The 262,654-nt window shown below is 38.5% G+C and overlaps 1 protein-coding gene and 2 pseudogenes across 7 annotated transcripts; 1 reads left to right on the top strand and 2 right to left on the bottom strand.

Annotated features, from left to right (window-relative positions):
- Nucleotides 1-16,082: 16,082 nt before the first annotated feature.
- On the bottom strand, nucleotides 16,083-16,692 carry LOC125357192 (annotated as a pseudogene).
- A 39,573-nt stretch (nucleotides 16,693-56,265) lies between these two features.
- Nucleotides 56,266-202,306, top strand: Rev3l (REV3 like, DNA directed polymerase zeta catalytic subunit). 7 transcript variants are annotated; one of them, XM_048353923.1, is made up of 33 exons: nucleotides 64,423-65,529; nucleotides 68,233-68,360; nucleotides 97,760-97,949; nucleotides 104,174-104,248; nucleotides 107,714-107,874; nucleotides 117,453-117,549; nucleotides 121,653-121,747; nucleotides 122,756-122,860; nucleotides 123,823-123,907; nucleotides 123,988-124,139; nucleotides 135,464-135,583; nucleotides 137,667-137,904; nucleotides 139,816-139,958; nucleotides 140,488-144,643; nucleotides 149,333-150,234; nucleotides 153,042-153,124; nucleotides 154,272-154,397; nucleotides 159,735-159,927; nucleotides 161,315-161,426; nucleotides 165,718-165,833; nucleotides 171,676-171,794; nucleotides 177,338-177,456; nucleotides 180,114-180,255; nucleotides 181,708-181,952; nucleotides 182,837-182,945; nucleotides 186,408-186,614; nucleotides 189,517-189,626; nucleotides 194,635-194,749; nucleotides 195,874-196,011; nucleotides 197,490-197,680; nucleotides 198,093-198,339; nucleotides 199,965-200,174; nucleotides 201,458-202,306. In XM_048353923.1, the coding sequence occupies exons 3-33, from the start codon at nucleotides 97,855-97,857 to the stop codon at nucleotides 201,596-201,598; spliced, it is 9,147 nt and encodes a 3,048-aa protein (XP_048209880.1). In that variant the 5' UTR covers nucleotides 64,423-65,529; nucleotides 68,233-68,360; nucleotides 97,760-97,854; the 3' UTR covers nucleotides 201,599-202,306. The 7 variants fall into 7 exon arrangements, 5 of the variants coding, with proteins under 5 accessions (XP_048209879.1, XP_048209878.1, XP_048209883.1 ...); XR_007212086.1 differs by lacking the exons at nucleotides 64,423-65,529; nucleotides 68,233-68,360; nucleotides 201,458-202,306 and adding exons at nucleotides 56,266-56,563; nucleotides 200,497-200,631 and having other exon boundaries at nucleotides 199,965-200,287; XM_048353922.1 differs by lacking the exons at nucleotides 64,423-65,529; nucleotides 68,233-68,360 and adding an exon at nucleotides 56,266-56,563 and having other exon boundaries at nucleotides 123,991-124,139.
- A 5,767-nt stretch (nucleotides 202,307-208,073) lies between these two features.
- LOC125357187 lies at nucleotides 208,074-214,252 on the bottom strand (annotated as a pseudogene).
- Between the last annotated feature and the right edge of the window lie 48,402 nt (nucleotides 214,253-262,654).

Here is a 262,654-nt window from a genome sequence, read left to right as displayed (position 1 = left end):
GGTGTCCTTTTCTTTGTTTCCTATTAAATAAATCTCTTTAAAGACAGTTTTTCTCAGAGTCATATCAGCAAGGGGTGCAAGTTCTCTATTTTGAACATTCCATCCTTGTTTTATGATGCATTTCTAGGAGAATTCTCTCTCCCCTCTCTCCTCTCTCTCGCTCTCTCTCTCTCTCTCTCTCTCTCTCTCTCTGTTTTATGATGCCTTTCTAGGAGCATTCTCTCTGTCTCTCTGTCTCTCTCTGTCTCTCTGTCTCTGTCTCTGTCTCTCTCTCTCTCTCTTTCTCTCTCTCTCTCTGCTAGTCCTAGGGCTTGAGTTCAGTGCCTGGGCACTGTCCTTAAGCTTCTTTTGATCAAGGGTAGCACGCTATCATTTGACCCGCAGCACCACTTCTGGCTTTTTGTGTACTGCGGAGTTGAACCCAGGGCTTCGTGCATGCTAGGCAAGCACTCTACCACTAAGCCATATTCCTAGCCCTTCTTTTTTCTATTTTTGAGACAGGTTTCACTATATAGGCCAAGGTGGCCTTGAATAATTTGATCCTCCTGTCTCAGCCTCCATAGTGCTAGAATTACAGGCATGAACCATCATATCGTGCCCAACCCCAAAACATTTTTTCTTTAACCCCAGCTACATGGTCAACCATCCTATCCACTCTGCTAAACATTCCATTGTCACAGTCACCTTTGCCAAGCAGATTGCAAATCCTATGACCACTGGGAAATGAGCCAGAGAGAGAGTCGCTCAAAACACACTGCCTTTCTATTTCTTCTTAATTAACCAAGAAAAATCAGTGAGACCCACTTCCTAGTAGTAAATGAAAAGAGAATGCTGTTGCAATGTGAAGGGGGAAATCCCACAAAGAAAAACAGGTCTGTCATTCCAGAGATTGATGAACTCTTTTTCAAAACAAATAACTCTATATGAGAACACCAACTAAACAACAGAAATAAGAAGGACAAAAGAAGGCTGGGAATATGGCCTAGTGGCAAGAGTGCTTGCCTTGTATACCTGAAGCCCTGGGTTCGATTCCCCAGCATCACATATATGGAAAATGGCCAGAAGTGGCGCTGTGGCTCAAGTGGCAGAGTGCTAGCCTTGAGCAAAAAGAAGCCAGGGACAGTGCTCAGGCCCTGAGTCCAAGCCCAGGACTGGCAAAAAAAAAAAAAAAAAGAAGGACAAAAGAAACACCGAAGCAAACTTTTAGATTTATTTCTGTCATGGAATTTACAGTTTGGAAGCAACCCTAGAAATGACACAGCCCTGCAGTGTTGTATTATGCAGAACCCGGAGAAACATTTTATCAAAGTTTGCTCCAAGGCCATAACCCAAGTTGTCTTGTTCCCAGATTGCAGAATTGACTGGTGAGCCCAAAAAGCTTTCTGAATGTTGGGCTGGGAATATGGCCTAGTGGCAGGAGTGCTTGCCTCATATACGTGAAGCCCTGGGTTTGATTCCCCAGCACCACATATACAGAAAATGGCCAGAAGTGGCGCTGTGGCTCAAGTGGCAGAGTGCTAGCTTTGAGCAAAAAGAAGCCAGGGACAGTGCTCTGGCCCTGAGTCCAAGGCCCAGGACTGGCAAAAAAAAAAAAAAAAAAGTGCTTTGTGAATTTCGATGGGACCTTTATTCCATAAATGACCCAATACCTCCCTGAGGTAAATGGAGCCTGGTGAATGTGCAAGGCTTAAGGGAAGACACACCTTGTCCTCTGGTGGCTGAAGGATTAAATGATCGTGTTGCAAATTTATTCTTTGAGTTGTTCTTCTGGGAATTAATTATTAGTCATTATATGGAATATGGTTTGGCATATTCATTTTGTACTGGTATTAGGTGAAACTAAGGCACAACTTAAAAGATCTTGACACTTCCCTGAAGCTTACAGATAAAATCTGGTACTACTTAGATAAATTTCTTTTAATTATATCTTGCCAATTCTGAACACATCAACAGTGAAAAGGATTTTTTTTTTTAGTTTTAAATGCTATGATATTCATCTTCCTCTCCTATATTTGACTACAAAGGTGGCACTTGTTGGAATAGAAAGAAGCCCCTTGGAATATCTACATTACTATTCAGCTGGAGAAATGAGAAAAGAACAGATCATGTTAACTCTCCTTTGGTGAGGTGAGGCAGCAGGCAGGGCGCTTTTTCTCAAAAGGCCTACCAACAGCACAAAACAGCAGCCTCGTTCAGGCAGGCAGTTGGCATTCTTATGTCCAAGCAGAGTAGCATGTTCCTAACATCATACTGACTTGTTCCAACTTCTCCTGGAAAATGTTTTCAGCTAAAATCACAGGATATTTGATGGGGAAGTGGGTGGCTTTCAGACTATTCTATATGAGCCACAGTCTCCTTCAACTGTGACTATATTTGCTCTTAGCCTAAAGACAAGCAGGTGGGACCTATAAGAGGTTCGGCCAGAAGTTGAGTTTTCTGTTGAGCTTTTCAGGGAGCCCAGGATGATGGGTCTAGGTTACATTTATTCATATGGTTAGGAAGCACAATTTAAGCCTTTGCTTAATAAAAACAATGGCTTTGGTACAAAGTGTACCTGGGCAAAAGTGGGGGCCTGCCTACTTGTTTCTAGAAAGTCTCGTATGAAAATGTAATTGCAATCCCCAGATCTCTCAGGGCTTGTAAACTAAAACATGAGGGTACACATTTCTTGTCTTATGCTTGACCTCCCTCTGCTCCCTTCACTAGGAAGGTGCTGCCTGCAGAAGGCAGCTGGGGAGAAAGGAAGGAGGGAGAAAGCAAGCTGGAGAGGACACCTGCCTGATGGATCCCATTAGGCTTAGTGTGCAAAGCAAGTTGAGATGAAGTAGCTCCTCTGGTATGCATCCAAAACTGCTGTTCTATTTTTAGGCTCCCCTGCCTGCTTCTCAGCCCTGAGTTGTATGCCTGGGTACCAAGATCAGCAGCAAAACATGGAACTAAGCCACTCATTTGTAAAACTGGAAGGATGGAGGCTATTGATGCTGGCTTGTTTATTGCTGACAGGGAAGAGGGACCTGGAATGTTAATGAGAATGGCTCTCTAAAGCATGCCTTCATGGTTAGCAAGGAGTTCAAAGGAGAAGGCAGACTCAATCCTGTGTGGAACAAATGTGAAGCACTGATAGAAGAAGAAATCAATTAGCCTGTTGCAGGCCCCCAAATCATTGTGTTGGAGTTGTTACGAAAGGTAGGACAAGGACCAGATCTCAGAAGGAAACAAAGCCACATGGCCTTGAAGTATAACGAGTTTACCATGGCAACTGATGGAAATGAGCCTCCAGGGCACCGAGCAGGTGTGTTATCTAACAGAATAAACATACTTCTCTCACTCCCTGGTTTTATAATAAAACCTGTGTTTGGATTACTTTCTCCTCCTCGTTACCCAGAAGTTGTCTGTTGCTCAATCATCCCTGGGCTTTAGTGAGGGAAATGTAATCAGTGTTGTCAAAAGGGCTGCTTTGTTGAAAAAGGCTGGCATTAGGCTTGGCTGTGGCCTCATCACTGAGTGGCAGCTGGGCTGCAGGTACCTACCTGGACTTTGTCACCTTGCAGGCAATGCCCTGTACAGGAAGCTGCTGTGTTCATCAAGGCATGGCAATGAAAGTTGGCTTTCACACTGGCAGTGCTCACATCTACATTCTTCTGAGGGGAGGAGAAATCAGTGTAGGTAAGTCAGGAGCCTGACTGCCTTTTAACATTTGTATTATTTAGGCTATGCGCCAAGGATTCCTTGGGTTCAGGATTACCACTGGGCCCTGGAGTAGTAGATTCTCATGTCAGAAATGTACATGAAATGTGGAGGTTTTTTTTTTTTTTTTTAATAAAATCCTCCTGAGAAAAAAAGAAAAAGGTGTTTTTCTAGTTTTTATGGGGCCTAAATTATGATAAAGTAAAACCAGCAGATCTCATTGCTCTCATAAATGACTATAAAGAGGCCTTTGGCACTGTAGTTTCAAATCATCTTTCAAACCAGGTGCTCATTCTCAACAAGCTCCTAGACAACAGTTTCTAAATACGTTGTGACAACAACTTGGGCAGCTGGAGCCAGCCAACTCAAGGCAAAACTGTCAAGCAGCAGTTTATGATCAACATTGCTGACAGCTCCCTGTTTCTGTCTGGGTGTATGCTGTCCTCCAGCAAGATGCCCAGCACTCTCAATCCGGAGCCTCACCTCCATCTGCCCTATCCTCCCCATCCATCACACATCCTCTGACCTTTGACCCTGGTAAAAGAAAAAAAAAAAAGTGGCTACCTGAGGAACTAATGAAGAGTTAAGGTGCCCTGGTAAAAAAAGAATTTTATGTACTATTCCTCTCAGACAAAATAGTTCCACAAGATTCAGGCACTAAATTTTATTCCTACTGTTATTTCTTACATACCCATCAGCTCCTCACTCAGCTCACATTCACACTTGCTTTATACACAGATCCTACAAGTGCAGGAATCTGTTACTCTTATTTAAAAGTTACAAATCCAGGAAAACACATGGAAGAAGGATTAGGAACTAAATACTGATGGAAAAGGCAGTGGACATTTTGACAAGATTATTTGATGATGAAAACATTTTTGAAGCAGGAAACAAAGCATTAAATATTAAACTTTTAAAGTAAGTACCCATAGAATAGTGGCAAAAGTAATTTGTCTGATTTTCACCCAGAACAAACTGAAACAGCCATAACTTCAGTTACATACTATAACAATAAACAAATGTCAGAAGTTTCCAATAATATCACAGCTCTCAAAACAACTGACTGTCTTAAAAGTAATATCTCAGTCATCTGGAAAAGGTTTTTATTTGTTTTCTCTATTTTAAGAAGGCCATTGTGTATCTCATGTATAAGTCTCCCTAATGTGAAATTGGTGCACTAATGGATGACAAGCCCCATCCCAACACCCCAAGCCAGAGTTAGACTCAGCTGGCCCTACAGAGCACTGTCAAGGTCTCTGTCCAAAGGAGAAGCCCAAGTTCTACAGCTTGCAGGCACCAGGACATATTTATCAGGGGAGTATTTAGAGCACTTCATAGCATGTCCAGTGATTGCCTGCCTAGTCCACTTCTGACTCAGGCTAACATCTGAGTGCTTCAGGAGATGCCATGAAGTGAGCAGAAAGGGTGGCATTCCAAAGTACAGAGGCAGGGCCTTTCCACATTCAGGTTCTTAAAATACAAGATTCTAAACTCAATACACACACACACACACACACACACACACACACACACACACATACACATATACCATGTGTTTTTGTGTGTGTGTGTGTGTGTGTGTTTATTTGAAAGGACATATGAAGCAGAACTGTGGCATAATGCAGTGTGAACATGGATGGAGGTCTGGCACCACTTCTAGTGATACTGACATCCAAAAGAGTTCAACACCACTGCAACTAACAGATTAGTAATAGATCTTCACCTACTCATAACTGCCTATTATGTGCAAAGAACTATGAATGGCATAAAGAAATGATACACTCTCACTCTGGAATTATTTGAAATCTAACTGGGTAGATAATGACATCAGCAAAGGAAAAGACCATTATTTACAACAATGAAGTAGCTGGTATCTTTTCTCTGTACTTCACTGAGAGCCAGAATTGATATAAATTTTAAGGTCATATCTTCAAAAGAAGCAGGTGATTACAGATTTTTTTGACTAAACAGAAGATCCACTCATATCTCATTCCCATATGTACCTTTCAGATTATTATTTCCAAAGTTCTTATAAATCACCATGTACATGAGATTAGAGGATTAAGAGACAGAATGTAAGAAATGAGAAAGTATGTAAAAGCACTGCAGAATGTTCATATTAAACCAGTAAATGACAATGCAGCCTACAGGGTATCTATTACACCTTTCTAAAGAGCAGCCTAGATCCATGACTGGAGAAGGGCTCATAACAATGTAGCAACAGGCAGGAAGGTGAAGATGTGCTCTTAGATCACAGCCTTCACAGCAGGAAAGGCACAGCTTGGCTAGTGCTGGGATTGGGTAGGAAGAGAAAATGGATTTTTGCACTGCACTTGGTACGGTGTGGGAAATGTCTAAACCTGAGCCTGCCAGCTAAACATTAAAACAACCAAGCAAGAAAGTAAAAAATGATAATTTGCTGGTATGGGTAAAGAAACTCTCTATGAATGACTATTGGTATTGTTCAAGCTCCTCAAACAAAATCTGGAACAGAAACACTGACCAAGCTCAGACCAAGCTCAGTAATGTACTTTCATTTCTCACTCACATGGTGCCGCTGTTTTGTTTTTTGTTTTTGCAGGTCCTGGGGCTTGAACTCAGGGTCTGGGTTTGTCCCTGAGCCTCTTTGTGCTCAAGGCTAGCGCTCTTCCACCTGAGCCACAATGCCTCTTCTGTTTTTTTCTGAGATAAGAATCTATCGAACTTTCCTGTTCAGGCAGTCTTTGAACCGTGATCCTCATATCTGCCCAGAGGGTGCCCAGGCATACCTGGGGTTGAATCCCAGATTCAACTTATAGGGTATATGATCTTAAACAAGCTACTTTACTCTCAAAGTCTCAACCAATAAAATTAGGACAAGAGAAACCATCCCAGAGAGGTCATCAGAATAAAGGAAGAGGAAGGATAGAAAGTTTCTATAGTACTTGGCCTACAGTAAACATTCAAAAATGGAGTAATATTTCTTTCCTGTCCTTTTATTTATTGGAATAGCAGACCAGAAGAGAACACTGTAGGGTTCCCAACCTGAATATAAAATTTTCTTTTATAACAGCAGGTATAATGCAAACATAATACTGCCTTTCAAACTACTTTTCAGAATACTTTCAAATCCAGGCCTGGATGCAGTCTCTGAGCTTTTTTACTCAAGGATAGCATTCTACCACTTGAGCTATACTTCCACTTCCAGATTTTTGGTTGTCAATTGGAGAAAAGAGGTTCATGGACTTTCTAGCCCCAGATTGCTTCAAACCATGATCTTCAGATCTGAGCCTCCTGAGTAGCTAGGATTACAGACATGAGCCACCAGTGTTCCACTTCACTATCTTAGTTTTGATGCCCTATTATCAATCTCTGAAGTCAAGCATTATTGTCAAGTGTTTATATGTATGCCTTTAATCATTCTAGCCATTGCTGCCTAGAACCCTGCTCTTTAGCAAGATGTTTAGAAGACCATCTCCAGACGCTGTGATTACTCTGAGACAGACCACAGAAGATTCACAGAAATGAGGTCTCACTACTGTGTCTGACACAACCCGCTACATAAGCTAGCCATGAGAAATGCCAAGAGCACTAGTTGAACAAACATTTAAACTAAAAGTTGTCATATTGTCGGGGTCTCTGTCCCCCCGACCCCCCCCCCCCGCACTCCTCCAACCCACAGGAGAAACAGGGAAAGCACGCCCCGGCCCAGACAAGCCAAGAAAGGAAAGGAGAAGGGTCGGCAGGCCGCCCGCACCCAGCCCTTCCTCACGGGAGGACAATGAGACGGCCTGGGAGTCAAGTCAAAGCAAGATCTCGTTTATTGGGGAAGTATGTGCCACTAATATAAGGCACAGGAGCCAATCAGGTCTAAGATTGGCAGGAAGGGGAGGCATGAGCTGTCCATCAAGGGCGGAAGAGACAGGGCGTCACAGCCCACAGAACCGCCTCTGTGTTATAACCAAAGACACTTGTAACAGCTGTGCATTGTTGTTAGGTGTCGTCATCTTAGCCACACATGGCCCCAAGACTGAGAAACAAGTGGGGCCAGCTAGTTGACTTCCAGGTGAGCCCCACATCATATTATTAGTATATACTAACGCTCTTTTGTTTTGTTTAAGGAACATAGTTCCCTCCCATGTTAACTTAAATAACTTTCATTATGTTTTTTTCTCAAACACATACAAATATATAATTAAATATAAAAGCTTTATAGTATAAACTACATTGTTTAAACAGTATAAACCACTCATTGAAAACTACAAGCACAAAAGGAAAAAATTACGGAGATCTGTTGCATAACAATGAAAACATATTTAACAGTACTGAACTGTATAACTTTTAAAAATCAGAGCAGCCGGGCACTGGTGGTGGCTCATGCCTGTAATTCTAGCTGTTGGGGAGGCTGAGATTTGAAGATCGTGGCTAGAAGCTATGTGGGCAAGAGAATCCATTAGATTCTTATCTCTAATTAACCATCAAAAAGCCCGAAGTGGAGCAATAGTTCAAATGGTAGAGCTCCAGCCTTGAGCTGGAGCCCAGATCCTGAGTTCAAGCCCTAGGATCGGCACAAACACATACTCAAACACAAACACAAATACACACAGTGACAGCAAAATGTGGTGGTCCATGCCTATAATTACAGCACTTGGGAGGTGGTTTACTTCATTCTAGAAATCCTCCCTTGTTCTTCTCAAATATGCCAGGCATACTTTACTCTATGGTTTCCTTTGTAGTAAGTTGCTCTCACCAACATCGTAATGGTCCCTTCACTATCTCTGAGGACTATCTTCAAATGTCACATCTTCAGAAATGAGAGTGTGTGTGTGTGTGTGTTGGTACTGGGGCTTGAACTCAGGGCCTGGGCTCTATCCCTTTGCTTTTTCACTGAAGGCTGGCACTCTGCCACTTGAGCAGTGTCACTTCTGGCCTTTTAGTGATTAACTAGTTTCCTTGGCCTTTTCTGCTCAGGCTGGCTTCAAACTACAATCCTTATATCTCAGCTTCCTAAGTAGCTAGAAATACTGGCATAAGCCATCAGCATCTGGCTCAGAAATAATTTTTCTTGCTATGTATATCAAACAGAAATTGCCCACTCAGATACCATCTCGTTAACCTCGCCTATTTCTTCACCACCTTCATCATCATGTGAGGAAGTTCTGCCTACCAAGTGAATCTTTCTTGATCACATGGTTTGATTCTACTTTCCCACCTGTGGAGTTTGGTGTAGTTGTATGACTTGCTTTTGTCAATGAAATTGACTAGATGTGCCTTTTATCATTTCCAGGTGTAAGCTTCAAAAGTCAGTGTACAATTCACTTCTCTATCTTTTCTCTCTCCCACAAAGACCAGCCAAACTCCATGGTGATTTTGTAGGCAGTCTAGTTTCCAGTCCAAAGTGACACAGATTAGAGCCTCCAGCTGACCTTTAGTGAACATGCAGTGCAAGTGAGAAACTTTGCTGTTTTAAGCTATTATCAAAAAACTGGATTATTTACTTGGTTATCAGAGACAACTTACCCTATCCTGACTGACACTCTCTCTGACATAGCTTCCTATTTGTATGTATCTGATTCCTGTGTCCATCACTAAATTAATATCTCTATAGTAACAAGTTTCTGTTTACTACTTTAACTCCAGTGCCTGGAATAATACCTGAACATGTAGTAGATATATAGTATTTGTTGCTTGACCTAATGAATGATAAATTAAGCACACCAACTGAAGTAGAAGATTTGTCAATGGCAGGTGAACATAATTCTAGACTCATCCTCAAATGTATTGATCATATCTGATTTGAATGCAAACACAATGATTCCTGATTCAAGATCAGAAGACGCAGATGGAAAGCACAAATTGCCTATGGGTGAAAGCACATAAAGCAGCCAAAGTTACAACACAAACGGAAATCTGGCATGCTGCTGAGGGGACTCAGTGACAATCATAAATAAAAAGCATTAGCAGTGTTTGTGTCCACACAACGCTGGTGTGGCTTCCTTTCCCTGTGTGGACATTAGCATTTGAAATGAACTGAGATGCACAGGGTTTTATCTGCTTTTATCATAAATTGGTGTGTGAGCCCATCTAAGGGCTTTTGCAAAATCTGTGTGTGCTTTTATGCACTGCTTTCATTTCACAGACTTCCTACTGGTATGCCTGAATTTGGACGGGGATAATGCATTTCCTGTATCATGTGGTACAGTACAAGGAAGCTCATTGTGTCTCCAGAGAGGAAGGGTACATCTGTAAGTAGGTTTTAAGAGTGTACTATAAGAATCTTGTTAGGGTGACTTATTCTCCCAGTTCCATTTGGTTGATGAAGTGGATCACGTGACACACGTACATAATAAACTGTTTCAGTTGCTGCCAGTGGGAAGTACAGTCTATAAAACTCGCAATCTCATGGAATCACTGAGGACATGAGCACATAAGAGAGAAGCTAGTCTCAGTCTGAGTTGTCATTTCTCACTGCTGCAAACAATGCACCACTGTTACTAGGCTTTTGCATTTACTACTTTCCCCTCAAAGCAGCTGCCTTTCTAGTTTGTTCCTAACTCAAACTAGGAAGGCAGTTATTTTTCCTTACAATTCTCTAGAGAACAAATACTCTTAATGCCCAAGTGATCCTCCATCAAATGCACTTGCAAAAGTCTTGATGTTTTTGTCATGAAAAGGAAGAAATACATATTACATCAGACAAATGGATATGTTTTGGTTTTTCCTCATTCTTCTCTCTCACATCCTCCTATATATTTTATTTTCTTTTTTTGTTAGCTTTTCCCTCTTATACATACTCATTAGTATTTTCCTAATAAATACAATCCTAAGGGATTAATTTGTTTCCTATTGTCCATGGTGAGATTGTCCATGGTGAGATCCAAGCCAAGAAAGTCAACACACCTACTCCAGGAGTGTTTCAACTTGCTGGCCACTCTTCTGTGTCACTAAGAAACAAATAATGGAGAAATGAAGTCAATCTGTCAGGAATATAAATTTGGATATCAAATGTCCACCACTATGCTTCATAGGACACTTGGTCCCCAGATGGTGGCTCAATTTGCAGAGGTTCTGGGAAGTTTAGGGACTAAGACCTAGTTGGAGGAAATAGACCAACTGAGTATGCCTTTTGAGGTTTGATCTGTTACTCCAGTCATTTCTTCACCCTATGCTTCTTGTCTGCCATGAGGTGAACAGCCTCCTCCCCGACATGCTCATACCAGCATGGTGTTCTGACTGACAAGTGTCAAGGGTTATGCATTGAAATCTCTAAAACTATAACCTAAAATAATCATTTCCTTCCTCAAGTTGTTCTCTCAAGTAATTTTGTCACAGCAAAAAAATCTAATTAATAAACAACTGTAGTCTTACATAATTGGGCTGATGATGAAAAGTCTATAAGTTGATTAAACTCATTTCCATATATAGCCTTGATATGTGTTGTGTACTATGCTAGGTACTAGGGAAAAGCTGCAGAGACCTTACACATGATTTTTGACAAGGAAAGTCAGCAAATCAATGATGCTTATGATGTCATAACCAAATGCCACAGCTGCACAGACAATAGATGGTCCCAGAGGGAAGATTTCAGTATGACCCTATGTTGTTAGGGAAAGCTTCAGGCAGGAGGCAGGAACTGAACTAGACTCTGAGGCACAGGTAGGCTTTAGCAAAATACTCTATTAAGGAAGTCATGAAGTCATGATATCTTGATTGAATTCAGCTATTTGAAGCTACTCATATCATAGCCCTGTTTCCCAACTATACACACGTCAGCCACACAAGTCACACAAGGAACATTAAAAAAAAAATCAGATGTTGGTAATTGGCAATTAACATAAAATACCTAGACATCATAGTTTTAAGCTTTAACCTTATTACAAAGATAAAATTAGTTTGTCTTATATACCAGTGATTATCACGAATTAAGTAATACTGATCTAAGGAAAAATAGAATCTGGGCAATGAGAGCTTAATCTTTCAATAGTAACAAAAGAGGTTACCTAAAATATGTGAATTTGGTATTTGTGAGTTTAGAGAATTTTCTTCTGTGGACAGAAAACTGGCACTAGGCCTCTACAGAAAGCATTTGGATCCCTAGCTACCTCTTCCTGATTCTGATTATGGCTGGCATCCCTGGCTCTCTTCTGTGAAGTATGGCAAAGTCTGGCAGTAAATGTTGAATTCACACAGAGAGGGGTGACTTATTCACAGGGATGTGAGGCGTGGAGGTAAAAGGCAGCTCAGTGCCAAGTGCTTGACTTCTTGACCTCTCCAGGAAAACATAGCACTCTCTAATTTATTCCTAATTGGGATACTTTGCTGTGGTTTTTCCCAGCCACAAGATGTGCCCCTTTAGCCATTTCCTCTCAAAAGACCTTTGTTAGGTTTAATGTAGTTATTTTAGTAACAAAACAGCTCCCACCTAAAACTACCATATTATTATTATTTTTTTTTACTTTATATACCTAAATAACATGACTACTGAGGTCTTGAGCTTGTGATCATTAGCCACTTGGGTTGTGAAGGATTGGAAAAAAAAAAAGAGAGCTTATGAAAAAGAAATCCTTTTGGGCCATCTTCTTTTGTTTGAATTTCATAAACACTTGTATGCGGAAGCTCAGATATGTTGTTTGCATGTTGTGTGTGCATGTGTATACATTCCTACACATCAACTATTTGATGGAAATTTTGTGATAAAACTAGTGTTTTTGTTTAAGTCTGGGTCATAGTCCTTAAAGGATAAGAACCCAGAAGGTGTATGCTTGCACATAGCTGAAGAAAATGGTCAGCTGGAAACCTAAAATTAGATTGAGTTAATGATTCTTCCAGGAGAGTTTTCCTCTCACTGTTTTCATTCCCAAACTCTGTAAATCAGTTCCTTTCAGGAACTTAAATCATGGTAGAGATCACTGAAAAGTAACAACTCTTGAGGGACTTTTTCAGGGTGCCAGAAGCCAAAGACTCTTGGTTACAGTAGTAGAATGTTAAAATCATAGTAACGTTCACAGAAAATGAATCTGGCTTTCCTAAATTTTAAAATGTTGATTGCTTCAGCCTTAGCATTATGAAATCCAAAGAAATGAGTTAATGATGTTGCTTTTAGAATCTTTATATAAATGAACTATCTTGTTGATATTTCTCTAAAGATGATGAAAATTAGGTGCTGACGTTTAAAGCCCTCTGAAAATGACTTGGAAAAATTACATCTGTTAACGGGGCAGCCCTTATACTGCATGCCATATAAATCAACTTTCATTATTCTTTAATGACTCAGCAATTATTTTTTTCTAAAACTTTTCAAGCTTGACTGTGTTCACCTTGCAGTGGAATGCTTTAAAGGACATTACATTTAATAACAGAGGGAAATGATAAATTATAGATGCCAAGTCATACAATAATGACTTAGATAACACTAGGTAAGAATGCAACCAATAAAAAAACTTCCCAGTCAACCTCTACATTAGGAGCAAAAAATGAATAATTGTTTGCATAATTAAGCAGATACCAACATACTTCTTTTTTTTTTTTTTTTTTTTTTTGGCCAGTCCTGGGGCTTGGACTCAGGGCCTGAGCACTGTCCCTGGCTTCCTTTAGCTCAAGGCTAGCACTCTGCCACTTGAGCCACAGCGCCACTTGTGGCCGTTTTCTGTATATGTGGTGCTGGGGAATCGAACCCAGGGCCTCATGTATACGAGACAAGCACTCTTGCCACTGGGCCATATCCCCAGCCCAACATACTTCTTAATATGCTAAATTAAAGACTTTCTAAAACTTGAAATCATAATGCAAAATACTTGAAATTTTTATTAGTCTAGGTAAAGAAGTTCCATATTTATAAATGAGAATGAGATACAGTTACCAAAAAAGAAAGTGGTAGTGGTGCTGTGGCTCAAGTGGTAGAGTGCTAGCCTTGAGCTGAATTGGTCAGGGACAGTGCCCAGGCCCAGAGGTCAAGCCCCACGACTGACCAAAAACAAATAAATAAATGGTTATATCATACATGTATATTCCCTAAGTCTAAAGTTTAATGAAATGTGAAGTTTTTAGCTACAAAAATTTATCTTGGTTGCTCTGATGGCTGCCAAACATGGCTTATAGAAAAAAATTATTTATTAGTGGCCTGGTTATTACACATTCTAAGTGAAGGAAAAAGGTTGGCGCCACCGCCCCCCCCACTATGATACAGCTGATCCTTCTAAGGTTTTTTTAGTTAATCTAAAGGACGAAATAATGATGCTTCAGATAAACCAGAAACACCATCAGGTTTTCCCTTTCTACCTATCCTTCTAATAGTAACAAAAAGGTGAGGAAGCATCTTAAGGAAGTATGGCAGAAAATTTCCAAAATCTGAAAAAAGAATAAAGTATATGCAATATTCTGAGTTATCACTCAGAAACTGAACCTTTGTCCTCTTCATTAAAGGTGTGTAAAAATTTATGTAAACATGGGGATGTTTTGAAATGTGAGACATAGAGGATGATAACATGTCCTTAATGACTATAGTCCTTGAGGCATTACCTAGGGGCTTTTCATTGGTCATGTAATTTGTTCCTCACAATGCTCCCACAGCATGGATTTTGAGAGTTGAAGTGAAATCAAAGCTCTTGGAAGATGTTGTTTCCATCCCAAGGTCACTTGACTAGACTTAGAGTATTTATCAAGACCATAGCAAACACTTTCATTTTCTCTTTTCTCTTTATCTCTGTAAGCGTTTACTAAACAGCAGACCAATTTGTATGTCTTGAACCAACAACTGAATTAGAGAGTTAGTGTTCATGGATTTCCTCACAGTTAACCCACCTTAAAGCTGTCAGGACCACCGTAGCTTTGGGATCTCAGATCTTCATCTGTGAAAGGATCTGGACATCAGGAATGGACTAGCATTAGAGAGAGAGCAGCATAGGCATTCTGTCCATATGCCAACCAGTAAGCAGATGTGATATTTCCCTCTGTTAATGATTCCTTTAGTACTTTTCATTTGCTATGTAATGCTGGGCATAGAACCCAGAACCTTGTACATGCTAGGCAAATGCTCTATCACTGAGCTACAACCCCAGCCCTTGGTGTTTCTGAGACAGGTCTTGATCTGTAGCCCAGGTAGAGTGAATCTCCTGCCTCAGCCCCAAATACTGGGATTACAGGTATAACACTGTTCTGCTTTTTTTTTTTTTTTTTTTTTACTAAAATGCAATCATTCATTTTATTCTAAATCTGTTGGAGGGACAATTTCCCTCTGACTTTACTCTGCTGACAGGATGATACAGAACTTGCATCCAATCACTAGAAAACCAGAAATCACCCAGTTCAATCTTCCAAAGTTACAAATGAGGCTCAAAGTCTAGGAGGGATCTACAATTTGTTCACTGTTACAGAACTGGGACAAGAATCTTGATGTTCTTCGTTCCTTTATTCTTTCATATTACCTTCCTGTCTTAGGACTGAAGGGGGAAATGAAGAGTTAAAGTAAACCCCATTTTCAGGCAGCCCCCATTTTGTTTGTTTAAACTATGAGCAAACCCAGGGCAAGCTTATTAGGGCCCAGCCGGTCAAGAACTCTAACCGCCTGGGAATGCTTAGCTCTAACCGCCCCCAGAATGCCTTGAGCCCTGAGCCAATCAGATTTGTACCCATAATCTTGCTTGCTTGAACACCTGATTGCTGTAACTTTGTTTTTTGCCTTCATAAGCCCTGTGTAATCGCAGCTCGGGGCTTCCTCCTAACCTCCCCTGTGTCGGTGGGTAGGACAAGGCCCGAGTTGCAGCCCGCCTGAATAAAGCCTTGCTTTTGCATTTTGGAATGTCTGAGTCTGGGTGGCCTTCTTGGTGGTCATTTCGCGACTTGGCATAACAAGGACAGAACTATGTGTTTTGAATGTGCTTTCAGAAAAAAAATTAAAATCCACCTAGTAGAAGCTGTGTAGGAAACATTGGGAGACAATGATGGGTATGGATGAGGATAGGATAATAATTACCATGATGTTAGTAACCAAAGAAATGGGGGGAAAAAAAGGATTAAAGGCATAAAACACTATGATATGAACCTGACAGGATTTATCATTGGTTTGGGATAATGATAGAGGAGACTATGGGATAGTAATTAAAGACAGATGGGGGGGGGGGGCGGGCTGGGAATATGGCCTAGTGGTAAAGTGCTCACCTCATATACATGAAGCCCTAGGTTCGGTTCCTCAGCACCACATATATAGAAAAAAGCCGGAAGTGGCATTGTGGCTCAAGAGGCAGAGTGTTAGCCTTGAGCAAAAAGAAGCCAGGGACAGTGCTCAGGCCCTGAGTCCACACCCCAGGACTGGCAACAACAACAACAACAAAGACAGATGTTTTCAAATCCTATATCCCATGTTTTCTGTATGACCTTCCATTCTTTTTTTTCTTTTTCTTTTTTCTTTTCTTTTTATTGAAGTCTTGAACCGTTGCTTATGGTAGCAGATGAAGAAGGGAGCCATAGGATTCTATCAGACAAAACAGGGTGGAGGGGAAAGGGGGTGGTGTGGGAGAAGGGGAGAAGAGAGTGGTGGGGGAAATGGGGCAGGGAGGGCAGGAGAGGGGCTGTGGGCAGAGGTGACCAGGGGTCCTCACTCTCCCATGCAGTGGCAAAGCCCAGGAACATCAATCTCTGCCCTTACCTGGAGGCCGCAAGAACATCGAGGAAGGACCAGGGGTCTGTGAACATTTCAGACATTCCTGTCATCAAGCGTGTGGGGAGGGGCAGGGCCGAGAGCCCTGGGCACTGCCTTCAGGGCACCCTAGTCCTGGGCCAAGGCAGCTTTGATGGTGGCCACCAGCCTCAGAAACTTCACCTCGGTGTCCATGTAGCCATCATCCCCTTCTTGGAGTGAACCAACATCCCGCCTACCATCACCTCAAAGAAGCCAGTGACCTGCGGTGTGCCCTCGCCACAGATGTCCAGGTACCCGGGGAACTCATCTTCCAGTTTCTTCTTAAGCTGGAGATACATGGGCTTGTAGCCTCAAGCACCACAGTACACGACCCGCATGGCAAGGACCATGCCTGTGGACCGCAGCGACCTCCGGTGATGACCCCCCCCTTCCATTCTTTCAATAAGCATTTATTGAACATGACTATGGGCCAAGCATTTTTCTAAGCACATTGGCTATATCAGAGAATAAAGTGGATAATGATTCTTAACCTTTCTAAACCTTTGTTTCTTCATACATAAAATGGATAGAGTAATATTCATTCATATGGTTATTGTGGAAATTAGGTACTCAACAAATACTAAAGATCATTTTGCCCACACTTAAAGTCTGGGTAAAAGAGGATAAAAATGGTATCAACAGACACCAAGTTGGAAATATAAGACAGTCTTCAAACACAATTAAGTATGAGTACATTGCATTACTAGTCTTCTATCACTCCAAGTTTCTAACATGATTTACTTAACCCTCTAACATCCCAACTCTAAACTTAGAATTCCATTTTATAGGTGTAAATATTCAGGCTCAGACAAGTTAAGATTTTGACTTTAGTCAAATACCATGAAATATCTAGAGTTTGAGCTTAGTCAACTCAATTTCAGAGCCACAGTTTTAATCTCTATGTTATCGGTCCTGAATATAAGAGTCATTGGGGAAGTGTTAAAAACATATTCATGTCTGAGTCCGTCCTTCAGAGGTTCTGATTTAATTAGTGGGGGATACTTCTTAGAGGCATCCAAGTGATTCTACCACTGTCAGGCAAGAACTAATTCAATACATAACATAATTTCCATGTTAAAGTACGTAACTCAAGGTCAACAGTTAATAAGTGTAAAGCTGGACTCCACATGCAAATCTATATGAATCTAAAGTTTGGTTAGTTCATTACTACCACCTTGACCACTACTTCCACCATTAGAATTCTAATACCAACTTACATGTGAAGGAGCTTTCAAGCATGCAGAAAAACTACAATCTTCTAGCCAGTAAACTGTTTATGTAACTGTTTATGTAAACTGTTGCTTTTAAGACATATTTTGGCAAGGCATCAGTAGCTCATGCCCATAATCCTTGCTACCTAGGAAGCTGAGATCCAAGTATCACAGTTCCAAGTCAATCTAGACAGGAAAGTCCCTGAGACTTTTATCTCCAATTAACTGCCAAAAAAGCCAGAAGTGGAGCTGTGGCTCAGTTGTAAAGCACTGGCCTTGAGCAATAAAGCTCAGGGACAGCACCCAGGCCCTGAGGACAAGCCCCAAGATTGGCACAGCACAGCCCACAGCAGAAAAGAGAAGAAATAGAAAAGAAAAAAAAAAGAAAATACCCATAATCTTTTTTTAAGTACTAGGGATTGAACGTACCCAGGGTCTCTCATGAACTAGGCACTTGACCTATGCCTTCAATTCTTTTGTTTGTATTTTGTTTGTCAGAAAGGGTTTTACTAACTTAGCTTGGGCTGGCTTCGAATTCTCCATCCTTTTGCTTTGGACTCTACAGTAGCTGAAATTACAAGTACATGCCATCATGCAGAACATATAAAATTTTAAATGTGTCCTTTTAATTTTTTTCCTTTTTTCTGTGATGGTCCTGAGGCTTGAATTCAGGGGCTGGGTGCTATCCTTGAGCTCCATTTGCTCAAGGCTAGCAGTATACCACTTGAGCCACAACACCACTTCTGGATTTTTCTGTGATCAGTGGGAGATAAGAGTCTCATGGACCTTCCTGCCAGGGCTCACTTTGAACCAGGATCCTCAGATCTCAGCCTCCTGAGTAGCTAGGATTATAGGTGTGAGCCACTAGCGCCCAGCAAATTTTTATTCTTTTAAAGGTTGTGGCACTGAAGCATTTCAAATAGTTACTTTTCCTAGAAGCTTATAAACTGAAGTGGTTCTTAGGACAAATAGATTTTTTTCACCTAAAATTTTAAATGGGACCAATTTCAGTATCCTGGGGATTAGTGCCAATGCTTGGCTCAGGTTTTCTGGCACTGAGCACTGAGCCCTGGCCTCGGGCCTGCACTGGGTCACCTTACCGCTGCACCTCAGGGCAACTTGCCAAGAAGCTTGTCTCATGAAAGCACTATCCTACAGCTTGTGACCAGACATTGCTCCTGGACACTCAGCCTGGCTTATAGCAGTTCATATGACTGTAATTCTATCTAGCAAACAACTTGGAAGAGTCACCTCATATAGCATTGTAGCACTCTCTGACATTTCTTGGAGAAAAAAGAATTGTCATTAGTTTGTGAAGGAATAGAGATGCATATTATAAGGTTTGATTTATAGCAAGAAGATTGTAGATTGATGTAGTCATCACATAAGATGGGAAATATTTCTATTTGTAGCTAAGTTTTACAGTAGCTCTTTCAGGGGGAAAAAAAAAAGCAAGACTGAAGACTGACTATCCCACTTGAGAAACCAGATAATCCAGGTTTTGAAACCTATTGTTTCTGTTAACTAGGTAGGAGAGCTTGGACAGATAACTAAATCTCATTGTGCTCAAATTCCTTAGCAATAAAACAAGGATTTTGTTTTTGTTTTGGACATGGGGCTTGAACTTGGGGCCTGGACACTGTCCCTCAGCTCTTTTGCTCAAGGCTAGCACTATACCACTTTGAGTCATAGCACCACTTCTAGTTTTCTGGTGGTTAACTGGAGATAAGAGTCTCAAAGCCTTTCCTGTCTGGGATGGCTATGGACTGCAATCCTCAGATCTCAGCCTCCTGAGTAGCTATGATTCTAGACATGAGCCACCAGTGCTGGGCCATAAAACATTTTTTCTAATGAAATAAATGTTCCCTATATGAGAACTTGAGATAAGCTGTAGTGGTAAGTAATGAGTATCCTTAAACCATAAATATTTAAAACAATGGCAGAATGACAATTTCATTGGGAGACTACAACTGGGATTTGTGCTTCTAACAAGGCATGGATTGTAGAGCTTTTGTGATTTTCTATTTTCATACTTGGCCCAGGCCACTTGTAGTCTAATTGTTCTATTTTTTCATCTGCTCCTCGTAAAGTATGTGCTCTCAGTTCTACTTAGTGTTGCAAGCACATTATATTTACATTTCTAGGCAAGAACACACATATTGTGATATTAAGAAAGCAATTTAGTGGACCTTCTTTTCACATAACACATTGACATATTGATGGCTAGGTAAAGCAACTTGTACTTATGTTAGAAAATAAACACTTAAGCATTATATACCCCATACCCACAATCCAGTTTGTCATATGCATATTCCTTTATTTCAGCCTATTTACTTTGACTTATGTGCTAATGTTTATTCTCTCATAGATCCCAAAGAAATTTAATGACTTCTTCCTATCCTTTCTCTCATCATGCAATTTGTGCTGAAATATCAGTTCCATTTGTCTAAAGATATGGAGGGAGTGTAGAGAGAGTACAGTCAGTGATTTTCATTATTGGAAGATATTATTGACAGTTCTGGCAGGTGCAATTTAGGTTTTGTAAACCCCAAATTATTTCTGGAGAATAGTGGTAAAAGATGATTTGTATTGTTTTGTAAGGCAGACTACTCTGTTGCCAGAACAATAAAAGAGAACATATCTTTTGTTTTAACCTGTTTTCTGTTCTTGGTACATGTACTATGTAATAAATCAAATATATTAAATATTTGACTTTAGTATTTGGTCAATATATTATCTAAGTACTAAAATATGTAAGCTTTAAAACAACATAATAGCTTCTTTAAAAAGAGACTGTAACATTTTCTAAATGTACAAAATCAACATCAAAAGAAGTAGTCAAAGTGAGCTGGCTCTTCCCTAAAAGACATGGAATATAAATTTCTTTGATCTACTGTGCAAAGGAACTTATCTCTTCACCACCTACTACATGTCTACCTTAGAAAAAGGTGCACATTAACTATATGTTAAAAAAAATCCCCTAATCACAAGTTCTGACAGTTTTATTGTGTACTAACAGGAATGTTGAAACTAGCTAGGCCAATCCTTAAGCACTCTGGGAAGCTATGGACTGCTTGTTGGAGAGTTTGTACTGTGCACAGGATGAATAAATCATTTATTGTAGAGTAATCTTGTGAAGGGCTTCCCCTCAAAGGGTCATAATAATCTGGCCTCTGCATATAAATGTAAAATTGTACTGATGTGGTAGAAAGTGCCACCAAAAACAAGCAGAAACCAGTAGGGCAGCAAGTCACTGTACATTAGTGGATAACCTTTTGTTACAGCATGTATATATGTAGGTGTGTATACACACATCAGCCATGATCCTAATTACAGGACTATTCAAGAGGGAGGAAAGGGAGAAGAAAAAGATGGAGGGTGAATAATTTTGAAATACATTGTAACTATGTGTGAAGATGGCATAAAAAATATCTGAAAGCTTTAATCAATAGGGGGCTGGGAAGATGGGAAAAGAGAAATCAATAAAGAGGATTCTGAACATATAACAATAATATATGCACATCTGAATACACAAAAATAAATGCACATAAGAAACCCCTCCATATAATTAATACCAATTTTTTAAATGATGACATAAAAGTAAAAACAGTCTATGTTGTGTGGGTAGGTTAATACCTACCCTGGCATAAAGTACACTGAGAAAGTAGAGCTAACAGAGTGAATGAGAATGACTACAGTAAAAGTAGTTTGTGTATGAAAATAGAACAATGAAACTTGCTGAATTGTCTTAAGTGGAATAAGAGAAAGTCATAGAAGGAATGAGTTTGAAATATCACAATAAAACCTGCCTTGTTTAACTACTACAGATAATAAACAAACAAATACATAAAGGAGGTGAAGAAAAAACAGGGTCAGTTCTCTCCCCTTCTTTTCTTCAGGATCTGTAGGCATCCTAAATAAAAGTGCTTTCATTTCTTTAAGCGCAGAGAACATTTATAATCACAGCAAAAGGGCTGTTTGTTTATCAGGGACTGAAAAAAGATGCAAGAGGAAAGGAAGAAAGTTAAAAGTGACAGTATGGTTTCTAAGCAGTTTTACAAGTTAAAAAGCAAAAAGCAGGCTCACAAACATTTAGTAATTATTTTCAATTCACACAGGATATTCACATCAATGATTCAAAAGAAAGGTCTGTTAAGAGTCCAAAGTTGCTTTCTACTACTATAAGATGGCGTGGAGGGCTCCAATTTTTACAAAGTTCTTCCTTCTTTAGGTTTATAAAATGCAGACAAAGCTTCACTCATTCAGTAAAAGTTTCTTGGGTGGTATGCCTTCACAGGGTAGTGGCAATCTCTTGCAGATTCCAGTCAGCCACTTAGAAGCCTTAGGCTGGCTCTATGGCTTTGGCCAGGCCTAAGCGAAGACCTAGGGCTAACTGATGTCCCAGCTCAATTAGACATACCTCAATTCAGCAGTTCCACAAAAGATGTCGTGGTCTGAGAAACCTTAAAGATAACAAGCACATTACTATATTATTATTTTGTTGGCATGTTTACCTTACAGCATGGATAGAGAATTGAGACGGAGCAATTAAATTAACAGAACAATAATGGTGGCCTTCAGCATGAAGTCATACTTTTATTTACAGTCTAACCTCACTTATTTTAAAGTATATACCATCACCTCTCTCTCTCTTTCTCTTTCTCTCTCTCTCTCTCCCTCTCTCTCTCTCTCTCTCTCTCTCTCTCTCTCTCTCTCTCTCTCTGTGGGTGATGGCTCCTTGCTATTTGCACATGCATCCCTTATTCTTACCTTTGTGCCCCCCAACTGATGTTTAATCTTCTCTAAAATGCTTCACCACTGGGCATGGTGGTACATACCTGTAATCCTAGCACACAGGAAGCAGAGGCAAGGGGATTGAAAGTTTGAGGTTAACTTGCTCAAAAATTCAAAAAGTTAAAAAAAATCACAAAATGCCTTTATTTCTCTACCAAAACTTCTCCCATCTTTCAAGGCCCATCTCAGAACAAATCAGGACAGACTAGCATCCACTTCTTCTGAATTAAATATGTACACATACATACAGTGTTGTCAATGATGCCTCACACATAATAAACACTATAAGTATAGTTACTCTTCCTGCTTGGTAGCATATGCTTTGTGCTATAAATGTATTGTTACAAGCTTAATTGTACTCTCTCCTACCTCTGTTCATATGTTGAAGTCCTAACACTACTACTTCAGAACATGAATTTATTTGCTTTTAAAGAGGCAATTCAGTTAAAACGAGGGTGGCTCTTGATCTAATGAGGCTGTGTCCACCTAAGAAGAGGAGATTAGGACACAGAACAGAGGACAACCATGTGAAGTCATAGCACAACGACAGCTGACAAAGGCCACGTGACCTAACACTAACACCTTAAAGTTAGAATATCGATTAATGAATTTTGAGGGACATAAACATTTAGGCCATAACACTGGCTATGTACAAGCCATGAAGATAAGTCTGAAACCAGTCAACACTATGATCTTGAATTTCCAGTCTCCCTGCGAGAATCTTTTTTGTTGTTTAAGGCATCTAGTATATGGTACCTGTCATGGCAGTACTAACGTCATTAGCAAACTAATACATGCGTTAAGATTAAATATGGTAATAAGTGTAAAATTAATACTGACAGCATTAAACTGGCAAGAATATCTCCAAGAAGTTTTAATTTCTTGAGGATGAAATCCTAGTGGTTAAGAATACTTTGCTATAGTTTGGTTCTACCTTCTCCTAGCTATGTAACTTTAGGTAAGTAAAGCCTAAAGATGTTTGCAAGGATTATGTAAACTTCAGTGCTTTCTGTGTGTTAGGACTAAATGAGAATGTGCAGCACAATGTCTGGCAGCATAAAAAACATTTAGTTAATGAAGTCTGTCTAGCAGCATATCTAAATGTCTTCTGAAGGGACGGGGAGAGTAATGCTTTCTCAGCACATAATATTTTCTGCTTGTTTTTCTATTTTAACCACATAAGAAAGCTGAGACTCAGGTAAACTAAGTAATTTTGCCAAGGTTATTCAGAGACTGTATACAGTAGAGCTACGATTCAGCCTGACTCATTTTTCTCTCTCCTATATCACATTACCTTTCCCATAAATTTTCTAAAACTATAGCTATTACTAGTATGCTATTCACAGGACTCACTACCTAAAATATATGTGTATTTTATGGATGAGGGGTCATGGGGACTAGGCTATTCGAAAATTAAATATCATTTTCAAAGATTCTTCTCACATATGAAAGAGAAACAGAGTTCAAGTGTTATGTAGGGGAAATTCTACCTTTGAAATTCTTATGGATCTGCAAGGGAGACCATAGTATAATGGCCTTAGGCGAATGTGGCATAAGTGATTTATATTCTCACATTTCAATGTCCTGATTTGAACCAACAGAGGAGTTTCTACAGGATTATAACTTGTACAGCTATTGGGCAAATCCCAATGTCTAATTTTAGCCCATAACTTGCTCTTGCAGTATTTAATCCTAGTAAAATGAGTAAAGTATGTTCTAAATTCTTAAATGATAGCGCTCTCGTTTCATTTTGTAACTCTTCCACACACTAAGTAACGAAACACAGAACTGTTATGTATGGAGTTACTTAATGATAACTTTAACAAACCAAAATAACAAGGAAGTTATTTCTTAATAATTTGTCCTTTATTATGGAACAGAAAGTGTTCCATAATAAAATGTTCCATTTTTTCCATATGAAGTTAACTCACATATTTATTTTTGTTAAAATCATTAGGATACCAGTTTTAAAATGTGTCAGTGGGAATGGTCACATATATTTCTCCCATTCTAATTAAAAGCATAAAACCAAAGCTGAATGATAGGAATGTATCTAAGTAAAACTAAGATAGCTAGTGTGAACAATGCTTAGAGCAATACTTAGCTATTGCAAACATATTGGTTACTTAGATCAGTTTTATGATAGGAACTTGTTTTGCATGACATTTATATACTTAGGTTTTTAACGTGAAATCTCCTGTATTAGCTAGCTTGTAATACTCGCTGTTCAGGAGGCCAAGATTCAGAGAATCAAAGTTCAAAGCCAGGGCTGTAGAAATCCGAGAGATTCCACCTCCAATTAACCAGCCCAAAGTAAAGCTGGAAATATGCTTCAAATGTAGAGAACTAGCCAAGCAGCCAAGCAAGTGTGAGGGCCTGAACAAATCAACAAAAAACAAAACAAAGCACAAACTCCTGTAAGTCCCTACATTCAACTATTTCAGATATTTAAAATACTTCTGAAAATCATGATTCAATTCCACAAGACTTGACTGCTATTGACAATAGATGAAAGAACAAAAAAACTGAAAGTTATTTTTTAAAAAAAACCTCACATCTAAAAGATGATACAGGTAGAAAATAGTTTGAGAGAGCAAAGAAATGAAAAGGATTTTCTTTTCTTCTTTCCCATGCATACCAAGTTATGGAAAAGGTTTCCAGATATTCCCCTCAAACAGGCTGAGGATTGCCAAAAAGGATCCTCAGTTTACACAGGGTGGAAACAATTGTCATCCACTCATTTTGCTCATTCTGCCTCTTCAGGAAGGATTAGGATGAGCAAAAGAGGAGAGCCAGAACTGGTGGTGGCAAAATTCGGTTACCATTTTCATGAACTCACAGATGTGGAACAAAGTGAAACTAGTATGCTATTTCTCCTTGATTTATTCAAGTGATGAGTTATGTATCCTTTACAGAAAGAATGCAAAAACTACATAAAAATGATTTCATTATAGTAAGTTTCTATATAATTTCTGTGATTGAATCCTCAAAATGGATGGGAGTGCTAGATTTTTGAATAAAAATTATTCAATTATTTCCGAAACCCAAAAATTATTCAATTATTTCCCAAATGTAAAATTGGCTCTTGCTTGTAGTCTTAATTACTCAGAAGACTGTTTATAGTTCACAGCAGCTGAGACAGAAAAAAAAATGCAAAAAGCAGAAGTGGCCTGGAGTTTTAGTGGCTCAAGTCTTTATAATCCAAGCTATGTATGAGGCTGATATCTCAGAATCATGGTTTGAACTGCAATCCTCAGATCTCAGCCTCCTGTATAGCTAGGATTACAGGCTTGAGCCACCAGCTCCTAGTAACAGAATGGTTTTGCTGAATTTAATAGACTGAAACTTAAAAATAAATGACTGCAAAGGAAATGCAAATAAAAACAACCTTCACTCCAGTCAGAATGGCCTATGCCCTGAACTCAGGCAACAACAAATGCTGGAGGGGATTCAGAGAAAGAGGAACCCTTCTACACTGCTGGTGGGAGTGTAAACTAGTACAATCACTCTGGAGAACAGTATGGAGGTTCCTCAAAAAACTCAGCATAGACATACCCTATGACTCAGCCATACCACTCCTGGGCATCTATCCAGAACAACAGGATCCAGGATACCACAAAGACACCTGCACAACCATGTTTATTGCTGCACAATTCACAATAGCTAAGATATGGAAACAACCCAGATGCCCCACTACAGATGAATGGATCCAAAAAATGTGGTACCTGTACACAATGGAATTCTACACGGCAATGAGAAATGACAAAATATTGACATTTGCAGGGAAATGGACAGATCTTAAACAAAAATTTGAGTGAGACAAGCCTATAACACAGAGAACAAAGGTGCATGGTCTCCCTGATATGTGAATGTTAGGGGAAAAAAGAAAATAAAAAACAGGGGCTGGGAATATGGCCTAGTGGCAAGAGTGCTTGCCTCCAACACATGAAGCTCTCGGTTCGAATCCCCAGTACCACATATATGGAAAACGTCCAGAAGGGGCGCCGTGGCTCAGGTGGCAGCGTGCTAGCCTTGAGCGGAAGAAGCCAGGGACAGTGCTCAGGCCCTGAGTTCAAGCCCCAGGACTGGCAAAAAATAAAATAAAAGAAAAGAAAAAATAAAAAAAGAAAAGAAAAAACAAAAAAGCAGAGATTGTATCTATAAAATAACAAACATCTTTTCAAATGTTATTTCTACATGTTTTGGTCAGTGACCTTACACCATGTCCCTAAAACCAAACAATTACTAAATGAACATGAAAATGTTTAGGATAGTCCTAGCAGAGGACCAAAATAGCTCAACAGCTATGTACATATGATTATATAAGAAGAGGCTAAGCAAAACGAACTCCAAGATATGGAAACAAGAGGATTTTATTGTTGTTGTTATCTTTAATGTACTATGTGAATTTCCTATGGCTTATCCCCTGTTGTTACTGTATATGACTCTGCTACAGTGGTATTGTATATATGTTTATCTTAACTAGGGAAGGGAAAGGGAACATCAGAAGGCTGAGACAAAGAATAAAGGGCAAACCAATGCAATAGTGATACTTATAAGACAAATATGTTGGAAAGGAACTGTACAACTAGCAGGCTGGGAGGGAGGAAAGGGGAGAGAAAAATGAGGGAGGGTGTAACAAGTATGACAAGAAATGTACTCACTACCTAACTATGTAACTGTAAACCCTCTGTACATCACCGTGACAATAAAAGTAAATAAAAAATTAAATGAATGCAATTTGAGAAACAGAGTACCAAAAGAGAATGCTGTGAAGAGATATAGCAAAAGAAATCTGCATAGATTCATTTTGAGTCTTGAATACTAAAACAAATATGAGTAAAATGGAACTCCATTGGGCAGGGGAAAGAAGTACTGGGAAAACAATGTAAGATGAATAACTATTAAGGAGTTAAAATCTGAGCAACACTTTCACAGAATGGCAAACATTTGAGTTACAACCAATGGAAAAGCTCTTGAACGCGTGAATGCTGAGACAATCCTCCATGATGTATGACATCCTTTGTCTTAGATAGTTTTCCAAAGATATTTGTATAGCCAACAGCCTTCAGAAACTACAGTGCCACACTCTAGATAAGAAGGCACATTTGTTTCCTAATAAGAATAATAAAACTAGTGGCTTTCAAGGGTGAAGTTGGGAGGACCTTCTAGCAGCTTATAAAATTAGAGGTGTGCTAAGCTCAGGGGTCCTTAAATGTGACAGAGAGCCCCCAGTATATAAAAAATATTCACCTTGATCCACGTTACATTACTCCCATGGGGCTTGAATAAAGAGAAACCAATGAGATGATGAAGCCCATGTTATCTGCTGTGTTGTGAATAAGGTCCTTTGCTTCTCATGCCTTCTGGAAGCATCTGTGAAATTGGCAAGTTCATTTGCTGATTTACACACACTGTAAAATCTGATCCTGAAGCATTCCTGAATTGACATAGGAATATTTAATGAGTGCTCAGGAAGGCTACACTACAAAAAATATGGCTAAGGGGCTGGGGATATGGCCTAGTGGCAAGAGTGCCTGCCTCATATACATGAGGCCCTGGGTTTGATTCCCCAGCACCACATATACAGAAAATGGCCAGAAGTGGTGCTGTAGCTCAAGTGGCAAAGTGCTAGCCTTGAGCAAAAAGAAGCCAGGGACAGTGCTCAGGCCCTGAGTCCAAGCCCCAGGACTGGCAAAAAAAAAAAAAAAAAAAAAAAAAAAAAAAAAAAAATATATATATATATATATATATATATATATATATATATATATATATATGGCTAAGTAGCTCTAGAGAATTCTTCAGAAGAATTATAGGCAAGTTCATGGCATAGGCCAAACACAACCCACAGTATCATGGCTTACAAAGGATGCTATTTATAGTTTTAAAGGGTTGTTAAAAAAAAGACAAATATGTAAAAGAAGCTATGGTGTCTGTAGTACCCAAATTATTTACTATCTGGCTCTTTAAAGAAAAACTTTGTCATCTTCTTCTGTGGAACCATCTTAACAAAGCATAAAACCAAGGTTGAAAGGTTCAGGCTGATCTTAAGTAAGTTAACTGCTTGATAAGACAGAATATGTTTGGGAGAAAGACAAGAAAATTTAGACATACAACAGTGTGGTAATCACAATGCCCAGCACTAATAAAAATTTAGACATAAAAATGTAGACATATAAAGCAGTGACAAAACAACCTGATAGCCAGAATATAATCCATTACTACACACTCAGAATTGATAGACATGGTAGAATAAATAGAAAAAGACTTTAAAACAGCTCTTACAAATGTTTATGATGTAAAGAAAAATGTAATAGTTTAGAAACGAGGATTGAACATTAATGACAATTAGAATTATAATCAAGAGTTAAAAAATATATAACCTAAAATAAAATTTTCACTGCATGGGTTTAACAACAACAGATTAGGTACCATAGATCAGTAAACCTGGAAAATGAGTAATGTTAATTATATAACCTGAAGCACACAACAGAATCCCAAGGACCTGTGGGACCACTTGAAGTTCAAAACAGTGCAATTAAAAAAGAGAAATGAGAATGGATAGGGGAAGAAAAAGTATTTGAAGAGGCAGGTGTGATAGTGCATTATTATACTCCCTACACTTGGTAGGAAGATCACAAGTTCCAGGACAGTCTGAACTATATACTCAGGGAAAGGGGAAGGGAGAAGAAATATTGGCTTAAATGTTCACAACATTGATGAAAACTACAAGCTCATGATTCTAAAACTCAATGATTCCTGAGTGAGATCAACATGGAACCACAACACTAAGGTATATAATTAAAACTGCTAAGAGGGGGGTCACACTGGGGGCTAGCAGTGTGGCTAAATGATAGAGTGCTTGCCTAACATGCATGAAGCCCTGGGTTTGATTCCTCAGCACCACATAAACAGAAAAAGCTGGAAGTGGTGCTGTGGCACAAGTGGTAAGAGTGCTAGCCTTGAGCAAAAGGAAGCCAGGGACAGTGCTCAGACCCTGAGTTCAAGCCTCAGACTGGCAAACAAACAAACAACAACAAAAAGGGGGGGGGGTAACACTGTTCAACAAGAAATATACTTATTACCTTACTTATGTAACTGTGATCCTTCTACACATCACTTTACAATAAAATAAACTAAGTCTGGGCATGGTGGCTCATGCCTATAATCCTAGTTACTTGGAAGCTAGAGATTAGGAAGATTGTGGTTAAAGACCAGCTCAGGCAAAAAATGTTCATGAGACACCCATTTCAGTGAATAAAAAGCTGAGTTCAGCAGTAGAGCACCTGTCTAGCATGTGCAAGACTGTGGGTCCAAACTCTAGTAACTACCGAAAAACAAAAAAGAAAGAAGACAAAAAAAAAAAAATACCAGGGGTTGGGAATGTGGCTTATTGGTAGAGTGCTTGCCTAGCATGCATGAAGCCCTGGGTTCAATTCCTCAGTGCCACATAAACAAAAACATCTGGAAGTAGTGCTATGGCTCAAAGGGTAGAGAGCTAGACTTGAGCAAAAAGATGCTCAGGGACAGTGCTCAGGCTCCGAGTTCAAGCCCCAGGATTGGCAAAAAGAAAAAATAATAACAGATGTTATGGTACAAGCCTAATCCTAGCACTTGGGAGGCTACAAACAAGGCCAGCTTGGGCTACACAAGACTCTGTTTCAAAAACAAAAACAAAAAAACACAAGAGCCTGGGATGTAATTCAGTAGTAGAGGGCTTGAAAGTCAATCTCCAACACTACAAAATAAATAAATACATTTTTTAAAACCCTTTCAGATAAACAAAAGTTAAGAGAATTTGTCAGCAAGCAGACCTGCGCAACAAGAGATTATAATGTAAATTCTTCAGGCTGAAGAAAATAAAAAGTAAAATATGCACTGTGACTATGCCATTTACACACCACGCTAAAAATGGCATGGTGGATGATAATGCTCTGAACTTAAAATGGGAAGTATGAGTGCACATCATTTAGACAGCTGGTGATGCAGTTGGAACACTGTGCCTATGATCTACTGGATTCTTTTTTGTTGTTGTTTTCAGAAGGTGCATTCTATGGTCCTCCATTTTCTGTTCCTCTAGGAAGTCAGTGCCCTGCTACAGTTCTCTTAGCATGTCCATAGCCCCTAACAGCTGTGTGTTCTTCCTGTGTACTAACGCCTTGGTAGCATCGTGCCTTTGACCTTGCATGCTAGCTTGCCAGGGGTGGCTTGGGTTTCTCAGCTAGTCAGCTTGAGAGGGGAAATTTCCATCAAATATGCACTGACAGCATTGCCATTTTTCTGTGGAAAGAAGGAAAACTTTTTGATGATGGAAACAATAAAGATTTTAAATATCAAAAAAATAAAATATGCACAAAGGAATAAATATTGGAAATGGGATCTATGTGGGTAAATAGGAACTACCTTTGCCATTTTTTAAACTTCTTTGAAATTCAACATACTTTTAAAACAAAAATAACTTAACGTACTGTGGGTGTATCATTTGTAGATGTCTAACAGCAATAATGCAAAAGATAGGAGGGCAGAGATGGAACAGTACACTGACTAAGGCACAATACTGAAAATAGACTGGTAAGTTAAGAACATATTCTAGAAGTCCAAGAGCAGCCAAAAAGATATGGAAACGAAATAGCAAGATAGTAAACAAACTGAATCATAACAATTATTTCATTAGCCTCAAATGGACTAAGCACATGGATTAAGAAGCAGAGCTATCAGTAGGCAACAGAGAAAGGCCTAACTATAAATAAAAAATAAGAAACGTTTTCCTATCTTTTCTTATCTTTCTTTATTCCATGACATGTAAACACTGACTGTAAGAAAACTGAAAGAGCTAGTGATAACGTTAGACAAAGTAGATTTCAGGTCAAAGAATATTACCAACAACAAAGAGGAACATTTCATATGGTAAGAGGGTCAATCATCAGGAACATGCAACAATTCTAAAAATGTAATACAAGAGGCAAAAACTAACACAAATGAAATGAGATATAGACAAATTCACAATACTAGAGAATTCAACACTATTAGTATAGTTGAAATAAAGTAATTGATAGGACACCTAGAAAGAAAATCAACAAAGACAGAAGATAGTAGTAGTATTATCAACCAACTTAGCCTAATTACATTATAGAACACTACATTCTGCAACTGCCAGAAACATATTTTTTTTATTTTATTTTTATTTATTTATTTTTTTTGGCCAGTCCTGGGCGTTGGACTCAGGGCCTGAGCACTGTCCCTGGCTTCTTCCCGCTCAAGGCTAGCACTCTGCCACTTGAGCCACAGCGCCGCTTCTGGCCGTTTTCTGTATATGTGGTGCTGGGGAATCGAACCTAGGGCCTCGTGTATCTGAGGCAGGCACTCTTGCCACTAGGCTATCTCCCCAGCCCCAGAAACATATTTTTTTAAAGTGCATATGGAATATCCACCAAGAAAGACCATCTACTGTGTTTCGGAGCAGCAAATCTCAAAAAATTTCAAAAGCCTGGGTACCGATGGCTTACACCTGTAATCCCACCTACTCAGGAGGCTGAGATCTGAGGATGGCAGTTTGAAGCCAGCCAGGGCAGAAAAGTCTATGAGACTCTCATCTCAAATAAACTACTCAGAGGGCTGGGAATAGGACGGGGAATATGGCCTAGTGGCAAGAGTGCTTGCCTCGTATACATGAAGCCCTGGGTTCAATTCCCCAGCACCACATATATAGAAAATGGCCAGAAGTGGCGCTGTGGCTCAAGTGGCAGAGTGCTAGCCTTGAGCAAAAAGAAGCCAGGGACAGTGCTCAGGCCCTGAGTCCAAGGCCCAGGACTGGCAAAATAAATAAATAAACTACTCAGAAAAGGCTGGAAGTGGTACTGTGGCTCAAGTTTTAGAGTGCTAGGCTTGAACAGAAAAACCCAGGGATAGCACCCAGGCCCTGAGTTCAAACCCCATGGCAGACAAAAAAGAAAGAAAAAGGAGGCTAGGAATATGGCCTAGTGGTAGAGTATACATGAAGCCCTGGGTTTGATTCCTCAGCACCACATATAGAGAAAGGGCCAGAAGTGGTGCTGTGACTTAAGTGGCAGAGTGCTAGCCTTGAGCAAAAAGAAGCCAGGGACAGTGCTCAGGACCTGAAATGGCAATAAAAAAAAAAAAAGCCCCAGAACTGGCAATAAAATAAAATAAAATAAATTCAAAGGGATAAAGTTAGTTTCTGATCATAAAATAGTATTTAGTTAGAATCAGTAAAACATATCCATAAAATTCCTAAATATTTAGAAAATAAGTGATTAACAGGTCAAAGAAGTTACAAAAATATTTTAACATAATAATGAAAATAGAATGTATACATTAAATAATATGATGCTTATAATATGACATAGTTGGCGGAATTTTTAGCACATCATCTTTGAAGGGGGCCACAAAAAGAATAAATCTAAACATTTGATTATCTAAATTGAATTGAAAATTTTTAATAACTTAATAAGGAGTTTTAAAAAGTACAAAAGTTCAAAAAGTCTTAGCCAGAGAACAGTGACTCATGTCTGTAATCTTCTCTATTTGGGAAGCAGAGATGGAGAGGACTGCGACTTAGCATCAAACCAGAGAAAGAAGCTCTTGAGACTCATTCAACCAATAAAAAGTTGGATGTGGTTGGATAAGATGGCTTCTGTCTGTCATCCCAGCCATGTAGAAAGCATAAATAGGAGCATTGTGGTCTAGGCTTGCTGGGACAAAAAGTGAGATCCTATCTGAACCCCTGCTATTACTGTAACTGATTTTAGTACCCCAGATACTGTATAAATGTGTATTAGAACTAGGGAAGGGAAATGGAATACCAAAATTGAGAGACAAAGGATAAAAAGACAAACCACTGCAATAGCGATACTTAAAAAACCAATTGGTGTAAACCAACTGTACAACTCTTGGGAGATGGGGGAAAAATGAGGGAGGTGACAAGTTAGGAAAGAAATGTACTTGCCTTACATATGAAACTGTACTTCACTCTGTACTTCACTTTGACAATAAAGAAGAAAAAAATAAAAAAAAAACAAAAGCAAAATGGACTCATGCAATAGCATGCCCTCAGTTCAAATCCCAGCACTCCTTAAAAAAAGTATTACAATACATGCTTTTTCAGGATGTATATTTCTCTTAATATAAGAGTCACATCACAGAGCTGGGAATATGGCCTAGTGGTAAAGCCCTGTGTTCGACTCCTCAGCACCATGTATATAGAAAAAGCCGGAAGTAGAACTATGGCTCAAGTGACAGAGTGCTAGCCTTGAGCAAAAGAAGCCAGGGACAGAGCTCAGGCCCTGAGTTCAAGCCCCAGGAATAGCAAAAAAAACCCCACAAAACCAAACCAAACAAAGAGTCACATCACTCCTAGAAAGAGGAATACCTATAGAGACTCAATTAAAATAAAAAACATATTTAACTTATATGTATAAAACAAAATTGGTGAAACAGATACAACCAAATTTGATCTACATAACTAATATTTCCAGGTCATTTTCTCATTATAACCTCATAAACAGATTCATTCTTTCAACAAATACTTATAGAGTACTTATTTTGTTTCAGGCATAAGCCAGTAGTAATATGAGGAGGTAAAAAGAGAGAAAAATCCCAACCATATATGAACTTACTTAGGGTATGGGATTAAGAGATACAGTCTACAAACAACAAGTAAAAATATGTATAGTATTTCACAAAATGGAGATAATTGTAATTCCAGAAGGGGAGGTGAAGGAAATGGTAAATCCCCTTTACCCATGCCCGCAACATGCTGGGGATTAAACTCAGGGTCTCTCAAATTGTTAGGCATGTGCTTCACTACTGAGTTACATTCTCCACTCAGGAGTTACAGTTTGAGAATGGACAGGAAAGGTTTCACTGATAAGGTGATACATGAAGAAAGAGCAAAAGAAAAGAAGTAAGTCAGGTGAAAACCTGGGACGAGTGGTATTCAAGGAAAAATAACATAGGTACTGTGGTTAGTGTAGGAAGAACCAACGGAGAGAGTGGATATTATGATAAAGAAGTAAAGACCAAATTGTGTGTGTGTGTGTGTGTGTGTGTGTGTGTACTTTAACTTTTACACTCAGCAAATGTAAAGCCTTTGGAAGTTCTGAGCAAAGGTGACAAAATTCTTCTGCAGTCGTTTTGAGAACAATCTGAAGGAAAATGGGGGGCCCAAAGAAATCAAGAGGCTACTTCAAGCATCCCAGAGAGAACTGAGAGTTGCTTCCATCAAGGTGGTTTATGGTTCATTTAAATGGAGATAATCTAATAGAGAGGGTGGAAATGATGATGTAGGTGAGAGAAGAAAGTTGTTAAATCGCTATCTTTTAGTAGGGGAAGTGATGGGACCTAGCAGGGCTAAAGAGCTAGGAACCTTTCATTCAGAGGAAAAGGAAAGAAGGTAGAAAATATGGGCACATAACAGATAAGTGACTATATGTGGTGGGGTGGGGAGGTGGTCTGTGAAAGTTTTCTTCTTCTTTTTTTTTTTTTTTTGGCCAGTCCTGGGGCTTGGTTGGACTCAGGGCCTGAGCACTCTCCATGGCTTCTTTTTGCTCAAGGCTAGCACTCTGCCACTTGAGCCACAGCGCCACTTCTGGCCATTTTCTGTATGGTGCTGGGGAATTGAACCCAGGGCTTCATGTATACGAGGCATGCACTCTTGCCACTAGGCCATATCCCCAGCCCCCTGTGGAAGTTTTCTGATTACTCTTATTTCTCAGGGAAGTAGGAACAAGGACTGAAAAAGGAAGATGGAGAAAGTCCTGTTGGCTTGAGGAAGAGAACATATGAAGCAAAAGACGAAGAGAAAAGGAATAAATAGGTTTGCCATGCTTGGTCACTTCAAGACACACTTGAAACAGTTCTCTGTTTTGTTCCTACATTTATGTACATGCAGAAGTAATGATCAATATCTACCCATCTTTATTATGCACATACAACTCTGAGGAGAGAGCAAATCTTGCCCTCTATTAAGGGCAGATGTGCTTCAGAAATGTACAGCTAAGTGAGTGGAATGTTGGCAGGTTTGTAGCTTCCTTGCACATTTGCAAAATTGAGATTCTCTGTTTAGAATTCTTTATTACAAGACTACCTTCAAAAAGGATCAGTGCATTATAAATTTAAATGAACTTATTATGTGTATTTCACATTTGCCACAAGATTACTGCTGATGTGAAAAACCTTAAGGAGGAAATTAATGTCATAGAGGGAAAAATGCTTATTGTAAGAGGTTGGAATATTAAAAATGTTTCAAAAAGACTATGAAGCTTTCTAATGATCATCTCATATAGGAAGCTTAGAAAAGTGTGTTTTTGCATAAACTACAGGTATTTTTGTAACAAAATAATCTCAAGTAAATAAGGGTGTAAATTATACTATAAATATACATTGAAATAAGTAATAAAGAGACATTATTTTGTTTTGTCTGTTGATGAAACTCAGGAAAACAGAGTAGCAATCTTGGTGTTTTACAAGACATTAAAGTGTGCTGATTCTCTAAAAATATTTTATTTTCCTAAAACTTTGTATTGGAGAAGAGGGGACTCACACCTAAATTTTAACATTACTCAACTACATTTACATGTATATGTATTTCCAGAGTCTAAATCTTTTGTAATTGTCTGACTACACCAAATCTCTCTATTATGGAATCTTTAGACACCTGCTTCAAGACTGAAATCTCTCCCACCCCTAATAATGCTGATTCAAAGTCCATTTATCATTACAATAGACATATTCTTTTTAACACTAAGGTAATGCTCTACCCCTCCTCCCTTATTTATAAAAAATTAGGCCAAATCCTATTAATAATTACCATTCACGTGTGGCAATGAAATATTACAAAATAACCACTGTAACTATTCACAACCAACCTAACACTTAATATGAATGAAGCAAAATGAACCAAACGAACTCAATGAGTTCCTGAGACACATTTAAGAGTCTTAAGATGCTATTCTGATTTACATTTTAAAGCAGAGAAAAGTAGTTATAATCCCTACGTGGAACTGTTTATTCTCTTTAGCTCAAGTTTTGGCTTTAAATAATTCTATGCAATTTTTCACTTTTGCTTTTTTGGAAGGGGAGGGAAGTTCTAGTACTGGGGCTTAAACTTGGGCTCTTAGACTCACCCTCCCCCCGAATGCCAGTGCTCTACTGCTCAAGTGACACCTCTATTTCCAGCCATTCTCTGATTAATTGGAATTTAGTCTCTAGGATGTTTCTACCTGGCTGGTTTTGAATCTTGATCCTTAGATCTCAGCTTCTTGAATAGATTTCAGGCATCATCCACCATCAGCATCTGACAATTTTCACTTTTAGGCAAAGTCTATGTAACCATATGGAGGTAGGTTTGACTTTTGTCAGATATAGACAATTTGAAAAGTATTTGTTGAAACAATGCAAAATGTTCAAATTAGGTCTAACCCATGATTGCGAGGCCCAGAAGTTTGTGCACACAATGAGGGAGGCTTATTCTCTGAAACAAAAGTTTCTACCTGTTAAGAATACATACCAGGGGCTGGGGATATGGCCTAGTGGCAAGAGTGCTTGCCTTGTATACATGAGGCCCTGGGTTCGATTCCCCAGCACCACATATACAGAAAACGGCCAGAAGTGGCGCTGTGGCTCAAGTGACAGTGCTAGCCTTGAGCAAAAAGAAGCCAGGGACAGTGCTCAGGCCCTGAGTTCAAGGCCCAGGACTGGCCAAAAATAAAGAATACATACCAAAGAAAACTGGATCCCTTAACTAATACATTATCAACAAATGAAACATGGGGCACTCTAGATGTTAACTAAAAAAGTTTACAATATCTGTTTTTAGCCAACCCAACTGCTTAAACAAGTAAGAATTTTTATATTTTGCATGTTTTAATAGTTATCCCTAATATTTTATTGCTTTTCATTCTTTTATGGAATGGAAATAAATGTAACAACATATTCTAATCACAATGCTCCAGGTATAAGTAAGTATATAATAAATAAATAAATGTACAAAGTATAAATGATAGGAGTGGCACTGATATTGTGCTCATAACCTGACTTATGGACTGGTTACCTACTTAATAATAAGACTACTTAATAATAAGAACTTAAAAAAACCACACATTTGTAGGCCCCACTTCTTATCCAGTAGGAGTATCATAGGGTCTAAGAATCTGTATTTTCAATAAGTTCCCAGGTGAGGTTAAAGCAGTAGGTCTTAGGAATGTATGTAAAGAAGTGTCTTAAGCTATTTCTGGGAATTTCTAAGCCTAATGTCTTAAATTTGGATATCCTTTCATCTCATGTTAGAGATTTGGAACTACTAACCTTTGATGTTACTGATGCAGAATAAGGTCTTGCAGGCTAAAGACTCCCTGTAGAATCACCAGAAAACTGCAGTACTTCAGGACTTTATTTTCATTTGTCTTAAGTTACCATCTTGAGACAAGTTCTTTTCTTTTCTTTCTTTCTTTCTTTTTTTTTTTGAGAGGTGAAGTTGGGAGTCTTTATTGGAGGGCTGGCATCTGTTGGTGGACCCTTGTCTCAAAGACCTGCAAGCCCACAAGAGAGCTAGCACAAAGCTTGTAAAAACAAAAAACACATTTTGGGGTGGAAACCAAGCCTTAATAAAAGTGTTATACATAGGCAGAGCAAACTGAATGAGGAGACTTAAATCTAACAGAAGTGTTAGATTTATACATAAGCAAAGTCAATTATTCAGGAGAACATTAAAGGACAGTCAGGATCCCAATTATCTAAATGAAGCAAGATTTTCCTGGAGTTTAATAACTCAGGACACATCTGCCTTCTGAAGAATGTCCTCTATCACTTTTAGAGTTCTTAGAAAGTCTCCCATCTTCTATTAAGATGCCAAGATGATGTTACTTAGATCCGGTATCCATAGTTCAATAGAACTGCCACAAGACAAGTTCTTTTCTGAGTCCACTGGAAACTTGTCCTCTGGCACTCACAGCACTACAAGTAGCAGAAAATGAAGTCCTGCTTGACACATCAAGTTTGAAAGTTGCCTTTGTAGGTTATAAGTGTCTTGGTGCTACAGTTCAGATCTTGAATGTTCCCCAAAGGCTCATGTGTTTAAGGCTTGGTGTCTGGGCCTCACTGTTGGGAGGTAGGAGAGCCTTCCGGAGTTGAGCCCTCAGGGGAGGTTTTAGGTCATGTGCTCAAAAGGGATTGTGGAATACAGCTTCTTTAACTGCCATGATGTGAACAGCTTGCTCCATCCACCATGTCCTTCCTATGTGACGGGCTACTCAAAGGTACCAGAGCCAAGTGACCATGATCTCTTTTAAAGTTCATTATCTTAGGTGTTTATTACAGTAACAAAAAGCTTATTAACATTCTGAGTTTCCTAGCTGCAGAAATATTATGAAAATTTCAGGGCAGTCTTGTGAGAGTTCAGAAGAGCTGGTTTGGGGTCATAGAACATGTTTTTCTTGGATTAGGGGTGAGCCATCTTGGAGATATGAGATAGCTCTTTCTTGTTGCTGTAGGGGTTAGGTTCCACAAACAGAGGAGCCAGAGTTGCTTTGGGTTGCTGGTAGTTGTAAAACTAATGGCAATTAAGGTTTTGTAACCCCCAACCCAGTAACTACTTTATGGGTAAGTTCAATGTAGGAAACCAAGATTTCATTCTCATAGCAGGTTTGAATCCAGTTATACCACAGATTATCTCCATCCACTAGTTCTTGGGAAATACTTCATCTATAAAGTGAGGACAGCACATCCATCTCTCAGGGTTGTGAGGAAGAGTATAGTAGATTGTATAAAGCAGTAGTTTGTGTGCTCCTTGACACATAGTAGGCTAAATCTCAATCTAGATTGTGGTGAAGTTGTTGTACACCAAGCTGCATTAGGTTTAGTCAATGCACAAAGTATGCCTGGTTCTCTTTGAATATAAGGGACATTACTTCTTCTGTGAAAGGAGGTAGTTAGCTTTGGGAAGCCTATATTAGCTGACAGGAAATCTACCCACTACACTAGTATTTAAAGACTTTTAGAGTATAGTATGACTATTTTCAGTAAAGGAATTTTTTTCTGAGCTACAAGGAAGAAGACTAATTTGTGTGAACTAAATTCATTTTATAGATCATCCAGGAGGGGTTTAAGTGACCTGCTCAGATCACAGAACACTGTAATATATAGGATTCCTAATTCTGGAAGGCCTATTTTCATTTACTTCATTCTTTCTAAATCTTGATCCTTTTGCTGTACTCATAAAGTATTTGTATTAATACAAAGGGCTATAAATATGCAAATATATCTGTATATATATATATATGATGATGATGATGATGAGAAATTCATTTTGTGCCTCCAAGGACTGCCTTAGAGAAGAAAGGCTTTGAAAGAGTAAAAATTTAAAGTCAAATTGAAAGGGTGAAAGTATAGATTGGCAGGCAGCAGCAGTGTAGCTTCTCTATTTCCATCTGTTATCCTCACATACTCTAAAGTTTAATGAAATTAATTAGCATCATTCCAACAACCTAGTTTTAGCTTACTGGCAGTTTAGTACCTATGATTATAATCTAATTTTATTATTTTAACACACAGAAATCTTTTCTTATTGTCTTAGGCATATCTTTTTTTTTTTTCTTAGTTGTCAAAGTGAAGTACAGAGGGGTTAGTCTTAGGCATATCTTAGCTAATATGTGATTTTTCCCTATGTAAGAAACTTAAAAAAGAAAATAAGACAAAATTTAAAAATCTGTATTATAAGCTTTAGATCATATTTATTTTTTTAAGAAAGGTTTCATTTGACTTCTTTTAAGAACTTCTTTTAAAGTACAGAAACAAACTCTACTAGCAGAAAAAGTGGTAATTTCAGAATGATTAGAGAGAATGTATTCTCATTTCTCCCTTACTTCCATTCCTTTACTGCCCAAGTTCCTGCTACTTTTGTTGAGAGAAGTAGGAACAATTGGAGGCATGATCCCTATTACAGGAGATCTTGACTCTTTAACCTCCCCAACCCCCAGCAGAGGAACAATTTCAGCAGAGATGTAAAGAATACAATCTTTCTCCTCATTGTCTTCTGTGAGTTTCTGTTAGTTCTGTTGAGAAATCTTAAGGTCTCATCATGACAGACAGGATCCCTACTGCAGGAGAGCATAACTTCCCATTCTTAGAAGGGAAGATTAGTAGTGGTGTTCCTTAGTATTGAAGTTGCAAAGGAGGCATTTTCTCACTGAAATAATGTAAAAAGTATTTGGTAGATTTTCCTTATGATGAATTATATAAATTAGTGAGAATTAGCTTAAACAGCTAAAGGCCATTTTGTAGCTTTTATTCCTTTTCTTTTTCTTTCTTTTTGGCAGTCCTGGGGGCTGGAACTCAGGGCCTAAGCACTGTCCCTGGCTTCTTTTTGCTCAGGGGCAGCACTCTACTGCTTGAGCCACAGTGCCACTTCTGGCTTTTTCTGTGTATGTGGTGCTGAGTAATCAAACCCAGGGCATCATGCATGCTAGGCAAGCACCCTACCGCTAAGCCACATTCCCAGCCTATAGCTTTTATTTCTATGAGAAAAATATATGCTCCTCAGTAGACACTATGTTGAAAATGGACCAGACAACTTGTGGGGGAGGGGAGCTGAGAGGGGAATTGGGAGAAAACAAGGAAAGTGGTGACACTGTTCAAGATGAAATGTACTCTTTACCTGACTTATATAACTGTAACCTCTTGGTATAATAGCAATAAAAATATTAAAAGAGAAAAAATATACACTGACCACCAACAAGCTTTTGGAATAAGACTTGTCATAGGCTAAAAATAATTGGATATTATTAAAATTTTGATTTATATAAATTCTTTAAGTATATCTTAAACAATAGCATTTTTTTTAGTTCCTGTTTATCTATTGAATAAACAATCATAGTATCTGGGATTATATATCACTAAAAGCTCAAATAAAATTTGGGAGATTTCATTATAGTGTTTGTTTTACTTTTGGATATGTTTGAAACTTTTCATAACAAAAGTTTTAACAACCTTTAAATATAAAGTTCAAAAAATATCTAAGAGGGCTGGGAATATGGCCTAGTGGCAAGAGAGCTTGCTTGTATACATGAAGCCCTGGGTTCAATTCCCCAGTACCACATATATGGAAAACAGCCAGAAGTGGCGCTGTGGCTCAAGTGGCAAAGTGCTAGCCTTGAGCAAAAGGAAGCCAGGGACAGTGCTCAGGCCCTGAGTCCAAGGCCCAGGACTGGCAAAAAAAGAAAAAAGAAAAAAAAATATCTAAGACATAAGCCTAGGATAAAATTGGATGGCAATTCAGGAACCTCTAATAAGAATAAATATTTGAATTTTGAGTTACACCCATGACAGAAAAACAACCCAAAATAATGAACATATTTAAAATAATGCATCAACTTTGGATTTCTTCAAAACTCACATAATTCTTGCCCACAATTAATAATTTCTTAAAGTCCAAGTGACAGTGGCTCACACCTACAATCCTAGGTACTCAGACGACTGAGATCTGAGAAGTGCAGTTCAAAGCCAGCATGGTCAAGAAAATCTGTGAGACTCTTATCTTCAATTAACCGCCTCAAATGCTGGAAGTGGAGTTGTGAGCTCATTAATTTTTCAAATAAAGTGTCTCAGTACTCAATTTTATTTTAAATTACCTAAAAGTCCATTGTGATTAACACTAAGAATAAAAATTAAAGTTCATCTTTTAAAATAATTTCTTTTCAGTCAAACACTATTGGCCTGTAAACCTAGCTACTCAGGAGGATGAGTTGTGAGGATTATGGTTCGAAACCAGCCCCACAGGAAAATCTGTGAGACTTTCATCTCCAATTGACTACCCTAAAAAGCCAGAAGTGGAGTTGTGGATCAAGTAGTAGAGTGCTCACCTTGAGTAGAAAAACAGTGACCAGGCCTTGAGTTCAAGCACTAGGACCAGCACCAAAACAAAAAACAAAAACAAAAACAAGAAAAACCAGTTTGTTTGCTTTTTGCCAGTTCTGGGGCTTGGACTCAGGGCCTAAGCACTGTCCCTGGTTTCTTTTTGCTCAAGGCTAGCGCTCTGCCACTTGAGCCACAGCGCCACTTCTGGCCGTTTTCTGTATGTGTGGTGCTGGGGAATTGAACCCAGGGCCTCATGTATAGGAGACAAGCACTCTTGCCACTAGGCAATACCCCCAGCCCCAAAAAACCAGTTTTTTTTAGTATGCTTTCTCCTTAAAACTTAATAAAAGTTCATTATGTGCCCAAAGGAATTTTATTTAATCAGTTAAGAATTAAAATATATTCTACCTGCAGCCCCTAATAAATTTTCCATAACATTCTTTCATATCTTTAATACACAAAATATTTTTTTTAAAAACCCACAGTGGCATGATAGAAAAGAGAACAATTATAGTAGACAAAATAATGAAATATGATATACCTCCTGCTATGCATCTACGAATTGTACAGAACGATGATTACAATAGATGTCCTTAGAGAACAAAAGAGAAGGTGAAAGTAAAAGTGAGGGGGGAAGGCACAGAAGATATTTCCTGTTATATTCTACTGTGTGGTCTTTCACTGCACTATTCTTTAAACAGAAAAAGGTCTCCTCAAGGGCAATTCCTGCTTCAAATCTTCAAATGTCCCCTTACCCTTCTGACTACAGAATAATGTGTTTGTGTAGTGTATTATTATACCAGACAAGCCTGTGAACACATGTGATTTACTCAATGACCCTATTCTTTTTCCTTTTAAAGATAAAGAATGCATTTAAGTCAATTGTTTATGAAACTGTGGTAATTCCTTAGAAGGCTCCATCTAAATAGAGAATAATATTACCTTATTTTAAAATATTAAAAGCAAAGACATTTTCTGGTCTTCATTTTATTCATAGATAACAATATCAATTAATATTTTCACTTATTTTAAAAGAGAAAATTAGACTCGAGAATTACTTAAAAAGTTTTTTTTATTTGTATAAGCAAAATGTCCCCATAAAGCATTCACTTTTCAATATTTTTATAGGCACATAATTTACAAAATTTGTGTAAGATGGAAGAAAGAACAACTAAAAATAACACACCACAGGTTCTAACGGGCCAGAGCAAGCAAGGTACAGATTTCAAGAAAACAAGCTGCTTACATTCCCAGAATATAGCCCCTTGGGAGGAATCCTGTCTTCCTTAACTTGCTGGGTGGTACAGCCCATAGGAATTACTCAAACTACGAAAATCCCAATGTGTGGTCACCTAGGGGAAAATGAGACAGGTATGATTTGGGCATAATTATTTTCTGGTAAAAACAGTAAGGCAAACAACCTTAAATGATAAAGGCTGTATGAGCTTCACTTCAACAGTTAGATAATTGTGTATGTATTTACCATACATAGCATTTGCTAGCCATGGAAGAAGCTGCATAATAAATGTATACTTGTGTTTTTAAAAACAGTACTTTCTAAAGCATTCATATTTATTAATGGTAGATACATTTAAGTGGTATCTAAAATAATAAAAAATAAATATTTGAAAATTTACTAAGTGCTGGACATAATTTAATAGTTTATTTCAATTGACTGTAACAAACCTGTGAGTTAAGAACCATTATTATTCCTATTTTACAAATAATGAACTTAGGAACAGGCAAGTTAGCATACTTGATAAACATCACACAACCAGGTTCCCTGTCTCAGAGTTCATGCTTCTAATTTAGCTCCAGTTCTGTAATATGAAATTAGATTTTAACTCCATTATTATATAGAGCCAAATATCTAAGGCTATAATTTCTGAGTTTCTTTTTGAAATTCATATTTAAATGGGTAGCTACTACTGTAATTTGCTAAGTTGAATCCAACCAAATTCCCTTTTTTCCTTTCCCAGTGTTCCTCCTTTTTTCAAAAAGGTTCAGACCTGTTAGTCAGCTTCCATCAGTATAATGACCATACCAGAGATAATTAACTTGTAAAGAGAAATGGTTCATTTTAACTTATGTTGTGGAGGTTCTAGTCTAAGATTGGGTTGCCCCAGTTTTGTTCCTTTGATAAAGGTGTCACATCATGGCAGAAGTACATGGAAGCACAAGCCAATGCTATCATGGGTCAGGAAACAGAAAGAGAATGACAAAGGTCCAAAAATTCCCTTCAGGGGCACGCCCCTAATGACCCACATTCCTTTCCCTAAGGCCCTATTTTTCAAAGGTCCTACCACTTTATAATAGTGCCACCATGGGAATCAAGCCTTTAACAGATATGCCTAGGAAACCTTCATTCAAATCATAGCATGTTTTTATTGATCTTCTTCCTACTTCCTTTCTTCTTCATTCTGTATGTTCATCTCTCCTTGAACCTATGCTCTTTGACATATCATTTTGTAATTTTCCTAAAAAGGTGAATTGTATTTCTCTAACTCTTCAATATATTTGTGGCCACATAAACTACTTTGGTCAAAAGAATGAAGCATAAGTGTTGGTGCATCAGTTTGGACTGTAGACCTTAAGAGGTCTGCGTGTTTTTTCTTTTGGTCCTCTTAAACATCTCTCCCATCTCCATGAGGAAGAGAATGGCATGTAAGTGAAACATAGTCTAGTTTAGAGCAGGATTGTAGGGGCTGCAAGCATGCTCCGCCGATTCCAGGCAATCCTCAGACATGCGCTACAATAGCAAGTAGTATCTTAAGCTACTGTGCTTAAGGCTGGAACAGATCAAAAGGCTGAAAAAATATTATCCTTATTATTTTAATTACTTTCTGTACTCTAAAACTATCACAAAAAGTATCCTTTATTTTTTACCTTAATTCACTTGCCATTTATTCTCTGTATCAATTCTCTGTCTTTTTTAGACAGTGTCTTGCTATTTTGTCCAGGTTGGCCTGGAACTCTGTGCTCAAGTCATTCTCCTGCCTCAGTGTTCTGAGTACCAGGGTCTACAGGCACATGTCCCTGTGTTGGGTTTGTTATCAATTCCCTATGACCTAACACCAAAGCCTCCTTATGGTCAGTCCTATAGCTTTGGCACTTTCTTCACCTGAGTGTAGATTATTTCACACCACTATTAAATTTCTCCTTCCTCTTGAACTATATTGCACATCAGAATCACTCAGAGAGCTTGTGAATATCAGATTGTTGGTGCTTCATTCTCACAGATTCATAATCAGTAAACCCGAGAATATGCATTTCTAAAAAGTTCTCAAGTAATGTTGCTAATGTATCAGTGGCCAAAGTCATTACCAGTGACTTTGAGACCTACTTCCGCTCCACATTTCCAGCTATTTAAGAGTCTCCATGTGGTTATCCACAGGTGTCTCACATATAGGCATCACATACAGCTTCCATTAGGATGTTTTTGTTGCTGTTGCTGTCTTGGATTTTGTTGTGGCTGTTTGCTTGTGTTTTTTTTTTTTTGTTGTTGTTGTTTTTTAGACAAAATATCAGTATGTATCCAGGCTGGACTTGTGACATGACACTTTTTCTTTTCTCTCATGAATATTGGGATTACAGGTGTGCACTACCATGACTGGCTAGGGCTTTTTGATTGTAAGCCTTAGGAATCAATTAGGGCTAAATCAAACAAAAGCCTTTTCAAGGGAGTGCACTGAATTAAGGTGAAGACTGTAGAATCATGCTTCAAGTAAGAAAAGAACTGAGACTCCTTGACAGTAAGACCATTGCTTCCTATGGAATTTTATGACTCTAGCAGAAAGAATGGCATTGCCCCATTTGTAAGGAAATGGAAGGACTTGGAAAAAGTTATACTAAGTGAAGTGAGCCAGACCCAAAGAAACATGGACTATATGGTTTCCCTTATAGGGAATAATTAGCACAGGTTCAGGCAAGTCATAGCAGAGGATCACAGGAGCCCAATAGCTATACCCTTATGAACACATAAGATAATGCTAAGTGAAATGAACTCCATGTTATGGAAACCATTGTTATATCACAGTTGTAAATACTTTCATCGTGCCATATGTAACTGTAGCCTCTATTATTGATGATATTCCTGTATCACCTTCCTGTGGTTGTACCTACACTATCTCTGTATCTTATCTGAGTATATTGGAAACCGTGTATACTGGTATTAGAACCAGGAAATTTTGGAAGGGAATACCAAAATCGAGAGACACAGGGTAAAAAAAAAAAAAAGACAAACAACTACAAAAGCAATACTTACAAACTGTTTGATGAAAATGAACTGAACAACTGAACAACTCGTGGGGGGGAGGGGGAAGGGGAAGAGGGAGGGGGGAATGAGGGAAGAGGTAACAGTACAAGAAATGTATCCAATGCCTAATGTATGAAACTATAACCTCTCTGTAATTCAGTTTGATAATAAAAATATATTAAAAAATAAATAAAAATGAACTGCAGGAAAAAAAAAAGACCATTGCTTCCTAAGTCTAAAGAAGTAAACTGAGAAGGGGGAGGGAATACCAAAATTGAGAGACAAAGAACAAAAGACAAACCATTAAAAAAGCAACACTAACAAAACCATTTGGTGTAAACCAACTGTACAACTTTTGGGGGGAAAGAGGAAGGGGGAGGGAGGGAGGGAGGAATGAGAGAGGAGGTAACAAGTAGAACAAGAAATGTACTCACTGCCTTTCATATGAATCTGTAACCCCTCTGTATCACACTTTTTGTTTTTTTTTTTTTTTTTTGGCCAGTCCTGGGGCTTGGACTCAGGGCCTGAGCACTGTCCCTGGCTTCTTTTTGCTCAAGGCTAGCACTCTGCCACTTGAGCCACAGCGCCACTTCTGGCCGTTTTCTGTATATGTGGTGTTGGGGAATCGAACCCAGGGCCTCACGTATATGAGGCAGGCACTCTTGCCACTAGGCCATATCCCCAGCCCTGTATCACACTTTGACAATAAAGAAAAAAAATAAATTGAGCATTTATGTTTTTGAGTCAGTTCCAAACTAGAATCACCTACCCAGTTTTGAGTTGCACAGTTGAGTGATCGGAAAGATTATGGTTGGAGTAGCCATGAAGGACTCTACTTTCATCTTTTATTAGCTCAAGCTCTCATAACCAAGCAGGTAGATTACTCCAACAGTATTTGAACCAGTTTCTTGCTCATAATATCACCTCCAAACCATTCTCCACATCACCTTAAGTATCTTGTTAAGAAACATCTAATTTTCTTCTTTGTGGCCTGGTACAGTATTTTTCCTTTATTTTAAGTAATGAAATTGCTCTTATTTATTATATACAAATGGTTGGGACAGACTTCCCTTAGCCAAGTCAAAATATGCACAAGTACTTTTAGAGGGTAAGGAATACATGCCATTGTAAAATGAGGCTCCAATCCTGTGGTAACAGCAAAAGTCAAAAGTGGAGGCAAATATCAGAAGTGGAATACCAACATCTTGCATAAGACACCTCTCTGGAAGAATTGAAAAGATTAATCTTTCCTCCTGCCTGCAAAAATCAAGTCCTCTTTCTATCCCAGCACCTAGCATAGTGCCTCACACATATCAGGCACTTAATGAAATGAACAGTTCTCAATTTTTAAAAATCTATGACTCATTACTCCTTGTTCTTGTTGGTTATGACCCATTGACTATTGGTCATTATGTAACTCCCTAGTTTAGTATCTTTCAGTATGATGCTTTTGTTAATTACTGTCTAGTTTTTATCTGGCCACTTCATACTAGCTGAGCATATACTATCTTAAATTATCATTATGAACATTCAGATTTTAAAAGCCTTAAAGGATATTTATTGAAATGAGCTACAGGAATTGGAAACAAGAGCTCTTTTTCTTTGTTGTTGTTGTTGTTTTCTTTTTGCCTTGCCTGTTCATTTATATGTCTTTGTGGGGGGTAAGGAGGGTACAGAAATGAAGAGTGAACAAAGGGTGAACAAATGCAGGAGTGGTACTCACTAGATACTATGTTGAAAATTAACTATACAACTTGTGGGTGGGGATGAGAGGGAAAAACTAACCAGGGAAGGGGTAATATTGTCCAAAAAGAAATGTACTCATTACCTAACATGTTAACTGTAACCCCTCTGTATATCATGTTTATAGTAGCAATAAAAAAAAAGAGCCTTAGAGGAGTGTTCTGTAGCTAATAAATACCACTCAGAAGCACATATAGTACCAACACATAGTAAATGATAAGTACAATCTGTTGAATAGATGAATAGATATATAGAGAGCTTGTGCGTGGGGTAGGTCCTCTTAAGCAAGCTTGCCAGTGGCTGTGCCAGGAATCAAAGGTATTAATCTTGACATTTTGAAAGTAGATACTGAGTCTAAACCAAAATGTCCAAGTTGAGCAGAGATTCCAATGCCATAAAGCCAAATACAAGCTTCAAGTGAAAAAAAATCCAAGTTTCAAGTGAATCTGAAATGAAATATAAAGTAGAAACACAGTAGAAGCAAGAGTAGTAACATGTTGATGGAGATCTGAGATGATGGACTTTTGGGGAAGCCTTTACCAAACATTTTACCAAAACAAGATGAATAAAATGGAATTGCCTAAGAAATTAAAAGCTAAAACACAGTCATTTACCATCTCTAACAAAGACACACATGAAAACAAAAAATTATCATACCAAGTACAGAGTTCAATAGAATCTGCTTTGCTCTGCCCTGTTATCTACTTGTTTCACACATTTGTACAAGTATGCCTACACATTTTAATGTATTTTTATTTATGCTAGATATGCAAAATTATATTTTAGAGTCATAATATTACAGTACCAAATATAAAAACCTTTTCTTTTAGTCTTTAGTTTTATAAACTACCAATCAGTAAAGCTGTAATAAGAATGTATCTAATGACCACTGATTTTTCTTTTTTTTTCTTTCTTTTTTTTTTTTTGGCCAGTCCTGGGCCTTGGACTCAGGGCCTGAGCACTGTCCCTGGCTTCCTTTTTGCTCAAGGCTAGCACTCTGCCACTTGAGCCACAGCGCCACTTCTGGCCGTTTTCTGTATATGTGGTGCTGGGGAATCAAACCCAGGGCCTCATGTATACGAGGCAAGCTCTCTTGCCAGTAGGCCATACCCCCAGCCCGACCACTGATTTTTCTACAACAATGTTCACAGACTGGAAAATTCTGAGAATATTTTATAAAGGTTAAAAACAAAACACTTAAAACTGTGCAAAAAATCTTACTTAATTAAAAGAAGTGTATATTTGCTGGTGTCAGTGGTGCATGCCTATAATCCTAGCTACACAGGAAGCTGAGATCTGAGGATCATAGTTTTTGAAGCCAGCCCAGGCAGAAAAATCCCTGAGTTGCTTATCTGTTATTAAAAACATCAAAAAGCCAGAAGTAGAGCAATGCAAGTGGTAGAGTGCTAGACTTAAGCACAGAAACTCAGGGACAGCACTCAGGCCCTGAGTTCAAGCCCCAAAACTACAAAAAAAAAAAAAAAAAAAAACTAAAAATAAAAGAAGAAAAACTGAGTATCTGTTTTTTAAAAAAATTTGAATGGGGGCTGGGGATATAGCCTAGTGGCAAGAGTGCCTGCCTCGGATACACGAGGCCCTAGGTTCAATTCCCCAGCACCACATATACAGAAAACGGCCAGAAGCGGCGCTGTGGCTCAAGTGGCAGAGTGCTAGCCTTGAGCAAAAAGAAGCCAGGGACAGTGCTCAGGCCCTGAGTCCAAGGCCCAGGACTGGCCAAAAAAAAAAAAAAAAAAATTTGAATGCTATGAAATAGCTACAGTGACCTTACTCTGTAAAATATTTGTTTGTCTCTCAGTTTGTAAAGTTGGCTACAGTAGCTCTTAGACATAGTGTTTTCTTGCACTAATTAGCAGCCAGTATTAGTGGTGAAGATTAATGTCCACATGAAGAACACATCTTACTTTAAATCCTATTGTAAATATACAATAGTCCTCATAAATTATAAAGTAAATTTTGTGTTTTGAGCTAAATCCTGGAAAAAGTACAGTTTAAAAGCATTTATTATTCTTCTAATACTACTGAGAAGACAAACTCCTTCAACTACTGAGAAGACAAGCTCCTCTAAAAACTACTATATTGGGCAAGCAACATAAAAGAAGATCACTGACAAAGGAGATAAGTAATTTAAACCCACAAAGCAGTCTTACCCTAGAGTCATTCATATTCACTAAGTCTCAGTTTCCTCAGCATAAAAACACAGACTTGAATTATTTCAGTGACTCTTGACAGAAAGACTGCAATGGATTTGCCATTTTGAATTGGTAGATGTGAGAAGGACCTGGGTAACCTTTATCTTTACAACACTATATAAGTAATTCTGATGCACATAAATGATTAAGACCTAATGATCTAAATAATTACTTGGATCTTTTGCAATTCTAAGAGTCTACTTTTTACATCTAATCAATGGAATTTTAATAGCTTCTAGCTTTCATCATTATGCTCTCCTTGTTAATGAATAAGTATATTTTAGGAAATTGAGAAACTGCCTCTAAATTATGAATAATAACTTACAGTTGAGGACTTACTACTAGTCTAAGATTTTAGACATGTATATATAATGTATGTATATATACACATTCAATGTATTACATGCATATGTACTTAGCACATGTATATGTTATATAATATATAGGTACAAATACACATGCATGTACTTAACATATGTATATACTCATACATATAATAAATATACATATATGTGTATGCATGCATACATAAAACCTAGATTCTTGCAATGTTGTGAGGTAAGTCCTAGCATTACCATCATTATATTACACAGCTGGGACAAATGAGGCACAGAGAACAACTTAACCAAAACCACAGAACAGTTAACTAGGGAAACTGGCCCACAGAGCCTCAACTGTAACCAGTATGCTATACTGACATTCAATAAATGACCCATATGTACAAACAATACCCACCAATTCTCATCCAGATACAATTGTTTTCCTTGCTACTTTAAGTTAAAAACAAAAAGAAAAGAAAAAAAGTGTTTTTAGGAAGCTGGAAAAGTCAGGCATGAAATGGCTCAAAGGATATGAAAGTAAGGCAGGCCCCTGGTTCTAAAGTATAAGAAGGACTACTTGGATTTATAAAGTCTAAGTAGAGGCACTGTCCTTAGTAATTTTCCTTCAGTTGTTATTTCATTTGAGAATGTCTGAGATATGCTCCTTTTAATTGATCAAATATTAATTTTAAAAATATTAGAAATGTGTTTTACCAGATGATCTAGATCTTCAATTGTAAAGTAAAACAGGAAAGTAAGCACAAAAGCTAGAGAGAGAGAGAGAGAGACAGAGAGAAAGAAGAAAAAGAAGGAGGAGGAGGAGGAGGAGGAGGAGGAGGAAGAGGAGGGGAGGGGGAGAAAATAATGATAATTATTCAGCCTATTCCTATAAAATTTTATAACCCTACTTTGGAACAAAGGGTACAAAGCTGGGATGGCACAGACGAATACATTGTAAGGTATAATCTTCTCTTCCCAGGAGCAGGATAGAGAAGGATTTAACTGAAGTCTGTGATCCTAAATTTGCAGTGCTAAAATGCCAATCTGCACTGCAGTATTTTTCTCTCTGGGTGCACTCAGCAATGTAAGTGCCAACACTTAGTTGAAGCTGGTGTTTTGCTAGGTAAGTGTGATAGCAGAACAGGCAAAGAGACTTGTGGCTTCTGGCAAAAAAAAAAAAAAAAAAAAAAGAAATAGAATTTAATATAGAAGGCAGCAGAAGACAGGAAGTGAAAACAGAACAGGTTACTAAGAGGGAAAAAAGAGAAGTCTATAGATTGAGATTCCAAATCAGAGAAAGCAATGAAGAGTAACAGACTCATTAAAGTGAGAGGTGAGATGTTAGGGATTAAAATTTTCATTGAGAAAGTTGGGATGGAGGTCTGGTTAACGAGAATGTGAAGACAGCATTTATGAAGTTACAAGTATAACAGATGATGTACAACATCCAAGGTGAGGTAACAGAAATAAGCGGCTAGAAACAGAGATTACATGTCAGGAGCAGCGAATCTTTTTTTTTGGGGGGTGGGGGGCGGTGTTGATCATGGGGCTTAAAGTTAGAGCCTGGGCACTGTCCCTGAGCCTTCCACTCAAGGCTAGTGCTCTACCACTTTGAGTCACATTTCTACTTCTGGTTTTCTGGTGGTTAATTGGAGGCAAAAGTCTTATGGACTTTGCTGCCAGGGCTGGCTTCCAACCATGAGCCTCAGATCTCAGCCTCTTGAGTAGCTGGGATTACAAGCATAAGCAACAACAAGCTGTTAATAGAGTATGCAAAGGAGAATTTATAATACTATATCTTGGCACATGGTATATAAGGTTCAGATGATAAAGACTAATATATGCTATGGATATAGCAGATGGGCTGTCTACTAAGATGATTAATTCACCCAGGGTAGTTAAGGTGAAGAAAGAAGACTGTAAGCCAAGATCCAGTGGTTCTGTTCTGTTTTTCTGTACTGGCATTTGAATTCAGGACCATATACTTGCTAGACTGGCACTCCTCTTGAGCCACCTTCAGCCTTGCTTTATGTTGCTTATTTGGAGATGGGGTGTGTGTCTAGTGATGACCTCTAGTTATCCTCTAGATCTCAGCCTCCTGAGTAACTAGGATTACAGATGTGAGCCACCAGCACCCAGCCAAGTGGCAAAGTTTTTAATGAATCAAGTCTTTTAGACCTAGGATCTTTCTCCTTACTCTATAACTTTCTAGTATAAAAACATACACATGCAGGTTTAGCTGTGGTATCAAACACTTGTAGTCCCAGTTACTCAGGTAATGGGGGACAGAGGTTCAAACCAGCTAGACAAAGCTAACTGAAGAACAAATTAAAAGTAAATGGACTGGAGTGTGTGGCATAAGTGGTGAAATGCTTAAGCCTTGAGTTCAATCCCCAGTATTAGAAAACAAACAAAAGCACACATAAATGCAGTAGCTTAACAAAAATGAGTAATGTTACCCTCCATTCATAAAACTAATCTTTGTTCTCCTTTGCAGATCTGGCAAGAACCTCTGGTTCTCTACTAAATATAAATGGAGAACGAAATTAACTGCTAATTTAGGTAAGAAAAATCACAGCTCTTGCTCTCCTAATTTGAGTGAAAACAAATTTAAACTCAATTCCCCCAGTTCTGACTTGAAAAATATCTGGCAAGACTACTAGGGTAGTTTCCCACTTTTAAGTGTGAAAACACAGATATACAATGACTTAGAAGAAGAAAATATTGAAAGAACAGGGTGATAAACTATTTCCTGACATCTTGGTCTTTATACAAAGAACCTTCACCTCCAACAAATGTTCTAGGAGTGTTCCATGGGGTTTCAACAGCCTTTTCTTAAAAGTAAATTATGTTTATGCAGAGGTAAGGGGACAGGATCTCCTAGAAATGACTAATTTTAACCTGCTGTTTTAAGAATTATGAATGGATTGGATTTATGATAGAGAGTTTGATCTTATTTTGCATGAGATACATGGGGATAGTGGACATGCTAACATGCCGATGTCCAGACCCCAATCCCCAAATACTTCAGTATTACTCAAAATACTAAGTTTAAACACCTTCAGTATGGTAGAACACCATGAGAATCCCTAGTATTGTGCATGTGATGTTCTGCCTGTATAGACCTTTTACTAGAAAGTATACACACATACATAACATGTGTGTTGTTTTAGTGATGAACCTAGGACATTGCATATGGTAGTAATATTTTAAAATCACTTTTACAAGCCTTCTAAAACCTCAAGACAATTTAAGAGATTCTACCTCTGAAGACTGTTATTAGGCAATTTAAAATCACAGATCTTGCCACCTATGTTTATAATGATGCTGAGGTTAACAACTGCAGGCTAATTTATTGCTATAGTCTTAAATCCCTTCAAGCATATACATATATATATATATATATATATATATATATATATATATATATATATGTTTTTGGTCTGTTGTGGACCAAAAAAACTCAGGATTTGGGTGCTGTCCCTGAGCTCTTTTTTTCTAGGTTCCCATTTTACTACTTTGAGCCACAGTTCCACTTCTGGTTTTTGAGTGGTTAATTGGAGACAAGAGTTTCAAGGGGACTTTCCTGACCACACTGGCTTTGAACCGCGATCCTCATATTTCAGCCTCCAGAGTAGCTAGGATTACAGGCATGAGCCACCAGGGTCAGCCTAAGCCTTAAGTTCCTTAGTATTTATGTTTTGGAATTCCTACACATCTTTCCGTGACCTGTTTTTTTGATCTTTTTGGTTCTCCTATTTGAAGGTTTCAAATGAGGTCTCCCACCACTTCAAACACAAGGCAACGCAATAGCCAGTGAAATGCACCTGTATATGTGTAAAAGAATATTTCCTTAGGTTAGATTGAAAATGACTGTCAAGAGCCATAATTCAGTACCAAATTGTGAACTTGAAGCCACGACTTTCCCTTCGTTTGTTTATTCTTTTTGTTTGGGAGAAATCGTTAACGGCTGGTTTAAAAAAGAAACCCTCTAGGGTTATGGGAGAAAACCCTTCCTCCATCAAATTATTTGCCCAAGGTCACACCCAGTATCAGCGTCCAAGTCAGACAAAACCCATAGGTTCCAATTTAACAGGCAAACCAGCTGCATCGGTGGCAGCCCCACCGCTGCTTTTTATTCCCTAACTGCACCACTACACCCCCTCTGGAGTTTGGAATAAGCTTGTTTTGTCTAGCGGTTCTGCCCACCGGGTAGTAAAACCCCGCACAGCGTGTTAATGAATGACGCTGGGAGTCCACGTCAAACGCGGTGACTTTCACAGGCCTTTCTCTTTGGCCAGGATTCTTAACTGTCTTCCGCTGGGGGAGGAGTGGTGGGAGGTCACTGAGAGCTGAGAAGTCCTTACAAGTACAAGCGTGTGCCAGGGCCGCAGCCTGCAGGGCCGCGGCGGAAACCAAGGGTGGACAGACCTGGGGCAAGAGGGGAAGGGTGAAGGTGAGGCTGGGAGGAAAAACACGGTGGTGGGAAATCCCTGTGCGCCGGATCTGCCAGGCACTGGCAAAGCCGGGCAGAGTTGTGCGTGCATAAATCTCATTAAGTGGCCGAGTGCAGACACTGCAGCTGAGCGGAGGAGGAGGGGCGCGGCGGGAACGCGGAGGCACCAGGGCCGCCCTTTTATAGGCCGAAACCCGGGCCCGCGCGCCCCCGCCCAGCGCTTTCTCTCGCCCCTCCTCCTCCCTCCTTGCTTCCACTCCCCCTCCCCGCCGGGGCCGAGTGCAGAGCGGCGGCGACTCCTGAGAAGAACCCGCGCGCCCGCGCTAGGCCCCGCCCATCCCACCGCCCACCCGCCCTTCAGTGAGGCCGCAGCGGCTCGTGATCCGCACAGCACCTCTTTCTCCCGCGGGCAAATCTCTTACCTTGTGAAAAATCGTCTCTCAGCAGCACCCCCTCCCTCCTCGTGTCCTCTACAGAAAGTGAAAAGGCGACCGGCACGGTGAGCGCCAGGGCCACAGCTCCCGCCAATCCCACCTAGCCCCCCAAAACGCCTGGACAAGCCCCCCACCCCCCACTCCGGCAAGCATTGCGGATCCCATCCATGTGATCGGTGCTCCCCACCTCCGTTGACTGGAGACCAGGTGACTGTGCTCACCAGCCGAATCATCGATTCCCGGGCAATATCCTGGCTTTCCGCCAGCCTTCTCAACTCGCTGCGTGCCCAGAGGGGGGAGGAAGGCACCTCGCCCTCCCTGTCTCAGAGTTCCTCCAGGGCACTCCCTCCCGCGGTTCCTCCTTTTCCCGCCGCAGCCCCCTCCCCCAATCCCCAGCCCTCCCTCCGCCGCATGCGCTCGCACCCCTCTCCCCTCCCCCAGTGGTTGCGTCCGTGACATCATCATCATGGCAACAAGAGCTGCAGCCTGGGACCGAGGCGCCCGTATGATTCCTGGCGGCGGCGGCAGCACCAGCAGCAGCACCAACGGACGCGCGAAGGCTTCTTTCCGGCTGCCTGTCTCCGGGTGTCTGTGAGGAGGCGGCGGGCCGCAGCAGCCGTGCCGCCGTCCCCGCGTCGCGCGCCGCCGCTCGGCAGTGTCTGTGTGTGCGGGGAGGGGGCCGCGCCGCGGAGGGGAGGGGGCGCCGCGGCGGAGGGAAGCCACGGCCGCCGCTGCCACTGCCCGGTCGCCAGTGAAAGGGAGGCGGGCGGCGGCGGCGACGATGAACATGTTTTCAGTGAGGATAGTGACTGCCGACTACTACATGGCCAGCCCGCTGCAGGGCCTGGATATCTGCCAGTCCCCCCTCACCCAGGTCCCAGTCACGAAGGTGCCGGTGGTGCGAGTCTTCGGAGCGACCCCGGCAGGTAAGCGGGCGCGGGGCGCGGGCGGGAGCGGGAGCTGGCGGGGCGCCGGGGACGCCCAGCTCGCCGCGCACACGCGCGCACGCCGCCGGCCTTCTCCGAGGATCGCTGTCGCGTCTTCCCTCCTCCGCCCCCCTTTCTCCCGCGCGTGACAAGAGGCGCAGAAATGTGGGTCCGCGAGAGCGCGGCGACCCCTCCCCCGGCCCGGGCGGGGAGGCGCTGGGAGCTGAGGATTTTTTCCGCGTGTGGCAGCCAGGGGAGCTGGAGCCGCGCTTTGGGGCGCGGGGAGCGAGTGCCGCGCCAGGACGGGCCGCTGTGGGCCCGGGCCACGTCTCCGGGGACGGGTTCGCGGGGGTTGCTTTGGGGACCCCAGGTACCTCCGCGTGTCTTTCAAGTTCCCCGTTCTGGGAAAGGATTTGAGAGCGGTAGGAAGCGTCAGCTCTGTGGTCGTGACTGTCAGTTCCCCTGTCGCGGTGCTCACTCTGGCTAGCCCCTACCTCTTCCGGAGATGCGAGCGGGCTGAGGAGACTGGCGCCTGGGGCCACATTTCTCTCTTGCATTGAAGTGGCCTAGTGGCTCTGCTGTGAGTGGTCGTCGTGACGCCTTAGAGTTTAATGTCTCCGAGTCTGGGGACCGACCAGGCAACGTCCTCAGGTTATTTGCTCTTGCGAACGTCTGTGACCGTGCGAGTAGGAAATACGTGTTTAATGTCGACCTGCGTGAAACGCTACGCTCGATGGATTGAATGCTGGTGGAGCCACAGTCGACCTCAGCAGCCGAGGCCGTTTTAAATGTCTCTGGGCTGTGTTGTAGGAATGCATGTTATATACAGGTATTGATAAAAAAAAAATACTGATTTGAAGAAGTGGAGTGGAGGCAGTAGAGGCAGAAGTCACGTTCTGAAGAGCTTTTGGGGGTTTGTGATCATAGAAACGGGGTATTGGCCAAATTTACAGGTGCTTCTTAGATTTTCTTTTTTCCCCTTTAAAAAAAAACATGCTTTGAACTGTTTTCATGAAATAAAGAGGCTGCCCCCCACCCCCCGGAAAAAGGTACTCATACCTCTAGCTACGGATTGCCCTATGGGATTTTAGATAGCATTTCCCACTTGATGCTCCTTGCTCTCCAGCACCATTCATCTTGTTGCTATAGTCAGCATCTGTGAACTACCAGGATAGTAACACTTCCCCCAATACGGCAATACTACTTTCTAAGCAGCAAAACAGTTATCTTCTAATGTGAATTCTCTTTGTTTATAATGTCAGTGCCCTGAGTGAGATTTAGTAAAATATTCCCTTTAAAAATGGTAAAGGAAATTTTGATTCTATGAACCTTGGAAGGTGGGGAATTGGAGTACAGTACTGTTAATAATGGGAACTTGAAGCTTTGAAGGCTCGAAGGTTGAAGCAATACAGTGTTTTGAAGGATAGATGTTATGCCCTTTTAAATGTAGTGATACTGTCTTTGTTTCAAATTGGAAGTTAAGTGTAATATACTGCTTGTTCTCATTGCAGCTTCAAAGGAAGGATGCAGTGAAGTTGATAGAGCTATGTGGGACCAGATTTCCAAATGGCAAAGCAACATGGCTAATAGCTTTTATTGTTACATTGCTGTGTCTGACTGTTTGTATGGTTTGGGTTCCTTTTTTATGCATACTTTTTTGATCTCCACACAAGTTATTAAATATGTATCCCTCGAGATTTTCAAGCTGGTTCATAGAAAAGTTTTAGCAACATTTTTTTTTCTCCTCCCGGAATCTTAAAATAAATTACTAGCTTCTCCTAAATTTTTAAAAAATCACGTGCCTCAACATGTTTAGCATAAATGAATAAAAATAAGACATTTGTACACACATTGAAAAACAAAATTTGGTATAGAGAAATCTAAACTGTTGAGGATTTTCAGATTGAATCTCAGTAGTTTAAGCAAATTTTTTTGCTTCAGCATGTAATACATACATGTATGGAAATGTAAAGATAAAATCTGTTCATTTATAATACTAATATGCATTAAAACTATAAAATTTACTTAGGAGAAATCATGAGGCAAGAAAGAAAATATAATGTTTTCTCAAGTGAAACCTTGACATATATTTTAAGTTTGCAGTTTTTAAAAATCAGGCCAGCATTTTTTAAATGTGAGAAACTCGGTGAAATTAGTATTAGTTGAGTGGAAGCCTAAGGTGCAGAATAATCTGCTTCTGGATTTTCTCCCCAAAGAAAACTAGTTTAGGCCATCTAGTAAAAGAGAACTGGAAAGTAATATATAAAAAGAGCTTAGTAAAAATCTGAATGCTAGAATATTTAATGAAGACAGGTTTATTACTATACTTAATATTTTTTATAAGCTAGAAAAAATTTGCAACCTAATGTGGTAAATAAACTAATGCCATATCAAGTGCTATAAATTGTCTTTATATAGAGAAGTTAATTTTGGAAGTCCTTAATTCTTTGATCCGACATAAAGATGCTTTTAAAGTGAATTTGCTTTACAAAGGAGATCTTTAAAAATAGCAATAAAATAAATTTTCTCTTAAGTCTGCTTTAAAATTATAAATTTCAAATTGTTTGGGTTAATTTTTTTTTTTTTTGTTAGTTCAGTTTTTCTGTTATTTCATGAAAAAGTTAATTTTCTGCTTTAGGAAACAGTCCAGTTAATGGCTTGTCCTATGTTTGGGGGACATATTTTGAGAAAAATAAATGTCTGTAGAAAAATTATTAATTTTTTCTTATGACATTTTAATGATTTGTTTTAATGGAAGAAAGTATGATTATGAAAGAAGTGTTAGACACTTTTTTTCTTTTTTCTTAGATCTGAATAGGTTGTGCACGTTCAGGGAATTTCACATAAAATCCCAAAGCTACATTCGAAAGAACTGACTCAGGTGAGGAACTGGGTGCTGTCCAGTTTCCACATCTCAACTCTTGCTTAGTTGCTTGATGTTGAACTCACTTGCGCGTGCTGAGCTTAGACAGTCCTCTCAGTTTTCTCCCCACCAGGTTAAACATAATTATCCTTTCAAAGAGCTTTCCTACTGAGATGCAGACTAGGAGTAAATAGAAGAATGTGAGATATTCACAGAGCAGGTAATTAAATAAAGTAGACCAAACAGACTATGGAGGGAGCTGCTTGTCTTTAGCATTACTGTAAGGAACTATAGTACATTCTCCTCTTTAATTTCCCTTCAGCTCTGAATGTTTTGGTAGGCTACTATAGAAGCTATATGAAGTAAGGTTTTTAAATATAAAAATTGCTAATTCTGAATGCATATGTGTAGCTATATTTAAATTCTATGCTTTTTTTATATTTGGTAAACAATAAACTACCAGAATAAGTTGGTAGATTATTTAATGCATATAATGAGTATAATTTTATTTTATTTTTTGGCCAGTCCTAGAGCTTGGACTCAGGGCCTGAACACTGTCCCTGGCTTCTTTTTGCTCAAGGCTAGCACTCTGCCACTTGAGCCATAGCGCCACTTCTGGCTGTTTTCTATATATGTGGTGCTGGGGAATCGAACCGAGGGCTTCATGTATACGAGGCAAGCACTCTTGCCACTAGGCCATATTCCCAGCCCTAATGAGTATAATTTTGAAAGCTATAACATTTTGTCAAAACTCAGATTACAAAAATTTCTGTAATGAAAGTCTTTGTTCATACTTTATTTGCTACACATTTGCTATACATTGTTTTTCTTTTCCTGACAAAATATTTTTTTCTTTTTTTTTTTGACAGTTTTAGGGATTATAGTTTTTTTTGTAATTTATTAATTAAACAAAATTTTTTTGACAAGGTGTTGTGCAAAAAGGGTACAGTTACGTAGTAGGGCAGTGTGTACATTTCTTGTGATATCTTACACCCTGTTTTTCTTTCCCTTCCCTAGGTCAGGTAGACATATATACAATATACAATGTACCAAGAACATATACAGTAATCACGTGGCCTACGCCCAAGAAAATTCGCCTAGGGCTTTAAATGTAATGTCTACAATAGACAGTATGTCAACAATACCTGACAGAATATTTTAAGATTACATAAATCTACTTGGTTATAATTATTAGATATTTTCAGGAGCAGTAAAGAGATTTAGTGATGCCTCATTGCAAGCAGATTTGGTCATATGAGCATTTGAAGTCTTAGCAGTTTTGGCTTCCTGTATTATGTTTGATTAAAACCATAATCAGTAAATTGAAGCTTCAAGCAAGAGTCCTTTTAAGTCTGGGAACAGAAGAATCAGGCAGATGTGATTCAGTTCTTTCAGTGAACATATACAGAGAACCTACTTTGTATGTCAAGCTGTTTTAGTTACCTTTCTTTAAACCAACTTTATCTTCCAGGACTGGGAATATGGCCTACTGGCAAGAATGCGTGACTCATATACATGAAGCCCTGGGTTCGATTCCCCAGCACCACACCATGTAGAAAATGGCCAGAATTGGCACTGTGGCTCAAGTGGCAGAGTGCTAGCCTTGAGCAAAAAGAAGCCAGGGACAGTGCTCCGGCCCTGAGTCCACGCCCCAGGACTGGCAACAAAAACAAAACAAATAAACAAAACAACTTTATCTTGCAGAAACTTACAATGCAGTGGAGCTGATAGAAATGTAACTATAGTTACATGGTCTATTGTGGAATAGACCACAATAGAATGTATTTAAGATATAGTAAGAACTCAAAGTAGGACATATTCAATGATCACCTAGAAAGAAGGCAAAGAGGGGAGTCAGGGAAGGCTTCATAAAGTGTCAATAAAGTCATCTTAAAGAAAATTTTTTAAAAATAAAAAAATTCTACCCAGGCACTGTTGGCTCATGCCTATAATCGTAGCTACTGAGGACACTGTGAGGATTTTGGTTTGAAGCCAGCCCAGGTAGGAAAGCCTGAGACTGGTTATCTCCAGTTAACCTCCCCAAAGCCAGCCTGAAGTGAAGGTGTGGCTCAAGTAGTAGAGTGCCAGCCTTAAGTGACAAAGCTCAGGGACAGCATCCAGGTCCTGAGTTCAAGCCCCAGGAACAGCTCCCCTCTACCCCCAAAAACAGTTCTACCAGAGGAACAGATAGAAGGTAATTAACTGTTCCATGAATGCAGGGCTCTTGGTGATATATATATATAATTCTTTGACCTCCAAATTCTAGCTTTTGAATCCTTTTACTTTTTGTTATCCGTCACCACCCTAGGATAAACTACTACCATTTTTGACTACAGTAGTTCCTAATCTTGGTTTATCCCAATTCATTCTGTCCCATTCCAATCTGACTTCTGCACTAAAATCAGATCTTTTCAAAATGCACACCTGTTTATATCACACTCTATACAATGTGCTTCAGTAGTTTTCCATTATACTTAGCATACAGACCCAACTCCATGTCTTACATGATGACATCTGTCTCACAAAGTCTTGCATAACATGGCCCCCTCCCTTTCTGTCTCTTCATGGCTTGAGCCATATTCTTCTTGCCCTGCTCTTTGTGTTCTAGCCATGTTGGTATTATTGAAGTCCCACATTCTTGCCATAATCCCACAGGGAGGGTTTTGTACCTGCTGTTCCTTCTGTCAGAAATATTTTTTCTTTCACCTAAACTGAAACCTTCCCTATCATAGATCCTTAAAGCTCCTCCATAATACTTGGCATAGTTATATGTTGGAGAATAACATCTGTTTTTGGGGGGATTATAACCTGTTTTTTTTTCTCAGTAGATGACAACCTCCTGAAATACTGGTAATATATTTCTTTTTGCTCACCAAAAGGCTTATGCTTACCACATTGCTGAAACCTAAGCACTTATTGTAATACTTATTCAGAGATAATTTTTACCACAGAGAACAATCTCAGATATCCAACATGTTGCATAAATTGGATATATTCCTATAGTAAAATATTATATATCATTAAAATCTTGCTTCTGAATACATAATAATGTGAGAAAATGGCGTCAGCTTATTTTGTAAAAAAAAGTCTGTACAAAATACTTACCAAAAATACATCAAAATAAAAAGATTGCTTCCTTCTAGAAGATATATTTTGTATCGCACAGATTTTCTAAGAGAATATGTATTGATTTCATATATATTTTTTTTTTTTTTGGCCAGTCCTGGGCTTGGACTCAGGGCCTGAGCACTGTCCCTGGCTTCTTTTTGCTCAAGGCTAGCACTCTGCCACTTGAGCCACAGTGCCACTTCTGGCTGTTTTCTGTATATGTGGTGCTGGGGAATTGAACCCAGGGCCTCATGTATAGGAGGCAAGCACTCTTGCCACTAGGCCATATCCCCAGCCCTGATTTTATAATTTGAAAAACAAACTATATATGTACAAAATTAGAGAAAACTCAATTTTCTAGATGTAGTTCATGAACATTAAAAATAGATATGAAGTTCATGTGGTCATTAAAATAAATACTAAAAGCATGATTGCATGATGATAGTAACCAAACTTTATTATCTAAATTCAGTTTAGGAATTTTTAAGAGCAATTTTGTATTAAAGCAAACTAATAATTTTCAGTTTTATTGTATGTATTTTTTGTATAGGATGATTTTAGCTTTAAAATGTTTTTAGAAAGTAGCTTGGTTCTAGCACATGGTAGCAATGTAATAGTAAAGGCCAGGAATGAACTCAAATACATAATGAGAACTTGTGAAAAGGAATTTAGTGTTTACTTATCAGTAGGGAAAAGAACAATTATTTAAGCAGGTTGGCTGTGATTCACTCCTGTAATTTAGCTACCATTCAAGAAGCTGACAGCTCTGTTGGAAAGCCAGTTGAGGCAAAGAAATCCTAGGGACTCTCCTCTACTTAACCAACAAAACAAAGTGGCAGGTAGCTCAGGTGGTAAAGCATTACACTTGAGTGAAAAAATCTAAACAAGAATAAGAGGCCCTGAGTTCCAGACCCAGTGTTTGCACACACAAAAAAACTAATTATATCATAAGCATTGTTATAATAGCCAGCTACTGTTCTGGATAAATTGTTAGTTCTTTCAGAAGCCAAAATTTAAATTTGAAATAAAAAACAGGCTAGTTATTTTTTTTATGTGACCTAGGAATAGGGAAGCTCTTTCAGAGTATGAGAAAAAAACAACAACAACACTAGCTTGATAAATTTTATGACATAATGTAATATTCTATATGGGGAAATAAACTGACGTTAAACGGTAAATAGACTAATAAAATATATTAGTGTACCTTTGAGAAAGTGCTAATTTTGTCCTAATACTCAAACAGCCCCTAATAATAATCCAATAGAAAAATGGCAAAGAGAATTCTTATAAAAAGATTACACATTTATTATAAAGATGTGAACTAAAGATAGTACTGTTTATCATCTGTCATTAGCAAAGATTGGTTACATAGTATAGCTTGAACAGGGAAAGGGAATGATCTGATAGGAATATAAAATATTCATGTTGTGGGGGCTGTGAATATGCCCTAGTGGCAGGAGTGCTTGCCTCATATACATGAAGCCCTGGGTTCAATTCCTCAGCACCACATATATAGAAAAGGCCGGCAGTGGCACTGTGGCAGAGTGCTAGCCTTGAGCAAAAAGAAGCCAGGAACAGTGCTCAGGCCTGAGTTCAAGCTCCAGGACTGGCTAAATAAATAAATAAATATTCATGTTGTATGTGTAAAGCCCCCCTCCCTCCCAGCGATGCAGATGACCCCCCACCTGTTTAAGTCTGTGCCCAGTACCTTAGTTACCTAGGTAACTGGTACACTTGGAGGCAGTTGCCTTCTCCTTCTCTGAGGTCAGATCCAGTCCGCCTGGCTCCTATATATCTCCCACCTTTTCCTATATAATCTGGCTCAACACAGTCCTTGCTCTCTTTTCTTTTCTCACTCTCTCTTGCTCTTTTCTCTCTTTTTCCTTTCTTCCTTCTCTCTCCGCCCCTTCCATCTTGTATGGGCTGACAGTTTGCTTCCTCCCCCCTCCCCCCAATAAACTCCTTTCTGCCTGAACCATATGGCGGTTTCCTTTCTGGCAAACCTTACAGTATGCAGAGTAATTTGGAAATTGTTTTCAAATTAAAAGTTCACTTTTATTTTATCTTCACGTTTATTTTAAACTAGTAGTTCAAATATAAGATTATATCCCATACAAGATTTTTGCATATGTTTCAGGTAAACATGTAAGAATTACATGTTTGAAGCATTATTTGTAATTGTTAAAGATGGGAGACAACCTGAACACAATCAGTATAGAACTGGTTAAGTGAATCAATTATTGTGTCTGTATAATCAGGTATTAGACAATTCTTAAAAGCTGTGAGGCAATGCACTGCTGTGGTGCCATGTCTACATAAAACATAAAAGAAAAAAAGCAAGATAAAAGTAGATAACTGTTTGTATGGTTTAGAGATAAAATGTGATATATATATGTATTATCTCTGGAAAAATATATGAGAATTTGATAACAGTGGCTCAGTGACTGCCTTCAGTGAGTGAACTGTTAGAGGACAAAAGTAGACTTTTTTTTTACTGTAGTATACCAAACTCTTAGATAATTTTCGAAAGAAAATGCACACACACACACTACCATGTCTATGTAACATCTACTTAAAGTGAGTATTTTTAAGTATGTTTTGCTTTCAGGAATTTTAAGGGAAAAACAAAAATTAGGCCATAATAGTTTTAAACAGTGGCAAAATTATTGCTGCAATATAGTTTATTTTTAGGCTTATAAGAAGTCTTGTAATTGAGTGCTTTCAACTGATGCTACATGGCTCACTGAAGGGTGGTTCTAGTGGAATGGGGCTAAAAGAAGGCTTCTTTGGGATTTCCATAAACAGCCTAAGTGGTAACCAACAGTTAATACTTGTGTTGATATTTTAAGTGCATTAAAGGAGATGTTTTACTAATTGGAATTTACTTCAGCAGCCAGCCACAGGGAGCGCAGCTGCCTCTTGTGGAAAAGGGATTGTGGAACTGCTCTTGGAGTTTGTATTCAGGGGGCCTGAGGTACATACCATCTAGTACAAGGTGCAGCCCTTTGATGATGAATACAGAAGCAGAAAGAGTGACCGGGGTGAGGGGGATGGGAGGCAGCAAACTCTAGGCCTGAATCTATGTTCCCATCTCTGGGTCCTTCTTGTAGTGTGTTTGATGTATTATTTAGCTTGCTACATGGTAACTTTCTAATACTGTATATGCTCCATAATACATACATGCATATATATGTGTATACATACATACATATGGAGTGCATATGTATTATGTTGAAGTATTGTTCTTGATGTGAGGTTTGAATTTAAAATTTATGTTAAGAATTTTAGCATTATCTACCTTTTCTTTAAATACATGAAGAAAATAGACTTTTTTTATGTATGTACCAGATACATGCCTTCAAATGTCCTCCTGTTTTCCAGTGTGCTGAACAAATATTAATTACAGTATGAAAGAAGTTGGGAAACACCATTCTAGTCAAATCTTGTCATTGTATATATGGAAAAAATTGTAGATAAGCAGATTGCAGGGATTTGCCCATACCTAATGGTTGGTTGGTATCTGGCTGGGTTTTAAAATGAAATGAAGGTTAGGTCTTGATCTAACCTTCATTGCTTCATACTGACCCCCAAACTCAATAATATTGGAGGAAGTTATTGATGATAATTAAAAGGAAAAAAATCACAGAATTGAAGCAATCATTAAAAGAACCTCACATACTTAATTAAAAAAATTTTTAAAAGCCTGTCGTTCAGCAGTGGCTAGAAGCTTATAGAAGAGGTTAGAGTAAGATTCGTTTTGTGATAATTGCAGTACACGTTTTAAGCTCATTCCTGTAATCTTAGGCTGAGATCTCCGGTTTGTGGTTTGAAGCCAGCCTAGGCAGAAAAGTCCATGACACTCTTATCTGAAATTAACTACCAAAAAGCTGGAAGTGGAGCTGTGGCTCAAGTGGTGGAGTGCAGCTTTGAGTAAAAAAGCTCAGAGACAGTGCCAAATGAGTTCAAGCCCCAGAACCAGCACAAAATAATAAAAATTAAAACTTAGGTATAGTAAGAGAAATTTTAGAACAGGTTTAAGCAAAAATTGATGCCAACATTGTAGATTTTCAAAAATATTTTTGGACCTTTCAGGTTCCTTCTGTACTATAATTAAGTTGTTTTTGTATTGTTTTTCCTTATTCTTTTCTTCCCTCCCTGCCTTTCTCCTTTCCTCCCTCTTTTTACTTTATAGTATTGGCAATTAAAGATAGTGCCTCCCATTTGCTAAGCAAATGCTTCTACCACTTGAGCCAATCATTTAAGTTTGTTCTTGAGTTGGGACCTTACTAATTTTCTCCAGGCTGGCCTCAAAACCTTAATCCTTACGATTCCACTGGGATGACAAGTGCATGCTACTATGCCTGGCTTTTCTTACCTTTTTATTGGATTAGAATTCATTAAAGTAAAAACAATCAAAGTGAAATATAATTAGGGCTCAAGTATGTTGGATTTAAGTAGGGTAGTTGTTATTGATCCTAGATATTTCAAACTAATACTTAAAAATGTACTGAGTAATATATGGGATGTGCTATAGAGTATGTCACTTTGGTAACACCACAGTGATATTAATTACTAATTAAGAATCAGTGGAGCTGGTGTCAGTGGCTCAGCCAGTGTTACTAGCTGAGGGTCCCAGTGGTTCATGCCTGTAACTCTAGCTACTCAGGATTCTGAGATCTGAGGATTGTGATTGAAGCCAGCCCCTGTAGGAAAGTCTGTGAGACTCTTATCTTCAATTAACCACCAAAAAGCCAGAGGTGGAACTATATAGCTCAAATGGTAGCACCCTAGCCCTGGACACAAATGCTCAGGACAGCACCCAATCCCTGAGTTCAAGATCTAGGAATGGATTTAAAAAAAAAAAGTTAATGGGAGTTAAGGTACAATGAACTTTGGATGAAATTCTGTTAACTTGAGATTTCCATGGCAATATAAGTAAACTGGAATGGCTATCTTAGGCCACTAGAAAAAAGTTCACTGACCAAACATTACATTTTTGAGAACAAAAAAACTTTATAAGATTGTCATAGTCCCTTAACTTTTTGTGTTCTTTTTCTATTCTTTTTTAAGTTTTCCAGATGATCTTCTATGTTTGTTCTAGTTTTCTGCAGAGTTTTAAATATTAAATTTTTTGAATGAAAACTCCTTTGTTATGTAATTAGTAAAGTGGACTGTTTTTTGCAGCAGAAATTGAATGTATGCCTAGCAAAATGAACTCTGAGAAAAATGTGCAGTAATTGTCATTGAAAATTTTATATATGTACATATTTTGACCAATTTTTTTTTTTGGCAGTGGTTTTGGAAATACTAAGAATCTGAGGGCAATTTCCTTGGGGGCAGTTATTTAATTTTCTTTGGGTTCTGAGTACATTTACTATATAAACAACTCCAATAAAAGGAAGTGTGTTACCTAAAAAAAAATGCCTTGTCTAATAATATAACAGTTTGCAGAAGTTTTTCTATTTTTCTTCCACCTCTTAAAATTATAAAAGGAAGTATAATAAGAATTAAAAGAAATATTTTAATATACAGACATTTCCACTTCAAAGTAATTAATATGTTAGGTTTTGTTTGAGATGTGAAATGAAAGACTTTGTGAGCATACATGTTAATATGTGAAAGAATGTGAAGTTGAAACATGTTGGCATACTCTTAGTTTCTCAGAACAAGAAAATGACTAATCTAAATTTCATTTCAGAATAAAAACCAAGACAAGCCACATAAAAGCAACCTAAAAATTAAACTGTCATCATATAATTTGTTTTAAAACTATGGAATAATATATCTGAGGAAGATTACTCTCAAAATTGTTTTTCTCAATTTCAAGTAAGTAATTTGTTTTGGTTAATATATTGGGGGTGAGGGGAGTGGGGTGATCCTTGGCATTGAAATCGATAAATCCTATCATTCTAAAGTAATTATTCAAATATTCACCTCTTCAAAGCCTCTGTGATTCCTTCACCCTCTCCCAAAAGATTGTCTCCTTGGTTTTCCAAGACTCTAACCTCCTTCCATATTGCTATGAAAGGACTTAATTAATACATTGAGTATTGTTTGCAGCAGTAGTCACACTACACTTACCATTCTGTATTTCCCCCACCCCAAAACTTAATTTCATTGTCTTCCATGCTGAAAAACCCTGAACAAGTTAATTTTACTTCTCTGTGCCTTAATTTCCTTCTCTGTAAAATGAATTTAATTATTTCTACCCCACAGGATTATAATGATTGAGTAAGATAACCAGCAAATGTCTGGCATTTATGATAACAAATGTTACTTATTTATCCTTCTATCTCCAGAATCTGCATAAGCACTGTATAAGTTTGAATAGATTGGAAAAGAAAAGTTTTAAGCATTTATACATTCCCTACATTAGTTTAAAGTGAAAAACCTGCTTATTGTGGGGTAAGGCTTTTTATAAGGGGCTAGTGACTTAAGTCTACAGACTTAATCACCTTTGTAAAACACTCCGCAAAATTGGCTTCTTTAGCTATGTGCTCTCTAGCTTACTCCTGTAATCTTAGTTACTTAGGTAGCTAAGATCTGGAGGATCATGGTTTGTAGCTATCCTGGGCATAAAAGCCTTGAGAGAGACTATCTCCAGTTTAAACTGCAAAAAGCCAGACTGGAATTGTGGCCCATAGTAGATCAAAAGCCAAACAGCCCTGAGGCCTTAGGATCCCAACTACAGCACTGGGACGCACACACATACAAAAAAAGGCCTGATTTTTTTTTTTTTTTTTTTTGCTGTTGATAGAGAAATGGCCAGGCCTTGAGTAGGGGGAGTGTTAAGTCACTGACCAAGCGTAACCCTATAGTTCCCTGATGCTGCAGGTTAGATTAAATGTGTTTCTTTTGAATAGAGTCTTTTTTCACTAGCCATTAGTAGTTTTTTTTTTTCTAATGATAGTAAAACATGTTCAAAGTGTACATGCGCCAGATGTTACAGTAAAGGTGACATATCAGTAGGGATTTATAGCTCTGCCTGTTTTTGCCTTTTGTGAAAAATTGATCCTTTGATTTTTAGACCTGTTGAAGATTGTAGAATGTAGGCCAAATGATTCATTATTGTCTAGAATCTCAATTGTCTTCATCATATCTTTCCTATGTTTTTCTAGATTTTGTTTCTAATAACCTCTTTTTTCATGAAATAAATATTTTCAAGTTAATTTTAATGTAGTCTTGGTCGATGATGCTTAGGGTTTTGAAATAGAAATCATGCATTAGTTAAATACTTTAACTTTATATCATTTTACTAACAGGTGGTGGACCATTTATTGAGTCCTTCCTTTACTATCTATTGTGTTCTAAGTGATTTGACAATTTTATAAAATAAGTACTGTTATTCCCATTTACACCTTGGCATGAAGAGGTTAACAAACTTTTCCTAAATTATATTGCCTAAGTTTTTACCTTTAGCATGTGAGAGTTAAATGAGAAAACTCATGTGAGAGTTAAAATGAGAAAATGTATTAGGTTATTACCCATATGGTTGGGAGAAATAGAGAAGCAAAATCTGAGATGTCTGTCTCCAGATTTCAGAATACAATAGCTATTACTGCGATACCACAGTGATCATAAGAATGTTCTCATTCACTTTTTTTGGTTATAGTACCCTAGTTCTCTATTTTTTTAAATTTCTTTTTGCCAGTCCTGGGCCTTGGACTCAGGGCCTGAGCACTGTCCCGGGGTTCTTTTTTGCTCAAGGCTAGCACTCTGCCACTTGAACCACAGTGCCACTTCTGGTCTTTTCTATATATGTGGTGCTGGAGAATCAAACCCAGGGCTTCATGTATATGAGGCGAGCACTTTTACCATTAGGCCATATTCCCAGCCCTCTATTTTTTTTTTTAACCAGTATTATCTCCTCTCAAATGTGCTCATTTGCATTGAATTGTTTTAGGTATATGTATTTATTGATAATAGAAGGACTTTAATATCAATCTAATATTAATACTTTTGTAAATTTAGTGTAATTAAACAATTATGGTCATCCCTTCACTTTCAGGGATTCAACCAACTTCAGATGAGAAATATTTAGGGAAACAAACTAAGTGTGCTGAGTATATAGACTCATCTTTTCTTGTTATTTCTTGGACAATAGGGTATAACAACTATATGCATACATATCATTTACATTATATTAGATATTAAAGTAACCCAGAAATGATTTAAAGTATATAGGAAGCAGTGTATATGTTTATATGAAAATACTCTGACTATATTGGGAACTTGAACATTGTGGAGGGATCGTGGAACCAGTCCTTAGCAGATGTTGAAGAATAGCTTGTGTTTTCATTGTAAAAAAATTTTTTTTTGTAATTTATTTATTAATTAAACAAAAATTTTTGACAAGGTATTGTGCAAAAAGGGTACAGTTACATAGGGCAGTGTGTACATTTCTTGTGATATCTTACACCCTGTTTTTCTTTCCCTTCCCTAGGTCAGGTAGACATATACAATACACAGTGTACCAAGAACATATACAGTAGCCACATGGCCTACGCCCAAGAATCATTGTAAAAATTTAAAAACAGAACAAGTAAAGCAGAATTTTTCTTTGACCACCAGTCTGCCATGCCTCTACCCCCACATCATCAGCTTTTGCTGTGTAATAGTAATGTTCCACAGACTAAGTAGTGTAAAGCAGTAGCCTTTAATTCTGCACAGGGCTCAGTTAAGCATTTCTACTGTTTTTTCTCTCTGGGTTATTTCTGCGACTACAGTTAGCTGAGGTCACCTGAGAGGTGGTTGGTCTAGGGTAGTTTCACATGTGGATCTGGAATTTGGTCCCAGTTGGTGGCCAGGATGTTGAAGGATACCTCTGTGTGTCTAGTATGTGTCTCCAGAAGGCTAGTCATGACTCTGTTCCCTGAAGGCAATACTAAGACAAGTGAGCAGCAAGTGAAGGCAACCTTGATTATTTTCTATTGTTCCATGAGCCAAAACAAATCACATGGCCAAATCCAGAGTTGGTATGGTAAGAGTTTCTCAGTGTCATGGAAGTTAGGAAGTCATTATTGTAATCCATTATACTACAGTTGCTGATTTTTGTTGAATATTGTTGTTTTGTTTTTATGATGTTGGGGACTAAAGCCAGCATATGCTAGATAAGCACTCTACTATTGAGCTATAACACCAGTCAGTAGTGTTTGTGTAAATATATTTGATGATTCAGATAAGTTCCTGTTGTTTTTATTCCATTCTCATACTTCCCTGTCTTGTTCACCTAACAAATATTTATAGGACACCTGCTAAGTACTCAATAAGGTATCATAAGATGATCAATAGATGGAGTAGAAATATTGAGTATATCATCCAATTTTTACAAATTTGCTTGCCTGTCTGCTTCCCAGAATTCCATAAAAGCAAATAACTATCGTTGAAAATGACCAGTAGCTCACACTAGGCTGAATCATGTGTACTATATTTAAATTTCTTGCAAGGAATTCTCCAAATATTAAAAATTGCAATACAGGGGATGTTTTAATCTTTATTCTTTAACAGAAATATGATGCTTTTTCCATGTGTTCAAGATTATGTTCTCAAATATTTCGATTCTAACCTATCCAATGGATAAAACATGTCTCTCTGTGTAGTTATAGTTTTCATTTCTTTTAGTGAGATTGTCTTTTCATATACTTTAGAGATATTTCTATTTCTTTTAAAATATACTATTCATGTTTTACCTATTTTCCTACTGAGAGTCTTAGTCTTTATTGATTCTGAGGGGTTCTTCATGCTTATGTGTAAGCAAGTCTCTATATTTGAATTGAGTTGAATGTGTTTTTCTGAATTTATCCTTATGGCAAATACATTTTATTTAAATAGTATTTCTTTGTTCAACAAAAAAGTTTGTATCTTAAATGAAGCTTTTCAAGAATATTTGGATGAATTTATATTATGTATTAGGACCCAGATTATATACTTAATCTTGTTATCTTAGCTACATGGAGGTATAAATGGGAGGGTCTCAGTCAAAAGTCCAACTGTGAAGCACTGTCAAAAATTTAATTATAAAACAAAAAGGGCTATGAGTATTGCTCAAGTCCTCAGTGTTTCCAAGTTTTAATAAAAAGTACCAGGCATAGGAAATGGAAGGAATATATCCTGATGTCATCATATTGTATTTAGAGAGCTTATCTTTTTAAGACTATAACTTAGAATAGAGAGATTCTAAGGTATTCTCTATTTTCATTTTCTTGTTCCACTTCTAGATTTGATTCTATCCATGAGATCACTCCTTTTGACAGTGTAATCTGAGAGGTGAACAAACCATCCTTTGGAGGGCTGATTTTAGATGATGAGGTTGTACAACATGGGTGGAAAATAGAAAATACTTTGAAACAACTAGAATAAGTGTTTAATAATGTGATTTATATGTGATTGATGTGCTTAACACATATAGATATGAAGTAGTAGTAGTAGTGGTTCAGTGTTCTATACCTAATCCTTTATCTTTTAACCAGCTCTTTATTAGCCCCTGCTCCCCCTCTCCCCCCCCATATCAGCTGTTAACTTAGTTTTCAGGAGATCATATAAAAGAAAGAGAAAATGTGGCCTTTGTTTACCACTATCTAAATATTACCTCATTTTTTGTAAGATTGCACAGAGCTAAGAAGAAGGCATTAAACATCATCAGTCTTATGCAACATCTGACACTATGAAACAGTTGACTGTCTTCACTTCTATATAAAAAGAAATTCAAAACCACAAGACTGGGAAAATATGTTTTCAGTAATTTAGTTTTTAAAGCAATTTTTTAAGTTGCTAAACCCTTTCTGTATGTAATTTTAGCCAGTAGCTGAAAACAAATAGGAATCTGTAAGTGATATAATGGAGCATGATTAAAAGCTAGTTGTGTGTGCGTTTGTGGGTGTGGGTGTGGTATGTGTACATGCAAGTACCTGGGCTTGAAAACTCTTACGCTTTTTGAAAAAAGCTCTATAATAGAGTTTTTGCTTGACTTTGTTGCTCCAAGCTAGCACTTTACCACTTAAGCCAAACCTCTAGTCCAACATTTTGCTGGTTAATTGGAGATAGTCTCACAGTCTTTTCTTCCTAAGCTGGCTTTGAACCACATTCTTCCAAGTCTCAGCCTCCTGAGTAGCTAGGATTACAGGTGTGAGCTGCCAGCCCCTGGTAATAGTTCTTAATTTTCATCATTACTAAGTATCCATATATCATTAATATCTTCATAAATATTGCACTGAAATTTGAATAGAAGTTTTTCGTTAATTTGATGTCTAATAGGTGATATAGTATTATTACCTTGATTAGTTTTTTTATTTGTTTGTTTTGTTTTTGTTGCCAGTCCTGGGGCTTGGACTCAGGGCCTGAGCACTGCCCCCTGCTTCTTTTTGCTCAAGGCTAACACTCTACCTCTTGAGCCACAGCACCACTTCTGGCCTTTTCTGTTTATGTGGGGCTGAGGGGGCTTCGTGCATGCTTAGGCAAGCACTCTACCCCTAAGCAACTTTCACAGCCCCAGTCTTTTTATTTTTTAAACATTGTTTAGATTGTAATATATCTCACAGTGTGAACATTTAACACAGTAATTTTTCCTCTTGAAATGCTGATATTAAACTGATGGAACATCTAAGGATAACACTTCTTTTTTTTTTTTGGCCAGTCCTGGGCCTTGGACTCAGGGCCTGACCACCGGCCCTGGCTTCTTCCCGCTCAAGGCTAGCACTCTGCCACTTGAGCCACAGCGCCGCTTCTGGCCGTTTTCTGTATATGTGGTGCTGGGGAATCGAACCTAGGGCCTCGTGTATCCGAGGCAGGCACTCTTGCCACTAGGCTATAACCCCAGCCCCAGGATAACACTTCTTAATACGCTAATATGACATTTCTTAATTGGTTCTCCAACTCTTCATGCTCATTTTATTTAGTCTGTTTTGGAATGAATTTGTTTCAACTTTTGGCTAGTTCTTTTTTGCCTTATATCTTAATTATTTTATCTATGTATTTGATGTTGTGTTATTTGGCACTTAAATACTGATGTCTTTTGTAGCATCGCTATGGTAAAGAATTAATTTTTACTTTCTTTAGTATTTGAAAATGAATTGCTAAAAACAGGAAACAAGAAAAAAAGACGAGCAAAATACATACCCCATTAGGAAAACTATATTTGAGAGACAAACCTGAACCATGTTTCTCTCATTTGTGGAAACTAGATTTAAAATGTAACTGGACATAATAAGTTATACAGGAACTTAGAGAGTTGTAACTTCTCCGAACATTTAAAATGTTATCTATTGAAACAAATTCCAGAAAATGGAAACATTTTTTTTCCTTCTGTTGGTGGTGTTGTTGGTGATGGTATTGGTGTTTATTTTTGCTTTCTTTTTTTTTTTCCTCTTGGGGGAAGTTCAAGGGGGTACAGAAAGAGTGGGAGGAAGGGTGAACAAATGCAGTCATGCTAGTCAGTATACACCATGTGGAAAATGAAGTATCCAACTTGTGGGCAGGAACAGGAGGGGGATGGAAAGTAAAGGAAAGGGAGACATCATTCAAAAAACAAAATATGCTCATTATCTGACTTATGAATTGGAAGCCACACTGTACAGCATATTAATAGTACAATAAAATTATTTTTTAAATTGTATTTAACAGTTAATAGACTTATATTGTTCGATTGCTATATGTTTCTAAATGCTAACTTTTAGATTTTATTCTTGTGTTTAACAGACCGTACTTGAAAGCAATGTAGGTACTTTTTATATCAATCTAAAGAGATGTTTTAATTCATTTCTTCTTGAATCCTACTTCTTTTGCGTCACAATTTAGATTGTTTCAGGCTCCCTACCCTGTTGGGCCATATAAGATCCTTGAAATTATTTAATATATTACAGGACAGATCTGTATTCTTCTCACAAGCTGCCTGCAGCTTGTGTACTTATAGTGATAGTTTTGTATGGCTTACAATGTTAGTAATATCCAAATGGCCCTTGGTAGGAGAAAGATTTCTTACTCCTGCACATGATATCTTATAAACCATAGCCTATCACTATGCTTAATCCTTTTATGTCACTCCCTTTCTTTTCCATAGGGGTATTTTATTTTAACCACTAAAAATTTGTCATAATTGTTATTTTGTTTTCTTATTCTTATCATTTTATTCCTTATTATAATCTTATTTCTTCTTTCCTTTAGTTTGTGGCTTAAACTATTTAAAAAAAATAAGTATTATATACAAGCCACTTTTGTAGCTAATGCCTGTAATCCTAGCTGCTCAGGAAGCTGAGCTGTGAGGATCATTGTTCAAAGCTAGCCCAGGGGCTGGGGATATAGCCTAGTGGCAAGAGTGCCTGCCTCGGATACACGAGGCCCTAGGTTCAATTCCCCAGCACCACATATACAGAAAACGGCCAGAAGTGGCGCTGTGGCTCAAGTGGCAGAGTGCTAGCCTTGAGCAGGAAGAAGCCAGGGACAGTGCTCAGGCCCTGAGTCCAAGGCCCAGGACTGGCCAAAAAAAAAAAAAGCTAGCCCAGGCGGGTAAGTCTGTGAGACCCTTCTCTCCATCTAGCCAAAAGTGGAGCTGTGGTTCAGGTGGTAGAATGCTATCATAGAACAGAAAAACCTTAGGGACAGTGCCCAGGCCGTGAGTTCAAACTCCAGGGCCAGCACTAGCACACACAAATACATACATACTAATGCAGGCAGAGAGCCCATTAAATACAGAAATCATTTTAAAAAGTGCATATACTAAAATATAGTTGTAATTATAAATTCAAGAAGAATACAAAAATATTTTATTGCAGTATTGTAATACAGGCTTAATATCCTTTACCCATACTGCTTGGGATTATCCAAAATTCTTCAGGTTTTTTTTTTTTTTTTCCAAAGAATTTTGGAATATTTGTCATGAACACAATAGTTTTCTTTAAGGATGAAACCCATGAGGCTCATCAGTGTTTCATATGTGCCTTAAATGTATATCTCAAAGGAAAGTACCTGTGTTTTGACTATGACATTCCACATAAGCTTAAGTGTGGAGAACTGGAGCATTGTGTCAGTGCCTCAAAAGTTTTAAGTTTGGGATCATTTCAATCTCAGAAGTTCAGAATGGGGATGTTTAACTACAAGAAATTTAGCTTAGGTTAGCTTCTCACTCTAATCTGTAAGGGTGCTATTGGATATTTAATGTTATAAGCTGTATATGTGTTCTCTTTTCCGAAAGTACTAGTTTATGTATCAAATGAAAATAAAACACAATTGGGTATGGTGGGGCCTCAGGCCTGTAATTCCAGGTGTGTGGGAGGCAGAGATGAGAGAGCTCGAACAAAAAACATGAGCCTCCTAACCTATCTCAAATACCAAAGCACAAAAAGGTTGGAGGCATGACTCTGATGATGCAGGTTTTATCCTAAGTTCAATTCTCAGTACAACAGAAAAAAAAATATAACTACATATTAATTTGGTGTGAAGTATCACCACCAATAAACACATACATATACACATATATCACGTATGAACAGTTAGCAAACTCTTTATAAACTGAGGTTTTTTTCTTTCTTAACAAGGGCTTGACATATATATATATCTCACTCTAGCCTCAAACTCTCAGTCCTCATGCTCCACCTCCTGAATGCTTAAGTATATAGCTATGCACAACTATTGCAGTTTAAATTTTTGCTGAGTTATTTTGTTTATTTCAGTGACTTCAAATGTGAGATTTACTGAGCACTTGAATATTTGAAAATGCCTTATTTGCATATGCATGTTTCTGACAACATGACTCCTTATAGTATTTTCTTGCTAGCTTTCTCCTTTAAAATTCTCTTAAAACTACTGAGTTGTCTTTTTATTTGTTTGGGATAAAGGAAGGGCTTTTTCTATGGAAATGTAAATTGCTTTATAGTTTGGGATAATTCTTTCATTTTACCTTTGTTCTACTTGGTATAATTTTGTGAGTAATAACTTGTATATTAATCACATTAAAAATATTTGCCTTAACTTGTTAACTCTGTATTCTCAGTGAACATCTTAATGTCTTGATATAGTTTTTGGCAATATAAATTCTTTTCTTCAGGTATGATTTTAATTTTGTTTGTTTTTATTCCTGTTTTAGAGTTTTGTTAAATCTCTAGACTTTTTATTCCTTCCTGGTCTTTATAACTTGTCTTCCTTTATGACTGATATGTCTCAGAAATATTATTTTTTTATCTCTTATTGAGCATATACAGCAGATACTTCCTTTTCCTTTTTTGGGGGGTGGAGTGGGGCAGCACTGGGATTTAAACTCAGGGCCTTGTACTTGCCAGGCAAGATGCTATATCATTTGAGCCATATTCCAAGTTTTTTGTATATTTTCTAGTAGGGTCTCATTTTTTTGTTCAAGCTGGCCTGGACCATTATGATACTCTTATTTATATTTCCTATGTAGCTGGGATAAGAGATGCCTACTACTATACTCAGCTTCTTATTGGTTGAGAAGAGATCTCACAAACTTTTTGCCTGGCTGGCTTTGAATTAGTTCTCTTGAATTTTGTCTCAGCTACGATTATATAGGTATGAGCCAATGTATCTGGCTTCTTTGGCCTTTTAAAGATTTATCTATGTTTTTTATTGTATAGGTCTCATTCCAGGCTTACATATCTATGAACAAGAGGCTTAATGTTTGGCAGTATTTAAGGTATGCTAAATCCACTTTTATCACCTTCATTTTCTACAACAAATGGTAAAGTGTCTTCCCTGATAAACACAGATGAAAACAGTCATCTAGTATCCCTTTTCTGGGTTGAGGTTTTCTTTGTTGCCACTATATAGTTCTTTGGCATGTGGGACCTGACATATTCCTGGGTAACCTGAAATATGATTCTTTTTGTCTTAAAAAAAAGACAAGGGCTGGGGATATGGCCTAGTGGCAAGAGAGCTTGCCTCATATACGTGAGGCCCTGGGTTCGATTCCCCAGCACCACATATACAGAAAACGGCCAGAAGTGGCGCTGTGGCTCAAGTGGCAGAGTGCTAGCCTTGAGCAAAAAGGAAGCCAGGGACAGTGCTCAGGCCCTGAGTCCAAGGCCCAGGACTGGCTAAAAACAAACAAACAAACAAAAAAAAGACAAAGCATGGCATGAAAGTCTCCAATTTATTTGTAAAGGTCCTTAGGACTTTTGGTGATGTAACCAGCAAGAAGTCTTATTTTGTTATTAATAATAATAATAGTGACTATTATTATTATTAATTTGCCAGTCCTCGGGCTTGAACTCAGGGCCTGGGCACTGTCCCTGAGCTTCTTTTGCTCAAGGCTAGCATTCTACCACCTGAGCCACAGCGCCACTCCTGGCTTTTTCTGTGTGTGTGGTAATGAGGAATCAAACCCAGGGCTTCATGCATGCTTGGCAAGCACTCTACTACTAAGCCACATTCCTAGCCCCTGACTCTTTTTCTTAGTAATACAAGATAATGATGTTTTACAGTCATTGGCTATTTAGATTCAGTGAGCCACAATTGAATCACCTTTGATGTAAATGCAGGGTTAACAAACATAAACCTTTCTTTGAAAATTTTTGGTTATTTTCTAGCTTTATTAATTTGGAGACCTGATAAAGTAGAATGTCAGTTGTATAACCAAACACTATTGCTATGGTAAAAACAAAAACCTCATAATTAATAAATTACATAAAGACAGGGAAAACTATGGCTTAACTGTAAATATTGTGGGAGTGGAATATGCCTTTAGACTTCCCTGGATGACCTCATGTGATGAAGCGAGTCTGTTGCTGAGCCTTAGAACTAGGTGTATCTGTTGCATTAGCGATACTGGTTGTTATTTGATATTTCTAAACTAGAACAGATACTGCACCAATCCTGTTCTCACTTTCTTAAATTTGATCTGGGCCTGAGGAAGCAAAAGAAAATAGTCTCTGGGTTGCTGTGAGGACCCCAGAATGGCGTCATCCTGCTGACATGTTGTTTCATGTTTTATCTTATGAAGAAATAAGATTAAACTCCTTATCAAGAAGTATAATCAATGCTGTCCAGTTTTGAGTTGTGTGAGTCTCAGTGTTTCTTTGGTCTTAACATGTGCTTCATGAATTTGTTTTTAATATTTGGATGCTAATCTGAATCTGTATTTTTATTCTGACTCCGATCCTGGGGCTTGAACTCAGGGCCTGGGAGCTAGCTGTCCCTTAGTTTTTTTGCTCAAGGCAAGCTCTCTACCATTTGAACCACAGCTCTCTACTTCTGGCTATTTGGTATTTAATTGAAGATAAGAGTCTCATAGACTGTCCTGATCAGACTGAATTTGAACCACGATCCTCAGATCTTAGCCTCCTGAGTAGAAAGAATTATAGGTATGAGGCACCAGTGCCTGGTAGAATCTGTACTATTTTTGTAGAAGACTTAGATTATAAATATGTGCACATACTTACTTGATTCAGTAATATCAAATTGTTTTCCAGAATTAGAGTATTAAGCTATATTCCTTCTAGCAGTTTGTTAGTTTAAAATAGTCTACATCTTCACCAGCATGTAGAAATGTCAGGCTTTATATTTTAAATTCTTAATTTAAAACGTAATTAAAAAGATCTCTTGGTTTGTACATATTTTTCTTTTACTATGAGATTAAAGGTATGTCTATCACATATTTGTTCTACCAAATACCAGTAGAGGAGTGTTAAGTCTCCAATCCAAGTCACAGATTTGTCTGTTTCTCTTTACAGGTTAGAGTATTTTTCCCCCCATCATATATTTGAGTCTTTAGTTAGGTCCATACATATCTTCAATTTAGAATTGTCTTGATGAAATGGTATTTTTATTCCTTGTTAGCAAGGGGATAGTCCTTATTCTTAGGTTTTTATCTATAATTAATGTAAATGCTTTGTTTTCATTTGAAAAGTATTTACATAGTATTTCATGTCAACAACCATACAGTTAACTGCCTGTGAATTCCATAGATTCTAGCACTAGATTCCTGTGTATGTACTTTATTGCACATTCAGTAAGGAAGAACTGGGGAGATGTAAACTAAATACTAATCTAAAGTACAAAATCTTAAGCACCATGTGTGTGCTCAAAAGCTTTAGATTTCAGTTTTTCTAGTTAGGGATGCTCAGCTTGTATATAGTAGTTAAGAAGTAGTATTTCTAACTGAAAACAAGATGTCATTTAATTTTTAAAATTTGCACCAAATAAGCTGTGTCAGCTCCACTAAATAAGAATCTTTGGATATATTAGATTCAAGTATCTAAAATTTTAGTTGTTTTTTTTTTTAAAGGTGATTGCTTCTCTTTTTTTTTTTTTCTATTTATTGTCAAAGTGATGTACAGAGAGGTTACAGTTTCATATGTTAGGCCTTGGGTACATTTCTTGTACTGTTTGTTACCTCTTCCCTCATTCCCCCCTCCCCCTCCCCCTTTCCCTCTCCCCCCATGAGTAGTTGTTCAGTTGGTTTACACCAAATGGTTTTGCAAGTATTGCTTTTGGAGTCGTTTGTCTTTTTATCCTTTGTCTCTAAAAATTTAGTTTTAAAAAATGTCTCATTTGAGGTCTGAAAGTTAGCATTATGGAATGGGTATTAGTACCTAGAGAAAAACAATAGGCTCACTATAATCATTATTATTATTATTATTATTATTATTATTATTATTATTATTTACTGGTCCTTAGGCTTGAACTCAGTGAGGTCTGTGGGCCGTCTCTGAGCTTTCTTGCTCAAGGCTAACACTATCTACCACTTGAGCCACAGCTCTCCTTGTGGCTTTTTGATGGTTAAGAGGAGGTAGGAGTCCCATGGAATTTCCTGTCTGGGCTGGCTTTAAACAATGATCCTCAGATTTCAACCTCCTGAATAGGATTATAGGAGTGAGCCATCAGCACCTGGCTCAATATAAGCATTTTTGTATGACCTCAGCCTTATCTAATAAGATTTCTCTTGTGATACATTATGCTCTTTCAAAGGAAGAAAAAAATACTTGGAGGCATGTTTTGTAGCTGAAACAATGGATTTGGAATGGCTTTAGGATGGCATTGGAGAAGAATCACATAAATAACAAGAAGTCAGTCATGAACCATTTGTCAGAAAGCTCAGTATATAAATTTTTTGTAAAAACAAAAAGTGAACTAGAACTTGATTATGACAGTTTCTTGTTCAGTATGTTAAGTTCGACTATACCCCATCACAAAACTGAGAACAGAAGATCAGAGTTCTTTTGACAACTGTGACTGTTTTTGGCTCTAAGCTTTTGCAGTTGTAGAATAGAATAGGGAATAGATTTTCCTCTGATAAAAGGAAGAGTATTGGAGTATCTGGATGGCAGAATGCTTGTATAACGTATATGAGATCCTGAGTTTAATTCTCAGTGCCTAAAAATTAAAAAGAAAAGAAAAGAAAAAAAGGATGGAAGGAGGTAGGAAGGGAGGGAACTCTAAATGTAGTTGGAATTACGTATATATATATATATATATATATATATGAAAAGTAGAAATGCTTATAGTGTTTTTTCCTAATATACTCTTCTGTCTACTTATTCTTTAATACATTCTAGGGTTTTCATGTATATTTAGATAGAGTCTCTGTTAGAGCCTGGACCATGATCCACCCATTTCAGGGGTCCTGTCATAGCTGGGATGGCAGATGATTATCGTTGAGTCCAGCCATGGTTGAGAAGGGTTCTCTTCAGTGTTTTTGCCCAGGTGCCTTGAACCATAATCCTCCTGTTCTAGCTTTTCAGATATTTAGGATTACAGGTGTGAGTCCATCTTGAGATCATATTTATGCAGTTGCTTGTTTGTTTTTGCTTGTTTGTTTTTGTGGTACTGGTATGGAATTCTGGGCCTTATGCATTCTAGGCAAGCTCTGTACCACTGATCTATACCCCCACCCAGCCCAAGATGTCATTATTTTTTCTTGGATCATTATAATACAGTATTATATATATGTATATATATATAAAATCTATAATATTTTAACAGGTTTCATTGTTTTATTTTCATACTTGCCAATAGCCTAAAATTCCCTTTAATATTTAAGTGAAACAATAGCCTTCAGAATTGTTTATACAGTATAATTCTTTATACTATAAATATATGGGAAAAATCACCACCACAATGTGAAATACTCATCTCTAAATGGTAGATTGCAGTGATATTTTCCTTTTTTGTTTTTAAATAAGAGCATCTATTACCTAATAAGGACAATATTACTAAGATGTAAAATCTAGCAACATTATATTCCTCCTTCAGCCCATCATTAGCGTCTTATATTTTAGAGTTATTCTATATATTTTATATTTTAGAGGTATTTGTCAAATTATAGCCTACATATATACCTTATTAGATTCCCAGAGTTTTCACTAAGTAAATAGTTGCCTTAGCCAGTTGCTGATGACTTACACCTGTAATTCTAGCTCTCAAGGAGGCTGAGATCTGAGGATCATGGTTCATAGCTATTCCACAGACAAATCCATGAGACTTATTTCTAATTAACCAGCAAAAAGCCAGAAATGGAGCTGGTAGAGCACTAGCCTTGAGTGAAAAAAACTAAGGGACAGTACCTAGGCCCTGAGTTCAAGCCCTAGAACCAGTATAATACATACGTACATCATACATACACACATTACATATATAGTATACAATGTATTTATACACACACATATATATTCTAGAACAATGCCTCCCACAGATACAGGAAATATAAATGTTTTTAGTCATCCTAGGAACATGTACCCTTTTTATTTGTTTTTGGCTGATACTGGGGTTTATGTATTCTAAAGTTTTCAAGTTAACCTATTTTAATAACGACATAATACATTTTATGATCTGGTACCCGGCTACCTTTTAAGCCTCATTGTCTGGACCCAATCACTTGGATCCTTGGTTAGAACTGTTTGCATTTCCTCAAGTGACATTCTCAAGACATTGCATATACAGATGGTTTAAACAAAGCAGGGGCCTTGGCTGTCTTAGGCATGCAGGATATCTAGCAGTAACATACCTTGTTAAATGCTTGAATGTATGAATATTGTTTCTGTGGATGGAATGACTATCCATTTGGTAGATTATTTTACCCTTCAGGACTGTCATGAGATAGTGCTTCCATTGTGAAACCTGTCTTGACTTTCTCAGAGCTTTGTTGCTAGAATTGTACTTAATATCTCTGCTAGAGAAGTTATCACATGGGTTTTTTTGGAGTCTCTGTTGCAGTTAGTTTCTTCAGAGCACATTAGTATGCGGCTAGTCTTTGTGTCCTTAGTGCTTGTTGTCTAGCTGTGCAATAATAGAAATTAGGAAAAACATGAAGAAATCCTAGCTATTCAGGAGGCTGAGGTCTATGGATCGTGGTTCAAAGGCATCCATGGCAGGAAAATCTGTAAGACTGTTATCTCCAATTAATCATAGAAAAAGCTGGAAGTGGTACTGTGGTAGAATGATAGCCTTGAGCAAAAAGTAACTCAAGAATAGCATCCAGGCTCAGAGTTCAAGTCCTAGGACCAGCAAAAGAAAAAAGAAGAAGAAGAATCAATTTCATACAGCACAATAATGGTTACCTGAAGCTGGGAGGAACGGAATTGAAATTTCTATTTAATGGCTACAGTCTCAAGTGTTGGATAATGGAAAAATTCTGGAGGTGAATAGCATTGATGATGTTAAAACAATGTTAGTACACTTAAGTGTTAAATTTTGTGTTAAATATATTTTACTGTTTTTGAGAATACAAACATCCTAAAGATAAGGCTGTTGGTGTATTTCACTTTGCTTTGTTCTCCCCAGTTTCTTATACTGTTGGTTTATTATTTAATTTTAATGAATTGTGATAGAGTAATTCTTTATTTACAAAGAAAGTTTAGAATTTACTTGAATGTACATAGTAGGTCCACTGGAAATTCTATAACAAAATAACAGTTTACATAATAAAGGAAGTAGCAACAAAGAGCATATAAAGGATATATTCTTATGAAATTATAAATTATAATTAATAATTGAAATGGTTGTAACCCACTGCTAGCTTATATAGTTAGTATTATTGTGGGACTTCACACTGTAAGGTCAAAGTCTTTTACTGCTTAGTATTATCTTTCTGTACAAATCTAAGATATTAGTAACAAAACATTAATCATACTCTGTGTTCTTTTCTGTAGATGATCTCATTTGAGTCTTTTACATCTTTATTAGGTAGAGACAATCCTCTGTTTTCCCTGAAGAAAGCATATATACTATTAAATCTAGTAGTTTTCCCTTATCTTCAATATATGCCAAGACTCCCATATACAGGCCTATCATAAAGATCAATGTATAAATTTGGGATGGGAATAAATTAACTAATAAAATAGAACAGTTTAAATATATACTATAATTAAAATTATGTGAATGTGGTCATTGCCTCAAAGTATCTTACTATACTCATATCCTTTCACTTAAAAGGGAGTACTTTATGGCTTCTCTTTGACATATTTGAATTGCTAGTGTCATTCCTCTTGTGCTTTGGGACATTAATATATAAAACAAACCACTACAGTAGTATGACAATATCTAAGGTGAATACGAAGTGATTAGTATGTGGGAGATAGAGTACAGTGTAGGCAGGAATAAGTGGTGTAAAAATTGATCATGCTACACAGGATAGCATATAATTTAAAACTCACAATTAAAAAAATGTCAATATTTTTAGACCACGGACTGTAGCTAACTGAAATTTCACAAACTGAAGCTATAAGTAAATATTGCTGACCTCTGGGGCCTTTGCAGACTCAGTTGATATAGATAGATTGTGTGTATGTGTGCACATGTACATTTTTCTTCTTTGGCTGTACTGGGGCTTGAGTTGAAGGCTTGTGCAGTACTAAGTTAAGAATGTGATATTGCTGAGGCACAACTCCAGCCTTGCTTTTCACTAGTTACTATTAAGATAAGGACTCATTTCCCTCCATAGTATTAACTAAAGCATACTTTCAGGCTTCCTATCACTGCTGAGATTACAGGATTGAGCCACTGAGTCCATCTTCCTTTCCATAGAGAGTCTCATGTTCTGCTTTGGCTGGCCTGGCACTACAGTCCTCCCAATCTCAGCTTCCCATGTAGCTTCAGTGACAGGTGGATACCAATGTGCCTCCCCTTCAGAAGGGGACTCATAAACTATTCTGCCCTAGCTGACCTCAAATCTCAAGACTCCCAAATAGCTAGGACATATAAGCTTGAGCTACTGGATCTCAGCTAATTTGAACAATATTTTTCCCCTTTGAGAACAATTTAAAAGGTATGTCGAGGAATTTTTTTACCTAGTGTGAGATAGAGTAGATATGAATGGATGTTGCCTAGAAATATGTTGATATTTGATTTACATAGCCCTGAAAATCTGTAAGAAATATTTTAATCAAAGCAATGATATTTTGTACTCATCATGGTTTTCTTTAGAAGCAATTACTCTCAATACTGAATTGAATAAAATATATGTTATTCCCATCAGTTCTTATCAACTATCTACACATTATTACTTTTTCTACCTGTTGCCATTGTCTGTGGTGAGTTGATACATCCTGATGGTGACAAATAAGTTAAAAGGTAGATCTATTCATTCTTCTTGGTGTTTTTTTTTTCTTCTTTAACGTGTTTTTTATGGAGCTAGAATCTACATACTTTACATTAAGTAGATTGCTAATTTATTTGAATAGCCTTAGAAATCCAGAAAATTAGTATTACTTCCAGATAAAGAGTTCAATGCTGACATGATGATGCTTTCTGATTAAAACATCATTTCATGATGGTGCTTTATGATTAAAATAAATTAATAATATTGAAGTAATTTTTAACTTAAAATTTAAAAAAGAAAAAGCAACTATAAGTCCCAGCAGTGTCTCAGAAATCAATAATGATGCCCTTTAATTATCTTTGCTCAATAAAATTCTTTACTAAGGTTCTTTGAATAATATTAAATAATCTACAAACATTTGCAAAGCATGTATTTTATACTAGTAATTGACTAAGATACTAAGGATGACATTTATAGAACTTTTGTGGTTTTTTCTATTTTATAGTGGGCAATAACTAAGATACTAGTAGCTTGTGTTCTAGAGGAGTAGGTGAATCGAGGACTTTACTACCACTGAGCTGTACTCCACCTCTGTTTTTGTTACTAAATATTTATTGGAACATAGTCTATCCCTCCAATCATTACATTATTAATTATGTCTACTTTCATGCTTCTCAGGGGCAAGTAAATTAGTTGTAACAGAAAGTAGCCCACAGTGCCTAAAATACTTGGTCTTGTCCTGTTTGTCAGCCTCTGACATAGAGTGAGGTTTTTTTTTTATATATAAAAATTTAGTTTCTTTTTGCAGTGTCAAGGACTTCTGTAATGGGGGTGGGTGAATGAAGATAAGAAGAGGGGAATGTAGTCATACTATTCAATGTATAACCTATGAAATTAGGGAAATTGAGGCACTGGGAAGGAGAGGAAGAATGATGAAAGGGGTGACATTCATTAAGATGCACTGTACTCAAGCTGATATGATGAATTGTAATCCTTTTGTACAACTACTTAAAGATAATGAAAATATACTTTTTAAAAAAGAACTTCTTTAATTGGTCTAAAAGTTTGATCAAAATTAATAGAAAGCCTAGACACAGTAATCATGTTTGTAATCTCAGCAACTCAAGGAGGTGCAGATTTGTTTGATTATAGTCCAAAGCTAGCCTAGTTTAAGAAGCCCAAGACCTCATCTAAAAAATAAGGAAAGTAAAAAGGCTTAGGAGTGTGGATCAGTGGTGTAGGGCACCTACCTAGCATTTGTGAGATCCTAAGTTCAAACCCCAGTCTTATCCTCCTTCCCTTCAAAAATGACAAAAAAGATCAACTTTTCCAGTCTTTGTGTATGTGGAGTTACTGGGGTTTGAACTCAGGACCTTGTGCGCGCGCATTCTCTCTCGCTCTTGCTCGCTCTGTCGCTCATTCTCGCTCTCTCTCTCTCGACATTTTCATTCAAGGCTGGCACTCTACCACTTGAGTCACAACTTCACTTCTGACTTTTTGCCAGTTAGTTGGAGATGGGCGTCTCTCCGGTTTGTGTGCCTTAACCAGATCCTTAGATCTCAGCTTCTTGAGTATCTAGGATTGCAGTTGTGATTCCACTAGCATCCAGCTGCAAAGTTGTGACTTTATATTAGAAGTTTTGGTTTCATTCTCTCAAGTCCATAGAAATGTTTTGTCTATTAATTAACTTCTGGTTAGTGTCAGTGAGATTGTTTGGTTTTTCCCTGATACCAAGTATTTAAAAGTTTGGCTTGAAGTTTCTTATACAAGGGCATCTGGGTTTACTGGTGATTCTGAGCATATGTTGTTTGGTATTTGGCTAGAGGCTAAAGGTGAAGTGTTGCAACAATCTACATAAATGTTACATAGGATCATAGGATTGTTCCCCTCTCCCCCTCCCCCATATGTTAACATAAGGAGTAATATGCTTTGGGAAGTAGGTGTAGCTTAACTTTGTTTTCAAATAAGGTTAATCACAGATATTCAGAAAATACCCTGAGTCTAAAAGTGCTTATGAGGTTAATAATCTGTTCTTCTGTTTTTTTATGGTTATGATTCATTAGTTGCCATTCAGATTTGTATGACGTTGTCCATCCTTCTTGTTTCTCTTACAGTGTAAAGAATATATTCCTTTTATTTTTTGATGGTATTGGGATTTGAACTCAAGCAAGGCCTTGCCCTTGCGAGTTAAGCACTCTTCCACTCTTCTATATGCCTCCTTCTCTTCCTCCTTTCCTTCTTTCTCTTTCCCTTCCTTTTCTTTCTCTTGTTTTTTCCTTCTCCTTCCTCTCCTTTGTCTTTTTTTTTTCGCTTTTCCCCAATCTGCCTTTCCTCCTTCCCTCCCTGTCTTCCTTTTTATTTATCTATTCATTCATTTGTTTATTTATTGGTGTGTATATGTATTTATTTTACAGGGTCGATCAAACCCATGGCTGCACAAATGGCTAGGCATCCATGAAGCCTTTCTTAAGTTTCAATTTATATCTCTCCTCTGAGCTACCTAAAAATTTTGGTTTCTGTCCTTGTTATGTTTAGGTTTGTGCCCAACCCTATTCCCTGTTCTATAAATACAGACTGAGTTTCATTTGTGCATGCGTGTGTGTGTGTGTGTGTGTGTGTGTGTGTGTGTGTGTATGTCTATATCTGTCTGTCTGTCTGTCTGTCTGTGTGCTGGTTCTGGGTCTTGAACTCCAGTCCTGGGCACTGTGCCCTCTACCACTTGAGCCATAACTCCACTTCAAACTTTTTAGTAGTTACTTGGAAATAAGAGTCTTGTGGACCTTGCTGCCAGGGTGGCTTTGAACTGTGATCCTAAGATCTCAGCCTCCCAAGTAAGTAGGATTCTACGCATGAACCAATGGTGCCCAGCTCATTCATTTTTTAATGTCTTTTCCATGCTTAGTGTTTAATAAAAGTATATAGTGATTGTTGTACTCCCTAATTTCTTTGGAGTTACTAGGCCAGGAAATATTTTTGAAAGATGCTTTAATTTATTTAAAGGAGTTAAAGAAGAGTGATAAGAGGAGGTGAGATTGACTGGGCACATTGTATGTGTGTATAGAAATGTTGCACTGAACTGACCCCCCCCCCCATACAACTAATGTATGAATAAAGTAATTAAAACATTTTCTCTGTAAGCTTTGTTAGAGTAACTTTAATATGCTGATTCTAAGTTTATTTAATGCCTTTACTTTTTAAATGTTGCCTTCATTCTAGTACATATTTAATTCTTCACATAGATACTTTATCTTAGCCCTAAAGTTTTTATTTTCTTTCCCTTCCAGAGTAATTTTCCATGTTCTAATACTTTCTTTTTCTTGTTCCTGTCTTTAGTTAATTTTTGAAAAAAAAATGATTATATAATTAGATGCTTTACTACCTAGCAAGTTTTCTAGGTTTATCAGTGACTTTGATAAATTCCACTTTGACCACTATACTTATGGGGAAGAAATCTGATAGAATTCCGATTTGTTACAATGAAAGTAACAGTATATTGAGAAGAGCTTTGGGATCATCTCTTTGTCAAATGAGTGATTCCTACCCTAAATATTATTCTAGTTCATAAATACTTGTAATAGCAAAAAAGAAAAATGACCAGATGGTATTACAGCTCTGGCATCTATTTTTCTTTGAAGTAAGTGTGATTTTACTAAAGTTGGAGAAAGGGAAATTTGTGAGTGGCCATTTTAGGCATGTTATCATAGATCTTTCCAAGGTTTTTATTCACTCAGAATAATAGTTGGCATTTTATATAAACTATGTATCTAAGATTATGACCTATGAAATAGGATAAATCAAATGGTCTCATCTACCTTATTTATGTTACAGACTTGAGTTCTTGGATCATAATGCATGTGATAGATTATCCAAGGTTTTCTTGATTTGCAGTGGGAGCTCAGTTTCAGGGAAAGCTATTCAGATTGTGCTCAGGGGACTTGGTAGATGTAAGAGGATAATCTAACTAACCAACAGTTTTCACTCTCAGTGCTCCCCTACTTTTGACCCTTTATGTTTATAGTTCTGACTTAAGGGCACCTTAAATGTGCCACCATAGATTGATGAGAAAGTAACATGGGGAAAAAGTAGCATTTGATAGTACAGAAAGGATTTTCATCCTTATCTCAAATAGCTTAGCTAATTGTATTCTAGGAAGGAACTTTAGGTTGAAGATTTGTCTTTTATGTTATATTTTAAGGAAAGATTTATTTGAAAAATTCTAGGTAGATTTGAAACCAGTATTGGTATAGTAAGGAATATAAGAATATGAATTTATACATTAACATATATATAATGTCTTATGGAAGAAGTGTCGTTAGTAACTATATAAATTTTAAAAATTTCAAGCTTTTTGTATTTGATTCAATGACCTTTTAACTTGAGATAATTTCCCTCTTTCTATTATGAATTAATTGTGAAGTTCTAGTGATAATTAAAATATTGTGTTATAATATGACTACTATAGAGAGCAGTAATTTTATTTCATAAAAATATACTATAGCTGGCACTGATGGCTCATACCTGTAATCCTAGCTACTTAGGAGCTGCGATCTGAGGATCACAGTTCAGAGCTAAGCCTGGGCAGCAAAGTCCATGAAACTCTTATCTCTAATTAACCAACAAGAGGGTGGAAGTGGAGATGTGGCTCAAGTGGTAGAGCACTAGCCTTGAGCAAAAAAGCTGGTTTTGTTGCTATAGTTTTTGTACTTGTTTGAAATGGTATTCAGAATAGTGAAAGCAACAGCAGAGTAAGAAGAGCTTTGGGATCATCCAGTCTTGACTCTTACCAGTTAATTGTATGATTTTAGGCATTCTAAATCTCCTCTCTTGCTCATCAGATAGGTTATTGGGAAAGCTCTCTAATAGGCATTTATTGAGCACTAACTATAAATTACAGATGTTTTCCATGGCATCCAGATTTCCTCTATTGAGATGAAATCTTTCAGATGTTTCTGGCTGGACTGGAGTAGAACCTTGATCTTCTCAGTCTCAGCCTTCTTCTACATTGCTTAGGATGACAGGCCTGTGCCACTATACTAGCTATGGGTTGAGAAGAGGTCTCTTGAACTTTTCCACTGGGGCTGGCTTTTAACCAAGGCCCTCCTATGTTCTGCCTCCCAAATAGGTTTACAAGAGTGAGCCACTTGTGTATAGCTCAGATCCAGATCATTAAACATTTTTGAATAAATGGGTTTTCTCAAGTCCCTTAAGAAATAACTGATTCCATAGATGGGGACAGAAACTACAAGATGAACCTTAAGCATCTTATTCTAGAAAATAAAGTGTACAGGAATGATGGAACACCTGCCGGGCCAGCCGGCAGGGGAACAAAAATCCTGACTGAGGGGCGGCAGGGATACGGAAAAAGAAAAATAAGGCAAGAGAAAAAAGACAAGAGACAAAGATGGGGTACGGGAGGTCTACAGCCGTGAGGTTGAACCTCAAGACTGCAGCCAAGTTTATTCCAACTACCAGCTTATATGCAGTTTTGGAACCAGGGAATAGCATAGGATTGTTAAAATTCCAGAACATAAAGAGTCTTGGAAGTTTGCAACATTTGATTACAGTAAACACAGGACAAGGTTGATAGGAATCTACTCCAGCGGACATAGCAAGGTGGGGACATAGCAAAGTAATTCCGGACAGTAGCTGTGAACGGATGTCCTTGCCTTTAGCATATCCTGGCGGTAACAGCACAGCCAGAGGTGATAATTTACCTAGCTGCAGGTCTGGCTCCCTATCTGCAGGTCTGGCTCCCGTCATCTTGGCGACATCGGCACAGCCAGAGGTCAGGATGAGCTTAGCTGCTAGCTCGGCTCCCGACAGGAACATACCAAAAGAACTTAAGATTTCTATATTAAGTTTAAGTGTGTAAAGAAGCTCAGTGATGGTGCACTCCTATACTAACAGCATTTGAGAAGATTGCCAGTTAATGGCCAGATTGAGCTGTAGAGCTAGACATATTTCAAAAAGAAAGAGGGAGGGGAAATTGTTTAATTTTCACAAAAAGAAAGAAACTGAGGTGAAAACCAACAACTCCTTATTTCCAATGGGAAATTCATGTCATATGAGTTTGGAGTTACATAAGTACCCCCTCAAACTAGAGAGGACTGACAGATGCAGAAAATCACAATTTACCAAGAGAAAAAGCTTTTCGAGCCAGGAAGTGGTAGGAAAACCAATTCTAAGAGAAGACTAGAACCTACAAAACTTCAGACTTAGTATTAGGGAGAGCCTCCTTCAGGTTCTTATAGTGAAGACTAGAAAAAGAAATAGTTTTGAGTATCCAGCAGGGAAATGGGAATGGTAACCAATTTGAAATGTACCAGAGCATTCTTTTCTCCACTTACCAACAAGAAAAACACAAGAGCCTGAGCAACTTGGTGAAATACCCAACTCTAGCTTTTCTGTTTTGAGTAAAGTAGGGGTAGGTTGCTGAGAGGTAATTTATGAAGGGGCACTGGCCCAGTTAAAGACTAAAATTAATTACAAGACTGTAGAATATTTCCTCTCCTTCCCACAAACTCTTCCTGTGTAACAGAATTATAGCTGAAAGAACTGCAGGCTTACTATGCCTTCAAGTGTTTGCAAAGATAGTAAGAGACAAAAACAAGGACATTACAGGAAAATTTACAAATATCTGTAGCTATAACAAACAATAAGCAATAACTTCTAACTGGATAATGGCAGAAAGTTTGGTCTTGTCAAATTGGGAATTTGAAGTAATTATGAATAATATGGTAAACACTCTAAAAAGACACTATAACGGGTCATGTCAGCATAGAGATTAAAACTCTAACCAAGAACCCAAGGAAATGGTAGAAATCAAAAGCAATATTACCATAAGTAAAGAATAACCTTTGAAGGTCTTACCATAAGGAGAACAACAAAAGACTAAAGCAAAGAAATCGAGGCATTCATAATCAAGTTCAGGAAAACACAAAGGAAACCTTGAAAGAAAATAGGGAGAGGGAAACTTACCTTATCCTTATATAGGAAGAGGGATGAGAATTAAACTGAACTTATTGCCAACTGTGCAAACAAGAAATGGGTGGAATGAAATGTTTATAACCTGTTGGAAAAAAACCACCAAACTCAAATTCTATGTCTATTAAAAGTATCTTTCAAAAGTGAATGAGAGATACTTTCTCAGATAAAATCAAGAAAATCTGTGGTCAGTAAGAAATATTACTTGTCTTACAAGAAAGGTAAATTAAAACCTTTTATTTTCCTACCTGGAGGCATAGAGCTCAGCAAGCAATATAACTCTTACCAAATGTGCACAAAGCCCAAAGTTAGATCCAGCACCAGGGGTAAAAAACAAATCCTTCTTCCTTATTCTTAAGTGATGGGTAACTGTTCAGCCAATAATGGCAATGATGCATGAAATTATTTTAGCCCTATTGATGAAGTGAAATGAATGTCATCAGTGTTTATAAGGGATAGGAAAGAGGAATTGGAATACTGTAACGGGCCTGTGCTATCAGTGAAGCAGTGTAGTGTAATACCATTTGAAAGAGAATGTAGATTAGTTGTAAATGTATACTGCAAAATTTAGGGTAATGACTTAAAAGATTACTTTAAATATTTAATGCTTTAAAGATAGTGCTTCTGGTTTGCATTACTTTAGCTAGTTTAGATATGTTTCTGCCTAAAAATTTGAACTTTTGCCTGACTTAGACCTCCATTTGACCAACCAGTATTCTAGATAACTAAATTTAGTCCTAAGTAGATTTGTAGAAGTTGTAGAATATTGGTTAGGAGTAGAAGGATTTGAAAGATGAGAGATGCCTATACTACCTCTTCCTTTTGGCAGAATAAATATTATTCAAGGACATTATTTCTGACACTTTACTGAAAAAGTTTTCAGATCCTTGAATCTTTTTAAAGGTACATTTAGGAAGTAGAGGTGTGGCTCAAATGGTAGAGTGCACCAGCCTTGATCAGAAAATAGAAGCAATACATTCAGTCAATTTATTGAAAATGGTATTGACAAAAGTACAAGTAGTTTTATGATAAATGGACAAACAATATTTCAGAGGCTTGATACAGAGACAGACTAGATTTTATGGGAGAAGCTGCCAATTTTAAAACCTACACTAATTGACAGAGTTGGAGCAGATTATTTTATCTCTGAAGAACTTTAATAGCTATATGGCCCCACATATTTATATCATAGAGAGTTGCTGGAGGGAAATAGAAATGATCAATGTCTTGTTAAGACAAAGCAGGGCTATTATATAGAATTTTAAAAATAACAGCTAAGATGTACTATTGCCCCCCCCCCCAAATTGAGATTTTTTTAAAATATATTTTCCTTTATCTTTTTATGTATTTCTCTTTACCTTTTTCTTCTTATTTTCTTTTGTATGATACTTGGTGTATTAGAACTGGTAGTAGTATGTCAGAAATTCATGTTGGTTCTTCTTCAGGAGATTGTTCTTGAGGAAGGGTGGTAAAGGCATTGAGCCACCCCTACCTGCAGAAAAACTAGGTAGAAGTAGGTCTGTGTTCTAATCACTACAACTTAAAGACAAGTAGGTAAGTACAGTAATCCATGTCCTGCTGTATTTGAGTCTTTTTGTTGTTGTTGTTTTTGGATTTATTTCTTTACATATTCAAAGGCTTCCACTTCATCCCGTTCTCTTTAAGAAGTTTTTCTCTTTTGTTGAACATAATAATATTTATTGAACATATACAATGTATTTTGTTCTGAGTCTTAGAGAAATGGGTTTTATTTGTTCATGCAAATACATGAGAGTATCAGTTCCCAAAGAATTTGCCATCAAATGATAAGTTAGATAAGGAAATGGGCAATTAATTTACAAAGTAACAACTGAGAAATTAAGAATTAAGCCAACATCAGCTTTTAAAAATGGATTAAATGAACTTAAAACATATATGACTGTATAAATTAACCACAGATACTTGGAAAAATGTTTTAAGTTTTAGGGATAAGTAGATATAAAGCACTTAGCCTTGTTACTGCTATGTGAATAATTTCTTCCCTTTTCCTATGAAAAATCTCCAATTTTTTGTAATTCCAAAGCTTATGATTAGAAAGATAATTTCTCTGATTCCTACTTCTCAGGAAATGTGAAAAGTGGGTATGCATTCATTCTTAAAATTACTTGTGAGCACTCATAAAGTAATGTTAGAAATCAAGTTGTATCATTGTTTTCCTTGTAAAATATAAGCCAAGTGCTGATAACTCATGCCTATAATCTTAGCTACTCAGGAGGGTGAAATTTGGGAATGGTGGGTGGTTCAGAGACATCTCCAGCAGATATTTGGATGAAACTCTTCTCTGCAATTAACCCTCAAATAGAGGAATAGAGGCATGGCTCAAGTGGTAGAGAACTGGCTATGAGTGCTCAGGGTCCTGAGCAAACCTCAGTGAGTGCTTGCACCGCTCCCTCTTCCCATAATCTTTTCTGTCTCTGCATCCCTTGCCAGCTACTCCTAATCAAATTATGGTTTGTGTGTGGTAATGTAATATTTCTAACCTTTTATATGTGAGATATTTCAAAAGCACGTAAGTAAATCCTCACTGACTTGATCAAATATATCTTTCAAAGAATCATCAAGATTTGGAATTAGCATTTTCTGTGTTTAAAAAATTTGCAACTGCAGTTTTTAGAAAATAATACTTCATTTTATTTAGAAGTAAAATAGCCCCCAAATTTACTTTTAACTGATAATATTTTCAGTTGAGATTGAGTAAAATAACTGATTCTAAAAATAGGAATTGAGAGCTGAGGCCATAACTCTACTGGTACAGTGCTTGCAACTAGTGTAGCAGCAACACTTGGTAATTCTTCAAAAATAAGAATTGGTAGTTAAAATCAGAATATTGCAGTCTATGCACAGGTCATTGGTAGAAGGCTTGCCTGGCACATGTGAAGCCCTAGGCTTCATGTCCAGCACCACAATAAATAAATTAAAATTGCTTACAGAATACCGCAATCTAGAGGTTAGAGATCTTATTCCAATATATGCCTGATCTTTCCAGTTTTACTGTATTTAATAGCTCCAGATTTATTTTCCAATTCTATGTATAAATATACCTTAAAATAAGACAGGTTAATAATGGTTACTTTATTTAAGAAGTATAAATACAGAATACCAACAGTATATGAAATTATTTTTCTATGCACAGTATATAAATCATTGTAAGTCATAAGTGGGAAAAAGTAATCAATCAACTACTTTCCTATCAAAGAAAGGCCTAGTGAGCACAAAGAGGAGGGACAAGGACCTGGAAGAGTTCTGCCTGAGGACCATGCTGGGAGGAGTAGCCCAATGCTAGTGAAGTACTTTGGAAGAACAATGGGTGTGTTTTCTTTCTTTTTTTTTTTTTATTGTCAAACTGATATACAGAGTGGTTACAGTTTCACACTTTAGGCATTGGATACTTTTCTTGTACTGTTTGTTACCTCTTCCCTCATTCCCCCCTCCCCTTCCCCCTTTCCCCCCTCCCCTTCCCCCTTTCCCCCCTCCCCTTCCCCCTTTCCCCCCTCCCCTTCCCCCTTTCCCCCCTCCCCTTACCCCCCATGAGTTGTTCAGTAGATTTACACTAAACAGTTTTGCAAGTATTGCTTTTTTTTTTTTGGCCAGTCCTGGGCCTTGGACTCAGGGCCTGAGCACTGTCCCTGGCTTCTTCCCGCTCAAGGCTAGCACTCTGCCACTTGAGCCACAGCGCCGCTTCTGGCCGTTTTCTGTATATGTGGTGCTGGGGAATCGAACCTAGGGCCTCGTGTATCCGAGGCAGGCACTCTTGCCACTAGGCTATATCCCCAGCCCTGCTTTTGTAATCATTTGTCTTTTTTACCTTGTGTCTCTCGATTTTGGTATCCCTTACAGTTTGGAGTGTGTGTGTTTTCTTATCACTGTATTTCAATTAGGTAATCGGTATGTGCCCAAGGAGAACTAGGGACAATGCTGTGGGGACTGGAACTACTTCCACTTAGTCCTTCCAGATTGAGAGTAATGAATATCTGCTTTTTGTTGCTGCTATTGTTATTTAATCTTGTCACAGATACATTACTGTTTCTGTGATACCTTTTTTTTTTTTTTTGTAGATTCCCACTCGCTTTATGTCAGGTGTGCCAGATGATTGTATGTTGACAAGTCAGCTGTTCACCGTTTCTAGGAAGAATGTGTGCTTGTTTTGCATACCACCTCCCTCCCTGACCAGACACATCATGCCTTCTACCAGATAGGAAATTTAGATATCTAGAAATCCTTTCTGATAATTGATTTATAATGGTTTGGTCCGGGTTTGGTATTATTTTTTCTAATAGCAAAATTTTATTTTTACCATCCTCTATCCCCAAGCAAAATTTAACATACTTGAGCTCCTTTGCCCTCCTTCATCTAGAGCTTTCTCTGTTAGTGAAATCTCTTGTTTGAAAATATAAATACAAAGACCCTTCAACTTCCCACTGAATTTTGTAAGCTTCCTAACACTGTGCTATTTGGATTGTGGGGGTGATTGAGGTACATACAATACTCTAGAAATAATGTAGGCAAGTATATTTTCACCCAAAGTAATCAATACTTTAATTATATACTGCAATACTTAGGTTTATAAATTGCTTTATTATGTTCTGGGCAAAATAGTTAATAGAATGCTTTTCTAATCTTAGATAAGCTCATTGTCATTAGAATATTTAATTGACTTGCATTGTGAGTCTTGTGTTGTTAAAGTGTGTCTCAAGCCTAAACCTTATAATATGTTACATTTTAGGTCAGAAGACATGTCTTCATCTACATGGCATCTTTCCTTACCTCTATGTGCCATATGATGGTTATGGACAGCAGCCAGAAAGCTATCTTTCTCAGATGGCATTCAGTATCGACAGAGCACTTAATGTGGCTTTAGGCAATCCATCTTCCACTGCTCAGCATGTGTTCAAAGTATCATTAGTATCAGGAATGTAAGTATATGATAATCTTTCTAACATTTCTTTATGTCAGTATTTCTTTTGCTGTTATAATTAATTTGAAATATATATTGCTCTTTTTTTCACCTCAGTTCTAATGGAACAAGGATAAATTTCTAAAACTTTTAAAATTAAATTTTTATTGCAATGAAAGAGAATGGATAATAATAGTATTTGTTTTAGCCTTTTCTATTTCCCTTAAAACTGTAGAAATTCTTGTAATTCATTCCTGTTTATTTTTTGACTGGTTTATATATTCCAGCCATTTTTCTAGAACTTGATAGTCAACTTTATATCATTATAACCAATATCTGAGATAATTGGCATATAAAGAGATTTATTTTAGCTCATAGTTTTATAAGTTCCAGTCCATGATCATTCTGTTGGCTCTGTTGCTTTGGTGAGACAGTGCATAATTGAAGAGCATGTAGAATATAGTAAAACTGCTTCACTGAAAAAAACTTTATTGCTTTATCTTCCTTTTTGTCTCTTCGTCCACCACTTCTCACACTGCCACCTTATAATATTCAGTGTGTGTGTGTGTGTGTGTGTGTGTGTGTGTGTACACACACTGGTCCTGGGGCTTGAAATCACGACCTTGCACTGTCCTTGAGGAGCTTTTTTTTGCTAAGGCTACAGCTCTACCACTTGAAGCACTTTTTGGCTTTTTGGGGTGGTTAATTGAAGATCAAAGTCTCACAGACTATCCTACCCAGCCTGGCTTTGAACCATGATCCTCAGATCTCAGCCTCCTGATTAGCTAGGATTACAGGTATGAGCCAGTGGCACCCAGATTGTTTTTGTCTTTTGATAACAGCCATTTTAGCTGGGTGACATCATAGTTTTGATTTGCATTTCCATGGTGATTATTGACCTTGAATACTTTTTCATGTCTTTTTCATTTGTATATCCTCTCTTGAGAAATGTCTATTCAGATCACTTAAGTGGACTATTTCAGTCATTTTTATTTTTAGTGTTGAGTTGTTTGAGTTCCTTATATGTTTAGGATATTAGTTCCTTTAGATGAGTAGTTTTCAGACATATTTTCTCTTTGTATAGGTAATCTTTGCCCTGTTGTTTCCTTCACTTCCTTTTTACATTGCTGTGATCCTCTTAGTCATTATTTGATGCTACTGCTACCTAGTATGGTGATGGATTTGGAGATAAAAATAATCCAACTTACTGTCCTAATTAAGCTCAGCTTGTATTAGTTATTATTTAATATACCCCAAAATAAGTTAAAACATCAACATGTCCTTTCTGTAGTGTATGTTCTTTCTGCCTTTGTGAAAATTCAGTTGGCTGTAAATATGTGGGTTTACTTTTGGGTTCTCTGTTCTACTCAATTTATCTGTATGATTATTTTTATTCCTGAACCATTCTGCTTTGGTTACTGTAGCTTTGTTATAGGATTAAAGTTAGATATTGTGATGCCTTCAGCTTTGCTCAAGATTTCTTTGATGATAGTGGGACTTTTGTGGTTCCCTACAGATTTTAGGATTATTTTCTCGTTTTGTGAAAGTGTTTTTGGTATTTGCATATCACTTTGTATACTATAGGCACTTAAAAATACTAATTTTTCTAATCCATACACATGGCCTGACTTTTCTTCCCTTCTTTCTTCTCTCCCTCCTTCCATTCCCTCCTCCACAGACTACTTTTCCTCCTCTTCCTCTTAGTCTTCTTCTCCTCTCTTCTCTCTTTGTATGTGTATTTCAGTTTCTTTCATCAGTGTTTTGTAATTTTCATTGTAGAGATCATTCACATAGGTTAGATTTTATTTCTAGGATTTTTTTTTGTAGCTATGGTGAATAGGATTGCTTTCATGTTTCATTCTCAGTAATTTCACTGTTGGTGTATAAAAAGCTACTGATTTTTATGTTAACTTCATATTCTGAAACCTAACTTAGTCTTTTATGACTTTTTTTCTTCAGAGTCAATGTGTGTGTGTGTGTGTGTGTGTGTGTGTGTGTGTGCGCGCGCACATGCGCGCCGCGTGCTGTGGCTCATGCTGTAAACCTAGCTATTCAAGAGGCTGAGATCTAAGGATCATGGCTCAAACCCAGCCCAGGCAGGAAAGTGTGAGACTTTTTGGTGAACCACCAAAAAGCCAGAAGGGGAACTATGGTGGCTCAATGGGTAGAATACCAGTCTTGAGTGAAAAAGCTAAAGGACACTTCCCAGGCTCTGAGTTCAAGCTCCAGAACTGGCACACACTGAAAAAAAAATAATTTCCTCAGTAGTAATTTGACCACCTCCTTTTGTATTCATTCTCCTGTCTTATTGTTTAGATAACCCTACCAGTACTATATTGAAGATAGGTGAAAGTAGACATCTTTGTCTTGTTTAGGTAAGATAATTGAAGCTTTGTCCATTCTGTATTATGAAGGTTGTGAGCTAATCATATATGATCCTTACTGTATATTCCTTTTATTTCTTTCTTTTTTTCCTCAAGGCTAGCACTCTACCACTTGAGCTGCAGTTCCACTTCCACATTCCTTCTATTTTACCATAATGGATATGTGTTATTGAATGCTCTTTCCCTATTGAGAGGATCATATAATTTATATAGTTCATTTTATTGGTGTGATGTATTAATTTATGTACATTGAAACATCCTTGCATCCCTTAGCTAAATCTTGCTTAATTTGTAAAGTATCTTTTTGATGTGCTTTGTATTTGATTTATTAGAATTTGTATCAGGGATTATTGGTCTGTAGCTTGTTTTTGTTGTAGAGCTGACTCCATCTTGATTGTTAGGTCAACCTGACCTCCAAATTCTGCTTCTATAAATGGCTTACTTAACTTGTTTGTTGCTTGCTCTATCCCCTGTGTCAAGCCCCTATATCTGTGCTATGCTTTTACCTTTATAAACCCCAATTCAATGACTGCTGTGGGAGAGGGGGCATGGTGGCAGCTCCCGAGTCTGCGCTGTGTTCCTGGCCAGTCAGCCTGCTTTTCAGGGCCATAGTTTCAGCTCCTGAGTCTGTGCTACATCCCTGGCTCGGCAGTTTGCTTTTTGCTTCCCCAATAAACACATCTTTTTGCTTGAGACTGTCTCTGAGTGGTGGACTCTTGGGGGGATGTGGAACCTCCCCCCCCCACACCCCCTAACAGTTTGTTTTAGTTTTGGCATGGGATAAGTTTTGTAGAATGATTGTGGAAAGATTGCTCCCATTTTAGTACTTTGGAGTACTTTGACAAAAATTGAAATTATATGAAAAATTTGTATAATTAAACAGTGAAGCCATTCATCCAGCCATGGCTTTTTATCTTTGCTGGTAAATCTCATTACATGGCTCTGATCTGTTGAGGTTTTCTGTGTCCTCATAGTTTAATTTTGATAGGTTATATGTGTCTAGAAATTTATCTGTTCCTTGTTGTTTTCCCCATAATGTTCGCATGTTGTTATTCAGATTAGTCGCTATTGGTCTTTGGATTTCTCTGGTATTAATAATGTTTTCTTTTCATCTCTGATGTTGTCTGTCTCTTCAAATATTCAACTCTTAAGGTCAGGTGCCAGTGGTTCACGCCTATAATCCTAGCTTCTTTGAGAGAGGCCTGAGGATTGTGGTTTGAAACCAGCCAGGCAGGAAAATCCATGAGACTCTTACCTCCTATTAATCACCAAAAAGTTGGGAGTGAACTGTGGGTCAAGTGGTAGAGCACTTGTCTTGAGCAGAAAAATCTCAGGGACAGTGCCCAGGTCCTGAGTTTAAGCCCCAGAACCAGCATGCATGCACACGCGCATACACACACACTCACACACTTTGGATTTTTGTTTTTCTTGCTTTTTGAGTTACAAAATTATGTTTGAAATATTTTTTAAAAGTCACTACTACCAACTTACCTCATAGTACTGCTTTTGCTGTATCTGAAAGCTTTTAGTATATTTTCATTGTTTTAAGAAAATTTTTAATTTGCATTTTGATTATTTTTACTAGCTCATTATGTAAGTGAATATTGAATAATTTCTTTATGTTTGCACAATTCCTAAAGGTTTTTATTTTGTCTGTTTCTAGTTTTAGTCTGTTGTGGTCAGATAAGTTATATATGGTTTTGATTTCTTAAACTAGTTGAGACTTACTGTCTTAACACAACATATCACCTAACATAATTGTTTTGTGACCTAACAATACCTGGATCATGAACTGATGTAAAGAATGTGTATTTTGTTGGATTGAAATGTTCTATAAATGTCTAGTCAGTCCATTTGGTCTACAGTATAGAATGTTGTTTGTTTGTTGACATTTTAGATTGGTATTTTAGGGGAGAATCTATCCATTGATATTATTGACTATCTCTCCTTTTAAATCTACTTATGTTTGGTTTTTATAGTTGGATGCTCTAGCATTATGTGCATATAAATTTAAATTGTTTTCTTTTGCCAAATGGATCTCTTTTTCATTATTGTTGCCTCATCTCTTTTTTACTTAAGAGCTAATATCAATTTGCTTTTGCTTTCATTTGTATAGCATCTCTTTTTCTATACTTTAACTTTTAGTCTCTGAGTGTCTTTACTAGTGAAGGAAGTTTCTACCACACACAGCATTACTATCGTTTTATCTATGGTAGTCTGTATCTTTTAATGAGGGAATTTAATCTGCTTATGTTTTAGGTTATTATTTGTAAGCTAGGCATATTCTTTTTTTTCTCTTAATGTTTTTCTGGTTTTTTTGTGTATATTTGTTCCTTTATTTTTCTCATTTTTTATCTGTGTGATTTAGTACTTTTTGTGTTGGTTGCATTTGATTTTCTTTTTTGTATATCTTCCCTGCTGTTGAATTTTGTCTGTTTATAGGTATTCACAATGGTACCAGTTATTCTTTCACTTTTAGTATAGACTTTTACCATGTGTTATAGTAACTAGTGGTAAAGTATTTTCTTCTCTGAGTTATTTTAAAAGACTTATTTTCAAGCTCAGAAATTCTTCTGCATGTTTAGTTCTTCTGTTGAGGATCTCAGCAATATTTTTTAGATTTCATTTATTGTGTTTTTACCTATATGGTTACTAAGTTCGTTTTTAACAGCTCTATAATGTGCTAAATTTCTCATTCATATCTTGAACTGTCTTCCTAATTTCTTTAAATTGCCTGTTTTCTCTAATGTCTCATTAGGTTTTTCTTAATTTTTCTTTTGACTTTAGGCAGCTCATTCATTTCTTTTTCTTTGGACTATAGCTAGAGGTTTATCCTGTTCCCTAGGAGACAGTGGATTACCAAGAAACACATTATTTCCTAGTATAAAAAGTGTGGCTAAATGAGTTGAGCAGATTGCTGTTAGACACAGTACTTCTTGTGGACACATAAGGTTCATTGGGAATGGGTGGTTGCTCCTAAGAGGCCTGCCTCAGTGGGAGAATCAGTAAGGAAAAGTTGTTTGTTTCTGAGAGAATGGGTGGGTAAGTAAGAATAACTCATATGACTGTGATTAAGATAGAAATGGTTTACCCTTTTACCAGTGCTTGTCAAAGTGATACTGTATCCAGCTGAATTGTTTGCTTTGTTTTGTTTTACTGGTTCTGAAGTTTGAACTTGGGGTTTTATCTTTGCTTGCTAGGCAGGATCTTTTGATTGCTGGAGCCAGAATTATATGATATATGTGCCAGTCCTAGGGCTAGAACTAAGGGCCTAGGAACTGTTCTGAAATTTTTATTTTTTTGCTCCAGGCCAGCACTCTTTATCACTGGAGCCACATCCAGCTCTTTTGATAGTTAATTGGAGTTAGGTGTTTCACAGGCCTTTCTGCTTGGGCTAACTTTGATCCTTGATCCTCAGATTTTATCCTCCCAAAATGATAATCTTTTTTTTTTTTGGCCAGTCCTGGGCTTTGGACTCAGGGCCTGAGCACTGTCCCTGGCTTCTTCCCGCTCAAGGCTAGCACTCTGCCACTTGAGCCACAGCGCCGCTTCTGGCCGTTTTCTGTATATGTGGTGCTGGGGAATCGAACCTAGGGCCTCGTGTATCCGAGGCAGGCACTCTTGCCACTAGGCTATATCCCCAGCCCCCAAAATGATAATCTTAAATCTTTGAAAAGTACTTCAGTATTTCATGTTAACCTTTGGAAAATTTAATTGAAATGTCTTGATGTTTTAACTTATTTTGGGGTATATTAAATAATAAGTAATACAAGCTGAGCTTAATTAGGACAGTAAGTTGGATTATTTTTATCTCCAAATTATGGAAATAATTTTAAAATTTCTTTTTCATATTTTCCAGGCCTTTTTATGGATATCATGAGAAGGAAAGACATTTTATGAAGATCTATCTTTACAATCCGGCAATGGTGAAAAGGTAAAGATAAATGAAAGCAAATAACTATCGTAAATATACCTTGAAATATTCATATATGTGTAGAAAAAGACGCCATGTCTTGTATTCTAAGGGTGCTATTTTAAAGGTAAAAAGATGTTATTGCTCACCAGATACTTATTTCCTGTCTTAGTTAGAGAGTTTGCACAAGTATGTAATATAGTCATTATTATGTACTGTTTTATTAGCCAGACCAAATGCTCAGTACAAAAAAAACCCTTATTTGGTAAGGAGAAATTTATGAAAGTGAGACTACTAGACGTTAATGAAATTTTATGTCTTAGATTTTTGTTGTTGTTGATTTGGCTTTTTTTTTTTTAAATCAGTCTTTTCCTCTAGTGTATTCTTTCATTTATACCAGATTACTGAGAGCATATTCACATCTTTTTCCCTCTCTGTGGTGACAAACTAATGTAGAATTGGCCTTGGGGGAGTGCTGAATATTGCTTTTATTAGAGTATTTACTTTTCAGTGGATACTGGGTTTGAAAATTTTGCTATTCAGTAAAATACAAACTTTTTCTGTACACTTTAAATCATATCTAGATTACTTGGAATATGCAATACAGTGTAACTGTATATAAATAGTTAATATATTGAATCTTTTAGGGAATAATAAGTGTGGGAAAATACATGTTCGGTGCAGATACAGTTTTTCCTTTTAGAGTTTTCTACTTATATTGGTTGAGTTTGTAAATACAAAAATCTCCAAATGTGGGGAATCTCCACTGCTATGTTTGGTCATTTCTTAGGAGCATTACTTCCATTCTTCCTGAGCTCTATTCATCATACTAAGGAACTTGTCTAAACTATGAGATTTTCTGACTAAAAATTTTCTTTTCTGACTAAAATTTTTCTTACATTTTTTTTTTACTTTTCTCCCTCCCTCTTTCCCCCCCTTTCTTATGTCTTCCTTTTCCCTTCCCATTCACCTTCTCCTTCCTTTTGGGTGTTAGTACTGGGGCTAAAATTTAGGGTCTTAGGCCTGCATTCAGCTTATTCACTCATGGACTTTGTTGTGTGGGCTAACTTTGAACCACAGTCCTCCTCAGCCTCCTGAAGTAGCTAGCATTACAGGCATGAGACACTGGCACCTAGCTTTTGTTGTTGTTGTTTATTTGTTTGTTTTCCCCCTTGGTCTCTGTCCCTGAGTTATCTTGTTCTGCCTTTTTATGGCTTTAACTACTTTGGCCCCACTGCTTTTGTCTTATTTTGTAGAGTCCTCCATTTTCCTTTCTATTGTCTATGTCTTCTCACTTTCATCTACTATCTGAAACCACCAGTTCTAATCCATTTGTTTATTGTCCTGCAGATAAGCTGTAGTTTCTGCAAGAGAAAAAAAAATCACAGATTTCTGTTATGATATTCAACTTCTGGATCTTTCCTTACCCTGCCTTATTCTACCTTTTTTTTGTTAATGATCTCTTTCCCATTTTTCATTTCTTACTCTCTTTACTCAGCTGTTAAGCTTCTATCAAGACCTTTCCCTGTACTTTATAGTGAAAATAGCCATCATTTTAGCACAGTGATCCTGAAAATTTGAACCAAAGATTCAGACTTTTTTTTTATAGTCAAATTGATTTTGTGACAGTATTAATATGTATTTTTCAGCTGAGTGCAAAAAAAAAAGGGAATGAGGGCTTCTAAGAAAAATTTTGAGCTTTAGTTCTTCTATTGTATATTTGTGTGGTTTTTTAAATGACAATTAAAATTTATATTTTTATTTGTAAGATGAGGATATAGTCTCAAAAGTTTATAGTGAGGTACTGAGATTAAGCATTTAAAGCACTTTGCATAGTGTCCAGTATATTCTGCCCAAAAATACTAGCTGCTTTCTTGGTATTAATAAAATTATTTTTGTCCTAATCTTTGTCCACATCACAATACTAAGTCCTAGTATTTCTACTTCTAAAGCAGAGTATATTCTTATTTCCTCCCAAAACATCCTAACTAAATCTAAAGAATCATTTTTTCTTTATTTTCTCACTATTTCAATAATCATATTACAACTTACTGTTGCTAAAGACAAAATCTATTTTTCTCCATTCTTTTTCTTACCTTCCACATCTGGTTAAGTCACCATTGCCTGACCATCTTAAATTTATAGGTTGCCATGATCCTCTTACAGTTATCATCTTAGTTTTTTTCACAGTAGCCTCCTCACTTGCTCCCTCCACTCTTGTGAATTCTTTAGCTAATATGACCATTCACTTTCTTGCAATTTACTTCTCAGGCCAATGCCACTATTGGAAATGTCTTACAGGCTCTGTAGAATCTGGCTTCTATTATTTTTCTAGCCTCTTCAATGGTTGCCACACTAGGTTATAGTCTGTAGTTTGTTTCTGAACATGCCATGTCTTCTTGTAATCTTTGACATGTACAGTTTCATTTATATGAAATACTCTCCCTTCTATTCAGAGAAAGATGAACATCTGCTTCATTTAATTTCCAGCTTAGCCTTCTTTCCAAAAAGGCTTTCAGGCAGGAAAGGCAGCTGGTGGGTCACACCTATATCTTAGCTACTCAGGAAGCTGAAATCTGAGGATCATGGCTCAAAGTCAGCCAACTGGGCAGGAAATGTCAAGACTCACATCTCTAACCAGCAAAAAAGCCAGAAGTAGAGCTCTGGCTCAAGTGGCCGAGTGCTAGCCTTGAACAACAACAACAGGGACAGCTCCCAGGCCCTGAGTTCAAGCCTCAGAACTGGCACAAAATTTAAAAAAAAGAGAAGGGAAGGTGAGCAGAGGGGGGAGGGATGGAAAAGACAAAGATGATGATGATGATGATGAAGGCTTTGCAGGAACTATCTTTTCACTCCTCTCTGACTTGGCATTTTTTCTAACTTTCCTATACTTGCAGAGTACTTGTCTATTTATATTTGCCTATGTGTTATATGCCCTTTTCATGAAGGAAAAACAGAAAAGAAAGACACTAAAATGATAACACTTTTGAGTGGTAGAATTATGACTAATATTTCTTCTTCCTTTGTTTTGAAATTTTATATAGTCTTTGCAGAGATTTTTAATTAAGTGTTTTAATACCCTTCCCCCTCATTAAGTCAGAGTTGCACTCTGTTACTGAGATTGGCCTTGAAGTCAAGACTGGCCTGCCTCTGCTTCCTGAAAAATCTTACAAGTGAATTCCATATATATTTTGAGGTTTTGATATTTTTAAATAGTTATTGTTTAATTGATTTAAATAAAAATGTTCTTTACCCTTGAAATTTTTGTGATTGAATACATGCTGCATACTTTAAAGCTTTGGGTTAAATTTTTGTTAAAAAATATAAATTTATATGAAATTGACAAAATATAAGTTTATATGAAATTGAATTATATGAAATTGAAATGAAAATTTTATGTTCTAATAGATATTTTATTATCTATATTTGTATAATAGTTTCACTTAGTGTTTTAGAGAACATAATCATACTTTTTTTTAAATTTAGGATTTGTGAACTTTTGCAAAGTGGAGCCGTAATGAATAAATTTTACCAGCCCCATGAAGCACATATTCCCTACCTCCTACAGCTCTTCATTGACTACAATCTTTATGGAATGAATTTAATAAACCTGGCTGCTGTAAAGTTCCGAAAAGCAAGGAGGAAAAGTAAGATTAATTTTCAAGTTTCAAACAAGTGTTATATAATTAATTACTTAAAAAATAACGCAGGCTGGGCTGGGAATATGGCCTAGTGGCAAGAGTGCTTGCCTCCTACACTTGAAGCTCTCGGTTCGATTCCCCAGCACCACATATATGGAAAACGGCCAGAAGGGGCGCTGTGGCTCAGGTGGCAGAGTGCTAGCCTTGAGCGGGAAGAAGCCAGGGAAAGTGCTCAGGCCCTGAGTCCAAGGCCCAGGACTGGCAAAAAATAAAAAAATAACGCAGGCTGGGAATGTGGCTTACTGGTAGAATGCTTGCCTAGCATTTGCCTAGGTTTTGTTCCTCAGTACCACATAAACAGGAAAAGCCAGAAGTGGCACTGTGACTCACATGGAAGAGTATTGGCCTTGAGCAAAAGAAGCTCAGGGACAGGCCCTGAGTTTATGCCCCATGATTGGCAAGAAAATAATAATAATACTGTATACTTAGAAAATACCTGCTTAGTAGATAAAGAATAAAAAGAAATACACAAAATAGAATTTAAGGTTATCAGGAAAAGCATCTCAAAAGAATTTTTTTGTGTGATAGCTCTCTTGAGATATAATTCTCTTCCCATATATTTCATCCATTCAAAGAGGATAACAGGTTTTTCAAATTATTCATAGTTATACAATCATCACCAAAAACTTAAAATACTTTAATCAGCTCTGAAAGAAATGCTTGCTTTAGTAAGCTTCCAATGCTTATCTTGTTATGTAGTTATATTAGTTTGTCCCATCAGCTGATGAACATTGTATGTTTTGCTTTTCAACTATTATGAACAGTACCACTAGGAGTAAGATCATCATTCAAAGCTAGCCACAGTAAAGAAGTCTTCTAGACTCTCATCTTCAAAATTACCAGCAAAAAGCTAATTTAGAAATGTAACTTGAGAGGTAAAGCACCATCCTAGCAGATGGGAGACCCTGAAGTTAAACCTTGGTATCACCGAAAAACAACAAAAAACCTACCATAATCCAGAATCTTTATTAAGTAAGGATGTTGTAATGTTCTACTTGCTAATAGTTTTTTAAATTTTTGATGTTTTTTTCTAACATTAATTTCCTTATGTAGAACAACTTACACAAAATGAAACTTTTTAGAAGAAAAATCCTTTTGTGATAACACATTTTTAAGTGTGCAAGATTAATAACATAATGTGACTTCTCTTCAAAATAACCTAAAATATCTTCTTTGTTCATAGATGATTCTATTAATCATCACTTCAGTTTAGATGACAAGTACAGTTTATTAAGTAACAGGGCTCTCATCCTCTATCTTAGGATAATATGAAATCTCTCATAATAAACCAAGTTATCTAAATGATAATCTTTGTCCTTAGACGCTTGATGAAAGAAAGCATCTAAAGTAGGGTGGAATAGACTTGGCTTTCTCTTCAGAGAAAAGGGAAGGAAGATAGATGTAAGAAAAGAGAAAATGGGAGTCAGTGGCTCACACCTGTAGTTCTAACTACTCAGGAGGCTGAGACCTGAGAATCCAAGCCAGCATGGGCAGGAAAGTATATGAGATTCTTATGCACAGTTAACTAACCCCACCCCCCCAAAAGCCAGAAGTAGAGCTGTGGCTCAAGTGATAGAGCACTAGCTTTGAGCACAAAAAAACTTAAGACAGCACTCAGGCCCTGAATTCAAGCCCCAGAACCAGCACAAAGAAAGAGAGAGGAGGTTGTGGGGGGGGACGGGCCAAAAGGACATGACTATCTTCTTTTTTGCAATTATAATCCCTTAGATCTCCCTCCATGCTCTATTTTTGAGTGAGGGCAGTATTACTCTTTCGTTTACAGTGGAGAGACTTTTAAATGGGGGTGGGAGGTGCTGGTACTAGGGCTTGAACTCAGGGCCTGGGAGCTGTCTTTTAGCTTTTCTGTTCAAGGCTAGCACTCTACCACTTGAGCACAGCTCCATTCTAGCTTTTTGGTGGTTAATTGGAGATAAGAATCTCCTAGACTTTCCTACCGACTTTGACCTACCATCTTCAGATCTCAGCCTTCTGAGTAACTGGGATTATATTCGTGAGCCACTGGTGCCCAGGAAGTGTAGAGATTTTAAGAGTAAAAGTTGAAGAAGTTACATTACTCATTTTTAAGACTTACTACAGCTGCAGTAATCAAAGCAGCATGGTTTTGGTGAAAGGAAAGGGCACATACACTGATAGAGCAGAGTTGAGTCTAGAGACAGATTGATACTTGAAAAAGCTCCTACTTGGCTCACATAGTTAACTTTGACAGAAATACCATAGTAATTGATTGGAGAAAGAAAAGTCTTATCAACAAATAGTGCTGATATAATTGGATATCCATTTTCCAGAAATTAAAAGTAGAAGACCTGAGACATATGCTTAAAAAAAAATTAACTTAAAATATGTTACAGACTTGCATGTAAAAAATAAACTATCAGATTTTAAGAAAAAAACAAGGGGAAAATCTGCCCAACTTTGGGTTTAAAAAAATGAGCTTAGGTGCTGGGAATATGGCCTAGTGGTAGAGTGCTTGCCCCTCCCTGGGTTCCATTCCTCAGCACCACATATATGGAAAAAGCCAGAAGTGGAGCTATGGCTCAAGTGGTAGAGTGCTAGCCTTGAGCAAAAGAAGCCAGAGACAGTGCTCAGGCCCAGAGTCCAAGCCCCAGAACTGGCAAAAAACAAAACAAACAAAAAAACCTTAAGTATAGAAACACAAAATATAATCTGTGAAAGAAAACATAGTTGGATTTTGTCAGAATTGAAAACTTTTGCTCTTTGAATCACTGTTAAATGAGTGAAAAGAGCTGGACCTACTCTTGTAATCCTAGCTAAACTCATGTGATAACAGAATCTACAGTTAGTAGGTAGATCCAAGGCCAGCTTGAGCTGGCCAAGGTTCTGTCTGAAAAACTAAAAGCAGAAAAACTAGGGGTACTTGTGCAAGTTCCTCATTTCAGTCTCCAGTACTACCTAAAAGAAAAGAAACAAAAAGATAAGTCACAAAGTAGAAAATATTTGTAAATTATGTATGTAATAAAGAGTTCTATCTTAAATATATACAGAATTATGAAAACTAACAATTAGAAAGCAAACAACCCTATTAAAAATGACCAGAAGAGTGTTTCAAACATTCCATCAAAGAAAAAGCAATGAGAATAGAAATACATGAAAAGTCACTCATCATTATGTTATTAGAGAAATGTGAATTTAAACCACAAAAGCTACTCCTACTTGTAAATGGCTAAAATTCAAGATTGAGAACAATAAATCCTGACCAGTATATGAAACAATAACAATTCCTATTCAGTGCTAGTGAAAGGCAAATTAAGAAAGATAAGTTTCACAGTTCTGAAAACATTAAACAGACTTATAACCCATCAGTTCTCTTCTTAGATGTTTATCCAAATTACTTTAAATGTAGGTCTACTCAAGCTGAATAGAAATATTTCTAGGTATTTTATTGATAATTTCTGAAAATATAGATCAACTATGGTGACTACTGAGCAATGGAATGAATAAACTATAATACTACTTAGTGATAAACAATTGACTTACACTATAACAGAGGAACATTTAAAGCATTTAATAAGTCAGAGAAGCCAGATTAGAATACTACAAGTTGTATGATTTCACTCGTAGGACATTCTGGAAAGTAAAACTATAGAAGTAGAAAACAGATTATTGGTGCTAAATATTGGAAAGGAAAGAGTGTGCAGGAATATTATCACAGTGAAAAATAATATATTCTCTGTGATACTAGGATGTTCAATAAATGACTCATCAAACCTGTAGTCACATGATTAGGTTTAATATCACCAGTTATTTGTGCATATTGTGTATCTTTTACAACATGATAAGAATACGTTATATCTGGTATGCTTTCCAAATACCCCAGTCTTATCATGAGGAGAACACTTGACAGATTCAGATTGGAGGCCATTCTACGCATTACCACCTTGTGGCTATCAAGATCGTTAAAAAACAAGGAAGACCATAAAAAGACTAAGGAGATGAGATAACTGAATGCAGCATGGTACCCTTGATTGGATCTTGGAACAGAGAGCATTAATGGAAAACCTTGAAATTCAAAGAAAGTTTGTAGTTTAATAGTGATCTTCCATTGTCAGCGTCTTTATGTACCACAGTAGTATGAAATGCTAAAAAATAAGGGAAACTAGATGACTAGTATGTGGATCTCTATGTATTATTCTTATTATAGCTTTTCTGTAAAGCTAAAGGTAGTCTAAAAGTAAAAATGAAATAAAAAATAGAAAGGTTATGGGGATAACAAGAATAACAAGGTATCTGTCAATGGCAAGTGTAACTGAGAATTTAAGGAAGACAAAAGAACTGAAAATGTTGCAGAGTATGTAGATTAGGAAGAGGAGATAATTTTCACAGTTAAAGTTTTTCCTATAATAAAAAAACTTGAAATGAGCAAAATACACACAAACCATTTATTTACAAAAGTTAGATAAGCATTGAAATGGGAATTAGAAATTATTTTTTTGAAACATGAAAAGATATTTACAGATTCTAATATAGAATTATGTGAAGCTTAATTAGGAAAATTTATGAAATACAGATTTACAGCTTAATTAGATTAAGATTTATACCTTAATTCAAAATATGAATATTTTTGTTTTTGTTTGATGTAAATGACCTACTGTGCTGAATGTGGTAGCATAACACCTACTTGGAGGTAGAGAAAGGACAGCCACAACTTTTTTTTTTTTCCCACTTGTAAAGGGCAATGACTTAATGTCACATAAATACTGATGATGTTGAAGGAAAGCAGGTACCTGTATACATCATTGTGATGTCAACTGATACAATCACCACAGCAAATGCTTTAATAACGCCATACAAAATTAGCTATTTGAACAACATTGTAGAAATGTTAACCATATAATAATTAGATTTTAAAAGGTGCAAAATACATATAACATGATACCAGAAAAGACAGCAAGCATAATAACTATTCCTGGATAATAAACTAGCATGGTCTTACTAATTTTGCTCTTTATTCTAGTCAACACGTTGAAAATTTACAAGTGGGCTTGGTTCTAAATTGCAGAGTTTTAAAGTGTATATTAAGAAAGAACTGAAAAAAAGGAGAGAGAATTGAGTCTTGGCTTACATGTGCTCCTGGAGAAAACTGTTATTTCTTGTAACTTGAGGCATTTATCATCTACAAAATTGCTATGGTGACTAAATTACCAAACAGTGAACCATTGATTCTAGAGGAAATATAAGATTTGGCTTCTTGAAGCCTCTGGTCACCATAGTTTTTCTACCTGCCAATATATAACTGTGTTTTCTGTTTAAAGACAGCTTATAATATGGGAAAATGATGAAAGGGTGATATTGATCAATATGCATTGTACTTATAAAGTGACATGCTGAATTGAAACCCTTTGTGCAAATACTTAAAGATAATATATATATATATATATATATCCTGTTAATTAAATGCCACTGAACTCTTTAATCAGTACCAGTACAATCTACCCCTGAAGGCTGACATACATATTTTCTCTGTGAGAAAAGGCACATTAACACCCCTTCGGGACTAAGCAATACTAAGTAGAACTGCTGTACTATGCTTGGGAGCCATTTAAAATAGTGAAATTAACACCAAAAAAAACACAGTAATGTAAGAAACATAGCACTGAGACTGAAAACGACACTTGCTTACATTATAATAACTGAAGCAAGAAAGCAGAGCCTCACCTCCTTCAGCTTCTGCTGGAAACATGTATATTGGGCAATTCAAAATTTTTATCACTCTGTTCATGTCCATGAGTTACCACACAAACTCCACCAATATTGATTTGAGGTATGCCAATAAATTTTCTGAGCAAGTAAATTCATGAACACAGATTCCATACATAATGAGGATTAACTGTAATTACAGCTACAGTTTTCTGGAAAATCCCTCATCAAAAAGAAATGGCCATCTGGGTGGTGGTGGCTCACACCTATAATCCTAACTCCTCAGGAGGCTGAGATTTGAAGATTGTGGTTCGAAGCCAGCCTGGGCAGGAAAGTCAGTGAGACTCTTATCTCCAACTAATCACAGAAATAGCTTGAAGTGACACTGTGGCTCAAGTGTTAGAATGCTAGCCTTGAGCAAAAGAAGCTAAGGGATGACATCCAGGCCCAGAGTTCAAGACCCATGCCAGACAGAAAATTAAACAAATAAAAGAAATGGTCAGATATCAATATTCTGTAACCAAACTTCACAGGGTTATTTAAAGTTGAGAGCCAAAAAGTTTATAAAAGACTCCCTCTAGACAGCACTTTCCAAAACAGAAGTGAAAGCAGTATGTGTCAACATTCCTTTTATTTAATATAATCATTGACATTAACAAGAAAAAATTTCTATTATCCAATTACTTTCAGCCAGCTTGGTAGCCACACATGGAGAGCATGGAGAAGAGTGGGATGATCTTAGATGAAGCAATTTACAGTCTTCTTGAGTGCAGTGAGGGGAAGTTGAGGCAATTCTGAAGTTGTTTCAAAACCTCGATGTGGGTGATCAGGAAATCCACTTGGTCTCCCACCTTTAAATTTATCAAACAGTAAAAATGAATCCAGGTTTTTTAACTTGGGTCAGCCAATGCTTCTGCGAACCTGTGCTCCAACCTCTTTTGACTGTTCCCGACTGAGCACTGACAGCGTGACCTTGGAGGACCCCATGCCACAGAACACAAGAGTGTTCTGCTGTTGAGCCTCAAAGCCACGTGGATTCTCTTGCTAGGCCCTCGGCCTCTCCTGCACCGGCTCTGCCGCCTTTGGGTCTTTGCACCTCTGGCCTCAGCGCCAACAGCCACAACTTTAAACCAGCTAGGAGGAGAGTGTGAATTTGAAGCTGGTCCAGAAAATTTGGTAAGATCATATCACAAAAGCAAAATACAAAAGGACTGAGTGCTCCTGGATTGGGAGGATTAACGTTGTGAAAATGGCAGTATTGCCAAAGGCTATCTACAAATTGAATGCAATACCCATCAGTATCCCAACACCATTCTTTAATGAGATAGTAGAAGCAATCCAGAAATTCATTTGGGACAGTAAAACCAATCCTAAGTAGAAAGAACAGTGCTGGAAGAATTTCAGCACCAAACTTAAAACCATATTACAAAGCTATAGTAATAAAAACAGCTTAATATTGGCACAAGAACAGGCCTGAGGACCAATGGAACAGAACTGAAGACCCAGAAATGAACCTGCAGACCTATGACTACTTAACCTTTGATAAAGAAGCTAAAAAAATAGGATGGAAGAAAGCCAACCTCTTCAACAAAGGATGCTGGCAAAACTGCTTCAACACCTGTAACAAATGAAAACTAGATCCTAAATATCACCCTGCACCAAAATCAATTCCAAATGGATCAAAGACCTGAAAACACTACAAGAAGGAATAGGAGAAACTCTTGGGCTCCTTGGCACACAACGAAACTTCCTTGATAAAAGCCCAGAAATTCAACCAATCAAAGAAAGGTTGGACAAATTGGGACTGCATCAAACTGCAGAGCTTCTGCATGGCAAAAGGCATAGCTTGCAAGATAAACAGAAAGCCCACAGAGCTGAAGAAGATCTTTACCGGCCACATAACACACAAAGGCCTCATATCTAAAATATACATAGAACTCAAGAAATTAAATTCCTCCACAACAAATCCTCAAAGAACCAATGGCCCCCACAACAAGTGGGCTAAAGACCTAAAAAGAGACTTCTCTGAAGAGGAAATGAGAATGTCCAATAGACACATGAAGAAGTAACTCTACATCACTCACTGGCCATAAAAGAAATGCAAATCAAAATAACACTGTGATTCCACCTCACCCAAGTAAGAATGTTCATTATCAGGAAAACTAACAATAACAAGTGCTGGGGGGGATGTGGCCAAAAGGGAACCCTACATTGTTGGTAGGAATGTAAACTTGTTCAACCACTCTGGAAAGCACTGTGGAGGTTACCTCAGAAGGCTAAACATAGAGCTCCCCTATGACCCAGCAGCCCCACTTTTGGGCATCTACCCAAAAGATTGCAAGCAAGCCCACACTAAAGCCATCAGCACAACTATGTTCATCATAGCACACTTTGTCATTGCTAAAATATGGAACCAACCCAGATTTCCCTAAGTAGACGAATGGATCAGGAAAATATGGTACATGGAATTCTGTGCCTCTATCAGAAAGAATAACATTGCCCCATTCATAAGGAAATGGAAGGACTTGGCAAAAATTATACTAAGGGAAGTGAGCCAGACCCAAAGAAACATGGACTCCATGGTTTCCCTCATAGGCAATAATTAGTACATCTCTAGGATAGTCATAGTAGAAGATCACAGTAGCTCAATAGCTATGCCCAAACTCCAAGTTATAGAAATAAGTGGTATATCATTGTTGTAGTTATTTTCAACATGCCATGTGAAACTGTACCTTTTTTTTCCCTCTCGTATTCTCTTCCTGTGGTTTTACCCCTGCTATTACTATAATTGATCTTAGAACCCCGATACTGTATGTATGGGTATTGGAACTAGGGAAGGGAAAGGGAATACCAAAATTGAGAGACAAATAATAAAAAGACAAACCATTGCAATAGTGATACTTACAAAACGAATTGGTGTAAACCAACTGAATAATTCATGGAGGGGGGAGGGAACTGGGAAAAGGGGTGATGGGGGAAAAATGAGGGAGGAGGTAACAACTTGGATAAGCAATGTACTTGCCTTACACATGAAACTGTAACCCCTTTTTGACAATAAAGAAGAAGAAGGGGGAAAAAAGATTGAGTGTAGGTCCAAGTACTAAATTTTATCTCTTTTGAGAGGATTTTTATGCCACTCAGCTTTTTCTCTTACTAGAAAATTTAAATTTCCATAAGAGATCACAGAAATTTATAGACTGCTTCCAAAGTATAGTATAGTCTCCTCTACAAATGCAAATCAGATTGTATTTGAATTTTCCCCAAGATTCCCTCCCTGATTCTGCCATTACTTCTGGAATGCATTAAAGTATATTTTGAATCTCATGAAATTTCCATTAGAGTTTCATTTGACCCATACAGAGGACCCTAGGAATTTCAACGTCTTAAACTTTATAATTCTTTATATTGCAAATAAGATTTTATGCATACTTATCAAAACTGGACATTTAAATGTGTCATATTTTTATTGCACTATGTAAATGTTATAATAATTTCTCCTCTATACCCATATATTGCCGAAAGTTGTTTTTCCTTTTAGTTTAGGAACATTATTCTCAGCTATATGTATGTTTTCCTCTGTGTGTGTGTGTTTGTGTGTGCGTGTGCGCATTAATCTTTTAAGACATAATTTTAGGAACTAGCCAAATACATTGTAAATTATATTACTAAATGGTGGTAATTATGGGGGTATGAGGGACGAGGTAACAAATAGTACAAGTAATGTATCAAATGCCTAACGTATGAAACTGTAACCTCTCTTTACATCAGTTTGATAATAAAAATTTGAAAAAAAAAGGTAATTATACAAATTAAATTGGATGTATTTAAATTTACCTTTTTCCTTCTAGATGATTTATCCAGTGCAGTTGGATCATGCAAAGATCAGTTATCAGGAAATTCTCCAGCTACTACTTTATTTCAGTGGAAGGAAGAAGAAATACCAAGGTTAGTTAATGATGTCAAAGAAGTGAACATTTTATATATATATATGGTAGTTGTGATCAGAAATCAGTGGAACAATTAAAGTATGATCTTTTATTAATTGAGTTCTTATAACCTTATAAGTTTATTTGAACAAACACTTCTTACTTTTAAACAAATCTCGATGTTTGTATATTACACTGGAACCACAAATTTAAAAACAGACCATAAAAATATACAGAAATAATCTGGGATAGATTGTTAGGCTTTTTCTTAGCATTGATTTTAATTTGTAAATTTAAATCTAACAATTTTTCACCTTAAGAAATGATAATTGTAAAAGCAGTTTAAAAGTGAAATAGCACCTACTTTTAATAGAAACAAACCCTCAAATTTTTAAATGTTCAGTATCTATGGAAATGAGTGAATTGACCTACTGTTTATGAATAATATGTTATACTTTCTTTTAACTATTCTTGATTATACTTTTTGTTGGAGATAAAATAGTCCCAATGTTAAGTTTTCCTGCCAAACAACAGACATGTTATCCGCAATCAGCACCTATTTAAATTATCAATCAGTAGCTTTATTTTTGTAAAACTAATGAGTTTCTGTTTTGAACCACATATTACCCAAGCTTTCTTGCATCAGTCGAATACTAGCAGAATGGTTTTCTTCTTTTTACTACATATGTCATCAAATGCTTTTTATTCAGTATTTTTAATGAAGAAGGAGAAGAAGAGTGTTTTTAAATTACTGTTTTTTATTTGATGATTTTTATTTTGTAGTAAGAAAATGTTAGTTTATTGTCTTTTGAACATAAACTATCATAAAATTATGGTGGGCCATACATATAAATCCCAGAACTCAGGAGGCAGAAGTAGGAAGTTCAAGAGTTGGAAGCAGGTTTGAGTTCCATAGGGAAACCCTATCTCAAAAAGTAAGCAAAACAAACTTGACAAGAGTTTAGCTTATGAAGTTTCAAATATCTGGTCTGTATTTGACTGAATTTCCATGTTACACAATTACTTGGGGTTTTATTATATCCGAAGTTATGGAAATATCTCATTAATGATAGAAATATATGGTTTCAGGATTGAATATTACATCAGAATGAGTCTTTAATGACTCAATATATGGATAGGGCTTGTTAGTGACTCTTGATTCTGCTTAGTAAGCATCAGGACTTTTTGATAAACATATACACATACATAGTTTCCTCCTATCTATATAGTGGAATTGTTTTTATAATCATGACCCTTTATATCAAAGAGACTACAGTTGAAGAAAAGGCACCTATGGCTCAGGATTCTTCCTACATGACCACGTAACTTCCATGAAAGACATATTATCCCTCAATAAATCACTTAAATTAACAAATTCATGTCTTTAGCTTGAGAGTTTTGCTGTAACTTTTATCTTGCTAAAGCACCATTTGTTTTTGTTTTTTTAATGAAGCAGATTTTCACAAAATTTAGGGCAGGAAAACAATCAGCAAATCATAGGATTTGAACACAGCTGATGATTATTTGGGATTCACTGAGAGTTTTACCTCAACTGAGCTGAGTAATGCACCTATGAGAATTTAAAACTTTTATTTTTGAAATCTTCTGATTTTTTTAAACTTTTTTTTTGACTGAGCTTTGTCAAACTATATATAATACCAAGTTGCACAAATTAAAGGCAAAGATATGAATAGGAAAACTAGTAAATATATATAATGTTCAAAACAAATAACTACAACTTTGTAATGAGATGAGAGTATTAAGTCAGCAGCTCTACTCACCTAACTTCTTTTTTTTTTTTTTTTGGCCAGTCCTGGGCCTTGGACTCAGGGCCTAAGCACTGTCCCTGGCTTCTTCCCGCTCAAGGCTAGCACTCTGCCACTTGAGCCACAGCGCCGCTTCTGGCCGTTTTCTGTATATGTGGTGCTGGGGAATCGAACCTAGGGCCTCGTGTATCCGAGGCAGGCACTCTTGCCACGAGGCTATATCCCCAGCCCTCACCTAACTTCTTAACAGTTGAAATGATATATCATGGCTTTTGGAGGCATTTTTCAAGGTGTTAAATCTGTGAATGTCAGGAATCTGACTGCAATTGTTCTCAACTTTGGCTACTCATCAGACTGATATGGAGAAATTATTGTAGCTGTCTGAACTCTGATGATTAGTAGATCTCTAGTATTCATCTGTGAACATGTTAAGCTATAATTCCCATTGTACTGTTGATCTCCCTTTATGACTAAAATGAATGGTTTACATGTATTTGACAACTCATTTTTTTTTTCTACTCACACCTTTCTATCTACTAGAAAAATAATTTAGTTCTGAGAACTATTTTCTTTCTCTGAGAACACTTTTATCCTGATCAGGCCATGGTACTGCATACCATATCTTGGTACTCAGGAGACTGGAACAGAAGGATCTCAAGTTGAAGGCAAGCTTGGGTTACTTAATGAGTCTGTCTCAAACAAATAAAATTCTTACTGTACAGTTAACCTGTTTTAATGTTCCTATTCATCCTTTGTCACAAGAGTCCTACTTTTGGGATATTCATTCATGATATTTACAGTGTAATTCTTCTAAATGGTAATTTTTTGTAGTATAATGAAGTTGTTGACCATACACTATTTTATCTGGAACGTCAATACATGGCAGAGTAGATTTTGTTAAATTATATGACTAAGAAGCCTATCAATTTTTTTTTATTACTTAAAAGGATATATAATAGGTTTTAATATACCTCTTTTCTATCAACTCTACAAAAGACGCATATGTGTGTGTAGCTGTGTATATATACAGATATATACACATGTGTATACATGTATTTTCTTGAATTGTAAAATTTTTGTGATTTAACATTTGTTACTATTTGTGGATCTGTGGATCAGATATATAGCCTCTTATGTGCTAGGCTAGTGCTGTACTACTGAGCTACATGCCATACTCTAAAACATTTCATTTCTAGCATTGTATCAAAATTTCTTTAGGGATAGATAATGAATCTGTGATCTTCCTAATAGGTATGTCTTAAAATACTAAAAACGTTGCAAGTTGAATATTAATCTAACATACCATTACTTCCTTTCAAGTAGAATCATGCATTTCCTTCTACATTTGGTATTCATTTGGAAGATCTAAGTTTTTTTGTTTGTTTGTTTTGCCAATCATGGAGCTTGAATTCAGGGCCTGAGCACTGTCCTTGGCTTCTTTTTGCTCAAAGCTAGCACTCTCCACTTGAGCCACAGTGCCACTCTGGCTTTTTCCATATATGTAGTGCTGAGGAATTGAACCCAAAGCTTTGTGTATACAAGGCAAGCACTCTACCACTAGGCCATATTCCCATCCCAGATCTAAGGTTTTGAATGAGTAAAATGGGACCACCATTGCATATTCATTGATTCTGGCCAGTATGGAAAATTATGTGATAACTTCCTAATCTTCTCTGTAGTGACTCTGAGGAGGTTGGGGGTGGGGAGGGAGAGAATACTTAGCCTAAGAACATTTGTAGCAAACAACCCTCTGTGGGTCCTATAAAAATGAATTACTTTGTGGTATCATCCCTTCTGCTAGCTATGATCCCACTCTTGAACATTCATGTGATTTATCTGTTTGAAGTTGTTAAGAATTTTAAAGCATCCCCTTCGCCCAGCACTAGTTATGAAGAACAGTGAAAATATTTGCCCACCACTCAGACTGCCCACCTTCCCTTATCTTGTTACACATTCTCTTCTGTTGAAAATCATTTGTGCTTGCTAGAAAAAATGCTTCTAGCCAAGTGATTTTTTTTATGTATATAGTTTTGAGAGCATCCTTCTATTGTTCTTCTGTTATTCTCTCTCATTCTGCTTTGAGCATGCCAACATATTAAACACTGAATGTACAAAATTGGAACCAATATATCTAAAATTCCTCAAAATGATTTTAATAGGATTGTTATTATAATAGATTTAAAAATTTTATTATGCTGTTATTCATTTATATGTACACAGAGAATCAGTGTATACATAATTATGAATTAATATAACTATGCTTTGATTGTTAACTATACATGAATTCTTGTATAAGAAAAGTCTTACCAAGTTTGTTCTAGCATAGTCATTGTGACTTGATATCTTTTCATTACAGCTCTTTATTACTAGAAGGAGTTGAACCACAGAGTACATGTGAATTAGAAGTGGATGCGGTAGCAGCTGACATTTTAAACCGGTTGGATATTGAGGGTACACTCACATTTTTTTTTTAATGGCAATACTAGGATTTGAACTTGGGGCCTAACATTTGCTAAGCAGCGTTTCTGCCATGTAAGACATGCCTTTTCCACTTTAAGCTACGCCTCCAGCCTCACATTAATTCCAGCCCCTTAATGTATGTTGCTTTTTGGTATTTTGGGGGTTTTTTGACAGTGACCAAAATGTAATAGAACAAGGGAACTGTGATATAGGTAAAAAGTGCTTTAAAATTGCATCTGAATTTCTGATGAGATATGATGTGAGCTAGTTTTCTATCAGTGTGACAGAACACTTGAGAGAAGGAAAGATGTACTTTTGCTCAAAATTTTAGAGGTTTCAGGCCATGGTCAGCTCATGATATTATTTCTGAACCTATAATAAGGCACAATATCTTGGCAAAATGCTGTGGTAGAGCCAAGCCATTAACTATGTGGTAATTTGGAAGCAGAGAGAGTCAGAGAGAAAGGAACCTGCACACCTACTAGGCACCTACTTATTCCAACTAAATCCCTCCTCCTAGTAGGCAGTCTGTTCAGCTGTAGACTAATCCATCTTTGACGTTGACACCCCAGTGATCTAATCATTTCTCATTAGCACCATCACCCTGAAAACAAACCTTCAACACATAAGCCTTTGGGGCATATTTCATCTCCAAACTACAACAGATACTCATTACCTTTTCCTTCATATTTCTATTCATGTGACTGTGTTTGCATAAGTATGAAACTGAGCGTGACCCTAATCAAAACTAGCCAGTATGAAATAATATACTCTGCTTTTTAATTGTTTTATCTTCAGCTTTACTTACTTCCTGGGTTTTAGGTAACCGTTAGAAAGAAAACTAAAAAAGAAGTAACATAATAAATGTAAATTGGGATAGTTTGTGTTAATATACAAACTATTTTTCTTAAAAGGCAAAAGAAGAAGTTTGAGTATTTTTTTAAGCAAGAAAATGTTTACTTTGTTCCTTGGAGTATTTAAGTATTGTTGTGATTACAGCTCAAATTGGAGGTAACCCTGGTCTCCAGGCCATATGGGAAGATGAAAAGCAACGGCGAAGAAACAGAAATGAGATGTCTCAAATTAGCCAACCTGAATCACAAGGTATAAAGTTAAATGTTCTAGTGATTTTTTTAAACTAAACTATTTTAGTGAAATATTTAGTTATTTTCCCTGGTGACAACGCTAGATGTTGTATTTGTTAAATTTGTTATGTAATTTTCTATTGACATGGCTGTATAACCAGGAATTCTTTGTGTCTGGCAGAGTCATTTTTGTCACCTATTCTCTCCCTAGGAAGTTAACGTCTCCTCCACTGTTTTTGGTCTTCAGTGTATCTTGCTTCACTCTTCTGTTACTTTTTAATTCTGCAGTATGGTCTACCTTAGAATATTTTCAAAGAGGTGTTAAAAATTATGAATTCTAATTTAGAAACAATGTTTATTTACATCATTATACTTTGACCAATGAAATACTGCCTCCAAATGATTTTCTGGGGATGTTTTGTGAACTCTCACTGATCATCATGTACCACTCCAGAGAAAAATACTTATTCATTATTAGATGTTACTATATCCAGGAAGAATTTGAGTGGGCTCAAACCAGTGCCATGGATACAACAAAATTTTATAGGTAAAGGTAAATATATACAGTTAACAAACCAAAAGTATTTAAAATATGTTAGTAAGCCTGTAATGAATCCAGTTAAGCTTTTTAAATTATTTGTAATTTTTAAAGCACCTGAAGTTTTCTATAGCTTTTAGAAGAAAAATGTCATATTTTATAAGTGGAAAATTTCTAGTTTCAGGGTGTATGATACTTTTAGAGGTAAGAGAGTAGTCTTTTTCTGTTTAGCTCATATTTATAGAACTAAGCCATGAACTACATTTCATTTTAGTTTCAGTAACAGCCATTTCTCTCTGGTTTGACTCTTATAGGACTACGTTTAGGTGGTATTATGTCTGCCAAGTGAAAGATAGGAAATTGCTGCCATTTTTCAAGCCTTTTAGGAAAATAAGTTAACCATTTATTACTTACATTTTTTAATGGACTTTTAAAATTCAAAGATCGTAGGTTGATGCCAACAACAGAAAGTGAAAAAAAATTTCAGAAACGACTTCAAGAAATTCTCAAGGAAAATGATTTTTCTGTGTAAGTAATTATTATAGATTGCAGAACTAATTTTATTGCTTTATTATGTGGTTTATTATAAAAGATATGTTTTAATTAAGCAGAACATTATCAGGATCTATGGACAACAGCAATGGATCCCAAGAATTCTCTGCTGAGTTAACATTACACTCTGATGTTCTCACTCCTGAAATGCTACAGTGTACTTCAGCCAATATGATCGAAGTTCACAAGGACACAGAGTTGAGCAAAGGTGAGAGTGTCTTTTTACATATACCATTAATACTATTAAGAGTATCTGTATATTTATAGCACTGAGATATTAATACTTACTTGAGTTTGCTAGGGTTTTTTTTCTAAAAAATGAAGTCTCATAAAGCACAAATATTTTTTCCCCATTCATTTATCCTTTCTACTTCTGAAAAGATAAGAACAATGGCAAAGTTGGTATAAATTACCACCATATATGTCCACAATATATACTATTGATTTAAGCTTAAAATTTTATATAGTTTTTTAAATTTAAATTTTATTGTCAAGGTGATGTACAGAGGGGTTACAGTTACATACTTAATAGTGAGTACATTTCTTGTCAAACTTGTTACTCCCTCCCTCATTTTTCCCTACCTTTCTCCCCTTTCCTTCCCCCTCAAGTTGTACAGTTAATTTCCAACATAATGTCTTGTGGTTCACCCTTGATGCTTTGTCTTGTCATTTTGATGTTCCCCTTCCCTTCCCTAATTTAGGTAAATGAATATACAATATTCAAAGTACCAAAATCAAATACAGTGACAACGGGATAAAACACAGGAAAGAAAAATGAAAGAAAAAAGAAGTAACTTCATATAGTGCATTAAAAAAAAATGAAAAAACCCCTGTTTCCACATCTTGGAGTTCATTTTGCTTAGCATCATCTTATATGATCATATGTACATAGCTATTGAGCTATTGTGATCCTCTGCTAGGACTATCATAGACATATACTAATTATTACAAATGAAGGAAACTGTGGAGCCCATGTTTCTTTGGGTTTGGCTTACTTCACTTAATATAATTTTTTCCAAGTCTTTCCATTCCTTATGAATGGGGCAATGCCATTCTTTCTGATGGAAGCATTGAGTTCCATTGTATATATATATATCACATTTTCTTGATCCATTCATCTACTGAGGGGCATCTGAGTTGGCTCCATATGTTAGTTATGGTAAATAATGTTACAATGAACATAGTTGTATTGGTAGCTTTAGTATGAGCTTGTTTGTGATCTTTTGGGTAAATGCTCAGAAGTGGGGTTGCTGGGTTTGGGGGAGGGAAAGCTGTGTTTAGTCTTTTGAGGAACCTACATTCTGCTTTTCAGAGTGGTTGAACAAGTTTACACTCCCACCAACAGTGTGTAGTAGTGTTCCCTTTTGGCCACATTCCCACCAGCATCTGTTATTAATTAGTTTTCTTGATAATGGCCACTCTAACTGGGGTGCGGTGAAATCTCAGTGTTGTTTTGATTTGCATTTCTTTTATGTCCAGAGATGTTGAGCATTTCTTCATGTGTCTATTGGTCATTCTTATTTCATCTTCAGAGAATTCTCTCTTTAAGTCTTTAGCCCACTTATTAATGAGTCAGTTGTTTCTTTGACCGTTTCTTTTGGGGGGGTACTTACTGTTATGCCCAGATTTTGGGTCCCCCAAGACCACCAAGGAGCCGATACCAATGCAAACGCATGAGAGTCTTTATTGCAAGCTTGAGCCTAGACTCCCAACCGTCACCGCCACAGTGAATCTGGATTGAGAGTCCCGACCCTCAGATAGGCAGGGTTTTTATTGTGATTACAACAGGGGCAGGGTATTTCCAACTTGACAGATACTTGATTGGATGGCATTTAGCAAGCAAGTCTTGTCCTATTTCTATTGGCTATCTACCCTTTCAGTTATCTGTGGCTTTGATAATGGGAACTGGCCTTGGTATCAGGAACTGACAGCAGGTGGTCATATAGCACTGATGCAGGGAGTTAAGGCAGGAAGTAGAGCAAGTCACAAAAGGGTTAAGCAAGCCGTTTACAGAAGCAGAATTCTGCAGTCAGGCTGACCTAGTACCAACTTTATTTTAACAATTGTTACCATGTTTTCTCATTACCACTAAGCAAGCTTGAGCAGGCTAAAACAATCCAGTACTCAATCATAAGTAAACCAACCCAAGAGTTATCATGGCATTGCTACTGCTGTTATGGTTATTTCTATAGTCTATAACTATGATCATTTTTTACTGTCCAATACCATGGTTGCTACCTAGGTATAGAGGGGAACAAGGGCTCCCTATATTTTTAAATGTCAAACTACAAAAAACGAGTCTCACGACTGGGGGTGCAGCCCTCTATCATGGAGTCATCACCAGGGTTTAGAAGCTGTTATAATTTTAACACTTAAACTTATATTTAGTCACTCAGGTTCTCAGGTTAGCGCTTACATTTCCTCCTCTTCTATTGGTTACTAATGGAGGGGGTGGGGGCAATCATGACCTCATTATACTGGTGCTCAGGCACCATTAGCTGTACCTCACTGACATGATCTCTTACAAATGCAGTGAGCCTGTTAAGAATACAAGGACCAACCATTAGGGTAACTATTAGCAACATCAAAGACCTTGCTACTGAGGTTATTAACAATGTCAACCAAGGGGACCAGTTAAACAAAGACTCATACCATCCCATGCTCTCCCTGCATTTCTTTTCACGCTCATCCAGCCTGTATTTTACTGCTGTGAGAGTTTCTTTGATCACTCCTGTATGGTTAACCCCAAAACAGCATTCCTCTCCCAAAGCCAGGCACAGCCCTCCTTTCTCTAGGAACAATAGATCTAAACCTCTACTGTTTTGGAGGACCAGTTCTGCCAGGGAGTTGAGGGAGTCGGTCAGCTTATCAATGGATGCATGCATTCCCCGAATGTCCAAATCTACTTGAGTGATGAGAAGTTTATAGTCAGTCCTCCGGTCCCTTTGATTAGGGCAGCCACTATGGCTCCAGATGACTGTCAGGCCATCTTTGATCTTAACCCAAATGGGGTGGGAGGGGATGTGGCAGCAGCAAGCAGCAGTGTCTTCCAGTGGTTCCAATAGAATGTCACACCTCCTGCTGGGTTGCCTGCAACTTTCTGCATAGACTCGTTAAAGAAGCTTACCCTAAGGCTTGACTAGTGAAATCCCCTAATATTTTCCTGGTTGCCTTTTAGCAAATGCTGGTTAGACAATTTAGCTATTGCTTCAGAACCAAGCTTAGGACGTAAGGGAGGAGGCCTCCCAAAAATTATTTCATAAGGTGTGATGCTCTTAAAGTGTGGTGTAGGAGGGCCGTCCAGTTTTCATCAGTCTCAAGGGCTAATTTGGTTAAGGTCTCTTTTCCTTTCCACCTGACCTGAACTTGGGGGTGATAGGCACAATGTAATTTCCAATTAATCTCCAGTGACTCACCTAATAGCTATGTTACCTGAGTGGTGAAAGAGGGGCCATTGTCTGAGCCTATGGCTACTGGGAGTCCAAACCTGGAAGTTATCTCCCCTAGCAGCTTCTTTGCTACTGTCTGTGCTGTTTCCCACTTGGTTGGGAAAGCTTCCGTCCATCCTGAAAAAGTGTCTATAAAAGCTAGCAGATACTTATATCCAAACTTGCCTGTTTTTACCTCAGTAAAGTCTACCTGCCAATAGGCTCCTGGCACGTTCCCCTTTCCCTCTTTCCCTTGGCGGCTACTCTGCCAGCTTCATTTATTCTCTGGCATGGCACATACCGGCTGGTAATATTCTTTCTAATGTCTGGAGCTGCCTGTCCCACAAATGCTACATTAACTGCTTTTTAAAAATTTTCCTCAGCCTCTAGATCTATGGAAGTATAAGTATGGTAAGCACCAAGCCGCCTTTCTTTTTTTTTTTTTTTTTTTTTTTTTTGGCCAGTCCTGGGCCTTGGACTCAGGGCCTGAGCACTGTCCCTGGCTTCTTCCCGCTCAAGGTTAGCACTCTGCCACTTGAGCCACAGCGCCGCTTCTGGCCGTTTTCTGTATATGTGGTGCTGGGGAATCGAACCTAGGGCCTCGTGTATCCGAGGCAGGCACTCTTGCCACTAGGCTATATCCCCAGCCCCCAAGCCGCCTTTCTAAAAAGGCTGCCGGAGACTCATCCATTTAGACAAATTGATTGGGCCCTTCCCAGTGGTCCCGAGACCCCCCAGAGAAGCCTGGTGTAAGGTCCTCTCCCTGAGGGCTACATGCAGATGCCCCCACCTCATTGTCTCCACCCAGTTAGTTACCTGGGTAACCTGCAGACCTGGAGGCAGTTACCTCCCCTTTCCCTGAGGTCACATCCTAATCCACCTGGCCATACCCCTTGCCCCTGCCCTAGATATAAGGCAGGGCTGAGTGGGGGTCTCTCTCTCTCCCTTCTCTCCGGCCATGGATCATCTTGGCCACAGGCCAGCAGTTCGGTAATAAACTTTCTCTCCTGCCTGAATACCGCGTGGTGTTCTCCTTTACCGGCTACCTACTTTAAAAACCTAACATATATGGTGCCGTGACTCGGATGGGGCTTAAGAGTCAGGACAGGCGGAATTCCCTCTATTTTTCTTCTTTTTCTGGGAGTATCCTCAGTCCTGATGGCCCTTTTTCCGCGAACCGAACTGCTGCGAGTTGCCACGCGGCACTTTTCACTAATACCATTGCTGGCCTCCACATCCACCTCCACCTCCACACCACTTGTCTACCCTGGTGAGTGAAACTGCTGCTGCTCCGGTTCTCTGCCGCTCCGTCTGCCGCTTCTGCCGCTTCAGCTGCTTCTGCCCGGTAAGCTCATCCACTCACCAGGCGCCTCCCTCCCGTGCTTTTGGGTTTTGCATCACAGTCACACCCGAGCCGGGACACTGAGGCCTTCTCGAAATAATCAAACAGATACAGTTTTTGCCACTGCAATGGTAAATGGTCAGAAGTCACTTATATTCAGGCTCTCTTTCTCTTCCTTTTTCTCCCTCTCTCTCTAATCTTCCTGCTTACTTGCTTACTTTATAAAATTCCCAAGTCGTACCATCATTGTGTGCCTTGCTCACAAAGCTGCCTCTTTTCACAGACCTTCGAAACTGAGGCTTGAACACCAATGTGCTTTGTCATCAAAGATATCTAAAAGTTCTTTTCTCTAGCATTGACCACGTGGTGGATATTGGGTTTAACAGGCATCAGCTCAGGCGCCATTATGCCATGCCATGTGTCCTCTATTAGTGTGTTTGTGTCCTCCTGCCACCCCCCTCAACATGGCATCCCACTAGAGTTTATACCCCCTCAACATGGCATCCCACTGGAGTTTATCAAAATATGGTTTCTCCATTTTATAATCTGAAAATTGTTGTTTGCTAGCAAAATTGTTTTTCTAACCAACCACGTGGTTTTAAAATATTAAGGCAAAAGGAAGGATTTAGGGCACAAAATTAAAAATTGGGTGACTTGGACAGTTCTTATACTCAGGTATGGACATTAGATGGACAAGCTACTATCTCTTGATCCCCTGGCTCTGATTAATTTTGAAAGGGGGAGACAAAGTTACTCCATTTTGGATGCGATCATTTTCCTCTTACTCCACTCCATGATACTTGTTCCCGGAACTGGCTGAGTCCCAGTGGTCTAGGTGCTTGTTGCTGGGATGGCTTGCCCCTGTTGGCATTCACAGGATTTGAACTCAGGGCCTGGGCACTGTCCCTGAGCACTTCTGCTCAAGGCTAGTACTCTACCACTCGAGCTCCACTTCCAGCATTTGTCTGGTAAGAGATAAGTCTCTTCAGCCATGCTTCCAGCCTGGCTCTTTGCTTATTAATTCGGAGATGGAGTTTGAGAGAGATTTTCAGCCCGGGCTGGCTTCGAACTGCAATCCAAGGCGTCTTTGCCACAAAAGCCCTTTTTGATTTCCAATTAAAACAAGGAGACCAAGGGGACTAGAGCTTACCTGTACCTTGTCAAGAACTGACCAAATACTTGCCAGAATTCTGCAATGACAAAACTCAGTAGATGCGATGAGTTTTAGCACAGATATATAGCTAGATGGACATACTAACAAATGACTTTTACACATACATACACACATGGAACACACATACACACTGTGCACATAGGTTTTACAGCATGCAAAAATGAATTTCAGCAGTAGACTCTTTCGGAATTCCAATAGTAAATGACATTTTTTGTCCAATATTTTAGAACCACGTGGTTGGTTAGAAAAACAATTTTGCTAGCAAATAACAATTTTCAGATTATAAAATGGAGAAACCACATTTTGTTAAACTCTAGTGGGATGCCATGTTGAGGGGGGTGGCAGGAGGACACAAACACACTAATAGAGAACACGTGGCATGGCATAATGGCGCCTGAGCTGATGCCTGAGCCAGGCTGGAAGCATGGCTGAAGAGAATTATCTCTTACCAGCCAAATGCTGGAAGTGGAGCTCAAGTGGTAGAGTACTACCCTCGAGCAGAAGTGCTCAGGGACAGTGCCCAGGCCCTGAGTTCAAACCCCGTGAATGCCAACGGGGGCAAGCCATCCCAGCAACAAGCACCTAGACCCCTGGGCCTCAGCCAGTTCAGGGAACAAGGATCATGGAGAGGAGTAAGAGGAGAATGATGTCACATCCTAAGTAGAGTCACTTTGTCTCGCCCTTTCAAAATTAATCAGAGCGGGGGGATCAAGAGATAGTAGCTTGTCCATCTAATGTCCATACCTGAGTATGAGCGCTAGCCAAGTCACCCAATTTTTAATTTTGTGCCCTAAGCCCTTCCTTTTGCCTTAATACTTTTTTTTTTGTCCAGCCCCTGCCTCATGAGACTTCTTCCAGGCTTCATTCAAGGACTGGCATCTACCATCAAGGGACCCAGCTGCTCACCTTCTCCAGGCGGGGCCACATTTCTGCCTTTTACCCCTAATGCCGACGCCCCTTGCCAGCAGGAAGCAGCCAGAGAGAGTCTTCGTCCTTTTTCATAACTATTAAAAGGCTGGAATGTAAGGTCTGTCGCTGGAAGGCTCCATGTAGATGCCCCCACCTCATTAAGTCTCCACCCAGTTACCTGGGTAACCTGCAGACCTGGAGGCAGTTACCTCCCCTTTCCCTGAGGTCACATCCTTATCCACCTGGCCACACCCCTTGCCCCTGCCCTAGAAATAAGGCAGGGCTGAGTGGGGGTCTCTCTCCCTTCTCTCCTGCCATGGATCATCTTGGCCACAGGCCAGCAGTTCGGTAGTAAACTTTCTCTCCTGCCTGAATATCGCGTGGTGTTCTCCTTTACCGGCTACCTACTTTAAAAAAACCTAACACCTGGCAATAAACCTTTAAGCACTCCCTACCTGCCAACGAATTCAGTGGTGAAGAGGACATCTAGTGTCTGAGGCTTCTTTGAGAAGGAAGGGTCAAAGTGGGAGTACAGCAGGGAGAGAAGAGGGATTCCTACTTTATCCTGCCTCATCTTTTAAAGGGAGCTGATGGGCGAAGATCATTCATCTTCTGTAACTTCTTCTGGCTGGCTCAGGGGTGTTGACCTTACCTAGCCAGGAACCTATAACCTTAGTCTACTTTACCAAGAGACTAAGTATATTTTAGATGTGAGGCCTTTGTTGTATGGCTAGTGAAGATCTCCCAATCTGTGGGCTTTCTGTTTATCTTGCTAATTGTCCTTTGTTATGCAGAAGCTCTGTAGTTTGATGCAATCCCATTTGTCCAACCTTTCTCTGACATGTTGTTTTTCTGGGTCTTTATTATATATAAATGGTTTCCTAATATCAGTTGAGCAACTTTTTTATTCATCATACCTCAGCTCCTCTTGTTTTTCAAATATGGCCATAGGGGGGGGGGGGTGAGGGGTGGGTGGGAGAGTTTCTTTTGTTGTTGTTCTTATTGTTGATTATGCCAGTACTGAGGCTTGAATTCAGAACCTCAGTATCTTGCTTGACTTTTTGCTCAGGGCTCACATTCTACTATTTGAGCCACACCTCCACTTCCAACTTCTTGCAGATTAATTGGAGGTAAGAGTCTTCTAAACTGAACTGTACTACCGAGGTTGGCTACAAACTATGATCCTCAGGTATCAGCCTCCTGAGTAGCTAGGATTGTAGGCCTGAGAACCAGTGCCTGCTTAGCCTCATGTATTTTTTCTGAATTGCCTTAGACTGTAATTCTCTTCCATGCTCTCTCCTATAGATGGTATTATAGCCATGCACCATCAATGCCTTGCATAAATCTCATACTTAACAGTAAATGTACTTTTATCACTAAATGTACTTTAGTCAGGATAATATCCCTTCTGATACTTGTTCAGAAGTTTATGTTTCTTTTGTGTATATATGTGGTCCTAGGTCTTGAACTCAGTGCCTGGGTGCTGTCCCTGAGTATTTTAGCTCCAGGCTAGCACTCTATCACTTGAGCTAGAGCTCCACTTCTGGCTTTTTTTGGCAGTTAATTGGAATTAAGAATCTCACAGACTTTGCTAGCTGAGCTGCTTTAAGTTGTGATCATTAGATCTCAACCTCCTACGAAGCTAGGATTACAGACATGAGCCACCAGCACCCAGCTACAAGTTTATTGTACTTTTTAAAAAAAGTTTTATTATAAAGATGATGTACAGAGGGATTACAGTTACACGATTCAGGTAATGAGTACATTTCCTTTTGAACAGTGTCACTCCCTCCCTCATTCTCTTCCAGGTTTTTTCCCCTTCCAACTTCCCTACCCCCAAAGTTGTATACATTTCCAACACAGTGTCTAGTGGGTTTTACTGCTTAATTGGTTCACCCTTTGTCTCACTGTTTCTGTGCTTCCTCTCTTTTCCCCAAATCAGATGAACTTACATACAAAACAAAGGGTACAAAAATCAAGAACAGGGACAGAAGTGAATAAACCAAAGAAAAAAGGAAAGGATAAAACAAAACAAAAAAGAACTACATATAGTACAATAAAAAAATAAAACTCTTCCATTTCTTGGAGTTCATTCCAATAAGTATCATTTTATATGATCTTACGCACATAACTATTAAGCTCTCGGGATCCTCTCCTAAGAATAGCATACTTTGTTCTCACTGTGTGAATGTTTAGATTGCTATTTAATCATGTCCAGGTGTAATTATTTGTCTCTTACTGTCCATTGAGTTTACTTACAGGCTTATGGGCACATTCTAGTTATTACAAATGAGGGAAACCATGCAGTCTATGTTTCTTAGGGTTTGGCTTACCTGTCTTAGTATATTTTTTCCAAGTTTTTCCATTTCTTTACAAATGTGGCAATGTCATTCTTTCTGATGGAAACAAAAGCCTTCTTGGTCACAAATGTGGCGGTTTTGGGGTTTCTGTTTTTTTTTTAAAGGTACTGATAAATCTGCCCGTTCATACTTTCATTACAGCTGCATACAAATATATTTTCCATTTTACTTACTTTTTTCAGTAGTTATAATTTTTCTGTTCTTCATTTACCTGTCCTGGATGTCCTGTAGTTGTTTTACTTGTTTATTTTTCATTTCTTTGTTGTTAAAGTGATGTACAGAGGAGTTACAGTTTCATGTGTAAGGCAGGAGTACATTTCTTACCCAACTTATTACCTCCTACCTCTTTTTCCCCCACATCCCCCTCCACACTTCCCTCTCTCCCCCATGAGTTGTACAGTTGGTTTCTACCATATAGTTTTGTAAGTATTGTTATTGCATTAGTTTGTCTTTTTATCCTTTGTCCCTGTATTTTGGTATTCCTTTTCCCTTCCCCAGTTCCAGTACATATATATATATACAATATCCAGGGTACTAAAATCAGTTGCAGCGATATCAGGGGTAAAACCATGGGAAAGAAAGACAAAAGAAAAAGAGTATAATTTCACATGGTATGTTGAAAATAACAATGATAAACCACATGTTTTATCTTTAACAAATTATATTAATTGCTGCTATTAGTAAGCTTCATCGACCTTTTGTAGCTGTTTCTCTCTCTCTCTCTCTCTCTCTCTCGATACTAGGTTTGAACCACATACACTTGAGCCACTCTCCCCATGCTTTTGACTTGCACTGGCCCCAGATAATTTTTTTTTTTTTTGGCCAGTCCTGGGCCTTGGACTCAGGGCCTGAGCACTGTCCCTGGCTTCTTCCCGCTCAAGGCTAGCACTCTGCCACTTGAGCCACAGCGCCGCTTCTGGCCGTTTTCTGTATATGTGGTGCTGGGGAATCGAACCTAGGGCCTCGTGTATCCGAGGCAGGCACTCTTGCCACTAGGCTATATCCCCAGCCCCCCCAGATAATTTTTTTTTCTGAGAAATTGCGCATTTATCTATTTTCTATTTTTTTGGTATAGAATTGTTCACAGTACTGTTCAGCATTTTCCTTATAACTTTTATTCCTAATATAATTTACTTAAATCTTTATCCTTAATTTGTTGTTCTTTTTTTGTTAGTGTAATAAAACTACATTTGTTTTTATTAGTCCACATAAATGCACCTTGGTTTTTTGTTTGTTTGTTTGTTAAATTTAATTTTTTCTTTATTGTCAAAGTGTGGTACAGAGGGGTTACAGATTCCTATGTAAGGCAGTGAGTGCATTTTTTGTTCAACTTGTTACCTCCTCCCTCATTCTCCCCCGTCCCCCTTTCCCCCCCAAGAGTTGTGCAGTTGATTTGCACCTTGTTTTAGAGTGAGTTGGTTTTTTTTTCAGTTTTCTATATATATTAGGGATTTTGTTTGTTTTGTCGGTCCTGGAACTTGAACTCAGGGCCTGAGCTCTGCCTCTGAGCCTCTCTGGCTAGCACTGTGCCACTTGTGCCACAGTGTCACTTCGGCTTTTTCTGTTTATGTGGTACTGAGGAATGGAACCCAGGGCTTCATGCATGCTAGGCAAGCACTCTACTCACATTCCCAGTCCCCATATATTCACTTTAATGTTTTTCTTATACTTGCTCTCTCCTATGATGTTTTACCTAAAACACATTTCTTCCTGAAGATTTTCACTTGAAAAATCTCAGAAGCATTTAGTTTCAAATTTATTCAGATATCTGAAGTAGGAAAACAAAACTATTTTCTAATAATACACTTTTGGTGTATTGTCGATTTTTGTCTGGCAAATAAATGTTTTCTATTTTGCTTTTCTCTTCAATAGATACAGGACTCATTTTACCTTTAAAGCTATTGAATCCCTATGTACATTAGACCTAATAAATGCTCAAGGACTACTTTTTTAAGATAATGGGGTGCTTTTTGTAAAATGTACACTTAATGTAAAATGAGAGAGAATAAAGTTATCCAAATAAGACACTCCCCACTGTTCATTTTAATATATAATTATTTTTATTAGAGTAACCTAATATTTCTAAAGTTTCTAGATAGAATCAAAAAGAAGAGATTGTAAATATTTGATGGTTCATAGATTCAGGGGCTAATTTTGTTTTATTGCTTATTAATACATATGACTGGTTGGATAGTTTGCTAACAGTTCGGATTTTTAAAAAGACTTACAAAATATTTCTTCCTAATCCACACATATTCCAAAGGTTGATTTATAGGTATGCCTGTTGTTTTAATGTATTTTATCCTTTTTTCATTTAAGGTCATACTAAACATAAAGTGGAAAATGCACTTATTAATGAAGAAGCAATTTTAAACCTCATGGAAAATAGTCAGACTTTTCAACCTTTGACACAAAGACTGAGTGAATCACCGGTATTCAGTAAGTAACAATGCTACCATAAATACTCTATTTTTAATCCGAGAGTGAGTTTTGTAAGGAGAAATTTTTTTCTTCATTTGAAGAGATTTTTTGTATTTAGTAAATACCGAGTTTAAAAATGAAACATTACTTTCAATCAAATCACTTGTTTTTGAAAATATGGGAAAAACCTCTTTTAAGCCATGTGTCTTAAAAGCAGGAAAGGGACAGCTATATCCATATCTGGTGAAACAGACATTCAACCAAAATTAGAATAGAGAAAGAACAATCCATCAAGAAGAGTAAATTGTTAACATATATATACAAAAGGTTGGCATACCCAAGCCAAGCACTGAGTTGTCCTGCCTATAATCCTAGCTATTCAGAGATCTGAAAGCCAGCCCAGGTAGAAAAGTTGATGAAACTCTTTAATTAACCAGCAAAGAAATGATGGAAGTTGAGATGTGGCTCTAAAAGCCAAGCAATGAATGGGTTTCTAGTTCCAGAACATGAGTTCAAGTTCAAGCACCACTACTTTCACACACAAAGTTACCATACCTAATTTTATTAAATAGTACTGCACTTACAGGAACAGATAGACAACACAATAATTGTGGGAAATTTTACTAGACTTAAAAGTACAGATGGACTACAAGACAATGGTGGTCTATTCTCACCAGTAGATAGGTCATCTAGACAGACTTCAGAATTAATCAGCATTATTGCAAATGGAATTAACAAACCTCTACATAACATTCCACCCAGCTATATGCTACACATTCTTCTCAGGAACTTATGAAACTTCCTCAAAAATAGATATTTTAAGACAAAAGCAAGTTTTAACATTTAAGAGAATTGATATAACATCCTGTATTCTATGAGGCCACAATGAAAGAAAAGTAGAGAATAACCGCAGAGAAAACTACAGAAAATATTAAAATACATGTAATCCCTTATTGAATGACTTACATGAGAGAAATAAGTGGGATTTTAAAAAACTTCCTAGTTTCTACTGAATATGAAAACACAACTTATCAGAACCTTGAGTACAGCAAGAACAGTGTTAATAGGAAAGTTTTTGAGTACCTATATTAAAAACTCCAAATAAGTAGCTTAATGATTCACCTCAAGTTTCTAGATAAAACAACTAGCCAACCCTCAGTAGCCAAACCTCAAATTAGCAGGTGGAAAGAAATAATGAAGTTTAGGTAAGAAAATTGATGAAATGGAAAAATTAATGAAATAACTTTCATTTGAATGATATATAATGAAAGAATCAAAAGTAAAAAATCAGTTAAAGAAAAAGTTCTTTGAAAAGATGAAAAAGACTTAGTCTGTCCTGTCTCCCTACCTTGCTTCATATCATTGATGATTCATATCATCATTTGGTGTTCACCAATGGCCTTCGTAATATCCTCAATAATAAGCCAATAAATCTATTTTCCTGAGCTGTGAGTTCTCAAGGCTCTTTGGAACTGCTCTGCCAAGTTAATGGAATCCAAGGCGGGAGTTAGAGAAACCCCAACCAGAGAGTTGGTAAAACAACCTAAGGCTTTTTGACTGGCAATCTTTTGGCGGGGAGAGGTAGACAAAGATGGGGTAGGAAGAGGAGGGGGTACTAGTTAGTGGTACTATTTACTTACTGGGTTGGGGCTATTGATCTCATAGTCCTTGAGTTCAAACTCTGGTAAACACACACACAGTTAAGAAAAGGATAACATGTTTAAATGTGTAATTTTAAGGCAATACATTAGCATACTCTTATAGTGTGTTTTTTATTTTTATTTTGAACACTTATGACCCTATTTGTAAAAGTTTGAGCAGTTTGTCAAAGTACAGATTCCTGGGTTCCACTCTTATCAATTCTAATTCAGTAGGTGTGGGATGGGTCTGAGAATGCTGTTTTAAATGAGATAATAAAATTATTCTAATGCAGGTAGTATAAACGTCACACTTACAGCAGAACTGCGAATACTTGAACCTTTGCATCAACTATGTTCTTTTAGTACTTGTTAGTGTCTATGATGTTATTTTATAGCTGATCTCAATTGTTGGATTATTTAGAAAATCAAGTTATTTGTTGCTGATTGCTTTTTTTTAATAGTAGGCAATAGTCCTGATGAGGCTCTGATACATCTTATTGCTGGCTTGGAAAGTGATGGATATCAAGATGGAAGAAATAGGCTGTCATCACCATGTCACCCCTTTATACATATGAAAAATCCCCAAAATAGTGATGATGAAGAAAATGAACCACAGATTGAAAAAGAGGAAATGGAGCTTAGTTTAGTGATGTCCCAGAGATGGGATAACAATATTGAAGATCATCGTGCCAAAAAGAGGTAATTTATTAGTCACTTCTGTTATTGTAATAACTTGCTGTTATTAAATCAAACATTTTATTTTCTTTCTTTTGTCTTTTCTTTTTTGGTACTGAGGATTGAACCCAGGACTTTGCACTTGCTAGGCAAGCGCTTTGCCACTGATCTACATCCCAGCCCAAATCAAACATTTTCATGTGTGCAAGTCCTGGGACTTGAACTCACAGCCTGGACACTGTCCCTGAGCTTTTTTTGCCCAAGGCTAGCACTCTACCACTTGAGCCACAGCTCCATTTCTGGCTTTTATGTGTAGATAATTGGAGATAAGAGTCTCATGGACTTTCCTGCCTGGGCTGCTTTGAGCCATGATCTTCAGATCTCAGCCTCTGGAGTAGCTAAGATTAAAGGTGTGCAACACTGGCATCCACCTCTCAATTAACTTCTTTTAAACACTTTTAAGTAGTGACTTCTTTTCCCATGTAGCACATATTTAATATTTGAGGAAAATAAAAATTTTCTACCTTCAAAAAGATTAAGAAATGATTATGGATGATTAGAAATCATCCTCTGCTTGTATGAGACAAAATTAAAGCTCCCCTTTATCTTAGAACTTGCAAATAAAAAAAAGAATGCCCTCTGATAGTTCAGCTGTTAGGGATCTGAGTAGCAATGTATGAAGTAAGCTTGAAGACGAGGAATGATTGATTAGCTAAATGAATTAAGTAATAAAGATAAATAAAGCAAATACTTATTCTGGTTTGTTTTTCAAAATAAATCAGTAAGCTGGGCCTGATGATCGACTTCTGTTATCTGATTACTTGAGAAACTGAAACAGGAAGATCATGAGCTAGAGCCAGTTTGTGCTACATAATGAGAAAAGGTCTCAGAAAAATCAAGCTTAGTGGTAGGAACTTGTGTAGCATGTATAGAGCCCAGGGTTCCATTCCTGCATGTAGAGGGGAGGGAGATAAATCAGTGAGAATACATTGCACTTTTCTTAATTAGTCTCTGTGAGCTTTATTGATTTGACTGTATCCCTGAGTTGTATGATATAGTTGTAGAAAAATTCAGCCTCTGAGCTTGAAAGACTGAATAAATATGATTTTCTTTTGAACAACTATAAAGTCTTTGTTTGAAATTTTTCAATGCAAAAGCTTTTGTGAAAGGGGAAAGAAGTTTATCTATAAATTCAGTGTTTATTTGTGTATAATGTTAAGTATTTTTATGTTTAATAAATTGGCCTATGAAGCCCTCAAATAGGCTATTTTTCTAACATAAATTGCTACAGCAATAAAACAAAAGATCTAGGGATGTAGTTCAAATAATAGTGTACTTGAGGCTGTGGGTTCAATCCCCAGTAACAAGAGATATAAAGAAGATTTTGTTCAATATCAAAAGGTGGTTATTCCATTTAGAGCTAGTAATGATGAAAATATACTTGAGATAGTAAATCCCTGACACAAACAGAAAAGCAGAGATTGTATAAAATCTGTTGAAAATAAAGTACTTACATTGAGCCACACAGACTAGAAATATTTGCTGTATAATGTCTGATATTTCTTTTTCTTTTTTTTTTTAAATTCTTCCAGTTATAGGGATTGAACTCGGATCCTACCACTTGAACCATATCTCTTAAGTCCTTTTGCTTTTACTTTGTTCTAGAGAATAAAATCTCATTTGTTTTTGTCCAAGCTGGCCTGGAACTGAGATCCTCATATCCTCCTCCACATGAAGGAGATTATAAAGTTTGTTTACAATAATTTTTGCCTATACCCATTGTAGAAAATGTTCACAAAATAAATTTGCTTTTCTTTTTTAAAGTTAACCTTATTTCCAAATTCTTCATTGTTGTACTAGTCATATTAGATAAATTATTTACATCTATGTTTCTATTATCTAACTATGATACTGGTAAATTTTAATATTCTCTAGTTCACTGTGCAGAAACACTCACAGAAGTTCAACTGAAGATGATGATTCATCTTCAGAAGATGAAATGGAATGGAATGATAACAGTTTGCTTCTTGCCAGTCTTTCTATACCTCAGTTAGATGGAACTGCAGATGAAAACAGTGGTAAGTAAGCCAGTCTGCTGTGAACCTTTGGTTATATAGGGGCTAAAAATTAAATTTTATTTTAAAACAATTATCATATTTCCTATAATTGATTTCATTATGCTGTAGGGAGACTATTACGTTTCTTTTATCAGGATTTTTGCTTTTGAAAAACAATCCAAAGGACATGACGTTCGTTAATTAGTAATTCTGAGTTTTGTAACATTACCGTACCATAAGAAACATCTGAAGTGAAATGCAAAGACACATTATTTTATGGAAAAATTTAAATGTGACACCATTTTTCCCTAATTCATCCAAAAGAGAGTGAATGCTAATAAAATGTTTTTCTGATTCAAAATGATTTAAAATAACTAATAATTTGGTTGAGATATCTTAATGATAAGAGTAAACATTTTATTCAGATAACCATTTTAAATGTACAAACTTAGTTTCGTATAATTTCTTTTATGGTAAGAGTAGTTTGATGTGAAGAGCTACTATTAAAAATTAAATGTAAATAAAATAATTTATTTTTTCTTCTATCGAGACAATCCACTGAATAATGAAAGTTCTAGAACCCATTCTTCTGTGATTGCAACAAGCAAGCTATCAGTAAATTCTTCCATCTTTCACAAAGATGCTGCTACATTAGAACCCCCATCTTCAGCTAAGATTACATTTCAGTGTAAACACACAAGTGCCCTTTCTTCCCATGTTTTGAACAAGGAAGACTTAATTGAAGACATTTCACAGTCAAACAATGTAGAAAAAGTTATTGATAATTCAGTCTCTTCTTTTACAAATGAAAGCACTTACTCTATAAAATACGGATCTTTAAGCAGTGGTGTCCACTCAGAAAATTCTCATAAGGAGATTTGTAAGAAAGATAACCTTCCAATATCTTCATGTGAACGTAGTATTTTTGAATATGAGGAAGATATTCCATCTGTTACAAGACAAGTACCAAGTAGAAAGTATTCAAATGTTAGAAAGATTGAAAAGGATGCCCCTTTTATACACATAAACTGTCACACAAGCGAGAATACATTGGGCAAAAACTCTCTCAATTTTTCTGACTTGAACCACTCAAAAAATAAATCATGCTCTGAAGGAAATGAAAAAGGAAGCAGCACATCTCTGAATAGTTTATTTTCTTCATCATTAAGTGAAAATTGTGACTTGCTAGCATGCTCAGGGGAGAGTAGAACTGTGGCACATTCTCTTGATAACATTGTTGATGACAGTGGACTAAATAAACTTAAAATTAGATATGAAGAATTTCAAGAACATAAACAAGAAAAGCCAAGTCTCAGCCAGCAAGCAGCACATTATATGTTTTTTCCCAGTGTTGTTCTTTCGAATTGTCTCACTAGACCACAAAAACTATCTCCTGTCACATATAAACTACAAGCTGGCAGTAAAGCATCCCGGCTAAAATTGAATAAAAAGAAACTTGTGGGTCATCAGGAAATTTCTACCAAAAGTAATGAGACTGAAACCACAAAAAATAGTTGTATGCAAATTAATCCATATACTAGCAATCCTGAGAAAAATAATGTTTCAGCAAATGATGTAATTAAAGCCACTTGTGGAGCTTTTGAAAACAAAACATCCACAGAAAGTTTTTTAGACTGTCACTTTGGAGACGGAACCTTAGAAACTGAACAGTCCTTTGGACTGTATGGAAATAAATATACACTTCGGGCCAAACGCAAGGTAAATTATGAAACTGAAGATAGTGAGTCAAGTTTTGTAACACATAACACAAAAATTAGCCTACCTCATCCCATGGAAATCAGTGAAAGTTTGGATGGAACACTCAAATCTCGAAAACGAAGAAAAATGTCTAAAAAGCTACCCCCTGTCATTATAAAGTATATTATTATTAATAGATTTAGAGGGAGGAAAAATATGCTTGTGAAGCTAGGGAAAGTAGACTCTAAAGAAAAACAAGTAATATTAACAGAGGAAAAAATGGAACTATATAAAAAACTTGCACCTTTGAAGGATTTTTGGCCAAAAGTTCCTGATTCCCCTGCAACCAGATATCCCATTTATCCACTAACACCAAAGAAAAGTCACAGAAGAAAATCAAAGCATAAGTCTGCTAAGAAAAAAAATGGTAAACAACAAAGGGCAAATAGTGAAAATATTAAAAGAACTTTATCTTTCAGGAAAAAGCGATCCCATGCTGTTCTTTCTCCTCCTTCACCATCTTACAATGCTGAAACTGAAGACTGTGACTTGACTTACAGTGATGTTATGTCTAAACTAGGTTTTCTTTCTGAGAGAAGCACAAGCCCCATCAATTCTTCTCCACCTCGCTGCTGGTCTCCCACAGATCCAAGAGCTGAAGAAATTATAGCTGCTGCAGAAAAAGAAGCAGTGCTTTTTAAGTGTCCTAACGCATATAATTGTAGGACAGCTAATTCTTGGGTAGGAAAAAATAGTCGACCAAGAGTGCAAGCTAAGAAATCAAAAACAAAGCTTGTTAATCCCTCTGTAGTTACTAAGAAGAGAAACATACGGAATCAGACAAATAAACTAGTAGATGATGGAAAAAAGAAGCCAAGAGCCAAACAGAAACAAAGAACAAATGAGAAGAGTACATCAAGAAAACACATAATGCTTAAGGATGAAAAAATAAAACCTCAATCTGGTGCTGAAGTTAAGTTTGTGCTGAAACACCAGAATATGTCTGAGCTCACAAATAGTTCTAGCTCTCAAGTACTTTTTAAGCAGAAAGAGGTATCCTTGGCAAGCTCTTCTACAGATCATCCCCTTACTGCTCCACAACCTACTGGAATCAGTGCACAACAGAAGTTATCTGGATGCTTTTCTTCGTTCATAGAAAGTAAGAAGTCTGTAGATTTGCAAACATTCCCAAGTTCACTAGATGAGTTTCATTCATCAGTTGTTTGTGGTTCTGTAGCACCTGGAATCTCAAAAATTAATATTCAAAGGTCTCATAATCAAAGTGCTATGTTTACTTTGAAGGAATCAACCTTGATTCAAAAAAATATATTTGACCTTTCCAACCATTTGTCTCAAGTAGCACAAGGTACTCAGATGTCTTCAAGTGTAATGTCTCCAAAGAAAGAAGAGAATACAAGTACAAAAAAAAATTATGTGCCATCTACTGGGAAATTAAATGAATATAATTCCCTAGAATCAAAATCTGACCAGATATATGCTCCTAATTTTTTGCATTGTAAAGATGGTCAGCAGCAGATTGTGTGTGTGACAGAACAATCAAAGCACAGTGAAGGTAGTTCTCCCCGAAATGTAGCTTCTGAGGAAAGCCAAATACCTAATAATTGCATTGTAACTTCCTTAAGAAGTCCAGTCAAACAAATTGCATGGGAGCAGAAACAAAGGGGCTTTATTTTAGATATGTCAAATTTTAAACCTGAAAGAGTAAAACAAGGGTCATTGTCGGAAGCAATATCACAAACCAAAACACTTGCCCAGTGTAAAAATCAAAATACATCAACACCTTCATCATTTGGTGATGGACAGTCTGGACTAGCAGTTCTAAAAGAATTGCTACAAAAAAGACAACTGAAAGCACAAAATACAATTACACAAGACCAATTATCTAATAAACATCAACCAAACAGAAATATTTCTGGTTCCCTTGAACATATCAAAGCAAATAAACGGACACGATCAGTAACATCTCCAAGAAAACCTCGAACTCCCAGAAGTACAAAGCCTAGAGGGAAAACTCCTAAATATCTAAAAGTAGAGTCTCTAAATTTACAAAACTCTGGACAGTTGGATAATTCATTTTCAGATGATAGTCCCATCTTTTTTTCAGATCCAGGTTTTGAAAGTTGTTATTCCCTTGAAGATAGCTTGTCTCCTGAACATAATTATAATTTTGATATTAACACAATAGGTCAAACTGGATTTTGTAGCTTATATTCTGGCAGTCAGTTTGTCCCAGCTGATCAGAATTTGCCTCAAAAGTTTCTAAGTGATGCTGTTCAGGATCTCTTCCCAGGACAAGCTAAAGAAAAAAGTGAGTTTTTAAGTCATGACAACCAGAAGTGTGATGAAGACAAGCATCATGCTTCTGACTCAGCCTCATGGATTAGATCTGGAACTTTAAGTCCTGAACTTTTTGAGAAATCATCCATAGATTGCAATGAGAGTCATCGCCACAACCCATGGAAAAATAGCTTTCATCCTTTAACAACTCGATCGAATTCAATAATGGATTCTTTCTGCGTCCAGCAAGCAGAGGACTGTCTTAATGAAAAACCCAGATTAAATAGGAGTTCAGTGAGCAAAGAAGTGTTTCTTAACCTCCCACAGCCAAGTAATTCAGACTGGCTTCAAGGTCATAATAGGACAGAATTGAGGCAGTCTCTTGACTCAGTTAATACCTCTTTTACTACAATACTCTCCTCCCCTGATGGTGAACTTGTGGATGCAGCCTCTGAAGATTTAGAATTATATGTTTCAAGAAACAATGATATATTGACACCAAGTCCTGATAGTTCACCAAGGTCTACCAGCTCTCCCTTACAATCTAAAAATGGCAGTCTCACCTCTCGCACTGCTCACATTCTGAAACCACTTATGTCACCACCAAGTAGAGAAGAAATTGTGGCAACTTTGTTGGATCATGACCTTTCCGAGACTATTTACCAGGAGCCATTTTGCAGTAATCCTTCTGATGCACCAGAAAAACCCAGGTAATCAGAAAAATTGTTTTCCTCTTTCGGTCACTTTGAATAATTACTTTAAATGTAACATTTGATACCTGATTGCTCATTTTGTATATGATATTGTACTTGAAAGTATTATTAAGAAAAATTTGTAATTATAGGTTTACTAAGAGAATCTACAATTCAATTACTTCTAGACAAATGTGCTTAAGTTAATGAGTATTGGATTTCAGTCACTATTATTTAACATCGTATCTCCTTTAAGGATTAGAGAATCAGAGGCTCACAGTAACATAACGCCAAATTTAAAAGAATGTATAGTACTATAAAGATATAAAATGACTTTTTTTTTGTATATGTATAGCTGGGATCAACCCCAGAGTCACACACATGCTAAACAGGCATTGTACCACTGAATTATATACAATATGTACCATATACAATGACATTTCTTAAATGTTAAACTCATAGTTTTTTTAAAAACTTTATTTTTAAAGGGTTTAAAATGATAATGCTAGCCATCTGTGATTATAACATTTATTTGAAATAAGCAACTTATATAAAGAGAAAAGGGCTCACTGTTTTAGAGCTTCCAGTCCATGATCTGTTGACCTTGTTTCTTTAAGCTTTTGACAAGCCAGCACATCATGGCAGGGAGGGCATGACACCAAGGATCTACAGTCTATTCAGGGGCACACCCCAGTGACCTAAAGACCTTCTGGTAGGCACCACGTAGGTTTTCCACCACTTCCCAGTATTGTCAAGCTAGGCACTGAACCTCTTAATACATGGGGCTTTGGAGCATACTCAAGATCTAACCCATAGTAAAGAGCATACAGTTACAAATGGAGGTTTTTTAAATTATTGTTTCAAGGGCTGGGAATATGGCCTAGTGGCAACAGTGCTTGCCTCGTATACCGAAACCGTGGGTTTGATTCCCTAGCACCACATATATAGAAAACGGCCAGAAGTGACGCTGTGGCTCAAGTGGCAGAGTGCTAGTCTTGAGCAAAAAGAAGCCAGGGACAGTGCTCAGGCCCTGAGTCCAAGCCCAGGACTGGCCAAAAAAAAAAATTGTTTCGATTACAGACCACTTTCTTTTCATGTGGTTTCAATATCTTCAGTCTTATTTTTAGTATTGTTTAGTATTTACAATTATTAGAGGTTCCAGTAGGCTTTGATGTTCCTTATCATTCAGGAAAATAATGAACACATAGAGCAAATAGCCAGGTGGGAATCACAGTACTAGTCTATAAGTACTGGAATAGTTATCATACCAACTTCAAGTTCAATATCTAGTAAGAACTAATTTGGAGAATATGATTTAGTCCAAGAGGTTTAAATGATAGTTTTGTCCATGCCCTAGCTGCTGTGATCCCATTTACTTGACCATTTTGTAGAGACAGGTAGTTTATTTCCGCCATCTAGTCAGAAACAAAAAATTGTGGGCCCCTGCTTAGATTAAATTATGGAAGGAGTAATGAGGACCCAACTAAAGCAGAGGCCATATTTTGTTTATGCACTGACCTTTAGCAGCACTATTGTTGTTGACACTAGTTTAAAACATGCACACCAAAATAAGGAATCAATTCATTCTTAGCGCATGTAAAAACGGTTTGAATGATACAATGTGACAGTTTAGACTTATCAGTAGTAACCATGTACCACTGTGGTGGGGAATGGTGTTAATGTGAGAGGCTATGTAGTACAAGGGAAGTAAGGAGAATTTCCATACATGCATCCATTTTTTCATGAATCTAAAAATTCTCTATAAAGAATTCTTGAAAAAAATTAAGACAGATGAATACTAGCCTTTACCTAGTAAATAGCAATAATTCCTGTATGATTCTAGTTAACAAATTTGAGCTGGAGATGTAGCATAGCGGTAGGACATTGTTTTAATTTTTAGATACTAAATTACCTATCATATAGTCATTAATTTTATGTGCTAGTAGTTGTTATCAAGCTATAATATTTGTCTACCTTTAAAATAGATGGATAACCATTTTTAAAAGAATGTTTTAATACAAATCTATATTCAATATGGAAAGTATAGGAATTAAAAAAGAAACAAAAATCAGAAGTTTTTATATCTAGTGATAGCCACCATAATATTTTGATATGCTATTTTTAAAAATGTGTAGTATGTTTTATTATTATAGTCCACTATTATAGATTATTTCACTAAACATTGTTTTATAAACATTTGCAAAATTTATGAGTTGTGCCACACTAAGTGGAGCATATCTGTAATCCCAGCACTTGGAAGGTTGAGGCAGGAGGATTGTGAGTTTGAGACTAGCTTGGGAATCATAGTGAATTCCAGGGCTGCCTGGCCTGCATAGCAAATATGTATCTGGTTGATTTTTTTGTTTATTTTTGTGCCAGTTCTGGGGCTTGAACTTAAGGCTTGGATGATGTTCCTAAGCTTCTTTTTGCTCAAGGCTAGGGCTCTACCACTTGAGCCATAGCTCTATTTCTGGCTTTTTGGGTAGCGTAGTGGATATGAGTCTCTCAGATTTTCTTGCCCAGCAGGTTTTGAGTAGCTAGCATTACAGGCATGAGCCCCTGGCACCCAGCTACACGTATATATCTTTTTTATTTTTTAAGTTGGTTAGGGTCAGTGAGGATGGCCCAGTTGTTAGAACATGTACTTAGCTTGCATTGTTTCTTAAAGCATTATTTTAATTACTACTTAGTAGTCTCATGTATATGTTAATTGGACAGAAAGGTTATTTTCTGTTTTGCCAATAAGGATAAATTGCATAACTAGTATATTTGAGAAATTTTCTCTAGAGGCCTACATATAGACTTTCAAAAAAAATTAAAACTATATATATTGTGAAATTGCTATTTTGCTGATAACCTAAAAACAAAAAGATTAATTCACCATAACCTCACAAATAAATATTCTTCAGAACTTTATTATGACTTCTGTTTCATCCATGCTAGATTTGGGTATAGTTACATGGTATGTGTACTGGCTTCCTTCAGCAGCAATAATTCTGTTTCTAATTTTCACATAGCATAGGTAGTGGGTTCAAGAAAAGTACTAGATGCTAGTTGCAAACTTGAGTAATAGAAGCCAAGTCTTTTCATATAAAGGGTATGAGAACTGGTGTAACCCCTGCTGCTCCATCTTTGGTTCCAAATCACAAAACATTAATCCAGTTCAGTTTTATCTAGAGACCACTACTTTGGAGAGATTGTATTTTAAGAAAAGTGATTGAAAAAGCCTAGATCTTCATATATATCCATAAAAAATTATTATGAGGGAAAAAAGTAGCAACATAAGTAAGTGGTCTCAATGGGTTTATAGAAAGCTAAAAGTTTTACATAGTATTCATAACAATTAGAAACTTAACCAGAGTGGGCACTTATAATCTTGTTTATTCAGATTGCTGAGATTTAAAGATCACAATTCAGTGGCAACCTAAGTAGAAAAATCTGGCAGAGACTCCAGTTAAATAATAATAATAATTTAAAAATTAATTTAAAAAACCAGGATTGGCTTAAGCAATAAGAATACTATCGATGACCATAAATGCCAAGCAAGAACAGTATCTGTAAATGACCAGTCCTCCACATACACATATGTTTATACATAGACTCGTAGTATTTAAGCTGTACATTTTGCTCTGCCAACTCCTTTAAGTTCTTTCTACACGCCCACCCCCACTGTGGTATTTTGAGAAAGGGTCTGTCTCATCATATAGCCCTACCTAGAACTATGAAGCCCAGATTGGCCTTGAAATCATCGTCGTCCTTCCTCCCGAATGCTACCATGCCTGCCCTCCTAAGTTCTTATGTGTCTGCCCCGTACTTATCATGCTTTCTGTTGTGTTTTTGATGATACTAGAGTTTAGGGCCTCATACTTACAAGGCATAAAAATCTATTGTTTCAGCCACACTGAATCTCTTTTTACTTAACAGTTATTTTTCAGATAGTATCTCATGCTTTTGCCTAGATCACAGTCCTCATTTGTGGCTGGGATGACAAGTGCATACAACATCCTCAGCTTATTGGTTAAAGTGGTGTCTCGCTAACTCTTTGTCTGGGCTGAGCTTACACCACAATCTTCCCAATCTTCACCTCCTGAGTAGCTGGTATTACAGGCAGGAGCTACTGTACTCTTCCCTTTTTTTAGTTTTTTAGTGCTGGAGATGAAGCCAAAGATCTTGTCCATGCTGAGCACATACTCTGCCAGTGTCTCCAATAAGCATGTGAAGTTTTTATGATTGGGAGAATTTGGGGAATCTGAAGATGTGTTTGAATTGACTAGCTTTACTAAACTGCTGTAGATAGTAGAGAATATAGGAAGATTATATAGATGAAATTCAAGGATATAAGCTCTGAATGATAAATTGCCCCATTGTTTTTACCCATGTAGGATAACAGTGGAGTCTTACCTAAAGATTAATGGAACTTAGTAAGTTGATGCATTTGTGTTGCAGGAAAATGTTTCATGGGGCACTAAAACAAGGAATGCCTTTTCCTATTGCATTGATGCCTTCCAACAAAAATTAATTTGGCAGTCATATACCTGTGAGGAAAAGCACATTGATAGAGTGTTCCTACCTAAAATGGGGTAGATGAGAAGAGAGATGAGCACATTTAAAACTCCAAAAGCGACTCTAAAATTTGTTTAGATAAGGGATGAAATATTTTTGTAATGCTCTTTGAGAAGAAATATTTGTTCTAAAATTTATTTATAGGGAGATTGGTGGACGGCTCCTCATGGTAGAAACTCGACTTCCAAATGATCTGGCAGAGTTTGAAGGGGACTTTTCCTTGGAAGGACTTCGTTTGTGGAAAACAGCCTTCTCAGCAATGACTCAGAATCCCAGACCAGGGTCACCCCTTCGTAATGGCCAAGCAGTTTTCAATAAAGGGTCAAGTAATAGCCATAAAAGGGTTGAAGATAAAAAAATTGTGATTATGCCTTGCAAATGTGCCCCAAGTCGACAACTGGTCCAAGCATGGCTTCAAGCCAAAGAAGACTATGAACATTGTAAAAAGTTCCCTAAGACTGAGCCAATTGTAAAATCTTCTGAGCAGTTCAGTTCTTTAGTTAATCCAGATGAGAAACCGGTAATGCCTCCACAAATGGATGCAAGTCCACATATACGTCCCACTGTGTCACATACCAAGGAGCTTGTTGCTAATTCTCAGATTGCTTTAGTAGCACCAACCACAGGATGCAGTCAAACTTTAAGTACAAGTCAGATGTTGTTACCTATTGTTCCTGCAGATAATCCTGAGAAAGAAGATGACAGTAACTATTATGTTAGTGATAGCTCCCCTGATTCTCCAGTAATTGCCCCTTGGCAACAAGCAGCATCCTCAAATTTCAAAACATTAAGTGGCGATGATAGTCCTTCATCACCCATAGAGGAATTGTGTTCTCTGGCTGTTGAGAACTTCATAAAGCCAATAAAAAATGGTATACAAAAAAGCCCCTGCAGTGAGCCTCAGCACCCACTAGTGATCTCTCCAGTAAATGCTGTGGCAAGAACTGAGAAGTATGAATCATTTTGCCTTCATAGTACACCAATTATACAGAGAAAACTTATGGAAAGGCTTCCTGAAGCAACTGACCTTAGCCCTTTATCAACAGGTAAGTGAATAAGTAATGTAAAGACCCTTACAGTGTAAAGAGATCAGACTATAGCAAAAATCTTAACTTTTAAAATGAAGTTTAAGCTAATAAGAGATAGTTGTTATGTTTTAGAAAATTAACACGTGGGAACATTTTAATCCTTCTGCTGTAAAATCTGTTTCCATCCTATCCTACTACCTTTTAGGTGAAACACCCTTCAGAAACCCATACTGTCTTTTCAGTTTGATTTTCCCCATTGGCTTTTTCACACATAGCCACATGTCTCTCACCATTCATTTACTTACCTGTTTATCCATTTATTTACTTTCATGGTTCTAGGGAATCAAACCCAGTGCCTCACACATGCTAGGCAAATACTAGTCCATTGAGCTTTACTCTTTTTTTTAAATTAATTAAATTTTGTTGACAAGGTGTTGTGCAAAAGGGGTACAGTTACATAATAAGGCAGTGAGTACATTTCTTGTGATAGCTTACAAAATGAGGGTGTAAGATATCACAAGAGCTTTACTCTTAACCCCTCTTTGTGGTGGTACACAATTGTAATCACAGCTACTCAGAAGGTAGAGATGAGAGGTTCACTGAGGCCAGCTAGGGCAAAAAGTTTCCAAGACCCCATCTCAACAAACTAAGGGTAGTGAGTTATATTGGTAATCCCAGCTATCCAGGAGGCAAAAGTGAAAGGATTATAGTCTGAAACTAGTCAAAGCAAAAAGCTGGAGACCCTATCTGAAAATAACTAAAGCCAAAAGGGCTTGAAATATGGCTCAATGATAGAGCAGCTATCTAGCAAGTGTGAGGCTCTGAGTTCAAACCCTAGTAGTACTGCTGTAAATAAATAAATGAACAAATGAATGAAATAGAAGCAAAAAACAAACGTTTCCTATAATTTTTTGTCTCCAGCCAGCTTATGTCTACTTTCTCCTCCACTTTAAAGCCAATTTTTTAAAAAAACACCCATTTCTCTAGTTTAATGTTGTATTTATCTCTCCCTCCCTCCCTCCCTCCCTCCCTCCCTCCCTCCCTCCCTCCCTCCCTCCCTCCCTCCTTCCTTTCCTCCTCTGGACCTGGGCAGTGTCTTTGAGCTCTTCAGCACAAGACTAGCACTCTACCACTTTGAGCCACAGCACCACTCTAGTTTTCTGCATGGACTTTCCTGCCCAGGCTGGGTTTGAACTTGAACTACGATATTCAGATCTCACTTCCTGAGTAGTTAGGATTACAGGCATGAGCCACCAGCACCCAGCTACTCTTTTTTTCTAGTCCACTCTAAATTGAGTTTCATCCCAATCATTTCACTGTTACAACTACTAAAGCTAGTAGATTTCTTCTAACCATATGCCTTCTAAGAAACCTTTGTCCTGTGACCACATTTTCCTTAAAGGACCTACTTCTCATCTTTGTTTATCTTATATTTCAGTTTCTTTCCCTGAAACATCTCCCTCTTCGCAATTATTACCTGAATGTTAGAGTTTATTAAGGCTTAAGCCTTCTTTATATTTTTTCCCTAAGATGAATACAGGTAACACAAATTTATGTTTCTAGTTCAGAACTCTGTTTCCAGAACACTATATTATGCTGCCTGTTTATCATTTCTACCTGATTAATCAAAGTGGCCACAAGATTAGTATTTTAACACTTATTCACAATCTCACAGCACACATTTACTACTGCCTTCCCAGAACACACATGTTCACATGTGTCCCCACATAGAAACCCATCTAGTCGTCCTTCACTTTTCTTCCTAACGCCTACTTGAGTCCTTCAATAACTATGGTTTCCTGTTCATTATCTAGTCCTGTCATTTATTTTCTAAATATTCCAAATTGATGTATTTCATTCTGTTCCTAGGCCAAGCTCTTATCACCTTTCCTCTAGACTTCTACATCAGCCTTCTTACCCACTCATTACAACAAAGTAATCAGCACAAATCCCTAATCTATTCCGTTGTTATTCTTCAGATTTCAGTTCAAAGAAGCTTTGGCTTACTCCTGTTGTTTAGTGTTATTCACTTTTCCACAGTTTTGCTTTCAACAATCCCAAGTAGCCACAGAACACTGTAGTCCAGAAATTATTGAATGGAAAGTTATAGAAATAATTTGTAAGTTTTCAATTCTTTTTTGTTCTGAGTAGCATGATAAAATACCACATTTTAGGATATAAACCCTTTGTCCGTTTGGTCATCACTTAGTAGCCATCTCAGTTATCATGTCAACTTCTGTGGAATTGCAGTACTCTGTTTACATAATCCTATTTTCTTAAGAACAGCCCCAAAGCACAAGAACTGTCATGCTGGCTGTTCTTAGATGCCAGAGAGAAACCATAAAGTACTTTATTTAAAGGAGAGAGCAAAAGTGTAATAAGATTATGTTAAGAAACTGGCCTCATTCACATAATTTACATTACAGTATATTACTGTATGTTTATTTCTAGCTATTTTTACTTTTTACTGTGCCTAATATCTAAACTTGATCATAGGCATGCATATATAGAAAATACATGCACCAGGTTCAATCTTATTCATAGCTAAGGTATCTACTTGGGGTATTGGTATACAATCAGGGATGGGAAACTTTTTTTCTGCCTGTGACTGGATATTTATAATTCTATCAATGAGTAAGAAACTGGGTGCAGTGAAATGCGCCTACCACATAGTTATGTGGAAGAATTAGTTTTACTTCTAAATTATAAAATACTTAGGGAATTTCTAGAGCAATACTCAAAATTGTTCAAAAAAACAAAAGTTTTCTTTGAAACAGAAGCAGGTTATTTTGATGTATGAGTAAAAATGAACTTTCTTTTTGCAGAACTGAAAACACAGAAGTTGAGCAATAAGAAAGGAAGTAACACTGATGCTCTTAAAAGAGTACTCTTAACAACTCAAAGGAAGGTAATTACACTAGACATATTTACAGTCAATGGAAGATCCAGTCTTATTGTTAGAGTTCAGTTAGGTAATTGATAAAACCTGTGCCTCAGTTAGATTTTTTTTCATTGCTTATATTTTTCATCATTATTTACATATCTTTGAGACAGCAAATTGCCTTTTTAAAGTATTTTTTTAATCCTGGATCTAAAAGATTCTTATATGTAAACAGAAATATTACAGAGAAAGTGAATATGATAGCCAAAATGTGGATTATGAGGATACAAATACATTAACTGATTACTGCCAAAATCAGAACAGTCCAATGACAGCAGAGCTCAAGTAAGTGATTTTTTGATCCCACCGAAAACATATCCGTTTCCTTGGTTTATTTTTCTCAAGTAAAATTTAAATTTTTCAGTTTACTTCACTAAGGAAAGCAACATGATATACTACTGAAACTGAGAAGTTGTAAGCATCTTGATTTAGATACTAAAAATATATCACTTAGAAGTATATATGGTTATGTGGAAAACAAAATATAATTAGATATATTTTTGGAAAAATATGAATTGGAAATCATAGTGACACCTCATCAATATTATATAAAAATTTTTAGTATGTATACCTATACTTTTTAAACTTTTATAAAATTGTTTGTTATTTACTAACAACTACTGCCAGTGAGTTATAAAATAAACCAACTTTTAAAGGAGAATGGTAAATAGGTTTAAAAGCAGAAATAAGGAAAGAAATAAATGACATTTCATCTGAATGTTTGAGTATTTTGTTAATTCATCTTGCAGGTACATGTAGTACTAGAGTAAAATACAAATTCACTTTCAAATTTTTTATAAAATTTAGACAATGTAGTTGCAAATCTATTAAATACTGCTTGTCTTTTAAAAAAGTACTCAAGATAAATGTCCATATCGCAAAAATGTCAGCTCTGAACCAGAGTTGTTTTTTGTGTTTGGGACTAGCAAAAACAAAGATCACCATATAATTTGGTTACTTGCATACATATATCCAGTTACTAGAATAAATTTTTTTCTTGAACTTAAAGATATGATATGTTTAAACACATAACATATATTGTCTAAGTGGCAATAGGAAATGAAAGAAAATTGTTACTCATTTATCTTTTTCTGGCTGTGTGTCTTTTTAATAGAATCAATTTGCAGCAGTAAATTCTCCCAAGAAAGAAGTGTCTCAGATTGATGGGCCATCTTTGAACAATACTTACGGTTTCAAAGTCAGCATACAAAACTTACAGGAGGCAAAAGCTTTACATGAGGTAAATTTGCAGCAGTAAGAATACATATGCTGTGTTTATGTTTATTCTGTAGAACACGTTTGAAAATAATGAGAGAAGGATCTAGTGAATTCCATCTTTATTTTTATCAAGTAAAATTTACAGCATGATCAGTGGTAGTTTCATAGTTTTCACAAATCTAGTAATTGAAGTTTAGTTTATAGATGCTAAGTATTTGTAAACATTATAATTACAACATAAAGTATATATTACTCTTATCATATCAGTTGTCACACTTTTAATGTGACTTCTATTTATATTTTCTTTTTGGTTGGTTGAGAAGGCTAGAGCTTGCTGCAAAGGGGGACAAATTAATTTATTCATATAATCTAGATAGCTACTTTATTTTCACAGTGTAATCTATATGCCAAAGACTAGGTCATTATCTTACCAAAAAATATATAAGTCATAATGTCAAATTGAAAGAATTTGTAAATGAGTCACTATAAGTTTATCTGTAGTTTAGAAAGCCTCTGAAAGCACACTGACTAGCAGTAAGATGGAAATCATAGTATATTTCATTATTTATGTTTGTGCTTTCATTCTGTTTAACAATTGAGAGCTTAAAATTCAGAATAGACAGCTGAAGAATGAAATTTTAAATTTTATTTAATTGTAATTATTTTGGATTTAAATACTGATACTCAGCTTACACATTAGGAATCTTTTAAAGTATGTTTTGAACAATTTTAAGTATATAATATAACCATTTCCACTGTAAACTATGAAACTAAATACAGGTGAAATTTTGCCATAGAAATTTAGCATCCACACTGAGCTCCACTGTGAATGTAAAATGCATATTGATTTTAGATATTCAATAAGTTAAAGAACATTAGTTACTTGTTGAAATTATGGTATTTTTAAATGTGCAGGTCAAGCATTCTTAATCCAAAAGTCCAGGATCCAGGGCTGGGAATATGGCCTAGTGGCAAAGAGTGCTTGCCTCGTATACATGAGGCCCTGGGTTCAATTCCCCAGCACCACATATGCAAGAAAATGGCCAGAAGTGGCGCTGTGGCTCAAGTGGCAGAGTGCTAGCCTTCAGCAAAAAGAAGCCAGGGACAGTGCTCAGGCCCTGAGTCCAAGGCCCAGGACTGGCAAAAAAAAGAAAAAAGAAAAAAAAAAAGTCCAGGATCCAAAGCTTTTTGAGTACTGACATGATGACACATGTGAAAAACTCCATGTCTACTCTCACATGACAAGTTGTAGTCACAGCAGAGATACACTCAAAATATTGTATAAAATTATCTATAGGCTGAATGTATGAGTTGTGTAAGAATAATAAATCAGCTAGCTCTACTGGTGGTTCATGCCTGTAATCCTGAATACTCAGCAGGATGAAATCCAAGGATTGCAGTCCAGGCAAGAAAGTCCATGCAATTCTTATCTCCAGTTAACCAGCAAAAAAGCTGGAAGTGGTACTGTAGCGCAAGTATTCAAGTGAGCAAAAAACTCAGGCAGGCCCTGGATTCAAGCCCAGCACATGTACGTGCACACACACACATAAGTGAATTTTGTGTTTGACTTAGGTACCACCCTTGAGATATCTCATTATGTATGTGTTAATATTCCAAAATCCAAATGTCTGGATGGAAGCATTTTGGATAAGGAATTCTCAACCTACATTGGATTAAGTTTTTTAAATGTTTTAAGATTAATTTATTTTTACTTTAAAAAATTTTGCACTAGAAAATTGTAGATTGCTTTTGGTTTATATTATATTTCTTTTGAAAAATATCAATTTTGCAGTTGCTATATGAACCATTTGAAAGTTACATTCAATTTTGTTAGAATTCAGTTAGAACATAGTATATTGATCCCTGATTTATTCATTTGTAATTTTTTTATTAGTTATAGGCATTGTTCTACATAACCTCATTTCAGGATCATGGCCCTTATGAAGTTAAAATTACTGAAAATATCTGGTTAATTACTTGCATTTCCCTGTCTTCCTATACATTCTTAATAGCCACTTTGTGGTCAAAAGAGGAAGTGAACCCAAAATGACAATATCCTCTCCCATTGTCTAGGGAACTCTCTTGCCATCACCGGTTTCTGTTACTTTGGACTTAACTCTCTTCTGCATTATCAGCACTCAATGCTTAAGAGTAATCCTTGTTCTCCTTTTGCCTAGCAACACTTACTGAACCTTTCTCATTACATGTTTGCTTGAAATAATGCCCCTAAAAATAGTATATTTTTTTATAGCAAGGAATAGAGGAAAAACTTGAACATAAAATTCTAGTATCAAAATTTGTTATTTGGCCTGAAGTTGTCTTCACAGTCTACTCTATACTCTTTCCCACATCATTATCATTTTTAAATTAAACTGTTTCTTTTGTTCTATTTGGGCCTGAGAGGATTTTTCCATTCAAAATTTGGCTTTTACTAAATTAAGTTAGTACATGTTAATCATCAAGTTAAAATCCTGAAGAATTACATTTAAAAGTTCTAGACCAGGCACTGGTGACTCATACCTATAATCATAGCTATTCAGGATGCTCATGAGATCTGAGGATCAGAGTTTAAAGCCAGCTTGGGCAGACAAATCAAGACTCCTATGAAAAGATGAAAGTGGAGGTATGGCTCAAGTGGTAGGGCCAGCCTTAAGAAACAAAGCTAGTTTAAGCCCCTCTACCAGCAGACTAAGTGAATTGATTGAAAGACTAAGTGATTGAATGAAAGAATAAAGTGAAAGTTCCTATCTAAATGGTCTTAATATGGAAATATCACCATAAAACATTGATAAATGGAAAACTGTGAATGTGGACTATATATAAACATATATTTATTATATTACATATTATATCACATATATGTTATATATAAAATAATAATGTAAAAATACTTAACAAGTTTACTAATGTGCATATCTAGTATTATTACATGTATATGGTAAAAATCAGACCAAAAGTTACAATGAGAAGTAAGCTTCCCTCTTGCTTCAGGCTACCAGTTTTCTTCCATAAGGGCAGTAAGTAGTTTTACATTTTGTGCTTCCAAAGAAATTTTCGATGCATTTGCTTACAATTACACACACATACAAACACACTCAAACACTATATTCACAGTTCTCCATTTACCAATGAATTACAGTGATATTTCCATATTAAGACATTTAGATCTGACTCATTCTTTTGAAAATTTAAAGGTTACAGTGTAGTCTATCACATGTAACCCTTATGACTAATGGTTCTTACATAATTAAAAAAACAATACTATACCCATAGAAGGGAAATATTTCATATTCCAGTACTGGTATTTGAACTGGTGTCTTGCATGAACTCTTGCTTGGCTTTTTTTATACAACACTGATGCTCTAACACTTGAGCCATACCTTCATTTGTGGCTTTTTGCTGATATTTGGAAATAAGTTTTTTGGACCTTTTTTTGGCTCAGCTGGCTCCAAACTTCAGTTCTCAGACCTCAACCTCCTGAGTTACTCCTGAGGAGTATAGCTTTGAGTCCCAACATCTGGCCCCATCTAGGTTTTCTTCAAGTCTCTTGCTATTTTAATCTTGGATAACCATCTTTATTTTTTTACTACATTCAGAGTTGATAAGATAAATTATCTGGAGTAAAATTGCTAGATCAAAGGATATCCCTATTTTTAATTAGGATAGATACTTCTAAGTTATCCTTCAAAAAGATTTGCCAAATCCTACACCTATCACTAGTGACAGCCTTACATTTACATTTCTTCATTAGTTTACATGCAGGATAAATACAAAATGCAAATCTTTTGGTAAACTTACATGATCACAAAATTACCAGTATTATACTAGTAGCCTTTATGGTTTTGTTTTTGTTTTGTGCCAGTCCTGGGGCTTGAACTCAGGGCTTGAGCACTATCACTGAGTTTTTTTACTCAAGGGTCTGTCTACCAGTTGAGCCACTGCTCCACTTTTAGCTTTTTGGTGGTTAACTGGAAATAAGAGTCTCATAGACTTTCCTGCCTGGGCTGGCTTTGAACTGTGATCGTCAGATCTCAACCTTCTGAGTACAGGGATGAGCCCACTGGTGCTTATATATGTGGTAAAATATACCATATGCTGGTAAACCCAGGCTGTATTTTGTTTTCTTACTCAAGAGTCTTTAAGTGGGCTGGGGATATGGCCTAGTGGCAAGAGTGCTTGCCCCATATACATGAGGCCCTGGGTTCGATTCCCCAGCACCACATATACAGAAAATGGCCAGAAGTGGCGCTGTGGCTCAAGTGGCAGAGTGCTAGCCTTGAGCAAAAAGAAGCCAGGGACAGTGCTCAGGCCCTGAGTCCAAGATCCAGGACTGGCCAGAAAAAAAAAAAAAAAAGAGTCTTTAAGTGCTGTCATGATTTATTTGTTTGTTTGTTTGTTTGTTTGTTTGCCAGTCCTGGGGCTTGAGCATTGTCCCTGGCTTCTTTTTGCTCAAAGCTAGCACTCTACTACTTGAGCCACAGCACTGCTTCTGGCTTTTTTCTATATATGTAGTGCTGAGGAACCGAACCCAGGGCTTCATGTATACAAGGCAAGCACTCTACCACTAGGCCATATTCCCAGCCCCATGATTTTATTCTTTGATATTTATTTATATATTGTTTATATTTATAGACAGAATATTGTTTTGTTGCTCAAATTTGACCTTAAACTCCTGGATTCAAACAGTCTTCCTACTCCAGGTTCTGAATAGCTAGAATTACAAGTGCATGATGTTGTTCTCAGCTCTTTCTTTTGATTTTAGAAAGAAAACTGAATATAGTTAAATTTTCACTAACAGTGTAAAAAACTATTTTTATTAAATGACAAATAGAATATTTACATTGGTAAAATATGGTTATGTAGTTGGTACATAACTTTTTTCTGTAGGAAAAACTATAGTTTAAAATTTTTCTCTAGTGTATGCAAAGGGCAGTTTTATACTCATCAAATAGTAACAGATTAAACTTTTAAAATAATCTTTTGTGTTTAATATATAAGTACAGTTATAATTTAGTAACTGAGTGACAGACTGGCTTAAATGGACATAACTACTTGGACCACTTGTTTTCTTTCTAAACAAAAATTAAGAGAATTTAGCAGCACTGTGTATATTTTAGAGAAATATTTCTAAGTGTTGTCATTAAGGAATTACAATTCATTTTATAAAATAAAAACATGAACTGGTTTAATAGCAACTTGTAAGTAAAACTTCCTAGTTTCACAAATGTGTGTAGTATTGGGTCTTACAGCCATTTTCAGCAATTTGCACACATACATCCTTAGAGTCTTAGTGAAACATTTCTTTGAGAATGCATTTCTGAAAAAGATGTTTAAACAAAATTCTTATGTCCTTATATAGACACAAAATCTTACCCTAATCAGTGTGGAGTTACATGCTCGAACTAGAAGAGATTTGGAACCAGATCCTGAATTTGATCCAATCTGTGCCTTGTTCTACTGTATCTCATCAGACAGTCCACTCCCAGATACAGAAAAAAGAGAACTCACTGGTGTAATAGTGATTGATAAAGACAAAACAGTCTCTAGTCAAGGTAATGTGATGTTTATTAATGATATATATGCCTGTTTTAGTCTTTTAACAGGAAATTCTAGAAGAAATTCTGTGTTGGAGATCTAAACCAGGGAGGCCAGTGACTTCTTTCTAAAATGTTTGCTGAAGTGGGGATGGAAATTTTGGAAACTTTGTCCTATATTCATTATTTTTGTTTGAATTATTGTCAACTATGAGAAGTGGGCTAGGGTTATGGCTTCATGTTAGAACACTAGCCTAACACATAAAACTCTTAGGTTTTTATTAGTAGTACCAAGATAAGGAAAGGGGGGTGGCAATCAGAAGCAATATAACATAAAGCTCTATTAGGATACCTATAATTTGTTCATCCAGAATCCAAATGACTATGTACCTCTAGATGGGTGTACATAGACAATAGACCTATAGCTCGGGTAGATAATTTTCCACCAATAGATGTATTTTGCTACAAGTGTAGAATTTCTATTTGCCCTAGAAGGTTACTACTGTAAGTTAATGATTTATAAGTAATTTTCAAGATATTTGTATCTTCTAAATATTTATACTTTTGAATGTACATAGATTCTTCAAGTAATATACAAGGATTTTATGAAATACAAGTGTTACTTTACAATTTTAAATAGTAATAATAGAAATGAATTTGATCTATTGAGAAAGTGTTAATATAGAACAAAACCATATAACCATTGAAGTTTAATAATTTGTGTCTTTGAGGTGGCTCATAGCAATTCATGAGTTAATTACTGAGTTTTTGTGAATTTTTCAAGGTAGTCGATGTTGGGCTGGGTATGGTGGTTTATAGCTGCTCCACAAATGAAATAGAAGAATTGATGTTTGAGGCCAATCCTAGAAAAAAGATTTGGGGACGTGACTCAAGTGAAGCCTCTGAATGAAACTCTAGTACTGCGCCCAACCCCCAAATAAATAATTAACATATCACTTTGAATCTGTCATACAGTGTCATGGAAATAGGCAGGCACTACAAACAGGATCTTTTTTATTTCTTAAAGAGGGAATTGTTGAAACATTTTCTATCATACTAGTCATTAAAATATTCTCTGTTAAGCAAAGTACTCCTTATTAGGAAGGCCATACTCAGAACCAAAGTAATAAAATTTCTTTGCAGGTGATATGTTATCTGCAGAATATTGTGAATATAGGTTTATGAGAATAACTGAAAATGAGAAATTTGAATTTTTGTTTTATTAAACTAAACTAGAAAATTAGAGACTAGAATAGTTAGGAAATTTTTCAGGAAGTTGGGTTTATTATATTTTTACTTTGGTGAATGCTTAATTTGAAATGTTTTAGTAGTGCACTTAAAGCAAGTGTTAATATTTTATATAGTATTTACATAAATAATAATACCCATTTTATTTATTTCTTAGATATCAGATATCAGACCCCATTGCTTATCAGATCTGGAATTACGGGACTAGAAGTAACATATACTGCTGATGAGAAGGCACTCTTTCAAGAAATTGCAAATATAATGAAGAGGTATTATCTTTTCTAATTTTTCTAGTCTTTGTTTCTTCAGTCTTGATGTTGTTGCAGACAATATGGGTAAATATTTGAAAGAGGAAGCAAATCTACTGTAAGCTTTGAAAGTAGAGAATTAGCTCTGCAAAGATTTTATACTCAACCTCAGACCACCATCAGTGTATAAGAGATGATAAACAATTTCCTATTTTCAAAATTGACAAGAGGTGAAGAAGGAAACATACTTGCTTACCTTCTGATGTCTTAGTTGCATATTAGGATGATTTTTGAATGTTTCTGAAATAATAGAAAACTATATGAATGTTACATGGTATAATTTATTAAATAAACTTCTATCGTGGAGCCAGCTGCTGTTCAGTACTATTTTGAGTGTTTTGTTGACCATTTGATCTTGGTTGATAATAAAATGTTGTCAAAGTTTATGAAAAGGGTATTTTAAACTATTAATTTTAAAATAAAATGTCTCCTGTACATTTCCATAAAGAGCAATGCATTTTCTTCTAGAAAGGAAAAAAGAAATCATTTTTACTATTTATAGCACTGATGACTAGATAAGGTGCCTATCCACTTGAATCTTTTTTTTTTTTTTTTTTTTTTTTTTGGCCAGTCCTGGGCCTTGGACTCAGGGCCTAAGCACTGTCCCTGGCTTCTTCCCGCTCAAGGCTAGCACTCTGCCACTTGAGCCACAGCGCCGCTTCTGGCCGTTTTCTGTATATGTGGTGCTGGGGAATCGAACCTAGGGCCTCGGGTATACCGAGGCAGGCACTCTTGCCACTAGGCTATAACCCCAGCCCAATCCACTTGAATCTTGACATTGTCAGTTCTATCTTTTATCTTCTTACCGAGATTGCATCAGTATGTCAGATTCTTTGAGTGCCCACACTTTTATTATGCAAAAATAGTGTCTGGACTGTTTAACTTTGGCCAATCATTTTGTGCCAACAGGTTCCTATAGTTTGTATGTTTGTTTTCTCATTGGTGGGTATAGTCCCAAACAAAATTCCCTACCAACATTAAGTATTTCATCCATTATTTACAAGTGGAACTTTCTTAAGTGTCCACACAATACCCATTGAGGAAAATCAGGTAAAACTATTAGAGAAGAAAACTGTGTAAATATCAATTTTTATTTTATTTCTATGATGTTCCTTATGTAATCTAAGCAACAAAAGTATTGTTGAGCTCATAGATGTTGATGTCACCTTACTCTATTTTTGTCTTGAGCAAGTTACTTATCTCTAAATTTTTGTTTCCATATCTAAAAAATATTTGTGTAATTTTACATTTTATCCAGTCTCCGCAGTTTAAATATGTTATTATTCCTCCCTTTTGTTTTTTCCTGCAGTTATCTATTATATCTTATCTTTTTAACTTCAGAATTATTTTTCAAATTCCTTCCTTTTTTCTCATTGCTACTACTCTCTAATCTCATGTTAGTCTATTAAGACTAAGATAAATCTAAGTTAAAAAATGAATATGCACATTGTATCAGAAATTTGTTTTAAACAACTATGCATTTCTTATAAGAAAACACAGTCTGTGAAATCTATTAAAAGAAGCATAGTAAAACTCTTTTGCAGTTACTTACAAGCAGTAAGAGTTTATAAAAATGTTTTGTTCTTTTTGGCTGTACTGGAGTTTGAACTCAGAGCTCATACTTGCTAGGCAGGCACTCTACCACAATAGCCACTCTGCCAACCCAAAATAAACTTTAAGTGAAATTATTTTTAAATCATTATTTTTAAAATTGTATTTAATCAACTCAGTTACTACAATGGCATGAAGAGCTGACAAGAATAATTCTTAAAACAACAGGATGTTTTATGAGTCAGAGACTTAGAAATTAGAGCTATCTGAAAGAGTTAAATACAAATGGCTTAAAGTCATTGGCAACTTTATGATGTAATAATACTTAGAAGTAGTGTGCTAAAAATTCCAGGAATCCAAATGCACCTATGGTAATCACTGGACACTAGGTTGAAGATAAACTATACAACTTGTGGGTGGGGATGGGGAGGAAAAACTGGGAGAGAGAGAGGAAAGGGGTGATATCACCCAAAAAGAAATGTACTCTTTACCTGACTTACGTAACTGTAACCCTTCTGTATATCACTTTTGTAATAACAATACAAAATTTAACTTCAAAAATATTCCAAAATCTTCTCTTCTGATGAGAGTCAATTGTTATCACCCTTAGTACTAAGCAGTCAATTGGGTTGTTCTTTTTTGTATGTGAAAATCTATCAAATCTCCATGCCTGGCAAACCTTAGAGCCATGTGATACTTTTCCCCAAATTTCTCAAATTTAGCTTTTATACAGTTTTAAGGTAAAAAATGTACTGGAATAGAGGGAGTCCATCTTTTACTGCCCTAAGAAGTACCTATAGGGCTGGTAATGTGGTTAGCAGTAGAGTGCTTGCCTAGCATGCACGAAGCCCTGAGTTCAATTCCTCAGTACCACATAAACAGAAAAAGCCAGTAGTAGTGATATGGCTCAAGTGGTAGAGTGGTAGCCTTGAGCAAAAGCAGCTCGGGGACAGTGCATAGGCCCTCAGGATTGACAAAAGAAAAAGTATCTGTAGAAGTATATCAGAGATTGGCATACTGGTTTTAAATACAAGTTTAGTGATTTATGATCCATTTTTATGCCAGAGGTAGTTTGTAGCAGTAAATTAATATAAATCTAATACTCCAGACAAGGGCTGAGAAATGGGTGCTAAGTGATATATTTGAATAAGCCACACAGCCTCAATTAAGAATAACATTGTAGGGGCTGGGGATGTGGCCTAGTGGCAAGAGAGCTTGCCTCCTATACATGAGGCCCTGGGTTCGATTCCCCAGCACCACATATACAGAAAATGGCCAGAAGTGGCGCTGTGGCTCAAGTGGCAGAGTGCTAGCCTTGAGCAAAAGGAAGCCAGGGACAGTGCTCAGGCCCTGAGTCCAAGGCCCAGGACTGGCCAAAAAAAAAAAGAATAACATTGTAAATCACTTAATGTTTGTGATTCATTCTGCCCCTCCCCTTTTTTGAGTACTGTGGTTTGAACTCAGGACCTTGTGCTTCCTAGGTAGGCACTCTCCTACTTGAGCCATACTCCCAGTGTTTTTGTGCTTTAGATATTTTTCAGATAAGGATTTGTAATTTTTTTAAATCCTTCTACCTACTACTACCCATGTAACTGTGGTCACACGCGTGTACTACCATACCTGGCTTGATTTTGATGAGGTCTCAGTAACTTTGCCTGACCTATCCTCAATGATCTTCCCAACCTCTAACTCCCAAGTCACTGGAACTACAGTAAGACACTATACTCTTGTCATTTGGTTTTTACAAAGAATACAATAATCAGCCAGGTGTGGGGGTACACACTTATTCCAACGCCTGAGAAGCTAAGGAGCATCATGAGATCAATGCTAGCCTAGACTTAACTACATAGTGAGACCTCTCTCAAAACACAGTATAAAGGAATGATTCCAAAGAATACAGTAATCACAGTAATTTTGAGGTTCTTGATTGCATTTCTGTAGTTTTTGCTCTCAAAGCAAATTAAATGTATAAGCTCTCAAACTTATGTTCTCCTCTACCCTACAGTTTTTCACTTGAAGTTTCTATTTATTTTCCTTTACAACATAACCAAACATTTCTTCATGAGAGTCAAAATGTAGATTATCCTGAGGAGCCATAAAATATCTCACACATTGAATTCAGTTTGCCAGTTCAACTCTATTAGTGCAACTCTGTAACTACATGATCACATTTTTCTCCTAGATTTTGGTGCTTACCTTCCCTACTTTCATCTTATTCAGTTAATACTTTAATTAACCATTAAGTAGAATCACCTTCCTCTTAAGTTAAAATGACAGATCTGTCATTACTTAGACAGTACTTTCTGTGAGAACCAAATCACTAAAATTAAGTGAGAGAAGGAAAGTTTTAATATTTTTTCTCAGCATTAAAAATATTTAAAGACTGGAGAAGTGGCAACCAAATGACCTAAAGGATCACCATACCCATATGTGTCCTCATATTTCACTACCCCCCATAAGAGGGGATGTTCTCAAGCACTGTCAAACAAATAGACAGTCTTAGCAAAACTGCTCATTTCACAGAAGAAACTGAATACCTATTCCCACTTGTATAAAAATTCTGTAGGTGCCATTGTATCATCCTCTTAGAACCAATATGGAATACAGATTTTCAGTTTTGCATCTCTTATGAATAAACAATGCTCCAAATTAAAGCTTTCAAATGTTGTATGAGCCTTATTTAATTTTGTTTTTCCTTTAGATATGATCCTGATATTCTCCTAGGATATGAGATTCAAATGCATTCATGGGGCTATCTATTACAAAGAGCTGCTGCCTTAAGTGTTGACCTATGTCAGATGATCTCTCGAGTACCAGGTATGTAAAAGTCAGGAGACTTTTGTGGTTCAATGACAACACAACTTATAAAGTCAATTAAGACAGATTGTTAAAGTCAATTAAGACAAATTGTTAACACAGCTTTAATACTGTGTTAAGTCCTAGAGATGTCTCCATTATAGGAAATTTTTTTTTTTTTTTTTTTTGGCCAGTCCTGAGGCTTGGACTCAGGGCCTGAGCACTGTCCCTGGCTTCTTTTTGCTCAAGGCTAGCACTCTGCCACTTGAGCCACAGCGCCCCTTCTGGCCGTTTTCTATATATGTGGTGCTGGGGAATCGAACCCAGGGCCTCATGTATACGGGGCAAGCACTCTTGCCACTAGGCCATATCCCCAGCCCCCCGTTATAGGAAATTTAAAAAACCAAGAGAAAAGGAAAAATAGTCATCTCACTGCTGTGTATGTTATTTCCATATTCAATCATTTTGCACGTATAAGCCTTTTAAAAAATAACTTCATACACACTTCATTTTTTATGCTTCATCATAAGTATTTTCTGATCTTATGAGATAGTCCTCATAATCATTACAAAGCTGTATAATATTTATTTGACTTCACATAACCATAATTTTATTCTTTTCCTCTGGCTCCATTTTTTTGTCTATTTGGTTAGTAAGGAAGGACAAGAAAGGTAGAAGAACACTATAAACTATTGATTTTTGAGTACTAGGCTAAAAAAATAACTACATGAATTTTGAAGAGTACTTCCAAAGAATTTATTCTGGTTGAAAGGCAATAACAGCATATCAAAATTACTTATAACAAAGCACTTTCTTAAAAATGTTTTCTTTTTTTCTCAGTACTGGTATTTACACTCAGGGCCTTGTACATGGTTAGGCAAGTGCTTGGCCTCCAGGCCTTTTTGCCTTAGTTTCATTTTTCATAGAGCCTTATGAATTTTTGCCCATAGCTGGCTTTAAACCTTGATCCAAGTTTATGCGTCTATGCCTGACCCCAAAACTTAAATTTTTAACTATATACTACAAAATTCTTAATAAGTTTGTTTTGCTGGATTTCCTGAAAGCCTGAATAAAGCAAAGTAACATATATAAGGAGGCTAAAAGAAAAAGTACAAAATTGAAAAAAAATAAGGGCTGGGAATATGGCCTAGTGGCAAGAACGCTTGCCTCATATACATGAAGCCCTAGGTTTGATTCCTCAGTACCCATATATAGAAAAGGCCAGAAGTGGCGCTGTGGCTCAAGTTGGCAGTGCTAGCAAAAAGAAGCAAGGGACAGTGCGCAGGCCCTGAGTTCAAGTCCCAGGACTGGCAAAAAAAAAAGGAAAAAAAATCAGAAGGCCACCCTAGAGAAGTTATGACTTTAATAAAAGGTCTTAAATGTTCGTTAATTTAAATGGAAAGATTCTGAGTAGAACAAAGTAACATACTTTGGGGAGGTTAAAAGAAAATTTGAAAAAACCTAGACTACCTTTGAGAAGTTATAATTTTAATAAAATATTCTAAATGTTTGTAAATTTAAGTGGAAATGTTGAAACTATAAGATCCAAGGGAAAATAAATACTTTGAGCTTTGTAAAAGCTTTTTTTTTTTTCTTTTTTTTTAGGTCTGAGACCAAGTCTGAACTTGGTTCCTGATGCTCTCACTCACTAGCTAGTGTTCTGTCAACTGAGCCATGCCTCCAGCCCCCAGAAATCATTTTTTAACTTTGGCTTTTATCTCGTAGCTTCAGTCTTTTTTGTGGCAGGAAATATCTCAGCTTTTTAAAATAACTTTTAGATAGATTTAGGAATTTTTAGAAAAGGCAGCACTAGTGTTCAGATTCAATTGTTACTTTAACTAGTTGTAGCAGGTAACTTAGGTTGGAAGAGTGATTTAAAGTTCATATTGTAGGCTGGGATGTCATTCAGTAATATAGCACTTGCTTAGCATTCTTAGATCCTGGGTAGCATCCCGACTACTACAAAAATGAACGAAATCCTTTCAGAATCAATGCTGAAACTATTTTTATTAAGAATTAAAGTATTGTATTGCTTGAGTTCAAATTCTGGCTTTGCCACTGTCTAGCTATGTAATGTCAGCAAGTTACATAAGCGATTCACACCTCAGTTTACTTACTTGTAAAACAGTGCCTGAGAGCAGAATAACATACATATTTTGTCTAAAAACATTATGTATGTTTTGGGGGAACAAAAGGCAATTTTAAACTGCCTCTTTAGCATAAAGAAATAGAATAGGATTAATAATAATGTTTTTGAGGGAAAAGTAATCCTCTTTTAAAATAGTTGAATACAGTGATCCCTCACCTATCGCAGGAGTTATGTTTCAGAGGGCACCCCCTCACTCCCAACAAGTGAAAATTCACCAAGGAGCAGCAATATATTTATTTCATTATTTACATATATAATTATTTTTTGCCAGTCCTGGGGCTTGAACTCAAGGCCTGAGCACTGTCCCTGGCTTCTTTTTGCTCAAAGCCAGCACTCTACCACTTGAGCCACAGTGCCCCTTCTTGCATTTTCTATATATGTGGTGCTGAGGAATCAAACCTAGGGCTTCATTTATCTGAGGCAAGCACTCTGCCACTAGACCATATTCCCAGCCCCTATTTATATATTTTTTAAGGTTTTATAAACCCCACTCTCCTACATACCCTTCCCACTCTCTTATTAATTCCTACATTCTTATAAACACTTCATATGCTTTTACATACGTTCTACACTCTTAAACCTATGGTAATTTTAACATGTAAAATTCTATATGGGTACTCACCAGTGAAATATACTATAACTTGAATGGTGAAGATCATGATTTATGTAGCTATTTAGTACTGATGGTGATGAATGAGATGAATGTACTGCACAACCAAGAAGAGCATTCCAACTTTTCTAAAGACACCACTTCATTAGGCACTTCATCAGGTGGTGCAGCATCGTCATACTGGGCTGTAACTTCTATTTCCACTAAAAGCATAGGCATAACCGATCTCTTCGTCCAAGTGATGAAAATAGCTATGGGGAGTTGCTGGTGCTACTTTTTCTTCTGAGGTGGTTTTTAGAAATGACATGCTACTCTCGATTATATTTACTGAATGCAACAAATGAAGTATCTGGGAGTCCAATTCTTCAGCTACTCGCCAACGTTCTTTGGCCATTCCAAACATGGTTGCAAGATGATTGTGTTAGGCCTACCTCCTCCTCTTCTCCAACCTGTAGTTCATCTTGATCCTCATCCTCTTCTTCACTTGCTGACTTTGTTTCTTCCATATTAAAAACTTGTTTAGGCTTACAGCCCCTTTCCTCAATGATGAATTTGAACATGTCTTTCATGTACTCCTTAACTCTGGCTTTATCTACAGAGGCAGCCTCTCCATGCAGAGAAACATTCTTGAATCCAAAACGTCTTTGAAACTTGTAAAACCAGTCCTTGCTGGCACTGATAGGGTTGGTCTGGTGGGAGATGCCCTTAACAGCCTACTTCTGCCTTATCATCCTCATCTTCATCCTCATCACTATCATGAACGTCTTTCTTGGCCTTCATCTGGATGGTTTTAGTATCCAGTGAGATACTCTTCTGCCTGCAGTCATTTATCCACATGGCCAATGCAGACTACTCTCTCACAATGACCTTATTGTGGGAAGTGACCACCCACTGTGCAGTCTTGTTAAAAGAACTACTACTCTTCTCAGCTTTCTTTAGCAAAGTTATATAGTGAACAATAGATTTGTTGATCTCATAATGGTGGCCTACAGCCACGTAGCTTTTGCCTTCTTTTAACATGTCAAGAAGTTCCATCTTTTCTTTCATGGTAAACATCTCTGTTTGGCACTTGGATTCACTGTCAGAAGCCTTAGAATGTTTGGTGCAGAATGTTTGGATGGCATCACAGGGCTTGAAATAAATTCAAACTTTTACAAAAATTTCAAAAAAACACTGCAGAGCAACACTATGCACAGAGGTCAGATGATGATGTGAAGTAGACAAGGAGAGATGGCTGAATGTATGGGCACAGTGCAGAAGAGCAAACAGACCAGTGCTATAGTAACTAAGCCAATCAGCATCCAGGATACAGAACACAGTGCTGTGGTTGGTCGCCTTTCGTTCCATCAGCCAATAGTGTGCCAAGTAGAGTCTCACGTTGGCAAATTTGCACAAGCAGTAGTGGCATACTGCATTTCCATTGTGCACATTCCAGTATTCATCCACTGATGAAATACATACTCTATTTTATGTCAGTTTGATATTCTTTTAATATGTTTGAATTGTTTAAAAAAATTAGGCAAAATAATTAAAATCGTTATTATATAAATTCCTATATACTGCAAAAACCCTTGATAAAGTGAAAACTCTACAACACAGAATTTTACAATATAGTGAAGGATAACTAATATATATTTATGAGTAGAATTTTCCACAATATAAAATGAAACTTTCTGTTAATATTTTAAGAGAAATAATTTTGATAAAAGTTTTTAGAATATAGTAGATATAAAATGGCATTTTATTATTTCAGCACCTCTAATGAACAGCACTTATATATATATCTAGTGTTATGCAGAAGAAACATTTTAATTTCTATTTTAATTCACATATAAGACAATAGACTCAGGGCTTGGGGATATGGCCTAGTGGCAAGAGCACTTGCCTCATATACTTGAAGCCCTGGGTTCGATTCCCCAGCACCACATATACAGAAAATGGCCAGAAGTGGCGCTGTGACTCAAGTGGCAGAGTGCTAGCCTTCAGCAAAAAGAAGCCAGGGACAGTGTTCAGGCCCTGAGTCCAAGGCCCAGGACTGGCAAAAAAAAAAAAAAAAGACAATAGACTCAGCACCATGTTTGTTACGAGGAACTCTGGTCTAAATTTCTTAAAGCTAAGAATTTTTTATCAAATATTCATAGCATTGTTTAGATTAAAAGGTATCATTTAGCTAGCCACTGGTGACGCATGCCTGTAATCCTGGCTACCCAGGAGGCTGAGAACTGTGAATCATGGTTCAAAACCACCCCGAGCAGGAAAGTCCATGAGACGCTTACCTCCAGTTAGCCACCCAAAAGCTGGAGATGGAGCTGTGGCTCAAGTGGTAATGTATAGACTTGAGCACAAAATCTCAGGGACTGTGACCAGGCTCTGAGTTCAGCCCCAGGACTACCACAAAAACAAAACAAAAAATTATAATTTATTCCTAGGAATTACCAGTTTAACAGTGTACATTTTTCATGCTAAAACCAAAGAAATGATATTGTATTGGGTGTTACTAAAAGTAGCAGAAGAATTAATTTACCAAATCAAAGAGAAAAGAGTTTATTACTTAAATACACAGTTACCCTTCCCATGTCCATGAATTCTGCATCTATGGATTCAGCCAACTATGGATCAGAAAAAAAATTTAAAACTGTGTAAGCTCTTTTCCTTCCATTATGCTTTAAATAATATAGTATGACAACTATTAATAACATACTTGGTGTTGTAAATAATCTAAAAATTACTTGAAATTATGGCTATGTGTAGATTTTGTGCAAATATTAGGCCATTTTACATAAGGGATTTGCGCTCCTGTTTTGTTGTCTGCAGGAGATCCTGGAACCAATCTCCTACCCAATCTCCGTGCATAGGACAACAACATATAATATATAAAAGTGGAAAAGAGTGTGATTTCGGGTTGCTTTCTCAAATTTAAGAAAAATTTTACATGTTTTTATTAGTCAAAATAATGAGTATACTCTTATTCTAACATAAAATAGGCTGTGAATTGTCTTTCGCTTTTAATATTTATCTTTATTTTTTGTCTTTCTCACGTGGCATAATTTGCTTGAAATTTTGTTTTCTGTGAGTCTTGGTGTAATCCACATTCATTTCTATAGATGACAAAATTGAGAACAGATTTGCAGCTGAAAGAGATGACTATGGATCAGATACAATGAGTGAAATAAATATTGTTGGCCGAATCACACTAAATCTTTGGAGAATCATGAGAAATGAGGTAAGGTATTTTATTTAAAATTTTTGAGTAAGACCAGATCAGTATGATAATTTAAGCATTGTACAGTTAATGTATGGCTTACTGTGTAACTTACTCTTTTGTAAATTATTTTAATTATACTTAAATTGCAAAATACCATTTTCTACAATGGAAAACTATGGAGAAATTACTTTAATATTATTAATGCTTTTTCCCCCATGTATCTAATTTAACAACTAAAAGTCTATAATGTGGCTTATGCCTGTAATCCCAACAATTAAGGAGGGACTGCAGGCTCAACTCCATTCTGGACCCTATCTCACCAATTAAAAAGGAAGAAATCTATAGCAATAATAAATGATTATTATACTTGTGTTCATTATTATACAATTTCATCAACATTTGCTTGTAAAGCTGGATTAATTTTACTTGGCCTTACTGATTTGTTACATAGGAAAAATTTAGACTAAGGAAGGATTTTCTCATACTAAGTACATTTAAATACTGGACCAAAGACACATTAGACACAGAAAATAAGAGCAGCATGCAGTTTAGAGGGTATGTAGGCCCGGATAAAGATTTTTGGCTGAATAATACCTGTTAATATCCTGTTATTTTTAATTACTTTGAGAAATTGTTATTAAACAAAATATCTATATTACCCTCTTTCTCTGAGTAAAATGTAATAAAATACCTACTGGTATGTTTAGATTTGGGACTGAATAATATCCATTAAAATGTTGATATTTGGTGGTCTGGGAATGTGGCTTATTGGTAGAGTGCTTGCCTAGCATGCGTGAAGCCCTGGGTTCGATTCTTCAGTTACACATAAACAGAAAGAAAAAAAAAAGTTGATATTTGGAGGAAAGCTCATTCCTGAAGTACTTCTCTCTCAAACTAGTTTCCTGTATGCTTTGTACTTCTCAATCCTTTTTCACTGTGATCTTTCTGAAAATTTTAAAAACATTTGACTATAAAAGCATGCTGGGAATATGGCCTAGTGGCAAGAGAGTTTGCCTCATATACATGAAGCCCTGGGTTCAGTTCCCCAGTACCACATATATGGAAAATGGCTAGAAGTGGCGCTGTGGCGCAAGTGGCGGAGTACTAGCCTTGAGCAAAAGGAAGCCAGGGACAGTGCTCAGGCCCTGAGTCCAAGGCCCAGGACTGACAAAAAAAAAAAAGCATGCCCTTATACATTTCTTTGGGGACATGATCACATAGCATTTGTATCAGATAAGGAAATGCATTATTTACATAAAATTCAAATTCCCTCATTTTTACTTATATTTCCTCTTTGTATGGTGAGCCTAAAGTTATGCTCATGTTGTATCTCATTTGAAAATGTCCACTATATGAACCTGCTTGAAGATAATTTTACTATTTGTATTCTTCTTCAAGTATTATCAGAGCATAAGAGTCAATGACTTCAAAATAATTCCTAATTATATTCCTAATAACAAAGGTTATACAAGACACCAAAATTAGAATGCATTTGATGTATATATTCCATTATATGTTTCAAAATTCAATCTGATGTTGCCTGAAATGAAGATAAATATATATGTCAATATGTATATGAACACATATACAAAAATAATTTATTGAATGTTAGTTTCAGAGATCTTTTCATCTTGAGTATCTAAAAGTCAGCAATAGGAAATCTGCTGTGAACTTAAAGTAACAAATTAGTATATTTTCAAAGTTTGGGACCTTCTCTAATTCTTACTGACCATTCAAAGTGAATGATTTTCTCTAATTTTAGTGTAATTATTGGGCATTTCTGATGTTTATTTGTAAAGGAAAAGAATTGAGAAAGCTGTAAACTGGATAATTTACGCCCTTGCCTACTTGGACCAAATTACATTCTCTTGGGGTTATTTTGCCTAATATGAGTATTCCTACCATTTGACAATCCATGAAATCTTGAATGAACTTTAGAGGAATACTGTCTTACATCTCATTTGTCTGGAATCTCAGATACTTCGAGGAAAGACTGATTTTAGACCAGCTTCAGCAAAATTGTTGACACAACCGAAATCTCAAAAGCAGGCTTGACATAGTGGCACAAACGTATAATCACAGTTATTAAGAGTCATACCACAACCAACTACCACAGGTCCAAGGCTAGCATAGGCAAAAAGCACAAGATCCAATCTGAAAGATAACTGTAACAGAAAAGGGATATGGCCATGTCTCAAGAAGCATAGCATCTGTCTAGCATATATAGGCCCTAAGTTACCCCCCCCCCAGTACTGCCTTGTTTCTCTCCCCACAAAAAAGAAATGAAAGTAAAATCCTTCTAAGACATTGTTGTATGCCTCAGATCTAGTATATACTTGAAGGATATCTTTTTTCTCCTGTGCCTACTTTTAGGTTTTTTTTAAATATACTGAGTTTTCTCTGTCTTTCAACATAAAATTTTTGCCATTTGACCAATGACATCCTTAGTCATAAGGACAATTTAAATTATTTACATCAGGAAAATAGATATCCTTATTCTCTCATCTATTTTTTTTTTAATATGTGAAAGTAGATGGGGTACTGTTTGAAAGGAAGAAAACCATAGGGAGCCAAAAGAAAGGACAAAAGGGTAGTGACAAGGGTCTACATATGATCAAAGTATGTTACATATGATCAAAGTATGTTACATATGCATATAAAATGCTCTAATGAAGCTTGGCATTTTGTATAATTAATATGCAGTCGTAAAAATTCTCAATATTTAACTGGATTTGCTTTTAATCATTGACAGACTACCTCTTAAATAATATTTAATAGATGTTTATTAACTACTTAAGTGAAAAAACATATGGTTCTTTCCCAGAACACTACATGTAGGAGCTGTAAGGTTCACTGAAAGGAGACCACCACATGGTTCAGGCAGAAAAGTGTTTACTGTTGGCCTGAATAAGATAGAGGGCGCAGGGGGTGCAAGGGATGCAGGTGAAGAGAAAAGGGGAAAAGGAGCAAGAGGTGGAACTAATAATTGAGATTAACTATATAGGGAGAGGGCAGGAAGGAGTTGTGGCCACAGCGATGACTTCAAAGCCTGGGAGACTTCCCATTGCTCCCAGGTGTGCCCTTACTTGGGTGCTGTGCAGAGACTTCTGGGGAAGGGGCCACATGTGCACAGAGGGATAAAAGGGAGGGGGCCATTTTTCCAGGCAGACCTAACAGACCTTCTGGACTCAACTTAATCTAGGCATTTTAAGAATTTACCAGGTTGATTGGACACCTTGACTCAGCTCAGCAAATACTGAATGCCATCTCTAGTCTATAAATTGGGGTTCTAGTTTGAGATAAAATAGGAGTAGTAGCTGGTTCCGCTGTTGTAATGGGCTGGAAGATGGACTATATATTATGAAACCTTGGTAGGTGTACCAAAAAGAAGCAGAAATGCCAAAGGATAGCAACCAGGCCCTGAGTTCAAGCAGTACCGACACCCAAAAAAAAGTTGGTAGCTAAGTTGGCAATAAGAATCTGTGGAAGTTCTCTTGTAATTGGTTGAGTTTTCTCAGTAAATTAGGAATCACTGCTGTAGCTAAGAACAAGAATTGTGGCAAGACCTTTTGAAAAGTATAAAATGATTGTTAAGAGAATTTCAGAGGAAAAAAGGAAAAAAGTGCTGGTCAGCATTAAAGACATTAAGATTTGCATCAGGAAAAAAGTTATACTGGCATCTATGCTCAGATTTACAGATGCATGTACAAAGTGACAGAGGGCTAGATTTCACCATTTGAATATTTAGATCTTTCCATTTCCCTTAGAAATATTAATGGTCAATGTTATCTTTCTATTTTGTGTACATTTTTCCTTGTATTATCGCTCATATCTTCTCTCTTGTCCTCCTTAGCTGTATTCTAAAAAAGCCTTTTGGGTTTACTCTGCTCATCACTAACTTGATTTTTAGTAAAATATTTGGGTGGCTATTTACTGCTTTCATTGTGGGTATTCATTCGATTCTTATTAGTAATGTTACAATTCTTCCTCATCAAAATCTATTAACTTTTTACTTCATTTTGTTGCCTTATCTGCCTTTTTGTAGGTGTGTGTGTGTGTGTGTGTGTAAATATACATTGTGACATATGGGGCTCTTCAGTGTTGTTATTCTTCAGATTTTGTTATTGAACAGATTCTAGCTAAAACAATTGGGAATCACTGCACTAAGATTAATATTCAACTCCTATTTCATACTTCCTGGATTGTAGAAAAATAAATATTTTAAAATTATAATGTGAAGTAAAAATGTAAAGTACTGTTTTATGTATTCCTCACAATCCCAAGGTTACCTAGGAATGAGGACTAGTAGTTCCTTAATTTCCATTTTGCATTGAAATCCCTGCTATTGTCTGACTTACAGTTATTTCTGAGGAATGAGATAATCTTGAGGTAAATGTATTACCTTGGGCCCTTTTTATTTTTATCATCTTTTAATCTTTTGATTTTGAAACTCATTTAAATGGCTCTATAATGCTTACGTGCTAGTATTGATATGATTTTTTAGAGCAAGATGAATGTCTGCAGTCCTCCAATGAGTTATCTGAAGTAATAACTTAAACTTGAATCTGTAGTACCATTTGTCAGTGTATTAAGAAGAATTAAAAAGTAAGTGTGGTGAGGTTAGGGACTTCAAAGGAGACCACCACCTTCCTACCTTATATGCATGAGACCCAAACTTTGACCTCCAGCACCATAAAATAGGAAACAAAAAATTACCTTGCCTAATAGTGCTTTTCTGCCACTATTTGTATTTACATCAAGTGTAAAAAGAAGTAGTAAAAAGCTGGTATCTTACCAACTACTTGCAAGGTAGAAAGACGGGGACTGAGGTTTAAGTCCAGACCAGGCTGAAGTTAGAATGCGAAGCTGAACATCATGACTCACATCTGTAAACCTAGTTTGTCAGGGAACAGCGGTAGAAAACTGAATAATTTGAGGCCAACGTGGACAGGTTTATCCTGAGACTCTATCTGAAAAACAAACTTTAAAAAACCAAGATACTCTGTGTGCCTCAAGCTTGAAAGCAAATGAGAGGCCATGAGTTTAATCCCCGGTACTGGGGAGAGAAAGAGGGCAGTACTGTGAGGTAAAGAAGAAAGAAAGAGAGGGAAGTGAAAGGGAGGGGAAAGGAAGACTAGAATGAATCTCTTAAAATAAGTAGTGAATATTTTTGTCCCATAGGCTCTACATAGTTTTAAACTAATTATTCAGTGCTGGGGATATAGCCTAGTGGCAAGAGTGCCTGCCTCGGATACACGAGGCCCTAGGTTCGATTCCCCAGCACCACATATGCAGAAAACGGCGCTGTGGCTCAAGTGGCAGAGTGCTAGCCTTGAGCGGGAAGAAGCCAGGGATAGTGCTCAGGCCCTGAGTCCAAGGCCAAAAAACAAAAAAACTAAACTAAACTAATTATTCAGTTGTAGCACAATAATTTTTACAATTATCTTTCATATCTACTATGAAATGTTTTAAATATTATTAGAATCTTTTAAACCAAATTTTATACATAAATATAAGCATTACTGTAAAGGTGTCTTACTCACTTTTTTGTTGTTCTTAAGGTGGCTCTAACTAACTACACCTTTGAAAATGTGAGCTTTCATGTTCTTCATCAGCGTTTTCCCCTCTTTACCTTTCGGGTCTTGTCAGATTGGTTTGATAACAAGACAGATCTATACAGGTAATGTTTTACAAGTTATGGAAGTATATATTTTCTACAGTAAAAACGCATAGACTTGAATTGTTTTATGACTGAAAAATGCATTTACTCTCTGCTACAAAAATTACAACAAGGAATATGTCTTAACACAAAGAAAATGCCCTTGAGCAATTTTACCACAACCAAACCATCCAGGTAAGTACTGTAATTGGATTATTAATATTACTTTTTGCCAGTTTTAGAACTTAATATAAATGGAAATGTTAACGGTCTGTTCCTTTGTGTTTGACTCCTTATTCCATCCATATTTCCTTCATATCTTTATTTTATCCCTAATTTTAAATAATATTTTTACTGTCTATCTTATTCTGGGGTTGGTTTTTTTTGTTTTTGTTTTTGTTTTTGTTTTTTATTACTGAAGACTTAATTCTCAGCCAGGTGGTGGTGGCTCACACCTGTAATTCTAGCTACTTAAGAGGCTGAAATGTAAGGATGAAGGTTCAAAGCCAGCCTGGGCAGGAAAATCTGTGAGACTCTTGTCTCCAGTTTACCACCAGAAAACTGGACCTGGAGCTGTGGCACAAAGCAGTAGAGCACATGAGCAAAAGAGCTCAGGGACAACACCAGGCTCTGTTTCAAGCCCCATCATCCACCAAAAAAAATGCTTTCATTCCCTTTTTTTCTGGCCTCGACTGTTTCTGATGAGAAGTCAACACTCATTATATTTTTCCAGTGTATACAGTTTATTTTCATTTCTAAGATTTCATGCACAGTTAACTACTATTGGTTATTACACTGTATAAGACTTAACAATGGAGACAAAGGGAGTTTCCTTTGTAATTTGATGTTTCTATTCACTTGAGGCGTAGGAATGGGCTTTTTCATCATTTCCTACTCTTCCCACAAATGGCAGTTGATCTTTGCTTTATTTCCACTGCCAAGGTCTGGACCTTGGCAGGTTACCTAACCATTCTCCAGAGGCAGACAATTTTTGCTTCCTAGTTCTTCCTCAGTAACAGTGTTCCTTTGTTTAGGATCTATGACAGGAAGGCTCCCTGGCCCTCCTGGTGACTCTTGTTTGTTACTTAGTCCCATGTTTATGGTTGGAAATAGGACTGTATCAGGCCCCAGTTGTTTCCAAAACCCCCAAGTTAGACAGGACTCAGTCTCTAAACTCTGTTTTTTATGCTTGAGTTTAGTTTTGTCTAGCTTATGCCTAACTGTAGAATACAAACCTCCTAATACATGTTTTAGTTCTTTAGTTTGATACAAATATTAACAAGAAGGTATCTCTCTAGTATTGGCAACCATCCAACCCTCTAGAACTAACTGATCATTTCTCCCAAACTCAGTTCCAGACTAGCTACTTTGTAGTAGTGTGTTGTTTCATTGAGCTTATTTTCACCTCAGTCACTAGGAACTTTCATCTAACTTTTTCACCCCAACTCTTGTATTTCATAGCTCCCTTATCTCTGGTCCCCCGACTCATAATTTCCAGCTAGAAATTGCTTGAACTCTTAAGTTCTTCCTATTTGGCTTACAAGGACAATTATGTTCTGCTTAGACTGTACCATACCACACTATGCTTAGGAAATTGTCTCCCAACTGAACAGATTCATAACTTTCCCTTCTCCCAGAAAGCAGTCTTACATTTCCTCTTGTTCATTTCCCTAAACAGTTACCATGACTCTTATCCTGCCAGGAGAGAGCTAATCTAGGATCAGTTACTCCAACATAGTTAAAAATTCTTTCCTCTTAGTTTAAGTTAAAGATAAATAATAAAAAGCTAATAAAACTGGGATGTCACTCAGTGGCAAAGTGCTTGCCTAGCGAGTGCAACGTCCTAGTTCATTTGGCTAACAGGTAGGTGCTGATGTAGTAGGCTTCTAACTTTAGACAAATTACCCTCTTAGCAAAGGCTTCAGTTTCATTATCTATTTTTTTAAATATGATTATTAAGGTGTTGTACAGAGGGGTTACCACTTCTTAGGGCAGGTAATGAGTACATTTCTTTTTTTGGACAATGTTACACCTTCCTTGTCCATACCCAAAAGTTACATACTTCATCTACATAATGTATTCTGCATAATATGATTGTATTTGTTAACTCTTTCTCCCTTTCTGTGCCCCCCTCCTTTTGTCCCCCTAAAAAGAAAAAACAAAAACAACACCATTACCAATAAAACATGTTTCTATTTCTTGAATTTGTTTCAATATAATAGTACTTTAAATGTTCTGAGGACCTTTGGGTTCTTTCCCTCCTTTAGTCTGTTTGTGTATGAATGCCTAGAGTTCTTTTTAGTTTTTTTTGTTTTGTTTTGTTTTGTTTTGTTTTTTTTTGCCAGTCCTGGGCCTTGGACTCAGGGCCTGAGCACTGTCCCTGGCTTCTTCCCGCTCAAGGCTAGCACTCTGCCACTTGAGCCACAGCGCCGCTTCTGGCCGTTTTCTGTATATGGGGTGCTGGGGAATCGAACCTAGGGCCTCGTGTATCCGAGGCAGGCACTCTTGCCGCTAGGCCATATCCCCAGCCCCTCTTTTTAGTTTTTAGCTCATGTAGTTTCTTTATCCATTTTACCTCATGTCATTACATGAATGACATGAATGTGAGATGAATGTTTACTATAGTTCAAGTACCTATCTTTTTCCTGAAACTCATAGCATGGAATCTTTTTTAACAGATGGAAAATGGTTGATCATTATGTTAGCCGTGTCCGTGGAAATCTCCAAATGTTAGAACAATTGGACCTAATTGGGAAAACCAGTGAAATGGCTAGACTTTTTGGCATTCAGTTTTTACATGTACTGACCAGAGGTTCACAGGTAGGAAATCAATTTTCTTGCACACCTTAAGTTTATAAATGATATACTTAGTTTTCAGATGTTTGAGATTGTTTTATTTTTTAAAAAGAATCTAATACCAGCTAATCAATACCTGGATAGTCAATTAAAAACCCTTTTGTGAGGAACCAATAGGAAACTACCTTGTTTTAGTTTACATTTCTAGTGTGTCTTTTTATAACTTACATTAATTTGGATGCAAATATGAAGAATTTGAAAATCAATATAGGTGATCTACATAGCTTTTTTAATTTTTAAAGAAAAGTTTTACCTTAGAAGTAATTTTATTCATTTTTGAAGTTGATTTCCTAAAGGATATGACAATTTTACCAAACAACCGACTGAAAATGATTGTATGCTTCCTCTTAATTTATTCTAAGACTTGTAGCTTGTTAACAACTATGTAATAGGAATACTACTTTAAATTACTAAGATTTCTTAATTTCATGAAATCTTTATTCTAAAATACCAACTAAGTCAATAAATAGCAAAAATGGAATGCTAACTACTTTGGTATTATCCATTTATTTATTTGTTGCTTATAAACTATTTTAGTCATTTACTTCCTCACATTTAACTGGTTTTTAATAAAAGCTCAGTGGTTCTTCAGTGTTTTATTTTCCTAATATCCTAAACCATCTAGTGAATAATGGTTATTATAAACAATAATCACTTAGCACAGTAGTTACTAGGAACCAATAATCTGATTATACTTTAGTTCAGGAATCTTTATGTTGCCTTCTTGAAAAGGAATAGCATTTATCTCAGGTCTTGTGGCAACTCCTTTATTCTCTATTTTTTTTTTGAAGAAAAATTTCAGGGATTATTATTATGACCAATTAAATAAAATTGTCAAACTGTATAGCTGTCTTGCCTATATTACGATATAATCATATTTAAAAATAAAGAGAATGGCTGGAGGCATGGCTCAAGTTGTAGAGTACCTATCCAGCAAATGAGAGCCCCAAAGTTGAAACCTCAGACTCTTGGGGATTTACAGGAATAGGAAAAGAATTTTAGATGTTCAATGTAAGTATTTTAAAATGTGAGGCCTCTTGAAAGCTGATCAAATTATAAGGTATAATTCTAATGTTAAAAAGTCACTTGAGGAGCTGGGAATGTGGCCTACTGGTAGAGTGCTTGCCTAGCATACATAAAGCCCTGGGTTCGATTCCTCAGTACCACATATAAAGAAAATGCTGGAAGTGGCACTGTGGCTCAAGTGGTAGGGTGCTGGCCTTGAGCTAAAAGAAGCCAGGGACAGTGCTCAGGCCCTGAGTTCAAGCCCCAGGACTGGAGGTGGGGGGTGGGGAAGAAGTCAACTTGAACTTATTTTGAAGAGAAAAACATCCCCCAAAGAATTATATATTCAAATGATGAATATTTTTATGTTTAAATTGAATCTCTCCTTATCCCTCCCTCCCTTCTTTGCAGTACCGTGTGGAATCAATGATGTTGCGTATTGCTAAACCAATGAACTATATTCCTGTGACACCTAGTGTTCAACAACGTTCCCAAATGAGAGCCCCACAGTGTGTTCCTCTAATTATGGAGCCTGAATCTCGCTTCTATAGCAATTCTGTTCTTGTTTTGGATTTTCAGTCATTATATCCCTCTATTGTGATTGCATACAACTACTGTTTTTCCACTTGCCTTGGCCATGTGGAAAACTTGGGAAAGTAAGGCTTTTTTATATTTACAGTTATATTTTACATATTACTCTTAGTAAAATTATGCAGATTTTCTTCATGTCTCTGCACTTTACACTGTTACTATGAGTAAGGTGAATTGGAGTGTGGCACAGGCAACTTATTACAATGAATAAGTTTTCTTTTAATTAATGATGTCATTGATTTAGCTTTATGGGTAAATGATTTATGTGAAGAGGACCTTGAATAGAAAGATCAACTCTGTTTCTCCATGAATATTCTCCCTTAAAATCATTTTTAACTGTTGATATAAATCACCTTTTACAGAAACAGATTGAGGATTATGACTTTATAATTGCAGCTACCATCTTCTCTTGACTGTTCTTAGAAATAAGCTATTATTTTTACACAAATGAACTGTTAAGCTTGTTAAATCATATAGATTGAAGTTTGTAGACTGAAAGAGTATCATTTTAAGTTTTTATGGTAGTAGATACTTTCTTGAATTCAAGAAATTCTGATTCTTCCATTAGAAAGATGTTTATGCATTGGCATATATTTGGTTTATTCTGTGACACACTTTTTCATTGGGTGCACTTAAAGAAATTCTATTGGTAATCCTTAAGAAAGTGATTTATAATGTACTACTTTTTTAATGTTTTAAGGAACTTAATATAAAGGTATCATATAGAGAGTTGAAATTTATTATTTCAATATATATTTAGCCACAGATTTTAGGAGGATATCATTTAAGAAGTATTTCTTTTAATAAATTTGAATAGCTTTTGCTCTGAGACAGGCAAATATTAAGTACATGAATTTATGGTTTGATGTTTGAAAATTTAGGAAGATTCTTAAGATTCCCTAAACTATGACTTAAGAAAGTATTTGGTTAATGTTTTCTTTCTTAACAGGTATGATGAGTTCAAATTTGGCTGTACCTCTCTAAGAGTACCTCCAGATTTACTTTACCAAATTAGGCATGATATCACAGTATCCCCCAATGGAGTAGCTTTTGTCAAGGTAATATTCTCTTATACATGAAAGGAATCAACTTGGCTTAACTTTGGAGAGATATACTAGTTTCGATTATATTGGTACTAAAAAAACCAACAACAACATTTTGTTTACTTGAATAAAGTTCAAAGATACAAAGCTCTTCTAAGAAGTAACTTAAGGGTAATAATCATCTGTGTTGGTTGAATTTAGGTTTAAAACATTAATTCTTACATTTTGATTAGTGCAATATTGAAAGAAATAAATGTACATGTATAATGTCTTCCCTATGTTAGAATCTGGTAGACATGAATAGCAGTTTCATAACCAAAAGATGTTACCTACAAACTTGAAATTCTTTAATGCATATAGTCTACTATTTATTTTTATATATTTTAAATTTAATTGAGACCATCTTAAACATAATGATAATCCAATGTTTATTGATTATATTTTTTAAATATCTACTCTAATAAGGTCCCCTTTGCTCTCTTTGATGTCCCCTCAAAAAGAGACTAGGGAAAACCTGCTTAATGTGTCAATACAAATAAACAAATAGGCAAGATCTAGAACATTATAGTGCCTATTATATGCCAACTTCATTCCTTTCTTTTCTATTTCCTTAGCATGTATGTACTAGAGTCATGAAACAGGGTGGTTGATAGTAGAATGGACCTCAGCAGCCCTCAAATTCATTCTGGTGTACTTATCAAAACTATCATTCTCTGCCAGTAAGAGGTAATGCTAAACTATTATTAGCAACTTAATAAGAGGAAAATTTGCCAGAGTTCATGATTAAGAAAAAGAAAAATCAAGCTGATACTGGTGACCTACACCTGTAATCCTGAGCTACTAGAAGGCTGAAATCCAAGGATCACAGTTCAAAGCCAGACCAGGCAGGAAAGTTCGTGGAACTCTTTATCTCCAATAAACTACTCAGAAAAGGCTGGAAGTGGCACTGTGGCCCAAGTGGTAAAGTGCTAGCTTTGATAGGAATAGCACCCAGGCCCTTGAGTTCAATCCCCAGGACCAGCCAAAAAAAAAACGACAACCAAAAACAGAATTTTCACATCATGTATATTTCTGCGTATTTGATCCGTTTTCCTTCTTATCACTAAATTTTATTATGACTGAGGAATAAATCAAGAAAACAGTTCCATTCACAATAACCTCAAAAAAAATGCCTAGGAATAAGCTAATGAGGTAAAAGACCCCTATAATGAAAGTTACAAAGCACTGAAGAAAAAATTGAAGATACTAGAAGATAGCGAGACCTCTGTCTATGATTTATAGAAAAAAATTTGTTGAAATGGCCATATTACTGAAAGCAATATAAATTCAATTAAATATTCATCAAAATACCAATGACATTCTTCATACAATCCTGAAATTTACATGAGATCACAAGACACTGAGTAGCCAAAGCAGTCCTAAACAAAGAGAATAATGCTGGAGATATCACAACGATTGGTTTCAAAATATACTACAGGGCCATAATAACAAAAACAACATGGTATTGACATTTTAAAAATATGTAGATTAATGGAATGTAATGGAGGCCCCAGAAATAAATCCATAGCCTCTACCTCTGTCTGATTTTCAGCAAAGGTACCAAAAATATGTGGAAGAAGGAGTCTAGAAATGGTACTGGTAAAAGTGAATGAATATCCACATTAAAGATTGTTGTTTTTTGTTTTTTGTTTTTGTTTTTTTTTTGCCAGGCCTGGGCCTTGGACTCAGGTCCCTGGCTTCTTCCCACTCAAGGCTAGCAACTCTGCCACTTGAGCCACAGCGCCGCTTCTGGCCGTTTTCTCTATATGTGGTGCCGGGGAATCGAACCTAGGGCCTCGTGTATCCGAGGCAGGCACTCTTGCCACTAGGCTATATCCCCAGCCCCCACATTAAAGATTGAAACTAGATCCCTACTTCACACATTATGCAAAAATGAGCTCAAAATGGATTAAAGACCTTAATATGTAGGACCTGAAACTTTGAAACTGCTAGAGAAAAACATAGGGGAAATTATTGGCACTGGCAACAGAACAAAGAAAATGTGACATGTACACATTAGGGAGCATTACTTAGCTATAAAAACTATGATCTCAAGATCATAGTTCAAAGCCAGCCCAGGCAGGAAAGTCCTTGAGACTCTTATCTCCAAGTAACCACCAGAAAACCGAAGTGGCACTGTGGCTCATGTGGTAGAGCACTTGCCTTGAGCTGAAATGCTCAGGCACAGGACCTAGGCCCAGAGTTCAAGCTCCACAACCAACAGAAAAGAACATCATGTCACTTACATGACATGATGCTATATGAAATAAGCCAAACATGAAAGTATCATATTTTCTCATATATGTGGAAACTGAGAACAAAAATTAAAAGACAATGTGAAAGTAGAACAGGTACTATTAGAAAAGGCAAAAAGAACAGGAGGAAAAAGAATATAAGAGAAGGTAGTAAGGAATGTGTATACAAATTTAATTGTCCTATATGCACATGGAAATATCACAATGAAATTAATTTTTTTAGTTAATGAATATTAATAATTACAGTTTTTAAATGGTAGAACAAAAGGAAAAATTATAGTTGCTTTAAAAGGTACACCAAATGAAGTAGAGGTTAGAATGTGTTCTCATTGTCACATATATAGACGCTTATTTTATTATCTTCCTGAATCTCATTTTAAAGACTACATCTGCATTTTGACCCAATATGTAAAGCTTAATGAAAGTAAGATTTCATATTCAAGAGTGTGATTATCACATACCTAACTGTTCAGTTTGACATGCATTATCTTGCACGTGTCTGTGAATCATCAAAGTTAATATAACTGTTTTGTCATTTTCATTCCTACTGGAGTTCTCATAAATTCTCCCTAGTCTTTATTAATACGACTGATTTTTTTGGCAACAACAAATTTTATCACTTCACTATTCATCCCCTCTTCCAGATTGCTAATAAATATAGGCCGGAGGGGATGGCTTAGTGATCTAAGCATCAGATTTGAAATACCTAGAATCTCTGGAACTGCAGGTTTGAATGTCAGCAGAATCAACCCAGCTCATCATTCTTCCAAGGTAGATAAATGGAGTTCCATGCAGATTACTGTGTGGGGTCATTAGGATGAGATCTTTAAAAACTGAGGTTGGTTATGAGTGATACATGTTTCATGTGTCTTTGGAAGGATGGGGGTTTTGATCAAAAGTTTTAACAGCATTTCCTTCTGATCTTGTAGCTGACATTCCCCTCCATGGAGGTCTCTTAGCTAACATGGAAGTGCTGTTTTATAAACTATTATAGGAACGTTTTAGGAGAAGAATCCTCTTCAAATAACTAAAATGTAATGATTTTGTATTAATAACTGCTAGTCCTATGGTCATTCTACACCTAGTATGCTTTAATTCTTAACTGTTAGCCATTATTATACTTTGTGCTTCCTTCTTAGAGGGATCTTACACATTGTTGGGTTTTCCCCCCCCTTTATGATAGCCTTCAGTAAGAAAAGGTGTCTTACCAAGAATGCTTGAAGAAATATTGAAGACTAGATTCATGGTCAAGCAGTCAATGAAGGCTTACAAGCAAGACAGGGCTCTGTCACGAATGCTCAATGCACGTCAGCTAGGACTAAAGTTGATAGCAAATGTCACATTTGGCTATACATCTGCTAATTTTTCTGGAAGAATGCCTTGCATTGAGGTAAGTAATACCTGTCTATGGCTTTTGCAGAAGATACTAAAACAGCATTGAATATCCACTAAGGTATTTCATATTGTTTTGAAACTTTAGATGGTTTCATTTCCATAACATATGTTAAGTTTTTCTCAAACCAGGTCATAAACGTAGGTTGTTGGTTTTTTGGTGGTTTGTTGTTTTTTTGTGGGGGGGGGGGGAGCCATGACGAACATGTGATGACTTTCAGTGATAATTGTAAAATGAGCCTACATGTATTTCTACATAATCTGACACATCTGTTATTATGACATTTCAGGGTTCATTTTATATTGTGTTGACAACAACACAATATGTTGATGTTAAGTAGTCCCTTCTAATTTATTGCTGGAGATAAGATTATAATTAGGCTAATATGCCCAAATATCAGAATAAATAAAAATAATTTCATATTTGCTAATGTACCAGTAAATAAGTAAGACCTTATACAGTACAGGAACAGTGACAATTAGAATACTTTTCATAAGGGCTGGAAATATGGCCTAGTGGCAAGAGTGCAGCACCACATATATGGAAAATGGCCAGAAGGGGCGCTGTGGCTCAAGTAGCAGAGTGCTAGCCTTGAGCGGGAAGAAGCCAGGGATGGTGCTCAGGCCCTGAGTCCAAGGCCCAGGACTGGCCAAAAAAAAAAAAAAGAATACTTTTCATAAGACGGATTTCGTGTTTTTTTGGTGTGTGTGTGTGGGTATTTTTTTTTTTTTTTTTTTTTTGGCCTGTCCTGGGCTTGGACTCAGGGCCTGAGCACTGGTCTCTGGCTTCTTTTTGCTGAAGGCTAGCACTCTTGAGCCACAGCGCCACTTCTGGCCATTTTCTATATATATGGTGCTGGGGAATTGAACCCAGGGCTTCATGTATACAAGACAAGCACTCTTGCCACTAGGCCATATTCCCAGCCCCATAAGACTGATTTCTTGAGGTACTTATTTGGACATGACTACAATACAGTGCTACAGAGTGCTGTAACTAAGCGACTGAGGAAAGAACAGAGTAGACTTGTTATGTAATTATCTTTTCATGCCAATTTAAGGCCAGAGGACATGGTAGTAGACCAAATTTCTAGTAGACCAATAAGAGAAAATTAGGAAGGAATATTGTCCCTGTACAGTTTATAAAAGGAAAAGTGAATTCCATAAACCTGTTCAAGGTAGTCTGTGGTATATGTATATTGAGAGCAACAAAATACCATGTATAATGAAAATTGAATCTTTTGATAATATGGTATTGTTTGTAGTAGATAAATTGGGTGGTTGTATTAGCTTAAAACTACAAATTTGTACCTTATTTTATGTTTCTGTATATTTAAGTATTATCAAAACTAGTTTCATTAATTCTGGGTGATCATAGTACTACTTACCCTTGAAAAATGGATCTGTATGATCTAGCAAAAAATGGAAATGATTATATTACTAGTGTAGAACCCAAACATCAAGTTGGTTTTTAGACTTTTTTCTATTTTTCATTATGTCTTCTTTACCTCTAAGTTTTAAAGTTATTTAATATATTTTGATGATAAAACTGTAGAAATGGCTTAGTCCATCTTAAGCTGCTATAACAGAATATCTAAAACTGTGAAGCTCAAGAACAAAGGCCATTAACTGAAAACAGCCTTCCTGCTATATTATCCCATTGTGAAAGAGAAAAGGGCATTAAGGGAACATGTAAGAGAAAATGAGAGAGAAGGGAGAAAGCCCAGCCTTTTATCAGGAACCCATTCTTACCGTGTTTCATAGTTCATTTCCATAATAATGACATCCATTGATATGAGCAGTATATTCACTACCTAATCAGCATGTTGCTTTGGAGACTAGATTTACAATCACAAGAAGTAATATTTCTTTAAAAATAAACATCATAACCATAAAATAATCAGAATTTAGGCAACAGTAAAAATGTAAGAGTAGAGTTCCTTCAGGAAGTATGCTGCTGCTTAGTATGATGAAGTCTGACTTTCAGACATCTGCCTCCTTGACTCTGTCCTCAGATATTGAGATTAATGACTGCAGGTATGATATTTGGATCATCATCATATCGCAGACTTCACAAGAATGCAATGTTATGTTAAACTCTATGTGAAATCATGAGTGGAAAAAGCAGCTAAAGTCACTGAAAGACTAAAATAAGTGAAACATTAAAACCAGTAAAGTAAAAATGGAAGCTGTCAGCCAAGTTTTAAAAATGGAGTCAAGTAGATAAATAAACCAATAAAGTATGTGTCTTTAAGAAAATTAATAAAATACTTGAAACATTTTCCATCAAGTAAATGTATTTTTCTTAGTATTTTCAGAAATTACATGGGCTGGGGTTATGGCCTAGTGGCAAGAGAGCTTGCCTCGTATACATGAGGCCCTGGGTTCGATTCCCCAGCACCACATATACAGAAAATGGCCAGAAGTGGCGCTATGGCTCAAGTGGCAGAGTGCTAGCCTTGAGCAAAATGAAGCCAGGGACAGTGCTCAGGCCCTGAGTCCAAGGCCCAGGACTGGCCAAAAAAAAAAAAAGAAATTACATATACACAATCATAGAAGTTTAAGTGAACACAAATATACATAAATATACTTGGCACACACAAAGTAATTTCTAGCCTTAATATCATAATATCATGAAAGAAAGACTTGGAATAAAATCAAATACTTGTAACTTGTAAAAATGGACAATGGTTTGAACCAACTGATAACTCTATATAATGACATATTCTTTTAAGTTCAACTCATTTTTTGACAACTTGTAGGAAGAATGACACTGACAGCTATTTTGTTTTCTTTTTGTTTCATTTGTAGTAGTAATTAAATTCAAGTATTATATATGTTAAGTATATTGACTTAAACTAAGTTATACTAAGATAATATTTCCAGTGTGTTTCTATCAACAGATTGGTGACAGTATTGTTCACAAAGCCAGAGAAACTTTGGAACGAGCAATTAAACTGGTGAATGATACCAAGAAATGGGGTGCTAGAGTTGTATATGGTGATACTGACAGGTAATGGACTATGTACTGTTAGCCTTGTATTGGGCCCTAGAATCTATTGGCCTTTTTCTAAGGGAAGTACACATAAGCAAATACAGGTCACCATTTGATTAGACTTTTGCAAGTCCGTTGTCCATTGTTACTGTCAAAGAATAGTACAGGTACAGACTTTTGAATCCTAAATTACTGCTTGCTTGCTTGCTAATTTGCTCTAATATTTTTCGGGCCAAGCTGAATATCTTACTTATATTGCTTAATTGAAAATCCTCTAGAATATAAATATTATGTATATTGCTTGGAGTCTGAAAATTTTTCATGAATAGTGTGATGTAATCATGATTAAAGTGTTTGTCTTGGAACCTCTGATCACTTTGCAGTGCAACAGAGCAATAGGAAATAAGTTCTTAATCATTAAAAATAGCTTTTATAGGTAATCTTGAAACACCATTTGATCTCCTTCCATCCTTTACTATGTATAGACAGTGAATATTTATCGTATTAATGCTGAATGAAAACTTGTTATTAGGACATTTTTTTTATTACCAGCAGATGGCGATAGTTTCAAACTATCCAAACTAATTGTTCATATTCTGGTTAGTTTGGCTTTCGTTATTTCTCTGCTTCATAAAACTACTTCTGGCTAGGTAGTCTATCAAAATGAAAGTTACTGAAGCAAAACTTTGCATCTATCTGGGCTGCAGAATTTTTTAGAAATATTTGGAGAAGAGAGAAAAGTTAACCATTTAAAATGTCAGTTTTAAATTTAGGATATCAACACACAGAAACAGAAGTTGACATGATTCTGAAATCAGTATAAGGGAAATTCACTTATGGCATGCATTCTTAGTAGTAACAATGTCACCCTAACAAGCTTGAGGCTCCTGAGTTCAAGCTTCCATGCTGGCAAAAAAATCATGATTCATTAAAAAGAAATCTTAAGGCCTACCTAAGGACAGTCAGCTACTTAAGCATCAAAAGAACTCAGAAGAATGATTTTCTTCTCATTTCTATTCCTTATTGTCTATTTACAAAGTATAATAAGCACACTGCTAATATTATAATGTACCAAACAATTATTTCACATATGATGGTTTTCAGTCATATTTATCCAATCTACATTGGGATATGACTTACCTATACTGATCAGTAATTGGAGCTTTTTTATAATAGTGATTCTCAGGCAGGATAGGGAAGGACTTAGACAACATACTACGAAGGTAGAGAGCTAGAAACAAAATTGCTTAGGAAGCCAGGCACCAGTGGCTCATGCCTGTAGCTACTCAGGAGGCTGAGATCTGAGGATTGAGGTTCAAAGCCAGTCCTGGCAGGAAAGTCTGAGATTCTTAACTCCAGTTAACCACCAGAAACCGGAAGTTGCACTGTGGCTCAAGTGTTAGAGCACTAGCTTTGATCTGAAGAGCTCAGGGACAGTGCTCAGGCCTAGAGTTCAAGCCCCATGACTGACTCCCCCACCCCCAAAAAAATAGCTTGGGAAAAGTCACCTGGATATAGTTAAGAAAAGCCCAATGTAATTCACCCAAAAGTGAATGTTAAAGTAGATTAAAAGCACCAATGAAATTTAAAATTTCATTTTAAGAGATTCTTTTTGATCTAGCATGGTTCTGTTAAGTGACCAAAAACTTAGATTAATCCTGGCCAGTTCTCTTAAAGCTTAGCTCCAAATCTGATTGGTCAAAATAGCATAGGCACTAACAAACTCACTAACAATGGATAAAATCTCAAATTTTACCATCACAAATGCCTCTCTATTTCACATGTGGATTGCCAGATCATAGCATAGTCCTATGTTTAATTTTTTTGAGGAACCTCTACATTGCTTTCCAGAGTGATCAAACAAGTCTATATTCTTACCAACATGTATTAGGGTTCCCCTTTGGCTGCAACCTGTCCAACATCGGTTAAAAAGAATGATATTATACCATTTGTAAAGAAATGGAAAGACTTGGTAGAAAATTGTTAAACACGTCAGGCCCAGAGAGACAAGGATGCGTGTTTTCCCTTATATGTGAAAACTAGATTTAGCTTACAAATTCATAAGTAAACACATTGGGTGATATGCAAATATATACAAATGTAGTAACTAAAATATAGTAGATTCAAGGCAGAACTCAAATAGTATAATTCCTTAGAAAGGCAAAATAAAACACCAGGAAATGGGTATTCGAAAGGCGTAGGGTGGAGTTAAGGGGGAAGGGGTGGACAAATGAAGAGGTAAAGAAGGGGAAAACGCAGACAAGAATACAGAACATATCCTACAAAATTGAGAAGAAAGGAATGAGGGAATAGGTAAAAATATTGAAAGAGGTGACATTGATTGAGATATATTTATAAACTGCTTTGTTAAGGCAACTACTTTGTACAACTACGTAAAGATACTAATAAAAAGAATTTTCTATTGGCTAAAAAATATACCTTGTAATTGCTTTTTAAGGTGTGTGTGTGTGTGAGAGAGAGAGAGAGAGAGAGAGGTATTGGTGGGGAGAGAAAAATTAGAATGCTATTCTAGAAGTATGTGTATTATGCTATTGTCCCTGGGCCAGTGTGGTAAAATGAAGAGCATGGTGTATGAGGAGGAGGAGGAGGGGGGAAGAGGGGAGAGAAAGAGAGAGAGCGCCAGATCCATTAGTTTTATCACTTAGTTATTGACAACTATTTTTCCTGCCTTAACAAATTTTAAAGTTAAGTAACCAGGTGTCAGAAGCTTATACTTATAGCCTAGCTATCCAAGAGACTGAAATCTGAGGTTCAAAGCTGGTTCGGGTAGGAAAGTTCATGACAGTCTATCTCCAGTTAACCCAAAAATCTGGAAATGGAGCTCTGACTCAAGTAGTGAAGTGCTAGCCTTGAGCAAAAAAGCTCAGGAACAGCATCCAAATCTTGAGTTGAAGCCCCAGAACCAACATTTCCAATAAATAAATAAAGAATAGACCTTAAGTAAAACAATATATTATTTTCTTTTCCTTTTTTGAAATTTTCATATTAAGCTCTAAAGAAATTACTGTCTCCAGAATAGTCAGGGAAAGAGTTTTGCCAGTATGAAAGTTTGATTTCCGGGCTGGGAATATGGCCTAGTGGCAAGAGCGCTTGCCTCGTATACGTGAAGCCCTGGGTTTGATTCCCCAGCACCACATATACAGAAAATGGCCAGAAGTGGTGCTGTGGCTCAAGTGGCAGAGTGCTAGCCTTGAGCAAAAAGAAGCCAGGGACAGTGCTCAGGCCCTGAGTCCCAAGCCCCAGGACTGGCAAAAAAAAAAAAAAAAGAGTAAACTGGATTAGAAATGAAAATGGTTAGCAAAATAATGAATTGCCAAAATAAACAAAAAAGCTTTAAAAAAAAGTTAAGAAATGTAAGATTGTCTTCTATGTGGCTAGAAATAAGAATCTTAGTCACTAAAACTAAGTGAACCAATATTTATTAGTCAGTGTGTGCTTAGATTTTATTGGCACTATTGGTGCTTAGATTGTAGTATATACCAAAATGGAAGTTAACTGAATCAGAAAAAAAAGATACCTAGTACCAAAGATTTTATCCAGCTTTTTTTTTCTTCTTTTTTTCCCCTAGTACTGGAGCTTGAACTCAGGGTCTCATGCTCTCACTTGTCTTTTTTCACTCCTCCACTTCCACCTTTTTGCTGTATGCAGATAAGAGTCTCACAAACTTTTCTGACCAGGCTAGCTTGGAACTACAGTCCTCAGTTCTCAGCCTCCTGAATAACTAAGGTTGCAGGCATGAGCCACCAGCACCCAGCTATCAGTTATTTTTAAGTGTTTTCTATATTGGTATTTTTAAAATCTGTGTTAGAAATTTCCCTTTACCTGCTTATGTTGATTGTGGAAATGTATCTCAGAAATTTATTTCTGGAATTCAGTTTGATAGTATCTTTTTTAAATTTTAATAAGGGTTTGTAATTATGCCAAGCAATTATTTTATATGAAATCTTAGCCAAAACCAAAACAGTCAGACAACCTAAATGTTTGATAGAGCTTAAATTATAATATAGCCATACATTAAAGTACAGTGCAACTGGCTGGGTGCTATAGCTTATATACAAAATCCTAGCTACTTGGGAGGCAAGGATCCAGGCTCAAGGTCAGGTTAGGCAAAAAACTATGCAAGTGGCTCAAGTGGCAGAGTGCTAGCCTTGAGCAAAAAGAAGACAGGAACGGTGTTGAGGCTCTGAGTTCAAGCCCAGGACTGGCAAAAACAAAACAAAAAACTTGGCGAAATTCTATCTCAAACATTGGCTGATGTAGGTGGCCTGTGCCTGATATCGCAGCTATAGGGAACCCATATGAGGCTATGTGCCCTATATAAGCCCATATGCCTAAAGCAAGAACCTCGAAAATAACCCATGTGCAAAGAGTCTAGAAGTGTAGCTCAAGTTGTAAGGCACCTGCCTAAGAGCACTAGGGCTTTGAGTTCAATCCCCAGTACTGACAAAAATAATTTTCTTAATACATTGCAATTGTAAAAATAATGTAAAAGAACTAGATAACATGGGAAAGTGTTCACAATATATTGTTAAATATTGTTAAATGCTGGAAGAAAGTTACTATACAACATCTGTTATAATAAATGAAAAAAGGAAAACATATCTATACATATACACAAAATGCTTGTATCTTTGGTAGGATTTCTCCTTTGTGTCTTTTTGTGCCTACTATTCTTCAGTGACCATAGGTTACAAAATATATAAGCCTTTTTTGTTTTGTTTCGTAGTTTGGGAAAGAATTTTCTCCCTATGTCACAAGTGAAATTTTCATTTTGTTTCACAGGTTCTCTTGTTTCATGATGGACTTTTACCTATGTCCTATACAGCCTTAAGTATCTTAGGGATGATCCAGGACCTTATTTGGCTGCTGTGATATCTAAGCTGTACTTGTAGCTAAGCTAGAAATGTTGGATATCTTAAAGAGCTGTCACAGCTGTTACAGTATTAGGAAATTTTTTGTTATAATGACTTACTCATTACTCTATTGTACTTTTAATCCATTTTAGTATGTTTGTGCTACTGAAAGGAGCCACTAAGGAGCAGTCTTTTAAGATTGGTCAAGAAATTGCTGAAGCTGTTACTGCTACCAATCCTAAACCAGTGAAATTGAAGTTTGAAAAGGTAAGAGGATGGAATTTCAAAGCCAGCCATAGCAGAGAAGTCCATGAGACTCTTAACTCCAGTAAACTAGACAGTTGTAGAGCTGTGGCTCAAGTGGTAGAGTGCTAAGGGACAGAGCCCAGACCCTGAATTTAAGTCCCAGACTTGCACCAAAAAAAAACAAAAAGGAATTTATCAAAAATCATTGACCCAGGAATTCCACTTAAAAAAAAGTTTATCCTGAATGCAATTGTGCACTACTAGAATGCTGCTTTCAATTCCTAATATTAAAATTATCCTAAATAACACATAGTAGGTAACTGACTACTTAAATTATGATATCCCCATACATTGGCTATGATATAAGTTCAAAACAAAATGAGTTTTTTGTGTAGGCTAGAACGTTCTCTACAATTAACTGAATACTCATAATGCAAAATGCTGTATAGTAAGTAAGATTTTATCTTAGGAAGAAAAATGTGTAAGTACATTATTTGCATAGAATATCTCTGGAAGAACACACAGGAAACCAATAATGATAGGATAGAGAAAGTGGAGACTAAGGGACTTCTCAGTGTATATTCACATAACCTTTCATGCCATATCTAGATGTAAACTATTTTTTTTAATTAAGGAGAGATGGGTGCAAATCACTCATACTTGTAATCCTAGCTACTCAAGAAGCTAAGACCTGGAAGATCACAGTTCCAAAGCCAGCCCAGGCACAAAAGTCTGAGATTATACCTCTAAACTAAAACTAAACAGCAAAAAGCTGCACTGGAGGTATGGCTCAGATTGAATGCCAGCTGTGTAAAAAAAAAAAAAAAAGCTGAGCAAGTATATGAGGTCCTGAGTTCAAGCCCTCGATCTGGCAAAAAGAAACTAAAAAAGAAGATGGATGGTGGGGACAGCAGTGTCAATTGAGGTACAGAAAAATTTTTAGTGTAAAAATAAGAGTGATAAAGAACTAAAGATAGTAGATCGTTTTGTGCAATTTCAGATCCAGGTATAGATATGTATTCATTGTACCATAAGTCATATTTTGAATTATTTTATCATTGCCATCTGAGAAAAAACCAAAAAAGACAAAATAGTTGTGGTGGGAGAAATGACTGTTAAGAGCCTTTATGTTACTGTCACTACAGGTATATTTGCCCTGTGTTTTACAAACAAAAAAGAGGTATGTAGGTTACATGTATGAAACACTGGACCAGAAGGAACCAGTATTTGATGCAAAAGGAATAGAAACAGTTAGAAGAGATTCTTGCCCTGCTGTTTCTAAGGTAAGTTATATGTACCTTGTTTTTGTCTATAACAAGTAAATAAAAACATCTGGGATAGCCAAGCACCAGTGGCTCACACCTATAATCCTAGCTCCTCGAGCTGAGATCTAAGAATCGAAGTTTAGAGCAAGCCCAGACAAGAAAGAAAATCCATGAAACTCTTTATCTCCAACCACTAAAAAAACCAGAAGGACCAACCTTAAACAAAAATACTAAGGGACAGCGCCCAGACCCTAGGTTAAAGCCCCAGTACCATACATACACACATGGACACGCACATGCACATACACATACACAAAAAAGAATCTGGTGTATAAATGTAACTATCCTTAATCGCACATTTGGTGAAGGAACTATATCCTACTGGTAACTATATAGGTGGAACTGTAAGAGTTTTGAGAAATTTCTCCCATCATAGTAATTTTCACTATAGCATTTCCCTTTTTGTTTTTACTTAGACAAACCAAAAATATATGATATAAATGAAAACAATACTACTGAGTTTTATGAGAGCACTAAAAACATAAATGGATTGTTGTGAATATATAGGAACTAAATTGGGACTATTATTCAGTAGTAGTTTCTAGAAGAAATATCCAATGCTTTTACCCTGTGGCCAGAGCTGTAACTAAATTAATACATGTATAAATATATTCAGGTTACAGTACTCAAAATGAGTTACAGAATTTTCACCTAGGATTAATTTAAATTCAGTCTGTAGTTCCTAGATTTCTTTCTAACAGGAAATTCTGTCATAATTATTCATCAATACTAAATAAAGGAAAAGACTTTTTCATTTGACTCATGGTGATAGTTGTTGCTTTTTGTCCTTTCTTTAGCAGAATCAGGTCCTTTAATAAATAAATCACTGGGTGCTGGTGCCTCCTACCTGTAGTCCTAGTTACTTGGAATTCTGAGAACAGGAGAATTGAAGTTATGAGGCCAGCCTGGGCAGAAAAGTATATGAGACTATATGTCCAAGGATAGGAAAGCTGGACATAGTAGACTAGAATCCTAAAAGTAGACTAATCCCAACTCCATTATATACTTGGGTGGGAAGTAAATTGCTATGCTAAGAAAAGTAGTTCACAGAAAACAGAACTGGAGGCATCGCTCAGCAATAAGACACCAACCACAAGGCCCTGAGTTCAAATTTGAGTACTGCCACAAATAAACAGTGAATGAAATTACATCTCATTTCTGATGTCTAGAGTATTTTGACTAAGAAAATTTTAATGTTTCATGATGCTCCTTTTATAACAAATGTTTTATCTATCATTTCAACAATATTTTCTCGAACTACATATTTTTAGAAATACCAAACTATATAAAATCTCAAAAATATTTTCAAGTGCTTAGATAGATCAGCAAATTATCCAGTGGTTATAGTATGTATGGATACATGCTTACACCTAAATGTCTTAAGACAGTGATGCTGGAAAATATTTTATCTGTGTGCAAATCTGTTTTGTTTTAAGATACTTGAGCGTTCTCTAAAGCTGCTGTTTGAAACAAGAGATATAAGTCTAATTAAGCAGTATGTTCAGCGACAATGTATGAAACTTGTGGAAGGAAAGGCCAGCATACAAGATTTTATCTTTGCCAAGGAATACAGAGGAAGTTTTTCTTACAAACCTGGAGCTTGTGTTCCAGCTCTAGAGCTTACAAGGTAATCATTAAGAAACAGCACAGCCCTTAGTACCTAGATGGGGTAGTCCTAGTGGTCTGCAAAGGCTTTTAAAAAGTAGGTGAAAAGAGACCTAGTCTATTATCAATAGACATTATAAATTGTTTTTCTCCATTTGCCCACATGAACCCTTCCTAAAGATGGATGTTTCTTATACTTTGTGGATTTTCCTCCTATAAGCTTTCCTTGGGAAACTAGAAGCAGTGAAATTATGATCTCTGATGTATTTGTTCCTATAGCAAAATAACCCAGATATCCATAATATTAACTAAAGAATTTAGATCCTAGTAGATTTTTCATGGTTTTATTTGTTAATTCTGACTTAAATGTATTGGAAAAGTGCCATCTATAATATAACAGTCTTTGATTGTGATTTTTATCTGTATTTGAATAGGAAAATGCTTACTTACGACCGGCGTTCTGAGCCTCGAGTTGGGGAACGAGTGCCATACGTCATTATTTATGGGACCCCTGGAGTACCACTTATTCAGCTGGTAAGGCGCCCAGCAGAAGTCCTGCAGGATCCAAGTCTGAGGCTGAATGCCACTTACTATATCACTAAGCAGATCCTCCCACCCCTGGCAAGAGTCTTCTCACTTATTGGTATTGACGTCTTCAGCTGGTATCATGAGTTACCAAGGGTAAGTTTACTAAACTATTTCACTTAAGATTTCCAGTACAACTAAAAATTTATATTTCTATGCTATGAGATGGCAAAGCATATTGATCTTCTATTATTGTAACTTTCAAAGATGCCACCCTTCTCTGATTTCTTAAAAAATTAATTTTTAAGTTTTTTATAAATACCTTCTTAGCTTCTGTCAGGTTGCCCAAATTTCAGAAATGTAAAGATGGAACAAGAATTTCCATGGTAAACATTTAGCCAGAGAATAACTCAGTGTAAAATAGCTACTGGAAAATTAAGAGTACATATTTCTTCAAAATGGATGTTTAAGAAATATAAAGGAAATGGGTATGGTGGCTCAAGTGTATAATCTTGCCTACCTAGGAAGTATCAAACAGGAAGATCAAAAATTTGAGAGTAGCCCAGGCAAAAACTATATGAGACTTTATCTTAACCAGTAAAATCTGGGTACAGTGGCATGAACCTCTCATCCCGGCATCATGGAAAACAAATAGGTAGATCACTCACTGTATGGCCCAGGCATAAAAGCACTGGTAGCTCACACCTATAATCCTAACCACTCAGTATTCTGAGATCTCAGGAAAGTCCTTGAGACTCTTATCTCCAGTTAACCACCAGAAAGCCAGAAGTGGAGCAATGGCTCAAGTGGTAGAGTAAGCCTTGAGAAAACAAAAAAAAAGGCTCAGGAACAGCATCCTGAGTTCAGGCCCCAGGACTGGCACATACGCTAACAAACTTGACTCTAATAACCAAAGAAAAAAGAACTGGAGGCATGGCTGAAGGGATAGAATGACAGCCATGAGCAAGCAAACTGACAGAACACCTGAGGACCTGAGTTCAAGCCCTGGTACCACTCCCACCCCTCCAAGAAAAGAAAGCATGCAGTATGGAAACAGCACAGGGAGTTTTGCTTGCATTCTTATTTAAGAGAAAGAAAAGTAGAAAAAGTGAAGTTATTTTTTAGAGAATTTGTACTGATTGACATCTATAATGCTATATCTTGGCACTTAGCCAGGAAATTCAAGGTTTTTTTTTAATTACTATTTTTCATTCATCACCAGCAAGAATGTTAAGCCAATGACATTTGGGTTGTTTGTTCAGAAGCTTGTACTTGTTGGGCTTGAACTCAGGGCCTCATGACTCTACCACTTGAGCTGTGTGTGCCTCCAATCTGGCATTTTGTTGGAGATAGAGTCTTGTAGACTTTGCTTCCCAGAGTTTCAAACCATGATTTTCCTCCTGAGTACCTAGAATTACAGGTGTGAGCCATAATACCCAAAGGGTTTGGGTATAGCTCCAATAGTAGAGCACTTGTACTACCAAACCCCAATACTACCAAAATCTAGACTACTACAAGAAAGCCCTTAATAACTTCAACTTAAGAATTCCTAGATGAATTATATTATCAGATGTAAGCTCCATGAAAGCAAGTACTTTGTTCATTTCTGTAGCCCTACTATCTAAAGTGGCAATATAGTTCAACATTGAAGCTAGGAAGGAAAGGGGAGAAGGGAAGAGAGGTGAGAGGAGTAGGGATAGTGACTGAGTAGACCTGTAATTAGCATAAGATTAGTGAGTGCTGTGTGGTTAAGATTTATTTCTGAATTTATACTTTTGTAGATCCAGAAAGCTACCACCTCCTCTTACAGTGAACCTGAAGGGCGAAAAGGCACTATTTCACAGTATTTCACTACTTTACACTGTCCTGTGTGCGATGACCTGACTCAGCATGGTATCTGTAATAGATGTCGGAGCCAGCCTCAACATGTTGCCATCATTCTCAACCAAGAAATTCGAGAACTAGAACGAAAACAGGAGCAACTTGTAAAGGTATGAGCTTGTTCAATAGACCCAGGATCCCAAGCACTCATACTATTCAGGGAGGTGAAATCAACTCGTGCTGAATTACAGTATGAGATGTAAAGCTGATGTTAAAAAAAAAAATGAGGGGGCTGGGGATATAGCCTAGTGGCAAGAGTGCCTGCCTCGGATACACGAGGCCCTAGGTTCGATTCCCCAGCACCACATATACAGAAAACGGCCAGAAGCGGCGCTGTGGCTCAAGTGGCAGAGTGCTAGCCTTGAGCGGGAAGAAGCCAGGGACAGTGCTCAGGCCCTGAGTTCAAGGCCCAGGACTGGCCAAAAAAAAAACAAAAAAAAAAAATGAAGTGAAGATTTAAACTGATAAACTTTCTAAAGTCTAAAATTATTGTAACTGAATTTAAGGATTAAAAATTGTTTCAGTTCTTTTAATACTTTAGAATGAACATCTCAATTTCTTTTTTCTTTTTTCTTTTTCTTTTTTGTTGCCAGTCCTGGGCTTAAACTCAGGGCCAGGGCACTGTCCCTAAGTTTTTTTGCTCAAGGCTAATACTCTACCACTTGAGCAACAGATCCACTTCTAGCCTTCTTTAAATAGTTTATAGGTGATAAGAGTCTGGACTTTCCAGCCCAGGCTGGCTTTGAATCTCACTCCTTAGATGTCAGCCTCTTAAGTAGCTAGGATTATAGGCATGAACCACCACCAGTGCTGGCCTCAATTTCTTTTATAATAGTATTTTTTAAATAACAAGAAACATTCCACTTACTTTTAACACTTGATATTATTATAAAAATCTAATCTTAGAGAATTGGTAGTAAATTTGAAATGTGTAATTCTAGGAATCCAAATAGAAAATAGTTAACATGATTGAGTCTAACATGATTAAGACTTCTTTTAGGCACTCTTAGAGTTGAGTAAACTGACGTAGAGAAGTTCAAACTCATTAGCAAGGTTTTTAAGTCTACTCTCAACAGCTACTATCCAGAACTTTTCTGTTAATGTACTATAAAATATACTCTTTTCCATCTCTGATCTTTAAGCACCCTTTCCCTCTGTCAAGAATGCTTTCCTCATCTCCACCTAAGCATCTGAGAGGAACCAAATTAAATACATAAATAAGATGAAGCTTTCTTTAGAGTAAACTCCTGCCATACTTCCTCTGCATTCCTTACAAATTACGTGTTTGCCAGTAATCTGTGGTGGGTTAGGAAGGAGGGATTATTTTAAAGTTTTGTTATTCACACAAATATTAGTTTTTCTATTATTTAATGTATTTCTCTTATGCTTACAGATATGCAAGAACTGTACAGGTTCCTTTGACCGACATATCCCATGTGTTTCTCTGAACTGCCCAGTACTTTACAAACTCTCTCGAGTAAATAGAGAATTATCCAAGGCACCATATCTCCGGCAATTACTAGACCAGTTTTAAATTATTAATATCTCAGAATTACAGGTGCTATTTGTTCAGTGTTTACCACTAAGCTGTTGTGCATGGTGCTTCCTCAACTTTCGTCAAGGATGTTCATTGTCTGTGTTATCTGAAGACTATGAAGACTTTCATATTAACTAAATTAGAAATTATACTTGTTGATCTGAGTAACTTACAATGTACAAATTCTTCATTCTTTCACATTGTTTCAATAAAGCAGGTGTAGGGTTTGCTTCCAGTATGTGTACCACCTTGTAAATCCATTTGAACAGATCATGTTCACTTCCCTGCGGAAAGAACACTGAAAACCTCTTAAAGAAATACCGTTTGTGTGTTTGCCTTGAACTTCTATATCAAGATGTGTTACTTAGAAATATCCATTCACTTTATAATTTGACTGCAAAATATTTTGTAAATACACTTTTTTACTTTTCAAACAACTGAGTAAAATAATGTGCAATGGATTTTTATACAAATGATTTTCAAGTTGTTTGGTATATTTCCTCTAGGTTTTGCTTGACTCAAAAGTAGATTTGTTACTTTGATCAGACTGTGCAAACAAATAGTACCATGTGTAGCATTTTGAAACATTTTCTAAAAAAAAAACAACATGCTGTCTTGCTTTAGCTATTAATGGGGCGTTGTGAGGAACTGTGCAAAGACATTTTTGTTACAAACCTGTGGGCCTGTTGCAATACTTTAAAAATTTTATTCCATTTTTGCTTGTTTTGTATAGACATTTCTATTGCTTCTAAATATGCTTAAGATATTTTCTTTCCTTATGTATTGTACAGTTAATCTTATTTGCCACCATCTTGAACACAAAATGTGTACTTAGAATATTTGTATAACTGTATAAAATTTAAAAGGAATTATGTGGTCAGTGCATTGTTTTTTAAACTGGAAATCATTTTGTTTTAAGAGTTAATAATGAAAACCATATTGAAATTGAATAAAATATGAAATATAAAAATGAAATATGGCCGTGTGATTTTATTTTGCTATCAATAGAACTATCTTCATCTCTTTTATAAACCCACATTGGTTACATCTTACCCTATGCCTGCTTGAAGTTTCATGAGGTAAACTTAACTTGTTTTATTTCATAACTCATATTAACCTTACCAAACTTTAGGATTAAAAAGCAACAAAAATAATTTGAGAAAATTTTTGCATTAATTCTTTCTGATAATACACTTTTTGGCAGATCTCCAGTGTTGTTTCAATTAATTTTGAGGGAGGACTTGCCAGAAGGAAAGCAAAAAGTACTGTAATAACCAGTGGAGCAGGAAGTCCCACCCCGTGCTGGTGTCACTGCCATATGGATCTGAGGGGGTGTGGCATTAGGGAATGGTTGGTCCCAGCTGCTGGAATGCCATGGGTGGGGGAGAAGCAGCCTAAAAAGTCCTGCCCCATGCTGGTATCACTGCCACAGTGGCACTTCCAAGTGGGCCCTGCTGCTGGAGTGGGATAGGGTGCCAAAGGCCTGGGTGAATATATAGGCTGCCTTTGTGGAGGGGGATAAGAGAGGAAAGCTGGCCATTCCTGCCAGAGGAGTAGAACAGAGCTGAGCTGCAGAGGAGCCCAAAGCCTAAGGCCTGCGGAGAGGCCTAGGGCCTATGGAGAGGTGAGGCCTGCAGGAAAGAGGAATAGAAACAATGTCGCTCCTCTGGGGGTTTGGAGATTAAGTGGAGGTTTGGAGGTCAGGGCTGGTCTGGGTTCTGGGTAATAAGCCCAGAACAAGGTAGTTGCAGGCCAATATTTGGAGGTGGAGGGCTGTTCTGGTTCTGGGTTTTAGGTTGTAAATAACGTTCCTTTGTAAATAAACCCCTTTCCACCTTTAGCTATGCCTTCGTGGATTTTTCTCACTCAGGTTATAACAGTACCATAGTACTTTTAAAAATGTTTAAATGTCTTTCATATGTGCATTATTTTCAACATAAAAAGCTTCCTTACATATATTTTTGATCTGACCATTCACCAGAAGTTTATACACACACCCATACACAAACACACTTGGAGAAAGTTGGAAGATCTTTTTATGAAAATTATATGGTTAATATGGGGTCAGAGATACAAATTATATCTTCATAAATGTGTGTATATGTGTTCATATATTTACATATATAATCCTGTTAATATATACATTATTTACATAACTAAATCCTGTTAACATACATAATAAATCCTTACTTCTGGGGATCTTTTGGGGTTTGTGAGAAGAGGCTGGGGCTAGTCTGCAGAATATGGGTTTTATTAGTCTTTCTGTGGGTAGACACTGATGAAGCTTTTCTAACTTAGGTGCTGTCGGAAATTCTGGCTCATAACATCTCTTATAGCAAGGCAAGGCTTTATTCAAGTGAGCTTGCTTGCCTAGCATGCACAAAGCCCTGGATTCGATTCCTCAGCACCTCAGATGCATTATGATGATGACCTGAACTCTCCATAAACCATTTTATAGTAAAGTCTTCTAGCTGTATAGTTTGGATCTTTCAGTTTTCTGTGATTTTTCGTAACAGCTGAAGCGAAGGGATATTTTTAAGGCCTACTAAGCTTTTAAATTGAACTTAATTGCAGAATAGTATTCCTTAAATATTTAACTGTGGAATAAAAACAAACCTAGCTATAAATAATTAGCACTCTGCCATCAACAGAGGAAAGAGGAAGAAAGGGTGACTGTACATGTAGCTATTTTTAGGCTGGATATTTCAGATTGCTCAATCCTGCTCACTTCTTAGAAGCCAGCATGCACACTCCACTCTTCATCCACATAATGCCTGTCCATTTTCCCAATACAATGAGTATTGTTAGCTTTAAGAATGTGGGCTTTATACTAAAAAGTAAGATCCAGCACCAGTAATTCCACAGTTCTTAATTTCTTATAGGAAAATAGTTTAGAGTTATATCTAACATTTGGGATCCAAAGCAGAAGTCATAATAAGACAGACATACCACTGAATCCATTGCTTCTGTCACATTTTCTCACCCCACCCATTGCTTTGTTTAGGACTTAGCCAAGTTAAGTGTGCTTGCAAAGCAAAATTGCTTCAGAGGCATTTGTCAGATTCTCACAGTAAGGTTTCTGTATATATTAGGCAAGGAGAATAGCCAGAAGACAGATTAATGCTTTTTTTTAAACTGAAATACCATCTTAACTGCCTGTCTCTCTAGTGGTAGTGCATTTTGCTGAGAGAAGGAACCACAGGTTTCAGAAAATAACTGCAACAGGAATAAGCAGCCTCTGTGTTTGGGTTCTCTTGATCACTAACAGAAATGCAGGCCTTTGAAAAGGTAATTCATTTGTACATAGGAAATGTAAGCCAGCCCCTGTAATCCTAGCTACTCAGGAAGCTGAGATCTAAAAATCATGGTATGAAGCCTGCCCAGGCAGGAAAGTTCGTGAGACTCTTACGTGCAATTAACCCCCACAAGCTGAAAGTGGAACTGTGCCTCAACTTACAGAGTGCAAGTCGAGTAAAAAAGTTCAGAGACAGCACCCATGCTCTGAATTCAAGCCCTAGCACAAAAAAGTTTAGAAAATATTCATTAGGCTGAGAATATGGCCTACTAGTGGAGTGCTTGCCTTGTATACATGAAGCCCTGGGTTTGATACCTCAGCACCACATATATAGAAAAAGCCAGAAGTGGCACTATGGCTAAGTGGTAGAGTGCTAGCCTTGAGCAAAAAGAAGCCAAGGACAGTGCTCAGGCCCTGAAGTCCAAGCCTCAGGACTGACAAAAGAAAAAAAAATTCTTTAAAAACAAGACATGTGTCCTGACTAATAACTTCATGAACAAGATTTTGTTGAGTAGAAAATACTGTAGTTAGTACAAACTTTAATGTACTGGTCATTCAGTAAACATTTACTGATGATCAAAGATGTATCTGGCATTTTGTTCATCTAGAGATTAGATACCAAAATAATCATATTCACAGGTATTTTATGAGCTATCAGAAGAGATGTGTAATTAAACTGACATAGTCTGAAGTTGATGCAGTAAATATTTTACCTCCCCTGCCCCCTTTTGGAAGAACCTCAAAGTAAAAACTAGAAAGCCAAAACATCATTATTAGTGAAGTGCCAGACTTTGAAGTCAGGCCCCACTTTACCACGCGAACCCCACTTTACCACGTGAACCTGAGATAAGCAGGCCCTGTGAGCAAACCCAGGACAAGCTTATTAGGGCCCAGCCGGTCTAGAACTCTAACCGCTGGGAATGCTTAACTCTGACTACCCCCAGAATGCCTCGAGCCCTGAGCCAATCAGATTTGTACCTGTGTCCTGATCTAGCTTGCTTGAACACCTGATTGTTGTAACTTTGTTTTCTGCCTTTATAAGCCCTGTGTAATCACACCTCAGGGCTCCCTCCTAACCTCCGCTGTGTCGGTGGGTAGGACGAGGCCTGAGTTGCAGCTCACTTGAATAAAGCCTTGCCTTGCTTTTGCATTTCGGAATGTCTGAGTCTCGGTGGCCTTCTTGGTGGTCGTCTCGCGACTTGGCACATCAATTAGAAAACTCCAGAAAAGTTTACAAATAGAAGACAAGAAGCAGTTCAGACCTCACAGTACACCTTTACTTCACACAGAAGAGATGACAAACACTGTTCACAAACATACAAGACACAACTGACTCTAGTCCTAGATGATGAGGTAAACCAAAGGTGATACAGAAAAAATAGCAGCCAATGGTGAAGAGGTAGTTTCAATACCTACCTGAAGGGAAAAGACAGTATAAAAAGAACAGGTTGTTACTAATTTTTTACTTTCTGTCAGGTTACCAATGCTCAAAAGAGTTGTTACCAACATAAGTTAATGTTGTAGCAGCCTAAAGGATGAATGAGCAGTGGCCAAGAAAAATTCTGTATTTCACTTAAACCATTTTTTTAACAAAAGCAAGTTTATAGAAATTAAATGAGAAAGCAAACATATCACAACAGATAAAAATTCAATGTCAGCGGTAGGTGGCTCACGCCTGTTATCCTAGCTACTCAGGAGGCTGAGATCTAAGGATCACAATTGGAAGCCAGCCCAGACAATTAACTTGGTGAGACTCTTATCTAGAATAAGCTACTCAAAAAAAGAAAAAAAAAGCTGGAAGTGCTTCTGTGGCTCAAGTGGTAAAGCATTCATCTTGAGCAAAAGAAGCTTAGTAACAGCACCCTGACACAGAGTTAAAGCCTCAGGACCAGAAAATAAATAAACTTCAATGTCATTTTGCACAAAACTTGAGAAGAAATAAACACGTGTCACCAATTCTACTCATTTATCAAAAGTCATCTGAAGCCCCTTCCCTGTCTCCTATACCAATAAGCCTTTCACCTCTGATTCCCCAGGAATTTCAAAACTCAGGGGGTAGAATTCCTGAAAGAGTGACAGAGGTTTCCCAACTCCTGACAAAAACAGTGCCCTGATATAAACTGAGCTATTATCCTGGTATACAGTTTACCAATGGTAAACTGGTTATCATCCCCTGCTTCTAAGAATCAAACCATGAAACAGCAAGGCTCAGACCCAACCTTTGTGCCTGAGGTAGATCAAGGACCTCAAAAGGCCTATTTATAGTTCTACTACTACAGTAGTATCTCAGTGACAGACAATTAACATCCCATCTGAGCACAACTAGAAAAATCAGCATATAAAAATAACTTCTCTGTAGAATGTCTGCAAAAATACTATCTTTTCCATAGTTGAACAAATTGTGACATTTCAGAGTCTGAGACACTGATTGTAGAACAAAATCATAAATGTGAATACATAATTCACTAAAATCTGTCAAACAATCATTGAGTACAATGACTTTACCCTTTTACTAAAAGAGTGTACGTTAGAATCAGAAGTCATAGCAGTAACTTTTTTTTTTTTTTTTTTTTTTGGCTGTACTGAGGATTGAACCCAGGGACTCCTATTTGAGCCACAACCATAGTCCTTTTATTTCTAGATTGTTTTTTGGACAGGGTCTGGAGAACATTTTGCCCCAACTAGAGAAATGCAATTTTCCCACCTGCAATTTTCCTGAGTAGCTGGGATCACAGGCATGTACAACCATATCCTGTTGGTTTTTGAGATAAGGTCTACTAACTTGACCAGACTGGTCTCAAACTACAATCTTCCTGTGTCTATCGAACCATACTAGATAGACAACAGCACTTTCTTAAAGCTATCATTATTGTTTCACCTTTAAAATGAAGAACAGACTGTCTTAGCAGACATCTTGAAACAAATGTAAGTCCTCTTATTTCTAGAATCTCAGAATGGAAGGGAGACAAAGGAAAAAGGACAGCAGGAGGAGGAAACAACCTTGACAAAACAAGGATGCCTGATTATTTGCTCAGAAAATCTGTTCCACTCCCTCCTCTGTGGTTTTTCTCTATTACAATTCTGTGCCCAACTTTTGTCTATCCAAATTCTCAAACACAAGTGTCTCTTCCCTCTCTGTAAGTAGGGACTATACGATGCCACCTAATCAGCCACCAACCAAGCACAAGTTTCCTAACAAGATACCATACAAAGCCACTCATAAGTGGATCTAGAAATTCTGATGTCCAAGCATGCTGAAAATCCAATGCTCTGCTCTCAAGGGCCTCTTCAGAAATGGCAATTATTCAATGATGTCAGTGATAATGCATATCCTGTGAGAATTAGCCCTTTATATTTTATATGATAGATGTGGTTTTTTCAATGGAATCACCAGTATTCACAGGAAATGACTCAACTAGCAATGTACTAGAGAGAAACTGGTTGGAAAACTCAGCTGTGATCAAAGTATTTCTAGACATCTCTATTGTACAAGGTCTTACTGTATCATTCATCTCAACCACTTCAAAATCCATTTCATTCCATTTTTCCTGCATCCTCCCCTTCATTCTCCTCTTCGTAGTCATTTAGCTCGCTGCTTGAAAGCAAAGCTTTCTGATCCTCACTCTTTCTGTGTCCTAGTTGGTGGCCACTCAGAGGCAAGGTAGCTAATTTATACATCACAGGAAATACAACAGAAGTAACTATGGCAGAGCCTAAACAGGTGTACAGAACTACTGGTAAATCTGGATACTCTCCTTGAAGAATTCCAATTACTGCAGGAATCGCCATTTCTCCCAAAGCAGCACCAATCACAAAGAATGCGGCAGACTTGCCACTGATGGTGCTGTACTGTTCAATCCAAGAAACACCACTGGGAAAAGTGGTGGCCATGGAGGCCCCATACACGGAGGTTGCTATCCACAGACAAAGGGGCCTCTTGTCAAAAAACACCAGAAACAAACAGGAGGTCAGGCTGCCAAGGTTGCTCAGCACAATCATGGTGGCAGGTCGCAAACACGCTGCAAAGAAGGTTGCCAGGCCCTGGCAGGCTGCAAAGGTCCCCCAGAAGATGGAGTTCAAGCCAGCTGCTTCTCTCTCATCCATGCCTGTTGGGCTCGGGTACTCTTCTTTCCACACTCCCTTTCATGCCCTCTCCCCTAGTCACCCAGCCCGCAGATGAAGCTAGGGTGAAGCGGGGGAGCCAGCACCGACCTGCCGCGCACGTGGCCTGGCCGAGAATGTGTGCCTGCCTCCTTACCAATAGACGAAGTCAGACGTACCCATGTCTCGGGGTCAGCTTCTTAGAGCAAACTAACTTTATTGAGACAAGGACAACGGGAGATGATTCCCGAGGGAAGGGGGTTGGCCAGGATTCTGATAGGCTGAAAGGTATCACCTGACCCCCATGAGCTATCGTCACTCGAGAGTGCCAAGCCAGGGCGGGGTTGGTAGGCGCCGGGCTGGCTAGGCTGGGTTGGGGGCTGGGTGCAAGGGCGGACCCAGAGAGGGCAGCTTGCTTCCCCATTCCCCCAGGGCTTGGGGGAGGGGCGGCAGGCCTAGGGGCCGGATCCCAACATCTGCCTCTTTTATATTTAAATTTTTTTTTTCCGAACAGCTGGAGCTCGGGTACTCTTCTTTCCACACTCCCTTTCACGCCCTCTCCCCTAGTCACCCGGCCTGCAGATGAAGCTAGGGTGAAGCGGGGGAGTCAGCACCGCCTGCCATGTGCGTGGCCTGGCCGAGAATGTGTGCCCGCCTCCTTACCAATAGACGAAGTCAGACGTATGCATGTCTCGGGGTCAGCTTCTTAGAGCGAACTAACTTTATTGAAACAAGGGTAATGGGAGATGATTCCGAGGGGAGGGGATTGGCCAGGATGCCGATAGGCTGAAAGCTGTCACATGATCTCCCCTTGAGCTAACGTCACTCGAGCGCGCCGAGCCAGGGTGGAGCTGGTAGGCGGGCGGGCTGGCTGGAGAGTTGGGGGCTGGGTGCAAGGGCGAACCCAGAGAGGACAGCCTGCTTCCGCATTCCCCCAGGGCTTGGGGGAGGGGCATCAAGCCTAAGGGCCAGATCCCAATACATGCCAACGTGGGTGGTAGCAAAGGAGAAAATGTAAGATCCGTATGTGACCTCAGCCCCAACCTAGAAGAAGAAGAACATAAAAAGGAGACAGAGAAGGGCCTTGTGGTATTTAGCTCTTCGAGATTCCTGAGCAGATGCTGCTGTTGATTTTCTCTGCCTTGAGCTTTTCATGAAGAACAGAACAAAGAAAAACAGGGAAATTGTGAGAATATAGGTGCCAATGGAAGCATAAGCCCACAGTAAGTTCATGTCATAGGGAGTTCCGAGTAGGGAGACTGAGGCAGCTTCAGATGACCGGTTCAGGGCTGGAGGGAGAAAGTCGAGCTCTGTGTGGATGTCAGCAGACACTGTGGGGCCCAGGGCCAGTTTAGCCAGCAGGGGAGCCAGGAAGGCACCCAGGGCAAAATTGAAGTATAAGGCCTGCATGTGGGGGAGGGGGCTCTTGTCCCCCCAAAGAACCAAGATGAGGACATTTCCACCTACCAAAGAGAGAAAATTTTGTTATCCACAGAACGTATGTTAAAAAACACAACCCCAAAAACCTGGTTCATTACTATGAAAATGTATTGTATGACTCAAACACTATAATGTTCTAAGATCTTCAAACACAGGCCCTGGGTCAATTCTGTGATTTGGGAACACTAAGCCACCACTACCACCAGAAAACCGTATATTCTACAACCTTCCATGGAATTATATGCATTGGTAAAGTGCTCCCTCCTATAGCTAGACACAGTACCAAAGCTAGTTATAAAACAGTGCTAACTCCACATTGGCAAGTATTATTAGTGCACCTACATATTTACAACTATTTAAAATATATATTTTCTAGACAAAAGTTTATTATCAGATAGTGATCACAATTACCAAAATGTCCCATACTTGCTATTGGTAGATTTTTTGAGGAAGATTCTTTTATTTATCATAGATTCAGAATACAAATTGATTCAAAATACCAACTCAGGACTTGAAAACTCCAGTATCCTGCTGTACCCATTAGAGGAAACAAGAGCCCTTTTGTCAACCTGAACCAACAATGAACACCTGCAAGCTAAAAGAACACTAAGGCTTTGGCTGCCTTTTCTTTAAAAAAAATAAAATCAGAAGGTAAAAGAATATCACATATGTTACTAGGTTTTCAAACACATGATGGCATACAGCAAACACTTATTTCAGGAACTGCTCAAGGGCAACAAAAGAGAAACACAAGGGAAGGCAGTATAGCATGCAGGCTTTTCTCTGCTCAAAATGTGAGGACATTGAAACTGGACATTGCTTTCTACTTCTGCAACCAATTAATGATGCCCAACTATAGTTAAATCCATCAATCCATGAAACCATTCATTCTCTAAGGTAAAATGATAAAAATTCTACCACAAAATAAAAGCCAGCTTCACTGTAATTACCCTTAAGGTGTTCTTTGATTTCATCCTTTAAATCCATAATCTCTTAAGGAACAAAATCCTTTACAATCACTTATGTCACAGCTGATATGTAAAAAGGGAGGCCCCAATTATCAGATATGTAGCAGAACTGTAGCTTTGAATGTCACTAAAACCAACTCAATACTCCATCCTATGAAGATAATTATGGATGACAGTGTAACTTCATCTACTATCTTTTCCTAGCTATAGTGTCCTAATCCCAGGGATGATAGGGAAGGTTTTACTGACCTGTATCCAGAATGCTAACAGAAGCTCCAAAAACAGACATCATGACATTCAGCAGTGCTGTGGTCTTGCAGAAAGGGATAAGCTAAAAACCAACTGTGGTAGCCAGCATTGATATTCCTGGATGGAAACGTTCAAAAGTCAACTATAAGAAATGCATTCCACTCTGAAAATAAGAGGGATTATTTACTTATTCATCACCAACTTTTTTCTCCTTTTTTCAAAGGTATATTATGATGTCATTTAATTTTCTTGAAACATGTCACCCTGTTCAGACAACAGCATGTTAAAAACATTAATATGCTCCTCCAGGCTGCGGCAGAGCAATCTGGACTCATCACTAACATTAGGACAAATGTGTAGCCTGCCTCACTTCCTCACCATTCCCTGCTCCTCATTCTCAACCCAGAGTCCAGAGAGCCTGGCCATGTTCCTGGAGCTCATCTGGCCCCAGGCAGCCCTAGAGACCAGCCTTGCACCTGATGTGCAGAGCGTTGGTACAAGAGTGTGACATGGATTGGTGCCTCAGTTCCAGTGGAGTCGAGAGGCTCAGGACTGCCATCAGCACAGCTGAGGGCTAAGCAAGGCTCTGGGGGGCCCAGCCCAGATGCCCTGTAGCTGCCAAGGTGAGAGCAGGAGACACGGACACCCAGCTTCTGTGGAAGACCCTGAAACACCATTCATCTCAGTTGTCAACAAGTTTTCATATTTAGAGACAAATTAAATTCATTGATAGGCACAAAGAATTAAAATTACTTACTCACCCAAAACTAAGAAATGATTTATAGAGTCAAAAATAACTCCTCCAATCATTGAGCCACACAAATACCCAGAGGCTCGGCTCACAAAAATTAGAGAAAGACTGCTGATATTGCGGTTCACATTAGTGGCCAGATCTTGAAACATGGGTCCCAGTATAGCAATACTCAATCCCTAAAATTTAAAAAGAGGTTTTAATTATAGTCATTAAAATTATGTATATCTAATACACACACATATATACAGGTCTATATGTATACACACACATATATACATACATATGTGTGTGTATGCATCTAAAATGTTTCAGAGAAGCTCTTTCCATTGAGGGGGAAAAATGGGAGAAAAGCCAGGCATGAGTGACTCACACCTACAATCCTAGCTACTCAGAAGGCTGAGATCTGGGACGTGATTTGAAGCCAACAGGGCCAGGAAAGTTCATGAGATTTGTATCTCCAATTAAATACCAAGAAAGCCAGACGTGGAACTGTGGCTCAAGTGGTAGTGCATCAGCCTTGAGCACAAAAGCCCAAGGGCACACCCATGTCCTAAATTCAAGCCTAAGACCCACAACCAAAAAACAAATTTTTGTTTGTACTATTTATTAGCAAGAACTGAGATTTCAATTTCAGAAAACTTGTAAAAAACAAAACAAAACAACCCTAAAGAAAATGTTCTTAAAGTCATCCACATTTCAAGGACTCAAACTGCACGGTTCTACTCCAAATGAAGAATGGACTTTCTGTCTGAGCAAGAGCAAGCCAGAACTAAGGGCCCACAGAACACAGGCCCCAGCCAGTGTCAGCTACAAGAAGCCTGAGAACTGCTCTACTCAAAGTACTTCATGTCTTCAAAGGCCAGAGGAGACCTAGCACACAGAGAACTCAGCCGGCATCTGCAGTGAATTCTCTCATCACCTGCCCCGCCAAAAGATTCTGAGAAACAAGTGTGCCTCACCCTCTGAGAGGCTAACTGATCAAAAGTGAGAGTCTTTGAAGGACTCATCCTTCCAAAACTCCAGAGTCAAAAATGACCAAGTTGAGCATTACTATTCCTGCACTTTGCTAAAAAAAAAAAAATCACGTAAGGATATGCAGGCTGGATTTAAATCGAGTGGAGGCATGGTGAAGAGATATTCCCACTCACTTCCCACTCCGAGCCTCTCTGCAGCTTATCTACCAAGTTCAGCGGTGGACTGAATATGGTCAGGCCACTGGGAAGAGAAAATCCCCAAGCAGCAGCTTTTCTGCATAAACCATTCCTCAGTTAAATGTCTGAATGAAGCCGGCTGTGACCAATGCCTTGTGGCACCCTTCTTCTATTTCTCTGTAGGACCCAAGAGACTTAAAATGTTCTGATGCTGGAAAACATTATTAGGAGAGTTCGTTTCACAATTACAATGAACCTTTGCAATTGTTCTTGCGCTCATGTTCCAGAGGACAAAATCGAGGCCCAGGCCAATTAACTAATGCACTCAAGGTCACACATGCTGGGGGCCCTGATGAGCCTCCTCCTGGGAAAGCGGGGTCCCTCCTCGCCCCAGCTCTCACCAGCCCAAGGAAGCCGGCGTACAAGATCACCGTAGTAAAACAGCGCAGCGGGCCCTGGCCCCGGCTGTTCTGCCCAGAGACCTCCACCGTCTCCGGCTCTTTCTCCGCCGGGGCCTCGGCCTGGAGGCCTGGAGGCCTGGAGGAGTCGATGACCCGCAGCCCCGGTCGACCGAAGTCCACTTCCAGCTCCAGCTTGGCGGCTCCAGAGAACGTGTGAACTTCAGTCCTGTATTCAACAAAGCCTCGGGAGTTCGGAACGGAGCTCTGGCCGGGGCCCTAATCCCCACAATTTCCCCAGCCACCACCTCTGCAAGTAGAGCCTGGAGCACAGCGCGGTCAGCAGGCCTGGGCCTCCGTGTTGCAGTGCGCCTGCGCGGAAATTAGGAAGGTGGGATGGGGAGAGGAATCCATTGGCCAATCAGGCTTGATCCTCAAACCAGACGTTGATGCATTTGCCTAGGGACTAGAACTTTGATTCTGCCTGGCATAATACTGAGCAGAGTTCTGGGAACCTGCAGACGGCGCCTCTTGGCGGACAGGGCTGGAATACCGGAATCATAGAGTCAGATGCAGCTCAGAAGCTATAATATTTGGGCCTAGCACTGTGAGATATGAATTTGCCGGGGTTCCCTGGGGGAGGACGGCCCCTCCCCCCCAATAATTTTTTTTTTAAGAACCCTTTCTTTGCATGTAGAATTTCTCCACACCTAATTGCATGTGTGAGCTCTCACGTGTAATATCTCAATCCTCACAGCAACAATTCTGCCTTCCACCTTAGGTCTGTGCTCTGTTTACATTTAGGAAGACGAAACATAGAAAGTAAGAAATTGCCAATATCAGTCAGCAAATTGCTGGCCTTCTATGAACATTATTGTAATATGGAGGTCAGATCTAGCCAGCGCCATCTTCAGCCACATGGCAAGTTGTACTATATATAGCATCTTGTCTTGGTGGGTGTGCCTGGATTCCTACAGGAAGGACAGTGGTATGCTGTGTGTTGCTAGCTCTGTTTAGTTATATCTACAGTGAGAATTGGGGACAAAATGAGCACAATTGAAAAGTTTTCAGTTTTGCCAGCAAGTGAGTCAGCCTTAAGTTGCAGCCAAGGAGGATGACATTGCAAAAGAGATTTGGACCATTTAAAGGAAGCTAAGTCCTTTACCCAGGAATAATAGCACATATGCTTTGAGGGCATCACAGGAAATGGCAAGAGCCAACTCAGCACAATCTCAAAAGTATATGAAAGGATATGTCCCGGCCATCCCAGGGGACCATGCGGAGATAATCACAAACAGGAGAAGGTTCATAAGGAGGTTTATTAGTGGGGCCATAGCTCCCACAGGAGAGGGAGCTATGTGGTGTTTGCACCTTATCCAGATGGCAACTTCTCTCAGGGGATAAAGGGTAAGTAAGTAGTTAGTGAGTAGGATTGGCTAATTAGGTATGGGTGGATCTGGGGGCTAGTGGGAGGAGCTGAGGACCTGAGGCTAGGGAAATGCTAACAGTATAAAAGTGTGAACTCATTGCAGTGTGCTCACACCTAGGAAATCCCATCATCCCCACATTCTACCCCCTTTCATTTGCTAGACATCTGTGCAATTCACATGGTGATGGATTTATATACATAAGGAAAACAAATGTATGGGGGCCATGAGCCTTCCATTGAGATCTCAAAGGAAAGTCTAGGTGGCCAGGCAGCAGGCAGCAGGGTCAGCGTTATGGCAAGTAGCCCCTCAGTGGGTGAACCTGAGAGCAAAGCAAAAGTTGGAATAAGCCCTCTGGACATTGAGGAGACCACAAAAAAAGCTTTTGCAAGGAAGCAGAGCCAGCCCAAGACAGCCATGTGAGCTGGATCCAGCAAAGCCATCATGTTTGGCTGCCCCCAAACTCATGGTGCTCACATTGTTGTGCCAAGTCGCGAGAAGACCACCAAGAAGGCCACTGAGACTCAGACGTTCCGAAATGCAAAAGCGGAGGTTAGGGGGAAGCCCCGAGCTGCGATTGCACAGGGCTTATAAAGGCAAAAAACAAAGTTACAGCAATCAGGTGTTCAAGCAAGACAAAAAAGTTACAGCCATCCGGTGTTCAAGCAAGATAAAAAACAAAGTTACAGCAATCAGGTGTTCAAGCAAGCAAGATTAGGACACGGGTACAAATCTGACTGGCTCAGGGCTCAGAGGCATTCTGGGGGCGGTTAGAGTTAAGCATTCCCAGCGATTCTCTAATCGCTATCTAATTCTTGACCAGCTGGGCCCTAATAAGCTTTTGTCCTGGGTTTGCTGTAAGCAAGGGCCTGCTTATCTCAGGTTCGCATGGTAAAGTGGGGCCTGACTTCAAAATGGCTTTAGTCTGGCTCTTCAACATCACAGCTCTGTGGGACCTAGAAAACCAGACCCAGAGCTACAGGATTCAATGCTTACCATGGTGGCTTTGAGTCTGATGTAGGCCCGGTTTCTCCTCACTATCTTTCTGCTCCACCCTTTGGGAATGGGCACATTTAGTCTATACCATTGTCTCTTGGAAGCATGTAATTGTTTTTGTTTGTTTGTTTTTTGCCTGTCCTGGCGCTTGAACTCAGAGTCTAGGTGCCGTTGCTGAGCTTCTCTTTTTGCTCAAGGCTAGCTAGCACTCTACCACTTGAGCCACAACCCCCCTTCTGGCTTTTTCTGTTTATGTGCTGCTGAGGAATTGAACCCAGGGCTTCATGCATGCTAGGCAAGCACACTACCACTAAGCCACATTCCCAGCCCATGTAACTGTTTTTGTGGGGGGCTAACAGCAAATAGTTTGTTTTTAATCTCACAGTAGACTTTGAACTTGGACTTTTGAGTAAATGGAGCTGTGAAGACTTTGAGGCTCTTGGAGATGGACTGAATACTTCATGTATTATGAGGAGCCATGAACCCTAGGGTTCCACGGCTGGGATGTTATGGTTTGGATGTTAAACATCCCTCCCCCCCACCCAAGCTTATGTGTTAAAGGCTTTGTCAGTGCAGCAGTGTCAGAACTAAAGCCTCTGGGAAGTAATAGACTCATGAGGATTCTGACTTTATTGTTGTAGAGCTGACTCCATCTTGACTAGAGAAACATGATTAGGTCAACCTGACCCCAAAATTCTGCTTCTGTAAATGGCTTGCTTAACTTGTTTGTTGCTTGCTTTACCCCTTGTGAACTTCCTACATCTGTGCCAAGCCTGCTTTGTTGCGTGCTCTGTCTCCTGTGTCAACCTCCTACATCTGTGAACTGATTACATGTTCTACTCCCTGTGTCAAGCCCCTACATCTGTGCTATGCTTTTACCTTGCTAAACCCCAATTTGAGGACTGCTCAGGGTGACAGTGTCAGCACCCAAGTCTGTACTGTGTCCCTGGCTGGTCAGCCCCTTTTCACTGTCGTAGCTTCAGCTCCCGAGTCTGTACTGCATCCCTGGCCGGTCTGTTAGCTTTTTGTTTCCCCAATAAACCCATCTTTTTGCGTGCAACTGTCTGAGTGGTGGACTCTTGGAGAGATGGGGGAATCTCCTCCCTTGAACCCCATAACATTTCTAACCCCATAACATTTACAAATAGGTTAACCATTATGGACTTAGAGTTTAATTAGCTTGGTTAAGGATGTTATAAAAGAGATTCTTTGCTTCCTGCTCACCTTATAGTGAGCAGCACTGTCCCACCACAAGGAATGGAGTCTGCTGACCTACGGTGCCTAGCTACACGGACAAGAACTTCTGAATTTATGAACAAAATAAATGTTTCCTCTGGTAAGATTCATTAGTTCAGATACTTTTGTCATAGACATGAAAAGGTAACTAACATAGGAAAGTGTCTTTGAGAAAATTTGAAGTGGTTGAAATCAAAGGCATATGACAGAGAGTGGAATATGACATGGGAGAGGCTAGGTAGGCCCTCAAGGGAAAGAACTTGGAATGCCATTGAAGGAGGGAAATGAAGAGCCAGACTTTGAAGTCAGGCCCCACTTTACCATGCGAACCCCACTTTACCATGTAAACCTGAGATAAGCAAGCCCTGTGAGCAAACCCACGACAAGCTTATTAGGGCCCAGCCGGTTGAGAACTCTAACAACTGGGAATGCTTAACTCTAACTGTCCCTAGAATGCCTCGAGCCCTGAGCCAATCAGATTTGTACCCGTAATCTTGCTTGCTTAAACACCTGATTGCTGTAACTTTGTCTTTTGCCTTTATAAGCTCTGTGTAATCGGAGCTGGGGGCTGCCTCCTAACCTTCGCTGTCTCGGTGGGTAGGACAAGGCCCGGGCACGGCCTCACTTGAATAAAGTCTAGCCTTGCTATTGCATTTCGGAATGTCTGAGTCTCGGTGGTCTTCTTGGTGGTGGTCACGCGACTTGGCAGAACACCATCAAAGCAGTTGGAGTTGACTAGAATTATTCTATTGTAACAATCAAAACTTGCCAGAGAATATCAAGCTTCATAATAATTCATCCTTATAGGGCTGGGAATATGGCCTAGTGGCAATGAAGTGCCAGACTTTGAAGTCAGGCCCCATTTTACCACGTGAACCCCATTTTACCACGTGAACCGCACTTTAGAATCGAACCCTGAGTCAATCAGATTTGTACCTGTGTCCTAATCTTGCTTGAACACCTGATTGTTGTAACCTTGTTCTTTGCCTTTATAAGCCCTGTGTAATCACAGCTCGGGGCTCCCTCCTAACCTCCGTTGTGTTGGTGGGTAGGACGAGGCCCGAGTTGCAGCTCGCTTAAATAAAGCCTTGCCTTGCTTTTGCAGTTCGGAATGTCTGAGTCTCGGTGGTCTTCTTGGTGGTGGTTTCGTGACTTGGCACAACATTTGGGGTTTCGTTTGGGATGGCCCCAGAGACACCCGAGACCCCAGACTCCGAAGGTAAGAAAATAGCGCTGTTCATTCTGTGTGTCTGTGTCTGTGTGATTTGTAGTTTTGTTTTCTGTTTTGGCCGGCTGCCTGAATCTGAACCTGTAGGTAGTGAAGGACCAGCCGGAGTGGACGCACTTGTATGGGCAGTTCTGGAGGACTTGGGGAACGCCTCAAGCCCTCCACAGGGGGCTCAGGCTTCCTACTACCACCCTGAACCAGAAGGACTGGACCGGGAGGCCCTTCTAACGGGTGCCCGTCCAGTCCACTCTATATTCGGGGTTGTCTGGTCTGCTCCTACACAGGAACAGGAGAGAACCTCAAGACTGTGTGGTCTGCCCCCTCACAGGGGCAGGAGAGACACAGTGAGACTGTGTGGTCTGCCCCCTCACAGGGGCAGGAGAGACACAGTCGAACCTGTAAGCTGCGGCTCCCTAAGTCTGTCTGTAAGTGTTGTCTGGTCTTCGTGCCTGTGATTATTTTTGTGTGTTTCTTTCTTGTGCTGTGCCTGACTGACAAACAGATGATGGGGAATGTTCCTTCCACTCCCCTGGACTTGACTTTAGCTCACTGGAAAGATGTACAGGTGACAGCCCACAATCAGTCAATCAGTGAGTGTCCGCAAAAAAGAACTCTAGGGGGACCCCCACCCAGCCTTCTTAAGCAGAAAATTGTTTGGTGTGCTAAAATGTTTTACTAAGACTAAAAATGTTTTACTAAAACTATCAAGCCCTGGAAAATGAGGCTGGAGAATGCTAAAATCATTTGTTAAAGGTTTTTGTCTTAAAATGTACGGCCAATGCTTATTCAGCACGCTTTATGATCTTTTGAAAATGTATGTGTGTGTGCATGTGTGAGTGTGAACATGTTCAAGACTGCAGTATGATGCAAAACTAAGTTTAAGTTTAAATTCAAATGGTCATCAAGTTTGGGCATTACCAAATGCTTTAAAGGTATTATTGCATTGTTTTAAAGAGGAACCAGAGTTAAAAAGAATTTCTCAGGGTTCTTTAATTAAAATTAAAAAAAAATCACAGCTAAGTGTCAGAAATTTGGATTTAAAAGAATATATATATATATATATATATATATATATATATATATATATACTAAACTAATGGGGATAGAAGTAAACTCTCATTAACTCTATGTATGTAGGAAAATGGCAAAATGGGCCAATGTTTCTCACTAGTATATTGGAAAGCTGAATGGATAAGTATTTCTAATTGTGATTCTTGCATTAAGGAAAAATTCAAAGGTCTTCAGGCCATGCAGTAACTGGGACTGAAGAAAAAAAAAAAAGAGGCTCTTTTGAAACAAGCAGCCCGTAGGCAAAGGGCGGCACCTGAGCTTCAGTTTTTCCAATGCAGATAAAAGCTAAAGTGTTGTGTTAGTGTTAAAAAGGCTTTGGAAATCAAGAATACATTTCTAGATAAGAAATTTGGAAGTAAAATTGCCCTAAATAATTATTGCAAAATGAGAAAAGGAGAATTATGGCTACCAAAATGTTTAATTGCCATTCCAGCTTCTTTGTAGGTTTTTTGTAACAGTTTCCAGCAGGCCCACAGAGAAGCACAGGTGATTCCTGCAAGTTTGTCAAGATCTAATACTGGCCCTTAATAAGTTCCAGGTAAGAGAGCATGCTTAAGAACTACTTCTGTGTGGACCACCTTGTTGCTTCTAATTGGAGTAATGTGGCCTCTTGTAAGACTCACTGATCTGAAATCTGCGGTTCGAAGCCAGCCTGGGCAGAGAAAGGTCCCTGTGAGAGACTTGTCTCTAATCAGCCAGCAGAGTGCTGGGAACGGAGTTGTGTGGAGCTCAAAGTGGTAGGGTGCTAGTCTTGAGCTGGAGAGCTGGGGGACAGCGCTCAGGCCCTGAGTCCAAATCCAGTGGAAAGTCACTCCTCCTGGGACAAAAGTGATGGAGCATTCAGAGGCAGTAAGCCACTGCTTGGATGGCAGAGATGGTGTCAGATCCTAGAGTCACTCCTGTGTGGCCTTTCAAAAGTTAATCAAAGCTGGGAAGTCCTAGAAGAATAGTTCATAAGCATGCCTTTCCAATGCCCATGTCTGTCTACTGGGCAGGAACTTATCAGTCATATGTGATAGTGGTTAGTAAGGGTAAGTTTGTCAAATGAGAGGATAGATTAAAATCTCAACCCCCCGCATCTACTGAAAGCTCTGACTGGCAGTGAGAATTTTAAGCTGATACATCTGTTTAGGAAAGAAAGCTTGTAGACCTGAGATTGTGTCCTTATTGAGATCTGTTAAAGGCCTGCAAAGGTAACTTTTTAGGTCATCAGAGATCAGTTCCCCAGCCAGTCAGGAAAATGCTTTTACAAACTAGAATGTTAAAAGGCACAAATTTGTAAACCTGAAGTCACCCATCTGGGCTTCATATTAAAAGAGAGCAAGCATTGGCTGTCAGATGCACTGTGCTAAAAATCCCTGTGCCTAAATCAGCCAGACAAGTCAGAGTTCCTGGGAACAGACTTCAGTAGACCCAGGGCCACGAGCTTTGCCTTCTGTGCCCCAGTATTCCCAAGAAGACTTGGAGTGGACAAAGAAAGTTCCCATGGCCCACAAACCCCTGGACAGAGAAGGAAACAATGACTGGTGGAAAACTTGTGAAGGGAAACTTATCGTGCCACAAGGGCTGGGTAAGGGGATCCTTAAGAGAATCCACCAAGCTTCTCACATGGTAACCCAAAGAATGCAGGACTTGCTCCGACACTCCAAAATGAAAATTAGAAAGATCAACTTATTGAAAATATTGTTAAAAATTGTAAGGCCTGTCAGCTCACCAACGCCCCCAATCAACCAGTTACTAAAGGAGCGCGCCTACATGGGGATAGGCCAGGCCTGTATTGGGAAGTAGATTTCACAGAAATTAAACCTGGAAAAATTTGGATACAAATATTTGCTAGTTTTTGTATACACCTTTTCAGGATGGGTTGAAGCCTATCCAACAAAGCATGAGACTGTGAATTTAGTGGCTAAGAAGATCCTGGAAGAAATCCTACCCAGGTATGGCTTCCCATCCACCATTGGGTCGGATAACGGACCGGCCTTTGTCTCAAAAGTAAGTCAGGGAATAGCCGCTGCACTGGGGATGGATTGGAAATTGCATTGTGCTTATAGACCCCAGAGTTCAGGACAGGTAGAGAGAATGAATCGGACTCTAAAAGAGAACTTAAACTAAATTGGCCTTAGAGACTGGCGCAGACTGGGTGTCACTCCTTCCTTTTGCTCTGCTTAGAGTAAGAAATTCTCCCTATCAGCTTGGCTTTACTCCTTTTTGAAATAATGTACGTGTACCCCCAGCCCATTATCCCTAGCCTTCAGACTGAATTGCTTGCTGATTTGGATGATGCTGAATTTTTGTGTAAACTTGATTATTTGCAGCTCGTGCACAAGAAAATGTGGCCCCAACTTAAGGCATTATATGATACCGCTTCTGTCCCTACTCCCCATTTATTCAGACCAGGGGATTGGGTGTTCGTCCGGAGGCATAACCCCAAATCCTTAGAACCATGGTGGAAGGGACCCTACGTGGTGCTACTGACTACTCCCACCGCCCTTAAGGTAGATGGCATCACCACTTGGGTCCATTGCTCACATGCCAGGCCAGCTGACCCTTTTTCCCTGGACGACGACTACCGTGGTGGATGGGAGGTCTCCAAGCACCCAACTCAGCCACTTCGCCTTTGCCTCAAGAAAAGAAAGTTAGACTGAATATTGTTTTAATTTTCTTTTTGCTTTCTTTCCTTGCTACCCATGTTGATGTTGATGTTGATGTTATTTTGGCAGCTCACTCCAAAGGGAAGTGACCCCCTTATTTTAGGTAGTTTTGGGCTTGTTCAGGAATACGGGTATAGCCATCGGACCCTTAGAGCACAGCCGAGAAGTTTATGTATTATTTTGTTGCTTACATTTGGATACTAAACACTATACAGCTAATGGTAAGTCTGTATAGCTAAAAGTTAATTTTCTGTTTGCAGTAATCCTGCAGTCCCTTAGTAAGGTTATAGGTTCCTGGCTAGGTAAGGTCAACGCCCCTGAGTCAGCCTGAAGAAGTTACAGAAGATGGATTATCTTCACCCATCAGCCCCCCTTTAAAACCGAGGGACCAGAGTTATTTTTGGTTACTACTTTGGGCCCTACTGGCCCATGCCTTACCTCTATATCATCCCCTAGACATGCAAGCCATTGAAATGGACAGATGGAGCCATGATTGGCTCCCAAGGTACCAAAAAGAAAAAGGGGGAAATGAAGTGCCAGACTTTGAAGTCAGGCCCCATTTTACCACGTGAACCCCATTTTACCATGTGAACCCCATTTTACCACGTGAACCCCATTTTACCATGTGAACCCCACTTTAGAATCAAACCCTGAGTCAATCAGATTTGTACCTGTGTCCTAATCTTGCTTGAACACCTGATTGTTGTAACCTTGTTCTTTGCCTTTATAAGCCCTGTGTAATCACAGCTCGGGGCTCCCTCCTAACCTCCACTGTGTCTGTGGGTAGGACGAGGCCCGAGTTGCAGCTCACTTAAATAAAGCCTTGCCTTGCTTTTGCAGTTCGGAATGTCTGAGTCTCGGTGGTCTTCTTGGTGGTGGTTTGCGACTTGGCACAACAGCAAGGGCGCCTGCCTTATATACATGAAGCCCTGGGTTTGATTCCCCAGCACCACATATATAGAAAATGGCCAGAAGTGGTGCTGTGGCTCAAGTGGCAGAGTGCTAGCCTTGAGCAAAAAGAAACCAGGGACAGTGCTCAGGCCCTGAGTCCAAGGCTCAGTACTGGAAGAAAATAAATCAATAAATTAATAATAATAATTCATCCTTATTGTCCCTAAGTGAGATCATCTCATCATCAATGAATCTGCTCCCACCTCTGTGCTCCCCCAGGCAACAAGCATCAGCAACCTCCTCATCTGTGTGGGGCTCTACCCTGATGATTCTTCCTCTCACCTCCTCACTTTACTACCAAGTTCTAACAATATTACTTCTATAGATATTTCTAAACTAGAGCCTTATCAAAAGTTTCAATTACAGGGGCTGGGAATATGGCCTTGTGGCAAGAGTGTTTGCCTCGCATATATGAAGCCCTGGGTTCAATTCCCTGGCACCACATGTATAGAAAACAGCCAAAAATGGCACTGTGGCTCAAGTGGCAGAGTGCTAGCCTTGAGCAAAAAGTCCAAGGTCCAGGTCCAGGACTGGCAAAAAAAAAAGTTTCAATTACAAATTCAGGCTGAAGACCTAATTGATGTTTAGATTTAGAAAGGATTCAAGGGTTAGACAACAGCTCATTCTGTGAAATGAGTATTTGGAAGAAATAAGCAGAAGCACTGAATTTGTATACAGAAAAGCCTGAAAAAATGTAAACAAGAAGAAAAGCAAATTGATCCTTCAAAAGGATCAAAAAGGAGCATTTCTGGGCCAGACATGGCGGAGCTATGTGGGATTCTATATGGGACAATCATCTGAGACTAGACCCGGACAAAACACAAGAGCTAGAGGCATGAATAAAGTCAGCATTTATCAACAACTGTGACCTTTTGAGTTTCAGCTCTAGTATGGTTCCAGCTCTAGTATGGTGAGAGAGAGAGACTTCCTTACTATGCCTGCCCAGGTAAACTGAGCCACTTTGGATGGCTACTGTGTTCCAATTTATTGTTATTTTAAGATCATGTAGTCAGGCATTATGTCTGATTTGCTCTTAAAATAGCCCACCAAAAAGAGCATTATCCAAGTACAATGCCTGCCATGTGGAGCTCACTCAAATTATTGATACAAATATTACCATGTAATGACCAGTTTCACTGGATTAGAGCAGTTTCTGTAGATGGATGGGGGCTGAAGCCTGATTACAGAGGGTTCAGTGAAGGGGTTGAGTCACCCACCTTGCTCAAGAGGGCAACAAAGAAATTGACCATGGACTTGGAGTCATACAAATCTAAGTTTAATTTCAGGCTCCATTTCAATTGGCTGGAGGACTGGGAAGAGAGCAGCATATACCCCCATGTCTTCTCTGTAACACAGGATGATGGCTGCCTGCCATCAGGATTCCAGGTGATGGTGGAAGACAAACAGATAGGGTTATAAATGTGGTGGACACAGTTGCTATGGTAACTGAAGTGCTTCTGGGTTGGGTGTTTTTATGGACCTAAACCACAAAGAATCTGATTTAAGGCTCAAGTAAAAACTGAAACTATTACTAGAATGACATTTAGACAATGTGGGTAGGTCAAAATGTTTATGTCGGGCACAAGTGGTTCGTGCCTGAAATTTTAGCTAATCAGGAGGCTGGATCCCAATTTCAAACCTGCCCTGGCAGAAAAATCTGAGACTCTTATCTCCTATTAACCATCAAAAATCCATAAGTAGAGGTGCAAATCAAGTAATAGAATGCCAGCCTTCAGCAACAACAATAACAACAACAACAACAAAAGCTAAGTAAAGAAGGACTTAAACCTTTAACACTAGGACAAGTGAGTGTGTGTGTGTGTGTGTGTGTGTGTTAAGTTTTATACAGGATGCTTTAGGGATGATATCCTAAGAATTATATCCATTCTAAAAGCTTAGGTTGGCCTAGCCAACCTGGGTAGGAAAGTCCATGAGACTCCAATGAACCATGAGAAAATAAGATGTGGAGCTCTGGCACAACGTGGTAGAGTACTCTCCTTCAGTGGAAAAGCTCAGGGTCAGAGCCCAGGCACTGAGTTCAAGCCCCAAAGCAGACAAAAAAAAATAGGTTTTGTAATAAGTAAATATAAAAACACTATCCCCAAGCCATTATCTTTTTCAGAGGGAAGTAATAGAAATGCTGCAGTCACTCCTTGTTATGCTCGTGTTTAGGAACCCCAAAAAGACGACCAGAGACCAAAACCAATGTAAACAACAAAGAGGTGTTTATTGTGAGCTAGCTTGGACCTCCGCTGATGACACTCAGAGGTCCTGAGTCACAATCTACCAGTCTTTTTATATCATGAAACAAACAACTCTTAAGCAATCTGGGGAAACTTCCACACAGTCAGGCATATGTTTGATTAACAATACATCACACTAAGCAAGCAGAGGGAAATAGGCTAATTTTATCTATAATTAACTTTGTTAGCAGAGGGCCATAGTTAACACTGTTAGCAGAGGGCTATAGTAAAACTTTGTTAGCAGAGGGCTAAACCGCATTCCTAAAGTTAAACTTCGATCTCTGTTTATATCTAACACATACACCCTCCACTTGAGACATTCAGCAGTTTTTCTCAAAAAATGTTTTGTGCATGCTTTCTGTGTAACCTCCTGATTTAGGGGACAGCAAGGGAAGAGCATAGAGAATAAAATTGTGACCATTATGCCCCTAACAGCTATTTTGCTTCTGTACCTTTGCTTGCTAACCCATGGGGAAATGGAAAAATACCAGCAGTCTTCCTATAGCTACTCTGTAACCACACACCCCCACCCCCACCCCTCTGTGAACTCTGTACCACCCAAATCTGAGCACGGGAGATAATGGCCATCTGGCCCGGGACATGATTAATTGTCCACGCCCGGAGCCCACTCAAGGTTGGACATGACTAAGTGCCCGGTCTCAGACCCTGGCCCGGACCTGGGCACAAGAGACAAGAACCATCTGGCTCCAGGAATGTGGTTATGTGACCACTCCTGGAGGCCCACCCGAATCTGTACCCCAAGGTTAAGGCCGTCTGGCCCATACATTTGGCGGGAAAACCCAGGCCAATCCTGTGGCGACCAGTAAACTAGGGTAAATGTCAACCAATCATGTACTTGTAACCAGGGGTCTTCCCCAACTTCCCTGTACTTGTCTATAAAAGCTGTGCTGGAATTGTGCTCGGAGCCTCTCAGCATCACTGGCAATGAGTGCGTGGGGGGGGGGGGCCGGGTTCGAACTCGTAATAAAATGACACTTGCGGTTTGGCTTTGACTCTGGACTCTGATGGTTGTCTTTGGGGGCCTTGAAATCTGGGAATTACAGCAAGCTTAGATTTTTAAGATGGAGTCACTTAGGCCCTTTTCATCCTCACCTCTGCCCAGCTGAAGCCACAGGCTGCTGCCCAGTTTCCAAGCCTGTGGAAAGGAAGGAGGAGTGCAGAGGGGCCCCAAGCCCTGCATCCTGAGCAGGGAGGGTGCTGAGACCCTGGTTTTCACACTGTCTCTTGGGCTGGGAAACTTGAAGCCTTCTGCCCTCCTTCCTAGGCCAAAACTTGCCTCAACAGAAATATTCATTATCAACATTTTACTCAAAAATTGTAATACTGACAAAATACAAGAATGCAAGTATGTTCATCAGTAATCTATGAAATCATTCCTACTCTTTAATACCCAAATTTGATTATGCCTACACAGAAGAGTGAGCAACTTTTGGTAAATCTATTAGTTTTAATTTAGCAGTGCTTCCAGCAGCACAGTTGGATTCCTTCCTTCCTTCCTTCCTTCCTTCCTTCCTTCCTTCCTTCCTTCCTTCCTTCCCTCCCTCCCTCCCTCCCTCCCTCCCTCCCTCCCTCCCTCCCTTCCTTCCTTCCTTCCTTCCTTCCTTCCTTCCTTCCTTCCTTCCTTCCTTCCTTCCTTCCTTCTTTCCTTCCTTCTTTCCTTCTTCCTTTCCTTCCTTCCTTTCTTTCTTCTTTCTTCCTCTCCTTTGCTTTCTTTTTCTTTCTTCCTTCTTTTCTCTCTTTTCCTTCTCCTTTCTTGCTTTCTTTTTTTGTTTGCTTTTTGTCAGTCCTGGGGCTTGGACTCAGGGCCTGAGCACTGTCCCTGGCTTCTTTTTGCTCAAGGCTAGCACTCTACCACTTGAGCCATTTCACCACTTCTGTTTTTCTGTTTTATGTGGTGCTGAGGAATCGAACCCAGGACTTCTTGCATGCTAGGCAAGCACTATACCACTAAGCCAAATTCCCAGCCCCTCTTGCTTTCTTTTGCATCATTACTGGGGCTTGAACTCAGGACCTTGCACTCAAGCTTTGTGTTTTTCCTTCAACCCTGGTGCTCTACCACAGCCATAGGTCCAGTTCAGGCTTTTTGGGTTTAAATGGAGATAAGAGTTTCATGGACTTTTCTGCACAGCCTAGCTTCAAACATCAATCCTCAGATTTCAGCTTCCTAGGATTACAGGAATGAGTCACCAGTGCAGTTTTCTATACTTGAACACTTGTCCTTCAGAAAAAGTGCACAATGTGTCATTAGGATGAAAAACAGCATGGCTTAACCAAACTGTCAGTCAGCCTAAAATTCCCTCTGACCAGCAGAGCATCCCAGTCTCCTGCACTGTGAAAGGCCCTGGTTCTCATTATACTCTCCAGGGAAACATCTAAAATACCTACACTCAGGCTCCACTGCAGACCAAACTTCAGTGGTGGTTTTGAAATCATGCAGGTAATCTTCACAGCAGCCAAGGTCAGCTGAAATGCCCAAAATTTGAGACCTCCCCCAAAGACTTAAATGCCAAGTTGCGAGAAGACCACCAAGAAGACCACCAAGAAGCCAGATGTTCCGAAATGCAAAAGCAAGGTTTTATTCAGGCAGGCTGCGGCCTCTCGTCCTACATACCGTCCCAGGGGAGGTTAGGAGGAAGCCCCGAGCTGAAATTTCACAGGGTTTATATAGGCAAAAATCACAAAGCTACAGTAGTTAGTAATTAGGTGTTGGAACAAAAAGGTTATTGTCTCAGGGCTAGAGACATTTCGGGGTGATTAGAGTTAGCAGGGGGCTTCCTGCAAAGTTACAGCAAGCAGTTGTTCAAACAAGAGGATATGGCAAATTTGATTGTCTCAGGGCTAGAGACATTCTGGGGTGGTTAGAGTTAGCAGGGGGCTTCCTGCAAAGTTAATTAGTTGTTCACACCAGAAGATATGGCAAATCTGCTTGTCTCTGCTTATCTAAGGCTAGCGCAGTCATTTCCTAGAATCTATGGGAATCTAAGTCAGCTATAGAGCTCTAGAGCTCTAGAGCTCTAGAGCCTGATTTGTCCAGTAGTTTATGGTATAGCAATTTTAGCACAAATGGTTTAGATTCAGCACAACCAAGTTAGTTACTGGAATTCAGGGGGGTTCTGGGTTACTTATAGTTTAAACAATCAACAAATGGGGGCTGCCTGATAATGGAGTCATTTTGGCTTTTCAAGACCACCAAGAAGCGGATTCTGATGCAAAAGCAAAGAGTCGTTTATTAGCAAGCTCAAGCTTGGACCTACGCCCACAAGGACACAGCCAAGATGGACGAAGGCTCCAAGGACAGATTCCACTGGGTTTTTATAGTAAACAAGTCTAGGGGATTCCCAGATAAAAAGACATGTAATTGGTTAACCTTTAGTGTGTTATCTATTCCTGATTAGCTGGGGCACTGTCACTTAAGAGCAAGACAGTCAAAGTTTGCAAAAGACATCTGGGGTCAGCCTTCACCTGTTATTGACCTCAGGATTGTTAGTGGGGGATGCTGCAAGGGACTTTTTGTGCTAGTCCCCTCCTGCTATGTATACATTAGTTACTTATTGGGGCAGTAACTTGTCAGGGGCTTGATTGCCTGGTGGAGCACCTGACACTTCAAATATTTATCTGCTGATATTCCAGTACACAGCATAATTATCAAACAAGGCAGTGAAGTGGCTTACAAACAATGGCTAAAGCATCCTAACTTTAACTGACTTCTGGTCAGACTTCTGGTCTGAAGTCTCTCTGGCTACCTTGATTTTAGACTGCATTTTTTTCAAGCTTCATACTGACATGTTCTTCAGTTATTCCAGGAAGCTTCAGGGCCTGATCAAGCCCAAGCTACAATAGAGAGGTGCACCAGCTTCTCAGGCTCCTCACAGCATCCTCAGAGGAAAGGTCTAGGGGATAAGATTGCCTCCTGCATCATGTTTTCCCTTGGGTCCTTTTCCCTCCTGAGTTTGGGGTTCTGAAGGGGGAGAGAGCCAAGTGTCACTTTGCCCTGCTTCAGTATCACTGAGCCTTTCCCATATCACAGTCAGAAACAAAGCACCTTGCACCCCAAGATAGAACAGAATGATAGTGTATAACTGACTGTTATCTAAGAGGAAAGAAAAGCAATGAAACTGTGAGAGCTTCCCATAAACAGAGCTCTTTGCTTCATTCTGTCTCTCAACCTTTGTGAACATGGTAATCATGGAGGCTTTTGCTGGTTTTCCTCATGAGCATGATAAAACAAACTCGGTAATCTTGGGTTTTATCTTTTAATGCTTTTACCTTTCATGTGGCAAGCCAAGTCTTTTCTGGCTGTCTTTGCAAATCAATTTTCCTTTCTGAAAAGATTAATCTGAGTCATGCTTCAACAAGGTAAAGGCTCAAGGGCTGTGTGTGGACTAAGAACAGGTGGCTCTCCTCCAAAGGTAAATGATAAGAGACTGACCTGAGAGCTGAGAAGCTGCTTGTTGCAGACTCTGAGGTGCCAGAAGCTGGCTAGGTGTGAGCAAAGGCTCCACCTCCATTGACTCTAACCCTCTGTGTTGCATATGTTTGCCCTTTTGTTTTGGGGAAGTGCTTCTTTCAGCTTCTGGGCCTTTGGGCCTATCTGGGGAGGCATGGTAGACAGGGAGTGATTGAAATAGGATGAGGAAGGATGCCTGCTGTCTGAACTTTTCCCAGCAGTGGGTCCAGGACAGTGCCAGCCATAGCACCAACAAGGATTCCAAGGGGCAAAGGGGATTGATGATGAAGGAGACGGAGAGAAGGCTGAATGGCACAACTCTGTTTATTTCAGCAAAAGCCTTTAGTTATATACACCTTCTATATTTGTCACAAGTTTGCATAATGCTGTCCTAAGACCCTCTGCTGGAAAAAGTGCAGACAGCAGGCATCCTTCTTCATCCTATTTCAATCAATCCTTGTCTACCATGCCTCACCAGATAAGACCCCAGGCCCAGAAGCTGAAAGAAACACTTCCCCAAAACAAAAGAGCAAACATATGCATCCCTGAGGGTTGGAGACAATGGGGTGGCTCACACCTAGCCAGTTCCTGGCACCTCAGGGTCTGCACAAAAGGGCAAGTACCTGCAGCCCAGAGGGTTGGAGTCAATGGAGGGGGAGCCTTTGCTCACACCTTGCCAGCTCCTGGCACCTCAGGGTCTGCAACAGGACAGTTTTAAGCAAACTTGTGACAAATATAGAAGGTATATATAGCTAAAGGCTTTTGCTGGAATAAACAGAGTTGTGCCATCAGCCTTCTCTCTGTCTCCTTCATCATCAATCCCTTTGCCCCTCAGAATCCTTTTTCTTGCTGCAGCTGGTCCACGGCAGCTGTTTACTTACCCAAGGGGCCAGGTGCTGAAACTTAAGGTCCAGCTCAACCATAAAGTTGTACAACCCTTGGTTGTACTGAACTAACCCATGTTAGTGTTGGTCTTGAAAGCATAGGTATCGGCCATCCCAGAGGACCATGCAGAGATAATCACAGGCAGGAGAAGAAGGTTCATAAGGAGGTTTATTAGTGGGGCCATAGTTCCCACGGGAGAGGGAGCTACATGGCATCTGCACCTTATCCAGGTGGCAGCTTCTCTCTCTCTCTGGGGGTGAAGGGGGAAGAAGTTAGGTAGTGAGTAGGAGTGGCTCATTAGGTATGGATGAATCTGGGGGCTAGTGGGAGGAGCTGAGGACCCGAGGCTAGGGAAATGCTAACATTACCCCATTTGTTGTTTATTAATAACAGAGGAGAGGTACCAGGTCAGGAATATGGGCGGAGGTTGTCTCTTCTGGAACTACTTCCTGCTGAAAAGGGGCGAAGTAGTCAGGGGTCCCTGATTCGTTATTTGGCCTGGTACCGCCTAAGAACTATTTGACAGTTTGGTTGGTAAAAGTCCTCATCATTTCCACAATATGGTTATCAGGGCTAATGGGTATCTGGTGTCCTCTCGCTACCTCCTGCAGCTTGGACACATCAAGGAGTCCCTGGGGCTGGGGTCTTCAGGGTCCAGATCTACAATGGGCACAGCAGTGTAGTAAGAGGATGGCCTTGAACTGCAAGTTCCCAGGTGGCGACCTCAGTGAGGGATATTATCCTGTTAAAAGAGACTTTTGAAAAGGTCAGGCAAAAGGCTAACAAGTTCACAGGACCAGTTAACATGAACAACATGGGAGAACACACCCTGGGCACAAGCCAGAAAAGTTCCATTTGGAACATAAACCCAATTGTGGCCCATTACAAGGAAGGAGGAATAACTGGACTGGGGGCAGGCAGGAAGTGTGTAGGGATATTGGACTGGTTGGGAGTAACCAGTCAGAGGCTATATATATATACAAATAGCAAGTAACAAAGGCAAGTTTCTGTCCAGATGGAAAAAGGACAGGTATGGACATTAGGTGGGTAAACAACTATTCCTCTTGATCTCCCGGCTCTGATTAATTTTGAAAGGGCGAGACAAAGTGACTCCATTTAAGATGAGACATCATTCTCCTCTTACTCCTCTCCATGATCCTTGTTCCCTGGACTGGCTGAGTCCCAGGCGTCCAGGTGCTTGTTGCTGGGATGGCATGCTCCCATTGGCATTCACGGGGTTTGAGCTCAGGGCCTGGTCACTGTCCCTGAGCACTTCTGCTCGAGGCTAGCGCTTTACCACTTGAGCCACGGTGCCACTTTCAGCATTTTGCTGGTTCTCTTGAGCCAAGCTTCCTGCCTAGCTCTTTTCTGGTTAGTTGGGAGATGGAGTTTTAGAGAGATTTTCTGCCCAGGCTGGCTTCGAACTGCAATCTGAGGAGTTCTAGCCATAAAAGCCCCTTTTATATCCAATTACAGCAACAAGGAGAACAATAGGAATAGAGCTCACCTGTAACTTGTTGAGAATTGACCAACAAGTACTTGCCAGAGTTCTGCTCTAACACTTAGAGAATATTAGAACATTTTGGAATTTTTCTTGCACCCAAACATGATCAGTTTGGGTTTAAAACCTGGGTTTTTTTTTTTTTTTCTTTTAGCTTGGAGTCTGGAGATAAGAGTCAGGATTGCCTCCAGGCTGTTCACTGTGACTCCATCCACAGGCTGCAAAGACCAGTTTAACACAAGAATTAAAGTAAGTTAAAATAGTAGTCAAAAGCAAGTAATTTTGAAACCATGATGCCAGATTTAACATGTTTTACCAACACAGACAGACAGACAGACAGACACACAGACACTTGTGTACAAGCTTTGAGGAGCGCTTAGAATTTTTTTTTTAAATTGGCCATGTAAGTTTTCTGGAATTCCAGAGGCAAAATTATATTGTTTTGCTCATATTTTAGAGCCACGTGGTCATTAGAAAACAAAAAAAAACCTTTTCCTAGGAAACAAAAATTTTTATAGATTATCTGGTGAGGAAATGAAGAAGCCACATTTTGAGAAACCAGTTAAGCATTTGAATTGCAAGGCACATTTGAATTGCAAGATGGAGTTGGGGGGGGGGGTCGCAGGGCCAAGTCCCAGCCCTGCCTCAAGGAATTTGAGGAATTTTGCATGCCCATTACCTGGGGGATGGGTGGGCTCCACCTCCAAGAGTTTTTGGAACTTTGATGGGACCAAGATGGCGCTTGCTAAAATTCTATTTTCCGCCACGTGGTCAATGCTAGAGAAAACAGTATTTAGCCAACAACAAGCAGAACTTAACCGAATCTCCAAGCTTAACAAACATCAAAGCAGTACCAGCCCATCACAGGCAGGCAGGGAGGCAGAGAGAGAGAGAGAGAGAGAGAGAGAGAGAGAGAGAGAGAGAGAGAGATCCATCTGCCCAAGAGCTCATTGAAGTTATGTAAGTCAAAATTTGTAAGACTGTGAGCAGCTTTAGACTGTTCCCCACTTGATGAGTGACCAGCAGAGCTGAACTAGAGAAAACCTAAGCTCCCAGCTAATGGTCACTCACCCTGGTTGGAGCTTCAAATCTGTTGTGGTAGATGATTGTGCCCCTCCCATGGTAAGTGATTAGCGGAGCTGAGGAGTTAATACCAAGCCTCCTCTGTATTACTCGGGTCAGCTGAAATGTGAGAGACAATCAACGATGGAATCGTCACCCCAATCACTGTGTCTTGGACCGAGCGCGGAGTTGGCCCTGTGGCCCTATGCTATGATCATTAAGTGGGGCTCAGAACTTGGCGCCAAGATTTTTGGTGTGGCCCAGAAGCCATGGCCCTGTGGCCCTGCGGTCGGAAAATGGGATCCGAGCCCTCGTTTAGATGATCACTTACCCTGGGTGTGAGGGCAAATTTGTAGATTGTTGTGGTGGATGGAAGTAGAGTGCTAAGTCAGGAGAAGTTACCTCGGTGGTCATCTGGGTGGGCTTAGGACAACAGAACAGGTCCCAGAGGCAGCTTGGACCCCCCAGAAATGGGGAGCAAATCCACCGGGAACCTATCCCGGGTTTGGCACCAATGAAAGCATAGGTATCGGCCATCCCAGAGGACCATGCAGAGATAATCACAGGCAGGAGAAGAAGGTTCATAAGGAGGTTTATTAGTGGGGCCATAGTTCCCACGGGAGAGGGAGCTACATGGCATCTGCACCTTATCCAGGTGGCAGCTTCTCTCTCTCTCTGGGGGTGAAGGGGGAAGAAGTTAGGTAGTGAGTAGGAGTGGCTCATTAGGTATGGATGAATCTGGGGGCTAGTGGGAGGAGCTGAGGACCTGAGGCTAGTGAAATGCTAACAGGTCTCTTTTTCTGGACTCTTCTTCAGCAGGTTTTAGCTCTTTTAACTTCACATGCACTGTGCTACATGTATTTACAAAATTACAATAGATGTCTGATACCAGACAATTTGCAAATACAAGCCTCAAGGAACTGTGAACTCATCTACTTTACTGGGACTGCATAAAAACTAGGACAGAAAGTATTGCAGCTGGCTACTCACAGTACCTTCTACCTGTAATCTCACTTACTAAAGGGTGGAGCCAGGAAGATTTAGATTGGAGGCCAGCTCAGACAAAAAATTAATGAAACTCCTCCCACGCCCATTTCACCAAAAGGTTGAGCCCTTTTATTATATGTTTTTACTATTTTGGTTAGTCCTTCGGAAGTAGAACATACACATTAGAGAAACTCCTATTGCTTTAAACTCTAGGCAGTCTATTTGCCCATTATATTTACCTCAGTGTCATCCACATAGTTAGGGAATGAAATCAAAGAAAAATTATACTGAGCATCTACCTTCTAGTTTTGTCATGGCTGCTTCCAAATACTGCTCTGGATTTAAGCAAGAGTTGTATATATTACTTGAAATAAATCTATGTTTAAGACTCCATCAAAGAGAGATCTTCTGCTTTGTTATTAGAAGCAAATTTTTCATTTCTATGCCAAGTGGAGAGAAATGCTTGATTTCCTCACACTATTTAAAGGCTCTTTAAAAGCAGAAATGGGGTGAGATATCACAGGAACAAATCTGTTCTAGTACTTGAACAAGGAGATTTTATTTGAAACAGGATCTTAGTCACTGAAATGTATAAGACCTAATCCAAGACCTGCCTGGCTTTTTGGTAAGATGGCAAACACTTGCAAGAAAGATACTACTTTTTATTGATGGTTGTGGTCATAGCGCTTGGTACTGACCCCTTTGCTCAAGGCTAGTGCTCTACCACTTTGAGCCACAGCACCTTTTCAGGTGTTGTGGTAGTTGATTGGAGTTTAAGAATCTCATGGACTTTCTGCCTGGGCTAGCTTTGAACCATGATCCTCAGATCTCAGCCTCTCGAGATGCCAGGATTACAGGCATGAGCCACCAGTACCTGGCTGGTAGTTCAATTTTTAAATCAATTTTAAAATGCATTGGGCCACACTCACCCTAAATGTGTCCAGTAGCACTACTGGATAGTATAGATGTAGAACATATCCATCATTTCAGAAAATTCTATTGGAGAAAAGGGAGGAAGGAACTCGCAGATTTTTTTCAGCAGTGTCTGCTTGACTCCTCCAAAAAACTGCCAAAGAGGACACATCGAGTCAGTGGGATAAATGGAGAGGACAATGACAACTGTGATGTGGAGGTCAGATATGGCCAGCAAAAGAGTGCAGAAGCTGACTCCATCTCCACTATCTCCCCAGCCCCCCTGCTCAGAGGCCTGGGAAGATTCCCTCTCCCAGTAAACAATAGTGCCCTGCCCTCCAATATGGCTGAATTTCCCTACCCCAAAACCACTAAACTAAAAACAGTCCCCGGGGGCTGGGGATATGGCCTAGTGGCAAGAGCGCTTGCCTCCTATACTTGAAGCCCTGGGTTCGATTCCCCAGCACCACATATACAGAAAATGGCCAGAAGTGGCGCTGTGACTCAAGTGGCAGAGTGCTAGCCATGAGCAAAAAGAAGCCAGGGACAGCGCTCAAGCCCTGAGTCCAAGGCCCAGGACTGGCAAAAAAAAAAAAACAAAAAAAAAACCTGCCCTTATGAGCATACCCCTAGCCAATGAGCCAGAGTCAGAGCTTGCCTGAGAACTAACTGGCCAGGGAAGTATAAGCCCATGAACCCCCACCCAATCACAAAGCCATTGTCATGGTTATCCCTCCCCCTACCCTATTGTCAATAAAAACCCTGCTGAACAAGGAGGCAGGTCTCACAACCACATGGCCGCTGCCATGGAAGGTTGTGGGACCGGCTCCAGTTGAATTAAACGACTCTCGTTCTTGCATCGGATTTGCTTCTTGGTGGTTTTGGGGGGGGGGTCATCGGCCTGGCACATCACAACTATTTTATAGCTCTGGAGCATGTTTCTTCAGGGTATTTTGTATGTAGTATGTGAGCATGTGTACACATGCATGTATATGTATGTGTTTGAAGTTGTTTCATAAGGACTACAGATGCCCAAGGATATAATTGAGTCAGATTTTTTTTTTCATTTCCTGGAGTTCCTTTTGATAGATTTTAAGATGTTAAAACAACTCCCATGCATAGTGAAGTATTCTGCATCACTCCCAATGTATTCTACAGCCTCAAAAGGTGGACTCTCTAGCCAAAATGTGGCCTATGGGCCAGCAACACCGCATCCTCTGAAGTTTATTATAGACACGATGTAATGACATCGTAGTTGTGAAATCTGAGAAATTTTCCCATATGAATGTTTCAATGTATGCCATGTCCTTAGCACCACGCTACTCTCCCTGGCCCTTATCCCATTCCTTCTAAAAGCAGATGTTAATGGTAAAATCCCATTTATTAACTTCTCAGTGCTATTGCCTAAGGCCCAATGTAATGGAGCAGAGGTAGTGTGTAGTCTCTAGCTAGGAGCACAGATTTAATGTCAGTTCTGCACCAGCCCTTCCCAAAGCCAACAGGTTTTTCACATGAACCAGTGAGGTGGTTGGCATATGAGGTGAATTTTCCTAGCAATAAAGGTGCTGTGCCAAGGGTTCTGGTGGCTCATGCCTGTAATCCTGACTTCACACAAGCTGAGATCTGAGGGTCACAGTCCAAAGCCAGCCTGGGCAGAAAAGTCTCCAATTAGCCACGAAGAAAGCCAGAAGTACACTATAAACTATGCATAAAGTGAATTATGCAACTTGTGAGCAAGGATGGGAGGGGAAAATTGGGGGAAGGCGAAGAAAAGGGTGACATTGTCTGGAAAAAGATCTGTGCTCATTACCTGACTCATGAAACTGTAACCCTTCCTCTACACAGCTTAATAATTAGCAATAAAATTATATTTAAAATAAAGTTCCAGATACTGGTGGCTCACACCTGTAATCGTAGCTAATTAGGAGGCTGAGATTTGAGGATCACAGTTTGAAGGCAGCCCAGGTAAGAAAGTCCATGAGACTCTTATCTCTGATTAACCACTGAAAACTGGAAGTGGAGCTGTGCCTCAATGTGGCAGAGCTCTAGCCTTGAGCAGAAACGCTCAGGGACAGTGCCCAGGCCCAGAGTTTAAATCCCATGATTGGCACGCACGCGCGCACACACATGAAAGGAAGGAAGGAAGGAAGGAAGGAAGGAAGGAAGGAAAGAAGGAAGGGAAGGGAGGGAGGAGGGAGAGAGGGAGGGAGGGAGGGAGGGAGGGAGGAAAGAAGGAAGGAAGGAAGGAAGGAAAGGAGGGAGGGAAGAAGGAAGAAAGGAAGGAAGGAAGGAAGAAAGGAAGGAAAGGAGGGAGGGAAGAAGGAAGGAAGAAAGGAAGGAAGGAAGAGAGGAAAGACGGAAAAAGAAAGGTGCTCTGTTTTACTTAAGAGGAACCCAAGAAATTTTTTTCAAAAGCAAGCAAATTTATAGGAATTAGATAAGAGAAAAAAATGCAAGCTGGTAGAACTTCATTGTCATTCAGAATAAAACTTGTGAAGAAACAAAATCTATCATCAGCTCTAATCATTTATCTAAGGATGGCCACACCGTTCAGCCATATAAAACGTCCTTCCTCACTTCTTCCTTCTAGTCCTCCAAGCCATTTTCTCCTCTAGATTTGGATCTTTCTGGAATTTCAAATTCAAGAAAGAAAAGCCTACATGACTGACACAAGTATTGTAGTGAGGAAAAGACTATTCCTCATTATAGACTAAGAATTTTAGCCTGGTTTCAAAGTGCTTTCAATGTGATTGACACCCAGTCCTAGGAAGGATCAAATCTTGAAATAGAGCTGGGACTCAGCCCGTTTCTGAATGTCAAGAACCTCAAAACACCCACCAACAACTCTGCTATTAATGAAGTAACTCTAACTTCCTCTAAAATTAGACCACAGTGTCTCCAGATGCTATTTAAACAGAACTAGAGATAAATAGCACAGGAAATAACTTTGCCATCGGGTGTGGTGATATTGGCCTGAAGTCTTATATACATTGAATGCTAAGAGCAGTGGATCATTATGGAAAACATAATGAGTCCTTCCTAGAAAAAAAACAATAACTTTTACCTTAAAGTTGTATGTAAAAATAGTAAAATCTCCAAAATGAATTCATTATTACATTTCACTAATTTAACTAGTGGTCACTAATTATTATATATAGCATAATATATACATAGTGAAAATAGTACATCTATTATAATAGTATAATTTCCATAATTGAGTGAATTATTGTATTTCATTAATTTCAGTGGACATCTATAACAGGCAAGTATAGTCTTGATTCCCACTATATTTCATTGATTATAAAAGTGCAACATTAGGGAAGGGAGCTGGTGGCTCACACCTGTAATCCTAGCTCCTCAGGAGGCTGAGATCTGAGGATCATAGCTCAAAGGCAGCCAGGGCAAGAAAGTCCATGAGACTCTTCTCTTCAATTAGACACCAGAAAACTGGAAATGATGCTATAGATCAAAATGGTAGAGCAGTAGTTTTGAGCAAACGAGTTCAGAGATAGCACTCAGGCCCCTACTTTAAGCCACATGACCAACAATAAAATAAAATACATTATATATTTGTATGAAAAGCAATTATAAAAGTTATCAAAAGAGGGCTGGGGATATAGCCTAGTGGCAAGAGTGCCTGCCTCGGATACCCGAGGCCCTAGGTTCGATTCCCCAGCACCACATATACAGAAAACGGCCAGAAGCGGCGCTATGGCTCAAGTGGCAGAGTGCTATCCTTGAGCGGGAAGAAGCCAGGGACAGTGCTTAGGCCCTGAGTCCAAGGCCCAGGACTGGCCAAAAAAAAAAAAAAAGTTATCAAAAGAATTCAATGATCATTAATTGTAGATCTGAAGAAAGTATAGAATTTTTTATATCTACGGATGGAGCAAACACAGCACTAGTCTGATTTGTTGGCATCCACCTGGAATCCCAGCAAGTGGAAACTGAGGCAGGAAGACCAACTTTAAGAGCTTTGCTACATACTCTGTCCCAGAAGAGAACAGAAACAAAAAGAAAATGCCTCAATTTAACCATATGCTAGATATAATTACTCAAGCATTGAATATTTTCAATTGGCATGTATTTCTAAATCAGCAGTACATGTGTAAACCTGTTTAAAACGGAGAAGGGATTGTTCTGGCAGACATCTTGAACAAACATTAAAACCTATATAGCTTTCTTAATTGGGAAATCATTTCATTTTAACTCCCAGAATCAAATCTCAGGACCTAAGACTGGTAAGTGACTCAGTGTGGAGCAAAAGTACAGTCACATCTTAAAAACAGGTCTCTTAATCCTCAACAATGTGATTGTATGCTAATTGTGTGGAAACATTTTTAGCTTTTATTTAAAAATGGGACAGTCAGACTTGCTACTGGAAATTCATTGTCCTTATTTGAGTCATTCATTTCAGCCTCTTCAAGAGCATGGATGAGTCATCCAATATTCATATTCTATCTGAAATCAAAGAAAATGCTCAATAGTAGATATTAAACCTTGTCCTTCCATGTGCGTTCATTTCACATTAAAATAAAAAATAAGTTTGAGGGCTGGGAATATGGCCTAGTGGCAAGAGAGCCTGCCTCGTATACATGAAGCCCTGGGTTCAATTCCCCAGTACCACATATATGGAAAATGGCCAGAAGTGGCGCTGTGGCTCAAGTGGCAGAGTGCTAGCCTTGAGCAAAAGGAAGCCAGGGACAGTGCTCAGGCCCTGAGTCCAAGGCCCAGGACTGGCAAAAAAACAAAAAAACAAAAAATAAGTTTGAAATCAGTTTGATTAATCAGAAGGAGGTTTCAAGATCTCTTTTGTATTTTTTTTGCCAGTCCTGGGCCTTGAACTCGGGGCCTGAGCACTGTCCCTAGCTTCTTTTTGCTCAAGGCTAGCACTCTGCCACTTGAGCCACAGTGTCACTTCTGGCTGTTTTCTACATATGTGGTGCTGAGGAACTGAACCCAGGGCTTCATCTATATGAAGCAAGCACTCTTGCCACTAGGCCATATTCCCAGCCCCATTCTTTCGTATTTTATATTTAAGTGTCCCAATTGTGAAATATAGCAATATTTTACTTCACTCCTCAAAAGCTCCTTTTTTTTCTCAAATTTTTATTATCAAACTGATGTACAGAGAGGTTACAGTTTCATACGTTAGGCATTGGGTAAAAAGCTCCTTATTTTTAATTCAGTATTATAATGATATTTATCATGATTATTAGCTCAATAAATCCACTAGATCCATTCTAAAATAATGTGTACATTTTAAATATGCTTATTAAAGCTGCATTAGTGTTTCAAAACCTTAACTTGAAATAGGCTAGAGTATGGAATTCAAAAAGTATATATGTAGATAGATAGAACTAAAAGAGCTACATTTATAAGTATTTTTATATTAATGTGATTATAAATACTGCTTTTAAAATATGGCATATTTCAATTCATATTACAATGGAATTAAAATGTATTTGCTAAGTATATTCATTATTTTAATTTAATACAATACTAATATAAATGTCCCAATTAACAAAATAGTTAATTTGTACATTAAAATTTCTTCAACTACAAAAACTGTAACAAAAACAGGTAGTGTTGTTGGTAGTGGTGGTGGTTGGTTGTTGGCCTTAAACTCAAGGCCTGAGTGCTGTCTCTGTGCTCTTTTGCTCCAGGCTGGTGCTCTACCTCTTTGAGTCACACCACCACTTCTGGTTTTCTGGTGATTAACTAGAGATAGGATGTTTCTGCCCAGGCTGGCTTTGAACTACAGTCGTCAGATCTCAGCCTCCTGAATGGCTAGGATTACAGCCATGAGCCACCAGCATCCAGCTTGCTAAGTGTTTTCATAGAAATAATAACTATAGCCCCTTAGCCTTCTTAGTCAAAACTTGCTTTACCTTGTGAAGGCAAAGAAATTAATAAAAATAAAATCTGTTCCCTTCCAAGGAAACTCTTTTATGAAACTGTTCTCCTCAGTTCTCTGGCTGAACAAAGGTACCTGATCATTTTTTAGAAAATCTCTTCCAATACAACACCACCCCTCAGAAGCACTATTTTACTTCTAAGAAATTGCTTTCTGCTTTTTAATTCTATCCACAAACAGTTGACAATAAATTCCATAAAATGACTTCATTGGTATTTAAAAACAAATATTAGTATTATGAAATGATTTGCTTTTTTGTGGGCATTATAAGCCAAATAATTTTTTACCCAAAATAATTTTTAGAGAAAATTATGTAACAAACCTTGTACTATGAATCAGGAGCTTTTTTTTCCCCATTGAAATTTATTTAAAGAGTCAGGTTAAAATCTGTTCATCATTCTGTCTGCAAATTAATTTGGTTTATTCAGATTGAAATGTGAGGATGGACACAATAGAAGATATTTCTATGGGAAATAAAAATGACTGATTTTGAGGTACCAAATAGAGTGCAATTGGGTAAAACAGGGTTTATTCAGTTGCATCTGTCTTCAGAATTATATTGACAGCTTTGGTCCAGCCCTTTTTTTTTAAAACATTACTTCTGGCAGTGGGAAATGGGCATTTGATGGCAATAGGCCAAATATCCAGAGAGTACAACTTTGCAAAACGCTCATTTACTGTAAGTGTGATTTATTTGACTATATGCAGCTTAGTTGTGTATGTGTTTTGTCTTCACAGTAGCGGTCTTAATTCATTGGCTACGCCGGTATTTGATATAGTACACTTCAGTTCATCAGGAAACTGGGACACTTATACAGCAAGCTTTTTAAAATAAGACTCAATTTGGCCTGGCACTGGGTGCTGGTAGTTCATGACTATAATCAATCCTAGCTACTAGAGAGACTGAGATCTGAGGGTTATGGTTCAAAGCTAGCCTTGGCAGTGTTGGATGTCAGGATCTGAATGATCCCTTTCTCCCCGACCCCACGGGGAGAATGGTAACCACAAAATCTATGAAAGAGCACTCGGCCTTGCCTTCCGCCGGCGGAAGGCCAAAGTCGTACTCCATGGACTTGCGCTAAGTTGAGGAAAGGTTGCTGAAGCCTCCCCTCCCCCCAGTCCCCTCACATGTTACCAAGAGCGGGGGCGAAAAGGAAGGCATCAGGGACACGCTGCAGTGGTGAGATGCGTCTCAAAGATTTTAATATGGAAAGGCACTTATATAGAAGTAATGGCGGGAAAGAAAGGGGGCTGGCCAAAGGGCCAGTCATAGGCTAAGGACCATGTCCATCAAGTGACATCACGAAACTTCCTTTGTGGGAGGGACAGCCCCATCATGGTGGCACGCACGTGTTCACCTCCCAAGGGGTGGAGGCTTTCTCTTCCTGTTGAGGCCGGAAGGTGGGAGGGGCTCCTTCCCATTGTCCCATGGCTGGGGGAAGGACAGCCCCCAACATCTCCCTCTTTTTGTTTTTTCTTTTTTTCTTTTTTTTTTTTTCATGTTTTATTTTTTATTTTTTTTTATTTATTTATTTATTTTTATTTTATTTTTTTAAATTTTTTTATTTTTTTTATTAATTGGACATAAATTTTTTTAAAAGGTGTTGTGCAAAGAGGGTGCAGTTACATAGTAAGGCAGTGTGTACATTTCTTATGATATCTTACAACCTGTTTTTCTATCCCTTGTCTAGGTCAGGTTGACATATATGCAATATACAATGTATCAAGAACATATACAGTATTCACAGACTTGGTCTCTACTGTCTCTCCGTCTCCCTTTGTTAACAGTCATATATCAGGGAGATCATGCCCCTTTGTTTTCTGTGTTCTAGGCTTGTCTCACTCAACATTATTTGTTCGAGTTCCGACCATTTCCCTGCAAATAACAATATTTCACCATTCCTAATCGCTATGTAGTATTCCATTGTGTATAAGTACCATATTTTTTGGATCCATTCGTCTGTGGAGGGGCATCTGGGTTGTTTCCATATTTTAGCTATTGTGAATTGTGCCGCGATAAACATGGTAGTACAAATGCCTTTTTGATATCTTGGATTTTGCTGTTTAGGATAGATGCCTAGGAGTGGTATGGCTGGGTCATAGGGTAGGTCTATATTGAGCTTTTTGAGAAACCTCCATACTGTTCTCCAAAGTGGTTGTACTAATTTGCACTCCCACCAACAATGGAGAAGGGTTCCTCTTTCCCCACAGCCCCTCCAGCATTTGTTGTTTCCTGAGTTCAGAGTATAGGCCATTCTAACTGGGGTGAGGTGGTATCTCAGGGTTGTTTTTATTTGCATTTCCTTTACTAGCAGGGATGTTGAGCATTTCCTCATATGTTTCTTTGCCATTTTTATATCTTCTCTTGTGAAGTCTCTCTTTAGCTCTTTTGCCCATTTCCTAATAGGTTTATTGGGCTTGGAGGGGCTTAGTTTTTTTAGTTCTCTGTAGATGACCGATATCAGGCCTTTGTCTGTTGCTGTGCTGGTAAATATCCTTTCCCATATCGTTGGCTGTCTTTCTATTTTGGTGGCTATGTCCTTAGCTGTGCAGAAACTTTTTAATTTGTAGTAGTCCCATTTGTCGAGTCTTTCTCCTATTTGTTGTGCCCCTGGGACTCTATTCAGGAAGTTCCTTCCTGTGCCTATAAGTTCTAGTGTCTTTCCTACTCTGTCCTTCAGTAGTTTCAAGGATTCAGGTCTGATGTTGAGGTCCTTGATCCATTTTGAGTTGATCTTGGTGCATGGTGATAGGCTTGGGTCTACTTTGAGTTTTCTGCATATGGCTGCCCAGTTCTCCCAGCACCAGTAGTTGAAGAGGCTATGTTTATTCCATTGTATATCTTTAGCTCCTTTGTCGAATATCAGTTGGCTGTAAGAGTGCGGTTTTATTTCTGGGTCTTCAGTTCTAATCCATTGGTCTTCCGATCTGTTTTTATACCAATACCATGCTGTTTTTGTTATGATGGCCTTGTAGTAGATCTTGAAGTCAGGTATTGTGATACCTCCTGCATTGCTTTTTTTGCCTAGAATTGCTTTGGCTATTCTAGGTTTTTTGCTGTTCCATATGAATTTATGGATTGGTTTCTCTATTTCAGTGAAGAATGTGGCTGGGATTTTGATAGGTATTGCATTGAATTTGTATAACAATTTGGGCAATATGGCCATTTTCACTATATTGATTCTGCCTACCCATGAGCATGGGAGGTCTTTCCATCTCCTTGTGTCTTCTTTGATTTCCCTTATTAGATTTTTGTAGTTTTCATTGAATAGGTCCGTCACGTCCTTGGTTAAGTTGATCCCTAGGTACTTTATTCTTTTTTTGGCTACTGTAAATGGAATTGTTTCCATAATTTCCTTTTCTGTTTGTCTATTGCTGGTGTACAGAAAAGCTGCTGACTTTTGTGGGTTGATTTTATATCCTGCTACTTTGCCAAATTGGTTTATTAGGTGTAGGAGTTTGGGTACTGAGGTTTTTGGGTCCTTCAGATACAAGATCATGTCGTCTGCGACTAGGGATAACTTGATTTCTTCCTTGCCGATGTGGATCCCTTTGATGTCCTCCTCTTGCCTTATTGCTATGGCTAGGGATTCCAGCACTATGTTGAACAGAAGTGGGGAGAGTGGGCATCCTTGTCTTGTTCCTGATTTTAGGGGGAATGACTTAAGTTTCTCTCCATTTAATATGATATTAGCAGTTGGTCTGTTGTATATGGCTTTTATTGTTTTGAGGAATGTTCCATCTATTCCTGTTCTCTCCAAAGCTTTTAATAGGTATGGATGTTGTATTTTGTCAAAGGCTTTTTGGGCATCGACTGAGATAACAATGTTATTCTTGATTTTAGCTCTGTTTATGTGGTGAATTACGTTGATTGATTTACGGATGTTGAACCATCCTTGTGACTGAGGGATGAAGCCTACTTGGTCATGATGTATGATATTCTTGATCACTTTCTGGATCCTATTAGCTAATATTTTATTGAGGAGCTTTGCATCTGTGTTCATTAGTGATATTGGTCTGTAGTTCTCTTTTTTTGTTGGGTCTTTGCCTGGTTTGGGAATTAGTATGATATTAGCTTCGTAGAATGAGTTTGGAATTTCTCCCTCCATTTCTATTTCGCGGAAGAGTTTGAGGAGTATTGGAATTAGCTCCTCACTAAAGGTTTTGTAGAATTCATTGGTGAATCCATCTGGGCCTGGGCTTTTCTTAGTAGGGAGGTTCTTGATTACCTCCTGTATCTCACCGTAAGTTATTGGTTTATTTAGCTGATTTATTTCTTCTTGGTTCAGTTTGGGCAGTTTGTACTTCTCTAAGAATTGATCCATTTCTGTAGAATTATTGTTTTTTGCTGAGTAGAGGTTTTGGAAATAGCTCCTTATGATTGTTTGAATATCGTGTGTACTTGTTGTAATTTTTCCTGTGGAGTCCCTGATTTTACGAATATGAGTCTCTTCTCTTCTTTTTTTTGTAAGTCTTGCAAGGGGTCTGTCAATTTTGTTTATTTTCTCAAAGAACCAGCTTTTAGTCTTATTTATTTGTTGAATGGTCTTTCTATTTTCAATCAGATTTATCTCTTCTTTAATCTTTGTGATCTCTCCTCTCCTAGTCGTTTTAGATTCTGTCATTTCTTGTTTCTCCAGTTGTTTTAGTTTCATCGTGAGGGTATTCACCTGCTCTGCTTCCATTCTTTTAATGTGGGTGCTGAGTGCAATGATCTTGCCCCTCAGAACTGCCTTAGCTGTGTCCCATAGGTTTCTTTGTGATGTGTTTTCTTTGTCATTGTGGCTTATGAATTCGTTGATTTCATCTTTAATTTGATCTGTGGCCCAAGTGTTGGATAGCAGCGTGGGGTTTAGCCTCCAAGAGTGTGTATAGGCTCTGTGGTATCCTTTGTTGTTGAGGGTTACCTTTAATCCACTGTGGTCAGATATAATACATGGGATGACGTCAATACTTTTGTATTTGCTGAGGTTCTTTGTGTGGGCTATGACGTGGTCTATTTTGGAATATGATCCATGGGCTGCTGAAAAGAAGGTGTATTGGGTCTCTGTGGGGTGAAAGGTTCTATATAGGTCTGTTAGATCCATTTGGGAAATGGTGTTATTTAGGTCCTCAGCTCCCTTACTAATCCTCTGAGTGTTGGATCTGTCTCTTGGAGAGAGAGGAGTATTAAAGTCACCCACTATGATTGTGTTTGCGTCTATCTTGCTCTGTAATTCTTTGAGAATTTGCTTGACATATGTCGGGCCTCTTTTGTTTGGTGCGTATACATTTATCACCGTGATTTCTTGATTCTGGATTTTTCCTTGTATTAATATGTAGTGTCCTTCTTTGTCTTTTTGAGTGGACTTTAAAAGAAGTCAAGCTTGTCTGAGATCAGGATGGCTACACCTGCCGTTTTGGTGGATGCATTTGCTTGGTAGATCTTGCTCCATCCTTTCACTCGAAGCCTGTTTTTGTCCCTTGCTGTAAGGTGGGTCTCTTGTAGACAGCAGATGTCAACTTCTTGTTTGCGAATCCATTCTGCCAGTCTGCTCCTCTTTATCGGGGAGTTTAAACCATTTATATTTAAAGAGATCAAGGATAAGGGTGTTTTTTCTCCTTCCATTTTCTTGGTGGGCTGTTTTTTCTTCTTTTTTTTTTCTTCTTGTCTTTAGTGAGCTTGTGTTTCTGCTGGGCTTTGGCTATTGAAGTTTCTTTCTGATTCTGTCTGTGTGTCTTTTACGATCTCTGTTGGGTGGGGTTACCCTCTTAATATTCGCTGTAGGGCTGGTTTTTTATTCACATACTCCTTTAGCTCCTCTTTGGTGTGGAAAGATCTGGTTCTCCCTTCGAATGTGAACTCCAATTTCGCTGGATATTTGATCCGAGGTTGTAAATTGTTATTCTGGAGTACTTGGATGGTGTTCTTCCACTCGCTTCGAGCTTGGTAAGTTTGTGTGGATAAGTCGGATGTTATTCGAATCCTCTTCCCATTGAAAAAAGTTTCCTTCTTCGCTTTGGCTGAATTCAGAATTTGCTCTTTAATCTTGAGGTCTGAAGTCTTGAATATTATGTGCCTTGGGGTGGCTTTCCTGGGGTCTGGCCTGCCAGGTGTCCTATAGGCTTCGGTTACCTGGATGGGGTCCCCTGTGAGATTGGGGAAGTTTTCTGCAATAACTTTATTGAGAACATGATTAAGCCCTCTGCTCTGGTATTCGGCTCCTTCTTCTATTCCAATTATGCGCAGATTATATCTCTTGTCTTTGTCCATTAGTTCCTGGATTAGTCTTCCCTGAAGCTTCACCTTTTCTTGGAGTGTGGTCATTTTCTGGTTGTTGTCAGCTGCTTCATCGTCCAGGCGAGAGATTCTGGATTCTATATGGTCTACTCTTTGTGTCATGGTTTCAATTGCGGAGTTTATGGATGTCAGAGAGCTATTTATGGTTGTCATATCAGCTCTGATCGTGGAGATTTCTTCCTTTAAAGAGTTGTATTTTAAATCTATTTTTTCATGCATTTCAATTCTTAGGATGTGGAGATTTTCTTTAAAGGCAGCTTGCATTGTATCCATTTTTGCTTCCATTTCTTTAAAGCAGGTTTGCATTGTATCCAGTTTTGCTTCCATTTCTTTCTTGGCTTCCTGGGTGTCCTTCCAGATTTCCGCTCTAAATTCCTGGAATTGTTTTCTGATTTCATTTCTGACGCTTTCGATCATTCCTGTTAACATGGCCTCATTTGCTTTTTTAGTCTCCATCTCCTCTTCAGTCGTGCTGCTTTTTGGAGCTGGCGAGTTGGCTTGCCCTTTGATGAACTGAGTTATGTTTCTTTGTGATTTGCGCATCTGGAGATCTGGATGGCTTCTCAGGTTTGGTTTGTAGCTCCTCCCTCCCTCCTGTGTAGACGTGTCTATGGGCAGCAGGTGCTGTCGCTGTGTCCCCGCCCACCAGTGCAGGGTACGCCTACCAGAGCGGGCGCTGTCGCCGGGGGCCCCGCCCTCCTGTGCGCTGTGCGTTCAGTGCAACAGGCACTTCGGCGGGATATGCCTCCCAGAGCAAGTCCTGGGTTGTTGGGTTGTGCTTGCGCCCTCCCACGAGTCCGTTGTGGGGGGGGGGGTACGTGTGGGGCCCAGTGGGATCGACTGTCCGGGTGTGGCTTGGCACCTTCAGACCTCACCTCCGTTTTGCTGCTTTGTGTGTGTGTCCCGCGCCGCCGTTGGCCCTCCAGGGGTTGGCTAAGTGTCGTGGTGGCTTCCCTGGTTCCCGATTTCTGCCGCGCTGGGTTCCCTTGTCCAAACCCGGTGTGGACCCGAACTTCTCGTCGCTGCCGGTGTGTCTTGGTCCGCACCCTGCCTTGTGTCCGTGGGGTCTCCCCCTATATGAATTCTGCGCTCCTGGCAGCCTGTCTGCCGATCGCCGGGTTCCCCTTTCCCAGCCTGACCCTGTTTGTGCCAGGGTCGGCTGGAGGGGGGAGGGTGCCCCGGTGAATCTCCGGCTCCGTGTAGGTTTTCGGTTCTTCTTTTTTGCTCCTTTTTGTTTTCCTGCGTTTCTCCACTGCTTCTGGCTGCTGGTTTTGCTGGGTTCTTGATGGGGTGTTGGGTGTTGGGGTTCCCAGCTCACTATGCCGTTGGAGCGAGTTGGGGTGTCTCCCTATTCCATCGGCGCCATCTTTCTTTTCCTCCCTCTTTTTGTTTTTTCAATGAGCAGGGGTTGCTGTAAACACATGGCATGTGTGGGCATAGGGCAAATGCTGACATAAGATCTGTGGGGCCCCTTCCACAAAACTGGGGTGAGGGGTATGTAAGGGTCCATCTGTCTGGCTATGTCCAGAAGTCGGAATCCTCAGCTGGTTTCTGCCAAGTGCAGGAAGGTGCAGACATCAGCCCTCTTTTGCTGGTGAGGTAGAAGCTGAAACTCTGGCATTCCCGGCAGTTCACAGTAGCTGATAACTCAAACATAAGTGATTAGTGAAACATTCTTTTATATAAACATTGAAGCCAAGGTGCTAAACCTTTGCGTTTACTTTTTTAAACATTTCTATCATAAAACATTGGGGTTGAGTGTCAATACCCTCCGCTCCTATTTTCTTTCCAATGGGACTCCCCAAGTCTAGCAGCAGGGGGAGAGGAAAGGAAGAAGCATGGCGCAAAATTCCTTTAGTTTCTTTGTGTGACGCTGTAGGCAGTATTGCCATGGCAAAACATTGAGCCATGAGACGCTCAAGAAAGAATCTAGAAAGCAAACAAGAAAAGGAAGCTTGGTTGCCTCCTACCGTAGGCAGTCCTACTTTCCATATTTTCATGGGAGAGCAGAAGTCCAACATGGTCCTCCTTTTTCTGGAGAGAACAAGAAAACGTTTCTCCCGAGCGGGTGCTCTGGGTTTAATTTTCCAATGTGGAAAAACACATATACTGTACTCCATCCCACACTGATTCGGGATGATTTAAATTTTCTTGATAATTAACATAAGCATAACTAATCCTGGGGAATTTAAAATTTCTTTATAATTAACATAAGCATAACTAATCCTGGGGAATACCCCGCCTTTTGTTTTTTAAAATTGTGACACCGGCGGCCACCAGGCAGGGAGTATGGGTGGAGGTCTCGTCTTCTGTAGCTACTTCCTGCTGTCAAGGGGGCAACGTAAATCAAGGGCCCCTGGTCAGCCTGTCAGTCCGGTGTAGCTGGCAAAAAGTTCCCATCATTACCATGAGGATGGTCACTGGGGCCAGAGAGCGCTATGGTTTTCTCCAGCCCCTCCTGCATCTTTGGGCATACCCAGAAGTTTTTAAGGTTGGTGCCTCCAGGGTTTAGGCCTGTGTTAGGGTGACGCCTGTGAACGGCAAATTCCCAATTGGTGATCTCAGCAAGAGATGTTATTCTGTCAAAAGACACTTTTGAAAAGGTCAGGCAAAGTATTGACAAGTCCTCAGAGCTGGTTGGCATGAATGGCATAGAACACACCCTGGGCATAAGCCAGGAACAGTTCCCTTTTGGAGCATAAACCCAATTGTAAAGTGAACAGGTAAGGAGAAACGACTGAAAGAAGTGTTTAATGATAGAAAACTGGTTTGGCATAGCCAGTCAGAGGCAAATATATATATACCTATATACAACTGGCAGAAAAGAAGAAAATGGACAGGAATTATCTCTCTCGATTTCCCTGCTCTGATCCATTTTGAAAGGGTGAAACAAGGCAGCTCCCTTTAGGATAATATGGCACCATTCTCCTCTCACTCCACTCTACCTTTCCGTCTCCTGGACTGGCTAAGTCCCAGGAATTTCAACGTTTGTGGCTGGAATTGCATTTTCCCATCCGTATTTGAACTCAGGGCCTGAGCACTGTCCATGAGCACTTTTGTTCAAGGCTAGTGCTCTACCACTTGAGTCACGGTGCTGCTTCAGCCTTTTGCTCGTTCTCTGTGGTTGAGCTCTCAATCTGGCTCTTTGCTGTTTAACTGGGAGGTGGGATTTTGGAGAGATTTTTTCCTTTTGTCCGGGCTGGCTTTGAACTATCCAGGGAGTCATAGTCCTACAAGCCCTTTTTTATTCCCAATTGAGCAACAAGGAAAAAAAAACAGAGATAATCCATTTGTAACTCGTTGAGAACTGACCAAAAACTGCTTGTTAAGGTTTTGCTATAACACTTAGAGAACATGAGATTTACAAGCCATCAACTTGAATCACGCCATCAAATCCCACTGGCAAGTGAAAGAGAACACAGATAAATGTCAACCAAGGGCAAAGGGTTAAAGCATTGTGGAATCCTCAGTCTCGGCAGTGGCTGCGTCCCTCATCCCCATTTGGCAAGTTCCATGCCATGCGATGGAGAAATCTAGGCAAGGCTGCAGTGGCATCTCTGGATAGACTGTCACATCTCACTCTGGGTTGCCTGCAAAATTTCTATATAAATTGGTTAGGGTGTTTAAAATTTTCCCCAGCATTTCTGGCTCTGGTGTATCGATGCCCTTCTGGTTTAAGCAGGGTGAAAAGACTTTTTTAATCACAAAATTTACCTGGCTAGCTCTGTGACCACTAACATAACTATGGTGATTTAACCTGGAGTAACTGTTAGGATGGGACTATTTACATCCTCACAAGGCTCATAAATCATTCGAACAGCTTCCAATGCGAGAGAGAGCAAAGAATCATTAGTAGTGAAACCAGGCAGTTTGGGAACAGACTGTGGTGGCAGCTTCCTGTATCCAGGGGCTGCCACCGTCCATGCAGCTAGCACATCTGTCCACCTGTATCCTATAAAGCAATATATTAATCCTGGGTCAGGAAAGTTGAGGTTAATAGTCACATTTGTATGAAGCAATCCCAATTCCTTGACCTTGAGAGTTTATGAGAACACAGGAGAGAAAAATGGGAAGGTAAAATCTTAATTTATGCCAAAGAGTTGTTAAGACTAGATGCACACTTAACTTTTAACACACTGAATATAAAATAACATACTGGTTTTATACCATTGTACTTTTACCACATGTTGCATATTTGAACCTTATGGAAATTTTTTATAGGCACCTTTATTTGCATCGAGCATTGGGCTGAAAACCTATTGTTATGCTTTTAAATCTTACCAACAACCACACACGCGCACACACACACACACAAAAATACCTGAGCGTTCTTAAAATTGCTTTGATTGGCCATTTAAATTTTCTGGAATTCCAGCGGCAAATGGTATTAATTTGCCCATAATAGAACCACGTGGTTGAATAAAAAACAAAAGGGAAACCTGTTAATTACACACTCCCAACATGACAATTTTTAAATCACAGTGGACAAGCAAACCCTTTTATCCATCCAGAAAAACTCCAGTTGATTTCGTATCTTTGAACTGGTAAACATGGAAGTTCAATCAAATTACCTATTGCTGTATCAAAACTTCGTTTTTTCCTTTAATATTTTGTTTTGCTTCCCAGTTTGAAGCTTTCCCTGGCTTTAACCCCGCCTGCAGCCACAGAGAGAAAACGTGCAGGCAAGCATGCAATCGCTTGCAATCGTTAAGTCCGAGTCCCCGCCTAGCCCAGGGGAGTCTAGCACGCCCCTCACCTGGGGGGAATGGGTGGGGCCCTGCCTTCAATATGGTGTACCCCATTGCACTCCACGTGTGTGTTAAGTCAGAGAAATCAGGATTCAACCAACTCACCCGAATTTCTGAGCTTAACCACCATCGGCGGGCACAAAGCAGTTTCCGCTCAAAACCACAGTCTCCGGTGTTGGAGAATTAAAGTCTCCAACCAGTGGAAAAATTTAGCCCCGGCACGGTTACTCTGATGCCTCATTAGCACACTAATAGGCTCTTGGGAACACATTCCCAGTAAGGAATTTCTGGTGTTTGTGGGCCAAAGGAAGCCACCAGTTGTTGTGAGAATCTCCTTTTTCCCCCTACTTAGCAAGTCTCCCTGAGGAGACTTGCTAGACCAGCTGCCTTTGGTGTTAGATTCTCTCTGTAAACAGGAAAGTCTCCTCACTGTTATTTCACAAGTATTTGGAGAAGTCAAGATTGATGTTATCTAGCCTTAAGGAGATAGTAGCTAGGAGATAATTATAGTTCTACCTCGGTTGTATACAGTTCCTTGTTTTGATATCAATAATCTTTGTAGTCACTACCTCCTGTAATTAGAAAGGCATTTGTATCAAGTTCCTGCCCTCACAGTAGGAAATTTCCTCCACTTCTGTATTTGAGACAAATGTCATGCTGTATTGATCTTTTACCCTGTAATTGTAAAATTGGTTTCTAACCCTATATAAACCCTGGCCCTCTTGGAATAAAGTATGCATTGGTTCACTCGCCTTGCATCCCCCGTGTCCTGATTTCGACGGCAGTTACCCAGGTTCAACATCTGGCGTCCGGACCCAGGGACCTGACAATTGATCCACAGGAGATTGCGGAACTGCCGAGCTCTCGAGTGAGGTGAGAGATATTTTTAATTCACAGGAGACAAGGGATCTGTGTATAGTTCACAGGAGACAAGGGATCTGTGTGGTGAGCTCCTATTTTTAATATTACGGGGTTATGGGACAAGCTAAACCAATTCCATTTTCTAATTTTATCCACCATGTATTGAAACGGGACGGAGCTATGGTCTCATGTTCACAAAGAGATGAGTGTGTACAGGGAGTGGAGTATAATCTATGGTTCCCAGAGGGAGATACTTTAGATTTAGAAGTCTGGGAACAAGTAGAGAATAATATGGAAAATGAATATCGGTGTGGAGACAAGGTTCCAGTTACATTTTGGTCTGTTTGGGCATTAATACATGCAGCCGTGAGCATGATGTCTCCTGACGCTATCATAACACCAGCTGCTGAGCCAGAGGCTGACATGGAGAAAGCTACGAAGGCTTATAATTTGTCCGAGGAGGTAAAAACTCAAAGTGGGCAGGAGCTAAAAGACATGGCTACACCTGAACTATCTCCTGTCAGTTTTGTTAAAGAAAAATTAACATCAAATAAGCCTTCAGCCTCTACCTATGCTCCTTCAGAGAATGATGCTAATTTAGGCAGCTCAGCAGTGCAGTCAAAGTGCTACAGATGCTCTTTCGATCTGCCAGGGGCAGTCAGGAAGGTAAAAGTAAAGAACAAATAATTGCGGCCGCGGAGCCCACTTTTACTTTAATTAATCTAAGTCCTATGGTTCTGCTTCTCTCTCTTGCTATCAAACTTTTCCTGTCATTGAACCCCCTCCAACCAGAGGTGTGGCACAGCCCCGTCATTATCAAGATATTGACCAGATTCACTCAATTTAGGACAGCTGTAATACAGGGCCGTCTCCTGGCTCCCTTCCAGTGAAGGAGGCTTCCCCATCATCTTTTCTTTACAACCAGGCACTAGCAGGGGAGCTGACACTCCCTGTTTTAGTCCAGCAGCCTGGAATTGGGGAAGGACTAGTGATTTTTCTTTTACTTCTCAAGAGAATTTTTACTGCAATTGCACTTTTAATTTGCGCCTGCGCTACATGTTTCATGTGTCTTTGTCCTTGTTTGATTAGTTGTGTTTCGTGTGGAGTGCTAAATTGGGAAAAAAGTCCTCTGGTGGGCGGCCTCGGCAGGTTGATTGCCAGGGGATGGAAATCTCCACTGGGGAGGATCCCCCTGAGAATTTTCAGGGCCCTATGGACTTTCCATCACTCTGGCTGGCAGCTTGTGGACGCTGGACATGCCATCCAAGGCGTAAAAGCCTCTGTTTCTATGTTCTGTTTTGTCTTGACTAGTTTTGTCTTTGAGATTGGTACCAGTTTTAAACATAAACTTTTGTTTCCCTTATTTCTGTTGTCCATTTACATGTCTATGGGCAAAACATTTACTAGGTACTGTGTCTCCTTCTGCAAGAAGGCAGAAAAAGTGCAGGCTGCTAAGAGCTGAGTTCAAACAGCTGGTTAGGCTAATCTTAGCCTGAGAGTAAACACTAAGAGTCAAGTGCTAGGTGGACTCAGTAATACTCCAGGGGACCCCAACCCAGTTATCTTCAGTGTTTAGTATGCTAAGATACTTTGCTAAAACTAATAGGCCCTAGCGAATAAGACTAAACAATGCTAAAATCATTCATTAAAGGTTTTGTTTTAAGTTTTGGTCATTACAAGAGTAAGATTGGAAAATATACCTTTTGCCACTAAAAAATGTACGGCTGATAGTTGTTTGGACTGCTTTTAAGTTCTGTTTACATTAATACCTACATATGTGAATGTATAGTATGTGTGTGTGCGCGCGCACAAATGTATGTGGGTGTGAATGTGTTCAAGATTAAAAATGTATGATGTAAAAATAGGTTAGTTTAACTTTAAACTTCAAAAGATCATCGAATTTGGGCATTACCAAAAGCTTTAAAGGATTATTTATTTTAAAAGGAACTATAGTTAAAAAATTCTTTAATTCATGGTTAAAAATAAATAAATAAATAAATAAATAAATAAATAAATAAATAAATAAATAAGAACTTAGCATGGGCCCTTGAACCTATCCTCAGTAGTGAGGGGTAAACTGACAAAAGTGCAGTTTAGCCGATCCACGTGATGGGACAGCCGTAGGGTGGCGTCCATTCATAGTGGGAGAGGGCAAGCTGGCCCCAAGGCAGTTCATCAAGCTCTAAGGAGTAGGATGGAGATAGGCCCATTCTATAGGACAGGCCAATGGAGGCCTTTCTTTTATTTCTTTTGTTTTCAGGTATAAACATTGGAAACCTCATGGTAAAATGTATGATTTGACTGATACTTCTAAAAATTGCCCCTTAGGATGGATTAAAATTGGAATATCTTAAAGGAGAGTTAAAAGTTTATTTACCTGATATAACTCGATTTCTGTACAGGTTTGCAATTTGGATGTATCAAAAAGGCAAATATGCTAACTCTGAAATCTCATGGTTATAATTCTGGGGCACACTGCTAAGTGTACTCTTGTTATAATTGTTTTGGGTATCACTTTAATGAATCAGGTACTAAATTTTTTAAGTGTAAACTGTACTGTAACAGTAAGATTAACTATCTTAAGTCACATATAATCAGGTAAATATTTTAAAGTATATAAACTAATGGGGGATAGAAGTACACAACTTTCATTAACTCTCTGTATATAGGAAAATGCTGGGGGATAGAAGTACACAACTTTCATTAACTCTCTGTATATAGGAAAATGGCTCTTTTAAAGCAGACAACCAGGAGGCAATGTGCCCCCTGGGCTTCAGTTTTTCTATGCAAATACAGGCTGAGGTAAAGGTGTGAAAGCCTCTACTTTAAAAGGTTTTAGAATGCCTTTCTAGATAAGAAATTTGGAAGTGAAAAACAAGCAGCATGAAGCAATGGGTGATACCTAGGCTCCAGATTTCTTTTAATACAACCAGGCTTGGTAAAAGACTTGAGATCAAAAATGTATTCTGAGATATGAAATTTAAAATGTTTGTTTTAAGTTGGATATAGGAAAACGATGGCTATCAAGATGATTGTTTAATTACTACTCCAGTTTGTTTTACAGGTTTTCAATAAAATGATTTATTATTTGCTGCACCTGATAAAAATATTGTATCAAAATTGTTACAAATTTTGCCTTTAGACTTTCAACAGTATAATTTAATAATTGCCCCTGATAAAATTCATTTAAACAGAAGAACCATTTAAGTATCTGGGATATTTAGTTAGAAGACAAGTAATTACCCCCCAATTAATAAAAATTCGTACTGAAGAGTTTAAAACTCTTAATTTTCAAAAGTTACTAGGGACATCAATTGGCTTCGCCCTTCCTTAGGAATTCCCAGAATTCCTAATCTATTTTCCATTCTTCAAGGAGATTCGGATTTATGTAGCCCTCAAAAATTAATTGACACGTCAGGAACTGCTCCTAATAAAATTTGGCAAATGGATGTAACACACATCCCTGAATTTGGCCGCTTACAATATGTGCATGTATCCATTGATACACATTCTTCTTTTATTTGGGCAACACCTCTACCAGGGGAAAAAGGGACTCATGTCATTCAACATTTACTAGAAACATTCACAGTCATGGGGATTCCTTCTCAAATAAAAACTGACAATGCACCAGCTTATTCCAGTAAACAAGTACGAAAATTTTTAGAATTTCATAACATTTTTCATGTTACAGGAATTGAATACAATCCTCAAGGTCAAGGTATAGTAGAAAGAGCTCATTATACATTAAAAACACAAATTAAAAAACTAAAGAGGGGGAGTATGGATAGTACTGAGGGATATGCAACTTCTATGAAAAGTATTTATAAAACAGCCCGGGCTGTTATTGCAGAAGCATTATTTGTCCTTAACTTTTTAAATTTGTCTCAAGGAGATGTTTTAGCAAGAGCTGAGCGACACTTCCTAGCTCCGCCTATGCAAAACAAACCACAGCCAGTTTGGAATAGATTGGGGGTTGGGCTAGATTGGGTCCCGGGGAGTTGTTAACCCAGGGGCGAGGGTATGCTTATGTTTCTACAGAAGACAGCCCATCTTTCTAGCACCTGCTCCAGTGGATCCAGCAACAAACACCCCTCTGTCCATCTAGGGGGTGAAACATTCTCATCCAAGTGATAAGGCCATTCTAATGGACAGGTGTGCACTGGTAACCTGTAGGGGCTACATCAGAGGTAATGTATTGGGCCTATATTTCTAACCCTCCTTTATGTCCATACTTATGGACAAAAGCCCCTGTCTCTGTTTTTACATCTATTCCTAATTTACTCTCTCCCCCTATGGGTCTGGCATTCCAGTCTTTCCTATGGAAGAGGAAAGATCATTTAACTTCTCTTATTCTCAGTTCTCTAAAGCTATCTGTCAAGGCCGTTCCCCATGTTACCCTTTTAGATATCAATATTGGATTCAGCATGGAGGTTCATATAACTCCAGTAGAACTCGGCTGATTAGACTGTCTTCCTGGTCTGTGGGATCTCATACCTATAAATTAGATAATTATCCTAGCCCTGCTGGCCTGCCTAAATGTGACAATTTTACTTATCTGAACCTGAACTTTACTGAAAGACATTGGGAAAGTTGTCGAGGAATTTTTCCAACTATTTGGAATACATCCCAGCATACTTGGTATGATTGGGCTCCTTTTGGTGTGTGGTTGAAAAACTGCACTGAATATAACTCATCTTGTGACCCTACTTTATCTATGAATATGTCCAATGCCATGTCTGCTAAACAGCTTTTAGGGTGGTTTGGAGCAGGCTTTAGTGACCCCTGGCCTGCTCTTGCCCATGGAAACAAGCTATTTCCTCCACAACGTCATCTCTGGAAATTAGCAGCTTCTCTGGCTCCTGTATTGCTGGCCAATGGAACTTACTCAGGAACTAAAAGATCCTCGGCCTCCTACAACTTCACAGTTGTAAAGACCTATAATATCTCTGCTTGTGCTGATGATCGGTCCCATAAACATAACTAAGAATACCATTACCTGCATAAATTGTAAATTGTATACTTGCTTGAATAACAATGTCACCTTTAATTTTAGTCAAGATAGGGTCATGATTTTAACCCAGCGCGACTCCCTTTGGGTCCGTGTTCGCATGCACCGTCCCTGGGCTGGAGGACCTGTACAAGGATTGGTAATGCAGTTTTTCAAGCGGCTTCTGAAGAGGAGTCGTCTTGCCATTGGACTGATTATCGCAGGACTTGTTGGACTGATTGTCATTGCTACAACTGCAGCAGTATCCGGAGCCGCATTGCGACAATCTGTACAAACTCATGACTTTGTGGTGCAGTGGCACCAGGACTCCCACAATCTGTGGCAACATCAGCTGGAAGTAAATGCCCACCTTCAAGATGAGATAGAAGCTGTTAAAGGAGGAGTGTTTTGGCTTGTACATAAATATTTGGCTTTACAGCAACGGTTGTTTTTGACTTGTGATTGGAATTCTAGTCATGTCTGTGTAACACCTTATAAATATAATGCCTCTGAATGTGAATGGAATGATATACAAATGCTTATAGATGGAGCCCTACTAAATGGTACGTTAAGTGAACAAAGCTTGTACAGGGAGGTTTTTGAAGCTTTTCAAAAGGAATTGCCAGATGCCTCCTCTATTGATGACATAGCCCAAGGACTAGCTCAGGCCTTAGAAGGATTAGACCCTAGGGGGTGGTGGCAAAGTATTACCCATAGTGTTGGAAGTGCCTCTATTGCCTTGATACTTATGTTATATGTCTTTTTCTTAGGATATTGTTCCATCATAGCTATAATGAAGCATTTCACTAGGAATAATTCCTCTGATGTTTTACTAACTGCCCTTAAACTTTCTAGAGAAGCGGCTGTGGAAAATTAATAAAATTAATAAAATTAATAAAAAAAGGGGGAATTGTTGGAGAATTAAAGTCTCCAACCAGTGGAAAAATTTAGCCCCGGCACGGTTACTCTGATGCCTCATTAGCACACTAATAGGCTCTTGGGAACACATTCCCAGTAAGGAATTTCTGGTGTTTGTGGGCCAAAGGAAGCCACCAGTTGTTGTGAGAATCTCCTTTTTCCCCCTACTTAGCAAGTCTCCCTGAGGAGACTTGCTAGACCAGCTGCCTTTGGTGTTAGATTCTCTCTGTAAACAGGAAAGTCTCCTCACTAGATTCTCACTGTAAACAGGAAAGTCTCCTCACTGTTATTTCACAAGTATTTGGAGAAGTCAAGATTGATGTTATCTAGCCTTAAGGAGATAGTAGCTAAGAGATAATTATAGTTCTACCTCGGTTGTATACAGTTCCTTGTTTTGATATCAATAATCTTTGTAGTCACTACCTCCTGTAATTAGAAAGGCATTTGTATCAAGTTCCTGCCCTCACAGTAGGAAATTTCCTCCACTTCTGTATTTGAGACAAATGTCATGCTGTATTGATCTTTTACCCTGTAATTGTAAAATTGGTTTCTAACCCTATATAAACCCTGGCCCTCTTGGAATAAAGTATGCATTGGTTCACTCGCCTTGCATCCCCCGTGTCCTGATTTCGACGGCAGTTACCCAGGTTCAACACTCCGGGCTGCAGCAGGTCCAGCCACTCCGGGCTGCTGCCACCGCTGCTGCCGCCCGCGCACCCCAACGGGGACGCCGGCCCATGGCCCCGCAGAGCCTAAACTGCACGCCGCGCCCTGCTTGCAACATAATGTCCCAGCGCTGCTCCCCAGGGGCAAAGCCCCACTCAACGCTGCCCACTGTGTCCATTGACCAGCTAGAGAAAATTTAAGATTAACTCCTTTAGCATTAACTCCTCTTTTTTCTTTTTTTAAATTTTGTTTGGTTTTAACTCCATCCGCAGGCGGGCTGCTGGCTCCGCCCAGCCACCGTAAGCGCCTCAGCCTGGCCAAAAAGCAACTTTCTCCCGAAAGCTCTGCTGCCGCCATGCCACGGCTTCCCACGTGGCAGAACCGCGCTCCCGCCACGCCGTGCTCGGCCCGCCACGCTCGGCCTAAACCCTACGGCACTAGACGCCTGGTGCAGCCCGAGGCTCGCAAACCCGGGGCTGCCCAGACTGTACTCCGTGCTCAGCCCGCAAACGCCAAACTGCTCCGGCGCTCAGCCACCCACTGCTTCTCAAGCACCACTGCGGGTGCCGGGCCATCTGGCCCGGGGCACACAGAGCAGAACGGACCGATCCCAGATCGGGGTCGCAGTCCTCTTGCTCCGGCCCCACTGCTCCACTGACATATTTCCGCGGGAGGCGCGCCCTGCTCCCTCCCCCGCCTGGCGCCAAATCGCCATGGCGGGGCAACTCTCTGGCGCCGCGTCCCGCAAGCCCATGTCTGGCCTGTCTTGTCTCCATGCCTCTGCCTCATCTGGATGGGCAGGACCCTCCTCTAAAAACCCTACTTAGCACCATCTGTGGGGATACTGTACACCAAAATTCCCGGCCGTATGATTCGGCCCCACATTGGGCGCCAGATGTTGGATGTCGGGATCTGAACGATCCCTTTCTCCCCGACCCCACGGGGAGAATGGTAACCACAAAATCTATGAAAGAGCACTCGGCCTTGCCTTCCGCCGGCGGAAGGCCAAAGTTGTACTCCATGGACTTGCGCTAAGTTGAGGAAAGGTTGCTGAAGCCTCCCCTCCCCCCAGTCCCCTCACATGTTACCAAGAGCGGGGGCGAAAAGGAAGGCATCAGGGACACGCTGCGGTGGTGAGATGCGTCTCAAAGATTTTAATATGGAAAGGCACTTTTATAGAAGTAATGGCGGGAAAGAAAGGGGGCTGGCCAAAGGGCCAGTCATAGGCTAATGACCATGTCCATCAAGTGACATCACGAAACTTCCTTTGTGGGAGGGACAGCCCCATCATGGTGGCACGCACGTGTTCACCTCCCAAGGGGTGGAGGCTTTCTCTTCCTGTTGAGGCCGGAAGGTGGGAGGGGCTCCTTCCCATTGTCCCAGGGCTGGGGGAAGGACAGCCCCCAACATGGCAGGAAAGTCTGAGACTCTTACCTCCAGTTAACCACCAAAAAGCCAGAAATAGGGCTGTGGTTCAAGTGATAGAGCATCAGCCTTGGGTAAAAAAAGCCCAGACCCTGAGTTCAAGCCCCAGTACCAGTAACACCCCCCCCCCCAAAAAAAAATTGCACTGGATTGTCATTTCATTCTTGTACAACACATAATTATTTGTTTACACCCAGCAAATGATTACCTAGGGGGAGAACAGTACAACCTGGTTCTTAGATCTTGGTCCAACTGCATATTCACCTTTCATTTCAATTTCAGTGAGAGGTAGAAACGTTACTTTGGCTTTCAGAGCACATTTACTGTATGTTAATGGTGTCTGGCGAACATATTCAGTAATGTGGTATTTTGCCCATCTGGCGTAATGTCTAAGACCTAATATACATAATTCCATTAAATGGTTGAGGGAAGCAAGTAATGGAATCCATTGATTGTCTGGCTCTTAAGGTTAGTCTGGAACTAAACGTTTGTAGCTGGAGGCAAGGGCCAGAAATGAGGCAGACATGGTTTTTGGTACACATTCTTGTATTATATGTGACTCAGTTGACAGACAGGATGTGTCTGTGATTGAACACCCTTGCGGAACTGGAAGACGTCTTGTAGTGCTACATTGGGTTAAAAAGAAAAAGAAACAACAACACTATTGTTTCTACGAAGATAACCAGGGACCATCTTCCAACAGTGTGGGCAGACGGATTTCCTCAGCTCTGCCTTGTGTGACGGGCGGGCTGTGGGCGCTCTATTCTAGTCCAGCACTTCTCTAAGAGCTGGCACTTCTGCTGGAGCTCTTGGAAAGAATTCCTGAAGAGATCTTCCCAGGAAGTAAAGCAAGAGGAAAAAAAGTTATTCTCTACAGTTTACAACCTTTTGTATGGGAGAAAGTACAATGGCAACTAAGAAAGAATGAAACACCAAAATCCTCTATGGGAGAAGGCTCCCCTGATCTTGGCTAATTGAGGTTCAAAATCAAGCTGTGAGGGTTTTTTTGGAGCTGTCTTGTCTGCCTTTAGATTTCCTGGACAGTGAATTTCCACTAAGGAGCAGTCACCTCATTTTGCATTACTGTCTTCCATAGGTGTCTCAGTTGTAACTGTAATGTTATTTATAGAACAGCATTAATCCATTAAAGCTAACCTATTTTTCAATATTTATGATAACCTTATGTACATACATTGTCTTGTCTATATGTATTTGTAAATAGGTTGTATATAATGTCAGGATTGGGTCTTGGGTTTGAGTGTATATATACATGTAACTTT

Source organism: Perognathus longimembris, chromosome 9 (genome assembly GCF_023159225.1).
Source record: "Perognathus longimembris pacificus isolate PPM17 chromosome 9, ASM2315922v1, whole genome shotgun sequence".
In the NCBI taxonomy this organism is placed as follows: domain Eukaryota; kingdom Metazoa; phylum Chordata; class Mammalia; order Rodentia; family Heteromyidae; genus Perognathus; species Perognathus longimembris.
This window is presented reverse-complemented; position numbering and strand designations above follow the sequence as displayed.

What these genes read in the sequence shown, in the direction of transcription:
- Rev3l (XM_048353921.1), top strand. Translation starts at nt 56,419, where the DNA reads ATGAACATGTTTTCAGTGAGGATAGTGACTGCCGACTACTACATGGCC. An exon ending in AAGGAAAATGATTTTTCTGT is followed by an intron (nt 123,908 to 123,987) that starts GTAAGTAATTAT and finishes GTTTTAATTAAG; the next exon opens with CAGAACATTATCAGGATCTA. An exon ending in GAGTGAATCACCGGTATTCA is followed by an intron (nt 135,584 to 137,666) that starts GTAAGTAACAAT and finishes TTTTTTTAATAG; the next exon opens with TAGGCAATAGTCCTGATGAG.